At 32.6% G+C, this 286,155-nt stretch overlaps 31 protein-coding genes, 3 long non-coding RNA genes and 1 pseudogene across 57 annotated transcripts; 19 read left to right on the top strand and 16 right to left on the bottom strand.

The window, feature by feature from the left end:
* Window positions 1-9,052: 9,052 nt before the first annotated feature.
* On the top strand, window positions 9,053-14,196 carry LOC112785112 (protein LIGHT-DEPENDENT SHORT HYPOCOTYLS 10). Its single transcript, XM_025828547.3, has 2 exons — window positions 9,053-9,840; window positions 13,759-14,196. Exon 1 carries the CDS (start codon window positions 9,228-9,230, stop codon window positions 9,825-9,827), a length of 600 nt encoding a protein of 199 aa, XP_025684332.1. The 5' UTR covers window positions 9,053-9,227; the 3' UTR covers window positions 9,828-9,840; window positions 13,759-14,196.
* Window positions 14,197-15,929: 1,733 nt separating this feature from the next.
* Window positions 15,930-20,358, bottom strand: LOC112785111 (uncharacterized). The gene is made up of 2 exons (XM_025828546.3): window positions 18,607-20,358; window positions 15,930-16,190 (listed from the first exon to the last, which is right to left on the bottom strand). The coding sequence occupies exons 1-2, from the start codon at window positions 19,502-19,504 to the stop codon at window positions 16,177-16,179; spliced, it is 912 nt and encodes a 303-aa protein (XP_025684331.1). The 5' UTR covers window positions 19,505-20,358; the 3' UTR covers window positions 15,930-16,176.
* A 4,036-nt stretch (window positions 20,359-24,394) lies between these two features.
* On the bottom strand, window positions 24,395-26,067 carry LOC112784805 (uncharacterized). The gene has a single exon (XM_025828133.3). It carries the CDS (start codon window positions 25,250-25,252, stop codon window positions 24,692-24,694), a length of 561 nt encoding a protein of 186 aa, XP_025683918.1. The 5' UTR covers window positions 25,253-26,067; the 3' UTR covers window positions 24,395-24,691.
* A 16,347-nt stretch (window positions 26,068-42,414) lies between these two features.
* On the top strand, window positions 42,415-44,018 carry LOC112783015 (peroxisome biogenesis protein 7). The gene has a single exon (XM_025825743.3). It carries the CDS (start codon window positions 42,892-42,894, stop codon window positions 43,846-43,848), a length of 957 nt encoding a protein of 318 aa, XP_025681528.1. The 5' UTR covers window positions 42,415-42,891; the 3' UTR covers window positions 43,849-44,018.
* Window positions 44,019-44,127: 109 nt separating this feature from the next.
* On the bottom strand, window positions 44,128-49,745 carry LOC140182775 (uncharacterized). Its single transcript, XM_072230149.1, has 5 exons — window positions 49,713-49,745; window positions 48,813-49,584; window positions 48,089-48,659; window positions 47,578-47,989; window positions 44,128-44,328 (listed from the first exon to the last, which is right to left on the bottom strand). Exons 1-5 carry the CDS (start codon window positions 49,743-49,745, stop codon window positions 44,128-44,130), a joined length of 1,989 nt encoding a protein of 662 aa, XP_072086250.1.
* Window positions 49,746-49,761: 16 nt separating this feature from the next.
* On the bottom strand, window positions 49,762-51,024 carry LOC140182774 (uncharacterized). The gene has a single exon (XM_072230148.1). The coding sequence runs from the start codon at window positions 51,022-51,024 to the stop codon at window positions 49,762-49,764; it is 1,263 nt and encodes a 420-aa protein (XP_072086249.1).
* Window positions 51,025-54,137: 3,113 nt separating this feature from the next.
* Window positions 54,138-55,041, top strand: LOC112783497 (abscisic acid receptor PYL11). The gene has a single exon (XM_025826469.2). The coding sequence runs from the start codon at window positions 54,230-54,232 to the stop codon at window positions 54,797-54,799; it is 570 nt and encodes a 189-aa protein (XP_025682254.1). The 5' UTR covers window positions 54,138-54,229; the 3' UTR covers window positions 54,800-55,041.
* A 7,140-nt stretch (window positions 55,042-62,181) lies between these two features.
* On the top strand, window positions 62,182-64,414 carry LOC112783487 (low-temperature-induced cysteine proteinase). Its single transcript, XM_025826453.3, has 4 exons — window positions 62,182-62,884; window positions 63,044-63,276; window positions 63,360-63,497; window positions 63,603-64,414. Exons 1-4 carry the CDS (start codon window positions 62,410-62,412, stop codon window positions 64,230-64,232), a joined length of 1,476 nt encoding a protein of 491 aa, XP_025682238.1. The 5' UTR covers window positions 62,182-62,409; the 3' UTR covers window positions 64,233-64,414.
* Window positions 64,415-67,934: 3,520 nt separating this feature from the next.
* LOC112783479 (uncharacterized) lies at window positions 67,935-71,473 on the top strand. Of its 2 annotated transcripts, none has more exons than XM_025826444.3 (4): window positions 67,935-68,370; window positions 68,726-69,948; window positions 70,040-70,963; window positions 71,058-71,473. In XM_025826444.3, the coding sequence occupies exons 2-4, from the start codon at window positions 68,863-68,865 to the stop codon at window positions 71,088-71,090; spliced, it is 2,043 nt and encodes a 680-aa protein (XP_025682229.1). In that variant the 5' UTR covers window positions 67,935-68,370; window positions 68,726-68,862; the 3' UTR covers window positions 71,091-71,473. The 2 variants fall into 2 exon arrangements, with proteins under 2 accessions (XP_025682229.1, XP_025682230.1); XM_025826445.3 differs by having other exon boundaries at window positions 68,062-68,497.
* Window positions 71,474-72,840: 1,367 nt separating this feature from the next.
* Window positions 72,841-74,803, top strand: LOC112783492 (FBD-associated F-box protein At3g52670). Its single transcript, XM_025826463.3, has one exon. The coding sequence runs from the start codon at window positions 73,707-73,709 to the stop codon at window positions 74,697-74,699; it is 993 nt and encodes a 330-aa protein (XP_025682248.1). The 5' UTR covers window positions 72,841-73,706; the 3' UTR covers window positions 74,700-74,803.
* Window positions 74,804-93,578: 18,775 nt separating this feature from the next.
* Window positions 93,579-99,314, bottom strand: LOC112783490 (uncharacterized). The gene is made up of 8 exons (XM_025826459.3): window positions 98,910-99,314; window positions 98,657-98,787; window positions 97,023-97,455; window positions 96,533-96,609; window positions 96,377-96,413; window positions 95,022-95,250; window positions 94,190-94,517; window positions 93,579-94,088 (listed from the first exon to the last, which is right to left on the bottom strand). The coding sequence occupies exons 3-8, from the start codon at window positions 97,378-97,380 to the stop codon at window positions 93,954-93,956; spliced, it is 1,164 nt and encodes a 387-aa protein (XP_025682244.1). The 5' UTR covers window positions 97,381-97,455; window positions 98,657-98,787; window positions 98,910-99,314; the 3' UTR covers window positions 93,579-93,953.
* Window positions 99,315-103,863: 4,549 nt separating this feature from the next.
* LOC112783495 (plant cysteine oxidase 4) lies at window positions 103,864-106,314 on the bottom strand. Of its 2 annotated transcripts, none has more exons than XM_025826466.2 (5): window positions 105,724-106,314; window positions 105,474-105,628; window positions 105,244-105,394; window positions 104,382-104,588; window positions 103,864-104,295 (listed from the first exon to the last, which is right to left on the bottom strand). In XM_025826466.2, exons 1-5 carry the CDS (start codon window positions 105,821-105,823, stop codon window positions 104,183-104,185), a joined length of 726 nt encoding a protein of 241 aa, XP_025682251.1. In that variant the 5' UTR covers window positions 105,824-106,314; the 3' UTR covers window positions 103,864-104,182. The 2 variants fall into 2 exon arrangements, with proteins under 2 accessions (XP_025682251.1, XP_025682252.1); XM_025826467.2 differs by having other exon boundaries at window positions 105,325-105,394; window positions 105,724-106,241.
* A 7,930-nt stretch (window positions 106,315-114,244) lies between these two features.
* On the top strand, window positions 114,245-119,382 carry LOC112783477 (protein MALE DISCOVERER 2-like). Of its 2 annotated transcripts, XM_025826441.3 has the most exons (14): window positions 114,245-114,795; window positions 115,020-115,412; window positions 115,532-115,664; window positions 115,837-115,908; window positions 116,059-116,181; window positions 116,282-116,473; window positions 116,655-116,756; window positions 116,855-116,916; window positions 117,008-117,466; window positions 117,571-117,764; window positions 117,902-118,034; window positions 118,144-118,301; window positions 118,404-118,589; window positions 118,711-119,382. In XM_025826441.3, exons 2-14 carry the CDS (start codon window positions 115,313-115,315, stop codon window positions 118,969-118,971), a joined length of 2,175 nt encoding a protein of 724 aa, XP_025682226.1. In that variant the 5' UTR covers window positions 114,245-114,795; window positions 115,020-115,312; the 3' UTR covers window positions 118,972-119,382. The 2 variants fall into 2 exon arrangements, with proteins under 2 accessions (XP_025682226.1, XP_025682227.1); XM_025826442.3 differs by lacking the exon at window positions 114,245-114,795 and having other exon boundaries at window positions 114,908-115,412.
* Window positions 119,383-144,596: 25,214 nt separating this feature from the next.
* Window positions 144,597-146,805, bottom strand: LOC112783483 (CBL-interacting serine/threonine-protein kinase 12). The gene has a single exon (XM_025826449.3). The coding sequence runs from the start codon at window positions 146,410-146,412 to the stop codon at window positions 144,760-144,762; it is 1,653 nt and encodes a 550-aa protein (XP_025682234.1). The 5' UTR covers window positions 146,413-146,805; the 3' UTR covers window positions 144,597-144,759.
* A 3,288-nt stretch (window positions 146,806-150,093) lies between these two features.
* On the top strand, window positions 150,094-151,058 carry LOC112783498 (early nodulin-like protein 6). Its single transcript, XM_025826470.2, has 2 exons — window positions 150,094-150,314; window positions 150,545-151,058. Exons 1-2 carry the CDS (start codon window positions 150,116-150,118, stop codon window positions 150,913-150,915), a joined length of 570 nt encoding a protein of 189 aa, XP_025682255.1. The 5' UTR covers window positions 150,094-150,115; the 3' UTR covers window positions 150,916-151,058.
* Window positions 151,059-152,071: 1,013 nt separating this feature from the next.
* On the bottom strand, window positions 152,072-153,081 carry LOC112783591 (malate dehydrogenase, chloroplastic-like; annotated as a pseudogene).
* Window positions 153,082-159,263: 6,182 nt separating this feature from the next.
* On the top strand, window positions 159,264-160,958 carry LOC112783587 (uncharacterized). Its single transcript, XM_025826591.1, has one exon. The coding sequence runs from the start codon at window positions 159,264-159,266 to the stop codon at window positions 160,956-160,958; it is 1,695 nt and encodes a 564-aa protein (XP_025682376.1).
* A 3,636-nt stretch (window positions 160,959-164,594) lies between these two features.
* LOC112783496 (early nodulin-like protein 6) lies at window positions 164,595-165,552 on the top strand. The gene is made up of 2 exons (XM_025826468.3): window positions 164,595-164,793; window positions 165,003-165,552. Exons 1-2 carry the CDS (start codon window positions 164,595-164,597, stop codon window positions 165,383-165,385), a joined length of 582 nt encoding a protein of 193 aa, XP_025682253.1. The 3' UTR covers window positions 165,386-165,552.
* A 5,577-nt stretch (window positions 165,553-171,129) lies between these two features.
* On the top strand, window positions 171,130-174,272 carry LOC112783478 (calmodulin-binding receptor kinase CaMRLK). Its single transcript, XM_025826443.3, has 2 exons — window positions 171,130-172,860; window positions 172,999-174,272. The coding sequence occupies exons 1-2, from the start codon at window positions 171,426-171,428 to the stop codon at window positions 173,622-173,624; spliced, it is 2,061 nt and encodes a 686-aa protein (XP_025682228.1). The 5' UTR covers window positions 171,130-171,425; the 3' UTR covers window positions 173,625-174,272.
* Window positions 174,273-180,135: 5,863 nt separating this feature from the next.
* LOC140183322 (uncharacterized) lies at window positions 180,136-181,622 on the bottom strand. Its single transcript, XR_011879285.1, has 3 exons — window positions 181,485-181,622; window positions 180,467-180,536; window positions 180,136-180,273 (listed from the first exon to the last, which is right to left on the bottom strand). It is a non-coding gene; the product is annotated as an uncharacterized lncRNA (long non-coding RNA).
* A 1,487-nt stretch (window positions 181,623-183,109) lies between these two features.
* LOC112783488 (uncharacterized) lies at window positions 183,110-186,932 on the top strand. Of its 6 annotated transcripts, none has more exons than XM_025826456.3 (8): window positions 183,110-183,853; window positions 183,942-184,002; window positions 184,284-184,519; window positions 184,899-185,100; window positions 185,972-186,106; window positions 186,220-186,314; window positions 186,406-186,524; window positions 186,729-186,932. In XM_025826456.3, exons 1-8 carry the CDS (start codon window positions 183,419-183,421, stop codon window positions 186,751-186,753), a joined length of 1,308 nt encoding a protein of 435 aa, XP_025682241.1. In that variant the 5' UTR covers window positions 183,110-183,418; the 3' UTR covers window positions 186,754-186,932. The 6 variants fall into 6 exon arrangements, 3 of the variants coding, with proteins under 3 accessions (XP_025682241.1, XP_025682240.1, XP_025682242.1); XM_025826455.3 differs by having other exon boundaries at window positions 186,725-186,932; XM_025826457.3 differs by having other exon boundaries at window positions 186,606-186,932.
* A 3,515-nt stretch (window positions 186,933-190,447) lies between these two features.
* Window positions 190,448-194,709, top strand: LOC112783484 (nucleobase-ascorbate transporter 2). Of its 2 annotated transcripts, none has more exons than XM_025826450.3 (13): window positions 190,448-190,943; window positions 191,049-191,146; window positions 191,639-191,815; window positions 192,018-192,118; window positions 192,219-192,294; window positions 192,411-192,470; window positions 192,573-192,757; window positions 192,852-192,948; window positions 193,163-193,308; window positions 193,389-193,480; window positions 193,579-193,656; window positions 193,766-193,926; window positions 194,233-194,709. In XM_025826450.3, the coding sequence occupies exons 1-13, from the start codon at window positions 190,853-190,855 to the stop codon at window positions 194,443-194,445; spliced, it is 1,575 nt and encodes a 524-aa protein (XP_025682235.1). In that variant the 5' UTR covers window positions 190,448-190,852; the 3' UTR covers window positions 194,446-194,709. The 2 variants fall into 2 exon arrangements, with proteins under 2 accessions (XP_025682235.1, XP_025682237.1); XM_025826452.3 differs by having other exon boundaries at window positions 190,808-190,943; window positions 191,020-191,146.
* Window positions 194,710-195,830: 1,121 nt separating this feature from the next.
* On the bottom strand, window positions 195,831-198,924 carry LOC112783482 (O-fucosyltransferase 8). Its single transcript, XM_025826448.3, has 10 exons — window positions 198,417-198,924; window positions 198,171-198,257; window positions 197,973-198,072; window positions 197,824-197,894; window positions 197,622-197,710; window positions 197,404-197,524; window positions 197,177-197,320; window positions 196,768-197,093; window positions 196,347-196,587; window positions 195,831-196,228 (listed from the first exon to the last, which is right to left on the bottom strand). The coding sequence occupies exons 1-10, from the start codon at window positions 198,717-198,719 to the stop codon at window positions 195,920-195,922; spliced, it is 1,791 nt and encodes a 596-aa protein (XP_025682233.1). The 5' UTR covers window positions 198,720-198,924; the 3' UTR covers window positions 195,831-195,919.
* A 2,908-nt stretch (window positions 198,925-201,832) lies between these two features.
* LOC112783491 (shaggy-related protein kinase eta) lies at window positions 201,833-206,202 on the top strand. Its single transcript, XM_025826461.3, has 12 exons — window positions 201,833-202,084; window positions 203,120-203,212; window positions 203,294-203,353; window positions 203,430-203,702; window positions 203,786-203,860; window positions 203,953-204,009; window positions 204,306-204,446; window positions 204,558-204,608; window positions 204,695-204,790; window positions 204,902-204,985; window positions 205,157-205,258; window positions 205,577-206,202. Exons 1-12 carry the CDS (start codon window positions 201,833-201,835, stop codon window positions 205,670-205,672), a joined length of 1,380 nt encoding a protein of 459 aa, XP_025682246.2. The 3' UTR covers window positions 205,673-206,202.
* Window positions 206,203-207,935: 1,733 nt separating this feature from the next.
* Window positions 207,936-212,003, top strand: LOC112783480 (probable LRR receptor-like serine/threonine-protein kinase At5g45780). 3 transcript variants are annotated; one of them, XM_072231597.1, is made up of 12 exons: window positions 207,975-208,024; window positions 208,185-208,467; window positions 208,573-208,705; window positions 208,884-208,955; window positions 209,206-209,349; window positions 209,487-209,558; window positions 209,645-209,704; window positions 209,860-209,930; window positions 210,005-210,148; window positions 210,236-210,574; window positions 210,850-211,241; window positions 211,407-212,003. In XM_072231597.1, the coding sequence occupies exons 2-12, from the start codon at window positions 208,353-208,355 to the stop codon at window positions 211,725-211,727; spliced, it is 1,863 nt and encodes a 620-aa protein (XP_072087698.1). In that variant the 5' UTR covers window positions 207,975-208,024; window positions 208,185-208,352; the 3' UTR covers window positions 211,728-212,003. The 3 variants fall into 3 exon arrangements, with proteins under 3 accessions (XP_025682232.1, XP_025682231.1, XP_072087698.1); XM_025826447.3 differs by having other exon boundaries at window positions 207,936-208,467; window positions 210,011-210,148; XM_025826446.3 differs by having other exon boundaries at window positions 207,936-208,467.
* A 6,231-nt stretch (window positions 212,004-218,234) lies between these two features.
* On the top strand, window positions 218,235-220,927 carry LOC112783493 (uncharacterized). Its single transcript, XM_025826464.3, has 2 exons — window positions 218,235-219,620; window positions 220,405-220,927. Exons 1-2 carry the CDS (start codon window positions 218,911-218,913, stop codon window positions 220,619-220,621), a joined length of 927 nt encoding a protein of 308 aa, XP_025682249.1. The 5' UTR covers window positions 218,235-218,910; the 3' UTR covers window positions 220,622-220,927.
* On the bottom strand, window positions 220,868-225,180 carry LOC112783476 (uncharacterized). Of its 3 annotated transcripts, none has more exons than XM_029296296.2 (5): window positions 224,198-225,137; window positions 223,895-224,113; window positions 222,674-223,771; window positions 221,783-222,538; window positions 220,868-221,348 (listed from the first exon to the last, which is right to left on the bottom strand). In XM_029296296.2, exons 1-5 carry the CDS (start codon window positions 224,838-224,840, stop codon window positions 221,002-221,004), a joined length of 3,063 nt encoding a protein of 1,020 aa, XP_029152129.1. In that variant the 5' UTR covers window positions 224,841-225,137; the 3' UTR covers window positions 220,868-221,001. The 3 variants fall into 3 exon arrangements, with proteins under 3 accessions (XP_029152129.1, XP_025682225.1, XP_025682223.1); XM_025826440.3 differs by having other exon boundaries at window positions 221,783-223,771; window positions 224,198-224,773; window positions 224,876-225,085; XM_025826438.3 differs by having other exon boundaries at window positions 221,783-223,771; window positions 224,198-225,180.
* A 712-nt stretch (window positions 225,181-225,892) lies between these two features.
* Window positions 225,893-231,141, bottom strand: LOC112783475 (uncharacterized). The gene is made up of 5 exons (XM_025826436.2): window positions 230,180-231,141; window positions 228,904-229,269; window positions 228,578-228,796; window positions 226,470-228,461; window positions 225,893-226,352 (listed from the first exon to the last, which is right to left on the bottom strand). Exons 1-5 carry the CDS (start codon window positions 230,811-230,813, stop codon window positions 226,000-226,002), a joined length of 3,564 nt encoding a protein of 1,187 aa, XP_025682221.1. The 5' UTR covers window positions 230,814-231,141; the 3' UTR covers window positions 225,893-225,999.
* Window positions 231,142-231,478: 337 nt separating this feature from the next.
* On the top strand, window positions 231,479-235,071 carry LOC140182586 (uncharacterized). The gene is made up of 2 exons (XR_011878481.1): window positions 231,479-232,797; window positions 234,740-235,071. It is a non-coding gene; the product is annotated as an uncharacterized lncRNA (long non-coding RNA).
* Window positions 235,072-238,758: 3,687 nt separating this feature from the next.
* On the top strand, window positions 238,759-240,136 carry LOC112783333 (large ribosomal subunit protein uL5). 2 transcript variants are annotated; one of them, XM_025826253.3, is made up of 4 exons: window positions 238,759-238,877; window positions 239,004-239,154; window positions 239,244-239,439; window positions 239,777-240,136. In XM_025826253.3, exons 1-4 carry the CDS (start codon window positions 238,875-238,877, stop codon window positions 239,973-239,975), a joined length of 549 nt encoding a protein of 182 aa, XP_025682038.1. In that variant the 5' UTR covers window positions 238,759-238,874; the 3' UTR covers window positions 239,976-240,136. The 2 variants fall into 2 exon arrangements, with proteins under 2 accessions (XP_025682038.1, XP_025682037.1); XM_025826252.3 differs by lacking the exon at window positions 238,759-238,877 and having other exon boundaries at window positions 238,998-239,154.
* A 156-nt stretch (window positions 240,137-240,292) lies between these two features.
* On the bottom strand, window positions 240,293-242,202 carry LOC112783332 (uncharacterized). Of its 8 annotated transcripts, none has more exons than XM_025826249.3 (3): window positions 241,497-242,202; window positions 240,833-241,147; window positions 240,293-240,758 (listed from the first exon to the last, which is right to left on the bottom strand). In XM_025826249.3, exons 2-3 carry the CDS (start codon window positions 241,092-241,094, stop codon window positions 240,403-240,405), a joined length of 618 nt encoding a protein of 205 aa, XP_025682034.1. In that variant the 5' UTR covers window positions 241,095-241,147; window positions 241,497-242,202; the 3' UTR covers window positions 240,293-240,402. The 8 variants fall into 8 exon arrangements, with proteins under 8 accessions (XP_025682034.1, XP_072085468.1, XP_072085469.1 ...); XM_072229367.1 differs by having other exon boundaries at window positions 240,293-240,755; XM_072229368.1 differs by having other exon boundaries at window positions 240,293-240,755; window positions 240,833-241,129.
* A 1,604-nt stretch (window positions 242,203-243,806) lies between these two features.
* LOC112783331 (small ribosomal subunit protein uS2) lies at window positions 243,807-247,334 on the top strand. 2 transcript variants are annotated; one of them, XM_072229365.1, is made up of 6 exons: window positions 243,807-244,334; window positions 244,867-245,202; window positions 245,748-246,010; window positions 246,144-246,341; window positions 246,578-246,803; window positions 247,012-247,334. In XM_072229365.1, exons 2-6 carry the CDS (start codon window positions 245,046-245,048, stop codon window positions 247,092-247,094), a joined length of 927 nt encoding a protein of 308 aa, XP_072085466.1. In that variant the 5' UTR covers window positions 243,807-244,334; window positions 244,867-245,045; the 3' UTR covers window positions 247,095-247,334. The 2 variants fall into 2 exon arrangements, with proteins under 2 accessions (XP_072085466.1, XP_025682031.1); XM_025826246.3 differs by having other exon boundaries at window positions 243,813-244,334; window positions 244,879-245,202.
* LOC140182521 (uncharacterized) lies at window positions 247,313-248,751 on the bottom strand. Its single transcript, XR_011878261.1, has 2 exons — window positions 248,119-248,751; window positions 247,313-247,783 (listed from the first exon to the last, which is right to left on the bottom strand). It is a non-coding gene; the product is annotated as an uncharacterized lncRNA (long non-coding RNA).
* A 141-nt stretch (window positions 248,752-248,892) lies between these two features.
* Window positions 248,893-251,661, bottom strand: LOC112783330 (receptor-like protein 51). 2 transcript variants are annotated; one of them, XM_025826245.3, is made up of 2 exons: window positions 250,218-251,660; window positions 248,893-249,329 (listed from the first exon to the last, which is right to left on the bottom strand). In XM_025826245.3, exons 1-2 carry the CDS (start codon window positions 251,434-251,436, stop codon window positions 249,322-249,324), a joined length of 1,227 nt encoding a protein of 408 aa, XP_025682030.1. In that variant the 5' UTR covers window positions 251,437-251,660; the 3' UTR covers window positions 248,893-249,321. The 2 variants fall into 2 exon arrangements, with proteins under 2 accessions (XP_025682030.1, XP_025682029.1); XM_025826244.3 differs by having other exon boundaries at window positions 248,893-251,661.
* A 3,144-nt stretch (window positions 251,662-254,805) lies between these two features.
* On the bottom strand, window positions 254,806-255,594 carry LOC112784400 (early nodulin-like protein 6). Its single transcript, XM_025827580.3, has 2 exons — window positions 255,396-255,594; window positions 254,806-255,188 (listed from the first exon to the last, which is right to left on the bottom strand). The coding sequence occupies exons 1-2, from the start codon at window positions 255,592-255,594 to the stop codon at window positions 254,806-254,808; spliced, it is 582 nt and encodes a 193-aa protein (XP_025683365.1).
* Window positions 255,595-286,155: the final 30,561 nt, after the last annotated feature.

Raw genomic sequence — 286,155 nt, 5'->3', positions numbered from 1 at the left:
ACTCTCAGTTATCAACTTCATGTAAAGTCGACTGCACCTGAGTCATTGACCAAACTTGTGTTCAATTAATTTTTTTGCTGGACAATAAATTACTATATGCACAAATAAAAATTTAAATTTCTAATATTTATTTAAACTGATAAGGAGTATCGGACTAACTCAGGTTAGTTTGATAGACTAATATGATGAGCTCAATTTATTAAATTTTAGCATTTAATAAATGGAATTTAAAATAACTCACATAACTGCCAAGTATCTTTTGAAGCCAAGAATTAGGGGTGTGCATGGCCCGGCCCGGCCCGAAGACCCGACCCGGTTCCGAACATTTTAGGGGCTAATTTGATGTGATTTCATCGGGTCTAGGGCCGGGTATGGGTCTCAAAAGTAGACCCGGTCATTATTTCGGGTCGGGTCTGGACCATAGCTCGGGTCACCCGAAATCGGCCCGGTGGTCCGGTCATCATACACAATTAATATTTTGTGTTATTAGTGATGGATGATGGTTATTATTATGTGAAATTTAAGTATTGTAAACCTTAATATTTGTGTTATTAGTCATTATATATAAGACTATAAATTAATGTTTTATGTTTAAAATGCATAAGACTTTAGACTAATGCATAATTTTGTGTTATTTGTATTGATTTAAATATTTGGTGTTATTAGGCAATATTAGTATTGATTATGGTTATACTTTAATTTTAGAGAAGAGTTACTTCTTATTATATTTTTCTAAGTGAATTTTACCATGTCAAATAATGGTTGGAGTCTTAGAAATTTGGATATTTTTACATGTTAACTTACAAGAAGGTATCAAGGTAATATAATGTTAACGGCCCGGTTTTCACCCGGTTTTTACCCGGTATAATCGTGGCCCGAAAGTGTATAGGTTTCATCGGGTCTAGAGTCGGGTTCGGGTCTAACAAATAGGCCCGGTATATATTTCGGGTCGGACCTGGGTCACATCAAACCCGGTTTCACCCGACCCATGCACACCCCTACCAAGAATAATGAACTGCTGAATTCCTTTGATTCCCACTGTTAGAGAGATCCAAGTCCAAGTGTGGCATGAAGAATATATATTAATGAGAGGGGGTCCCGCAGAGCAATGAAGTAGTTGTAGCATAAAAGCTTAATTTTGCCAGAGAAATAGCAGCAGTGGCATGAAATTAAAAGAGAAAATAGTGATATGGCTTAAAAGAACGTGCAAAGATGTTGTACCATTAGTGACTAGACATGCCTTAAATTTGTTGCTTGGCTGCCGAGAATTATTTGATTTATTTTGCTTTTGCTTTTTTCAAACATTTATATATACATATGGGAATGGCTTATGGGTCCGACAAACAGCATTTTCTAAACTCATTAGAATCAACCCACCCACCTTACTCTGCTTTATATTTTAGGCCTTTGAAGTCTCTTTCGGGAAGTGGATTCTTTCCCTTATATGAAATTTTCTTATTAAGTGGCTTTTTCTTTTCCAGTTCTGATAAAACAGAAAATGTAATCATAGTAAGGTGCAACGAAAAACCTTGTATATATATAGTGAACAACATAGATTTCTCAGAAAGGAAAAATACTACATAGTCAATAAGTCAAAGTAAAAAAGTATAGTTTGTCATCCCAAATAAACCCTACTACTATGTCCTTCTGTATTTTCCATTCTTTACATCCAACTTAATTCAACATTATTTATGCATGGTCTAAAGTTTTCATGAAATATTCTTTTAGGTTTGTTTGATTTTTGTATAGGTATTTTTTTTTTATTTGCTTTATACTATTATTTTTGGACACCAAAAATTAAACTCTAAACTTTTTAGATATATAACTTTGATATTATATCATGAAATTACTCATCCTAAAAAATTAACCTGATAGAAGAAGATAATATTAATGATTATGGACTTGTTTGGGTGAGCTTTTAAAAAAAGATCTTTTTTTGAGTTATCTTTTTTTAAAAAATCTTATAGAGAAGTAAAAGTAATTTTATGTTTGGATATCTCATGTAAAAAGGTCTTTTTATCTATCAATTATGTTTGGGTATAACAGTATAAAAGTACTTTTTTGTTCATTTATTACATAAAAAACATCTTTTTTTTAAGGAAAAAAAATCTTTTAAAAAAAGATGTAAATTACAGCTTCTCAAAAAAGATCTTTCTTTTATTTTACTAGTGTTTTTACTTTTACTACTAGAAATTTGCCAAACACATTAAAAAATAAAAAAAGATCTTTTTTCATTAACAAAATAATGGCGCCCAAACATGCACTATATCTCTGTAACAAATGTGTTTAGAATCTATTTTCTTCAAAATGTGTTTAGAATTAAGTACTAAATATAAAAAGATAATAATGAATTAATGATTGTAATAAAATTTGAACTTCCCTAATAAGAGGTTAAGAACTCATTAATCTTAATTTGCAGAAAAATCATGAATTAATGAAGAGGGTAAAATCATCAGCAACAGGTGCAAAGCTAAGCAATGCAAAAGGGTGTGTTAAAACTTCAAGAACCATAATGTTGTTAGGGACATTTCATGGAATCATGGACCAGTAGTCTTTCTTTTCAGTGTCACGTATACCCTCCCTTTATTCTCTGATTTCAAAATCCACATACATGTAGAGCGGTTTTCTTTTCTCCATTTCCTTAATCTGCAAATGTTTCTTTTTGTCATAAATAGAAACTTTCTGGCTTCTGCATTTGATTTCATTCTCTCACTTTTGAAATACCCTTATTGTATCTTAAGGTTCTCACTTCCGTAGAGTGATCATATATAATAACCTTCCTAATGATTAATGAATCTCTTATGCGTGTCACTCAATTAATCTTTAGTATGTTGTAGCCACTTGGCAATTTTATATATGGAGATATATGATTGAGGCAGATGATTATTATTACTAACTAGTACACATTTTGTATATATTATCAAACTTACTATAATTATTATCTAGTTTTATACATTATGAAATAGGATATGATGATAACAATTGATTGCAAGCCACTTAGTTTTGATAGGAGATTAAGGTATCTTCATTATTAAATTAAGGTTAAAAAGAAAATATATGGTCGATCAGAAACTATAAGAGAATAATCGGAAATGTTTAGTAACCAAAGAAAATCAGCCAAAAACAGCTATAATTTGTCTTATTTAGCATTTATTAATTATTGTGATAATTAATTAATGTTAAATAAGACAAGTTCTGACTGTTTTTTTTTATCTACCTAGCATTACCCGAGAATAATATATATAGTAAACAATGTGAACAACAAAATAAAATAATAAGATAAGTTAATTCAAAATTTTAATTAATTAATATTAATTTTAAAATTTTAAAAATAAAGATTCATATAATTTTATTGTCGCTCATACAGTTATTTCATTATCCCACGTTTATCGCTTATTATATACCTTTTATTTCTGGTTCACCACCATAACTAGGCGTCGTTGCCAGAGATAGCCGTCCAGATGCCGGCGTTCTTACTCACCCCGTTTAGACACACCAGAACGCCGCTGTCTCTCCTCCCTGTAACCCGTGCAAACGCAGCGCAGCCACACCCGTACTGCCTCCGTCTCTCCCATTCACGTGTATAGGAGCGCGCACGCCGCGGTTGTTGTCTTGCTGTTTTCACATCATTCTTTTTTGGCAGCGTTGTTACGGTGTCACGCCGGGAGTTTTGCGGTGCCGCTGCCAGCTGTTGCCGCGCGAATGATGCCATCACACGGCTATCTTATCGTTGTCCTCCCTCCGCTGTCGTAGTTGATCTCCTCCTCCTCTTCTTCTCCTTTTTTGGATGTAAATATTTATTTTATTAGGTATGTAAATGATTATTTTCATTCTAAAGTAGATATTTATTTGTTTTACTAAATTTAAATAGAAATAATAAAATTTTTTGAATATTCATTTTACTAAGTATGTGGATAGTTATTTTTATTCAAAACCAACGATCTGATGAAAAAGAAATTCGATGACTTTAAGACTGACTAGTGAGAAAAGGACCGACGGTGCAATGAGAATTTGAGAAGAGAATATGCAACTGTAAAAAAAGTAGAAGGTGAATGGTTCAAAGGTAAAAGATGAAAGTAAAATTTTTTAGAGAATAATTTATAATAAACCGAATTTTTTTTTTTACTTTCTACAAAGTAAAAATGCTTTTGTTCACAATTTCTATTGTTTACCTAACAAAATTGTTCATATCAATCTTCTCGTAATAACTAACTTGTTACGTACATGGGAAATTAAAGGTATATTAAAACAAAGAAACCACAAAGACACAATTAAAGTATTAAATCATATTCTCTTATGCTTTTCAATAAATTAAAGTAGTTGAACCTTCATCGCTAAGCGAATTGTCATATATACTATTTAATCTGTATATACTAATATCAATTTTGATATATCTATATCTTTTATAATAAATATGGTATACATATTTTATAATAAATATTATTTTAATATTTATATTTTATTTCTTAATAATTAAACACACGTTCTTTTTACTTTGTTAGTTAAAAAAAATTAAATACATAATTAATTAGTATTCACTGTATAATATACGAATAATAATATTTTTTTACGAATATATATTGACCCTTATGTGCCACAAGGTTATTACCACCACAAAAATAAATAAATAAATAAATAAATAAAACTGAAAATTGAAGTTTTCCTTCAAATAGTGAATTTTGATATATAATCTAAGCTTTGATACCTAAAATGAATTTGAATATTTTAAAGCAATTATTACAACTGTTTATTATTTTTTTCTCTTTAACATGGATAAATTAAAAAAAATTAAGAACTAACAATTTTAATTATATTGGTTGACACTTTTAATCTGCAGTTCAACATTTTTAGACCAGCAGTCAAATACTATTTTTTTAGTCAATAATTTTAAATATTAATAATTATTTACTGATTAAAAATAATAAATTATATTGATCGTATAATATTGTTCATTAAAAAAATTATTAATTTATTCGTAAGTTATGACTATATTTTGAATAAAATTAAATTTGAAAAGAGTTAAAATTTTTTATTCAAAATAAATTATGAAATTTACTAACATTCAAAAATTTTTAGCAATTATATATAGTATAAAGAACAAAAAAATCTTTGACTTTTTTTTTCTGTAAATATTTCAGTCTTTTAAAATAGAAAAATACATTTAAATTTCCCATCTTTAGAATACATAACATATCTATTCTTCCCTAGAGTTCAGGATGAAAAACGTAATAGAATATAATGACATAGAGAAAGAATTGCTGAACTATCTGTTACGTTGCTGATGTGGAGATTTAGAAAAAAGGTTATGAAACAAATTAAATACACCTCTAAAAACTTAAACGATGTTGTATTAATCCATAACCCTTCATCTCTTTATAATCCTCATAATATTCATTATTCTCTCCAACAATTACAAAAAATACAGAGTGTATTTTGGTGTGTGAAGATCTTTGAGAATATAGTGTTTGTTTATTTTAATTGTTATATGTTATTCTATAGATAAAAGAAAAAAAATTACTATCGAATAAGTTTATTAAGGGTTTAATTTTGTTAATTGCATGTGAAATAGGAATTATGACAATACTTAATTGTTAATACATAATAAATAACCTAAATGACATATTTTAATACAATATATTCAAGTATAACTTTATCTTCATTCCTTAAACACATACACAACAATAAATACAACTAAACTAACTACAATCTCCTTCTCTCTCTTCATAGAATTCCGCTAGAAAATTAATAGATTATCTGTATAATATGTACAATAAACTGTTTATTTGGTCTAATATAAATTAAAAATGAACATTTAAGATAAAATACTATTAATTTATCAAACACAATACACTCATATTATTCAAAATAACCATCTGAATATCAGGGATAATAAACATCTGATATTCTACTGAATCGAACACAATACAGTCCATTGTACACATTGTATAAATATTTCATTGACTCCCTATACTTCTTCCTCTTCGTATTCATGATTTTTCATCTCTAAAGACAACAACTTCTTTTCCAAACCAAAGAATCTTTTTTCCAATTCATGTCTTCTAAAAAAAATGTTCTTCAACATTTGTACCTTTATCCTCATAGTTAGCACCCAAAGTCTTTGTCTCTATTCCTCCAATTTTTTCAACATGCTCATCAAGCAAAAGAAAAAACTTGCAATAACAGTTTAATCTGTATCAAATACATTAAATCAAAGAATAATAAACTACACAAATTCATCTAAATATAATTCAATCTAAATTTACTCTGAAGTATGGACACTCAAAAAAGAGTCTACTGAAGTTGATGGTTATTCTCGAATTGTAGAAAATCGCATAAATTTTACAAAAATACTTCGAAAAAAATTTAAATGTAATTTGTAATCCTAAAAAATTTAAATATATATGGATAAAAAAGTTAGAGAATTATTTATTTTATAATTTACCATATATATATATATATATATATATATATAAAATAAAGAGAAAATATTGGAACCAATATTAATTATATACAATGTGTACAATGAATTAAAAAAATAAAAATAAAATTAAAAATTAGATCATTAATTAATTATTTAATTTCAAATTTTAAAATTTGAAAATTAAGATTAGTATTTAAATCCATTCATTCTAATCTTACCGTAATCTCCAATACATATCCAAAACTCACCGTCATCTTCTTTGGTTCTCACCTCGCGTCACTGAATTTTTCGGCGGCCATACCGAGGTCGCCGCATCCTCCCACCGACACCGTTCTCACCTCTGCCGGTCAATCCGATGCGCCTCGCCTTCCGACGCTCAGCCTAACGTTGCTGCCGCTATTTTCATTAGGTATGCGGATGATTATTTTTATCCTTTAGAAAATAATTAAATATGTAGATGATATCCACTATGTAAATTATTTTTATATTGTCTTGCCTAACGTTTGGTGCCGCTTTTATGTAGATGATTATTTTGATTGGATTGAGTTTAGTTATATATAATTAAAATATGTTAGATGTTCAATTCATTATGTATGTGGATGATTATTTTTATCCTTAAATGAATGATTATTTTTATTAAGGGTGAGTGGCGTGTGGCAAGTCAAGTAGCGACAGTGAAATGGGAATATTATTGATGAAGGTGGGGTGACCACCAGTTGAAAAAAAAGAGAGTATTGGAGGATTTTAGATGGTTATTTTTTTAAAATAACTAACTGAATTTTTTAAAAGTTTAAAATTTAAAATTGGAGAATTTGAAATTTAAAATTTAATGTGAAATAATTGAATAAAAGTTTTTAAATTTATTATTTTGTGGGTAATTTTTATTTTTAACTCGTATTGGACTAAATAAATAACTTATTATATACATTGTACAAATATTCCATTGACTCCATATCCCGACTCGTATATAAAAGCCAGCAGCCCACACCATCAACATCGAATTAAATATCAAAACGTACTGGAGTGTGGGTCAATACGTATATATCTGTGATGGTTCAACAATTGAATTATTAGTTGTATTTCCATTTGGTAACAAATTTAATTGATAAGCAATGTTAGTAGTTATAAAAGCTTACACTATATAACTAACCTTTTTATTGGCCCTTGGGTAATGAAATTCAAAGAACGGAAGAAGATAGAAACCATGTATATATAACACTTGAACCTCTGTAATTAAATATTAGATTAACCATAGCTCACTATGTATACATAATGAAGTTGATTAGTTGACTAAATTGCCCTGATATATATGTGAGATAACCATAAATAATCAAGTCAGAGTTGGACTACCAGCACCAAGTCACTACCGACTCCAACGTGACCTATTTGTAATTGGCTTCCTTGAATTAGGACAAAATCAAGAAAATGAAACAGCAAAGGGCCCTATTCATACCAAGTCATAATGTCTACCGTGAAAATGATGAACGGTGATCAATAATTTCGTTCATATCATGTCCTCTTTTGTACTTTAGGAGGAAAATAAACGTTAGTTTCTAAGAAATTTTAATCAAACATTTTGGATCGTAATATATTTTAATTATTACATAAATTTTGAATTTTTTATTTTGTTAAGTAAATTAATTTTATAAAATATTTTGATAAATTAATCTTTATTATTATTTAATAATAATATAATAGTATATATAAATTCAAAAATATTATACATGCACCAATAGTTAAATATTAATTATATTTTATAGAGATAACCTATGATGTACGGACACTGACACGGACACCAGACACGACACGACACGGGACATGCCGACACGTAAATTTTAAAATCTTATAAGACACAGGGATACGCATACATATAAAATATAAATTATTTTTTAGATAAATCGTAATGATATTTTGATATTTTATTGATATTAAAATATAAATAAATTTTTATAATTATTTTTAATATCTTATTTTAATTATATTAAGTATTTAAAATATTTTTTGTTTTAATAAATAATAATATATATTATATCTAAATTTATTTCAAGAATATATGTTAAGAATAAGACTAGATACGCTGACACGTGATGGTATTTAGGTGTGTCCAAGCGTGTCCGGAGAATAATTTTTTACTTTTTATTAAGACATGGTTGGACACAGCTGACACACATGTCAGACGAGTATCGATGAGTGTCGTGTTCAAAATATATCTGACACGTAAACACGATAACTCAGCGAAATGTCCGTATTTCATAAGAGATAACTAACTTAATAGATGTGTTGTTTTATAGTGTATAGTGTACACTTAAGAATTATTGATATAAGTTAGTGCAAATTAAGTAGGTAAAGAGTGGAAATACAGAATAGGAAAAGTATAGGTAAGTAACAATATTTTTGAATAATATGTGAACAATATGAATTAATAAGGTTAAAAAAATAAATTAATCTTAAATTTAATTAGTAGTATTAAATTAGGATGTAATATAATATATTTTTATTTAACTGGTAGTTATTTATGTTGTTCAAAATAGTCATTGTTACCTAGCACTCTCTATACGAATACGATGGAGAGAGAGAGAGAGGGGGAAGAGAAAAGAGAAACAAAAGCATCTTCAAGATAGGGCCCATAACATGTCCCCTCAAAAGACACCCAAGATGTGATTTTCATCTTTCTTTCCTCTACAATGCACTAACAAACGCATTCTCTCTTCTTCTTCTTCTTCTTCTTTCAATTTTCACCCACTTCTCTCTTTGTTTTTTAACTCACACAATCTCCCATCACCATCATCGTCGTGCCATAATAACCATGTCCACCGCCCAACTGCAAAACGACTTCTCTTCAGCTCAACCCTCATCATCTTCTAGACCCGCAGCCGATCAACATCACCACCCCCAGCCGCCTCAACACGCGTCTTCTGCAACCGTGGCGGCTCCTTTGAGCCGCTACGAGTCACAAAAGAAGCGAGACTGGAACACGTTCGGGCAGTATCTGAAGAATCAGACACCGCCGGTGTCCCTGTCTCAGTGCAATTTCAACCACGTGCTCGAATTCCTCCGTTACCTTGACCAATTTGGCAAGACTAAGGTTCACATGAACGGTTGCATCTTTTTTGGGCAGCCTGACCCTCCGGCCCCGTGCACCTGCCCTCTCAGGCAGGCGTGGGGTAGCCTAGACGCCCTCATAGGGCGTCTGAGAGCTGCCTACGAGGAGCACGGAGGCTCCCCGGAGTCAAACCCCTTCGGAAGCGGAGCTATTAGGGTGTACCTTCGTGAGGTGAAGGAGTGCCAGGCAAAGGCAAGAGGGATCCCTTACACCAAGAAGAAGAAGAAGAGGAGCAGCCAGATTAAGGGGATTAGCAATCACGACACTACTGCCTCAAAGTCTTTGAAGCAATTGGCTTCTTGAGATCATTCATATGGTAAAAAAAACATATTCACATCATCAATTTACTTTTCTTTTACTCTTACCCAATAATTATTTGATTGCTTTTGTTTTATGCTTTAATAAGGTTTATTAATTAATTAACTTTTTCATAATTGAGAATTGAGAATGAGTATACAAAACCCTAGGTAGAACATAAAACCCTAAATTTCAACAGCGGATCTGAAAAATTGTTGGGGGTAAAGAGTAAATTAATTTGCTATAGTATTGTATGCAGTTGGAGAGTGTAAGAATAATAAATAATTCTCTGTCATAGGTCATAGCTAATTCCTCTATATCTTGATGTTTCTTCAATTTCTCTCTCCTATCATTCAAAACACTGTTATTGCAATGTCTTAATTAAATACTTCTCAGGTGTCCACTTTATGCTGATTTTGGGCCTTTTGGGATTATGCCACATTTCTCGTGCTCCCTATGGCCATCTTAGCAATTCATCTATCTATCATACGTTGCATGTGATTCCATACATAAAATTGACGTAGAGCAACAACGTACTACTCCAATTCTATCATATGAACAATAATAATCCAAGTTTTATAATTAATAATGTATATAACAATAATAATGTTCCTTTAATTCCAAACAATTTTTGCGTGGATGGTGTGGTCCATATACAAATTAACTTTGTATAAGATTCCTAAAACTTCATCATATCATTCAATTCTTTTTGTCTCTAGCTCTCTTCAGCAATTCAGGTCCAAATGCTACTTTAGTTGTTCAATGTTTGCCACACATATTCTTAGTACTTAATCAATGTACAAATAAATCTTAGTGCCTACTTGTAAGCCATGTGTGTGAAGATCATAAATTAAAATTAGTCTAGGCATTGGTGAAAGCATAAGTTGTCTTCAAAGTGTTGTTATGTGCTGTTTGGATCAAAATCCAAATAATAAAGAAACATCCACAAGTATCTATACAATATTACTTCTGTCTATAATATATAATATCTATTATTGTTATTTTAAAACTTTAGACTTTAAAGTTAACAGATATTATAGCATGCATAGAAGGAATATAATATACAGAAGGAGGAAGCCGTTAATATAAAGATAGAGAAAATGCAATATCTAATGTAGATAGATCAATAGGTCAATTATTAGCCTCTGCAAGCTAGCTATATATATGGGTTGATATTTTAGCTTGTCAACGAGGCTCAAATTTTAGTGTGTACTCAGGTGTCCATAAATGTATCAAGTTCAGGGGCTTGAAAGTAAAACTAAATAGACAAACTTTTATTATTACATGTTTTAATAAATCGAATATAACATATAAACTGACAAAAATGACTTGCATGTAACGTTTTTTGTTTTGGAATTTTTAGATCGGTTTTGTTAGGTAGATAATGACTTTTGTGAATGGGTAATGCTAGGTAGAAAAAAAAAACAGGCAAAACTTGCCTTATTTAGTATTAATTAATTATCACAACAATTAATGAATGCTAAATAAGGCAAGTTATGGCTGTTTTTGGCTGATTTTCTTTTGTTACCAAATATTTCCGTTGTGAATAATGTAAACAATGAACTTTAAAAATAATCCAATAAAGTAAAAAAACACTCCACTCCTAAATTACCTCCTAAACTCTAACATTAAAATAACTATCTGCATACCTAATAAATTAAACATCCGACATATTCATTATTCACATTATTTAGTATTCTCATTATCTCTCTGTACTTTTCCTTTTCCCATAATATTAGTGTGTGTTTAATTTCTTTACGTGTTTTATCCATGTTTTAATTAGTTTAATTGTTTTATTTTAAATATTATTAAATTTAAGATAAACTATAATCTCAGACATATCTACTTATTAATAATGTCTTCAAATAAGTTCCAAACACGTTATTCTCATACGTAGGGGAGAATTGTAAACCAATGAAAATTATCCATAAATAATTATATCAGATAAAAAAAATATATAAATAATTATATTTTTAATTAATTATTTTAGATGTACATAAAAAATTAATTATTAATAGATATTTGTATATAAATACTTATATTATTTAAATTATTTTTAAAATATATTTTATATCTATAATTAATCTTTTGTAAACACTTTAACATGATTGAGATTTTTAATAGATATTAACCCCTCTAAAGATATAATTGAAAGATATATTTAAATGCAAAGCTTTTAAAAATCATTAGAAGACATAAAGTATAAATAGTCTTGAAGATATACAGCATAGTATTTATTGTATAGTATATTATTTAAGACTTAAGCTCCAATAATTCTTTTGCAAAATTATTCATGATCAACAATTTCTAATACTGTTGAATTGAAGTTTCGAAAATTTGCATATCAATAAATACTCCCCAACTAATTTCTCAAACTTAAAATGATAGTGTCCATCAGTTGCTTCTTTTTTCATGGAACAATTCTAAGTGCTCCTAGAATATATATTATGTTTATTATAACTAAAAAAATTATCATTCAAAAAAAGAGTTTAATTAATTATTATAGCCTTATTTTTTAAAAAGTATATTCTCTTATAAATTGTGTGATTATATAACATCACTTAATCTGAGAATAGAAGGGAGATAGAAGAGAGCAACAAAATTTCATATTCATCTAGTGGAATTTCTCTTTGAGCAAGTATGAAGATTGTATTATAGTTTCCTCAGTATATACATGCTTATACTTCATGTGAATTGTGAAATGAACCTATCATCATCTCTTTCAAATTGAATATCACTATACAAAGGACATATTTTGATTAGGAAAAGTATGAGAAGCCAATAGAATATTTGTACAATGTGTACAATGGAAGTTTAGGGAGTATTAGAGATATAATCATTAGTATTACTTTTTTCTATTAGCTGAAGTTTTTGGGATGAGTGGTATCATGTCATGGTATTAGAGCGCTAGATTCGAAAGGTCAAGAGTTCGATCCTTAGTGAACCCCAAAATTAATTTAAGCTTTTGGGAAGATATTTATTATCCCTAGTACTCGGATGGTTATTCATAGTATGGAGAATGTTCATTTTGTAACTCAATAGTCCATTGTACACATTGTACAAATAATCCATTGTCTCCCTAGCGAGACTCTTTTGATTATTAATAGACACTAATTGCTGGTGTTAGGGTTAGTTTCATACCAGAATTTTGATTGAAATATTCGTTGAACTAAAATATGAGTAATATAAAAATAATTAAAATTATTACATTTATAAAGTAATAATAAGAATAAATTATGTGATTTCAATAAAATCAAATGATAAAAATCATGTGACAAAAGTGTAAATTTAAACTAAACCTACAACAAAAGATAAAACAGAAAAAACTAAATCAAAATTTAATAGAGCAAATTAAATATCTGTGATCTAACTATTTATATCTTTTTCTTTTCATTTAACAACTTAAATTTTGGAAAGAGATGATTCATAAAGTTAGTAATGTTGAGCAGAAGTGTATATATATATATATATCCTCTTTTTCTACATGGTAATTTGATATATATTCTTTATTTTTTAATAATTAAAGAATATTTGACCACTGTATAGGATGATGTAGAAATGTAGCCGTCAATTTTTGATTGTTAAAAACAAGAGACTAAACTGAAAAAATGATGATATATTATTGAGTATGTATTTAAGTTGTCTATTCAAATTGTTTATTCAAGTTATTTGTAATGATACAATATAAAAGAGTATTTATAGGTATTAAGAGAATTCAAATAATAAAGATATAATCTCCTATAATAAATATAATAAATATTCAGATATATTAATTGATCATAATTATATTCTAAGACTGATGATGTTTGCTATGCATGATCTATATCCAAAGGCTAAAACTATATATTGTAAGATGCTATAATATATATAACTGCAGGCAATTGTAATATTGAGTGACTTCTGGAAATGTTTGTTGTTGATTGTTCTTTGCATGCAGAGGGTTCCTCGAAGGACTTACTTGGAATTAATGAGCATATTTTCCACACGGAGAAAACCATTGATATTTCAGTTTGTAGTTCAGAAACATGAGAATAATCCTTTAGTCCGAGTAGGTCTTAAATTTATAATGTAAGAAAATATATGTACAACCTTAGCTTATAAGTTCTTATCACACATTAGTGTCGTCCCAAAATTAGAAATGGTAAGAATATTATTGTCAAGTTCGTTGTAGAATATTTCTGTCTAAGCTATTTAATGGTGCAGTGAGGCAGTTCAACTTCAACCATATATATAGGTGCTTTATGTGTTAATGCTCCTTCTCGATCTTATCATCACTTGGTCTGGTTCTGGTTGGTTACTTTATTATTGTATACATTATTACAATGCACTAAACATATATATACAGCAGTTTCTTGCTACTCTTTTATCCTTTCAACAGTGAAATTCCAAGTCGTTCTATTAATTAGATTGATATCCACGAGTGATGTGGTTCATGTTAATTACTTTATAACATAATAAAGAAGTAAAGCTGCTATTGTAGATTCCACATTTTTTAATTAGTTCTACATCATTATTGAATCGCACTCTATATTTAAGAGTGTATTATTTGTTATTATTATATCTATTATTTATTATATATTATTAATTTTATAACTAAAATATATCATATATTATTTTTTAAGTACAATTAAAACTAAATATTTTTTTTTAAATTAAAGAATTATCTCTTCTTTTCTCTTATTTTTTTTATCTCTCATTCTTTCACTTACTTTATTTCTCTTATATATTATTATTAATAGCTAATTATAAATTTAAAATCAAAATGTGCAACACAATTTTTTTAATTATAATTAAAATATTAAAATTAAAATATAATTATACTATATTACTAATTTAATAACTAAAATGTATTATATGACACACTCTCATTAAAATTGAGATAAAATATTTTCCTTCAAAACTAATAAACTTCCTTCTTCCATCCTCTTATCTATCTATCGACCATTCTCTATATTCTTTTCACTCTATATATAACTTATAATTTATATTTTATATTACTAATTTAACAAACCAAAATATGTCACGAGATATTTTTTATTACAATTAGAATAAAATATTTTTCTCCAAAATTAACAAATTTCTTCTCTCCTTCTTCTTCTTTATCTTTCTATCTCATTCTCTATCCCTCCTTACTTTTTTATTTTACAAAACTAAAATTATTAATAAAATATTATAATTTAAATAAATTCATAAAATTATAAAAATAAATTAAATTTATAATTAAATATAATTAAAAATAATCTCATAAGATTATTCACATAAAAATATATTATTATTATATGTATACTTTTTTAGTTTTTTATTTAATTGGGTAAAGTATACTTTTTTTCTTTAAAGTTTGACAAAAATTTTAAAAATACCCTTAAGTTTTATTTTATTTCAATTTTGTCCCAAAAGTTTTTGATTTGCATCAAATATACCCTTAACGGCTAAATTTTAAAAAAAATTAAGACCAATCTAACAATAATGCATGAAAACTATGCTTAATTTGCTTATGTTGAGGGTTGTTCTTATGAAATTGTTGTTGAATTGGTTTTAAATTTTTTGAAAAATTAGCCGTCCAGGATATATTTGATGCAAATCGAAAACTTTTAGGACAACATTGAAATAAAATAAAACTTATGGGTATTTTTAAAACTTTTGTCAAACTTCAGGGACAAAAAATATACTTTATCCTATTTAATTTTAAATTTTTACCACTTATATTTTTTATTTTTTTAATTTATATTTTCACTTGTCTCTCTTCAAATATTTATTACATATTATTTAGAAAAAATATTAATGTTGTGATTAATAATTAGAATCAAGATTCAATTATTTAAAAAAAATTAATTTTGAGTTAAATTTTTTTTATAGTAATATCTAATTATACTTATATATATATAGAGAGAAAATATTATTTTTAAATAACAAACATAAAAATTAAATATTTTTATTTATACAACAGATTTAATATCTAACCAAATATAAAAGTATAGATATTGAATTCTTTCAAACTTTAGATAATAAATGTTAAAATTAATTATTATTAAAAAATTAAACTCTTTCATATGAGAAAAGCACCAAAAAAAGAAAAGAATGAAATGAAGGAAAAGAAAAGAGTGGAGAGATAGAAGTGTTATACATTAGATCAAATTCTATATCAGAGCCCAAATGAGGCCTAGTACAGTTGCTGAATTAACTTATAAGGGCTAATAATAAAATAAAGGCTAACTAAAAGAATCCAAAATTACTCCAGGACAAATTTCTATTGGAGATTCTCATGACAGTATCAGCTAAAGATATGTACTTTGCCATGGTCATAACTCTGTATGACCTTCCAAGCTGCAACATTATCAACCCAACGCTCACCTGGCTAGCTATACATATCTGCAGTAACAAAGCAAGCTTGTCAAAACAACTCACAACAAACATGAGACATTAAGTTAGGTTCAATAGAAAGCAATCATCAACCAAGTAAATACCATAGATCCTTTCAATACAACCCCATGTTCAAACATCCTACCTTTTCTGCAGGACTATCTGCTTGAACCAAAACAACACACAACGATTCTCCTTGTATTATTTCACTAATTATCAGAGCAATAACGCTGCCTATTATGACAAACAAACATAGAATGCTTCAAGTCAAAGCCTCAAAGGACAAGACATATTATTTCCCTCAAGAAACTACCAACTTACAAAGTTAAAAACTAGATTTTTTTTTGTTCTACATGTAACAATGATTTATCTTCAGCAGTTGGATGATATTTAAGCAATCATTTAGAATCAAATATCATGCCATCTTTAAAGATATTTATCTCAAGCTAGTGTATGAATTGTACAACAGTCAGAAATTTCACCGGGATTTCAGTTCATTTTACAGGAGATCTTCACAAATGCTACCTAACCAAGAATAGAATTGTGCAACAGTCGTAAATTGTAACTAGTTATCCCAGATACACTTTATGAAATTTCTCACTTGATGAATTTAGTTATTGACCTCATGAGTCATGACCAACACAAATGTGTAGCTAAGAATACCACACATCAAAACAAATTAGGTGCACAACCAAACTAGAATGTCTAACTAGAATTTTCTCAAACATGACTTCTAAAAAAGTAACAGCATTGGCCTGGAACGGAAACAAACAACGGAAACAAACAAATAAAAAGAATAGCACATTACAAAGAGGAAAAAAGACTAGCAAAGGTCATTCAACTGATAAATTTAATATCCTACATATCGTTTTCCTCAATGTTTTGCAGTTTCTGAATACTATCATTCCAAACTTCAAAAGAACTGTTTCACTGCCCTTTCAGTTCCCAAATTGCATATTGATAAAATAGTTTCCTTGGAATAAAATAAAATGTGTAAACTATTCATACATTTTTGCTGTCGATCAAACAATTTTTTAGAATAGATTGTGATTTGAAGTATAAGGGTATAATCAAACCTCAATTATGTAAAATAACTGGGAAAAAAGAATATATAACCAAACCAATCTAACTGAATTCAACTTCCAAATGCATGTCCTCAAGAGATGGGGAAGAAAAGGAAAAATCTGAGATAAAAGACACCCAAAACTTTCCACTAGAGCATTCAAACAGACATGACATTACAAGACAACAAAAACTCAATAAAACAATGGGGGAGAAATGAATCACTCATATTGTGTTATTGTGGCATAAGGATGCAGAATCCAAACATCAAAATTAGACAAATTGTTTTGTTCTGTGTCACTGCCAATCTGTCATAAGACAGGATAAAGAAAACACACAAACAATAAAGTTGATGAACTTACGAGTTACAAGCAACTGCAAAACAGATCATCCCACATAAATGAGATTCATGTTATCAGATGCCTCAAATACATTCAGGAATGCCAGAAAGTTTGAGGAGACAAAAGAGATGATTTAAATATAGTAGATTTCACCTAATGATGAATGTAGTATAGGAAAACTGGACTAGTTGACAGGATCAAACAGGGTCAGGACAAGCAACTGTAAGACGGACGACAACTAAAAATGGTCAAAGTCACCACATTACAACAGATATCCACGCACTTAGCAGTAGTTTTCTTTGGATGAAACCATTCTAAAAGTCCAACTGCCCAAGTAACTAGTCATCACGATATAAGCAAAGGCAAAAAGTTTAAGCTTTCTAACAACTTATATAAAATTAACAACAAATCAAAGAAATGATGCCTCAGAAACAAAAATACTAGACGTAAAAGCTGCATGAGACAATTACTCACTAATCACACTTTCACTTATATGGCTATAAGTAAATTAAACCAAAAGCCTTCACTTTGTGGTTGCCAATGCTTAAAAAGCATAAGCACAATACATAGCCATCTGCAGAACCCTCAAAAACTTTAAAGAGTGATCCCCTATTTTTTTTTATGGAAACACATTTAAATCGAAAAATCTATCATCATAAACTATGAACAACTCTCCATCACAAAGTACTAAAGTGCACCACTTGCTACTATATTAATTGCAGAAGCAAATGAAACAACTAATTCACACCATTCATTGCTTTCCTAAAGTCCAAAACCAACACACAAAAATAATTTCCTCCCCACCAAACAAACAATTCATTGAGGAATCCCCTTGCAAGCCACTAAGTATCCTATCTAATGCACAATCAAAACTTACCATTGATTCACTGAATAAAAAAATACACTAAAAAGTCATTTGCATTTAATCAAATCAAGCTTCAAAAAGGGAAAGTAGGGGGAAAAACCATCAATCACAATCCCAAGGGGGGGAAACAAGAAAGGCTTCCAAATTTTCATCTTACCATTAGACCCGGATCTCTTCCCGCGCTTAATCCTCTCCAACTGAACCTGCGTGTCCATAAACATCTGCATCCTCTGCACCTCGAGATCCTTGGCGAACTGCATCCTCTGCTTCTCCAAATCCACCATCTGCTTCAGCTTCTGTGCTTCCACTCTCTCATACACTTCCCCAAACCTCTCTATTGCCTTGGCCAACCTCCTCATCCCCTCTCTATCCCTCTCCCCTTCCTCCACCTCGCTCCCCCTCCCATCCTCCTCTTCTTCCTCCTCATCTTCCTCTTCCTCTTCCTCTTCGTCCTCATACTCCTCATCGGCCTCAGCGGCAGCCGCAGCGGCTGCCATCGCCGAATAATTCCTCCTGAAGTACCCATCGTCCATCGCTGCCGCCGCCGACCGCTTCTGCGGCAGCGCCACGGCGGCTGGTGGCACAGCAGTAACGGGAGAAACAGCCGGCACAGAGGCCTTCCGATACGGCAACAACGGGAGAGCCACTGGAGGAGACGGGGACGGCGAAGAGGAATTCTTCTTTGCGTTGAAGTTAGGGCCAATCAACGCGTCCAATTTCTCGAAGAAGGGCCAGGAGGACGAAACGGTACCGTTGGAGGCCGTAACCCTAGCCTTCTCGACCTTGTATTTCTTCTTAATGGTGTCGATTCGGTTCTTACACTGGACATCGGTTCGGTGAGTCTTCTTGGTGTGGCCATGGAGGGCGTTGACGGTGTCAGCAACGTCCTGCCAATCCTTCTGACGAAGATTGCCGCGGTTGAGCTCAAGGTAGCGGCGGCCCCAGGCGTCGACGAGAGTGGCAGATGCCTCCTCGGTCCAGCAGTCCTCGCGGACGGGCATGGGACGGGGGTTGGGTGGCGGAGTAGGGACAGCGGAATCATTGAAATCCGGCATCGGAAAACGGTGGATTTAGGGTTGCGTGAAATAATTTAGGGTTAGGGGAGGATAGAGATAGAAAGAGGGAAAGAGGAAAGAAAATAGGTTAGAGAGAGAGAAAGAGAGAGAGAGAGAGAGCGGCGGAACGAAAAAGAAAGGCGAATGGGGTGGGAGGGATAATACGGTACGGTCGCCGGGGAAGGGCGCGTGTTGTTGGGGGAACCGTGACTCGCTGGCGTCATCGGATCGGATCGGCTCGGCTTGACCCATACAACTACACACTACCTTACAACCTTTTTTTCTTTTCACTTTCCCTTTTTTTTTTAAATAAAAAATAGTGACGAGCATATAAAATTTCCATCAAGAGAGTGTAACATCTGTAGCTAGATGTTAATTTTTGTAATTTATTTTTTAATATAATTATTTTTCGTTATTAATGAAACAGAACTTGTAAGAATGAGTTTTTGACTTTTTTGTAGAAAAGTAAATTGAGTAAAGTAGTATGGGATGATAAATGCGAGGTTGGAATTTAATATTTGGGAGATATTTTAATGTAATTATGGGAAGGTGGGTTGGTTTTGTTATTGAAAATGGAGAATGGAGATGACGAGGGGAGCGCGTAGTTGTAATTGCCGACTTGAGTTGCGGTGAGGTGACGGCTCAGCCACAGATTTGTGAAAAATTCCGTTTCGTACTTTTCTTTGGTTTTATTCATTTTGTATTTTTTGCTAAATATTGATTTTGATTCGATAATGTTGAGGAAAAAAGGCAAAATTTCAAAAAGTTAAAGGAGGGGTGAGATTAGAGGGATTGGGATTTGGATTTGGATTTTGGATTAAAATTAGGAGCGAGTGAGGTGTGTGGGGAAGAGAGAGGGGGATGGTGTGTGTCAATGTCATTTTATACCTTGCGTTGCGTTTACACTTTTTTGTTTCCGTTTTCGTTTTTATTGTTTCCATAAATAATGGCGCTCTGGCCCCGTGACCATTCCCTATTTTGCGGTGACCAACCCACACAACATTATGGAATTCGGAACTAAACCCACGCTTTCAAAAATCAACTAAAACAGAGTCAATTCTCTAATAGAAATCAGTCTAAATGTTTGACAAATGATAATTTAATTTTTCTCGATTCTTTTTGTATTTTTTAACTTTATTACACAGGTGATCAAATGAAGTCATTTCTTAAAATCTAAAACTATTATTTATTTATTTTATTTTTTTGAAAATGACAATCTACTGAATTTGGTATCTTAGAGTCTTAGCTATTTAATTTTTTGAACTATAAAATTAATAATTAAAAATCGTTAAATAATAAACAATATGGTGACACGAGTTCGTATATAAAATGCTATAATAAAATAGTATAGCTTTCTTCGGCCGTGTTTCATTGTACATAAAAAGATCTTGAAGATGGACAACCAAATGAAAGGTGGAGAAAGAGACCTTTTAACTTCCATCTTAACAATTATGCAACAAAAAGTGTGAGGCGCCGCTTGCATTGCATATTTGATTATGATATTATTCCAATCTCTTGGTATTTCTCCATTTCCATTATTCCATATGCATCACAATTAAAATAACGGAGAGGTAAAATAAGGTTATTTAACCCTTTTTCCATGATCATATTATTCAAGGTAGATTACATGATCGCTCCGGATATGTGTTTGGATGACATTGCGCATAATACTACTTAGTTTATCATATCTAGCGCCTTAGAAAGGAGGCTAATGTTTCTAAATACGAATAGTGTAATATTTCATGAGATTAAATAATAAATAATTAAATATACATGAGAGATTTGTCTATACATGGACATGGAAACCGTTTGTAAGATTGAAGTATCAACCTAAATCCAAAAAGTTCATTCTTTCTTATCAAAATTTCATGATTCAGTGACCCAATTGAGAAAAGAACTAAATTTTTGGCAAGATCTCAAGATGAGAATAACAGTCATATACATACCGTCGTCTTCGTACAAAGTTGATAGTTAAAAATTGTTAGATAATAATTTAGTTAAGGTAAAAACTCAAGTGAAGTCGACTTCACGTGAAGTTGATACCTGAAAGTCGTTAGACGAAAATTTAGTCAAATCAGTCAAATCATTTAACGACTCTCTGGTATCAACTTCACGTGAAGTTGACTATACTTGAGTTTCCACCTCTATCTAATTAAAAACATAGATAAAATCAGATATGAGAAAGATAAAGAAGGAAGAAGCAAGCACTTTATGAAAAGTCTCTAACACAGTAACATCCATATTCATGAAAGTCCCACATTTGCTCCACTCTGGGGCATTTCACACTCGCACTCCCAACTACCATAACCTATTGTTTATGTGAAGAGAGCTTTATCTTCAAGGCCAATATGAAAATGTGTCTCCACCAATGGTGCAACTCTGTTGTTGGAATCTTTTTTTTTTTCCTTATTATTCCATAACCTGCATGCTTATCAGATATAGGAGAAGAGAGAAAATAGGGAAAGCTTGGAACTACTGTTCTCCTTGAAGATGTGCATCGTTGTTTGTGCTTAATTTGGAACCAGACTCGATATTGATTTGTCCTGAATATGTCTGAACCTGAAACACATTCTGTCCCCAACAAGTGATGAAATTTGTCCATCACTTTTATTAGTTTCACATGAGAGTTTAGTGTTTAGACAGAATCACATACAGCAACTATCAGAGCCAATTTTGCAGTGTGCTCTTGGTCAAAAGTCAAAACTATATATTACCAGACATAGTGACATATATAGCAGCTTCAAAATTACTTACTTATTGTTATTAATTATTATAATCAATCAATTAATCTCTTGCAAGATATACATGTAGAGATAGAGCTAGCTGTTTACATAAGCAGACAAAGAATATGGCGAGTACAAAACATATTGCATATATAAATGCCAGAGACAGAGAGATCAGAGGACCCATCATTCAGGTAACTGAGTTGGCTTCAATCAGTAGTAGTACTTCTGCTATGCTATGCATTCAGAGATATTAATGCCCAGTGACAAATGTGGGGCATCTCTCTTTGAAATTAATTGAGTCACTACATATCTGTGATATTGATTTCTTTGTTCTCAAGTCACTGCCTCCTGCAGCATACTACTTACCAGTCTAGTGTATTCTAGTCTTCTTAGGAATTCTAACTATGTATTAATCTTCTTCAAATTAAGGGAAATGTATGCATTAGATGAACTAATTAGAGGGAGGTAGTAAAGTACAGAGAAGATTCTGATTTCAATGATTCAGAGTAGCAGATTAATGAGTTCACCTGATCCACACAGAGATAACACTGACACATTTCAATTATTATTCACTCACTGATATTGTTGATACATGAAGTAGCCTGTCAAACTTTATAGTTGGACCCGTATAAATATATATGGTGGGGTCTTTTGTTACAAAGTTAAAGAAAAAAACAGCATATATGCTCAAAGGATCATAGTAAATATAATAAGACACTGATGAAATCAGAATCAGAACATTGAGGATTATTATTTGAAGGTCTTCTTCATCAATTCCCTCAACTTAAAGCTGAATGAATAATCATAAACATCCTATGGGATATATGCCAAGGCCACTAGGCCTTGGCTTAATTCATAATAAGCAGAAGAAAAATAAAATGCTTAAAAGACACATCGCACTACAAAGTCATTAGTGCAAAGAATGCAAATGCAGCGCATCATTGCAAATTAGAATGTGATTGTGGGCTTTGTGGCTTGTGGGGTGTGTGAAAAGCACTCTTTTTGTGGGGACTTTGAATTCGTTTCTAACCTCAAAGTGATCACTTTGGTCTTTTCTTGATCTAACCCCGATTTGTTTGCTTCTTTCTTTTTCTTTTTTTTTTTCCCTATTCTTTTACCCTTTTATTTGTGGGCAAGTGCCAAAGTACACCATGGTTTTACACTTCATGAATCTGTCCTCCTCCATTTGGGGGGGACCCAAAAGATTTTTTTATTTAAAACATAAACAAAGACTTCTAAATTAAAGTTATATCTACTCAAATTCTAATACAAAAGCAGCTATATATAATTATTCTTTTCACATAATAGAGCTTAGTTGGTATTAGTCTTACATCGATCTCTTGTAATAAATTGTTTTTGTATTTTAGAAGAATACCAAATATAGGCGCAACACAAGAGTAGTAAGAAAAAATAATGAATTGGTGTTATATAATATATATGTAAAGTGATGGAAGCATGATGTCATGGTGTGGCTTTAGCAGGAATGAATGACACCGACGAACAACTGTGAACCTTTTTCGTCTGCAAATGGGAATAAATGTAAATAGATTACTCGAATGCTAGCAATACCATAACATCCATCATGTCTCAATCACCTTCTATTATGATCCAACCGAGAATTACAATAACAGAGCCACCACACAACAATAGAAGTGGGATCTTCTTTTTTATTCTTTTAATTTATCATACGACCCTCTTGTTGCCTTATCTAGCTAGCTACTTTTCCAATCCATGTGCACTTCCTAGTAGCATGTTTCATCAACAAATTTTAAAAATTAAAGCATAACGAAATGAAAACCTCACAAAATCTTTGTTTATAAAAAATTACCAAAAAAGATTAACACCCTTATTGGATCAATTATGTTATAACCCCACTATCTCAACAGTAGTGAACACATCCTCCAAAGATGATAATGAACCCTAAAAATTAGGCAATCAATAAGAATTGACCTTCTACAATATGAAGATATCTCTTCTATCCATAATATTTGGTCGCAACAATTAATAAATGCTAAATAAAACAAGTTCCGACTTTTTTTTTGTCTCCCTAGCATTACCTTCTTCTATTTCTACTCTATATACCTTCATCAAGCTTAACTCCACAATCAAAACCACGCTAATACTTTCACAGCACTCAACATTACTTATAGGATTCATCAACATATGTAATTAAATGACAAAATCTTTATTTATATATATACGTACCTTTATATTTAATCCTATGTACATATAAGCATATATATAAGCACATGTATAAAAAAAGAAAAGAAAAGAAAAGAAGCGAAGAACTTAAATATTTCCTTTTCAGATTGTAGAGGAAGAAAGAAAAAGAAGAGATTGGAAGGTTGGAAATTAATATATGCCTTGAACGAACCCTAAAAATATATGGATATCATGGAAGACACACTTGAATAGAGGAGAGACAAGAGGAAAAAGAAAAAACGTGGCGAAGAAACCGTCGTTAGAGTTGAGTTGTTGATGGTGGTGATGATGACGATGAGGACTCCGAAATGCTCTCCAAGTGAGGCCTCCACACAGCGACGCGGCCTCTTCTTCTGTCCCGCTGCGTCGAAATCTTCTCCGACATTATTTCCGTCAAGTACCGGTCACAAGACACAACCACGCTGCTGCTATTATTATTGTTGCTGGTGGTGGTGGTGGCGGCGGCGGCTTTGCTTTCTTCCTTCCTAGCTTTCTTCTTGGTGGAGGAGGTGCGGCGGCGGTTATGGTTTTTGTCGGCGGGAGGAGGGGAGGGGAGTGGCATGAGGAAGTAAATCTTACCACGCTGGAGGAGGGCGTCGGGAGGGACGACGACGATGTTTGGAAGAGGTGCGGCGGCGGAAGGTGAAGATGGCTTCTTGAGCACGTGCTTAGGGTGTGCCTTCATGATTTCGCTGGCTTTGATGGTTGCTCCGCTGATCTCCTCCACCCTGCCATTGGAGTGAACTATTCTTATTACGTCCAAGGCTCCGCATGGTAGAATGCAAGATATGCAGCACCTTATGCTCTTCCTCATCATCATCTTCAATTCAAACCAGAGCACCTTAGCTTGCTTTTCTATTTCTCTCTCTTTCTCTCTCTCTCTATCTCTGTGTTTTAGTTTATGGACCAATATTTATTTATTTAATGAAAAGCTTGCTTATCCCACTTTAATATTTTGCTATTATTTTTTATAAAATCTTTTTTGTCCACTTTTGAATGCAATGCTAGCTAGCTATATATTTAGCTTTGGGATGAAATTCATGGTATGGTATGAATAATTGCACAACACTCTGTAGTTTGTTTGGCTTTTGATCTTTTTATTATTTAGGGACCCCTCATCATCACTCTCACTACTTTAATTTCTCTAATTTCCTATATTAGTAGTAATTACTATTAGGTTAATTATTATTATTAATTAGCAAGAGAAGTATATATATAATAAGTGCCAATGCAAATTCATGGTTAGTTATTATATATATAGAGAATATAACGTGACTCTTACTTAATGTAAAAGTAGTGCTTTATATATGAATATATTCTCTACAAATGATAAAAAAAAAGATAAATGATGAATTAAAATGATAAGGAAGGTTGGAAATTAGGGAGAGACACATGGTATAGTGAAAGATGGGGACTAGTTAGGAAGCAAAAGCTTTGAAGCTTTAGAGAGGGTCATGAGTCATGACTGGACGTGGGTGTATCAATCAAAAGTTGACACTTGTCGGCCAATAATGAATATTTACAACACTGAGTTTAGGTGATGTAGGGTCATTGCATTGAGAGAGAGGAATATATGTATATGTATGTATGTGTTTGGAGAGAAGGAGATCGAGGAGGCTGAGGGGTGAAATTGATGATGATGAGATATAATCATATAATCTTCTTTATATATAATTTTGAAGAGATATATAAAAGGGTGGTTCGCGATCTTTCAATTCCCCCAACCAAGCTAAGCAAGATCATGTGGGTTGTGGTTTTCATTGGAAAGTGAAGTTTGATGGACTTCACACACTCTTTCTCTCTCTCTCTCTTTCTAATGCTTCTTATTAGGTTAGTGCATTGCTTTGACTAAGGCCAAGGACTTTGTCTACTAGCTATCTAATAATAAGTCACAAAAATCAACTCTACCTCACATGCATGCTCTTCCAAATTCTTTTTTTCCTTTTTAATTTACGTGGAATTTATCCTCTTAGCTTATGTATTTCATACACTATCCATTCTACATGCAATAATTTTACCCCACAAATACTTATATAGTTCGTCTCTCTCCATTACTCTCCAAAATTCTCCATATGACAAAAGTTTGTATACCGTTTGACAATTCATTGTCATCATTAAAGTTTCCTAAATTATTGAAGAATCATTATGTAAGTAATTTTTTTGGAAATTCTAGTCAAATCATGCACTAATTAATCTCATGCATCCTACAGTTTTATGTCGGTCATCAGTGGGGAAGGAATTTCAAAAACGGAAATCTTTTAGTAACTAAAAAGAATTAATAAAAAATAATCAAAATTCGTTTTATTTAATATTTAATTATTATAATAATTAAAAATATTAATTAAAATAAATTTTGACTGATTTTTTATTGTCTCCTTAATATTATCATTTAAAAGCAGAAAAGTTTACATGCACTATCATTAGACCTCAATGCTATATATTAATCCAGAACCTTACTAAATTAAAAACAGAAAGGAGTCTTAAAAAAAATTAGAGGAATATATTCTATTTTATTTACTGTGCACTATATAATTGTTTCACCGTAATAACGTTTTTCGGTTCACCATGCAGACCAACTGTGTTGTGGATGAAAAATTTGTTTCAAATGTGGGAATGATTTTCAAGACACTAGAAGAAGCTGGAAAGTTCTACAAATATTATTCCAAGCTTGCCAGTTTTTTACGAAAATAAGGAACACGACTCGGGACAGAGACAAGATTAAGAATCAACTAATCGTATGCACTAGAGAGGGGAGGTGGAAATCCAAGATATTTCCAACTTTGAAGACAAACCCTTCAGCTGGGTTAAATTGTCCGGCCAGGATTTACGTACACATAATAAAGGATGTTGGTCTTTGGACAATTTCCAAAGTTGTTTCGAATCACTCACATCCTTGCTGTCCAGACCGGGCAGAGATGCTCAAACAACACAGGGAGCTTAACATGTTTGTGCATCGCACCATCGAAACCAATGAGGAAGCCGAAATCAGACCGAGCAAAACTTACCAATTATTTGTGGCAGCAGCTCGCAGCCACCGTGAACTAAGTTTTATAGAAAAAGACGTGAAAAATTATATCACAAGGAAAATACGGAATATTTCGGAACAAGATGATGCCAAAGAATTTGGGAAGTACCTACTAAGAATGAAAGAGAAGAACCAAAATTTCTTCTTTGAGCTCAACCTCGAAGGCGATCATTGCATTAAACATGCATTATGAGCCGACGCAAGAAGCAGGGCCGCATGTGAGTATTTTGGAGACGTGATTTCATTCGACACCACCTACAACACAAACAGGTATTCGGTTCAGTCGCATATAGTTTTATGTTCGATGAATGTACCAATTTCGGTTCACCACGGTCTGGGTGCGTCTATTTATGCAGGTACAATCTGGTTTTAGGTTCTTTTGTGGGTATGAATCACCACGATCAGTCAACACTTCTTGGATGCGCGCTAATGAAAAATGAGGACATCCAATCATTCAAATGGCTATTCGAGTGTTGGCTCCGTTGTATGGGAGAGAAGGCACCAAAAGACATTCTTACCGACTAATACGCATCGATTCAAAGGGCAATTGAGCTGTGCATGCCAACAACAATTCACCGGTGGTGCATCTAGCACATCATGAAGAATATCCCTAACAAACTAAACAGCTACAAGCGACATGATGATATTAATCAAGAGATGAGCCATGTTGTTTGGAACTCGTACAAAAAAGACGCATTTGATAGAAACTGGAATGATTTCATCACAAAGTACGGCATCGAAGGCAACTAGTGGCTGTTAGGTAACCGAGGTTTCAATTCGAATTATTTCCACGCCCATACCTTTGTTTTTTTCAAAATATGCACTATTTTCAATTCACCACACCATATTGGTTCGATTTATTATGCAGCGCTGTACGAGGATCGGCATATATGGATTCCAGTTTACTTGGATCACCACTTCTGGGCCGGGATGAGAAGCACACAAAGGAGCAATATCATGCATTCATTTTTCAACAAGTTCATTACACGCAACAGCTCCTTGAGACAATTCGTCAAGCAATATGACAATTGCCTAGCAAGCAGAGAGGAAACAGAGAGAGTATTCGACGCTGCAGATTTTCACATTGTGATACTGTGTGCAACAAAATCAGCAATAGAGGCCCAGTTTCTGCATGTGTATACCCATGAGAAGTTTATGGAAGTTCAAGCTCAATTTAGAGGTAAAGTGAACTGTATCACAAGATCAATGCATTCCACCCTAGGTTTCACAATATACGAAGTCGTAGAGCAGGTTTTCAACCTCCACATTTAACAAGTTTTTTGTCACCTACGACGCAGTATCACGGGAGGTAAAGTGCTAGTGTTTGCTGTTCGAGTCAAGGGGGCATATTATGCCGCCATTCCCTAAGCGTCCTAAGCTTTGAGCGAATAGATAACGCTGCACTGAAATACATAATGGAACGCTGGAGCAAGAATATAAAGAGGAGGCACAGACACATCAAGAGCAGCCAATATGAACCTCTATTAGAGCCGAGAAGTAAGAGATTTGACGAATTGGTGTTTCGGTCGTACAATATATGCGAATTTGCATCCGAGTTCGAGGCATTAACTGGAATTCTGCACCGAGCGTTTGACAAGGTCATGGTGGAGATGCAAGAATATCAAGAGAGAAGCAAAGAAAAAAGTTTATTATCCCACAAAGAAGCGACATTGAGCGAGGTGAACGACCTTTAAAGCCCACCACGCGTCAAAACAAGAGGTCGGCCCAAGAACAGACTTGGATCAAACCTGGAAAAAAAATCTCAAATGCCATGAAGGAAAAGAAAAAGACATCTCCAAGCAAGGTATAAATTTCAGTTCACTACGTTTTAGTTTTTTATTAATATAAATGTCAGAGTTCATGTATTTCTGAAACTAAAAACTGATAGAAACATTTTATTATAATTAGTTTTCTGCTATATTGATATATGTAGTTTTTCAATTCGTCTAGTGCATTAATTTCTAAGTTGAATAATTAGAATTTATTCTGAGAAACGGGAATCAGGTGTAGTGCTAGTTACATTTTCCGTGTGATTAATTAAACAAAAATTATTAAAAAAAATCTAAAAGAGTAACATAAATATTTTTAACTTACATTGGTGTAGTTTTAAAACTCTTTCTTGGATGGATTTTCAGGGTTCAGGATTTTGGGTTTAGGGTTTTAGGGTTTATGGGTTCAGGGTTCAGTATTCATGGTTCAAGGTTTAGGGTTTAGGGTTTAGGGTTTAAGGTTTAGGGTTCAGGGTTCAGGGGTTTATGGGTTCAAAGTTCAGGGTTCAGGGTTCATGGGTTCAGTGTTTAGGGTTTATGGTTCAGGGTTCAGAGTTTAGGGTTTAGGGGTTAGGACTTAGGGTTTAGGGTTCATGATTTTGGGTTTAGGGTTTATGGGTTTAGGATTCAGTGTTCATGGTTCAGGGTTTAGGGTTCCGGGTTTAGGGTTTAAGGTTTAGGGCTTAGGGTTTAGGGGTTTAGGGTGTATGGGTTCAGGGTTCAGTGTTTAGGGTTTATAGTTCAGGGTTTAGGGTTTAGGGTTTAGTGTTTAGTGTTTAGGGTTTAAGGTTTAGGGTTAGGACTTAGGGTTTAGGGGGTTCATGGTTTAGCTCTCTGAATTTCTGTACAGTGTGTTTGCAACTTTCGGTTCGACCAGTGTATTCATTTTGGTTCACTGTGTTTTTTTGGTGTTCGTAATGTATTGGTAAATACACTGATTGTAATTACTGAGAACCTGGAATAAAACAGCAGCTAAACAGTTCCAACAGATATATAAATTAACATCTCAGATGAGTAATCCATCTTGAATCAAATATAAATATTAACATTTGATATATACATTGATATTAAGAATAGATATATACATTAACATTTACATTAATATTGACATATATATATTTGAAAGAAGCATTGTTTGCTTTTTTAACAAGTTAAACAAAATATTGTTAATTACAACCAGTCAATCATAGTATATGCTATTTACTATCTAAATCCCCAGATGTGAATTTACAATAAGGGCTGGAGAGGACAACAGATGGCTTTGGGAGTCTTATTGCTTCAGATTTCCAAATCACTTGGTCTCTGATTTTGTTCATTTCATGCAACATAAGATTCGGATCATATTGGTACCTGAAGTCATCAATCTCTTGCTATATTTCAATTGAAAGGAATTAGTTACATAAGAAATACCCAACTAAAATAAGAACAATATCATTCAAAGTGCTAGTTATACTGTAAAAATGCAATCACAATAACCCTAAACCCTGAACACATTAAATATCAAGTAAATCAAAATCACAAAGGCCAACGAACTGAACAATGTTCGTGTGGTGAATAAATGGTGATTAACTTTGAATCAACAATAATAGTATTTATCCATGCAAAAGAAGTACTGAACATAATAACAACCAATTTCAAAGCCCTAGTTAAACTATCCACTCAACTGAATGAAATAAGAAAAGAAAGAAATTTATTAATTTAGAAAGTACTTACTTGTGTCCAAGCTTTATATTTATATCTCTTCCCACTTTTGATCTTTCGTGGATCAATTATTTCGAGCCATTTCATCACATATATTCCACAATCATAGCTAAGCAAGAATTCAGTATAATACGATTAATAGTATACAAAATAAAACACATTAAAAATAGCACTATAGATGAGAAAGATTCTTACTCTGTACATTGACCATTTAGTGTGATATACTCTGCTTCCTCTCCCGGTCTGTCCACCATTAAGGGTTCTGCCCCAGCGTATACCTCATCTGAAAAATTATTAAACCTTGAAAGGGACACAAAAAGTAAATAAAGAGAAGCAACAACAGTGAACCGAACTCCTCTCATCTACTGAATAATTTGAATAATTTACAACAAAATAACTTACAACAAATTTGTTCAATTTCACTCTTGATTCAGGTATATCTTTTCTCGGCTTATTTACAGGGTCAAGGACATAGAATTTCTTTTTGTTGACATCAGCAATCCACAACCACCAATGCGCTCCATTGCAAATTGACACAAATAGCTTAAGTTTGGGAAAATGATAGAATATTTCAGTCGAAACAACAACAAACAAGATAATTATCGAAGAATTTTTAGAAATTACAACTTACAAATGGATGCGATGCAAGTTTTCTCTTGTCAAGAAACTGGCGGTAGTGGGCATACTGCTCAACATCAAACTTGTAAGCCTTGTTTGTGCTTTTATCAGTGTAGTCCATGCCATGTCTTTCCAACATAAAATTCTACAAAACGAACATTAGTTAAACGCAATTCATATCTGAATAAAATGTGAAAAATATTCAATCATGCAAAAGAACTCAACGCAACACATAACAATCAGGTGAATCAATATTAACATTCCCACTGAACCAAACAGCAATCAGCAGGGAATAAGAAATTTAGCTTACCACAATATCCAGCGGCACAATATATATTTGTTCCTCATACCGGCGAACTTTTATTTGGTTGAGAATCATGCTATGTATATTGACAACCTACACAAATAAAATTTAGAGATAAGTACGATTTTGGTCCCTAACGTAGAGGCCACAAATTTATTTCGTTCCCGACCTTTTTTTCGCTACAAAATGGTCCCCAAGGTTTCAGTTTGTTTTAAAATCGTCCTTCGGATGAAAATATCATTTCCCCTTCACCCCCAAAATTAACCAACCTCAGCAGAGAAGCCTAAGCACCACCACCACCATTATATCATGGTCATCATCATCATCATCATCAGAACAACAAAATCAACCAGGAACCCAAGTTAAACCAGAACCCACCACCACCACCACCACCACCATCATCATCATCATCATCATCATCATCATTAGAACCATCAACAAAATTGAAAATCAGAAGAACCATCAACCAAAAACAGAACATCAAGCAGAAGCGGAAGAACAGCAGAAGTAATTTTCAGCAATTCAATAACAGAAGCTCAACAACAATTTAGCAACAATTCTCAGCAATTCAATACCCTAAAATCAACTAACAGAAAATTAAAATCCAGCTAAACTAATCCAGAATCAAATCAAGCATCTAACACTAACCAAAAACAGAAATTGAAAGCAAAATGATAACTGGATTATGAAAATAGAAAACAGAAAAGAGGGGACAGGGAAGGCAGTGGTGGAGCGCCGGTGGTCTGGGCATGACAGAAAGGGGCTGGAGGGAGGGTAACGGGCGGCGGTGAGCTCTGATTCCTTCTGTGACAGGGATTGAGGGAGGGGAAGCAGGGAGGCTCGCTGGCGGTGGTGAAGCAGGGGAGGCTCCATGTTGCTGCGCGATGGTGAAGCAGGGGAGGCTCGTCGACGGTGAGCTCTGGTTCGAGGAGTCTGAGACAGGGAAGGAGAGAAGGAGGGGAGAGGGTCGCAGTTGCTCTGGGGAGGAGGAGGAGCAGAAGAAGAAGAAGAAGAAGAAGAAGAAGAAGAAGAAGAAGAAGAAGAAGAAGAAGAAGAAGAAGAAGCGGCGGGCAGTATGGCGGAAGAAGAGGCGGCGGGCAGGCAGTGGCGGTGCAGCGGTATGGCGTCCCCCTTCTCTCCCCCCTCCTCCCTCCCCCCTTCTCGCGCCCCACCCCCCCTTTCTTTCTCTCCCCACCCCTGCTTCTCTGTACCATTTCTTTCCTCTTTTTTTTTTATTTTATATTTATTTTATTTTATAATTTTTTTAATGAGGGATAATTTGGTAATAAAAAATAAAATTGGTAAAAAGGACGATTTTAAAACAAACTAAAATCTTGGAGACCATTTTATAGCGAAAAAAGACCGGGGATGAAATAAATTTTCGACCTCTACGTTAAGGACCAAAATCGTACTTATCCCTAAAATTTATGAGATATACTGTATAAGAGTGTTTAGAAAAATCATTAACATTAACGCAATTGGCAAAGAATTTACCGTGGCATGCACTTGTTATTTGGGCATTAGAGACATAAAATATTCTCTTAACCCCTCGTAAAGTGCCTCATGTTTCAAGACAAATATTGTATCATATTCGTTGCTACTATCTTTTGTTATTTTCACATGTGTCATCTAATGATAATACTTTTCGATCAACTCCTTCGAGATTTTTATCTTTTTTTCCGGAGTTTTGAAAACTTCAGCAGCTGGTAAGGTTGGCTCGGAAGATGTTGCTTCAGCAAACTTTAATGCTGCCATCACTCCAGCATCTACCACCGCCTCTGCAAGGATTTCAAGTTGTGAAACAGGCGGCTCAGAGGGATGAGTTGGTTGAGATGTTGGTGGACTTATCCCAAGGCTAAAGGAATGCATATCATCTTCCCGTTGCCTAGGTTGCTGTTGTTTTTTAGCAGGGCTGCTGCATTAAACAAAAAATAGTTCAAAAACAACCCATTAAAATTAATAAAAATAATTTTTATGTGCAACTTACTCATTATCAGAAATTTCATAGATATAGTCATCGTTGAGTAACTCTTTAATAACAGAACTCGTAACCGACAACATAGGTTCTGGCTCTGTTTTCCTCAGTGAAGATATCTCGACAGCCTGCTTTTTGGGTTTTGGAGGGCAGCTGTAAGAAACAGAAGAGATAAAACTTACAATTAAAGCATGTAGTGAAGGAAAATTATCGGAATTTGTATAAGTAGTAAAACATACACATTAACATGTACTTCTTCTTCTTATTGCTGCATTGTTACTTCTTTGTTGGGCTGCTGTTGCGGTTCCTGAGGGCTGCTGCATTAAAGAGTATTCTATTAAAAAAATAAAAAGTATTTTATGAGCCCACTGAACCGAAATTAAACAATGTGGTGAGCAATGGTAAAACTTACAATTCAGGCTGTGCTTGTTGTTGTTGTTGTTGTTGTTATTGTTGTTGTTGTTGTTGCTTGGGAGGGCTGCTGCATTAAACAGAAAAGATTTTAGTAATGATACAGATTTTTTTAATAAAAAAAATTTTAATTACCAGCTAGATCAAAGATTATAAAAATGATATTAATTAAAACTTAGACATTAATTGAAGGTTCTGGCTCTGTATTTCTTGGTGAAGATTCCTCAGCAGCCTGCTCTTGTTGTTCAGTTTGTTGTGCCGGTGGTTCTTTGCTCGGCTGCTGTTGTGGTTCCCATTTCCCAAGGGCTGCTGCATTAAAGAGGAAGCAGTTCAATAATGATCCCAAATTATTATCTTATTCTATTAAAAATAATAAAAAGTATTTTATGAGCCCACCGAACCAAACAAGATTCATGTGGTGAATAAATATTTATAAACTTACTCTTCATAAGAGGTTTGTTGTGTTTGACTTTCTGGAGAGACATAGATAAAGTCATCATTGATCAACTCTTCCTGAAGAGAACTTAGAAGAGACAACGCAAGAGGATTTCTAAGGAATGTAAACAAAAAAGAAATTAATGTTGAATAAGTAGAATTTGTTCTAAGAAACGGGATCTGCACATTCAAAAACTCACATTTCTAAAGGTTTAGAACAAGTTTCTTGTCGAACCTCAATGATTTGTAGCTGAGAATCGGGTGTAGCGCTAGTGACATTTAAACACGTTTACCGTGTGATTAGTTATACAAAATTTAATTACCTAAATATAAAAGAGTAATATAAATATTTTTAACTTATACTGGTGGACGTTTTAAAGTCCTTCTTGGATGGATTTTCTTTTTTCTAAAATATTTTACTGTGGTTTCCGGGGTATTTTTCCTAAAAAAAGATAACAAATTAAAATTAGAAACCAAGATTAAAAGTAGAGGTCTAGAAATACATGAAATTCATTTTTGGAAACTACCGAACCGAAAGTAAAGAGTGCAACGAACTAATTTACCTGGTATTGTCTTGGGCATTTACAGACCGTGTGGAGCTTCCCTGAGTCTGCAAGAGTGGTTCACTTCCGAGATTTACAGTCAGCAGTCTAACCAAGATAAATAAATATTAGTAATTGAATCCAGAGGAATTAGAAAATGTTCTATCAATAGTTAGCAAAGAAAGAAAAATAATTCGATAAAAGAAGCCGAATCTTACCTCTCAGACAAATCATTTTATGGCTCCGTCGAGTCAAACTGATCCGAAGCAACCTTCGCTGTTTGAGCTCCATCCTTTCTTTTCTTTGACCTCTTTTCTCTTATTGTCTCCAATACTTGTCTTCTTCTTTCTGCAGCGCTGTCTTTTATTTGTTCAGATCTGAAAGTTCATAAAATAAGTTTGAAGGAACCTAAAACGAAAGCATCAATAAAGTAAAAGAAAATATGATTCGAGAAACTTACTACTTGTCAGATTGTGTTTACTTTTTTGCCGCCCTTTGCGGTTGTTTTCTTTTTATTATGGGTATTTTCTCAATTTCTTTTTCTCTGCAACACAGACAAAGACATTGAATTTATACCGGAGAAAAATATAAGCAAGAAAAAGACACTAACAATGAAGTGAAAGAAACTTACGGACACCACCGAACCAAAAACTATTAAAATGCTGAACCAAAAATTAGAAGACCACCGAACCGAAAGCAATTCATTAATACTTACTGGCTTTCAGATTTGCTTGTGCTCTCTGAATCTGTCGGCACAGGCTTCCTTTTTTTGGTTTGTTTTCTAACCACCTTCGGTGGTTGTTTTCTTTTCTTTGTTCCGATTTTTTCGATTTCTTCTTTTCTGCAATACATAAGAACAAGCGTATAAGAACAAATTTAAGCAAATACAAGTTAAATGAAATCAATATGAACATTAAACTTACTGATTTTCGGATTCACTTTTGCTTTTTGAATCCGTGGGAATGCTTTCAGTTTCACTTGTTGATTCTGAATCCGTCTCAACAAGATTTTGTCTTGTTTTCTTTACTGGTGGTGTTTTGTCGGATTCAGATTGAGATTCAGATTCAGAAAATCTTTCTTCTTCCGAAGAAGAATCCAGATTGACAATTTTCGTTTTTATTTTCTTTCCTTTTTCTTTTTTATCCAACATCCTTGTTTTTGTTTTTTCATTTTTCTTCCTTTTTGTACAGAAGTCTCTAAAATAAAAACAAGGACTCAATTATTTAATGAGTAATACAATAACAATCATTTAATCATCAAGAATAATCTTTCTGAATGCAGAAGAATTCAAATGAACAAATTAACAATCAAGTGAACCAAAGGGAGCAAGCCCACCGAACTGAACAAAATTCATATGGTGAATAATACGTGACAAATATTTAATCATCAAGAAAAATATTTCTAAGTGCACAAATATTTAAATGAATACACTAACAATTGCAAGTAGGACAAATATATTAACTATAACCTAAAACAGAAGTTTATTTAGTTAGTAGAGTATTTTAAAAGCATTTGAAACCAAAGTTTAGGAAAAAATTTAGTAGAGTATTTACCAATGGTTATGTTGCTTTGCTAGAAATCCTTTCAAGCATCATTTGCTTTGTCCAATGGGCCACCCACGGTACCGGGGGAGCATCAGGTCCGAACAGGCGAGGGAACTTGGTTTCATGGAAGTATATCAACATCAACACAAAAACACAGCCATCAACAGACTGTTTCCTCCCCTTTCTTTTGTTTTCAACTCCTTTCATCAAGAAGTTGAGCACATGTTTTGCCCAATCCCATTCCCGAATGTTGTTCACATGAAAGATCGGTGGCTTATGAATCGGAGAGGCCACACTTACCATTGTCTGCAGCAAGAAGAACTTTTGTACGAAGACAATAAAAGTCCTCTTGTCGGTTATCCTTCCCTTCAACGCTCATATCCAGCACATTCCTTGTCTTCCGGTTTCAGTTTGTTGTAATCTACCTTATCAGCATAACGATTCCCTACAATATTTTAATAGCAAAAATCAGTAAAAAAGGCTCAGTTTAATTTTTTACATACCAATGAATTGAAAATAAGTAGGAAGGAGAAATTGTATTACCGCCGTTGGTTATGCCCAGGGCAGCTGCTACTTTCTGAGGAGTTATGTATATTTTTTCCTGAAGAGTTTTCAAACATCCTTTCTCTTCATCAAAGCGATCAATCAATTCTCTCAAGAGGACATGAGAGACATTCATTTCTGAGACATGTGCCAGGGCACCAAATCCCATTTCTTCCACTATATCTTTCTTTTCTTGAGTCATATCCCTGAACACTGTTGCTATTGCCTTTGTTTGGCATCTGCAATCATGAGTTTTCTACAAGTTTTGAAACAGAATGTGAGGATATATTTATAATACAAAATATATATTATTCAAATGAAAACAGATAAATATATTTAATGTGCTTACGTTATAGTGCGACTTCTCCTTCATTGTCACCATTGTTTTGTTCTGTTTTGCTGTAATGAAAAAATTTGGTCAATACTTCACTCAATACACCGATAAGCACAAGCATATATATCTTAATCAAGTCAATTAAAATGTCACAGGCCACTGAACCGAAACTCATTCATGCACAAAATCAAACACCATAAATAATGAAAATATTAGGAAATAATTTTTGCATGCTATCACAACAAAATAACAACAAATTTCATTCAAAGTCCTAGTTAAATTATCCACTTAAATGAATGAAAATAACAACAAATTTCATTCAAAATCCTAGTTATACTGTAAAAATTCAATCATAGTAATCCTAAACCCTGAACAAAGAAAAAGAATGCCACCGAACTGAACAATGTTTATGTGAAGAATAAATCGTTTTCAACTTTTAATCATCAAGAGGAGTATTTCTTCATGCAAAAGAAGTACTGAATAGAGTAACAAACAATTTCAAAGCCCTAGTTACACTATGTACTGAACTGAATGAAAATAACAAAAAATTTCATTCCAAACCCTAGTTATACTGTAAAAATGCATTCACAATAGTTCGATCTACTAAACGAAGCAAATCAATCCAGTAAACCTAAAATGCAACTAGGAGAAACGCGACATTGCAAGATTTCAAATGAACAGTAGTTTTCTCATACCTTTGGTAGTCTGTATTGCTGTTTTCGTTCGTTTGTGGTTGTTCCTTACCAAATCTTCTCGCGATTCTTCTGCAGTAGTAGTTTTTACAAAAAACGTAAATGAAGTTTGAGTAATTTTGAGAGAGATTCAAAGAGAAGTAGCGTTTTCGTGCGTTTTGAAGAAGACGGAACGTTTTTTCATAATGAAGCAGGAATGTAATGGTTTCGTGTGTATAGAGTGTGTGAAAATCACGTTTATTTAATAAGATTAGAAGCGCGTGAATTATTTTAAACTTGAGCCAACTTAATTACATGGTTACATAGATGTGTAGTGCGTCCGATAAAATAAATTTAAACTATTTTTTATTTCTCTAATATTAGCAATAAGATAGGAAGTTAACACTATTGAATTTGGATGGTTTATTAGCTGCTTAAATTTTAGTTGTCGCTTCCATAAATGTGGGCCCCACTTTTAACTAGTACGGATGTATAGATGGTGTTATTATAGGGGGATTTGATGTTGAATGTGACCCTATATATCTTATAAAATTTTATGCATAACTTACTAGTTCCCTTGTCTACCGTTAATTCCAACAAATTAATTATGAAGTATAGCATCTACAATAAATATTGAACCACTTAGCTTGAATTGCTAATAGTTTTACTTTTCGTTAAATTAAGGGGGGAAAATCATATAACAAATTGATTCCACGCGGTTTAAAAAATTAAATTGATTATTAAAAAATAAAAAAAAAATATTTAAAAGACGATAAAAATTAGTTCAAAATTATTTTATTTTATATTCATTAATTATTTCTAAAATAATACTTATTATTAAATATAATAAATATATAATTTTAAATACTATATACATAAAATTATAGATGTTAAATTAAATAAAATAATTTTAATTTATTATCCTCCTAATATATTCTACAAAATTATATAGCTACTTAAAAGATTTATCACTAATCATAAACGAACAAACGAGCTGATTTGACCAACCAAAGTTGATTTTTATCTGATAAAAGATTACATATATGCATAACACATATAAACTATATGTGGGGTACTAATTAACAACGAGAATAAAATAAATTAAGATAATAAATACAAGTGAAGAAAAGTGAAGATCAGATCAGATATAAAGGAGGAGTGAGTAGTATGAAAAATAAACTGAGAGATATGATGATGAAGCCAATAAAAAATTAAGAAAAATAAAATAAATAAAACAAAATATAGTGCGTGAAAGATAATATTGCAGTATGTATCACAACAATAAGTGATGATGGCTTCAATATATAATAGTATTATTATTAATAATTAATACTGATTAATTATTATATAACTACTTGAAAATAACATGACATGAAAAATTGAAAACTACTAGTTCTCTATCTCCTTGATGCTATTAGGGTGTAGCTAGGAGGACTACTAATTAATAATAATGATAGTGGATGAAAAATTGAAAAGAAGGAAAAATGTTGGAGCCTTAGCATGCAAGGTTGGCCAATGCACAATTATTGACTGGGAAATCATATAATGTAGTAGTTTCATGTCAACAATAATTCTTTCAAATATGACTCATAGTCATTCAATTTTCCAAAAGGACAATTTACTTTGTAGTTGATTTTAGTGTTTTTTTGGAGAACAAAGAAAATGAAGCCTTGACTACTTAGCTAGCTTGATGAGCATTATATTATTAATGAGTTTTGTTGGAATGGCTCCAAATTCCAGCCATATGAATCCAATCAAACTATCAAAGTCCTTCATAAATCAAGGGATTGTGCTTAGTTGGGGAACCCCACAAGCACTACATGACAAAACAACTTTTTAATTTTATGTTGAGCTGCTCTTATTGTTTTCATATATAGGTTAAAGAACATAAAAAATCAGTCAAGCTTCTATTCTATACGTAGAGAAAGAACAAAATTCCAAAGAGAAAATAGCAAGCAAAAAAAGGACAGGATACAACAACCTATATACATACAGGAATAGCTACTACATCATCATTATTAATTAAAATTCTTTGCTTGGTTCAGGTGAACTCTTCAATTTAATTAATTATCTTCAATAATATGCATGTATATAGAAGATAAGAATAAGATAGATGCCATACCCTATTATTTATTACTAATTAAATTAAATGATAATTATATTAGGTTATGACGTTGTCTCTTCCCTCTCAAGTAGATAAACATAAAGGAAATTAAAATATATAACAAAAATAACAAATATTATTCTACTAGATAAAATAAAATAAAAGATAAAAAAATTATTCATACACTAAAGACTGTTAAAATTCGAATGAAAATATATAGTTGTTATTAATTAATTGTATATTTAAATTATTTTTTAATTGTCAAATAAAACAATAAAAATACGTATTTGATTGTTAAAAAATACTAATATTAAAATAATTTTATGATAAAAGGTGTACACATAATGAATTATAAAATTAGTTATATAAAATTATAAATTAAACAATGTTATTGTGTTTTATTATATATCACTTATATCACTACGGCACATGCAGAGAATAACGGCGGCTTAATTGCCGATTTACGACGGTTTTAAACCACTAAAGAGTTTTTTGAAAAATTTTCTGCTTCTATATCACTACTTAGTCTTTCATATGATTCAATTTTCTCATAAAATGTTCTACTAGCGAAAAAAATATTTGAAATTATTTTTTTGTTAAATAAAATAATTTTAAATTATTTTTCTCTCTAAAAGATGGTGGACAATTTTTGAGAAAAAGATAAATAGGTCCCTGATTTTTTGTCCCGCAGACATTTTCGTCCTTAACCATTGAAAAATATTTTTAAATCTCTGACCTTCACAAAATTTGGACGGATTAGTCCCTCCATCCAAATACCTCCGTCAGGGACTGATCCGTCCAAATTTTGTGAAGGTCAGGAACTTAAAAGTATTTATCAATGGTTAGGAACGAAAATATCTGCGGGACAAAAGGTCAGAGACCTATTTGTCCTTTTCTCAAAATTTGTAAAATTTGTGGTCAACATCATGTGGATTTTAATCATGCATAATTGTAGTGCTGGTTCTTAAATTAGTTGGATACACATAGCTATTGCCATAAATTTCATGTGATCCTGAAAGAAAGAGATCTTACTTATTCAAGCTAGTAGTGGCTGTAGTGCTATTAATTTTATTTATTATAAATTCCTCTCCGAGCCACTTATTTGGTCAAGAGAACTAGAGAAGTGTGAGATGGGGCCAAAATCCATATTAGTTGTTAAGTCTGGTTATATGTGTATTCGATTTTGTTAGTAATTTAATTTTCTTTAATTAATAATTATTAATCCAATAAAAGAGAAATAAATAAGAATTGAGAGTTTGAATTGTTATTATAGAGGGAAAAAATTAAATGAAAAGAAAAATATTGGATAATTGTTTATTTAAAAAAATAGTTATCCGTCTATTCTCATGTTTAATATCTAAGTTTCTGGCCAGGGGAAAAAGAAAATCTCGACTCTATTATTTGCAGACAAATTGAGGAATTTCAACTAGAATTGAAGCATGGCGCAAGCTGCATACACTTGAATAAATAAATAAAAATAGATTCAAAGCTCAAATTTTGAAGTACTATCATATATTATATGACTTAATTTAGCTTGCGATTTTAATTAGCCCCTCAGGTACGATACATAAATGAAATGAATGATTAAAAACAAGCTGAACTAACCCACATAATTTGTGGAAGAAAATAGACAGGACTAATGGGGTTAGTGTATTTTAATAATAGGAAATTATGATATGTCACAGCTCCATGGTTTAAGCCCTAAAAGGACGAATTAATTGAGGGGAGCATGCATGTGATCCGTGGTCCATGGTTGATGCATCATTATACACTCTATTTGAACCCAATTATTTCGCAGAAAGTTTTAAATGTGTTACATAAACTATATATTTGAACAGTTTATACATGGGGAAGAAAATGTATATCATACAAATTTTGTAGACTTACCATCGAGTAATTAAAAATAAATAAAACAGTGAAGCAGCTGAAGTTAAGTGGAGGAAGTGAAGAGTGTTAGTCCTATCATCATATGTAGAACAACTAATTTAAAATGTAACTTCAAATAATAGTAATGCTAGGTAAATAAGGTTTTTTTTTTTTTTTTTTTGGTGATTTGCTAGGTATATAAGTTATTATTTAACTAAACTCTTAAATAAATGTCTAAAAAATTCAGAAACTTTGGTTACAAAAATAATTTTCGCCCAAAATAATTTTTCTTTCTGTTTTTTTGTGAGATTCATTATTATGTTTTAAACAAATAACGCATCGCTCGTAGAAGCCCAAACAATTTTTGTTTGGTATTAATGGACAGTATGCGGCAAGAGGCCAAGGCCCAAGAGAATGGGCCTGCTTTTGAATTTTTGGAAAAATAGTAGGCAGTGGGCAGTAGTTGCATAGCTTCATTTGATTGATGGGAGCAAAAAAGAAAATATTATTAAAAAAAAGGATAATGGTAAAGGGAGGCGAAGAGGAAGAAGACGTAGTTGAACGCAGAAATCATCAGCTTCGAATCAATTGAATCTGAAAAGTGAATCAAATCAGCGATGCCGGTATTCAAGACTCCATTCAACGGTTACTCCGTCAAGTTCAGCCCCTTCTACGAGGACCGCCTCGCCGTAGCAACCGCGCAGAACTTCGGTATCCTCGGCAACGGCCGCCTCCACGTCCTCTCCCTCTCCCCAAACCCTTCCCAGCCCTTCACCGAGATCGCCGCCTACGACACCGCCGACGGAGTCTACGATGTTGCCTGGTCCGAGTCCCACGACTCCCTCCTCGTTGCCGCCGTCGCCGACGGCTCCGTCAAGCTCTACGACACCGCACTACCGCCTACTTCCAACCCTATCCGGTCCCTTCGCGAGCACACACGCGAGGTCCACTCCGCCGACTACAACCCCCTCCGCCGCGACTCCTTCCTCACCTCGTCCTGGGACGACACCGTCAAGCTCTGGACCCTCGACCGCCCCTCCTCGCTCCGCACCTTCAAGGAACACTCCTATTGCGTCTACTCCGCCGTATGGAACCCCCGCCACGCCGACGTCTTCGCGTCCGCCTCCGGCGACTGCACCCTCCGCGTCTGGGATGTTCGTGAACCTTCGTCCACCATGGTGTTCCCTCCTCACGAATTGGAGGTGCTAACTTGCGATTGGAACAAGTACGACGACTGCATAATTGCGACTGCTTCGGTGGATAAGAGCATCAAGGTTTGGGATGTGAGGAGTTTTAGGGTTCCGATTGCGGTTATGAATGGGCACGGGTATGCGGTGAGGAAGGTGAGGTTTTCACCGCACGTGCGGAATTTGATGGTGTCTTGCTCTTATGATATGACGGTTTGTGTTTGGGATTTCATGGTGGAGGATGCGCTTGTGAGTCGGTACGATCATCACACGGAGTTCGCGGTTGGTGTTGATATGAGTGTTCTTGTTGAAGGCTTGATGGCCAGCACTGGTTGGGATGAGCTTGTTTATGTTTGGCAGCATGGCACTGATCCTAGAGCACCTTGACAAGCTTCCTTTTTCTGCTTTTTCTTCATGTTTTGGGGATTAAGGTTTTTGTTGTATGTTTGTTTATATTCATGCATGATCAGATCAGGGGTTCAGCAACTTAATGAGTGTATACATCAATCGCATTGGTAATGAATGAAATGGCTAGTCACAAATAATTTATATGTATCCATGTTAAATTGTTAATTGAAACTGAAGATAGTTGCTTTGTTCTTTCTACAGATATTTATATTGTGTGTTTTCTGTGGGATGGAATTTAGTGTTTGGTTGTTGTAGATCTTAACTGAAAGTGCAGTCCATGTGTGACAGTGGAGCCACAATTCCAGCAGCAGGATAATGAAGCTTGGTTGTGCTAACTCTGGATGCCCTTACAGTTACAGATATTTGTGTATCAAAGTTCTGCGGAACTTTCACTTTTATGGCTGTGTTGGAGGAGAATGATCTAGCATCTAAGGTGAAATTTTGAAAGCATTCTTGCACCTGTTTTTGTTATCTAGCAAAATTAAATTGATGGTTGTGGTATTGACTTGTACTCAAGGGGAATTACTTGACATAAAATACAGAAATTTCTATAGAAAACATGTTAAGTTGATCAATTTATTGGAGGCGGCATAGCCACACCACATAATGAGGCTCACTATTTATTGGCCCTGTAGGACAAGGCTTACTCTATAAGGAAGCGTTTGTTTTGAGATACTGAGACTGAGAAACTGAGACTCAGTATCGTGTTTGTTAGTTCAGAGATCTCTGTCTCTAAAATTTTAGTACCTCCAAAAAATAAGGACACAGGGGACTGAAATTTTTAGAGATGGAGACTGAAACTTTAATAATATTTTATACTTAAAATACTTTCATTTCAATTAATTAATTCTAATTTTACCCTTTGTGCAAATTAAATTAGAGTTTCATTCTTGTTTCAATTCCTGTCTCCCATTTTGCACCAAACATAATACTAAGATTTATTTCAATTCCCGTCTCTTAGTCTCAGTCTAAGTTTTTCCGTCTCTGTCTCTCCATCAAACGCTACCTAAGAACATAGATGAAGATACAGATATTCATGACCGAGTGTTGTTATCTCTTCATTGCACTAAAAAAAAATGCTTGATTCCATCAACATAGAAAAGATGAAACAACAAAATGGCTTGGGAAACAGAAAACAACCTTACAAAATGCTACTGCAGACATATATAACTGGCAAAAAACAAGTATTGCAACCAACAAAAAAGGGTATATATATATTTTTTCAAACACAAATATATATCATTAATCAGCACGCAATGATAAAATGTGTTTTCTTTGAACCAACAAAAAGGAAATCATAAAACAAGTGTTGCAGTCAAATTTGTAATAATATTTGCAAGTCAACTGTTAAAATTCGGAACGGGAGATATAGATTTAATAAGCTTTTGTCTTTAATTTATACAAGATGTTTATCAAATAAATATCAAAATTATGATTGTTATGGTGTCTAAAAATAATTGTCTAATTTATTAAAAATAATTAAAAATTAATATTTAATTTTAAAGTATAAAAGTAAATAATTTAGACAAAAATTAGACTCGGTTATAGAATCCATCTAAAAAAAATAGGAAAAGTATAGGTAAACAATAAAAATATTAAACAATGTAAACAATAGATATATCGGATCTTCATTTTACTAGTGTACAGATAGTTATTTTAATATTAAAATTTAGAAGATTAATTTGGAGGTGTAGTGTATTTTTATTTGATTGATGGTTATTCATATTGTTCAACAAAGTCATTGTCCCCTAGCATTCTCCAAAAAAATATAAGGGGAGCTTTCTAAAAAGCAAGCAAGCATCTTAGTTTTTGTTAACAATCTTGTTTCCATGATTGTTTATGCAGTTAAGATGATAAGATTCTACTGGTGATAAGGGAATGAAAATCTGGATGTATTATTTGGTATCCCTGTATATTTATGACACATGTGTCTCTTGATCCGGATTTTGATGGTAGTTCATAGTTTCAGTCTGGAAAATGCAAAACTGCTGCACAACCAACCTTGGAAACCCGCAACTCCTTATGCTGTTATGCATATTTATATGAGAAAGTCTAAAGGATAGCTATTTTTTAAAATTTGGGTAGCACTTAATCAGTAAAAAAAAAAATAATCACATATCATTAAATATAATCTCACACTATTAAAAATATTAACATGATTCTAAATTTCTAATAATGTAACGGTTGTGAAATTACTGGAGTTTAACAGAGTTTTTGAAGCAAGACTTGAATGTTAAAAGCATTTATTTATGTTAATGGCAATTGGAAGGTATAGACAAGATTGATGATGTCGTTGCATTCCCAAACCGACAGGGATGATTACGAGTGTGATAAGTATGAGTAGAGAGAGTATAGTGTCCCATGTCTCTCTCTCACGTAAAAAATACTAGAACTCAGCCACTTGACTAATTTGAAAGCAGCCAAATCCACCATTCCGCAAAACATGTCAAGCCTCCAATCTTAAACTTCTCAAAATCAGAGGCTCTCACACCTTGACATTATCTTGAAAGGAAAATATTAAAATATTAAAACAACATAGATATATCGGATGTTCATTTTATTAGTGTAGGATGATTATTTTAATATTAAAATTTAGAGAATTAATTTAGAGGTGTAGTGGTCAAGAAGCAATAGCTCAAATGGCATAGTCTTCCCATACTCAATTAAGAGGTTCCGAATTCGAGTCTTCATATATTCAGTGAAAAAAAAATTTAGAAGTGTAGTGTATTTTTATTTGATTGGTGGTTGTTTATATTGTTCAACAAAAGTCCCTCTAGCATTCCCCATTTTGAAATCAATCAGTATTTTCTTTATGTTATTAGTTAAAAAATAATTTAAATACACAATTAATTAGTGAAATAATTTTTTCGATGGACTGCGAGGTCCTCCAACAAAAAAATGCCTTTTTTGATTTTTGACTGGTTAGTCATTTGTCAATGTCTCTTTTCAAAATATATTTACGTGACACGTTAATCACTAATATATTCTCTATTTAATTTTTATAAGCAAAAATAATTTAAAAATTACTAATATTTTTTAATTTTACACAATAAATTTAACTAATGTATTTAAAAAAGATAATAAAAAAATAAAACTAAAAACTAAATAGTCTTAACAATTATCATTAAAAGACAACGAAATTTCTAACAAAAAAGATTTATTACTCATAGTTGATTTTTAATGGATAAATTAACAATTTTTTTTTAGTGTCTAAACAAGGAAAGAAACAAAGCAAAAACTATCTTAAATCCGAGCGGATGATTCGTTGGAGATCAACACCAGGCTCAGACCAAATAACATGATTAGAGTTACTCTTGGCACCATATTTAGCCATTCAATCCGCAGCTCTATTTGCTTCTCGGGACACCCATTCAACGTGAACAAGCCAAGGACGAGATAAAAGCTCCTGAATCTTGAGAACCAAATCTGTTACTTCAGATGAATACCCACTTGTAAGCTCATGCATGATGGGCAGAATGTCAAGGCAATCCGTTTCACATATAATATCCCTCAAACCGCAATCCCAAGCTAAAACCAGCCCCCTCCAAGCAGCAAATAATTCACATCTGATTATAGACCAAGGGGAATGCTTCCAGAGCAGCCCGAGATCCAATCTCCCTTAGAATCTCTAATAATACACCCAAATCCCGCTAAATTTGAATCCATATACAAGCTTGCATCACAATTAACTTTAAAACCATTGCCTACCGGTGGTTCCCAACACAGGCAATTTCGGAGAGACCTAAAGGCATTGCTTCGATTCCTGTAAAGCTGTAAGTTCTTGGCGGTAATTCTGGCCAAGGCAACAACCTTATGGTCTGTCCAAGGGTTGTCAATGTTGAATATGTCATTGCACCTATGTCTCCATACCCACCAAAGCCCTGCACCAAAGGACGCCTCATTGTTAGCCAAGGCCTTCCGAAACCACTCTTCAAGAGCAGTACCAGCCGTCGAGTCTAGGATACTAGGATCCAACATATACCAGATTGCCTTTGATCGTTCACAGTCTCTAAGGCAATGCTCCATAGTCTCCTGTGCCTTGTTACATCGCTTACACATATCTGAAGAAGCTAAATGCCGCTTGAATCGAAAGGTCTCAGTTGGTAGAGCATCATGTAAGCTAAGCTACATAGTAAATTTGAACTTCTCTGGAATGTTTGTGTTCCACAACCAGTTCCAATTACTGTTGGCATTCCAATTTAATGTTTTCTTTAATAACCATTTGTAACCCTCCCTTGCACTATACTTTTTTGTTGCTGCAGGCCACCACTCCCACTGTGGCTCCAACTCAGTCAAACTAGGATATCTCAGACCACAAATAAATTGCTTAATCTCATACAGAATAGGCGTGGTAAGACTATCAACCTCCCAAGACACCCCTTTCCACAAGTCAGCCACCATGAAATCTGATTCAGAAATATGTACATAAGGGACAAGGTTGCAAAGCTTACCAAAAGGAGTCCACTCATCATGCCAAACTGATTTGTGGACATCTCCAATATTCCAATAAAGCCCTTCCTTGAGATGCTCATAGGCACTAACAATGTTCTTCCAGGTAGCCGATGAAGAATTTCTACTGTTTCCGTTCATACCAGATTGATTCCTGAGATATTTATGCTTCAGAACCTGCACCCATAACTTCTCACTATTATTTAGACAATCCCATACCAACTTTTCCATAAGCGCCATATTAGCACAGGAAGTATCCCTAATACCCAATCCTCCTGCCTTTTTAGGAGTTATGGCGACCTCCCACCTGACCAGAGGCAGCCCTTTTCCAGTCTCTTGGCCTTTCCACAAGAATTGTCTCATCAAGGAATCAATTTTATTACATGCATACTTCGGGAGAAGAGAAATTTGCATTTCATAAACTGGGATAGAGGCCATAACCGATTTAACAAGACAAAGCCTCCCTGCCTTATTCAGTAGGCGTCCTTTCCAACTGGAGAGCTTCCTCGAAATTTTTTCAATAATCTCCTGAGCCGTCTTCCTGGAAGCTCTGGCATGACCGATGTTAATTCCCAGGTATTTACCCAAATCATTGCAGAACCGGATGTTAGAGACCCCTGAGAGAACCTCTTTTCTCCTCTCTGACACCCTCTTGGAACACTGGGCCTTTGACTTATGAAGATTTACCTTTAAACCTGACGCTCTAGAAAACAAGTCCAAACAATGCATGACCTCTATTACTTGAGCTTTTGATGCCTTACAGAAAAGCAAAAGATCATCTGCAAACATCAAATGAGAGAGTCGTGGTCCATTCCTAGAAACCGCAACTGGGTTCCACAAACCTTGGGAAACTCTATGAGAGATAAAGCAGGCAAGCATTTCCATACAGAGTACAAAAAGATAAGGAGACATAGGATCTCCTTGCCTCAACCCTCTCTTCGGATTGAAATTTTGGAGCCTGTTCCCATTCCACAAAACTGCCAACGAAGAGGAAGTCACACAATTCAATATAAGATTAATGGTAGCCTTTGGAAACCCAAACCGGACCAAAGTAGCTTCCAGAAAATGCCAGTCTACCCTGTCATAAGCTTTTTCCAAATCAATCTTGAATGCCATGGTCCCTTTTCGAGACTTGGTGTTCCTCATGAAGTGCATAATCTCTTGAGCAATGATAATATTCTCTGTGGTTCCTCTTCCTGGAATGAACCCTCCTTGCAAAGGACCAATGATCTCCGACAGGAAAGGTCTGAACCTGTTAACTAGAACCTTTGTGACAGTTTTATAAATTACATTACATAAGCTAATAGGCCGAAACTCTCGTAAGGAAGAGGGAACTTCCACTTTAGGAATTAGAACAATGAGAGTATCAAAAATAGCCGCATTCAGTGGCTCACCCTCAAAGGCTCGCTTGACCAGTCCACACACATCGTTGCTAAGAGAGTCCTAGAACTCTTTGTAGAAAATTGCTTGAAATCCATCTGGCCTTGGGGCTTTAAATGAACTCATGGTCATCACAGCTCTTTTAACCTCTTCAGACGTCACCGGTTCCACAAACTTTTGACAAGCCTCACTACTAAGAGACGGGCAAGGAAAAGGCCCCATGGCGTCCAGGTCAATATCCTCCCTTGTAGAAAAGAGCTTTTGAAAGAAAGAATTTGCCGCCATTTCTAGAGTCGTAGTCTCCGTGGCCCAAGACCCATCCTCCAAAAATAACCCATGAATTTTGTTCCTCTTTCTCCTGATAACTGTCTGCAGATGAAAAAATTTTGTATTTCTGTCTCCACATCTCACCCATTGTTCTCTAGATTTTTGATACCACAACAACTCTTCTTGAAGAAGGACATCATTCAGTTCCTGATGCAAAACTTGCTCTTTGATCCTAAGCTGTTGATCCTCCCGACTTTCCAGAGTAATCTGAATGTCATTCAAAAGCCTCTCCAACTCCCTTTTCTTAACAAAAATATTGCCAAAAACTTTTTTATTGAAGCTAGTTGCATCTTTTTGAACCTCCAACAAACATTTGACTACATCCGGAGCTCCTCTATTCCAAGCTGTATCAACAACATTCCTAAAAAGAGGATGAGTCATCCACGCAGCCTGGAATCTGAACGGACGATGGCCCTTGGTAGCCCTCTTTTCCATCTTACACCTAGTGAATAATGGGCAATGATCAGAGTGAAGGCGCGCCAGCCCCTCAGTATAAGCCTCCGGAAACATTAGTCGCCAGTCCTGGTTGATGACTGCTCTATCAAGCTTCTTGGCCACCTGCACCCCACCTTTCACCTTCCTATACCAAGTGAATCTTCTCCCAATAGCCCCCATATCAAACAGCCCACAATCCTCCAATGTTTCCGCAAATTGTTCTGCTCTGGCAAGTCTAAATTGCCCCCCTCTAACTTCACTCTGCAATAGAACATCATTAAAGTCCCCTAACACAATCCAAGGTTCGTGGATCATATTAGCAATCCTTGTCAAGTCACCCCACAGTTCTTTACGCCGATGTATATGCGGATTAGCATACACCGCACTGCAGTAACTAGATGTATTGCCCATAGTGATTTCAAAACTGATACATTGATCAACTACATCCAATACTCTCACAGAAATATTTGAATTAGAACATAGAACCCAGATACCCCCACTATGACCATTAGCCTCAACAATACCAACACCCTGGTAACCTAGATTATTCCAAAAAGATTTCATCCTCTCGAAAGCAATATGGGTTTCAAACAGAATGAAAAAAGTAGGATGAAATTTATTCGCTAACTCCTTACTATGAACCCGGGCCAATTTATTAGAGGCACCTCTAATATTCCAAAATAGAAAGCTTAAATCTAAATAATCCATAAAACAATTTGTATTGTAAAAGGACCAACCTCAGCTGAAGTCCCTAACGAGATGATGAAGATCCACCATCATATCCCCCTGGGCCTTGCTTGTCCTTGTCCGGTTGTTGCCCGGTTTGTATGTGTCCCTCCACTGACAACCCTTCCAATTTGCCAATTTGCTGCTTGCTGGTGTCGCCAAGGCAGTCTGGAGTCGACGGCGAATTCTGCAAAGAAGAAGGGCGCAACCTCTTGTGTCCATTTTTGATAATGGCAGTGAAAGTCGGCACCGCAACGGAGACAGCTTTGCCCTTCACCCCTTGCTGTTTGGAAGATGACATGCGTGCCTTAGATCCGCTAACCGACCCGGTCTTCACCCCTGATTTGGCTCCTCTCATACGTAGCCCAAAGTCACGGTTCTGGTCCAATTTCTGATTTGAGCGCACCGGCATTTTATCTTTAGATGTTTGTTGGGCTTTGTTTGATTGACTCAATTTTTCTCTCCTTTTACCGCTGACTTTGGTCCAGCCAGCCTCATTTTCTAAATGTTGGGACCCCACTTCCTTCCCATGCAACGTATCATCTAATTCCTCCCCAATTTCTGCAACTATCACTGACTCTTTGGGATTGCATCCAAATTCAAAAATTTTCTCTTTTGAGGCTTCCTGTGGCTGCACCACCTGGGCCGCCGTTTCGGTCACTGATGTTTCCTTTCGATCCACCCTTTCCGAATCTATTGGGGTCATTCTGCAGTCAGTTGCTGGATGCCCGAAACAATTGCACTTGTCACAAATAAGGTGTAAGCATTCATACTCCACCTTATATTCAAACTCATCGACAATCACACTCCGGACCACCGGCAAACCAAGATTAATTTGCACGCAAGCCCGAGCAAATTTTCCCCTTTCCGCCAACTTAGTAGCCAGATCCACCTTGACTGGTCTTCCCACAGCAGAAGTGATTCTCATCATGGCTTTATCCTGATAGTACCATATGCTCAAACCAGAGATTCGAATCCAAACCATAGTCTCCCCGAAAGTGTCCTCACAAGGTTTAAAATCCGGTGTCCATGGCTTGACCGCAATATAGTGACCGAAGATCATCCATGGCCCCCCTAGTAAAACCTTCTCTCGATCGTCCATGCGATCAAATTTAACTAGGAAGTACCCAAAACCCACATCCAAGATTTCATATCCACCGGTGATCCTCCATACCCCTTTCAATTTGTGAAACATGGCCGTGTAACTAAAGTTTTTTCCAAGAACCTTAATCACAATTGCTTCCTTGTATGGTTCAGAAAGGATGTTCCTAACCTCTTTGGAGAAGCAAACTCTTGGGGGCATAGGATCTCCTTGTTTTCTAGTGACCACTGCCATAGAATCCCCATCTAGAGCTTCAGCCCGATTTATCCCTGTGGCTACCGTAGAACCAATAACCTTGTCACGGAACAAAATCTTAGAAGTCACCCTGAAACTAAGGTCGCCCTTACTTGATCCCTCCTTTACACCTGATGCAAACCCTCCCACATTCTCCCCCTTATCTCTTTCGATGGCATGGCCATCTTCTTCACCGTGTTTCACCCTCAAACACTCTCTCCCGCTCTCTCCTTCTCTCATTCTCTCTGAGTACGGAGTACGTGGATAAATTAACAATTTAATATGTCGTGTAGGTTTATTTTGTCAATACAAAAAAAAATATTAACAAAAAAACTAACCAGTCTCATAAAAATAAAAATTAAAAATTAAAAAATATATTTTTTTTGTTAAAAATTTTATTATTTTTTAAAATAATTGTCAAAAATCATTTAATTTTTTTTCTACAATCAATTAATAACAATCGTATTTTTATACGAAGGTCAAGAATATATAATGTAAGAATAGTAATTTCTGCAATATAGTACTACTTGTTCTTCTAGAATTCTGTACATAAAATATAATATAATTTAATAATAAAAAATAATGTTTATAACATTTTTTAAGTATAACTTTTTATAACAAATATGAGATAGTCTAATACGAAAAAATAAATAAATAAATAAAGAGTTCATAAACTGACAGATCATAAATTTAATAATTTTGAATTAGATATGATATTTTTTAGTCTTTTCATTTTTTTTAAAATATCTTCGATTGTCAAGATCTTTCTATAAAATATTCGATATATATATATATATATATATATATATATATATATAATATTTTATCTTTTGTCGTACAATATTATTCTACAATATTATACCTAAAATATAATGAAAAAGTTTAATCAAATTTAGTACATAATAGGAGCAAATTAAACCCATACATAAAACTAGTGAACTAAATAGACACTGTGTTATAATCTATGAAGCACGAATACTTCGCTGAGTTGTCGTATTTACGTGTTGGACACATTTTGAATAGGACACTCACCGATACTCATTCGACACGCGTGTCTGTTGTATCCAACTATGTCTTAATAAAAAATAAAAAAATAAAAAAAAATTTCGGACACGCTTGGACACACTTAAATACCATCACGTGTCAGTGTGTCCAATCTTATTCTTAACATATATTCTTAAAATAAATTTAGATATAGTATATATTATTATTTATTAAAATAAAAAATATTTTAAATACTTGATATAATTAAAATAAAATATTAAAAATAATTAAAAAAATTAATTTATATTTTACGATTTATCTAAAAAATAATTTATATTTTATATATATGTGTGTTTCGTGTGTTATAAGATTTTAGAATTCGCACGTCGACGTATCCCGTGTCATGTCGTGTCGTGTCCGGTATAACTAAGGAAGCTAAAGTAGTAGATATGTATGTAATAAATATTAAAGACAATAAATCCGTGCATATCTATAAGTAGGAAACTAGAATCACTTGTAACTTGTGTGGCAAGTTAATCAAAACATAGCGACTATACTATTTTGCTCACAAACTCAAAACTTTGTCATGTACTTAGCTGACATCACACTCTCCAACTCAGGTATAAATAGATGCTGAAAACAATGCCTTTTGAGGCGGCACACAAAAATATCACTACCAAACACCGCCTTATGTAGATAATTAGGTGTTTACACTTTACACACATGCTTAGCAACCACAATCAAAATCAAGATCCTTCTTCACCATTAATGGAAGCCATGATGGAGAACCACCACAACACCAGCAGCAACCTCAAATCAAACCAGTGTACCTCAAGCATGGTCCAAACCATAAACGCACCCTTGGATCTAGTATGGTCCATGATAAAGCGCTTTGAGCATCCACAGGGATACAAACAGTTCATCACGGGTTGCACCATGCTCAGCGGCGACGGCGGCATTGGCAGCGTCCGTGAGGTCCTAATTATGTCTGGCTTGCCTGCTGAGGTTAGCGTGGAACGCTTAGACACACTTGATGATGTTCACCATGTCCTCAAGTTCAGCATCATCGGTGGTGATCATAGGCTTCTCAACTATAGCTCCACCATTACTCTGCATGAAGAGGAAGAAAGGTTTGGAGGCAAAACCATCGCTATAGAGTCATATGTGGTGGATATTCCGGCGGGAAGTAGCGGCGAAGATACCTGTTCTTTCACAGATACCATCATTGGTTGCAATCTTAGGTCCTTGGCTAAGATCACAGAAGGAATCAATATCAATCGGAACCATACGTAATAAGCCTTGTTCATACTTAATCGCATGCTTAGTAATGTATAATTAAGGACGATTTCATTTTTAGAAATTTAGTAGCTTTTTCAGCAGTCTATGTAAGCTGTTGATATAGTAAGTTTCTCTTTTCTTATTTGGTCACTTTGTTACTTTAATAATGTGATATATTAATCCCTATATGTGTTATATATATACATATTTCGTTGTATATGTATGGGTTTGATCAAATAAATTTTAGCATCAAATAAGTATCTTGACTTTAAAGTTTTCATATCTTTCTTTTACTACACAAAATAAGTCTTTAAATTTCAATAATGCTAGAAAGTAAAAAAAAAGTTAGACAAAATTTTATTTAATATTTATTAATCGTTGTTAAAATTAATTTGTAAAATTTTTAGAATACCCTTCTTCCTCTTTTTTTTAAACCAAACTCTAACCCTCCTCTAACACACTTACTCACCTTTCACTATCGCACACACTTTCACTCCTCTCACACCCTCTTCCTCATAGCACACACACCCATACTCTCACAAAAAAAGAAAGAAAGAAAAGAGAGAAAGAAAAGGGAGAAGGGAAAGAAAGAAAAGGGGAGATTGCGAGAAGAGAAGGGAGGAGGAAGGAGGGAGCTGCTCACGCCGAGCCACCATGCGAGGAGAGAGAGAGCCGCACCTCATCACCACCGGCCTGGAGCACGCCGTTCGTGTCCCGTCGCGTCGCCGCCAGCCGCGTCCAGCTCGCAGTTGCGTCGCCATCAGAGGCCAGAACCGAGAGAGATGCGTCCGAGAGAGGGGACGAGTGTGAGAGAGGAGACGCCGAAGAAGGAGCCGTTCACCATCGTCGCGTCTGCTGTTGCCATCAACGGAGCTTGTCGTCAGGAGAGCATCATCGACGACACTGGTAATGAACCGTCTCAGTTCCTGTTTTGGTCTTGCTCAGTCCCACACCCCCTTCATTCTTGTCTCTAAATCAGCACAATTTTTTCCTGTTCTGACTCCATTTATGAAATTGTAACGCGTCCACCTTTACTTTGCTGTATTTTCTTCTTTTCTTACATGCTCTGGTTTTAATTGTGATAATATGTCTCTGTTTTAGTATTATCGCTCTACTTTTATTGTATTTCTGCTGGAAATTATCTTGAGTACTGGTATTGGTGCTGTCATGAAACGGTTGGAGTTGTTGATGTACATCTGCGATGTAGCCATGGAAGTTGCTGCCACCGTCTCAATCCAAATTATGCGCTCATTCGTTTCATTTTACTTAAATCCTCCTCACCTTGGATTCTGGCACTCCGGGTTCGATATCTTCGGTCCTTCGGGACCAAGTTGTGAGTAGACTTTACATTTATAATTATTTGGCTTTACATTTATACTTATTTTGATATATGCTGCTTGAATTCATGACTATACTTACAAGTTATCAATCAAGGATTTGAATTTGATTTTAATAATGGATTTATTAGAACTAAATATTTATTTTTGTAAAATTCAGATTTTTAACCTGCACATGAGACTGTATACATGTTTGATGAAGTTTTGTGTTATTTCAGAATATGCGATTTTATTTGAATATGTGTTTTTGTAACATTAAAGTATTATAGATACTTACTTATATGCTCTGAATTTGTAAAGTATATTCAACATTTCATATGATTGAACAAGATTTTTGATTAGAAAGTATTACTGATTTGATTTGATACTATATATATTTGAAAGATCAAAGATTGGTTGCATTTGAAATTATATGTTTTGAATTGGTTTGGGAGGCTCGTATTAGAAAACCGTAGTTAACGGCGGTTATGACGTTAACCTAGATGCATCTGGCTCAGATCTTAGCTAGCAGAAACGTTGCTAGCCTAACGTGTAGGCCACACGTTGGATCTGTTATTCCGTACGGACACACTAGAGAAAAGGGCTACCCATAGAGGTGGAGCCGCCCATATGTGGACTTTTGATTTGCTTTCTATATGAGAACTCCCTTATTGATTCACTTATTATTATCAACTACTATTTTCTAATTAAAATTACTTTGATAATAATATTTATATGGTCTCATGTGAATTATAGATGTATTGTCTAGTCACTGAGTTGCAAAACTCACTCCGTTTTTCAAAAAATATTTTTTAGGAATAACTATTTGGTTATGTGAGCCTTCTGTTCAATGATCTGCAATGGGTACCCATTCTTTGTTGAGTTCTTAGACGTCATCTGATCCATATGTTACAGGCAGGATCTATTCATATTTATTTATTTTATCTCTTATTAAAAATGTGTAATTATTCATTCTAGATACTTTAAATTTATTTAAAATATTTGTAACTTTCCTATTCAACTTATATTTGAGTCGGTTAGGCTTGCTTGGGGTTATTTTCCTGAGCGCCAGTTATGGCTCATTTTGGGTCGTGACATAATGAATGTTAAATAAAATAAATTTTAGCTATTTTTTATTAATTTTTTTGTTATCCGATTTGTTACTTATAGTCCGACCTAATTATATCTATAAATTGAATTCCAAGTGAAATAATAAACGTGACTTATCCTCGATTAGAGAAGATCTCAGTATCAATAACCCACTCGAAAATAAATAAACTAAGGCAATTACTGAAAGATCAGACAAATATCTCAACCTTTTTAAAGAGGTGACATTCTATAAATATCAAACTCTAAACATGTAAAAGATACGTTATTCACTCTGAATAACATTATACTCATTTTTTACTCTTGCTAATTTAAGTGTTAGAGTGTCTTTGTAGGTGTCTATCTTCACCGTTTCTCTTGAAGTCAATGTATACATCTTCCATTTCAGGCAAAAAAAAAAAACCCAATCCTTGAACATGACGAGCTATACATATTTTGAGACTTATACTACGCAGGAGCATTTGCTTTCCACTGTGGGGCTCGAGTTTACTTAATCCCACTATCATTTTTCTTGTCCGATTATTTATCCTCTTTTGCAAGTTATAATCAATGGCGGAAAGCAAAACAATTCACTTTCTCCTCTCCTCACTATAGCTGAACTATTAGTTATCAATGAGTTACTGAAAGCAGAAATTTGGAGGATAACTGATCTTTTGAATCAAAATGGACGAGGTGATGAGGAGGACTAGAAAAACTCCGGTAACAACGACGACTACACTTCAAAAATAACAATTGCGGTAGTAGTCACTCCAAGGCCATCAACGAAGAGAACAAGTCCTTTCAATTTTTTTGATAACATCATCTATCAGTACACAATTTTAGTTGCCTTTTTTACTTTCATATTTCTATTAGAAATTTCGAATTAGCATAATTATTCAAGCATTTAATCAAGAGATTGTTTTTTAGTTTATGGATATCTGTTTTCTCATGGGTGGTAGGAATTCTGTGTTATTTGGAAAATGAGTAGAACTATGGATAAGAAATGTAAAGTAATAAACGCTAATCTGTTTTGGCAAATATAAATAACAATAGATAGTATGAAAAAGAGATTAATTGATATGTGTTGTGCTTTGAAATTACAAGATTGAATAAGTATGCCTGATAGTAATCAATGAGGATCATTGTTGATATGTCAGATAGGTAGTGTTAATTGCTGCTGAGTTATTTGACTAATTTATAGGAGTAGATTATTTTATAGTGATTATCGGTCAGCCGACATAATAAGTCGATTTAGAATTTGGTTGTAGACATAGCGTATACGATGTCGATAAGCATGGGATTTGCTCCGATTTATAGGTCGATTTATTTTGAAATGATTTTGACTTATAATAAGTGTTGGATTGTTTGAAATGATTCTGATTTATAGATGTCGAGTTGTTTGAAATGATAGATAGCTTAGTATCTTATGTGTTTGAAAGTCGAAATATAGCTCGATTTTGATTAGTTAATTAAGTCACTTGTTGTGGTTTGAATATTGTTACTAATCGATTACTGGACTAGTATGTCCTTGGATATTTGTTTGGATTGTGGAGAAGATTTGTTTGTGGATAGTATATGAAATTGCCTATCAGATAATAAAGGAGTAGAAATTGCGATTTGCTTAAAAGCCGAATTATAATTCGGTAAGGAACACTGAATTTGAATAATGGATCAGGATATTCCTTAAATAAGCTTAAGCAGTTTGACTTAATATCGATTGATTTGTATATTACTTTTGGGATTTGACTGTTCAAATCGCAAATTTATTCTAGTATAGGAAAAATCAGTTGCAAATAACTCGATAACGAGAGCATTTTATAAGGACGTATATCTCGGTCGGAGATTCAGTGAGCTGAATCACATGTATGTGATTTTGAAGATTCATAGCTGGATGATTTATTTTGATTGATTGTGTATGAGATGACTTATAGTTCAATTAGGAATAATGATAAATGAAATTAATAGAGAAAATTAAAAGTAAGAATAAAGATATGTTATTAAAGAAAAAAGAGCACATCACCATATTTCGACTTATAAGTTAAGTTGTAATACACCTTTAGGCCAGTCTTATATATTGATTTTGGAGTCGAGTTTTACTAGAAAGTTCAGACTTTCCGAGTTATAATCTGTATGGCAGTACTGTTATTAGAATTATTTTGATAAGTTTGTTTGTAGTACTGTCTGACTTTGTTCTTATCGACATATATTGTTACAATTGTATTATCCTGTATAAAAAATTCGGCACAAAAATATATAATAAAAACATGGCATTAGATATCCTTAAAAAAGATATATTTAAAAATGATATTATATAAACTGATAATTTGTGACGAAATATTATGTGTCCAGAATTAGCATATAAAATATGTGTTTAAGCCAATTTAAATATATGGAGTAGTGTATACTTTCTAAAAAGTTATAATATATTAAAATTCAAATATATATTTATAGATATAAGCAAGTTAAATTATGCATACGCATTGTTTTATTGTGGTACAGGACTTGTGAATTTGATCCGTTAAAGTTATTCGCATTTCAATTGTGTTCCAAATTAATATTGGATTTTTCTTTTGGTATCTTAAACACATTTTAAATTCGCCTGTTAAAGCTAAAACTAAACCCATTATTCCAAAAGCAAAACAATCCATCTCCTCACCAATATATTATCGCCTTTAAATTACAATCTTACAGTAAAAATGCACGCTAGTATATGAGGTGGAGTATATTTTGGACGAATAGTTAGAACTTGATGAAAGTTCTCTTTTGAACAGCTTCGTAAGCTCAAGTCTTAATGACTGATTAGAAATTACCCAGACCAACATTTATTGTATGAGTGATGTTAGATAGCCAAAGAATAATTATAGACTAAATATCGTTTTTATCCTCAACGTTTTGGGTAAATCCTATTTGTGTTCCTAACGTTTAAATCGTCCTATTTGTAACCCTAACGTTTGTAAAAGTAATTTAATGTTATCCTGCACATCATGAGCGCTTTTAGTTTGAGTTTTAAAAATTTCTTCTTGAAGTTAGAATACAAATATCTGGATAAAATCGATGATATACTCCAAAAAATAGCTCATCAAATATTGAAACTAATTCCTACAACATTTACATAATTCACTTTTCTAGGGACATAATTGAATCTAAACACAAACAGTGGGCATAATATTAAAATCGAACACATCCAAGTGAGACCTAATTGAGAATAAATACATCCAAGTGAGAATAATTGAAAAATATAATTTGATTTGTTAGTATAATTGATAGTAGGATAACATTGAATCACTTTTATAAATGTTAAGGATACAAATAGAACGATTTAAACGTTAGAGACACAAATAAAACTTACTCCAAACGTTGAGGACAAAAATGATACTTTACTCATAATTATAATATAAAAATGTCTCGTAAAAATTCTCACTTATCCGCTCTACTGATGCTGACTAGCAAGTTTGGAATTGATATCATGTATTTGGAACAAGAAGATCAACATGTCATGTGTTGTGAACTTTTATTTTATATGTGATGCTTTCTATGAAAAGTAGCACTCTCAAGTTGCCAATTAATTAAGCTACTTGAACAATTTTCGACAACGATTTTGGACATTTACTGGCCGATTTTAGAAGTACGTTACAAGTTGTAACATGATTCTGTTTTTGGATTGTCAAACTGAAACTTTGCATGTGATTTACAATGATTGCATGTGTATCACTTACGTAGCCTCATTCTACAAAAGAAAATCCTCAGCCATCAATTGAAAACTAATTGATTAAATGAATAAAAAATATATAAATGAGATACAAATATATTTGATTATTTCTTCCACTAATTTGCTGCATCACTCACTTCATTAGGGTGAGCACGGTAGCAGGTACCCGATTATCCGTCCTAACTCGAACCAAATCAATTAAATTGGTTCTGGAACTAACAGGTAATCGGGTCCAACCCGAACCAAACTGATGGCCTTTATTAGTAATTGATTCGGGTATTGGTTGTTGGGGTGTAAAATCCGAACCAATCTGCGAACCCAATCATATATTAATTAAATAAAAAAAATTAAGAATATATATAGATTTTTTATTAGACAATGATTATTCACTATTAATATGTTTGGATTTAATTGAGTTTAGTTTTTAATGTATTTGGTGTTTAACATGTTTGGATTATTTCTATTAATGTTACATGTTTATTGTACTTGTTGAATTTTTAAGATAAAAATTTGGTTTTCTTTTTATGAATTTCAAAGTCAACGGGTACCCAATTATTCGAACCGAACCAATCCGTTCTTAATCGGTTTGGTTTGGTTCGGGTACATGTACAAAAAATGACAAATCCGAATCAAACCGAACCAATTACATTTTGATCGGTTCAATTCTAATTTTACCATAAACCCAAACCAAACCAACCCGTGCTCACCCCTACACTTCATGGCAAACGTACCCAAATTTTTTTTTCCACAGGAACTTCTTTCTCAATTCTTACAAAATGATAAGCTTATAATTGATTGATTGTAATTTAAAAGTTTGAAAGTTATGAAGTTTTAGCCTTAGATGCATTTAGTGGTTGCAGAAACAGAGAAATACAGAGCATATATGGAGAAGACCCAAACTTAGTATATGTCCAAGTCCACTCTAACACCATTTAATTCAATTCATTAAATTTTGTTTAAATATGATCTTATACAAATTTTGGACAGACATTCAGGACCAAAGTGTGCACACCAAAATTTTTCAGATTTCATCAAGAAGAACTGTCTAGCTGGCTTATGATCAATGATCAATCAATATTTATCATTTTACCTTTGACTGTGATATATGTAAACTGATAATTCTAGCTAACTTCAACAACCAGTCCAAGGTTGCAATACAAGGTTAAGGAAACGTTCCTGTTTGTTTGACTTTGACTGTTAGATTTCTTAATCCTTTTGCTGAGATACTCTTTTACTGGCAAGTCAATGATTCTAAATATCAGGACTAGTAGAAACTATCAAAGAAAAGTTTGGTGCCAAATTTAACAACATGAAGTTCATATATGTCATTTCTATGTCTTTGAGGTCCCATCTCATTCAATATTCTTATAATTCCCAAAGGTTGAAGGTTAAAAAAAAAAAAAAAGAAAATAGAACTGCAGATTCTTGTTTTGCTGACTGTTAGGCCTGTATTCAATCACTTTATAAGCAAAAGATGGTTGAACAACAAGCATCACTGATAACCAGTGAAGAATATGAGTTCAAACAAGAAAAATCAACTTCTTTTCCTCATAGTGGCTTCATGGGGAATTCTATGTTATTGTTTACCAAGTGAGTATTCCATAGTATCCCTTGAGCTTGACAAGTTTCCATCAGAGGAAAGAGTGGTTGAACTTTTCCAACAATGGAAGCAGGAACACAAAAAGTCCTACACACATCAAGAAGAAGCAACATTAAGGTTGGAGAATTTCAAGAGGAATCTGAGATATATAGTAGAGAAGAATGCAATGCAAAATCAAAACTCTCCTGAAGGGCACCGTCTTGGACTGAATAGGTTTGCTGATATGAGCAACGAAGAGTTCAAGAATAAATATATTTCAAAGGTGAAGCAGCCATTGAACAAAAGACTCACCAGCAGTGTCAAGGACTATTCATGTGAGAATACACCTTACTCCTTAGATTGGAGGAAGAAGGGAGTTGTAACTAGTGTGAAGGATCAAGGCAATTGCGGTAATTTTCTAATCTCTCAGTTCTTAAATATCTGTCGCTTTAAGAATTTGGTGCATTAATAACTTAAGTATTTGAGTATTTAGCTCTCTAATATGTCAAGTTTTTCTTCATCTTCAATTTTTCTTATCACTAAGTTTTCTGATTCAATGTGTTTTGTAGGTAGTTGCTGGGCATTCTCCTCCACTGGGGCCATAGAAGGGATAAATGCAATAGTAACTGGGGACCTTATAAGCCTTTCAGAACAAGAACTTGTGGATTGTGACAAAACTAATGATGGATGTGAGGGAGGGTACATGGACTATGCTTTTGAATGGGTAATGAACAATGGTGGCATAGATACTGAAACTGATTACCCATACACTGGTGTAGATAGTAGCTGCAATATTACCAAGGTTACATATTCCTCACTATTCTAATATTGAGTAGCCTCATTATATTAATTTGAGCCTAATTATTTAAGGTTTTCATAAATTAGGAGGAAAACAAAGTTGTTAGCATTGATGGATACAATGATGTGGCAAAATCAGATAGTGCTCTTCTGTGTGCTACTGTGAAGCAACCTATCAGTGCTGGTATACATGGCTCTTCATTGGATTTTCAATTATACATTGGTGTAAGTGTTGTTTTCCTGAAGAGTATAGCAGTAAAATTAGATCATGTTATAAAATAATGTTAGCAGCATACCCTTTTGTAAGTAGATTCTTCTTTTCTTGAACAGGGCATCTATGATGGAGATTGCTCAAGTAACCCAGATGATATTGACCATGCAATATTAATAGTGGGATATGGATCAGAGGGTGATGAAGATTACTGGATAGTGAAGAATTCATGGGGAACAGGTTGGGGAATGGATGGATATATTTACATAAAAAGGAACACTGATTTGAAATATGGAGTTTGTGCAATCAATTACATGGCCTCTTATCCAACCAAAGAGTCCACTACTGCACCATCACCACAGAGCCCTCCTTTTCCACCATCACAACCACCACCACCACCACCAACGCCTCCGCCTCCTAGTGAATGTGGTGACTTGTCATATTGTCCGGGGGACGAGACATGTTGTTGCCTCTTTGAGTTGTTTGATTCCTGCCTTGTCTATGGTTGCTGTGAATATGAGAATGCTGTGTGCTGCACTGGAACACAGTACTGCTGCCCAAGTGATTACCCCATTTGTGATGTTGAATATGGACTCTGCCTCCAGAATGCTGGAGATTTGATGGGAGTAGCTGCAAAGAAGAGAAAGATGGGAAAACACAAGTTTCCATGGACCAAGTTTGAACAAAAAACAAGAGACACACATCACAGTCTTCAGTTAAGAAAGAACTCATTTGCTGCAATGCGTTGAATCTGAGGATTCTTGTAGTCTCAAGATGCAGCATGGATTTTCTCTACCGTTATCTATTATGTACTTGCTTTACACTTCTAGTGTATTTTCTCTTCCTTTTCCTGCTTAGAAAGAAGTTTCTCTTTTTTGTAAAGTAATTGGAGGACTGATGATAACTTTAAAAGCTCTTTTATTAAAACAAACTTTTTAAGACCACAATTAACATGTGTTAGGGAGGAACATGACATGCACCAATTCTAACATGCTTAAGAAATTAATTAAGACGGTGGCACATCCAAAATTCTACACATTATTTTGAATAAATTACCATTTATACCATGAAAGATATACACGTTGATAAATGTACTCATATAAAAGTAAAACGACAATTATAACCATGGAAGATGGTTTTCGTGTGCCAAAAGTATCGGGATGTTGGTTATGCAATTGGTCTGTTAGGATACTTTTGGCACACATAAGTCATCTTCTGTAGTTATAATTGTCGTTTTATTCTTATATGGATACATTTATCAGTGTCTATATCTTTCATGGGTAAACCAAGTTGGGTTGGTCTAGTGGTTAGCTCACTAGTCCGCTTAAGCAAGTGTCGGGGGTTCGAATCTTGCCTTGTGCATGCAGCAACCCATTGGCCAGCGGCAAACCCTTAAATGGAGCTCAGTACCGCAACGGATTAGTCTTTGACCTGCCGGGTTGGGGGATACCGTGGAAAACCAAAAAAATATTTTTCATAGGTACAAATGGTAATTTATTCCATTATTTTTTTATGTAAACAATAAAAGTTACGAATCTAGAAGAAGCTTTATTGGACTTGTCAACTCTTAAAATAGAATGGGCCAAAATTAGGTAACTAAGTCCAATTATCTGAGCTAAATTATCCATTGGGTAGTACCCAGGTTCTTTTTTTTTTTTTGGTCAGAGGTATCCATGTTCTTGATGCTCCAATGCTTAAGCAGGCTTGGGTAGATGCATAGATATAAACGGATTAATCTTTAATTGTTGGATTATGAGTTCATGTATCATTGGCCGTGTCCAAAAAATACAAATTGAAATCCTAGACAAAACACTAACTTGAGGTGGTGGATTTAAACAAGTGTCAAAAATTTAAATATCAAGAATTTGAATTACACTTTATACAAGCAGCGGCACAAAATCCATTTGCATCAACATTAGTTTTTTATAGTTATCCAAAACCAAAACATTAGTAATGCTAATTATCTTCTATTGTATATAATTTTACGATAAATGCATTATATACACTTTTAGCATATATGTAATTGTCACATCTTTTTCATAGGTTTACTTTGATTATTCAAGTTGTGCTGGTCGTTGATTTCTCTGGTCCTGAAAAATGGAATTCATTAGGTAAATGATCCCAATTTTATATATCACTCATACCTAATCCCAATTTCTTTCTTTGTTTCATACCGTGACAACAACCTTCGTGAATTCTCAATTCTCTCGATGTTACAATGCCCCCAAATCCATGTCATCGATTGCGACACACACACACCCCATGACTAAACCTTAACCATCATGTAGAAAATGCAAAATATGTAGTTTCCCCCTCCATTTATCCCTTTTTTTATTCCTTTTGTAATAAATATTGAACAAGTACTATAAACAATATACCTAGTTTACTCTAGGTTTAGTAGAGAATGTCACATTTTCTTTATTTATTTATTACTAAAAGGACTTTCATATAAAATATTGAAATAGATATTATTCTCTTCCTATTCGTTACCACTACTTATCAAAATGAAAATATTCGGTAGGGTCAGAGCTAATTAAGATTCAATAATTTAGCACTCCATGCATTTAATAATGGTGGAAAATCAACATGCTTTAGAGTTTTGAAAAAAATGAGCTAGATTTCCTCAATCTATGCGCTATAACTCTATAACGACGTATGATATACTACTATCAATTATAGAATTTTAATTATAAAATAAAGTAGAAGAAGTAGGGCATACAATTACAAGAGTTAAGGCGTAATTAGGTGTGCCAAGATTCCACAATCGCTGCGTTCTACAATTTCAAATTTTGTTTGTCATGCGGCAATGCACATGAAATATGTTACAGTCCCCCTATTATTATTAGGAAAAGTGGTAGTGACTAGTGAGGCACCAAAGAAGAGTGATGAAGAATGGAATGGCAGACAAAAAGAATCAAAGAGATCTAATCATGTTCCCACACCAATCAACGGGGATAATTACCCGCAATCTAAGGGGCTTAATTAATGAAATAATGTGTAGATTTTAATTATATCGACAAATACTTTATATACCAGTGGATAATAGGGAGCTTTGTCTTGCCTTGAACAAATACTATGAATGAGGATTTTGTTTTCGCCTACATATTTTAAAATTTAAACATTGGCCTCTATTATATTCAAGAGTAAATCACGTTACAAAGTATGAAAATTAATTTAATTCATACTGTACTAACCTTTTTTGATGATAGAAACTAGAAAGGATTAAATTCAGCGTGGACTTAGAAAGAGAGAGAGAGAGAGGGGGGGGGGGTTAGGTCCACCTCCACTCCCTGCTTTATTTGCAAGACTTTTACAATGCATTTACATGTACGTAACAAGGGATAAACAAAAACATAAATATTAAAATTAAATAAAAAATATAAATGAAAATAAAAAATAAAAAAATAAATTGAATAAATTAAAACTAAATATAAAAAATCACTTTATTTTTTATTTAATTTTTAATGTAATAAAAAAATATCCATTTAACCTCGTATATCCATACTATAGTATAAAAATTGTATAAAAAAAATACTTAATTTTTTACCAAATTTTCTGACAAAAGAGAAATTTATTCAACTTTACTTATCTATACTATGGTATTATCATGAAACAAAAAAAAAATTCACACTTCTAATAACTCAATGATAATTACAATAATTTGAAAAGTATTTATTTATAATTTTATATTAAATAAAAACTCTAAACCTATTAATATAAGTTAATTTATTAATTAAATAAATAAAATTAAAATATATTAAATTAAATATTTTAATATTTAAAAGAGTACCAGGGATAATAAACATCTCATGTTATAAAAAGCTAATTTTGGACACCAAGGTTCAAACTCTTAACCTTCCGAATCTAGAACTCTAATACCATATCCTGAAACCACTCATCTCAAAAGTGTAACGTGACAGGACAATGTAACACTAATAATCATATTTCTAATACTTTCTAAACCTTCATTACGCTTAGGTCATTGACTCCCTATACTTTCTATATTTAAAAATATAAACAAATAACTATTAAATAATATTTAAACTTTTTCATGCGATGAACATTTAAAACACCAGTTACTTCCACTCTCCCCGTCCCTCTCCCTTTGCTTTCCCACTAACCATTCTTCATCCATTCATCCGTGACTATTCATTGCTTCTCAAATTGGCATTAACATATCATATACTACTGGAAGGTTATCAGGTGTAATGGGAATACCGGTATTCCAGTTGTTTTAACTATTCATCTGAATTATAAAAAATATATATAATATAATACATATTGATTAAGATTAACGGATAAAATAACTGGAACACTAGTATTTTCTCCAGTATACCTGATAACTTTCCTATACTACTACTAGTATCCAATAATGCAAATATGTAATAATTGCATACATAAATAATACAGTATACCATCTAAAATACATTAAATAATACATGCTTCAATCCATGGAGATCAAACTCACAAGTTATATACACTGCAAATTGAGTGAGTATGGGGTGGTGTCTCAATCAGCTATGACTTGTAGTGGCTTTTCTTTGATTTTACTCAATTAGTCACTGCCCCCCTCACTGCACGGCATCATTTACCAACCAACCACTACATACTACAAACACTCTCTGTCACTTGCCACCCCTTTCATTATTATCTCCTCCAACTCCACTAACTAACTCCTTCATGAGTTCATGTCCTTTGTTTGTTTGGATATTCCTCTGCCTTTTACTTTTTCTCTCTTCTTTTCATTGCCACCTTTAATTTAGTCCTTTCATGACTCTCTTCACAAAAGGTTACTCCACCTGTGACTACTGAAACCACTTTCCTCTTTTGTTTCTTTTGCTCTGCAACCATAACTCTATTGCAATTTCTATGCACCCTTATTTACAGGTTTGATATTTTGATCTTCTTCTCTTCATTACCATTCGTTTCTCTTATAAGCTTTTGTACCACTACTATTCAATTCATTCATTATGTTTTGACTCCTTGGCTTAAAGAGAGTTTTACAACTTGAAAGGTTTTTATCCTTTCCAACTCTCTAACTCCAATAGAGTACTATTATAATGCTGTGTAAATTCTCTTTTTCTCTGCTTAATGGCCTAAATTATGCTCACTAGTGCTTTCATTTCTCTGTTGCTTCTCTGAACTTAGTTCAAGATATGCTGAATTGAATCAGAGATTCTATTCTTTCTTGTTATTGTTTGAATTATGAATGATCGGTTCTTCTATCCTTTTTCATTTTCAGGTTTCAAGAGTGGAAACTAGGATTCTCTTAGCAGAGTTTTAGGCCTCAGAGCTGCAAATAAGTTAAGGTATGAGACTGTTTTGAACTTTGAATTTATTACTGAGAGGGGCTGCATAGAAGTTTGAACAATTGAGAAGATGGCTGAAAGGAAATTGAATATCAATGCCCCTCTCATGTCTGTGAGACGCACTGCTGCAACATCATCTTTGTATGAAGTAAGGAAGAGGATATTAGAGAAGCGTCACACCCTTCCACCAAACTACAACAATTCAGACATGGATCAGCTAACAGAACCTGTTGCTGTGCCTTTCAATTGGGAGCATATCCCCGGAAGGCGCAAGGGTAACAGTGCTAATGGCAATGGCAATAGTGCTGGATCTGAGCATCAACCTTCTAAGGAAGCATCAAACACTCCAAGTCCAAGGCTTCCCCCTGGAAAATCCACAAATGCTTCTTTCAAACAGCCATCAGAAAAGGATTCTAAACTTGCAAATAAGATCAGGGCTACAAATAAATCAAACTCCTTCAATGTCAGTGTGGTTAGAAATAAAATGGATGGTGGTAGAGAAAAGAAAGCTGAGAGCATTGTTGAGATTAGAAGGTCTAATGTGGAGGAGAAAAAGGTGAACAAGGATAATGATGATGATGATGATGCTTTTTCTGATGCACTTGAAACACTGTCACAAACACAATCATTCTCCATGAACTGCAGTGAGAGTGGTGTGAGTGGTTTGGATACTTTGGATGCAAAGAAGTTGGGAACCGTCTCTACTGATCAGCAAACTAGAGACTTCATGATGAGCCGGTTCTTGCCGGCCGCGAAGGCTATGACTCTGCAGCCTCCTCAGTACTCTTCAAAGAAGCAGCAATCGGGTGTGCTGGTAGAACAACCACTAAGAGATGTTACCAAATTGATTCGCGATGAAAAGAAGCCATTGCCTAGTAAACAGATCACTGATATCATACCATATTCTGCTCAGTGTCAAGAGGAGGAAGAAGAAAGTGAAAATGAAGGTGATGATTATGACAACTCTGCTAATATCTCAGCAAAAGGCTGCGGATTGTTACCGCGCTTACATGTTAGAAATTCCTTGTGCTTGTTGAATCCTATGCCTGATGTGAAGATCAAGAGCCAGGTTTCATTGCCTTCATCAAATGAGGTTGTGAAGCCTAGTAAAATTTCTCAAATTAGATCTTTTAGCCCAATTCCAGCTGTAAAGAAAGTAAGAACAATGACACTAATGTCTAACATATTTTCTTTAAATCACCACTCTTAAACTTGTTTACTCACAATCTGAATTTTCCTCCCTGCAGGCATGGGATGCAATTCACAATCACAAGAACAAATCAAGCTCAGGAGGTGCATCACCTGACCTGCAAGAAAGCAGGAAGAAATGGACTAGTGATTCAAACAGGTTTACTTATTACTCCGGCGAGTTGCTGCCGGGTAGGCTCTCTCCCTTTCGCCGTTCAAGAGCAGCTGCAGCTGGTGTATCTCCCTGTAGGAGTAAACCTCAGTCTCCATTTCGTGGAGCAAGGCTGCCAAGCGATCCGAGAGAAGCCGAGAATAACCAGCCTGGCAAGATGAAATTCCATAGCACAGAGCTTGGAAAGTTTAGGGAGATACCATCCATGGTAGCACCCAAAAGAAGTTCATATTCAGGGAACCTGACAACTGAAAAAACATTGTACATAGATACTGCAAGTACAGTCAAATTGTCATCTTCAAATTTGAGCTCTGTAGATAAAAATCTAAGGATAGATACTCTGATTGCCGAGTTGGACAAAAGAAGAGGGAAAGAAACTTCTCATCAAGACACAAATCATGTACAAGCTATAGAAGAGAAGGACTCATTGGATAGTTCTAGTGATGCCAATTCTTCTACTTTGTCTAGTATGTTACTTCATAAGGCCAAAGAAGATAAAGATGAAGCATTGAGAACAGATCAACAAGTGTCCTCGCAACTTGTGCTACGAAATTCTACTGATGATTCAATGATGAACAACCAGCAAATTGTGTTAGCTGAATCTCCTCTTCCTCCACCATTGCCAAAGTCACCTTCTGAATCCTGGCTCTGGAAGGCCCTGCCTTTAGTTTCTGCAAAGAATTCGTTCCTGCATTCGAATCAGTCCAATCCTAAAAGGCAAGATTCAAATACAGCATCCAGCAATATTATAAAGTGGGAAACAATAGTGAAAACTTCAAATTTGCATCATGATCATGTACGATATTCTCAGGTAATCTAATTTGTTCTTTTGCCTTTATCTTTGTTAGTCTACTTCAACTCCTGTAGTGATAAAGATGAAAATTAAAATTTATCTTTCTGTGCAGGAACTAATCACACATAATAAATCTCAGCATTGAAAACCTTAGAGATGGAACTCATGTGACTTTTTCTATCATGTTATGCTCCAAGCTCTTTTGATATTGTATTGTATAGAGAGACAAATAGTCATTGTTGGAGATCAATGATCAATAAAAAGAAAGCTTCTTTTGGACTTTTGGAACTTTCAATTGGATTCAAGATTTGTTGATCTGCCTTAGACAAGTGTGTATTGGCTAGTATAGTTATGCCTTTCATGATGCTATTCAAGTTTTTTGTGGAGTGTTTCCTCTTAATTATACAAAGATTCTTTTAAGCATTATAGTTTTCTCACTGTTTTTTTGGGACTTCCAAAGATTATGTTCAATTATGTATGTAAATCAGATCAAATTCTGAATTACAATGAGTTGCAGATTATCATGGATTTGGGGTGTTCTTATTATTATGTTAAGCTGTTAGTTAACTGAGTACCTACAAAAGGAACAGGACAAAATAATTTCCTTATGGAAAAGTATAGGTAACAAATAAGATTTTTGAACAATGTGTAAACAATGTGAATTAATAGGGCTAAAAGAGTAAATTTAATTAGTAGCATTAAATTAGAATGTAGATTATGCTTTTTGTTCTTGTATCTCTAAGCTAAACCTTTCAAAACAATATGAAAAAAGAATCAAAATCACTACACCTTTTTCCTTATTACTTGTGTACTTTTTTATAGAGGTATTGTTTGCCGTTATCATATTATAAAGAAGTATAACTTGGTTTAATTCAAAATTAATGTACGTTTGGTAACCAATTAAATTGGTTCTGAAACAAATTAAATTATCCGTCCGAACCCGAACTGAACCAATTAAATTGATTCTGAAACTAACGGGTAATCGGGTCTAACCCGAACCAAACCGATAGTTTTTGTTAGTGATTGGTTCGGGCATCAATTTTGGGGGTGTGAAACCCGAACTAACCCGCAAACCCGATCATATATTAATTAAATAAAAAAATATATATAACTTTTCCATTAGACAATGATTATTCATTACTAATATGTTTGGATTTTAATGAGTTTAGTTTTTAATGTATTTGGTGTTTAACATGTTTGGATTATTTCTATTGATGTTACATGTTTATTGTACTTGTTGAATTTTTAAGATAAAAATCCAGTTTTTTTTATGAATTTCAAAGTCATTGGTACCCAATTATCCGAACCGAACTAATCCGTTCTTAATCGGTTTGGTTTGGTTCAGGTATATGTACAAAAAAATGCAAATTCAAACCAAACCAAACCAATTATATTTTGATCGGTTCGGTTCTAATTTTATCATAAACTCGAACCAAACCGATCCGTACTCATTCCTACCGTTTTGTCTTATTTAAGATTTATTAATTGTTGCTAAAATTAATAAAGACTAAATAAAATAAATTCTGATTGTTTTTGGCTATTTTTTTGTTATCAAATATTTCTGTTAGAGAAAATACACCAAAGCGTTGGGCCAGCATTAAATAGGGTGGCGAGAAGAATTGAAGTGATGATATGAAACAATGTAAGTTGGAATTGTTTAACAATACCGGGGATGGTAACAGTGACTTGACGGTGCTGGATGTTGAGATATAAAACAGGACAGTTGTGGGGACAATAACGACATCTTATAATGTAGCTAGTCACATTAATTGATAAGGTCATGGATTGCGACCCTCATAACTCAAGTGGTCATCTACTTCTGTAGACTCTGTTGCTCAGTTCAGTGGTCACAATTCTTTAATATTTCCCCTCCCTTTTAGGTGTCACATATTCATTCTTATAATAATATATTACCAGGTTTTTAAATTTTCATTTTAATTCTTAAATTGTTAAAGTTGAATAATCGATCACACCAAACGTTTGACTATAAGATAGTACTTTTTCCCCTTCATTTTTTGGATAGGATGATAGAGAATCTTAGCATGGGAGTGGGACTCATGTAAAAGATATGCACAAGGCATTATTAGAAAACTCACAGCCGTACCATACACATTCTTCTGCCAGACATAGATTAGATTCTTGCCATACTCTGTCACAAACCTATAGAAGAGAAGGACTCATTGGATAGTTCTAGTGATGCTAATTCTTCTACTTTGTCTAGTATGTTACTTCATAAGGCCAAAGAAGATAAAGATGAAGCACTGAAAACAGATCAAGAAGTGTCCTCGCAACTTGCGCTACCAAATTCTACTGATGATTCAATGATGAACAACCAGCAAATTGTGTTAGCTGAATCTCCTCTTCCTCCACCATTGCCAAAGGCAAGATTCAAATACAGCATCCAGCAATATTATAAAGTGGGAAACAATAGTGAAAACTTTAAATTTGCATCATGATCATGTACGATATTTTCGGATAATATAATTTGTTCTTATTAAACTACTCTTTTACCTTAAGAAGTTTTAAGACTCACAAATTCAATTATAATTTTAGTCTTTATTATTATCTTATCTTATCTTTATCTCATCTTTATTTGTTTTTATCTTTCATAAAACAATGCTCTATATATATTTAGTTTTACCTTTATAATTTACAATTTCAACCAATCACCAATCATCAAAATTTCATCTTTTACCTGCTTGAGAAGCAATAGGGTTCGCTAAAGCACAATCTATATATTGGGTTCTCACTGAACCCAACAATGGCACTAGCCATGTCGGGAGTTGATAGAATTAGTGCATTACCGAATGATATCCTTGTTCACATCCTTTCTTTTCTGGAATCTAGAATGGTTGCAGCAACAAGCATTCTCTCGAGCAGGTGGAGGGATCTGTGGCACTCAGTTCCCACAGTGGACCTCGATGACGAACTCTTCCAGGATAAGGAAGAACTGTTTGTTCGCATCGCCTACGCAGTTATGCTATCGCGAGATGTAACGCAACCCATTCTCAATTTCCGCCTCAAATCTGAGTATCCTTCATGTCGTCAATGTGATGTAGAATTGTGGCTCAACACCGCCATTCAGCGTGAAGTTAAGATGATTGAGCTTCATTCTCAGATAATAAGTTTGCCGATTGGAATTCTCACATGTGCAAGCCTTGTTGTTCTCAAGCTGACATCCTTAAAAGTTGACCGTGTTTTAACAGTACACTTACCGGCTCTTAAAACTTTGTATTTGATTTGGGTTGTATTTGTAAAAGATGAATATCTTGATATGATTCTCTCAGGATGCCCAAATATTGAGGACTTGCAAATCAATAATTCTTCTTTTTCTGGGCTAGAATTCAGTCCTCGTGCCATCACTTTCCGTAATCTAATTCATATGAAGCTCTCCGTGTATGAATGTAAATGGGGGTTGCTAGTTGGACTGCTCAACTCCTGTCCCTTGCTTCAAATTCTTGTCATCAGAAAGGAGAAGAAATCGGCAAGTGTATTGGATCGACTAAATCAGCGTGACACACAAACCGTTCCTGGATGCCTTTCATCGCACCTAAGAGCCTGCACTATAAAGAATTTTCATGGTGCTGATGTTGATATTCAATTTGCAATATATATTCTGCAGAATGCAAGTGTGTTAAAGAAGATGACCATATGTTGCTCGAGTTCCTCAAGAAAAGAAGATAGGCTTGAAATTTTAAAAAAGATATCCAAGGTTGCTAGGGTCTCGACAACTTGTGAACTCTTGTTTGAATGACATTAGGAACAGGATTCAACGGTCCAGAATGTTTTGACTATTAAATGGTTTTATAACAAAATATATTTTTAAATTTTTTAATAACATAAGTAGTTTTTATTTTATTTTAGTTATAAATTAATTTTTTATATGTTATTTAATTATAAAATTTTTTTATTTTATAAATTATTATTTTATTATTTATCTATTAAGATTATTAATAATAAAAATAATAAAGATGAGATAAATATAAGATAAAGATAAAATAATAATAAAGACTAAAATTATAATTGAATTTTTGTATATTGAATTTATGGGTTGTGAAATTTTTTTATTATTGTCATGGGTTAAGGTGGAAGAGTGGTTTAATAATTCTTTTTACTTTTATGTTTGTTAGTCAACTTCAACTCCGATAGTGATAAAAATTAAAATTAAAATTTATCACTAATCACACATAATAAATCTCAGCATTGAAAACCTTAGAGATGGAACTCATGACTTTTTCTATCATGTTATGCTCCAAGCTCTTTTGATATTGTATTGTATAGAGAGACAAATAGTCATTGTTGGAGATAGGGGTGTGCATGGGTCGGGTGAAATCGGGTTTGATGCGACCCAGATCTGACCCGAAATATATACCGGACCTATTTGTTAGACTCGAACCCGACCCTAGACCCAATGAAACCTATACATTTTCGGGCCACGATTATACCGGGTAAAAACCAGGTGAAAATCGGGCCGTTAACATTATATTACCTTGATACCTTCTTGTAAGTTAGCATGTAAAAATATCCAAATTTTCAAGACTCCAATCATTATTTGACATGGTAAAATTCACTTAGAAAAATATAATAAGAACAAACTCTTCTCTAAAATTAAAGCATAACCATAATCAATACTAATATTACCTAATAACACCAAATATTTAATTCAATACAAATAACACAAGATTATGTATTAGTCTAAAGTCTTATGCATTTTAAACATAAAATATTAACTTATAGTCTTATATATAATGACTAATAACACAAAATATTAAGGTTTATAACACTTAAATTTCACATAATAATAGCCATCATCCATCACTAATAACACAAAATATTAATTATGTATGATGACCGGGCCACCGGGCCGATTTCGGGTGACTCGAACTATGGCCCGGACCCGATCCGAAATAATGACCGGGTCTATTTTTGAGACCCATACCCGGTCCTAGACCTAATGAAATCACACCAAATTAGCTCCTAAAGTGCTCGGGACCGGACCGGATCTTCGAGCCGGGCCGGGCCATGCACACCCTAGTTGGAGATCAATGATCAATAAAAAGAAAGCTTCTTTTGGACTTTTGGAACTTTCAATTGGATTCAAGATTTGTTGATCTGCCTTAGACAAGTGTGTATTGGCTAGTATAGTTATGCCTTTCATGATGCTATTCAAGTTTTTTGTGGAGTGTTTCCTCTTAATTATACAAAGATTCTTTTAAGCATTATAGTTTTCTTACTGTTTTTTTGGGACTTCCAAAGATTATGTTCAATTATGTATGTAAATCAGATCGAATTCTGAATTACAATGAGTTGCAGATTATCATGGATTTGGGGTGTTCTTCTTATTATTATGTTAAGCTGTTAGTTAACTGAGTACCTACAAAAGGAACAGGACAAAATAATTTCCTGGTTGATTATGCTTTTTGTTCTTAGATCTAAACCTTTCAGAACAATATGAAAAAAGAATTAAAATCACTACACCTTTTTCCTTATTACTTGTGTACTTTTTTATTGAGGTATTGTTTGCCGTTATCATATTATAAAGAAGTATAACTTGGTTTAATTCAAAATTAATGAACCGATTTTATTCTGTTTTATCTTATTTAATATTCATTAATTATTGTTAAAAATTAATGAAAATTAAATAAAACAAATTCTTATTATTTTTTGTTATCAAATATTTCTGTTAGAAAAAAATCAAAAATACACCAAAGCGTTGGGCCAACATTAAATGGCTGTTTTTTTTTTTAAATTATGGAAAGTGTTAACATGTAACACCATGAAATGGAGGGGAAAAAAAATTACACTGCTATGGCTCAGGTATAAAACGCAAGTTGTGTTTTGTATTTGTTTATTTTTTTTTAATTTTAAAATATATTAAACGTAGGTTATGTTTTGGCATTTCCATTTTTTTTATTTTGTTTTAGGCTAAACGCAGGTTGCGTTTTGTTAGTGTCAGAAACTTTTTCTTGGAAGCCCCAAAACGCAGATTGCGTTTTGTACACAAAATAATATTTAAATCCACAACTTTGCCTATAAATACGAAGTCCAGTTTCATTCATCTTCATCTTCACTTCTCTTCTTACTCTTTCTTGCATAAAGTCCTTAGTGGTGTGCTTTTTTGGCAGATAACTATGTCAAAAAAATAGAGTTAGTTGAGACTGAAGGACCTCTCATTAGTAGTGCAGACCTCTCATTTCGTCTACTCGCAAAACGTGTTGAAACCCAATAAATTTCAGTACTGCTGCTGCTACCTCATTAAACGTATTGGGCGAATCGAGTTTTTTGAGTAACAAATTCCTGTAGCCTGTAAAAAGAAAAATGATAATTATTATTATCATCTTAACAAATAATTATTAAAAAATAATATTACGTTATTAAAAAAAACCAAAATTTATTTACTAAACAGCATTATTTATTTATTATCAAATAATAATAATAATAATAATAATAATAATAATAATAATGGCTAACAATAATAATAATAATCTCACTGATAATAATAATAATAAAAAAAGGTAACTGTTAACAGTATTATTACTGTTACGATGGGTAACTGGAGATTAATGGGCTGGACTCGTTGGGTTGGCCCAGTCGTCTGAAGAAGGAAGCCTCCGAGCGGGTCCGCATCTTTGGGGCCTCCGTCCGACTTGTGAGTGTGAGAGAATGGGGGGTGGTACCTGCAAAGACACTCCGATGCCTAAGTTAGCAAGGGTGTAAGCAGGTCTAAAGAGTATTGGGACTTAGTGATACCTGAGGAGTGACAGTGTATTTATAGTGGTGAGCCAATAACCACCGTTGAAGTAGTTCCACGTTTAAAGGGGGATAACTGTCCATTTATCTTAGGGGAGTTGGGATATGACTTTTGGAAGTGGGTTGAGAGATTTTAGGGGCAGTTACTTATTTAAATGAGTATTATCTACCAGCTAATCCTTGTCTCCGATTTCTCATAAGCAAGTCGTGGTCAGAACCGACCTCTTAAGGGAAGTCGGTGCAAAGTGTGGGTCAATCCTTTGGATTGGGTCTCTCGTTTGGATCTGGGCCTTTAGCATTGGGCCAGGGTATGAACAGTGCCCCTACTCGAGTACAATCTTTTTCAAGAGTTGGGCTTGGGTATTTTGACTCGGGCTTTTAACCGACCTGCTGAGAAACCGACGTGATTTTTTGGAACCGACGTGTTTCAAGGTTTTCCAACAGTCGTGTCTAATCAAACGTCGCGTCGGTTAGGAATTTGCGTATTCATACGCGGGGATCAGTTACATTGGTAACGGTGCACCTCTTTAATGACGGCCTCCGTTTTTACCATTATGCCCCTAACGTATTTATAAATACTTTCCCTCTCTTTCTTTATTTCGTTTTTGAAAACCTTCGCATTTGCCTTCCTCATTCAAAAGAAAAACTTTGTTCGCGAGGTTTCCTCTGAGCCTTCTCCTCTCTCTGAGCCGCCACTGCCCCATCCCCTTTTCAAGCAAAGGTTAGTTCTTTTCTCTGCACTCTTTTTTACAAAAATGCTTTCGTTTGCATGTTTTTATTTTGAGAGGAGAGTTGACTATAGGCTTAGCAACTCTGTTTTGTTTGAGGATTTGGTCTCAAGCCCCTTAAAGACCCTGTTTTTTATCCTTTTTCCTTTTTCCTTTTGTAGGTTTTGCTATTTTTTGTATAGGGAGAGAATGTCTTCTCTAGAGTCCCTTGCTCAGTGGGTGGATGTCACGGTTCTTGGGAAAGAACCTTTGGTAGATACCAACTACATCACTGATATTCACACGCATCATAGGATCTGTGCTCTTGATGAGGATGAGCCAAAATATGAATTGATTGTCCCGGGTCCGGAAAACCGGGTTTGCTTTGGGAGGGCTTCTGATGAGAACCCCATTTCTTTTTTATGTATGAGAGTCTTTTCACTCGACTCGGAGTGTTTTTGCCCTTTTCTGCTTTTGAGGTTTCTGTTTTGCGTCACTTCCGTGTCGTTTCTACTCAACTTCACCCCAACTCTTGGGGTTTTTTGAAAGTTTACCAACTTATCAGTCAGGCCTTAGATTTTCCGACTTCTCTGAGGATTTTCTTTTATCTTTTTCATATGACTAAGCCCTTTAGTGGGCAAAACAATAAACAACAGTGGGTGTCTTTCCGAGCTATTCAAGGTCGGAGAGTTTTCAACCTTTTTGACGAGTCCTTTCATGACTTCAAAATTTTCTTTTTTAAAGTTCTAGCTGTAGAGGGTCACCACCCCTTTTTTCTGGATGAAAATTCTGTTCCCCGCTTTCCTTTATACTGGCTGGAGGCTTCTCCTATGGAGAAGTATGGTTTAGATGACCTAGATGAGGTCAAGGAGGCTGTCGTGGGGTTCCTTCGAGAAGTTTGGGGGAGGGGCCCTTATTTGGATACAAAAAAGTTCCTCCAGGGGTCTCCGACCTTTGTACAGACTCAATTAGGTATATATGGTTTCTTTTTTGTTTTACTCCGACCTGTTTTCTAATTCTGAAGTCCCGACTTCTTTGTGTATTGACTTTTTGTCTTCTTTTCAGAAATGGTGAAGAAAGCTTCTGCCTCCTCTTATCAACAAGTCCAGGATGCGAAGAAAAGATCTCGGGCGCGGGTGGACGCTGCAAGGGACACTAGCGATCTTCCCCTTCCTCATCCTCCTCATAATTTGGGGACTTCCTCCCGTCCCATTATGGTATCCTCTTCCTCTACTTCTTCTCTTCCTTCTCCTCCCCCTCCGTCCCAACCTTCCCCTGAACTTGAGAAGAAGAAACGGAAGACTTCTGGCTCTTCTTCCGGGGCTGTTTTTGATGGTCCTCAATTTGTCCAAACCCATCTTTTTCCTCATTCAACTATTAGTATGGATGATGCTATGGTTCGGAACCATCTAAATCTTATAGTTTAGGGAAGCGTTCGGGCGGCTGGGGTTTGTACCAAGCTCTTGGATATTTTTGAACATACTCCCCTCAGTTCTTTGGGTTCCACCCCAAGAGTTAAGGAACTTGAGGAGAGGATTTCTTTATATCAGGAGGAGGAGAAGAGGTTGAAGGAGGAGGTTGCCAAATTAAAGGAGGAGAAGGATAAGATTCAGGAGAGGGAGAAGAAGCTTATGGGCCAGTGTGCCATGGCGGAGGGCCTTAAGGAGAAGGCGGAGCAGAATTATATCAAGCTTTTTACGAAGAATTTGGACCTGAAGAAGGAGCTCTCTGGGTGTCGGGACGCCTATCAGGATTTGGAGGATTCAATTGCTGAGGGGGCAGAGGAGGCCTGGAGGATTTTTAGGGAGCAAGTCGGAGTTATTGCTCCCGACTTGGACCTCTCTCCTTTGGATCCCGACAAGATCGTGGTGAATGGTGCAATTGTCTCCCTTCCCCGACTTGAGACGGTCTTCGAGTTGAAGACTCGGGGGCAAAGGATAATTGAGTCTCCTCCTTAGGGTGATACTCCGAGCTCTTCGGGGGTTCCTTCTGATGTTCCTGACCAACCTGCTCCGACTTCTTCTGATGCCGCTCCGACTCCTACTGCTCCGACTCCTGGTGGTGACCTTCCTTCTTCCAATTAAACTATGCTGGCTATATGGGGGCCCGGCCTGTGGGTCCCTCTTTTTTAAACAATTTTTATGTTTTTATTTATGGTGGTAACTTGCTGACGATTTTGTGGCCTTTTTTGGCCATAAACAAAATTAAAAATACCCTTTTTTGGATAAGGGTTTTAGGTTATCTTTTATGTTGGCCTGCATGCTTTCTTCTTAGGTTTTTGGAAACCTCTTCTGATCTTTTTTTGTTTTTTCGAAAACTTTTTTTCATTTTTTGAAAAAGGCTTTTACTAGGGCTGACCGTCCTTTGTTTAACTTGAAGTTTTTTGTTCCAAAGTTTTGGGACAGCTTCTGCCTATTGGTTTTCGATGTATTTTCTTATCTCTTTTTGGTTTGTTCCTTATACTCAATTTTTGGATTTCATTGAGTTTCCGTGACTTAGGTTATTTTTGCGATGCATTTCATCTGTCATTGGTTTCCCGACTTCTATGTCGGCCAATTTTTGAGTTTTTATGATCTGCTTATATAACCTCTTTACACCGACTTGTACCTCGTCGTTTTATCCTGACGACCATCTAGGTCGGTTCATGGGATTTTCACGCTTTGTCGAGCTTAAGTCGGTGCGTTTTGTAGAAAGAAATAAGAAAAGTGAAAAGGAATTTATAAGAGATATTGTAAAAGATCTTTATTTATTTGTAAAGGTACTTTAATGCTACTAAGGGTTTTTGATAATTTTGTAGCCCCTTAGTCTCTACTTTGATGCCTCATTAAACCCCCCCCTCCAGGAAAACCCTTTCTTTTGGGAAAAAACTATGAAGTTAGGAAAAGAGTACATCAGGGAGTAGAGTTCGCTTTTGACTGTAGTACCTTTTCATATTACAAGCATGCCACGACCTTGGTAACTCGGTGTCGTTTAAGTCGATCACCTTATAATAAACTTTTTCTAAGACCTCACTAATTTTGTATGGTCCCTTCCAATTAGCGGCGAGCTTCCCTTTCCCAGATTTGTTGACTCCAATGTCGTTTCTGATTAAGACCAAGTCGTCTGGGGTAAAACTCCTTCGAATAACTTTTTTGTTGTATCTGGTAGTCATCCTCTGCTTCAATGCCGCTTCTCTTATCTGGGCTTACTCTTGGATTTCAGAGAGCAGTTCAAGTTCCTCTTTGTACCCCTGTATGTTCCCGACCTCATCATGAAAGATCACACTTGGACTTTGCTCGTCGATTTCTACTGGTATCATGGCTTCCACGTCATAGACAAGTCGGAAGGGTGTCTCCCCTGTGGCAGATTGTGGTATCGTCTGATAAGACCACAACACTTGGGGGAGCTCCTCAGCCCAAGCTCCTTTTGCATCTTGCAACCTTTTTTTCAATCCTGCCAGTATGACTTTGTTGGCTGCCTCGGCTTGTCCTTTTGCTTGTGGATGTTCCACCGAGGTGAACTGGTGTTTAATCTTCATACGGGCTACCAGGCTTCTGAAGGTTGAGTCGGTGAACTGAGTTCCATTATCCGTGGTGATGGAATGAGGTATCCCGTACCTTGTGATAATGTTCTTGTATAGGAACTTTCGACTTCTCTGGGCAGTGATGGTGGCTAATGGTTCTGCTTCTATCCACTTCGTGAAGTAGTATATTCCCACTATTAAGTACTTTACTTGTCCTGGAGTTTGAGAAAAAGGTCCTAACAGATCCATTCCCCATTTTGCAAAAGGCCATGGAGAAGTTATACTGATGAGCTCCTTGGGGGGAGCCACGTGGAAATTTGCATGCATTTGGCATGGCTGACACTTCTTCACAAATTCTGTGGCATCCTTTTGCAAGGTCGGCCAGTAGAATCCAACTCGGATTACCTTTCTAGCTAGCGACCTAGCTCCGAGATGATTTCTGCAGATTCCATTATGAACCTCCTCTAACACTTCAGTTGTCCTTGAGTTCGGGACGCACTTTAGCAATGGCATTGATATTCCTCTTTTATAGAGGATATTTTTCACCAGAGTGTAGTATTGTGCTTCCCTCCGGATTTTCTTGGCCTCTTTTTCCTCTTTGGGGAGGATGTCGAATTTTAGGTATTCGACTAAGGGATTCATCCATCCGAGGTTTAGCCCGGTTACTTCAAGGACATCTTGTTTGGCCTCTATTTTAACTACAGAGGGTTCTTGGAGAGTTTCCTGGATCAAGCTTCTATTATTCCCCCCTGGTTTGGTACTTGCTAACTTGGAGAGGGCGTCTACTCTGCTATTAAGATCCTGAGTTATATGTCTGATCTCAGTTTCTGCAAAGCGCCTAAGGTATTCCAAGATTTTTTCCAAGTATCTCTTCATATTTGGGTCTTTGGCTTGATACTCTCCGTTTATTTGGGAGGTCACCACTTGAGAGTCGCTGAATATCGTCACTTTTGTTGCACCGACTTCTTCTGCCAACTTCAATCCTGCGATCAAGGCTTCATACTCTGCCTGATTATTGGAAGCTGGGCATTCAAATTTGAGGGAAACCTCTATTTGTGTTCCCCCTTCATTGACCAGTATTATGCCTACACCGCTTCCTGTCTTGTTTGAGGATCCATCTACGTATAGTTCCCATGTTGGTTTTCCCTCTTGATCTCCTGCATATTCTGCTATGAAGTCGGTGAGGCATTGGGCTTTAATTGTCGTCCGGATTTCGTACTTCAAGTCGAACTCAGAGATCTCTATTGCCCACTGAACCATTCTCCCCGCGACATCCGTCTTTTGGAGGATTTGCTTCAAAGGTTGGTTCGTCCGGACTTTTATTGTGTGAGCTTGGAAGTAAGGCCGTAGCCTTCGTGAGGCTATTACTAAGGAGTAGGCGAACTTCTCCAGTTTGTGGTACCTTAGTTCAGGGTCTTGTAGAGCTTTGCTGGTGAAGTACACAGGATGCTGCCAGACCTCGTCTTCCCTTATTAGAGCTGACGCTACAGCTTTGTCTGCTACAGACAAATATAGTACGAGCTCTTTCCCAACTAGAGGTCGGATCATGATTGAAGGTTGGCTCAAAAACCTTTTGAACTCCTGGAATGCTTCTTCGCACTCTGGAGTCCATTCGAACTGACATCCTTTTCTTAATAAAGAGAACAACGGAAGGGATCTTAATGCTGACCTTGCCAAGAACCTGGAGAGGGCTGCAAGTCGGCAATTCAATTGTTGAACCTCTCTTAAGCAAGTTGGGCTTTTCATTTCTAGGATGGCTTTGCACTTGTTGGGATTTGCTTCAATTCCTCTTTGCGTCAACATAAACCCCAGAAATTTTCCAGCCTCCACTATGAAGGTACATTTTGCGGGATTTAGCCTCATCCCATGTAAACTTATGGTGTTGAAGACTTGCGAGAGGTCTGTCAAGAGGTCGGTTTCTTCCTTAGTTTTCACCAGCATGTCGTCCACGTAGACTTCCATCAAGTTCCCGAGGTGGGGAACGAACACCTTATTCATCAGCCTTTGGTATGTGGCCCCAGCATTCTTTAATCCAAACGGCATGACCGCATAACAGTAGTTCACTCTAGGCGTGATGAATGATGTTTTTTCTTGGTCCGGCTTGTACATCAGGATTTAGTTGTATCCCGAGTAAGCGTCCATAAACGACAAGTATTGATACCCCGAACTGGAGTCTACTAGAGTATCAATGCTTGGAAGTGGATATAGGTCTTTGGGACACGCCTTATTCAGGTCGGTATAGTCAACGCACATCCTCCACTTGCCGTTTTGCTTTTTGACTAGTACTACGTTTGCTAGCCATGTCGGATACTTGACCTCCCTGATGAAGCCGACTTCTAGGAGCGCTTGTACCTGTTCTTCCACCTCTTGAACCCATTCCGTACCGAGCTTGCGTCTTTGCTGTTGCACAGGTCGCGACCCGGGGTATACTGAGTGTCTGTGGGATATGAGCTCGGGGTCTATCCCTGGCATGTCGGAGGCTTTCCAGGCGAAGAGGTCGGAATTATCTTGTAGGAGCTTTGTCAACCTCTGCTTTAGGTTTTCCCCTAGGCTGGCTCCTATGTTGGTATTTTTTCCTTCCTCCTTGCCAACCCGTATTTCTTCAGTTTTTGTCCCTGGTTGCGGCCGTAGCTCTTCTTTAGCTCTTGCTCCGCCGAGCTCTATGGTGTGAACTTCCTTGCCCTTTCCTCTCAAGTTCAGGCTTTCATTGTAGCCTTTTCTTGCCAATTTCTAGTCTCTCCGTACCGTCGTTATCCCCGCATATGTTGGGAATTTCATGCAAAGGTGAGGGGTAGATACCACCGCTCCGAGCCGATTTAGGGTAGTTCTGCCAATCAAGGCATTATATGCTGACCCGACGTCGATGACTATAAAGTCTATGCTCAGAGTTTTGGATTTTTCCCCCTTTCCAAAAGTCGTGTGGAGGGGTAGGAACCCTAGCGGTTTTATTGGCGTGTCGCCTAACCCGTACAGGGTATCAGGGTAGGCCCTTAACTCCTTTTCATCCAACCCTAGTTTGTCGAACGCGGTTTTGAAAAGGATGTCGGTCGAACTCCCCTGGTCTACTAGAGTTCTGTGGAGGTGGGCGTTTGCCAGGACCATGGTTATCACTACTGGATCATCGTGTCCAGGGACTATCCCTTGCCCGTCCTCTTTGGTGAATGAGATAGTTGGGAGGTCGGGGGCTTCGCCCCCGACCTGGTAAACTCGCTTTAGGTGTCTCTTACGAGTTGACTTGGTGAGTCCCTCTCCCGCAAATCCTCCCGAGATCATATGTATGTGTCTTTCTGAGGTTTGTGGTGGTGGGTCTCTTCTGTCCCCGTCATCTCGTTTTCTTTTCCCATGATTGTCCGACCTTTCCATGAGATATCTGTCTTGTCACCCTTCCCTGGCCAACTTTTCTATCACATTTTTAAGGTCGTAGCAATCATTTGTTGAGTGACCATACATCTTATGGTACTCACAGTAATCGTTGCGGCTCCCTCCCTTTTTGTTTTTGATGGGCCTGGGGGGCGGCAGTCTTTCAGTATTGCAGATTTCTCTGTATACGTTCACTATGGAAACTTTGAGATGAGTATAAGAGTGATATCTCCTTGGCCTGTCGGAACCGACCTCCTCTTTTTTCTTGGGCTCCCTTTCTTTCTCTTTTGCTGAGTGAGGGTGCCCAGGTCGCCAACTCGGCTCTCGTAATCTGACATTCTCCTCTATGTTTATGTACTTTTCCACTCTCTCTTGTACATCGCTCAAGGAGGTGGGGTGCCTTTTTGATATGGACTGGGAAAAGGGACCTTCTCTAAGTCCATTTACTAGCCCCATGATGACTGCCTCTGTGGGCAGGTCTTAAATCTCCAAGAATGCTTTGTTGAACCTTTCCATGTAGTCCCGTAAAGGTTCTCCGACCTCCTGCTTTACTCCCAGGAGGCTTGGTGCGTGCTTTACTTTATCCTTCTGAATGGAGAACCGCATTAAGAACTTTCGCGAGAGGTCCTCGAAACTAGTGACCGACCTTGGAGGGAGGCTGTCGAACCACTTCATTGCTGCTTTTGACAAGGTGGTCGGGAAAGCTTTGCAACGAGTAGCATCAGAAGCATCAGCCAGATACATCCGACTTTTGAAGTTGCTTAAATGATGCTTCGGGTCTGTGGTTCCGTCGTAGAGGTTCATATCAGGGCTTTTGAAGTTTCTTAGAACTTTTGCCCTCATTATGTCCTCACTGAATGGATCCTCTCCTCCTAAGGGTGACTCTTCTCGGTCGCCGCGGGAGTTCCGACTTCTAAGGGAGGATTCTAGTTTCAAAAGTTTTTTCTCTAACTCTTTTCGTCGCTCTATCTCGTCCCTTAGATTCCTTTCCGCCTCTCGTTGTCGTTCTAGTTCCTGTTCCAGCTGCTCCAAACGACTTTGGTGGCCGTGGACCAATCCCATCAGCTCGGCTGTATGGGGTGGTCCTTCTTTTCCTGATTCGTGCCCCTCCAAAGAATTTACTTTTGGATTTTTTAACCCAGAAGTGCCTTCTCTGTGCTGGTCGTTCGCTCCTTGGTGGAGGGTCATGTCTGCGTCATTGTTTCCGGTGTCCAGATTTTCTTGTTCTGAATCGAACGCCGTATGACCATCTTCTGGTGAATTGTCCGCCATCACTGGTTGATCTCTCGGGTCCCCGGCAACGGCGCCAATGTTACGATGGGTAACCGGAGATTAATGGGCTGGACTCGTTGGGTTGGCCCAATCGTCTGAAGAAGGAAGCCTCCGAGCGGGTCCGCGTCTTTGGGGCCTCCGTCTGACTTGTGAGTGTGAGAGAATGGGGGGTGGTACCTGCAAAGACACTCCGATGCCTAAGTTAGCAAGGGTGTAAGCAGGTTTAGAGAGTATTGGGACTTAGTGATACCTGAGGGGTGTCAGTGTATTTATAGTGGTGAGCCAATAACCACCGTTGAAGTAGTTCTACGTTTAAAGGGGGATAACCGTCCCTTTATCTTAAGGGAGTTGGGATATGGCTTCTGGAAGTGGGTTGAGAGATTTTAGGGGCAGTTACTTATTTAAATGAGTATTATCTGCCAGCTAATCCTTGTCTCCGACTTCTCATAAGCAAGTCGTGGTCAGAACCGACCTCTTAAGGAAAATCGATGCAGAGTGTGGGTCAATCCTTTGGATTGGGCCTCTCATTTGGATCTGAGCCTTTAACATTGGATCAGGGTATGAACAATTACTATTATTATCTTAACAAAAATAATCATAAATTACTAAGAAATAATAAAAAATTATTAAACATTATTTATTCATCATTAGAAAATAATAACAATTTATTATTATTACATAGTATTTTTTATTTATTATTAAAAAATATTAATAATTTATTATTATTATCGTACACAGTAATTTATTCCTACACTTCTCCTCATGCTAACAATTTTTTTCGACAGACTAAAACATAATAATAACGGTTAATAATAATAATAATAATAATAATAATAATAATAATAATAATAATAATAATAAAATACCCAGTAAACAGTTCCCATAATAACAACTATAATAAGGTTACTAATGACAATAATAACAATAATCATAACAATAATAATAACAACCATAACAAAATTTAAAAAAAATACTCTATTAATAATCGATTACCTATTACAGTTATTATTATATTAAAAAATATTAAGAACGACACAGTTTTATTATTATTCTAAAAAATAATAATAAATTATTAAACAGTCCTATTTATTATTAAAAAAATAACTTTTAAGTTATTACCATTATCATAAACAACAATACACTAATGCTAATAATAATGATAATAATAACAATATAATTAACAATAAATTTATTAATTAAAATATAAATATAAAACGTGTGAATGAATAAATATATATTTATTCACCATAACATTAAAAAAAAAAAACGCTTACCATTTGAGGTTAATATATTCAATAATATATTCTTTAAGTAAAGTAAAATTACAAAATATTTTTACTTCTTTACTAAATAAAAACTCAAACCTTCACTAATTCTTCCTCCTACCACTTATCCCTTTTCACCCTCTACTCCAACCCTTTCGCCACTTACCCACTTATCCCCCACTTACAGTATAAGAAAATTTGAAGTAAGTATAAGTGTAGCCTGCGTTTTGTTTTTATACATCGGCTCCACCACTCTACCATACACGTGTAATGCATGCAGGTGAAAAGGGACACGTTTCGAAATTTCGTTCCCTTCCCTGCCAAACCCAAGCTGCGTTTTGCAGCTGTTTCACTATTTTTTCTTAGGCAAAACGTAACCTGTGTTTTGCAAGTTACTGATTTCATCAGGTCCACCATTTAAGAGAGTTAAGCCCCAAAATGGTCCCTGAGATTGGCGTCGTGCACTAAAATCATTCCTGAGATCCCAATTGCACCAATTACGTCCCTGAGATTAAGAAAAGTGCACCATATTAGTCCCTGACCCATTTTCCCTTAACGACGTGATGACATGGCTGGATGACGTGGATGGTAAGTGACACGTGTCACTCCATGATTTGACCACGTGTAATGATATGATGATGTGGTGACCAGTGACACGTGGCATGCTGACGTGGATAGTTGTGCCACGTGTCACAATGTTATTTGGCCACGTGTTCGTTTGTGCCACGTGTCGCGACAGTATTTGTCCACGTGTCATCCATTATGTCATCGTTGTAAATGCACCAAATTAGTCCCTCACTTTGCATTAAGTGACTCATTTTAGTCCCTGAAATTGAATGTCGTGCACCAAACTAGTCCATTCACCAATATTTTTTTATTTTTTTCTATAAATTCAAAATTCTTAATATTTTTGAATACATTAATTTCAATTCTATTTTTTCACATGTTATTCAAATAAAAGTACTTTTATAAAATATTTTTTCTCTTGCGAATATCCTAACCGTCGACTTGGAGTTGACGTGAAGGTATTTCAAGCACCTTCACTACTATCTCCGACCTCTTTCAGTACTTTTATAAAATATTTTTTTCTCTTGCAGATACCTCTAATCGGCGTCTTGGAGTTGACGTGAAGGCATTTCAAGTTTCCCTCGTTACCATCTCTGACCTCTTTTATTTATACTGCAAAGGTCGGAGATGATAGTGAGAGTGCTTGAAATACCTTCAATCTAGCTCATTTACACATAACGAAAACGTGTACTTCATAAGAATAAAAAATATATATATTTTAATTATTGATTTCTTGTTAAAAGCACATGTTTTTTTTATGAAAACAAAAAGTATCCAATCAATCATATAATTATTTTTTTATAATAACATACTTATATATTACAAAAATTACCAATGTTCAATTATTAAAAAAATTATATAATTAAAACTAAAATCTTACAATTTTTATGAAAGCACTTGTATTTAAATGATATATGAAAAAAATAGAATTGAAATTAGTGCATCTAAGATATTGAAAATTTCAAATTTAAAAAAAATGAGAAAAAATTAGTGAAGGGACTAATTTGGTGCACGACATTCAATTTCAAGGACTAAAATGAGTCACTTAATGCAAAGTGAGGGACTAATTTGGTGCATTTACAACGATGACATAATGGATGACACGTGGACGAATACTGTCGCGACACGTGGCACAAACGGACACGTGGCCAAATAACATTGTGACACGTGGCACAACTATCCACGTCAGCATGCCACGTGTCACTGGTCACCACATCATCATATCATTACACGTGGCCAAATCATGGAGTGACACGTGTCACTTACCATCCACGTCATCCAGCCATGTCATCACGTCGTTAAGGGAAAATGGGTTAAGGACTAATATGGTGCACTTTTCTCAATCTTAGGGACGTAATTGGTACAATTGAGATCTCAGGGACAATTTTAGTGCACGACGCCAATCTCAGGGACCATTTTGGGGCTTAACTCCCATTTAAGATAACACATCATCTATCCATTTATCTGCACTTCACCATTTTTTAATCCATTTGGAGATTAATTTCTGGCATTAAATAGGGTGGCGAGAAGAATTGAAGTGATGATATGAAACAATGTAAGTTGGAATTGTTTAACAATACCGGGGATGGTAACAGTGACTTGACGGTGCTGGATGTTGAGATATAAAACAGGACAGTTGTGGGGACAATAACGACATCTTATAATGTAGCTAGTCACATTAATTGATAAGGTCATGGATTGCGACCCTCATAACTCAAGTGGTCATCTACTTCTGTAGACTGTGTTGCTCAGTTCAGTGGTCACAATTCTTTAATATTTCCCCTCCCTTTTAGGTGTCACATATTCATTCTTATAATAATAAATTACCAGGTTTTTTTATTTTCATTTTAATTCTTAAATTGTTAAAGAAGTTGAATAATCGATCACACCAAACGTTTGACTATAAGATAGTACTTTTTCCCCTTCATTTTTTGGATAGGATGATAGAGAATCTTGGCATGGGAGTGGGACTCAATAAAAGATATGCACAAGGCATTATTAGAAAACTCACAGCCGTACCATACACATTCTTCTGCCAGACATAGATTAGATTCTTGCCATACTCTGTCACAAACCTCAATGTTGTTGAAATCTCTAACTAATTGAAAATAAGGTCCCTGATAAAATTACCCAATGTTGTTGGAGTTTTGCCTACTAGCTAATTATCTCATAGTTATTAGCAGCAGTGCACAGAATCTGTATTATATATATAATTATTTTTGAAGTAAGTTATAAGTATGAATGGATAAAGCACGAGTCACATTGGATGGAAACTACAGACATACATAAACGACATTTTAATGAATGAAAGGACACTGAGAATGAGAAGCTACATAAGTTTAATTTCAATCACATGTGTATTGTATACATTTGTCTCTAGTGGTTTAAATTTCTTACCGATGTCTTTTCTGGGCATGCATTCACAAAGAAACTTCAGAATTATTCAATTCAAATTAAATTCCATGTCACTATTTGTTTGTCCTTTGTCATTTTGGACGAACATGTATGTATGTATTTGCTTCAAGGTTAAACTGCTGTCCAAAAAAAAGTTAAAAAAAAAGTTCTAGCAAAAAAACATTTTAAAAATCTTTAAATTTCAATATTAATAACCAAATAAATGACTCCCACCATTTATTTTGACATTATTTTGATATCCATGTGTGTTATTAGCCAAATTAATGAGGCCACAGCATATATTGCTACCCTAGTTAGTTTTTTTTTTTTTTTGGTCGATGGATTGGACCACCCCCAATCCTAGGTTACACACTCACACACCCACTCACACACACTAACCTAGCCACTGCTAGGATTCGAACTTGTGTGGCTTTGGATTGAGGCAAATACTTTTGCCACTGAAATTAAGGTAATTATTAACTATATCAGGATGTATGAAAAAAAAAAAATTAAAGATGATGTCAACTATGTCTTTTTTTTTTTTGTCAATGATGTCAACTATGTCTTCAAATCAATAGTGTAGTAAAAAAAGTATAAAAGCTCTCGGCCCAAAGATTAAAATGGACCTTAAATGTAGGCCTAAAAGACAGCTTGCATTGCATTGCAACTTATTAGATAAAATTGAATAATAAACAGTGTAGAGGTAACATTTTATTAAAAGAGGAGTATTAGGGGCAGCAACTTTTGTAATTTGTAGCCATCAAATAGTCATCAATGATGATTTTAATGGTGTGAGATTAGTGTGAGATTTTATCCAATGGCTCACTTTTTTTTGCTGGTTACATGCTGGCCAGAATTTGAAAAAGTTGCTGGCCCTCTAGACTTTTCCTTATTAAAATTTGGCGATCAGGAAAAGATAAATTTAAGCATGTTTTGCAAAGAGTCAATGACAAATTAAAAGGCCGGAAGGCTAAATGCTTAACTCTTGCTAGTAGAATTACCCTGGCCAAGAGTGTTATTACATCTATGGGCAATTATAAAATACAACACTCCAGAATTCCAATAGAGATTTGTAATTTAATAAAAAAAAAAAAAACAAAGACAGTTCATTTGGGACGACATGCAAAATCATAAGAAAATTCACCATGTAAGCTAGAACACCTTCTGCCTCCCAAAAAGACAAGGAGGTCTTGGATTCCGAAAGCTAATTGCTATGAACGATGCTTTCCTGCTGAAGCTGATATGGAGGATCTATACAGAACCACAAGCTTTATGGGTGCAAATCCTAACTAGCAATAACAAGGGCAATGAATTTAATTTGGGAAGGTGTGATTACAAGCAAAAAAGCTCTCCTATTTGGAAGGAGCTCTCCAAGCTTTAGCCAAATATGAAGGATTGTTGTTCTTGGATTTTAGGTGATGGTAAAAGTGCTCGATTTTGGCATGACAACTGACACAACGATTTAAAGAGCATTCACGATGTGCTAACAAGATCAATCCCTGAGGAATTAAAGTACAAAGCAGTCAGTGCGTATGTAACTAAATCTGGTGAGTGGAACCTTCAAGCTATGCAACCATACTTATTAGTAGATACAATGTTAAATAATATTCAGAATATCCATCCCCCAACCAAACAATGAAGAGGATGTGCTTAGTTGGAAACACTCTGCTGATGGTATATTTATAGTGGCCTCGGCTTATAAGCACCTAACTCAAGAAAATAGGAAAACCACGGAGAATTGGAAGGAAATATGGAGGAGTCCAGAAAGAACTAAAGTCTTCTTATGGCAGGTTGCTCATGATAGAATATTCACGGCCAAGAGAAGAGTTAGGCTGATGGGAACTCCTCCATACTGTCACATATGTCCTAATCAAGAAGAATCCACCTTACATGCGCTGAGGGACTGCCCGTGTGTAGCTCTTGTTTGGAATAAGTTAGTACAGCCGAGTATTCTTGCTACCTTTTTTACGGCCAATTTTAAGAGCGGGCTAAACTTGAATCTCACAAATGCCATAGTTCATGGTAGTTCAACTGCTTGGACTGATATTTTCATGACGATTTGCTGGTGACTTTGGAAATAGAGAAACAAAGAAATACATGAAACCTGTCTTCAGTAGACCTACAATTGATAGATGCATTTTGATTATTATGGAGAGTACAAGGAGGATAGAGGAGGCCTTCAAGAAGAGCAAACTTGTAGAAGTGAAGCGAGATCCAGTCATCTCAACTATAGCGTGGGCTCTCCCCAACTAGGAATGGGTGAAACTGAATATTGATGGCTCAGTTCGAGAAATTAGCAGGCAAGTGAGCTGTGGTGGGCTAATCAGAACTAATGAGGGAGAATGGATCGGAGGCTTCAGGGCGAACCTGGACTATTGCCAAGCCACCCAAGCAGAGCTATGGGGAGTTCATTATGGCTTACAGATAGCATGGAGTCTACGGATGAGAAGAGTTATAGTAAAGCTGGATTCTCTAAATGCAATCATGTACATTAAGAGAAACTCCAGTGACAGTCATGGCCACAGCCACATAATCCGAAAGATAGCAGAGTTGATGAAGCAACCTTGGAAAATTATATTTAGACATGTTTATAGGGAAGCGAATCGGTGTGTAGACTAGTTAGCTAGAAGTATTCAGAGTCAATTAACAGGTTATAGTTTTATAGACTTGCCTCCTTCAGATCTTCAGAGCTTGCTTATTGATGACTTAATGAGTCTCTCTATCTCTCGTATTATTTTTGTGTAGTCTTTTTGTTTTTGGGCTAGTGCCCCATATTATTACAAAAAAAAAAAATTGGCCAACATTTAATTAACAAAAAAAAATTAAATAATTTCACATTATTAGATGTAATTTCATACCATTAAAAATACTAATAATAACTAATTGATGAGTACAAATCACAAAATCTGCTGTCCTCTAACACTCTTCCTTGAATAATGCTGCATGTGCCAAAAACTTTGATAGGATAAAGGATAAATAGCCAATGGGAACTCATGATTCTAAGTCATTTATCACACATGTCATTTAGTTTTATGGCGAGATCCTTTATATCTAGTTCTGTGTTTGAGTTATTGCTGACAAATAAGAAATTAATTAGCTAAGTTGTTGTATTAATGAAATGTAATTAATATTGACAAAACAAGCAGCTAGGCATGCAGCTAGCTAGAGTAGTGTAGTAGTAGTGTCTGGATCTATGAAAGTGAAAGCTTAGTGCTGATCTCTTGTGTTTCTCTGCAATCATCATCACTTCCATCTCCGCCATGACTCAAACCTAGTTGCAAATCGGGCAACCTTTCCTCCCTTTTCTCCCTCTTCACTTCATTCAACTGCATATGTAGCAAATAATAGTAGTACATGAACAAAAACATTATATTATATTATTCATCCAGTGTATGCCCTTATTAATTTCTAACCCTAACTACTTTACCTTTATCCGAAATGGAGGATCAAATTCTAGCCTTAAATTATTCTTGGAGGTTGATAAATACTCTCTGATACTTGGCTGAACAGATTCAGGAATGTTGCCAATAGTAGGACCCTTGAACTTCCATTGATGATGATTGTTCATAATTTCCAAGGGAGGCCACTTCTTCTCTTCAAGGAAATGACTTGGTCTAATTGGTGCAATTCTGCAAGACGTATCCATCACTTGAACTTGGTTTGAACTCGATCTTCCTTGATGATTACTTGATGAGGACACAATTTCGTTGCTTGTTACTCTCAATCCTTGATGATTCAAATACAATTGATGTTGCCTAAAATAGAAAGAGATTACACACGCTAGGTTCAAATTTATATTTAATTAACGGTGAAAACTCAGATGAAGTTGACTTCACGTGAAGTTAATACCTGAAAACAGTTAGATGATTTGACTGATTTGAGTAAATTTTTATTAAACGGTTTTGAAGTATTAACTTCACGTAAAGTCGACTTCACATGCAAGTATTTTTGTATGAACAGAGATGAGATGAGAATTAAATCTGAACGTTTTAAATCATAGTAAAGTATTTGAATCTAATTGAATTATTTTTTATTTTTTAAAAAAATATTATTAATTTTTTATAAAAAATTTGAAAAATTATGACCTCTATTGTCTCACCTAAACTCCACTTCTATGTATGAAATTGATAATCTAAAATTATTAAATGATAATCGAGTTAAATTTATTAAATTATCTAATAATTTTCGATTATTAATTTGAGACGAAGATAACTGTAACTTAATTGTTAGCTAGTATATATATAGAGCATAATATATACCCTGAATCGGTGGCGATTGCATGTGAACGTGATGAAAGGGAGAAGTGGGGGTGGTGGTGATGGTGCATCAGAGAACCTTGGAAATGATGATGATGGTTGAAATTGGTTGCAAGAATAATGCCACCGTTTCCCATCTTGAAATGCTGATGAGGATTGAGTAACTCATGATGATTTCTACTACGTCCCACTACTTCATGCAATTGCCTCGATCTGTATGTTTGACCTAATACTGCATCCAGTGTTTAATCAAATAATGTTTGTCAGCTCAAGTTATTGAATTTCCTCATACATATCACTTTCCATAATTATGAGATACACAGATTAAATTTGTTGCCACTACTCTTCATACCCTAATAATCCAACAATTACGTAACAAGAAAAGCACATATCCATCCTCATAAAGATTTATATATAGGTTATATGTTTTCCAATATTAGTCGTCATATATTTGTTAGATTTATGTATAATATTATCTTTTTGTATTACATTCCTATTTTTATTCTTAAAATAGATAAAGATTTGTTTGGTTTGTGTTTTTATTTTTAATATTTTTTATTTTTTAATTTTATAAAAAAATAAAAAATAATAAAAATAATAAAATGTTATTTTTTGTTTTTATTTTTTATTTTTATTTTTTTTCATAAAATTTAAAAAATAAAAAATATTAAAAATAAAAACGTAAATCAAATGTTGATTTCCAATTTATATAAACATTTAACAATGCCAAAGGTTAAATTCATCCAAACAATATACTTAGATTTTAAGTCGGTAATTCTTTTAATACTTGTATTTTTTTTTTCATATAAGTTATAAAATTTTAGTATTAGTAATGCAATTTAATATTTGAAACGCAATAGATGAATTGCTTTAAAAACAACTTACATTATTATAAGAGTTTAATTTTAATAAATTAACAGTATCAAATATTTCACATAATTATTTAATTATATTTATTTTTTAAAAATAATCATTTATACAATCATTATAAAATAAACATACATAAAAATTAATTTATACTTTCAATACATTAAAATTAATAACAATGAGTTTGTTTAAAAATATATATAACTGACGACATAATTCATTTTGTATTATTTAATTGGTAATGTTAGAAAAATAAAAAAAATCAAAACTTAGTTTATTTAATATTTATTAATTGTTATAATAATTATTAAATATTAAATAAAATAAATTTTAATTATTTTTAATTAATTGTTTTTATCAAATATTTTCGTATTTAATTATTTTCCCTCCAAAAATTCCCATTTTCAGTACTTGTTGCGCTAATGAGAAAGAAATTCAGTATTCATTATTAATGATTTGCAGTGCAACACAAAATTGAAGTTAGCCCTCACCTTGGCCGGTCTCGTCAAGTTTCTTGCTACGATACATCTGAAATGAAAAATTAGATAATCACGAAATTATAATAATACAAGTGGTGATGTCTTTGCATCATGTTAAAGAGCATTCTACTCTCAATAATATATAAGCATGCATGTCAATATATATACCTGCAAGTGACTCTTGACATGAGCAATGCTGAGCCCTCTCACATTCATCAACTGAAGCACCAACTTGGGTGTTGCTCCTGTATATATACACCAATACAGTTATTTTTACGTAAAAGTTAATAATTAAGAGTTATTAAGGTTGTGTTTGTTTTTGAGAATAAGATAGAATAAGACACTGACAACTAAAATTTTGTGTTATTGTATTTTATTTGGTGATAACTAAAATAAATTATGAAATTTTTTTTTTTTCATTCAAAAAATTTGAGATGTAAGTTATAATAAAAAATATAATTATAAAAAATTAACAAGAATAATGAAAGAAAAAATAAAAAATAAATTATGTTCTTTATTAGTGTTTCTGTGTCCTTCTTCTCAGGATGGACACAAAATACACTAATTCAATGTCTATGAACACATTGTCTCTATCTATGTCTCTTCTATCGAACACGATTTTGTGTCTCTATAAACAAACGCAGTCTAAGTTACTTACTCTCTTGACCGCCAAGTCTTTCAACAGCATGAACAAAAGAGAGATGAAGCTCAGGAGTCCATCGAAGCCTTGGCATCTTGGATCTAACATATTGCCTAACTCCACCTCTTCTCTCATTGTTTTTGTTGTTACTATTTCTTTCATCTTCTCTTGAGTTTGATCTTCCGTTCGCATTGATCTCCTCTTCACATGCTGCCTCATCCTCCTCCTTCTTATTCTTACCTCCTCCTTCTTCTTCTTCTTCACTGCTTGCTTCTTCATTCAAATCAAATGAAGAGCATTTCTGGGAACAACATCCCAATGAAGAAGTTTCCTCATCTTCTTCAATAATAATCTCACCCGCATATTCTTTAGACATGTTTAATTTGTTTGTGCAATCACCTCAAACCAAGTTATTAGCAGTATTATGGAATGTGTATAATTAATTCACCGTCTGAAACAAACAAACAATCAAACAGGAAAGAGTATATATATGTTAATGCAAAGAAAGAAAAGAAAAGAACAAGAACACGTGAGGACAAGCTGTAATTTTTCTGCAACAATTACTAAGGGCTGCACGGAAATTCTATGAGGTGAGGTATGTATGGTAAAGTAACAATGTCAGAAATTATAGCGCAGAACCAACAAGCCATTTATTTATTTCCATTACCTAATAAGGAATAAAGACAGACATTGCCATTTTATATACTTATGTAGCATCCATCCAACCGTATCAGTAGAATTAGTTCAGAAAGTCATAAGTTAAGTATAAATAGTGCAACCAACTTCTTCTATTTACATTCTAGAATTTGTGATCTGATCACCAATGCGTGTATGCTTCAGATCTCTACATAATTTCTAGAATTTATAGTGTTAACTGCATTACATACTCAATCATATACATCTATGGAGTTAACTCCAAATATTTGCACGAATTGATCAGCTGAAAAAGTATTATTTAAGCTTGCAATTAAAGAAGCATATATATATATATATATAAAGATTATTCCTAACATGGAGTACTTCTGATGAATAATTAAACAGAAAATTAAGTTTTAGCTTATTTAATTTGCTATGTATTACTAGGCATGTGGACGAGAGCATATTACTTAACAATTATCTTTATGTGCATAAAAAAAATTAATTATTAAATTAACCACAATCGCATAGAATATATATTGAAAATGAGTTAGTAATTAATTTTTTTAAATTTTTTATTTTTTATTTTGCCAATAATAGAGCTAAAGATAGATATTAGGAATTAGTAAAACATATATGTTGAAGCAAGAGTGAGATTTAACAGGCACTCTTTGGAAAGATATATGTATTTAACAAGTGCTTTATATGCTCATCATACATATATATTATTAGAAAACTATAAATATATATATCTAAGAAGAAATTAAATAATAATTAGATGGAAACATTATTGTAATAAGAAGCCAGCAAAAGAAAGAAAGGAAGGCTTGCATGACCCTAGAATAAACCATACCCTTCAAAGAGGAAGATGGTTGAAGAAATTCATGAAGATAAAGAATTGCTAAAGCAAAAGCATATGTTATATGTATATCTATAGATCTTTTGGGAGTTTATTTCTTCATTTTTATGTTTCACCCTAGCTATAATGGAAAATAATAATACTAACTAATACTAACCATTTAAGATGATGATGCTTCTTCTAATGATGTGCCTTTCTCTAAGTGTTTGATGATCCAAAACATATCTTCATCAATCAGTAATTCCTTAGCTTGATGATCCAAAGCTCCACCTCCTATAGCTGTTTAACCTAAAGAATATAATAATTCATGAATAGATTATTGAAGTTGATAGATATTCAAAATTTCTCTTTCAATCATGCTTTGAAAAAGAAAGAGATGGATATTGGATAGAGCTAGTGGATTCATATACCTGGTTTATATTTTGATGTCTCTTGTTGGTGTCTCACATCCCATATCTTCTATCATTCAGCAGCAGAATTTGAAGTCATCAAGTTTAACTTATATATTAAAAAATAAATATAAACCAATAAGGATATATGTTGCCATATTGGTAAAGACATATATAATATAAAATTAAATACAACTCAAGTTTTTTCTTAGAAAATGTTAGAAGAATAAGTTTGACTTTCTTTTAGGAAAAACATTAGTCATCTTTCCTTATAATAAGAAAGAATGAGAGTACCTTTAAAATGCTATATAATTTAATCTAAATAAACATACATATACTTTTTTTTTTTTTCAAAAAACATTATTGAAAAAAAGAACAATGACTATATAGGATTATTAATTAGAATAAAATTATCACTATTGGGACAGGCTGCTATACTACTTGCATTGTTCTCTTTAAATTGTAATAAACCTACATAATGGAAACAGATGCGGCTGGTCCCTATTGTACTGTGGAAATCATGTGACAACTACCACCATTTTTCTCCCCCTCCCCGCCACCGGGCTTCTCTCTCCCTTGACAGTTGTTAAAATCTCTCTCTCTCTCTCTTGTGATGATCTTAATTGTGTTGACCTATGCTAGAGACTTCTTTGGCTCTATAATTGTGTGAAATATATTTTATCAAATTCTCCATGATGGTTATAATAATAATAATAATAATAAGGGAATCACTATGATGTCTAAACTTTGATACCTAATTTACTAAAAATAGTTAAAAATTAATATTTAATTTAAATAATATAAAAATAAATAATTTTAAAATATTAATAATTTATTTTAAAAAAATTAGACAAATTCGACACTAAAATGGTCAGTATCAAAGAATTGACCTAATAATAATCTTAAGGGTTATGTTAGGTAACAAATAATTTTTTTGAATAACATGAATAATCATCCAAATTATCCACCTAAATTTTAATATTAGAATAATTATCCGCACACATAGTGAAATAAATATCCGATATATCCATTGTTCACATTGTTTAATATTTTCATTGTCTACCTATACTTTTCCTAATCTCATAATTAGTACATAGCTAGGTGCAAGCAAGTATGTGTGGGGTCCACTCCTTCATCAACATTTCAATTTCTTCTCACCTAAACTTAGACTTTAATTCCACCCTTATTTCAATACCACTGTTGTGTACAAATTCTTATATGTTAGCTACTCTCTTCAACTTCTTTTTTAATGGCAACACACATGTTTCCACAGGCCTCCTCTAGTTCCCATGCGTGTCGTCTAATTCTTGGCCTTTTTTAAAAGTAATTTCAATTCAACAAGAGCTTAATAATGCACTAATAATGTATAATGTAAGGGCGTGTGTATGTATTATAACAAATAAATAATTACATAAAATAATCAATTCTGGTGGGAGAAAATAAATGTGCATAAACAAGGACGTGTATATATAGTTTAGTTTTAGAGGTTCTTTCAACAGCAATTGGTGAAATTATATATTGTAGATGAACATTTGACAAATTGTAATTAACTTTTTCTAAGTGCATGAGTTATGACTGGAATCTTGACTAATAGACTTGTATAGTTGTATATACTACCTGCATGCACGGGGAAGGAATTATTATTATTAACAATGATAATGATGATTTAATTTATATATCAATTGTTGCATACATCCAATGATGAAGTAAGAAAAATCAAGTCCAACTCCTCCATGCATTATTAGTCAAAATATAATATAATAACCCTCTCTAAAGTAAATTAATTACTTTAACTTGAATCACTTTCTTCACTCTTTCGTCGTCGCTATACCTTTCAAGTATCACCGAATTATTGGTATTTCGTTTTCTCTTTCCAAATCATAGAAGGTACTCCAACTCTCTCTAATTGCGTTTACTCCTCCTCACTCATTCGTCATTACGCCTCCTAAGCATCACCGTTTCATTTGGTGTCTTATTTTCTCTTTTCAAATCATTCTTCTAGAAAAGATACTCCAATTCTCTCTAATTACTTTACTCCTCCCTATTGTACTCGTTCATCGTCGTCGTTACACCTCCCAAGCATCATCGTTTCAGTGGATGTCTTGTTTTCTCTTCCCAAATAATTCTTCCAAAAAAGGTACTCAAACTCTCTCTAATTGCGTTTATTCCTCCCACTCCTTTGTTATCGTTGTTGTTGTGCCTCCTAAGTATCACCGTCTTATTGGGTGTTCCATTTTCTTCTTCAGTCAGGCCGTTATCATCTTCCAAGATATTATTAACTCTCATGAGATTAAAGTAATTCAGGTTAAAATAAACAACCAATTAAAATATGACACATAAAAAAAATAACTTACATGTTACTTTAGAGAGAATAGGGTAGCATTCACCAAATATAATATACTGCTTTTGCATTATTATTAATTAACAGAAACTTAGAGCTGGCCAATTAGGATATTATATTATTTACTTTCATATTGAGTAGTCCTTTCACTTTTTAACCTAAAAGCTTTATATTATTGTTGTAAAGGGAATGCATGGGAAGGAGAGGATTCGTTAGCAAAATGTTTGACAATCGAAACAATCGAATTAACTTTCTTGAAAAGGCAATTCTAAAGGAGAAGAGGGAGTTGAAAACTTTCATCAACTTTATTGACTTCTAACTATGCATCTATCTATCACAATTCTTTTGATTTGTTGAATAGTACACTACAACCCATATACATGGTTTTTATATACACCATTGTTGTTCCACATGCAATGAACGCAATCATACCAAGTCAATAAGTTAAGTAGCATTGCCAGTGTTTATTTCATTATCCATATTTGGTATCATGTTAATTTGATTCTTAATTAGTCCAGATGATTTTAAATTATGACTACAGATTATTATACTAGTGCAACGAAAAATGGCTCAACAGTGCAATATTGTGATTGAATATATAAATATTAATAATTGAGTTTAAAACCGTGAATTATTAGGCTACCCATGCATCGAATTCAAAGTTCAATGCAGAAGAAAGTAGTTAGGGAGACATTAATACAAGTTTGGTAGTAATTGATAATGGGAATGGTGGCACACGTGTATAGCAGAAAGAAGAAATTAAATTAAAGCAAACAAGGAAAAATTGTCTCTCACAAAATATGTGCTGGATCATAATTAAAGGGACCCTATGATTTATATATATGAATATGATTTTTATTTTTCATACAAAACAAATAATAGAGTTTTTCTTTTTTTTTTTTTTTTTTTTTTTTTGTTTCTTAGCTTCTTTTGGAAGAATTCAGGATTATTTTTGTCCCATATTTCCCAAAAATGGCAAAGACTCTCTAGAGGGTCCATCCACTATTCCTCATAGAGTATGACATCAGCATGACAAACACACTTCAAAAATTTCCATAATTTCTGGTAACAGATATTCGAAGAACTATATTGTTATTATTATAATAAAGGGTTACGTTTTTGCAGCTATTAGAGAAAACTAAACTACGTGGAAGAGAAAAATAAAATAGTAAAGAGGGACTAAATTGGAGAATATTATAATTAAGAAACTAAAAATGACAAGGTTTGTTTTGTCCTTCATGGATGAGAGTTGACATTTCTCATTATATTAACACACACAAGAATCTTTCAAAGAATTTGGAGCCTTTTCTATTATTTCATGGATCAAGACGTCCAACCTAGCATTACTAACATACATCAACGATCTACATTAAAATGCCATCAGATTAAGGAGAATCGTGTCTCATAGCACCATCAAATATTATTAATATATATCAATGTGCCGAGTTATATTATTATTACTAAGAAAAACTAAATATTTTTTCTTCCCTTTAAGGGCATAGTTGAATTTATACTTTTTGGATGTACCTAGGATGTTGGTTAGGGATGGAGCTTTGGATTATTAAACCAATATAATGATCAAGGAACAACGACCATAAATAATTTATAAAAAACAATGAATTTATGAGTAGGACTGGCAATTTATACCCTACTCGTGAGTACCCAATTTAGACCAACTCGTTAGGGTACGATTGCCTACCCAATCGCTGCGCGTAAGATAGGGTACGGTACGGGTTCAGAGTATACCCTATTCTACTTTACCCGCACCTCTAGTATATTATATAATATATATGTAAAAGTTATGTATACAGTGAAGAAAGTGAATATTGAACCTACAATTTTTTTTTATAAAAACTTAAAATAATTACTAAGCTAACTAACGATCATATTATTTGTAATTTTATATTAGATTTCTTTAAGATTTTATTGTTTTTAATTTTAATTTGACCTTAGTTTTTTATTTTCTATTTTATTAATATATATGAAATTTGGAATAGTTATTTTTCTGTGAGTAGGGTCGGATAGAGTAGGGTTTAGAATTTTAGGGTGCGGATAGAGTTAGGGTTAAGAAATTCTCAACCCACATATAGGGTATGATAGAATTTTATAAAAGTTTTCAACCTACCGATAGAATTAGGGTAGAGACCAAACCCTATCTTATTCTATCCATTGCCAATCCTATTTATGAGCGAAATTATATCATTAAATTTGACTAAATGAATATAAAATTTTTATAAAATATATATATTGGAGCTGAGGGAGGGAAAGGTAAAAGTATAGACGAAGTCAAATTATTGCAGTTTTTATTAGTTTATTTTGATTAATCAAGAGGCATGGGCTTGTGGGCTTGAGCAGTTGGATAAGAAGACAATTCCCGGGTCCACAAAGCCCAAAACCGAACCTGAAAAAAAAAACTTAGGAGGTTGGGTAACGGCATAAAATAGAAAACGTTCAATACTTTAATTATCGTTTGACTTAACTAAATATATTTTTGGTGATGAATTACATCATGACATTACAAATTGAATGGAGTTGATGTAATATACCTAACGAAGAATTTGAATTTCTCATCAACTAGTAAACTACGTGCAGACACATGAACTTAATGTATATTACTCCATTCACACACTTGAGTAGAGAAAGATTGATTAGCATAATTAAGATTCACGATCAGTGGCATCATATATGTCATAGTATGTACAATTAGCAGTAATAGAAAGCAGATGTCACATTATTATTGACTTTGAAACACGAGTGACTTGTGTTATATAAAATATAAGGTGAAAACTCAGTTGTAGTCGACTTCACGTGAAGTTGATAGTTGAGAGCTGTTACATGAAAATTTAGTCAAATCAGTCAAATCATCTATCGACTCTCAGTTATCAACTTCACGTAAAGTCGACTGCACCTGAGATTCCACCAAAATACAAACTAGTTATAGTTATCTCGGCCGTCAATGTCTTCTTATAGTAGGGCCTATGTACTGCCCTCTCTTAACCACCAAGTTCTCCGGCGGTTGAGTCTCCTCTAACCATGTCACTTCAGATGCTTTATCTAACTCAACACCTTTTATTTAACAAATTAACACGTTAGGATATGGCTTTTTCTATTAGGCTTATTATTATTAGGACAAGAAGGAGGAAGAGAAGTACTTGGAAGATCTTTGATAGGAGGAGACCTTCGGAAATAGGAGCAGTGTCTTCCATTTTCTGTTGAGTATGGTGGGGAAAGAATGTCAAAGAGAGCACAAGGGGTTATGGCTTTGAAGCAATGAATGTTGCCACCACTTTTGGGATATAGTATTGTTGTGCCACATGGTGCTTTCATTTGACAATCTCTTGCTAGTGTTGCTGGTCTTGCTGCAATTGAATGAGTCTCCACATATTACATTGTCGATCAAAGTTCATAAGACATAGCATAGTTTAGAAAGTTATCAAGTAAATTAAATGTAGAGTAAAGTATCGTTTTTGTTCTTAACGTTTCAATCGTTCTATTTAAGTCTCTAACGTTTCAAAACTGACTCAATGTTATCCTGCCGTTAGGAATCCATTAACAGAATTGACGGCAGGACAAAATTGAGACGATTTTGAAACGTTAGAGACTTAAATAGGACGATTGAAACGTTAGGGACAACTTTAGAACTTATCCTAAACGTTGGGGACAAAAACGATACTTTACTCTTAAATGTAATGACTTAAGAAACGTCCATCTTTTGAGTACAGGGCTCATGGTTAACAGTGATCATCACCTTAAAGATAAACAAGAATCAATAATTTGTTTTCAGTTTTCAGAATAACAAGGCCTAAGAATTACTATTATAAGTTAAAAACACAATCACTGCAACTTGATTGAGGATATGGCATATAGATTGTATCATTGGTTTGCTCATATTATCTAAACATTTTTGTCTTATTTTCCAGAAACAGAGTTACATATGTACTTATACCAAACAAATTAAAGGTCCATAATTTCTGCAACACAATCATGGAATTAATTAAGCATTAATTTGATTACCTTGAGAAGGATGATCATAAGAGCCCTGTAACTCAAGCCAATCATATGATCTAGCATGTAAAGAGCCATAAAGAAGCTTACTTAAAACAGTCATCCCAGGATGATTATGCAGTGGAATGATGGAACCAGGAGCCATACAAAAGATTCCCATCTGCAACAAAGATTCCAACTTTGACATTCATGCTTTGTTGATGGAAGGGTTCCAAACACAACCAAAAATAGATGCTTACAGAGAATTTGTCACATTCATGCAAGTGGATGTACTTGATAGGGGGTGGATAATTATGGCTTCCATTGCGCCCCCTTTTACCATTCAAAGAACTTGTCCATCCACGCGCCAACTGTGCCTCCTGATCCAAACCCACATTTGAAGGCTTCAACTCATCTGCAAGTTCAAGAACAGTGAAGAAAATCTCATGCCCTAAGCTGTTTATAGAGCATTAATCATCAAGAGCTCATTATAGAGCATTAATGATTTACCTAAAAGGGCTCGAACTTTTTCAAGAGCTTCCTGTGATATGGGTCCATCAGCAGAAAAGGAAGCCTTGCAAGTGTCGTACAATTTCTGAACAAATGGCATAATAGTAGCTACCAAATGAAGCAACAATATGCTGAATTGATGCAACCTTGGATCAGAATTCACAAGTGCCACTTGAAGGGTCACTTTTGTTTATACCAAAAAAGCAAAAGGAACAGCTTCATTCCTACGCAACAATTTCATCAACTCATCTCACCCAGGAAATAAGAAAATGAAACATTGTTCAATGAAGATTTACATCCAAAGATTATGGGTGAGAGAGTGAATATTGGAAATCATGAATAAACCAAAGACATGTGATGGGTAAGAAGGACATTGAGAGAGAAGGAAGAGTAAGATTCCAAAAGTGAGAATCACGGGTTTGGTTTTGAAGGAGAATAGAGATGAAAACTAAAGCTTGCAAATTCAGAGACATGCATGGTGGCCACCTGAGGAAAAGACACTTTTCATAAAACACACAAACCCCAGCTGTAGCTTTCACAGTACCATCAACATACATACATAGATATAGATAATTAGATATGAATCAATTTGATTTGATAACTCACTCAATCGCTTAAATAAATATCAAAAGTTTTGAATTATATTTTATGTACGTAGTAATTTATTAACTAATAATAAATTTTTAATTAAATAAAGTTTTGATTTAAAGGTCGATTAACCTGACAGGTCAAGGACTAATCCGTCGCGGATCTGAGTTTTATTTAAGGGTATATTGTTGGCCAATGAATTGCTACATGTACAAGGTGGGATTCTAATTCCCAACACTTACTTAAGCGGATGAGTGAATTAACCACTCGACCAACCCAAGTTGGTTAAATAAAGATATAGATATAGATGCTGTTAAATACTTTTTTATTCTTTTTAAGTTATTATGAGCAAGGAATAGCAAAATTGTTTATCATCAATTCACCATACTTATCTTAACATCAATTTATATTTTATTTGTTTGTTAATATTGAGCATGCGCACCTTTTCTTTTAACTATTGATTAGGATATGGATCTCTGAGTTGAAAAATAAAATTGAAAAAAAAAAATTAATCCGTCATTTCTCCAATAATAATACCTCCAATGTAGAATTTATGTTGACTAATCATTTCCTTAAATGAGAATGAAAAGGAGGTTATTTTTCTGCTGTGGAAGACAGGAATTTGATGTGTCACTATAATTCTATAAACATATAAAAAACCGTTACTTATTCTTTCCATATTTAATTGGCAGTAGCACCTCTTATGTAAACCTGTAAGTTATAGGTTGAAGGGGAAAAAATCTCAAAAGTAAAGGTAGAAAAGAGACAGACGAAATGTATCTTACCATTTTTATTTCCTTAAATTCATTACAAATTCAAATTTTTGTTTGAAATTATTCAATATTTCATAAACTTGACAACATTATTATCAAATTGTTTTGATAAATTAAAGGGGTTTAAAGAATAGAATTTAAACATTATTTAAAGTTTATGAAATAATTATAACTCCAGCAAAATTATTCATATATGCTCGTGGTTAATGAAAATTGGAAAAGAGATCATCCATAGATTTAATAGAAAAACTCTCTGTTTTTGTTTCTTTTTTCATTTTTTGGAATTCCATTTCACAAATTGAAGGAACTCATTTGTTTTTCAAAAACATTATATATACGTTAAAAGTTTTAGTTATTAAATTAGATAATATATATATATTAAAAATATATAAAATAATACATATAAATAAATGACAATTGATTTAATAATTAATTTTTTAAATATATATAAGATAGCGTTTTTTCCCCTCATATTCCACAATGATATTTCTTTGATTCCACTTCAAAATTAAAAAATCTAAAATCGTACCAATAATATACATGATGAAGAGGCACGTGACTATGTGCATCGAATCTATGTTTTTTACTACTATCTTTCTAAAAGTTAATATAAAAAATCCACTCAAAATCATTAAAAATAGACATTTCATTCTTCACTCTTATGTCCACTGAAAGGGTTTGCGCTAAGAAGATTTTTTAGCAAGAAAAAATAGTTGGTGTTTAGGTGGAGATTGGAGAAGATTCAATGCGCCAGACCGTAGATTCTTGTACGTTGTACCGAGCAAAGTGACCTCAGTTCATGAACTCAACCCCGTTTGATCTTGTCGTCCGTACAATTAGCTAGCTAGGTTCATGAACTCAGCTTAAATAACTAATAAGCAAAAATGTATTGGGCCACTATAATGCAAAAGAAGGTTGATTAGCTTTCTCTAAGTTTGGATTTAATAACTAGACTCAATAATTAGACAATGACAGGGGGACAGGCAGTATCATTATCGTACCATCTTTTTCATCTACTGATTGATTTTAATTTCAAGAATAAAAAGAGGATGTGATTGAAAATTTATATAAATAAAATTAAAATATATAATTAATTAATGACATTACAAAATAAAATATGATAAAAATCTTTAATTAATCGTTTTCTTATTACTTATCACCTCTTCCTTATCAACATTTATTGCTCAGATCGATGATGTCCTTTTTATTCTATACAATTGACTAATGTTTAGTAGTTCAACATCTAAAACAATTGACAGTAATAAAAATAAATATTTTAAGAAAAAAATTTCAACAAAATAAGATTCCCGCTGCCATAATATTATAGTCCCTAATATCCTAAAATCACAAACCATAGTACTAAAGATGGATTCAGAAATATTATCATAGAGGTTAATAATATATATAATATTAAAAAATTATACAAAAAATTATATAATATAAAATATATTACAAAAATATATCGATAGAGAATATATTTTAAAATATAAAAAATATGTATGTATTTTTTATTAACGAAGTGGTCGATTTTTCGTATCATAAAATTCATCGATAATAGAATATGTGTCAAATTTTTCAGCAATTTTTTTAATATAATTAAAAGACAATTAGCAAGAAATTCATCTTTCATTTTGTTTCTGAATTATTCTTCACAATATTCATAGCTGAAAAAGATTTCTCACTTGTAGTAGTTAAAACATAAAAAATTAATACCAAATGAATAAAGAAAGACGCTTACAAGAAGAAAAAAATCCACTTTATGAGATTTGAAAAATTTTATTTAATTTAAAAATATTAGTAATAATATATTTTCAGATTTTTTTAATATTATTACTTACTTTTTAGATATTAGAAATCATTAATATTTAAGTTAGATTTGACTTTTATTTATATTTAATTAAATACTAAATAAATTTATTAAAAAATTAAATCATACTTAATAACTTATTACTATTAATCTTTTTTTTTTTAAAACTGGGCCTCGCCCTGACTCCCCCGTATGTCAGTCCCTGCATAGTACCAAAATAAATCAAACGTTTAGCTAATATTATCAATACTAACAAAATTACTTTCATGATTTTTTTGAGTGATTTTAACACTCCAAAAATTTGATCATTGTTGTAAAATAAATAAAAGATATATTAAATATAAAATAAAGATGTATAAATAGAAGACTCTAGCATTAATATAATTAGCTCAAATATATATATATATATATATATATATATATATATATATATATATATATATATTGTAATGTGTATATATATAAAGATAGAAAGAAGTATTAAAAGTAAAGAGATAGAGAATTGCATTTGTTTATTGTTACTGTGTATAAAGCCTAAGTTCATTCCTCTATTTATACAAATTCAAGGTTCACTTTTTCAAAGGTTGGAAAGCATGCACCGCACATTCTTTAATGCTTGTACTTTTCAATAGTACTTGAATACAGGAAAGAATAATGCTGAGTAGACATTGAATGGATATGGACATCCATATTGTAACACTCCCCCTTGGATGTCCATTTAGGATTATGCCTCATTAAAACCTTACTAAAGAAAAATCCAGTGGGAAAAAACCTTAGTAAAGGAAAAAGAGTACAATATTCTTTGTGATGAAAACTGCCTCATTAAAAACCTTGTCAAGAAAAACCCAATGGGAAAAAACCGGACCAAGGAAAAAAGAGTACAGTCTCCCCCTCATGCCGACATCATTTAATGTCTCGAAATCGGCGCATCCCATCTCATGTACCAATCTTTCAAAGGAGGATTTTGGGAGTGACTTTGTAAATAAATCTGCCAGATTGTCACTTGAGCGGATCTGTTGGACATCAATTGTCCCTTGATTTTGGAGATCATGAGTGAAGAAGAATTTGGGAGAAATATGCTTTGTTCTATCACCTTTGATGTATCCACCCTTAAGTTGAGCAATGCATGCTGTATTATCTACAAATAGGACAGTTGGAGCTATCTTATGATCAATCAGTCCACATGATGACAGAATATATTGAATAAGACTTCTGAGCCAAAAACACTCGCGACTAGCTTCATGAATCGCTAGTATTTCGGCATGATTAGAAGATGTTACAGCAATCGTCTATTTCGTGGACCTCCATGATATAGCTGTACCTCCATATGTGAACAGATATCCTATTTGAGATCTCCCTTTATGTGGATCAGACAAGTATCCAGCATCTACATAGCCAACTAATTGTGACTTGGATCCATATGGATAAAACAATCTCATATCAACCGTTCCATGAAGATATCGAAAGATTTGTTTGATTCCACTCCAATGTCTTCTGGTTGGAGAGGAACTATACCTTACTAGTAAATTCACAGCAAATGATATATCGGGTCGTGTATTATTAGCAAGATACATTAGCGCTCCAATGGCGCTAAGATATGGTACTTCTGGACCAAAGATATCTTCATTTTCTTCTTTAGGACGGAATTGATCCTTTTCCACATCCAAAGATCTTACGATCATTGGGGTACTTAATGGATGTGACTTATCCATATAAAATCTCTTCAAGATCTTTTCTGTGTATGTTGTTTGATGAATAAAGATCCCACTTTTTATATGCTCGATCTGCAGGCCGAGACAAAACTTAGTCTTTCCAAGATCTTTCATCTCAAACTCTTCTTTTAGAGATTTTATAATTGTTGGAATCTCTTCAGGAGTTCCAATAATATTTAAATCATCAACGTACACAGCAATTATAATGAACCCAGATGCAGATTTCTTTATAAAAACACATGGGCAGATATCATCATTCTTGAATCCGTTTTTGGCCAGATACTCAGTAAGACGATTATACCACATTCGTCCAGATTGCTTCAGACCATATAAAGATCTTTGCAATTTGACTGAGTATAACCCTTGCGAATATTCATTGGATGGTTTAGATATCTTTAGTCCTTCAGGGACTTTTATATAGATATCCCGATCTAATGAGCCGTATAAATAGGCTGTTACCACATCCATTAAATGCATATGCATTTTATGATATGCAGATAAACTGACCAAATAACGCAATGTTATCGCATCCACTACAGGGGAATATGTTTCTTCATAATCTATACCGAGCCTTTGTGAGAAACCTTGTGCCACAAGTCGGGCTTTATAGCGCACAACTTCATTTTTCTCATTTCGTTTTCTCACAAATACCCACCGGTATCCAACAGATTTTACATCTTCTGGTGTACGGACTACAGGTCCAAAGACTTCACGTTTTGCAAGTGAGTCTAATTCAGCCTTCATGGCTTCTTTCCATTTTGGCTAATTATTTCTTTGTCGACATTCTTCGACTGATCTTGGTTCAAGATCCTTACTTTCATGCATGATATTTAATACCACATTGTATGCAAATATTTCATTGACAATTGTCTTATTTCGGTTCCATTTCTTTCCTTTAAAGACATAATTTATCGAGATCTCGTCATTTTCACAATTTTCAGGTACCTGAACGTCTTCTGGCGTTAACACTGTATCAGAATTTTGGACAACTACAAGTGTCTCTACTATGTCTTTTTCAACAGGAATATTATTATTTACCTCTTTTCTCTTTCGGGGATTTTTGTCTTTGGAACCGACAAGCCTGCCATGCTTCTGGCATGTATTTGCTTCGGTGGCAATTTGTCCAACTGGGACATCAATTCGAATTGAAGCATTTTTCGCTGGTATATACGACTTGGTTATCCTCTTTGTATCGAAAAATGCATCAGGCAATTCATTTGCTATTCTTTGCAAATGTATAATCTTTTAAACTTCTAGTTCACATTGCCCTGATTGAGGATCTAAATGCATCAATGATGATGCATTTCAATTAAGTTCATTTTCAGGAAGCTTATTCTCTCCCCCTAATGTTGGAAATTTTGATTCATCAAAATAACAATTCGCAAACCGGGCTTTAAACACATCTCCAGTTTGTATCTTAAGATACCTCACTATAGAGGGAGAATCATATCCAACATATATCCCCAATTTTCTTAGGAGTCCCATTTTGGTGCGATTAGGTGGTGTAATGGGAACATATATCGCACACCCAAATATTCTTAAATGAGAGACATTTGGCTCCTTGCCAAAAGCTAATTGCATAGGAAAGAACTGATGGTAACTCGACCTCAAACGAATAAGTGCTGCAGCATGTAAAACAGCATGCCCCAAACCGAGGTTGGGAGATTTGTTCTCATAAGTAAGGGTCTAGCAATTAATTGGAGGCGTTTAATAAGTGATTCTGCTAACCCATTTTGTGTGTGAACATAAGCTACTGGATGTTCAACACTTATTCCATTAGCCATACAATAAGCAACAAAAGCTTGTGAAGTAAATTCACTAGCATTATCAAGGTGAATTGCTTTGATTGGATTTTCTGGAAATTGTGCTTTTAATCGAATAATTTGAGCCAGTAATCTCGCAAACGCCAGGTTGCGAGAAGACAATAAGCACACATGTGACCATCTCGAAGATGCGTCTATTAAGACCATAAAATATCTAAAAGATCCACATGGTGGATGAATAGATCCACATATATCACCTTGAATCCTTTCTAGGAATTCAGGGGACTCAAATCCAATCTTTACTGGTGATGGCCTTAATATAAACTTTCCCTGAGAACATGCAGCACAACAAAATTCACTAGTTTTAAGAATCTTCTGGTTTTTTAGTGAATGTCCATGGGAGTTTTCAATAATTCTCCTCATCATGGTTGTTCCCGGATGACCCAATCTATCATGCCAAGTTATGAATTCATTTGGGCTAGTAAACTTCTGGTTTACAATGGCATGTGATTCAATTGCACTAATCTTGGTATAATACAACCCAGATGAAAGTGAGGGTAATTTTTCTAATATAACTTTCTTATTTGAATCATGAGTTGTGATACATAAATACTCATGATTTCCCTCATTCATTGTCTTAACATGATATCCATTTCGGCGAATATCTTTGAAACTCAACAAGTTCCTCAGGGACTTGGTAGATAATAGTGCATTATTTATTATAAATTTTGTTCCTCCAGGAAACAAAATTATAGCTCTTCCGGAACCTTCAATCACATTGCCTGAGCCAATAATAGTATTAACACATTCTTCTTTTAGCACAAGATGGGTAAAATATATATCACTTTTGAGAATAGTGTGCGAACTTGCACTATCCGCAAGGCATACATCTTCATTACATATCCTTGCCATTCTCTTCAAAGACAAATAATAATAAAATAAGTAGTATGCACAGTTAAATTGAATAATTGGTCGAAATTATTTTTCCAAGAAATACTGCACATAAAAATAATGTCATATACTAAAATTTTTTTTATTAAAAACATGACATATTTAATGATTTCAAAATTCATAAATATTAATATTTCATTATTTATATACATCACATTTGAAATTTAAATACATAGAAAATAAAATTTAATAATAAGTTCTTTACATTATTTATTTACATGGATATATAACAATCCCACACTTTAAACTATTCCATCATTGATCAAATGACCAATATTTCTTTCAAGATCTTCAAAAAAATCAGATACATCATAATGAGTGGTGGAAAGATATATAAAGATAGAAAGAAGTATTAAAAGTAAAAAGAGAGAGAATTGCATTTGTTTATTGTTACTGTGTATAAAGCCTAAGTTCATTCCTCTATTTATATAAGTTCAAGGTTCACTTTTTCAAAGGTTGGAAAGCATGCACCGCATATTTTTTAATGCTTGTACTTTTCAATAGTACTTGAATACAGGAAAGAATAATACTGAGTAGACATTGAATGGATATGGACATCCATATCATAACAATGATGATACTTTTTGTGTGTATTATTTTTTTACTAATATATTTTTCATAAAAATTTGCTAATAATAATAAGGTGAAAACTCAAGGGCAATCGACTTCACGTGAAGTTGATAATTGAGAATCGTTAAATAATTTGATTGATTTGACTAAATTTTCATTTAACAGCTCTCAACTATCAAATTCACGTGAAGTCGACTGCACCTGAGTTTCCACCTAATAATAATAATAAAGTGACGTTAGGAACAAAACCAGTTTTTTGGTCCGCTTCTTCTCATCCATATGGACCATTGGACGGACCCCAAAAAAGGGAATTAAATGCTTAGAAAGTTTGAATATCTAGTAATGGCGTACACGTATATATTGGTTTAGCAAATAGTATTGAATGAATACATAGTTGATTCAAGAATTTTAGTAATGGATGTGTGAGAGAGTGTATATAGGGACTAGGGAGAGATCAGAGATGGGTGTGTGGGAATCACGACAAGACATGACATTGTTGGCACTCATTACTAAACTAAACTACTATCAATACAATCCAATCCAAACCGCGTCCTACTTTCTCGGAACTCACCTAAAACTCCTCCAACAGTTTTTTACACACACCACCTAACCAAATCAGGAAAATACTGGGAAAAGAGAGAGCCATCAGGGTGCCGCAGAGATACAAACTAAGAAATGAAACAGAACCCTGGGAATGTGTCCTATGATCCTCTGAGATCATCCTGAAAACGCACCAATACATTCATAAGGAATTCAATCAATATATTATAAAAATAGATTATTGTTTATCTATACATATATTTTTTGTTGGCCTGAACCCTCAAACCTGCATCAATCATCCTCTACATTGCTCAATTCCCAGCAAGAAAGAGAGTTCCTTTCTTGCACCCTTTTGTCCCTTGTGCATGGTAATTCACTCACTTTCTCTCAATGCTTTAACCTTTCCAACTCATTTTTATTGATGCCATAAAAGCTTACTTGCGGATGGGGTTATTCCTTTTTCTTCTTTTGCTTTTTATTGCCTTTCTTTTTTTTCATTCTGATTATGTTGGTTGGTTCTAGAAATTCTCTATCTTGTTGGAAATCTATTCCTTTTGTGGAGTTTTCTCATCGTGGTTGAGATTTGTTTCAGCTCTGCATGCTCCTGAGGATAATTGAGACGAAAGCATTGAGATTATGTCTTTGTTGAGCAAAAGCTTGTAACAAAGAGATAGGATTACACAGAATGAGGGACCCTGATTAGATCAGAGCTTCCATTATACAAAACCTTTGCCAAGTTAATTGAGTTTTTCTTCTTCTTTGTTCGAATAGATTCTCTTTGTACAGCGAAATCCTAGCAATTGTGTACATTGTATTGCATAGAATCCTGGCTATCAAGGATTATAGATACCGTCTCAGTCACTCTGGCATTGGTTTCCCATAGAAATGGGAATGAGATGGAACATATTTAGATTTTGGCTCAGAATTTATGTTTGCTTAATTGCTCTTTGGGGAATCCAAGAGTGTTGGTCTCTTAATGACGAAGGTGATTTTCAAATATTTCCTTTTAGTTAATAGTATTCTTTTTCCCATTCATGAAGAAAGGACGTAATGCAATCATTATATATATATTGAAACATGCTTCCATTTACATGGAAAGTGCAGGAATAGCTTTGTTGGAGTTCCGGGCAAGAATAACTTCTGATCCTTATTTTGCTTTGGCAAATTGGAATCCAAATGATTGTGATCCCTGCAAGTGGTTTGGTGTTCGTTGTGTTGATGGTAAAGTGCAAACATTGTAAGTTCCTTTCTTTGTAAGTATTCCAATGATGCAGATGCAGTATTGTTTATCTTTATTCTTAGCTAAGAACAAAAGCTTGTTGTAGCTTTTCCTGGTTTTTCAAGGTAGTTGCTATTGCCACAGAATTTGATCGGAAACTGAATATAAACATTGCTGTTACCTCTTGTAGGGACCTTAAAGGACTATCTTTGGAGGGGATATTGGCTCCTGAGCTTGGAAAGCTTAGTCACTTAAAATCTCTGTATGCCTCACAACATTTCTTCCTTTTGTTGTTTCTAAAAGTCTTTGTTTTCTCTTCTTCAATAATGGCAATCACCTTCAATTAAACCAAACTGATTAACCAGAGTTGGACTTTTCTGATATGGATATGCTTCCTCTGCTTTTGAAATAGCATTTTGCGCAAGAATAACTTTTCGGGCGCTATTCCGGAAGAACTTGGAGATCTAGCCAAGCTGGAGCTATTGGATTTAAGGGAAAATAACTTGAGTGGAATTATCCCAACAGAAATTGTCAGGTTGTTATTGCTAAAACACTTGTAAGTTAACTGTATGTTGCATGTGCATGCATTGTTGGAAATTTCAGTATCCTCTAATGGAGTTATATTTTTACTCTAGGTTGCTTTGTAACAATAACAATGAATGTGGTGGTTCTGAATATGACAATGATGGTGGGTGTTCTCAATACGACGATGAAGGTGGTGGTTCTCAATATGATGGAGAGTTCAGATTTAAATCACTACTTGTTACCAATTTTTCAGAACCTCTAACAACATTGGTTACATGCATCAATAGAAAGTTTGGACACTGGTAAGCATATCTTCATTCATTTTTTTTTTCCACTTTGATCAAGCCAGTTCAATAGTCCCATTGCATGCTTTTCTTCCATTGAATTTTTGTGCTTGTATTAATTTGTTGCCCCTTTTATGATTAAAAAGTCTGTAATCTTTTTTTGTAAATTCCTAGCCTTCTGAATTGATGTTATATGCAGTGTGTGGAAGAGCAACTTGAAGGAATGGAATGAACCAGATTCAACGGTTAACCAAATTAAAGTAACACTTGCAAACTACCTCAGTGCTGTTGTGCTGCAACTGTGTGTAGATAACTTGACATCATCTTAATCTTATTCTGCACCTATGTTTATACCTTAATCATGTTCAACTTACTAACATTTTCTACTCCTCTTTGAAGGTTTAAGCTAGGAAAGTATACCCTAGATGGAAATGAAGAGAATTGTTGCGACCTTCTAACCGGTGAGCCGAGAAACTTCCCTGAATTATGGTCTATTGAGCAACCGAAATATTTCCCTATCATTGACATTCAAAAAAATCTTGCACCATGCAGATTCTAATGAGATAGGCAATGTTGAAAACGTACCGGATCTAGACAATTCGGCACGTAGGAAGCTACTTGATCAGTCCAGTAACCTTGCAGCCGCGCCATATAGTGGCGAGGCTAATATAGGGATCAGCACTGACCCGGTTACACAAAGCAGTGGGGGGTTCCCAGCTGTGCCAGATGCAAAACAGAAGCAGAATCAAGCACCTCCAGCTCCACAGCTGCAGCCACCTTCTGATCCTAAAAGTGATGCTTCTTCTAGTGCAAATAAACCAACTCAGCAACCACATTCAGATAATGGTTCCTCTGGGAATTGGAGGAAGTATATTCTTATTATTGCACTTGTGATTGTGTTGGTCATTGTTATCATAATCATTATTTGCATTTGGCGTAAAAGAGCAGTGAAGGTAATAAAACCATGGAAGACAGGAATAAGTGGACAGTTGCAAAGGGCATTCATAACAGGTAATAGTTCCAATCAGTAAAAAACAAACTACAAGTTCTACATGGATCTTACTTAAGTGGAACTTCAATTGATGCAAACAGTACCATCTATTCTTTAAATGTAGGAGTCCCCAAGTTGAATAGAGATGAACTAGAGACAGCTTGTGAGGATTTCAGCAATATTGTTAGTACTAAGTATGATGAGTGCATCATATACAAAGGAACCTTGTCCAGTGGAGTTGAGATCGCTGTTGTTTCTACTGTGATTAAATCTGCCCAAGATTGGTCAAAGAACACAGAGTTGAACTACCGGAGAAAGGTTTTTCTCCATCTAAACCTCAATAGAATGAAAAGGATTGAATGAAAAGTCCCATTTTTCAATTTGATAGAGACTCTCAATCAGTTCTTAAATTCTTCTTTTGCTAACTTCTTTTTCCCTCCCCATATATGCTTCAGATTGATTCTCTGTCCCGAGTAAACCACAAGAACTTTGTTAACCTTATTGGCTACTGTGAGGAAGAAGAACCATTCACAAGGATGATGGTGTTGGAGTATGCTCCGAATGGATGCCTATTTGAGCATCTGCATGGTAAGAGCATTTTCTCAAGTCATTACCTTTAGCAAAGCAAAATCAGCTTCAACTGTGTTCTTCCAACTATAGGCTGAGTTATCTATGTTTTGCTTCTTGCTTTTCTCAGTTAGGGAAGTCGAACGTCTCAAATGGAGTGAAAGGATGAGGATTATCATGGGCACTGCCTATTGTCTTCAATACATGCATCATGACCTGAACCCACCAGTAACACATACTGACCTTAATGCACATTCGATCTTTTTGACAGATGACTTTGCCGCTAAGGTATACACTTTCTCATCAGTTTTCTATTTCCTTTGTTATATGTTAGCCTTAGACATCAATCAAGTAACACACCTCTCCATTATTATATTGTTCTTTCATCAGATTGCTCAGACCACATTCCGGAATATCGTATCACGCTCTGAGGCAAACAAAGAGAGGAGAAAGAAATCTGAGTTGCCACCCCATGATGATCCTGAAACCAATGTCTATTGCTTTGGGGTGCTGTTGCTAGAGATCGTTTCTGGGAGATTACCTCACTCTGTAGAACAAGGCAGCCTTCTGGATTGGGTGAGTATGAAACACATCTACTGTTTTTTTTTCCCTTCTTCTTGTTTAAACTTTTTAAATGCAATACCATTGTTATATGCAAATATATTTAATGAGTGAATGATCATAATGAACATCCTAGGCTGCTGGGTACTTGAACGACAAGGGAAACTTCAAATATCTGATTGATCCAACTCTGCAATCTGTCAAAGACAATGAACTTGATGTCATATGTGAGGTGGTCAAAGAATGTATCCAACCTGATCCAAGGTTAAGACCAACAATGAGAGAAATCGCAATCAAATTAAGGGAAGCTCTTAGAATATCACCTGAGCAAGCAGTTCCAAGATTGTCTCCACTTTGGTGGGCTGAATTGGAGATCTTGTCAGTGGAAGCCACTTAATTAAGTTTTATCTGACTCTCTTCTATTTGGTTTTTGTTCATAGTCAAGTGTCTCTGTAGCCTTTTATCAAGCAGCAAGAGTGCAAGTTAGGATATTTGCTAGTCAAGTTCTTTTTGCTTCATTTTCTTTGGTCTTGATCCTTAAGACCTTAGCCACTCATGTCTCAAAGGAAGTGTGTTTGTGTTGTTGATCAACTTTGGGATCTAAAAATTTTAATTTAGTATTGGGAATTTGGGATGTTGATCCCCACTCCCTATGCAACTTTTGAATAGGTGAGTATAGGTCTATAGATTATTGAATTGTTCATGTAATGAAATGAAACTAGTACTTTCTTGCTCGCTTGATCTGTCATGTATACAAACAATTTCTTACTATATTAGTGCTTGTGCTCTTGTGCTCCACAAATGCAAATGAAAATGTACATCCAAATACATTATAATTAAATCTGAATAGTTAATAATACAAACAAACACGTACTGATGTTCAAATTTATCATCTTACTTCAGGGGTTATCAAGTGGATCAAATTCATTAATGAATATAAAAATCAATAAATTGAATACCACCCAAGCATTATTCAATCTAATCGTTGTATCAATTACTTTCCTCTGTATTTTTAATCTTTCAAAAAAAAAAAAACTAAACAAACCAAATCAGCTAAACTTATTTTGAAGCTAAACAATGTGTGTGATTACAGCTGCATTCTGCTTTGCAAAACCAGCGGAAATTATTACCAATAGAAAATTATAGTAAGAAAAAAAAAAGGAGGAGAATGGAGATAGGAATGGCAAAAAGTTCCATGGAAACGAAGACATGCCTCCCGTCTCCCATCTCCGGAGATTCTTTATTGAGACTCCATATCCACTGGATATTCGAATATTCGAATATATCTATAAGTTCGAAACAAAACAGAAAAACAAAATCAAAATAATTGAAAAAATTCAAAAAAATATTTAATTATTATTACAAACATAATTTTTATAGAGAATCAAACTCCAAAATAGTCTTTAAACTAAGATTTTAATTGCATCAATTATATTCTTAAAATTTGGCAAAAATACACCAAGTTAATTTAACTTATTTTCGATTAACGGTGTGCTGATGTAGCTTGATAACGTAAAATGTTAGTGATATTTGACAGTTCAAAGTTTTACCACATGTAATGATATGATGATAGATCCACTAGTGACATGTGAAATACTGACGTGGAAATTGTGTTACGTGCTACAAGCTTGAACCAAATTGTAGAGAATAGACTGGAGGCACCATATTTCTGCCATTTTCTTATTCCAAGTTCTTAATAATATTCTGAGTCATTCCCAATGGTGGGGATATTCCTGTGTACAAGGACTCTGACACATTTAGAATAGTGCATATATTTTGAGGTTATGATGTCATAAACTCTTTTTCTTATATTTCTTGGAGGTTATGAGTTGTTAAGTTGATTTAGGAGACTAATTTACTATTCTCATAATTGTTTGATATTTTATTGTGGTATTATATGTTAATACAATGCTCTTTAGGTCTATATATAGTTTATATTATGACATTCTCTTTATAATGTAGTAAATTAGTAATTAACCTCATAAAATTAACCTATTAAGCATTATAATGAGTGATTTAGAGTTAATATTCTTTTTGTAATGTCTTATTTAAAATTTTAAATAACGCTTAATCATTGAAACTTTTGATACTCTTGAACCCAATTTTTTGTTAGACTTATAAAAATATTCTAAAATAATTACTTTCATACTTTCTATTCATAAAAGCATAGAATGTCTATAAATGAATAAACAAAATAAATTTTGAATATATAATTAAAAAAATTAACAAAAATACTTAAATATTAATTTTATTTCATAATAAAAAAGACAAATACTAGATAATCATAAGAATTTATTATTTTTTATTATTACTCTTAATCATCATCTTAATTTCCTTGAGTTTATTAATTCAATAACATATTTTAGTCGACATTTTTAAACATGAATAGTTAATTGAGAACAAAATAATAAATTCTAATACTCTTTTAATATTTCTTAAATAATCTTTTTACAAAATATTTTTTAATTTAATTTAATTTCAAAACAAATAGTTATGCACTCCAATTTTAAATTAAGTACTCTATATAATCTATACTTTTGGAAATTAAAAAATATTAGATGTACTCAAATTTTAAATTCTTTACATAATTAATATTTTAGAAAAATAAAAAATTAATATTAAAAAATTAATAACATTTGACATAACTTTTTTTAATTTTTACTTAAAATAATAATTTAATAAAAATTAGAAAATTTAAAATTTATTTTAGTTTATTTATATAATTTTTTAAATTATTTATAATTGATAATAAAATTTAAAAAAATAAAATATTTAATGTGCCCTTTGAGAAGAATGAAAGGTCATAGTTTAAAAGAAAAGTCTGATAAGTCACCAAAAAAAAAAAAGAAAAGTCTGATACTGACATCTGAAACATAAATAATTGATACAGACAATTGCTACGCGTAAGCCATGCACTCTCTATTTGATACTCTTACTGTCACGGTGTCTCTTCCTTTTCTTTACATCTGTTTTTTCCCTTCTTCTTTAAGAGCATACGTGTTCACGCTTCACAATTCCCTTTATTTCTTCACAATTACTCTGTTACTGCTGTATCATCATGAATAATCCCACGGTAGTTGATCGGTTCTCTGGGTTCTACGATAACTGGATTTTGAAGCTCGAAGAGATCCTCCACCAGCTTCTCCACGTTTCCAACAACCACCACCTTTTCACCGAACAGGACCTTCAATCTCTGATTTCTAAAGTTACCACACACTTCAAGGAGTACTACACCGTGAAATGGAGTCTGGCACGCGAGGACGTTGTTGTCTTTTTTTCGCAGCCTTGGTTGACCCCTCTCGAAATTGCATACCTCTGGATCACGGGTTGGAAGCCTTCCACCGTCTTCAAGGTGCTGGAGTCTCTCAAAAAAGATAACTTATTTGGGATGACAGAAGAGCAACAGAGGAAGATAGGAGAGTTAAGGATGAGGATGAAGATGGAGGAGGAAAAGGTTGAGAGAGAGATGGAGAGGCAGCAGGTTGCCATGGCGAATAGCAAAATCGTGGAGCTGGCCAAGCTCTCCGGAAGAGCCACGTGGAAGAAACATAATAATGGAAAAGATCATGATGAGATGGTGCAGTTGGCGATGAAGGATGTGTTTGGGGGATTGGAGAGAATAATGAAAACTTCTGATTGTGCGAGGTTGAAGACCCTGAAAGGAATTTTGGACGTTCTTCGGTCAATACAGTGTGTTCACTTCTTAGTTGCTAATATTACTATACAACTTCGCATCAGGCAATGGGGTAACAATTGTCACCCCATTTATCATTCTCTGGCAGAATCCATTCAGTCATCCAATTGCAAAATTTGAATTATAATTAAGTAGTAATAGCTAATAGTATATATTATGATTGGCTAATTAGGTGTTAGTTACTATTATCTAAGTTCTTTTTATATTTTATTCTGAGGTACTAATTAATTATATTTTATTTTTTTTCAAAGTTTTATAATGCTGCAATTTATTTTCAATACACAAGAAATGAAATGATAGAGTACATCACTTTGTTTCTTTCTCTTACGGTCAAAGTAACTTTAATATAGCTTTTTTTTTTTAACAATGACTTTGACATTTTTGTGGTGTTTTAAACAATTCGACTTTAACTAGATTGTAAAAGTATTAGATTTCATCCTCACATTCAAAGTTTCCATGGAAACGAAGACATGTCTCCCGTCTCCCACCTCTCTGAGATTCTTTATTGAAACCTCATATCCACTAGATATTGGAATCTTCGCATATATTTACAAGTTTGAAATAAAACAGAAAAAAAAATCAAAATAATTGAAAAAATTCAAAAAAAAATTTAATTATTATTACAAATATAATCTTTATAAGGAGTTAAACTTTAAAATAGTCTCTAAACTTAGATTCATATATCAAAATTATCTCTAAGATTTTAATTGTCTAAATACATTTTTGAAATTTGGCAAAAGTACACCAAGTTAATTTAACCTATTTTCCGTTACCCTTTCCGTTAATGGTGTGCTGATGTTGCTTGATGACATAAAATGTTAGCGATATTTGTCACTTCAAAATTTCATCACATGTAATGGTATGATGATAGATCGACCAGTGACACATGTGAACCAAATTGTAGAGAATAGACTGGAGACACAATTTTTGCTATTTTCCTATTCCAAGTTCTTGATAATATTCTGAGTTCGTCATTCCCAATGGTGAGGGTATTTCTGTGTGCAAGGACTCCGACACTCAAGTTAGTATGAGTCATAGAGGAGCTAAGTTAGAGATCATACCTTAGTGTACGTATTTAGAATAGCGCATATATTGAGGTTGTGATGTGATAAGCTCTTCTCCTTATGTTTTATGGAGGTTATGAGTTGTTAAGTTGATTTAGGAGAATAATTTACTATTCTCATAATTGTTTGATATTTTGTTGTGGAAGCACGATGCACTGGAGATTGCCATTGTCAAAAATGTTTGCCAGCGGGTACTACGAATGCTGGCCCAACTGCCGTTCAAGCGGAAGGTTTATTGGAGACGCCGACGATGGATACCGCGGGGATTGGGAGAGCTATAGCAGGTGCGGGATTTGAACAAATTGATGTGGAGAGCGATGTTGCTTCGGAGACGTCTGACACCAAACGGGCGGAAGAAGTGCAAGAAAACAGAAAGGCTTGGGATCTAGCAGTGGAATCTGGAGCGGTGCTATACAATGAGGAAGAGGATATCATGGCAATCCTTGAGGCCCAGAATGAGAAAATAGCTTTGAGGAAGAAGCAGGCTAAATAGAAAGAAAAAACGAGAAGAAGTCGTCCGAAAAATACGAAAAAGGTGTGTACAACTGGTTTAAAATAATTTTTGCATCTTGGAATATTCAGGGTTAGCGGGGATTGAAAAATTGAGTATGGTAAAAAATTTTAGAAAGAAGTTCAATGTGCATCTGCTAGACTTGATAGAGACAAAGAAAGAGGTGGTGACTAAATTTGATGTTGTGCAACTATGGGGTAATGATGGAGTGAGGTGGGAATGTGTGGAGGTGGAAGGTGCATCTGGAGGCCTGCTATTGATGTGGGATGCGACGTTGTTTAACTTAAGTAACTGTTATAAAGGAGCTAGGTGGTTATGTGTGGATGGAGTGCTGTTAAAAATTAATGTTAGGTGTGCGTTCTGCTTCGTGTATGGTGAGCATGATAGGGAGGTAAAACTTGTTGTGTGGAAAGAGTTGAGTTTCTTGTCTAGGTTATGTCAGGTACCTTTCTGCTTTATGGGGGATTTTAACGAGATTGTTCAAGAGGAAGAACGACTCGGGACTGCATCTCTGCCAAGGTATGCAGCAAAGTTTAAATCTTTGATTCATGATATGGAGTTAAGGGACCTAGCTTTAACTGATCGTCGATTCACATGGTTCAGAGGCCAGTCATATAGTCATATTGATAGAATCCTGGTTAGTTTGGAGTGGCTAGAAGAGTTTTCTGAAACAATGTTATGAGGAGGTCCAAAAGGTTTGTCAGACCATTGTCCAATGATTATGAACGTCACAACAGTGGGAGTGGGGCAAAGACCTTTTCGGAGTCTGGATTCGTGGTTTACTCATGAGGATTTTTTTAGGATGGTGAAGGAGGAGTGGAGGAGTATAGCTGTATAGGGATGTTCAATTCATGGATAAGTTGAAGGCTTTGACAGTTTCACTGGGAGGTGGCATAAGGAGAATTTTGGAGATATGGACATGAGGATTAATAAGTTTGAAGAGGAGATCAGGAAAGTAGATGATATGGTGAGTCAAGGAATATATGATGGAACAATGGAAGCTAGTAGAAAGGCGCTTGTGAGCTCTTGTAAGAAATGGTATATCAGGAAGGAAATCCATTGAAAACAGATGTCACGATCTAGACATGCAAAGGAGATGGATATAAACACTAGATACTTCCACAATATTGCCTCGGCTCGGAGGAGGAACAATCGGATCGATGCCTTAAGACTCTATGAAAGATTAGTGAGAAATCAATCCCAGATCAAGGTAGCTATAAGAGATTTCTATAAGGCCTTGTACTATCAGGAGACATCACCAAATATAGGATTTCGAGATGGGCTAGTAAGGCAAATAACTGGGAAGGAGGCAACCGAGCTAGAGCTGATGCCGAGTGCTAAAGACATCAAGTCTGCATTGTGGGATTGTGAGTCATCGAAAGCACCAAGAAGTGATGGATATAACATGAATTTCATCAAGAAGTGTTGGACAGAAGTTGGGAGGGAATTCACGGAGGCAGTGTTGGGGTTCTTCCAATCAGTTTTGTTACCTAGGGGCTCGAACGTCACTTGGGTGGCGTTGGCACCGAAATTCATTGGAGCTACAGAAATAAAAGACCTTCGTCCGATTAGTATGGTGGGTTGTGTCTATAAGGTCATATCTAAGGTGTTGGTTCGGAGGATGTGGCATGTAATGCCAAGGCTAGTAGGCGAGACTCAGAGTGGTTTTGTGCAGGGCAGAAAAATCCATGATGGGGCTTTGATAGCTTGTGAAACTGTGCAGTGGCTAAAGTCAAGAAAAATGAGCTCAGCAATAATTAAGCTGGATTTTCAAAAAGCGTATGATAAGGTCAAATGGAATTTTATGGATATAGTTTTGCAGAAGATGGGCTTTGGACATAGGTGGTGGGGGTGGATTAAGGAGTGTGTATGTTCGGCGTCTATGTCAGTTTTTATTAATGGAACCCCCACTAAGCCTTTCAAAATGGAAAGGGGTCTACGACAAGGAGATCCTTTGTCGCCCTTTCTATTTGTCCTAGTTGTTGATGTTCTTCATAGGATGATTGGGGAGGCGGTGAGGAATGGACGCATATCTCCGCTCTTGGTTGGATGAGATAACATTGAATTGTCGCACTTACAGTTTGCGGACGACACTATACTCTTTTGCCCTCTAGTGAAAGAGACCATACGGAATTACAAGCGTCTTCTGTGCTGCTTTGAGATGATGTCTGAGTTGAGCATTAATTTCGAGAAGTCCAACTTCATTCTGGTTAATTGTGATCAGCGTTGGGCGCGTAAGATGTGTCGCTTGCTGGGATGTAAAGAGGCCTCACTCCCTATTCGGTATCTTGGCATATCCTTGGGAGTGAATTCGAGACTAGTGAAGACATGGAAACCAGATATTGATAAGGTGGAAGAAAAGCTAAGTCTGTGGCAAGCAAAGACCCTCAATAAAGCGGGTAAGCTGGTTCTCATAAAATCTGTTCTTAACAGCCTGCCTATATACTATCTAAGTTTGTACAAGATGCCAAAGGCAGTAGCTGAGAAGTTGATTGCCTTGCAACGATGGTTCTTGTGTAGTAAAGAGGACGGGAGGACCGGTATGCCACTAGTGAGATGGGAGGTAGTGATGGCTCCTAAAAAGGTGGGTGGATTGGGAGTGGGAGATGCAGTGCTTCAGAATACAGCCCTTCTGTTTAAATGGTGGTGGCGGTTTTCGAAAGAGGATTGCCCCTAATGGAAGAAAGTAGTGTGTTCTTGTAATAGTATGAATCTTGCTGAGATGCTGCGTGGTCAACCGGTGCCTCCAAGAGGGGGTCCTTGGAGGGATATTTGTCAGCTTCGAATGAGGGAGCCACAAATCAGGGAGAAGATGATCAGAGGCCTGTCAATGGATGTAGGGAATGGCAGAACAACCCGCTTTTGGGAGGATGTCTGGCTACTTGGTGGGGTCTTGAAGGATATGTTTCCAAGACTGTTCTCAGTCTCAAATCTTAAAGGGTCTATTATAGGGGACTATGGGTTTTGGGATGGGTTAGAGTGGATATGGAGCTTCCAGTGGAAGAGACAGTTGTTTCAATGGGAACTAGAACTTTTGAACCAACTCCATGAGATCTTAATGTCAGTGAAGCTAACAACTGAGAGAGAGGATATGGTCGTTTGGAAATTTGATACAATTGGTATTTTCTCGACTAGCTCCTTTAAAGGGGTTTCGTGCTATTTAGAGGGGTTTCGTCCCACACAGAGTCGAACTATTTACTTGGTTTGTGTTGATTGAGAGGGTGAATACTAAAGAAAGACTGGTCAGGCTAGGTGTTATTGGTCAGCTTGATAATATCTGTGATTTATGTTGTAAGTCTGTTGAGTCTGTTTTTCATCTGTTTCTTGGTTGCGAGCTCACTTGGTAGGTGTGGTGTGCGTGGCTTTTCGCCCTCGGAAGGTCATGGACCATACCAGATACACGGAAGCAACACTTTGAGAGCTGGACGCATGCTGCATAGAGAAAGATTGAGAAAAAGAGGTGGTTGGTTGGATTCTTTGCTGTAGTTTGGGCAATTTGGCTAGAGAGGAATGATAGAGTCTTCAATAATCATGGCTCAGGAGTAGTGAAAATCATCAACAGGTCTTTTATGCTCTCTGACGAGTGGCTTGGTGGTGCTCCCTTTGGTTGTTGATGGCAATGCCGAAGATGACGAGGGGTTGATATCACTTTTGAGGGTTGTTAGTAATGTTTGTATTTTGAAATTTTCTTCTGTTTCCTGGATCTGGTTGCTCCACCATGTTGTGTTGAGCGCTTCTTAATTCAAAAAAAATTCATTTTCTTCGTAATGTAGTAATTAATCTCATGAAATTAACTTATTAGGCATTATAATGAGTAATTTAGAGTTAATATTCTTTTTGTAATGTCTTATTTAAAATTCTAAAAAATGCTTAATCATTGAAACTTCTGATACTTTAGAACCCGATTTTTTGTGTTGGACTTATAAAAATATTCTAACATAATTACTTTCATACTTTCTATTCATAAAAGTATAGAATGTCTATAAATTTAATGAAAAAACAAAATAAATTTTGAATATATAATTAAAAAATTAACAAAAATATTTAAATATTAATTTTATTTCATAATAAAAAAATATTAGATAATTATCAGAATTTATTATTTTTTATTATTACTCTTACTCATCATCTTAATTTCCTTGAGTTTATCAATTCAATAACATATTTTAGTCGACATTTTTTAACATGAATAGTTAATCGAGAACAAAGAATAATAAATTTTAATACTCTTCTGACATTTCTTAACTAATTTTTTTACAAAATATTTTTTTAATTTAATTTAATTTCAAAACAAATAGTTATGCACTCAAATTTTAAATTAAGTACTCTGTATAATCCATACTTTAGGAAATTAAAAAATATTGGATGTACTCAAATTTTAAATTTTTTACATAATCAATATTTTAGGAAAATAAAAAAATTAATATTAAAAAATTAATAACATTTGACATAATTTTTTTTAATTTTTACTAAAAATAATAATTTAATAAAAATTAAAAAATTTAAAATTTATTTTAGTTTATTTATATAATTTTTTTTAATTATTTGTAATTGGTAATAAAATAAAAGTACAATATATTCAAAATTAAAAATACAAACATAAATTTATTTTATTTTATTAAACACCAAATATTAACTTACTTGAAAAAGAAAAAAAATTAAATATATCAATGTAAATAAAATTTAAAAAATAGATGATAAAATATCTAATGTGTCTTCTGAGAAGAGTGAAAGGTTATAGTCTAAAAGAAAAGCCTGATATTGACATCTGGAACACAAATAATTAATACACTTGTTGAAAGGCCTATTAGACAATTGCTACACGTAAGCCATGCACTTTATTAGATACTCTCACTCTCATTGTCACGGTGTCTCTTCCTTCTCGTTACATCTGTTCAATCTCACGTTTTTTTCTTCTTCTTTAAAAGCATATGTGTTCATGTTTCACAATTAGTTTTATTTTTTCATAATTGCTCTAATTTAATAAAAATTAAAAAATTTAAAATTTATTTTAGTTTATTTATATAATTTTTTTAATTATTTGTAATTGGTAATAAAATAAAAGTACAATATATTCAAAATTAAAAATATAAACATAAATTCATTTTATTTTATTAAACACCAAATATTAACTTAGTTGACAAAAAAAATTAAATATATCAATGTAAATAAAATTTAGAAAACAGATGATAAAATATTTAATGTGTCTTTTTAGAAAAGTGAAAGGTCATTGTCTAAAAAAACAGCCTGATACTGACATCTAAAACACAAATAATTGATACTCTTTGTTGAAAGGCCTATTAGGCAATTGTTGTGACGTAAGTCATGCACTCTATTTAATACTCTCACTGTCACGGTGTCTCTTCCTTCTCGTTACATCTGTTCACGCTTCACAATTCATTTTATTTCTTTACAATTGCTCTGTTACTGTTACTGATGATATTCATAATCACTCTTTTAGTATCATTATGAATAACCCCACCAACTCAGAGGTGAATCCAAATGGGCTAAGGTGGCCATGATCCCCTATTTAAAAAAATGTATTATTATTATTATAGATTAAATATATTTTAATATATTAAATACTAAAAAAAATTACATGTTAGTAACTTAATATGTATAAATTATAATTTATATTATAATATATTAGTAGTAAATAAAAAATAAGTTTAAAAAACAATAAAAGCTTATAAATATATAAATAACTAAAAAGTTATTGAAATATATAGATTTGGATTAATGTAAAAAATCAATAACTATAAAAAAATTCTTATTTTAACTTTTTCTATGACAACAATAACAATTGAATAGATTTTTTAAACAATAAAAATTATTAAAATAAGATAAAAATAAATTTTTAGCAGATTATTTGATTGTATATGTTGAAAAAGAAAATGCTTTAAAATTTATTTCAGATAGTAAATTGATCATTTTAGTTATATGAAATATCGCAGAACAAATTTAAAAATACCAAAATTTAAAGTATATAGTTGAATGTTGATTTTTATATAATATTATTATTAATTTTGACTTATATACTATAAATTATATTTTGTTAATTTTTTGTTATATTATATTTTAATTTATTTTATATTTAATTTGCCTCCTTATAAAATTTCTGGATCCATCACTGCCATCGTAGTTGAACGGTTCTATGAGTTTTACGGTAACTGACACACTTGAAGGAGTACTACACTGTCAAATGGAGTCTGACGCGTGGAGAGCTCTCGACAACCAGGGAGACTTCGGGGAGGAATCAAGTGAGAGAACATAAGATGAGAAGACACCACACATCCAACTCAAAACCTTAAGGTAGTAAGTTAATGGGTCTCACTCTTCCTTACTTTCTTTGATGTGGGACTAACTTCAATACTCCTCACACTTGCAACAAGACAGCAGGTTGCCATGGCGAATAGCAAGATCGTGGAGCTGGCCAAACTCTCGGGAAAAGCCACGTGGAAGAAAAATAATAATGGAGAAATCATGATGAGATGGTGCAGTTGGCGATGAAGGATGTATTTAGAGGATTTGAGAGAATAATGAAAGCTTCTGATTGTGCGGGTCGAAGACCTGAAAAGGGTTTTGGACGTTCTTCAATCAATACAGTGTATTTACTTCTTAGCTGCTAATATTACTATACAACTTTGCCTTAAACAATGGGGTAACAACTGTCACTCCATTTATCATTCTCATGTCGATTCAGTTATCCAATCACAAAATTTGAATTATAATTAAGTAGTAGTAGCTAATAGTATATATTAGGGTTGGCTAATTAGTTCGTTACTTACTACTACCTAAGTTCTTTTTATATTTTATTTTATTCTGAGGTACTAATTATTAATTATATTTTAATTTTTTCAAGGTTTTATAGTTCTGCAATTTATTTTGAATACACAAAAAATGAAATGAGCGAGTACATCACTTTGTTTCTTTCTCTTACAATCAAAGTAGCTTTAATATAGTTTATTTTTGTTTTGTTTAAGACGATAACTTTGACAATTTTTTGTGATGTTATGAGGAATTCGACTTTAACTAGAATCTAAAAGTATTAGATTCCGCCTTCACATCCAAGTTAGAAAGATTATGAAATAGTACTCAAAAAAATTATTAGATTAGATTTTTCACTTTCAGTTGGAAAGCTTATAAAACTTGAGATATCTAAAAAAAGCCACCTGATTATGCTCCTCCAATTCCAAATTCGCCAGATCATCTAATTGTTTATTACATAGTAACAGTTGTTTGAAAGATGGAGACAGTAAGAACCGAATCTACCAATAGTTAGATTGTTTTAGCCATATATAATAAGAGATATTCTCTACATCCAAGCAATTTTAACATCCAAATTCATCCAAGTGATTCTAGGTCATGCGCTTTTCTCGTTTTCTTCTTTCCTCACGTTTCTTTTCTTCTCTTCTTCTCTTCTCCCCCATGTTTCTTCTTCTCTTCTCCCCCATTCTTCTTCTCAAGCTCGTTTATGCACGAAACGTCTTTTTCTTCTTCTTTGCCTTCCTCCTCCTCCTCATTCTCCTTCTTCTTTTTCGCATTCCTTCTTCTTCACGTGTTTTCTCTTTATCGTCATTCTTTTGTTGTTGTTGCTGCTGTATTTTTTTGTCTTTTCCTCCTTCTCTCTGGTGAAGAAGCAGTAGAAGGTGAGGAGGAAGAGTTTTGAATTGTGCAGAATAAAAATGAACCGAAATGACCAACACCACTGAACCGAACACCAATCATGTGCTGAATAAAACGTCATAAACATTCAATCAGCAAGAAAAATATTTCTGTATGCACAAGGACTCAACTGAACACACTAACAATTAAGTGAGTCAAAATGAGCAACTCCACTAAACCAAGCAACATTCATGTGCTGAATAAAATGTCATAAATATTAAATCATCAAGAATAGCACTTTTTCATGCAAAAGAAGTCAACTGAACACATAACAATCAGGTGAACCAAAATGACCAACACCACTTAATCGAACACCAATCATGTGCTGAATAAAACGTCATAAACATTCAATCAGCAAGAAAAATATTTTTGCATGCACAAAAATTCAACTAAACACACTAACAATCAAGTGAATCAAAATGAGCAACTCCACTGAACCAACACTAGTGATGTTCTAAATAAAACGTGATAAATTTTTAATCATAAAAAAAACATTTCTACATGCACAAGGACTCAACTAAACACACTAACAATCAAGTGAATCAAAATGAACAACTCCACTGAATCAAGCAACATTCATGTGTTGAATAAAATGTCATAAACATTCAATCATCAATAATAGCATTTTTTCATGCAAAAAAAGCCAACTGAACACATAACAATCAGGTGAACCGAAATGACCAACCACTGAAGCAAACACCAATCATGTGCTGAATAAAACGTCATAAACATTCAATTAGCAAAAAAAAAAATTCTGCATGCACAAGAACTCAACTGAACACACTAACAATCAAGTGAATCAAAATGAGCAACTCCACTGAACTAGCACTATTAATGCTCTGAATAAAACGTGATAAATATTCAATCATCAAGAAAAATATGTCTACATGCACAAGGACTCAACTGAACACACTAACAATTAAGTGAATCAAAATGAGCAACTCTACTGAACCAAGCAACATTCACGTGCTGAATAAAACGTCATAAATATTAAATCTTCAAGAATAGCATTTTCTCATACAAAAGAAGTCAACTGAACACATAACAATCAGGTGAACCGAAATGACCAACACTACTAAATCGAACACCAATCATGTGCTGAATAAAACGTGATAAACATTCAATTAGCAAAAAAAAAAAATTCTATATGCACAAGGACTCAAATGAACACACTAACAATCAAGTGAATCAAAATGAGTAACTCCACTTAACCAAGCAAAATGTTGGTGTTGTTTGTGATGATTATAACGAAAGAAGAAGAAGAAGAACCTACATGCGCGAATTTGAAGAAGAAGGAGGAGGAGGAGGAGGAAGAGAAGAAGGAGGAAACGGAAAAGGAGAAGACGAAGACAAGGACGAAGAGTTGCATTATGAAACGCGTGTGTGATCACGCTCCTTTAATGAGAGTGGTTTTTGTTGATGTTGGACCTACTTGGATGAAAAAATACTTGGATGTGTAGCAAGACTCTAATAATAATTGCAATGCATATAAAATTTGTACATCACTGATACTGATATGATATTGTATCAAGGAATGGAGAGAATTAAATAAAAAAATATAATAAAAATTTTTAAAATTACAACTAAGAGATAAATTAGAATTTTTAATTATATCGTGTTTATTAACACTATTATATTATATTTTTATTTATAACATAATTCTCTAATGGAGCTAGACCCAATAGTAATCATTATATTATCTTTCCCTTTAAAACAACTTTATCCTTAAAATTACAAAAAAAATCCTAATTAAAATTACAAATGAGAATTACAATTAATTAAAAAAAAAAAGTAATCTTAAAATAATATTTTTTTTGCTACAACTCAAAATAAAAATTATACTACCAGAATGTCATTGTTTAAAAAAATATATCCTTATTTCATACAAAATAGGGGCATAACGCCCAAAATAAAGGAGGATTCTATGATGCCGATGGTAGTTATAAGCATCACATGCTTATATGTGGTGTCATGGTCCGATGGTGACGCGTGGAACTGAGGATAGACATGAGTATGAGATTTGTGAAGTGACTCCGTTGCTTTTATTTTGTTGTTTTGTGAAGATTAAATAAGTAGGAGATAATCACTAAATTAAAGATGGTTAAGTAATGGGCCAATTGATGGGGTAGGTGTGTGATATTGGTCAAAGATAAATGAAAAATAGAGAGGATTCCCAAAAAATAAAGATCCAAAAAATTTCAAGTGACTACATGAGGGACATGAACTGAAAATCCTGACTTGTATGTATGTTTCTCTTGTTATTAAAAAAATTAATATTTTCTTTTAAATCAACATTACAAATTAAATATTATTGTAATATCAACACTATTTACATTAATAAATTTTGATATTTTTATTTTATTAAAAATTTAAGATTTTATTTTGTTGTATTATATTATTTGATTGTAATAAAAATAATACCAAAGATAATTAATCTTAAAATTTTTAAAAGATAAATTTTATCAAAAATAAAATTAATCTTTTAAAATGTTACAAAATAATTTATAAATTAGAATCGTTTTTGTATAATTTAAATAAAAAAATCAGTTTTTGAAAAAAAAAATCAGTTTTTAGATTAAAAATTATTTTTTAAATAAAAATAAATTTTTATGGGCAAAAACTATTTTTTTTACGTAAAAAGTCATTATTTTTTTTAAAATTTACTTTTTATTTAAAATCAAATTACTTTATTAATCTAAATAATTTTTTTATGAAAATCATATTTACTTTTTTAATTAACCGTAATCCTACATTTTAATTAATAAACTTAAAAATAAAATAATTATATTTCTAATTTTTATTTTAATATAAATACTATTATATAATTTTTTTAATTAAAATTTTTGGCCCCTCCAAAAATTTCTTTTGAGCTCCGTCACTAATAACATACACTTTAGTCTATCAATTAAAATACTCATTTATAATTATTTTTACTTTTAAATTAGTCATAATTATATTAATATTTTAAAAACAGAAATAATAATACATAATATATACTTATTATTATAATAATAATTTTTATTTATTTTTAATATTTTAACTTGTTACAAAAATTCAAAATTTTTTATATATTTTATTATTAATAAAAATATTAAAAATAGTTAAAATTTCTTATGTCAATAGTAATATATATTTTATATTGTTAATATTATTATAGTAGTCAAATTAATAACATGAAATATATTTTTTGTTATATATTCTATTTATTTTTTCTTTTATCATTAATAATGAAATATATAAAAAATTTAAATTTATTTTATTTTTTATAACAAGTTAATATATTAAAAATACATTCTATTTTCACGAGTTGCATTACCCAAGTTTTTTGGACTTCCATGCAAATTCTAACAAATTTTACTAAAAATACTGTCAAACTCATCAAGCCCATAAAGAAATAGCCTACTAAATCCACCCACTTTATCATACTTAACTAACCAAACTATCATCCCTAATCAAATTCTTAAACTGAACGGGAGTCATTATACTAGCGTATGGACTATCCACGCGTCTTGTGCTAGTGTTGGCATGCAGTGACAGCATATTATGTTGACAATTTCAATAAGTACGACAGAATTTTTCAATAAAAAAATAACAAAACAGAAATTAATCGGGATAAGATAGCCCTTCTAGAGTCATCAACTAAGATGCTTCTATTGGTTGATTAATGAAATGATATCCTGGTTCAATAAATAAGCTTTCATTCGCCATGCAGTCCGCTCTTCTATTTTCTTTTATGTAAGTCTATAACTATGCACCAGATTAATTTGTCATTTTTTGTGGCAGAGTTCCACTATTTTTCATTATTGTTTCTGGGTGTTTATTAAAATTTGTGCTCTTTTTTTCGCGTCCACCACCGCTTTGGAATTCACTTTCAGAATGACTTTCCTTAACTCCAATTTCCATGTTGTTTTGAGTCCATAATAAACTCCCTATAACTCTATATAATAAGCAGTGCAATAACCAATATTTGCAACAAAACTTGTAATCCATCTACTTTGGTAATTACAAATTAAACCTTTACATCCTGCCATTCCAGAATTTTCCTTTGCAGCCCTATCTGTGTTGATTTTCATCCATTCTTCAGGTGGGCATTTCCAGCATACATTCGCTTCAATTTTGTTTTGTCTCTGAACTTCCTTCTTAAAAGCTTTCTATATTATTTTCACTTATTTTAGGATAAAAGACAAAGGTTGCATTAGTCTTTAGAATGGTGGTTTGAATATTTATTTATTCCTCCACTTCCATATATAACCACCAATAAGTTACTAAAAATTGTATTCCCAGTTTTTTTATTTGGTGGTTCCAAGATCCATGGCAAGATTCCATTCGATCCGAACATTAAAGGAAACTCTAAAGAAATCATGTATGTTTTTATGATGGATTAGTTTTACCCAAATTTTAGATGTCATTGGACAGTTACGCAGCACATGTATTGTGTTTTGCTCTATACCAACACATCTATGACAACTTGAGTTCATCCCAAATATCCGTGCTCTTCTGTGTGATATGACTTTTTCACAGACAGCTAGCCATATAAAACATTTGATTCTTTCAGATTCTTTCCACTTTCAAATAATTCTCCAAATTTGATCGATTTTCTTTCCATAATTTTCAAGTATTCAATATGTACTTTGAGATGGAAAAGTTATATCTTTTATATATATAAAATAATTTTCTATAACACTTGATCCACTTGTGAATTTGAGTTGGACTTGGTACTATAAGTAAAAGTCCACCTCAAAATTAGGGTCATTTTTTTCTTTCCACCACAATCCAAAAACAGACAGCCAAATCTCATTTCTCCTTTCTCCCTCTCAACTATGTTTAATTCTGCTTCCAGAAGAATAGTCGTCGGTGAGCCAAACACCACCGTCTGGCTCTAGTGGCTCCTTCTCCATCTTTTTTCGGTTTAGTTTTCTGTTACTTTCTCTTTGTCTTCTGTCGAAGCCGCCACTGTAAGCCATTGCTATTCTGTCCTCCCCTGCGATTCTAAGGGAATATAGCTGCTATGAGTGGTTGTGGATTAGTCACTATCAGAGAGACTCAACGAAATCCACAAGCTTGAAGATCTTTGCCGCCGATGGTGGTTGCGATGGCATGAGCACTCACCATTGTTATTGGAGCACCATGCACTTCTTTCTTTCACTCTGCGAAAGTGCCGACCTCAGCGCTGTTGCTGGCTCTGTCGTCACGAAATAGCCTTAGATCTCGGCCTTTCTCATGCGTCATTCCACCAACCACCATTGGAGACTGGAGAACAAGAAAAAGGTGGGTGGTGGCTAAAGTTTCTCTCTCGTGATCCCAAACAAGCACTGCTGTCAGGAGCTTCGATGGTGTTGCCACTATAGGAGAAACGTGAGGAGAGGACCGTGATGATGTACCTCACCAAATTGCTTTCCTACAACCACCACGTACGATCTCAGTGCGATTCTTCCTGCTATAATTCTCCCTTCCACGTTGCAAGAACTCTGATCTCAGTATTGCTGCTTCTACTAGGATCTTCACCGCCCTGCACATTGTCGTCACATTTAATGACAGTCCCTTTGTTAGACGACAACAGATTTACAGTGAGTGAAGTTGCATTTTGCTTAATGAAATTCTTTAAATATTCTCAATATGTAGTCCTATTACTTCTTCTTTTTTTGGATCTATGATTTTTTAATTTTAGCAAGAATATTTCAGTTGTTGAAATTGTGTTGTTGTTTCATTATAATTATGAATTGACAATGATGATTGTTGAATTGTTGCTTACTTTGGAATTTGTGTTGATTTTTTTTGTTGCTGTTGTTGTTGAACTTTGAAATTAAAATCTGATGATTCTTTTCTTATGATGTATTGCAGTTGTTGTGGTTGATACTTCTCCAATTTCGCTCTAATTTTTTTCAAAGTTACATCTAAATCTGAAACTTCATGTTAATCAATTATTGACAGAACAGGGATAAAATCAAGTTAATAACAAAAAAAAAAAAGGTGTACTCAAAGATATCCCAAGCTAAGCTGCCGATGGATTGCGAAACCTCCATAACCAATACCATTGTAGAACTTTGCTAGATAATCTATCCGTGGCATACCTCCTGCAATTTTTAGGTCTCTAATACCTTTAAAAAATTCCAGAATTTTCAAACAGAAAGAACCCACTAATAACCATTACCACCATCAATAATAAGAATAGTCTCATACACCGAAATGTGATTTAAATTCTCTAAATCACCATTAATTTTAGATTCAAAATGAAAAATTCTTAATGAATTATTAATGAAAATATCATTTGATACGGTATTGTATCAAGGAATAGAGAAAATTAGATAGAAATTCAGAGAGAATAAAATAAAAATTTCTAAAATTAAGGTCAAGAGAAAAATTAAAAGAGTAAAGGACAAATAGGTCTCTGTCCTTATTTCCCGCGAACATTTTCGTCCTTGACCATTGAAAAATACTTTCAAGTCCCTGACGTCCTTAAAAGTTGGACGGATCAGTCCCTCCGTCCAAATGCCTCCGCCAGACTTAACAAAGAAGTCTGACGTGACTCCCGTAATGCTTGTCATACGTATGCGTCGCCTGGCACACTTCCTTCTCACGCGTACGCGTCGCCGTAAATTCAGCAAATCCTCATTTCTTTATGAATTTTTCACTTTGCAAGTTTTTTTTCTCCATTTCTTTCAAGTCATTCTTACCTTCAAAACTTTAAATCACTCAAACAAACATATCAAGGCATTGAATGAGAGAAAAGTAAATTAACTTTAGCCCTAACCCCATTACAACCCTTTAAAAGACCTCTTGATATGTGTATCCATGCATTGAATATATGTTGATTAGTAGAAGAAGAGCAAGTCTTAGAAAGCAACATTAGTAGAGAATTGAGAGAATCGACCCTCAAACACTATAGAGATTAGAGTGCAAACACTTCCGGTGAGGGTAGTTTTCTTTTTGCAAGTATATTTATACTTCATTTTGAAATTTGAATTAGTGGAATTCATAAATTATCATACTATCTTAGCCCTACTTGTTCATATATATTCTTGGAGATTGATTCATTTTTAACCAAGTAGGTAGACGCATTTTGTATATTAGTTGATGAACTACAAGAGTTTAGCATGAGGACATGCTAATGTTTAAGTGTGGAAAAGTTGATGAATCACAATTTTATGGTTTATATTGTATTGAATTTGGTGGATTTTATCAACTTTTTCACATTTATTCACTAAAATAACATGATTTTGTGAATTTCTCCTAAGTGTGCTTAATAATTGAAAACATGCTTTCTAGGCTATTAAATTGCTAAATTTAATTTACTTTTCTCCCATTCGATGCCTTGATATGTTTGTTTGAGTGATTTAAAGTTTTGAAGGAAATAATGGCTTGAAAGAAATGGAAAAAAAAAAACATGCAAAGTAAAGAATTCATGAAGAAATGAAGATTTGCTGAATTCATGGCGAAGCGTATGCATGACACACGCCTACGCGTGAGAGGAAAGTCTGCCAGGCGACGCGTACGCGTGACAAGCATTACGAGAGTCACGTCAGACTTTTCCGTTGAGTCTGATGGAGGCATTTGGACGGATGGACTGATCCATCCAACTTTTAAGAACATAGGAACTTAAAAGTATTTTTTAACGGTGAGGAACAAAAATGTTTGCAAAAAAAAAGGTCAAGAACCTTCAATTACATCATGCCTATCCACACTATTATATCATATTATTATTTATAACATAATTTTCTAATGGGACTAGGCCTAATACTAATCTTAATAATCACATTGACAAATTTGTTCATTTACATAAACTTGCCTGATAACCAATTTGAGTTGATTAAGTGGTCAATTTATTTATCCACTTAAATAAGTGTTGAAAGTTTGAATTTCGTCTGCTACATAATATATATAATTATTCTAATAATAATTAATAAATATTAATAAAAAATAAATTATAAAAAAATAATATTTTTAAAATTTGTTTTAAAATTTTTTTTTTATATTTTATAAAATAAATTCTTAAATCTAAACTCTGTGTCAAGTCACAAGTGCACGAGATGCTGAGATGTTGAAACTAAAGTTTATTTTAATGATTTATGACTACCCCACTTTTCAAAACATTCACGTGTCACTTATTAAGTAATCAGTATCGTATTAGCCTTTCTTATTTGTGTCCTTTTGTTGTTAACCGCCCAATTAAGAAACACAACTAGACCAACCTTGTCCAGTCTAGTGGACATTTTGTGCAAGATTGGTTTGGCATAAAGTAATTGTGATTAGAGTTATAAAAGAAAAAATGCACAATGGAAAATGACCCTTAGCTTTTTGCTATGAATAAATAATTAAATATTCGGCTTCAAATCCTTGGCGGACATGTTTCACATAAGATAGCTTATCACCTATATAAAGTCCAAATTTGATTCGTCCTTTTATGATAACCACCAATTTTTCCACATTCAACGCTACATAATCCAACAGTTACCTAATAAATCAAGAAATTTCTATCCACCAAGAAATAATCTAAACTGAAAAGGTCCCCCTCAAAAAGTGATGCTATCATCAGTAAACAACTCAACATAAAATTCAATATATGTCGAACTGCAAAATATTTTAATTAAGCACTCCACTATACTCAAAAAACGCGAATTTCTTCACAAAATTAACACATTAGGCCTAACATTTTCCATATTTTTGGGTTACGAATGGTTCCTTTTTTGGGTTTCTAAGAATATCCGTGCCTAAAATAATTCAGTGGTTATTCTTGAAAAAGATAAATAGTTAACCACATAATAATTTTTTTTTATCTAATATACAATCTTATCTAATATTAGTTAATATTTTCGGTATTATCGTGTCCTCACGTATGTAAGCCAGTAACTAGTTGTTTTCGGTTGAATATATAAGGTTATTATTCACATAATAGTTGAAATATATATGATTGTTTAACATTAAATTATTTAACATAATTTTAGTACGATTATATTATATGTACATTAAAATCAACTACCAAAGTCAGTCATTAATATAAAATATATATTAAAATATAAATATATATACATTAAAAATAAATTAAATTATATATGTATTTATAATGACTGATTTTAATAGTTAATTTTGGTATACAAAAAACAACTTTGATTTTAATATAATAGAGAAAATTTCACTCTCCTCTCTTGCAAGATGCTAAAATGACACTTCTCTCTCCTCTATTTTATAAATGTACATTCTCCTCCCTTCTAACTTTTAAAAAATCTCTTCTTAAATCCATTTTAAACTTTTTTTGTTAACTAACGTTAACTTTTTTCATTTTCTAAAAAAAAATAAATTATTTTTTAAAAAAATACCCATTAGCAAAAATTTTATTTTTTATTATTAAATTTTACTTACCAAAATATCTTTTAATAAATTATTTTTTTATTAATTAAATTATATTTTCAAAAAATTTAATAATCATTTTTTTTCAAAAATACCCTTTAATAATTTTTTAATTATTAAATTATAATTTTACCAAAATTTTGTTAATAATTTTTTTATATTTTACTATTAATTTTTTGATATCTATATATATTATTTTAATATTAAATAAAAAATTTTAGTAAAATTATTTTTTAACATCAATATATATTAATTGTTATATATATTAATAGTAGTAATATTTTTTTATTTAATATTAAAATAATATATATTGATATAAAAAAATTAATAGTAAAATATAAAAATAATTGTTAACAAAAATTTTGATAAAATCATAATTTAATAATTAAAAAATTATTGAATGGTAAGTATTTTAGAAAAAATAATTTAATTATTAATTTTTTAAAAAATATTTTGATAAAAATACAATTTAATCAATAAAAAAAATTATTAAAGGGTATTTTGGTAAGTAAAATTTAATGATAAAAAATAAAATTTTTGTTAATGGGTATTTTTTTAAAAAAATAATTTATTTTTTCTTAAAAATGAATAAAGTTAATATTAGTTAACATAAAAAAAATTAAAATGAATTAAAGAAGATGTTTTTTAAAAGTTAGAAGGGAAGAGAATGTACATTTATAAAATAGAAGGGAGGAGAGTATCATTTTAACATCTCGTAAGGGAGGGAAGTGGAATTTTATCAATATAATATTGTTATTATTTTCACTTACATTTTCACGTGAGGAGCCAGCTATAATATATGTTATATCCTTAGGAATTTAGATCTTCCTTCTTGTTATTTTGTGGAGGATAGCTAGTAATATAACTAATAATAGAGGAAGGGAGACACTATGAAGAGGTTTGGGTCCTTAAGGTTTGGTTCCATTTGCTACTCTAATAGAATTATCAATAATTTGAAAGCAACGGTTCAGATTGTGGACCACACATGCCTAGCTAAGGAAAGCAACAAGAAACAAGATTGATGTTAGATTACTCGAACAAGTTGAGAGAACCAATTCTGGTTCAGCTTTAGCCACCACTACTCTCTTGCATGGCATTGGCCAAAGACAACGTGTTAAATGCACCATACATATGAGATCAAATAATTATCAATGGTGGCACACTATTTGCATAGATACAGTTAATTATGTCTATTATGTAGCATTTGTTTTGAGGTACTGGGAGATTGAGATTTAATATTATGTTTGTTGATTCAGAGACTGATATTAAATTTGTTTCTATCTTTAAAATTTTAATATTTCAGTACCTCCAAAAAGTGGAGACACAGAATATTAAAATTTTTAGAAATAAAGACTGAATTTTTAATAATATTTTATACCTAAAATACACTTATTTCAATTAATTAATCTCAATTTTATCTTTTGACAAATTAAATTAGAATTTCATTCTTATTTCAATTTCTGTCTCAAACTTTATATCAAACAGAATACTAAGATTTATTTTAATTTCTGTCTCTAAATTTCCGTCTCTCAGTCTTTCAGTCTTTTAATCTTTGTCTCTCTACTAAACACTACCTTAATAAACTCTCTAGGAACAATGCACATACATACAAATTTTATAAGGAAAAAAATAACGCTAAAATTTCAGGAATTCGGATCCTCAAAGTATAAAGAAAGAACGAATATTTATGGCTATATTCATAGTAGTCCGAACACATGAAAACTATATTTAGAAGCTGTCTCAATTATTCCATAGCTTATTAGTGGCCCATACTTATTATATGACGTGCTAATTTTGGAAATTTTTTTTTAAGGATTCTTAGTGGAGGGAAATTTTTATCCTTTTGGTATTAGATAATCTCTACTGAATTTCTTCCCTTTTTGAGGACTTCGATGTGTCTAAGTACGTCTTTTTTTGTTTTTTCTTAATCTTCTCCCTACCTATTATAATAAAATAAATTTTAAAAAAATACCAACACATACATAAATTTCGGGTTGAATGGTCATGTTCTAGCTAGCTCATTAAGGCCGCCTTCGATTAAAAAATCGAATAAGATAAGATAAGATAAGATAAGATAACGTTACGAGAATAAAATACAAACGATAAAAATATAAAAAATTATTATTTTTATATTTTATTTAATAATAAATTAAATAAAAATAAAATAAATAATAAAAATTTAATTTATTCTTTTTCAGATTCAAATAACTCAAGATCAATAAAAGTGTAATAAGATTGGGTCATCTTATAGAAGCTCAATAAATTTGCAGATCTAATCCAACAAAATCATAGATTCACCGACCCAATTTGTTCATAGCACAAATTTCGTAATTTGTGATTGACTCGATTTGTAGAGCAAGCAAAACTTTGTCTTTTCATTATCTCAAATATTATTTACGAGTCAACAAATTCTGCAACCTTGGATCACCTTCCAAAGAATTAGAGAAAAACTTCTTATTACTATAAGTCTATAAGTGAGAGATATAGAAGTGATAGATAAGTTACTACTTCCTTTATAAATACTTCGTCAATTTTAGATATTTTTTTATCTCAATTCTTTTAAAACATATTAAAATTCTTGTTAATTTAACTATTAGAATTTTTTTTGTAAATATCCCACTATCATTTATTCGAAGAGATCAAACAATTTCATCACCTTAGTTAACAAATAGAAGCCTTCATTATGGACTTCACGTCTAAGTCCATGCAATTATAGGTTTAGGTATTTTATGAACACTTTTATTTTTTCTTTCACGCAAAATTAAAAAACAAATAAAATAATAAAAAAATTAATAATAAAAATTAAAAATAAATTATATTTCCATCTAGTGTCTCTATGTTTTTTTTTATATAAAAAAAACATAATAATATAATATCTCTAAATACAATATTTTTATTTATATTTTATCTATCAAACACAATTTTAGTCTTTGTGTCCGAGTTAATATTCAATTTGATAGACTTATACATGAACCTCAATTTAATCCCTAAAATTTCAATTACTTCTATTTAGTCCCAAAACTTTATGAATACTACTTCCAATGTTGGTTTTGGGTTATTTATTTGAATGTCAAAATAAAAATAATATCATCATAGAGAGTTCGTGGTATTTAGATGTTCATATTGACATTTCGTTAATATCTGTGTGTCAAAATTTCTAAAAATTAATGAATCATATTCGCAAAATTTAGAGACTAAATAGAGATAATTAAAACTTCAAAAACTAAACTAAAACTAGCATAAAAATTCAGAGAACAAATTGAGTATTATTTTTTGAGTGTCTTCGTCAACAAACTAAAAGAAGCCTAAAAATCTGCAAATGTTCTTGCTTGTTCCTTTGGTTCAGTAGAGCTGGATAATATTGCCACATACAACTTTTATATTTTTTATTTATTATATTTTTACAAAATAGGTTAAAAATAAGGGTGATATTATTTGGGGCTTTTTTATCCATTTTTTAAAAGACTTACCTTTTGGTTTTACCTATTAAAGTTAAATTTGCGAATTTATAAATCATTTCACAAATACACCCCGTATAACCAAACAACTCAGTTACACTTGCACACAATATTCTGCAGATCTCCGGCAGAGACCAAAGAGATTATCAAAGACGTGTAGCAGAGCATAGCATGTATTTTTAATAACGCAGCACAACCTTATTGAATTGGAGCAAAATAAAATAAAATAAATAAGCAAGAAGCAAAAGTAAAACAGTGTTTGTGGCATGCAAGAAGAGAGGGCCATGTAGAAATATATACTCCATTTAACTATACTTTTGAATTAGAAGATATAAATTTGATGATAGCATCACTAAAAGATGCAAACCTACTCCTGGTAATAGAGGGTGCAAAAAGAATTTAATTTATGAATTACCATACATACACAAAGACTCTGTAACGAATTAAATTAAGCCTCTGAAGCTGGAGGTCGATACTCAACAGGATCATCCAAAGCAGAAGATATCTTATTGGCAGGTTCTGAAAGCACACGCAGCAATGGGGGATGGTGATGATGATAATGAGGAGTAGAATCGCTGCTAATTCCATTGGCAGGAGAAGCAGAGCTACTAAAACTGGATGAACAGGATTCCTCCTCTTTCATCAAGTTCATCAAGCCAGGCCTCAATTCAATGTTGCAGAACCTCTCATACTCTGCTCTGTCTCCTCCTTTCTTCTTCACCTCAACCACTACAAGCTTCGGTGTCAGCTCGAATATCTCAACAGCAATCGTCAATGGACCCGTCAAACCTTCCCTTGTTCCTTCCAAGCTCACCCTGCAATCCTTCTTCCTCACCGAGAATCTAACCAAGTGTGCAATCTCCTCCAATTTCGATATAATCTTCCCAACCGGCGCCGACGTCACAAACCTGGCCTCGTCCCCTTTCTCCTCGAACAATCCAGAGAGATCGAATCCCTTGGAAAACGAAATTATGTCGAACGCATTCAAACTCGCAGGCCGAGGCAAAGGAGGATTGCTAACGCTATGTCTTCTCTTAATCTCAACCTCAGAATCAGATTCAGCGTAATCCGAAACAGAAGCGTTGTCATCGTCTCCGCAGTTACTGATATTAGAAGGATGATTACTGCTATTAATGCTATTAACATTATGATCCTCCATGATCATGTTTTCAGTATCATCGAAACTACAGAGCCTATCGTCTTCGACATAGAACTTGATTTGCTTGAAGCCTTTCTTGAACCACTTGTTCTGCATGATTTCGGGAATGGCGATCCGCGTCTCGGGCTTAGTGTCGAGGAGCCTGGTGAGGAGATTGGCGAGATCAGGGGAGAACCACCTAGGGCACCGGAATTCACCTTTGTAGATCTTCTTATACATCTGCATCACGTTCTGATCGTGAAACGGCAAGTACCCTGCCATCAAAACGAACAAAACGACACCGCAAGACCACAGATCAACTTTTGCGCCGTCGTAGCCCTTTCGACCGAGAACCTCCGGTGCCACGTAGGCCGGAGTCCCACAGAACGTGTGGAACAAACCGTCCTGGCGAATTTGATCGGAGACGGCGCTGAGGCCGAAATCGGAGACCTTAAGGTTACCGTTCTCGTCGAGGAGGAGATTCTCGGGTTTGAGGTCGCGGTGGTAGACGCCTCTCTCGTGACAGAATCCGACGGCGGAGATTAATTGCTGGAAGTACTTTCTGGCGACTTCTTCTTTGAGTCTTCCTTTTGCAACCTTGTTGAAGAGCTCGCCGCCGCGGACGTATTCCATGACGAAGTAGATTTTGGTTTTGGTTGCCATTACCTCGAAGAGCTGAACGATGTTAGGGTGGCGGACGCGCCGGAGGATTGAGATCTCGCGCTTGATGTGCGCCACCAGCCCTCCTTTTAGGATCTTCTCTTTGTCTATCACCTTTATTGCCACCCATTCTCCGGTTTTCACGTTCTTTGCGCAGTACACCTTCGCGAATGTTCCGTGACCTAGCAGTTTTCCGATCTCAAACCGACCTAGCAGGAGGTTCGATGATGACGACGACGTTGAGTCTTTTTTGTTGGGTGTTGTGGTGGTGCTCATGGGCTGCTTCGAAACCACACCCGCCATGGATGGCTAATTAGGATTTTATTCTACTTTATTGGAGCTTTCAATGTTTGGTACCGTTTTTTCTATTGAAACGAAGGAAAGAAGACACGATTTTCTTTTGTTGTGTGTGTCTAAGCGTGTTCCTCCATTGGAGGGCGTATTAGGAGAAGGTGGAAGGAAGGAAGAGAGAAGCTAAGGGTGTGTGGTTTTGATTTGTTTTTTAGGTTTTTTTTTTTTTTTTTTTCCCTTTTGTGTTTCTGTTTGTTTTCTGTGTGAATACCCCTAAAATTGATTCAAAGGTAGAGAGTAGAGACAGAAGAGCGAGGGATTATAGAGAGGAATGCTTTTATAAGGAAGAGTATATTCTACCATTAACCTTCCTTTGCTATTTCTCTCATGCTTTTATTATCTTATTATCTTATTATCTTTTTCAATTTTAAAATTTTAATACTACTGTGCTGATAATTTAATCATTGACTCAATGCCACGTAAAGGTACACCTATTTTAGTATTTTAGTTGTTATTACCTTTTTTTAGTTAGGTGGTTGTTGTTACTTATCAGTTATTTTTTTATACAAAAAGAGAATTCTATTTTACTTTAACCGGTTAATTTTGTTGGACTGAAGAAAGCGAACTTTTTCTTTTTAATATTGTATTACTAGAAGTGAAATCCTTCATCATGAACCAAACTATGTGTTGAGCACAACTATGGCCATTTACAAAACGTCAGTGACGTTTTGTGTTTCTTCAATTAAAATAATATTTTTTTAACAAAACGTCAATGACGTTTTGTGTTTTAATAATTAAAATAATATTTTTTATTACAAAACGTCAGCGACGTTTTGTTCTTTCATGATTAAAAAATTTTTTTTATCGTAAAACGTCAACGACGTTTTGTGTTACTACCATAACCGTGTAGAACACCAAAATGATCAAATATTTTTGTATTTCACATTAAAATTATTCATATATAAAAATTTTAGCCGAAGAAAGCAGCAAAAACCAAAATGAAAAAGAAAACAAAACTGAGGGGTACGTGTGAGCTTCTCATGAGTTTGCGCATCCAATTGTCTCACGGTCTTACTCTTACCGTTCAAAAATCATAACAAAATTAAATTGAAATTTTATGTAACTTTAGAAAAAAAAATAAGTATGCAAAACATAAAATCATAATAAAATTTGTAAAATTAATTGATTCATTTAAAATTATAATATTAAAAAAATTAATAATTAAAAAAGTAAATGAAATATATAAAATATAAAATTATAATAAAATTTAAATTATAAAATTATAAAATTTAATATAAATTTTATAAAATTAATTGACTCATTTAAATCGTAATATCAAAAATTTTAAGAATTAAATTAAAAATCTAACTATTATAATCATAGACACTACTTAAAACTGTTATCATCTTGAATTATTTTTACGTGAGCAAATTTTTTATTTTATTGAAATTATTTTTCTATTTTATTAACTTTTAAGTTTAAAATAAAAATAATAATAGAATAATATCGAAGTAAAATATAATTAATTGAGTACGACAAAGTCTTTACTTGTTTCAAAATTTTAAAAATTTTACAAAAATATTATAACATTAAAAATTAGTTAATTTTTAAATCAGTTATTATATTTTATGTATAAATATATTATTATTTAATTTATTTTTAATATATATTTTATATAAATAATTAATTTAATAACTAATTTTTTATATATATTTAGCATAGATAAAATATTTATCCTATGATGTACCATTGTTTCGAATAATAACATGTGGTGTGCAAATATTATGGTGACACTCTTCATAGTGTAAGACAAACAAACAGGGAATAAAATCACATAAGGTATTCACGGTCAAATCTCTGGTTATTAAACTGTTAGGATTATTTTTTAAAACCGTTTTAAAAAAGGTATTGATGTTGATTAATCTGACTGACTAACCTGAACTGTTGACAGCGCAACATCTGCCTGTGAAATCCTATCCAACGGCTATTTCCTTCTATTTGGTGTACCGACACGTTTGACTCCGTGACACGTGGAAATTTCTTATATTGCATGTGATGAGAACTTAATTAATTTAATAAAGTCTATTTGAAATTTTCAAATACGAGTTGCGTGCAGGTTCAACAAGGCCTCCATATATTTTGGAATTTTGGGTTTCATAATCGTATTTCCTCTCCTTTGATACGAATTTGGAAAACTATTAATTTGATGTTATTGAATGTAACTATATCATATTAGATAATATTATATATTAGATATTAGATTTTTATATATTTTGGAATTTTGGGTTTCATAATCGTATTTCCTCTCCTTTGATACGAATTTGGAAAACTATTAATTTGATGTTATTGAATGTAACTATATCATATTAGATAATATTATATATTAGATATTAGATTTTATTCTCTTAAAAAAAGACTCGCTCTATATCATCATATTATAGAAGCAATAATAATATATCATTCAACATTTATCATCCACAAAATAGCAATAATAAGGATATTATAATTTTCAGCTACGCATTCAAACAGGCTTACCAGAATTTAAGAGAGAGATCACATATACCAGAATTTTATTCAGTGATACGTTCAATCAATAATGTAATTTTATGCAGGAAATCGTGCAAATTTTTTCATAGTTTAGCTCTATTGTAAGATTTAATGAAAAAAAAAATCATGTTTTAAGTTATTTAAACTGTAATATTAATAATTTGATAAACTAAAAGAGAGAAAAAGAGTAAAAGTTGAAAAAAGAAAAAAAATAAATTATTTTTATTTTAAAATTTATAAATAAATAAAAATTAAAAAACTATTTAATAGTTAATTTTATGTATTTTTATATATTTTATTATAATTAATTATTATTAATATTAAATTAATAAAAAAATAATCGAAGTATATTTAAAAAAGTATAAATAACTCTTAAGAAGGATACTCACAAATATTCTTTTTCTTTTGTTTTTTTTTTTTTTTTGAATTTCCAACTATATAGTATACACAATACAGATTACATAAATTTCAAAATAATCATGAAGTCTAATGAACAAGCTTATGGAATAATGAGTCATTTGACAAAACCAAAAGTAAATAAAACACTATTCTTGATACCCGAAGATGAAACTATTTTACAAGTTGTTAATGTTAACATCGCTGAAGATGTTGTATATATATATATATATATTATATATAGTCCCCCGTACGTTAAAAGTTTATTTATACTTCTCTAAAAATTATATATGTACTTGCTTTTTTGGACGAAAAATTCTATACGAACTTAATACTAATAGTTAATAAGAAGATATTTTTAATTATCAAGCTAGAGTTATTTTGTGTTATTATCTGTACTTTTATAATAATAATAATAATAATAATAATAATAATTATTATTATTATTATTATTATTATTATTACTATTATTATTATTATTATTAACTTTAAAAATATTTGACGACAATACACTAATAATAATTGTTAATTAAGGAAAAAACTACCTGAGAGAATTGTATTGCTAATTTTACTCGAGTTTTGAAAATCAGTTAAGCAAATGTAGGAAGTAATGAAATTCAAAGGAAGTGCTCCTAATTACTCTCCCAAATCTTCGCTAACAAACGTGCTTTTACTTTCTTCTTATAAGTCCAAACCTGAACAACTAATTTTCTTTTAAAAAACTCACACCACGCACTAAAGCTCCCTATAGAGAGATCCAAAATCAGCAAATATGGACAATCGATTCAGAAGTTGTTCATTATTATTTTCGGTTTCCTTGATTATTATATTGTGTGTGCCGTCAAGAGTGAATTGTACTGAGTTTGAAGTTGGGGGTCACAATGGCTGGGTTGTTCCTAAGTCAAGAAACAACGATCAAATGTATAATCAATGGGCATCCCAAAACAGATTCAAAGTTGATGACACTCTTCGTAAGTATCCTCATTATTTCAATAACTTATATGTTTTTTTTAATTATGATTTACAAAAATGTTATATGTACATTAAGATCAACTACTAAAATTAAGATTAGCTACTAAAATTAACGACTAATGTATTTGTATATAAATATATATGTGATTTAATTTATTTTTATTGTGTATTTTTTATTTAACATATATTTTATGTAGTTTAATTTTGGGATATGATTGTTTGTACACAGGTTTCAAGTATTCTAAAGATTCGGTGTTGGTGGTGAGTGAAGAGGAGTATGAAAGCTGCAGATCCACGAAGCCAATGTTCTTCTCTAACAATGGTGACACTGTCTTTAAATTTGAGCATCCTGGAGTGTACTACTTCATTAGCGGGGTTAGCGGCCACTGTGTCAGAGGACAGAAAATGATTGTCAAGGTTTTGGCCGAACATAATCCAAAGCCAGAGCCACTATATTCACACTCACCGGCACCGGCACCAGCATTTACATCTGCACCTTCTCCTTCTCATCATTCTCGTGCGGGAAGATCAATTCCTCTCCTCAGCATAACCAACTTGTCGCTCTTTCTTATCTTACTTGTTCTCGTGCTTTTTGTTTGATTTTTTTTTGTTGTATTTTTGTCTTATCTATCCGTATGATTAGCAGTAATTACAATGAGTTTTTAGGCGCTTAATTTTAATTTGTAGTAATTACAATTAGTTTCTACTTTCTAGGCGTTTAATTTTAATTTATTGTTGGGGTCTTAGGCTATTTAGTTTTTTTTTTTTTTTTTTCAGTTGCTTGAGAGAATGGTTGTTCATTATATATTTATTAAGGTCATTCAGATGAGATATTTAAAATAATTTTTTTAAAAAATAAAAGTTATTTTTTTAATAATTAAAATTTAATACATATAATTAATTAAATAGTATTATTTTGTCAAAATTAAATCATACAAATTGATTTAGATAAATATTTAAAAATGACTAAAATATTCTTATTATAAAAAATAACTAAAATATTCTTATTTATATATATTAATATTAGTTTTAAAAATTTTAAATCATAACCCTTTTTTCTATATATATATATATATTAATATAAAATTTTTATTTTATATTAATATTATTTTTTATATTTAAAATATTATAATTATTTTTTATAAAAAAATATTAATTTAAACCAGTTAAAAATTTGATTTATTGATTATCAAATCGATTTGTTTAATCTAATTATAATAAATTCATAATTAATTATAGTAGGAGTACATAAGAGTACATAAGATTAATCATTAAATAATTTTTTTTCAATATCACAGCTGAAATAAAAAGTTTATCATCAAGAGTAAAGTGAAACTATGAAAGGCAAACTCTAAGATGCAAATAGTAGAAGAAAAAGAAAAATCAACCTTTCTCTAATATATTAAATTTGTATTCCTTCCAAAGGTTTTAATACTGAACATAAGAAAAGAAAAGAAAAGAAAAGAAAAGAAAAAATTATAAATTAATGAGTAGAATTACAAGATTACTGTTGAGAAGGATGTTTATCTGCCAACTCCAATGTAACAGCAATAAATCAATGGTCTTATTATTATTGCCAAATGATTTTCTGCACATTTACTGTTTTGACTGAAATATCTGAGCATAGCCCTTATAAAAATTTTAATTGACTTAATATTAATCACTAGCCTTCAAGTTGATCAAAGTAAGCATAACTTTTTGAAATATGTCTCCCAGCCTCTATTCAAAAACACAATGAGAAATTAAAGCTTACCAATTTTACATGATAACAATGATATATTTTGATATTTCTGACAAAAAACTAGAGTACCAATTTTACATGATAACAATGATATATTTTGATATTTCTGACAAAAAAAACTAGAGTACAGTTCAGTAACAGGAATGGAAACTCATTCCCTATCTACCAATAGGACTGGAAGCAGAATTGATAGTATGAAAAATTTTGCATCCATAATACCTTGAAAAACAACCTTTTGATTTTCTATTCTAAGGGACAACAGATAAGTGCTTCCAAAGCCTTCTGCTCATATTCAGTCAACCCTTGGAGATCAGATGGAATCAAAGACTCAACTCCTTTCTGGCAGAGTTTGACCCTTGAAGCAAAAAATGGAAGCTCAGTCAGGTCTGATTGTACAAACGAGCACTCATACACGTCCCCATCTCCATCTAGAGCACGAAGAGACGACTCAAGGAATCTAGCAGCCGCATATGCCATAGACAGAGTAGCAGATCCGGCACCAGCCTTTGCTTCAACAACTTCTGAATCCTAACAGTTAACTCTTCAATCTCTTCGTCAGTGAAACTCGCGGAGGGCTTTGTCTTCGACAGCAGGGGAAGTATGGTAATCCCAGCATGGCCCCCAACAACAGGGACATCATCATCAATCAGCTTCAGGTTCTTCCTCTGAGCAACAAATGTGTTTGCCCTGACAACATCCAAGGTAGTAACACCAAAGAGCTTCTTAGGATCATACACACCCTTCTACTTCAGAACCTCGGCCGCAATAGGCACCGTGGAGTTCACCGGATTACTGATGATGTGAATAAAAGCACCGGGGCAATTATCGGCCACCGCCGAAACCAAATGAGGAAAATGAGATCTGAGAGCTTACCTGGGAATCGGAGTGAAGAAAGTGAAAGTTGAGACTGTAATTTTAAGAAGGAAGCTGGGGTTTGGAATTTCCGCCTATGGTTCTTTCTTCGTGCTTAACGATATCGGATTCTTGGCTAGTAGTATGGTATGCAATATATATATATACACCATGTTTCGTCACCAACCACAAAAAATGCTATTTTCAAAAGTATTATTCTATGATGCTAGTAGTCATTCAAAATTCACGTGTGGGTGTGGGCGTGTCTCGTGTCGTGTCATATCCTGTGTCCTTGTACGAATAATACTAAAGTCATTCAAAATTATTCTAAATATCGCTCTAGTAGTCTTTTCTTTTACAGTTTTCTCCAAGATATCTTCTCCCTCGAGAAAATCCATCTTGGCTGATTGTACGTGACCACGATCATAGAAATGGACAATTTTAAAGAAACACTAGAACAATCCATAGAAACAATAATAATATATTATTCAACATCTATCATATATGAAATAACAATAATAAAGATATTGTAATTTTCAGCTATGCATTCAAACTGTGATATTAGAAAAAAATGTTTGATGATTAATGTTGTGTATTCTTTATGTATTCTTATTATAATTAATTATTATTAATATTAAATTAATAAAAAAATAATTTAAATAACATTTAAAAAAATATAAATAATTCTTAAAAAAGTACTCACAAATTTTTTTTTAGTTTTTTTTTTTAAATTTCTAATCAGATAATATACACAATATAGATTATATAAATTTTAAAATAATCATAAAGCCTCATGAACCAAAATTATGGAACAATGAGTCATTTGACAAAACCAAAAGTGAATTCTTAGCCAACCGAACTATATAACAAAATTATAAAGGATACACACTCTTTTTTTATCTGTATGTTAACTATGAGGATACGCAAAGTGAAGAAATTAAAAATCTCCCTACAGAGGAATGTATATATTTAATTTTGCGTTTTTAATAATCAAAAACCTATGACTAATTAATATTAACTAGGGTTATAAATTTATCCATGCTCCTTATAAAATAGCCGAAAAATAATTTGCCTTTTACATTTTTTTTTTATTTTCTCTCAACAAAATATATCTGATTCTGAATAAACGATCACTAGTCATAATTATTTAGAGCATTTTATATGATTGATCTATTAATCTTGTCACAAGGAAGTTGTGGCAATGCAATTTAGAAAGTCAACTTTGTGGTCGGTGATGATTAAATCACACACAATCATATAAAGAGATCTTATTATATGTATATTACTCCTACATTGAGTTAAAGTTAACAGAAGCTTTTTGGTTTAATTCATTATCAACCAGCTATTGTAAAAAATACTTAAATTAATTCATTTTGTAATACATCACGTGAAGACTCAAGCCAAGAGTATTACATTGTAATTACTTGTGAGCTATAGAGTATAAACTCATAGGAAAACTTAATAGGGATACTAAAGCCTTATGAACTTGGTGAGTGCCTAAGACGGTGGATGAGTGCTGTATTGGGATAATTGGGTCATGGAGCTGGACATATACATTGAGTTCCTCATATTAATTATGTGGTGTTTCCTATTAGTTTAGCATAGATAGGTATGATGTGTTTGGGTTTTAATTAGCTTAGCTTAGCTTAGTTTATGATGTGGTATTCCCTATTAACTTATGATGTGTTTGGTTTCTTTTTGTTAGATTAGCTTATTTTATTATTTTAAGAATGATAAAATTAAGAAAAGAAACAGAAGAAATGGAAGGAAATAAAAAAAGAAAATTAACATGCCTGCTTAGTTATTACTTATTAGTAATGTCATCCAAGTTTCATCTCATATATGAAACATGTTCCAAGTATCTATTTATTTTTATTATATAAAAATTATATTTTTATCATTTGATGATGGAGCTGATGTGGTATGTTTTTAAAAATATTTTTTAATTTATTTTTTTTAACTCATTAATTAAGTTATTATGATGAACTAATTATATCAACTAATTGATTTGATTAGATATTTAAATATCATATAATTTATTATAATTTATATAAATTTTATTTGGTAGTATTTTTTAATTTATTTATTTTAATATTCTGTTAGTATTTTTAATTTATTTCTTTTAATTTATTGAACCAAATTTATTGTGTGTACTAATTAATTAATTTGATTAATTTATTAGTCATTAAAATAATAAATCTATGAATGAAATAGACAACGAGATATTTTTAACTAATAATTAAATCAAATCAAATCATATATATTGAACTAAATTCAAATCATATGAATTAAGGACTAAATTAAAATAAGATAATTTCTTACTTATTCAAGTTGAGTACAATAAATACAAATTAATTTTGTTAGATAATCATAGTTGTCTAGTCTACTATATATAGATAGTCACACAAAATTATAAGAATCTTGATTTTTATTGCCCTTACTATTTCAACTCTTCTTTTACTTCTTCTTATTTTTCTTTGTATAATTTCTTTTTATGTATAAATATACCCAAAATGAGAAAGTACAGATGAAGGTTTTATTGATTGTTTGTTTGGTGAATATATCTTAATTTAGGCATTCTACTATTGTGGATGGAAGTTGACCGGTAACAATTTAAAGTGGCCAATGTATTTTTTTATAGTATTAAATAAAAAAAATATTTATTAAAATGAATATACCTATTATAATAATTTTTTTTAATTGTTATATTTTTATGTTAGTTGACCTGTGACGAATTTATTTTTTAGAATGACAACAAATTATATTTTTTTCGAATGTTATCGCTTAAAAAAGAGAGTGATAGTACGAGTCAATAATGTGTGAATATTGTTCCTAAAAATGTTAAAAGAGATTATGAGTCTACATTTTTGTAAAGATTTATTGTTCAATAAAACAAACAACTTTCATATGATTTAATTTATATGAATAGCAAACTTTCTTTTTTAGTCAAAAATGCTATAAAAGCTTTCCAATGTGCAAATAATAGATTTTGCATAACCTTCTTGATGAGATGCATGATAATAGTCAAATTCTTGAATTTATGCATTTGTAAGAATAAAAGTAAACATGTATTAGTGGTTAAAAATTGGTGAAATTCTCCATCATTTGTTTTTTGGATATCATTAAATTTCCATTGTCACAAAAAAAAATATACAAGGAATATCTTATTGGACTAAAGAGAGCAGGTCAAATCAATTTCTTATATTTGGAAAATATGAGCAGTAGTCCATAGAATATATTATTTTTTGTTAAAAATTTGCATGAATCCATTTAGTTTATATGAAAATATCATTCACAGAGGTATTTTAAAATAAATAAAAAGCTGTTCCAAAAAATGTATCATTCATGGAAAAGTAGAGAAGAATCTTAAGATAAATTTTTTGAAGACATAAGATAATAAAATAGATTGATTTTAATATAATTAGAAGTTAAATTTAATAATTTAAATAAGTACCACTAATTATGTTAAAAAAATAATTTTGTAATAATAATATGATTTACATATTAATTTTTCGAATAAATTCATTTCAAAATGTAGAACTTAGATTCAATTATGCTAAAATTTTAAAGGTAATATAGAATTTGACAATAAAATTAACATTCATTAAGAAAATAAATTTATTTATGACTATTTTCTAATTATAAATAATAACAAGACTTATGAAAAAATATTAATATCATCATTCTTATTAATTAAATTATAATATTAGGTAGTTGATAGTTTCATAAACAAAAATTATTAAATAATTATGTAAAAATTAGCAACGAACAAACAATAAGAATTCAGAAAAAATCTATTATATAATACCAATTTTATAATTAAAATATGTCACATATTATATTCTCAAATATTCTATTTATTATCTATTCTATTATATAAAAATCAGGTTTTTAATTTGCACTTAATGATAGAGTTGACGTGACATGCTTATGAGAGTGTTTAGCGATTTGTTTCTTTTAACTCATTAAATACAATTTATTATGATAAATTAACTATATCAACTAATTAATTTGATTAGATATTTAAATATCACATAATTTATTATAATTTATATCAATTTGATTTGGAAGTATTTTTTAATTTATTTCTTTAATGTTCTGTTAGTATTTTCTAATTTAGGTTTAATTACTCTGTTGATCTCTATAGTTTTGCAAAATTTTTAATTAGCTCCCTATATTTTTTTTCTTTTAATTGGGTCCCTGCACTAATTTTTTTTTTCAATTAGGCCCCTCTTAGTAGTAATTGGCTTAATTTTATAAGGACTCTACTAAAAAAAATTGGTGCAGGGACCAAAATAAAAGAAAAAAAATGTAGGGACCTAATTAAAAAAAATTTTGGTGCAAGGATTCAGTTAAAAGAAAAAAATACAAGGACCTAATTAAAAATTTCGCGAAACTATAAGGGCCAACAGAATAATTAAACCTTTAATTTATTAAACCAAATTAGTTATACTAATTATCTGTATTAATTAATTAATTAGATTAATTAATTAATTCATTAAAATAATAAATCTATGAATACAGTAGGTTCAAGATGTTTTTTACTAATAATTACATCAAATCTAATCATATATATTGAGCAAAATTTAAATCATGTGAATTAAGGACTAGACTAAAATAACATGATTTTTTACTTATTCAAATTGAATGTAATAAATAAAATTAATTTTGTTAGATAATCATGGTCTTCTGGTCTTCTGTATATAGATAGTCATACAAAATTATAAAAATTATTATTTTTATCACTTTTGCTATTTCAACTATTTTTTTTATGTATAAATGTACTCAAAATGAGAAGGTATGAATGAGTGTTTCATTAATTATTTGTTTGACAAATATTATAGTCTGAAAATGTCTCAATTTAGGCATTTTACCGTTGTCGATGGAAGTTGAACCTGTAGTAATTAAGGGTGACCATGATATATTTTATAGTATTACATAGAAAAATATTTTTAGAATGAATATACCCGTTGTAATTAATTTTCTTTATCAATTTGTTATCTTTTAACTAACAAACAATAACCATGTATGTTGAATATATTATTTTTATCAAAAACTATACATAATTGATTGATAATTCTATATATAAAAATACTCATGTGGACTCAGTGGCGGAGCTTCACCCAGACAACGGGGGGCCATGGCCCCCCAAACTTTTTATAAAAAAATTAGTAATACTTCATCAAAAATAAAAAATAGTTCAATTGATTTAAATGCTTTCTTAATAGTTCAATTGGTTTAAATGCTTTCTTATAACTTAAAGTATCCAAGTTCAATTCCCATATCATACATTTATTGTATAATAATTTTTAGTGAGTGGGCCTTTGTTAACTTCGCCTTTGCTTTGCTTCTCTATTCAACAAGCAGGTATTTTTTATTTATTTAATTTAATATTATTTTATATTTTATTATTTATTTAATTTAATTTTTTATATGATAAAAATATTATAATATTTAATAAGTATTGATATTATTGCATTTTGATAAATTGATAAAAAAATTTTAATAAATATTATAAATTTTAATATTTATCCTTCTAACTTTTTTTTTTATATATTTTACAAAATATATATTCAAATTTTTATACAAAATAATGATGAAAAATCAAAGAATTGATACATTTTTTAAGAAGAAGGCTAATATTCAAGAAGGGGAACATATAACTTCTACAACATCAACACCTGTAGATAGTTCTTCTACTATAATGAATCACGAAGAAAGTGAGATACAACCTTCAAAAGTTCAAAGAGTTGCATCTGATGAGTTTGACCTTAATTCTTTGGAACGAGACCCTGAAAAACGGCTTCAAATTTGGCAATATCACCCAAACCAGAGAGATGAGGTTAGACGAGCTTATCTTAAATAGGGTCCATATCGAAAGCATCTTGACAATTATCCTCTATCTGGTACGAAGCATCCAAGACGATTTCAATATGCTTGGTTTGGTATTTTTCCTTCATGGTTAGAGTATTCACCTTCTGAAGATGCTACATATTGTTTATTTTGTTATTTGGTTAGCAAAAAACCCAGTGGACGTAATGGGTCAGATATTTTTATTAGTAAAGGGTTTAGAAATTGGAAAAAAGTTAATGATGGAAAGAATTGTGCTTTTCTTAAATATATTGTAGATCTTTGCTCACCACACATTAATGCAGTTGGAGCATGTCTAGATTTATTGAATCAGGCAAGTCACGTCCAAAATGTAATTGAGGATCATACTTCTGAGAAAATTCAAAAGAATCGATTCCGTCTAAAATCCTCCATTGATGCAACTCGTTGGCTTACATTTCAAGCTTGTGCTTTCAGAGGCCATGATGAGACTCCAGAATAAAAAAATCGAGGTAATTTTCTTGAAATGATAAAACTCATAGCATCTTACAATGATGAAGTTGCAAGAACTGTGTTAGAAAATGCTCCATATAATGCTAAATATACTTCACATCAAATTCAAAAAGAAATCTTGCATATACTCTCAAACAAGGTGAGAAAGCATATTTGTGAAGAAATTGGAGATTCTAAGTTTTGCATTGTAGTAGATGAAGCTCGTGATGAATCCAAAAGAGAACAAATGGCACTTGTTTTGAGATTTGTTGATATACATGGTTTTATTCAAGAGCGTTTTCTTGATCTTGTACATGTCAAAGATACTACATCATTAACTCTAAAACAAGAATTGTGCGGCCTTCTTTCTCGACATGGTCTTGATGTCTCTAATATTCGTGGTCAAGGATATGATGACGCCAGCAACATGAGAGGAGAATGGAATGGGTTACAAGCATTATTCTTAAAAGATTGTCCTTATGCTTACTATATCCACTGTTTTGCTGACCAATTACAACTTGTATTAGTTGCTGCATCAAGAGAAGTTATTCCTGTGCATCAGTTTTTTTCAAAATTGACTTTCATCGTCAACATCATTTGTTCTTCTAGTAAGCGACATGATGAGTTACATGCTACCAAGACAGATGAAATTGTCCATTTATTAGAGATTGATGAACTTGAAACTGGTAAAGGGGCAAATCAAATTGGTACTTTGAAACGAGCAGGTGATACTCGATGGAGTTCTCATTTCTCTTCTGTTTGCAGTTTGATAAATATGTATGGTGCAACATTGACTGTTTTACAAAAGATTATTGTTGATGGATCAACTTATTCTCAGCGTGGTGATGCAGATAGTGCTTACAATACCATGACCTCATTTGAGTTTGTATTGATCTTGCATTTGATGAAAGATATGATGGGAATAACTGATATTCTTTGTCAAGCTTTACAAAAGCAGTCTCAAGACATAGTTAATGCTGTGCAACTAGTTCATTCGACAAAAACATTTATCCAAAGCATGAGAGATGACAGATGGGAGGAATTATTAAAAAATGTGAAATCATTTTGTGAGCAACATGATATTCTAATTCCTGATTTAACTGCTTCTTATGTTGCAAGGCAAGGACGCTCGCGTCACCAAAAAGATCATATTACAGTTGAGCATTATTTTAGAGTGGAGATATTTTTAGTCACAATTGATAAGCAATTACAAGAGTTAAATAGCAGATTTAATGATCAAGCAATGAATCTACTAAGTCTGAGCTCTACTCTCATGCCTAAGGATGCTTACAAAAATTTTGACATTACTAAGATTTCTACTCTTGTTGATAGCTACTATCCCGAAGACTTTACTGAACAAGAGAAGATTAATTTGCCTTTTCAGCTTCAGCATTTTATTCTTGATGTTCGTCAGCATCCAGAAATGAAGAATTTGTCAACTATTCATGAACTATGTAGATGTTTAGCAGAAACAAAAAAGTCAAAAGTGTATTACTTGATTGATAGATTGATTCGTCTGATATTAACTCTTCCAGTTTCTACAGCTACTACAGAGCGATCATTTTCAGCAATGAAAATAATAAAGACAAGGTTAAGAAACAAGATGGAGGACGACTTTCTTGCGGATAGTTTGGTTATTTACATTGAGAAAGAAATTGCTGAAAAGTTTAGTTCTAACTCAATTATTGAAGATTTTAAGTCATTAAAAATTCGAAGAGTACCATTATAAACTATTTTATATTTTTTATCTGTAGAATTATTTATTTATTATCTTATTAGTAACAACCTTAAAGAATAATTATATTTATAAATTTTATTTTGATATAAATATTATTATTAAATTTTTATGTTAAATTTCCGGCCCCCCAAAATTTTGGTTCAAGCTCTGCCACTGCATGTGGTAATTAAATATCGTATTGTTATCTCGCTAAAGTTAATTCTCCTATGATTATGCGAATGTATAGCACTATCAGATGAAAATTTGATTGAATTACATTTATTTTCAACGAGGTAGGTGATTTTTTAGGCCTAATCACGGCAGAGTTGAGGAAGGTTTGAAAAATGCTAGCAATACAAATACTTTTAATTTTTAATACCCAATAATAAATATATAAATTAAAACTAATATTATTTCGTACAAAGTCATAAAATATATAGCATACTCAAAACATATCTAATTCATATTAATTGTCATTGTTTATCAGTTACGTTATGACAAATCTGGTTATGAAAAAAGATTAAAATTAACTTAAATATACACAATATTATTTCATGCTTTTCATTTTTATTTATTATCATAAAAAGTCATACATATTATACGAGTACCTCATCTTTTTACCAACGGTTCTTCCATTCAATGGTTTCTATAAAGAAAAAAAAGGTATAATAATATTGTGTTTGACAAGAATATATAGAATTTTGAAAGGTTGAAGCATAGGTTTAGTCCTTAACATATTTGTAGATGAAGTGCAGAGTAGTAGATAAAAAGATAGCTAATAAAAGAATAAATGGTTAAAACTTCCTCAATACTAACAGTCCTAGTGTGTGATAGGTATTCTATAATTTTTTTGGATTTGATTGTTTCTTCATTATTATATGTTATTCTATTTAATTTATGCTAAAAAGACTTATGATAATCATCTTATCGTAGTAGTGTAAAAGTTGTAGATATTGTATTTACTTTGTCTGCTCTTAAATCTCATGTTCTTGATGGATATTTGTGACTGAGTAATTATTAAAAGAAAATGGTTTAATATCTATTTTATATTCTATTTTATATTCTATTTAAATTATAATAGTGAGTAAATATTTTTTTTTCAAAATAAATAATACGATTTTTTCATAAAAATAATGTTTAAATAATTGTGAAATTAGATTATAATACAGATGATGATAAATATCTTAGTACTAAATTTGCTATAAACAAATTTTTAGGAATATTATGTTGTATTGTATAATTTAGTTATATTTTTTCTATCTTCAATCTATATTATTTAGATTAGCAGATTTCTAAAAATGGTTATTCAATTTTTTTTAAATTATTAAATCAAATTAGTTACAAATTAATTAATTAGGTTGATTAAATACCTAGATATCTTATAATTTAATATAATTTAATTTATATAGATACATGACTTTTATAATTTTATTATTTATTGTAATAAATTCTAGAGATAATTTTTATAAGTTATAATTTATTTTTTTTATCTGTCTATTCAACTTTTAAGACTATTTTTTTTAATTTTGTATTTATAATTAAATTATTTTCTAATTTCATATATGAATTTTTTATGAATTTTTTTATTGTGCAATTCACTTTAACAAAAATAAATTAATTTATGAAAATTTAAACTTGAACACTTGTTATGGTTAAACTCAAACTTTAATTTATTTTGTCATATTATTATATAAATATTAAATTCTTTGATTAAATACTTATTTGATTATGCCAATGAGTAATAGCTCAAATGGCATAGACTCTCCATACTCAATTAAGAGGTTGCGGATTCGAGTCTTCTATCTTTCCAAATTTTTGGCCAATGAGTAATAACTCAAATGGCATAGTTAGAGGTGGCAAATATTGTAGGATAGTATGCTGATTTACTATTTTTTAATGGTAAATATTGTCAAATAAAATGGTGTAAGAAATTAGAAGAAAATATATTTACAAGTTTAGAAAATATTAATTTATTTTTCAATAGAATAAATTATATATTGAATAACAAAAGTCGTTATTGGTTTCTCTTCACACTAACTAATACTCAACGATGGTGTTTCGGTATACCATGTTATCAAGAAATATTAATCGAACTAATAACTTTGTAATGACATAAGTTTATAAATTTGAAAATTTAAAAATTATTTCATAAAATGTGAAGTTTTAACAAGTAACAATGTTGATCATATTGTTTTGACTTTAAGAATGAATACAATACTAACAAATAAAATTGTCCTAAATAAATTTTAACAAAGAAAAAGACCATAAGTATTGCTATTAATGAAAAATTAATCTATTTTAAAGACAAATACAATTTTTTTTCAATAGAATAAATTATATATTGAATAACAAAAGTCGTTATTGGTTTCTCTTCACACTAACTAATACTCAACGATGGTGTTTCGGTATACCATGTTATCAAGAAATATTAATCGAACTAATAACTTTGTAATGACATAAGTTTATAAATTTGAAAATTTAAAAATTATTTCATAAAATGTGAAGTTTTAACAAGTAACAATGTTGATCATATTGTTTTGACTTTAAGAATGAATACAATACTAACAAATAAAATTGTCCTAAATAAATTTTAACAAAGAAAAAGACCATAAGTATTGCTATTAATGAAAAATTAATCTATTTTAAAGACAAATACAATTTTTTTTTCTATGGATTTCTTAACTCGGCAAGTTGAGGACTAATCCACCACATATTGATGTTCTATTTATTAAGGGTCTGTCGCTAACTAATGGATTCTTATACACACAAGTCGAAATTCGAACTCCAAATACTTACTTAAACAGACAAATGAGATGATCATTCAACTAATCTAAATTAATTAAAACAAATATTAATTATTTTAAATATTTTTAAGTTGTAAAATATTTATAATAATAATTACTATATATATTTTTTATTTAAATTCTAATAAAAAATTTTATATAATTATATATATTATCCCGTACAGCACACAAAAACATACACTAGTTAATAATAAACTTGCAATCTTGAGTGTTTTATGTTAATTGTATGATTCATTTATTTCAAATATTTTCAATCAACTGTATTAATTATATATTAAAATTAACTATTAAAATCATTAATATAAAATATATATTAAAAGTAAGTTAAATTATATAATTATTTATATACAAATATATCATACTTAATTTTAATAACTAATTTTAACATGTAAATAGTATATTTTATTTTCAATACATCCATGCAAACCATACTTGAACTTAAGGCTTTGTATAGATTTTAAGCTATTAATTTTATGCACGCTTTTTAATTATCAAGCTATAGTTATTTTGTGTTATTATTATTATTATTATTATTATTATTATTATTATTATTATTATTATTATTATTATTATTATATAACTTTAAAAATATTTGACGGCAATGCACTAATAATAATTGTAAATTAGGGAAAAGCTCTTGAGAGAGAATTGTATTGCTAATTTTTGAAAACCAGTTAAGCCAATGAAATTCAAATTAAGTGCTCCTAATTACTCTCCAAAATCTTCGCTAACAAACGTGCTTTTACTTTCTTCTTATAAGTTCAAACCTTAACCACCAATTCTCTTTTAAAAAACTCACACCACGCACTAGAGCTCCCTATAGAAATATCCAAAACCAGCAAATATGGCCAATCTATTCAGAAGTTGTTCATTATTACTTTCGGTTTCCTTGATTATTATATTGTGTGTGCCATCAAGAGTAAATTGTACTGAATTTGAAGTTGGGGGTCACGATGGCTGGATTGTTCCTAAGTCAAGAGACAACGATCAAATGTATAACCAATGGGCATCCCAGAACAGATTCAAAGTTGATGACACTCTTCGTAAGTACCTTCATTATTCCAACAACTTATATTTTTTTTAATTATGATTTACAAAAATATTATTTATACACTAAAATCAACCATTAAAATTAACAATTAATAAATTTGTATATAAATACATACATAATTTAATTTATTTTTAATATATATTTATATTTCAACGTATATTTCATGTAGTTTAATTTTGGAATATGATTGTTTGTTCACAGGTTTCAAGTACTCTAAAGATTCGGTGTTGGTGGTGAGTGAAGAGGAGTATGAAAGCTGCAGATCCACTAAGCCACTATTCTTCTCCAACAATGGTGATACTGTCTTCAAATTTGAGCATCCTGGAGTGTACTACTTCATTAGCGGAGTTAGGGGCCACTGTGACAAAGGCCAGAAAATGATTGTTAAGGTTTTGGCCGTACATAATCCAAAGCCAGAGCCACCACATTCACACTCACCAGCAGCAGCACCAGCATTTACACCTGCATCTACACCTGCACCTTCTCCTTCTCATCATTCTAATGCTGCAAGACCAATTCCTCTTCTCAGCATAACTAACTTGCCGCTCTTTCTTATCTTACTTCTTCCTATGCTTTTTGCTTGATTTTTTTCCTTGTATTATTGTCTTATCTCTCCTTATGATTAGTAGTAATTACAATTAGTTTCTAGGTGTTTAGTTTTAATTTGTTGTTGGGGTCTTAGGCTGTTTAGTTTGGTTGTTTGAATAATCAAGATTATTTATATTGTTCGACAAATAAATTGCAGATTGTTTTTTTCTGGTTTCTTAAGAAATTTGCTGTTCATGATATATTTATTATTAGGGTTTTTCTTTTATTAATGTCAGTCTATTGGTGGCTTAATATTAATTATTCCTATCAAGTTACAATCTAAGCAACTATCTAGAAGCAAAACATTGAAGTTGTATATTCCATGTTATATCTAAACTATAAAAAATAAGACTGTTTGAGTTGTATGGTAAAACTTTTTTTTGAGTCAATGTTTTCTGTAATTATTTTTTATCTTAAATTTTGAATTAAAAAATTTAAATTTAAATCCTAATTTTAAAATTTATTTTAAAAAGATGAGAGTTAAAAATTAAATTTATAACAAAAATTAATTAATATTAACTAGTTAAAAATTAATTTCTCATATTCATTTATTTTTTTGGTCTTATGTAAACGGTGAGAGCAATTAGAGCCCATTATTTGACAGGGCTCCATTCCCCTTCTTTAAAGAATAATGGGCTTTCTTCCAAAAAAAAAGAATAATGGGCTTACTTTAGGCCTTGGCTACAGACATTGATACACTAATATGTGTCTGTTTGAAAAAAAGAAAAATCCAACAAATACGGCAAAGCATAACAAAACCAATTCCAAACCACCACTATGAATCTATGATCACAGAAAATACCCCATAAGGCCGTAACAAATGCTAACGTAGAAAAGAAATAACTAATTAAAGGTCTCTTTTTGCTAAAGCTTAGCTTTAGTAAAAAATTTTAAATATTTTTATTTAATAATATAAAATAAATATATTAAAATTTTAATTTTTTATATTTTAATAAAAAAAAATTTAGTTTGTATTAATATCTCTTTTTTATTTTGATTAGAAGTGAGTTAGTATTAATAGGATTTATGTTTGACAATTTTTATATCAAAATATATCGTAGTAAATTAAATATTATTTAGATTAGTCACCAAAAAAAAAAATATTATTTAGATTATATTATTCAATTATTTTTAGATAAAAAATTACTAAAAATGTATAAATTTAAATAATTATTTTATTATTTTATTTTAGATATTTAAATAAATTCTAATACTCTTTTTAGTTTTTTTATTTAATATGGTCTTTCTAATAAAATTAATAGAATCATAATTAAAAAAATATTAACATGTATGAGAGCGTAAGAAAAAAAATGTTACAAAAATAAACATCAAAATTCCTGTACGAACAAGAAGGAACAAAAGTAGTAGATAAAAAATAATAAAATTTAGAATGATTTTTTATTGGATAAGTTTTCATTTTGCCAATCTTTTAGTTACTTGCAAATTGTTAACAATAATAATAATGAAAATCTTTATCCATACATATTTTTTCTAAAAATTTCACTTAAAAATCAACTTGAATTAGTATAATAATTAATTTATTAGTCCATTTTAGTCAAAATTCGAATTAATGTGAGAAAAAAACACTTTCACCCATATTAAAAAATGGCAACTTTCTTTTTAAGTCTTTTCAAGGAGGGAGGTCCCAAAAAAAAAAAAACCGTTATAACAAAGCATACACCCGATGATCTAACAATCTGAAATTCTATGAAACTTTCAATTTAGGAATTAAAAAAGAGCACCCAAGTTAATGGTCTAAGAATATAATGTATATAATGGGCTAAATTTTTGGCCCAATATGAATAAAATGAACATAAAAATCTCATGTCATGAAATCACTCATCCCAAAAGTTTAAGCTGATTTTGAGGTTTATCAAAGATCAAACTCTTGACCTTTCGGATTTAGAATTCTGATAACATGTCATGAAACCAGTCATCCCAAAAGCTTAAACTGATAGGAAAAGGTAACACTAATGATTATATCTCTAATACTGAATCGAACATTCCTAAACCGCCATTGTATACATTGTACAAAATTTTCATTGGTTCTCTATACTTATACTTCCTCGTTAAAAAATTAAAATAAAAATCTGGTTGCTGAAATGGCACCTTTATCATAAGTTGAATTTCAGTTGTGGGGACACAGACAACCACTAATACAGACATACAAACTTAAATCATACATACTGAATACTGATAAATCAGCTTTCAGGTAGGAGTGTCAACTATAGTTGTTAACTATTTTATTTTAATAATTAATCCTCCTTAATATAAGTGTATCTGTTAAATGTTGTGAGCTGTCATTCTCTTGGAATTCTGGTTTGGATGGTTGTGGATCAGTGGATACCATCATCCACCTTTTCTTGCTCTCCATTAACATTTCCAACTTCCAAGGATAGATTTGTTTATTCCTTAAGATATGGAGGCAAATGCAAGAAGCCAAGACCCACGTGCTAGGAGCAGGTGAGGTAACCACTTAGCATCTGGAGTTTGTGGAGCAAGCTGCTTGCCATCTTCCAAATCCATCTTCACAATATGCTTAATTAGTTTTTGAATGAACCACTTTACTGTATCCATGCATATCCTCTTTTGGTTTGTTTTAGTCTTGGTTTGACTAATGCATCATGCATCATTGCCATGTAATTTGTCTTAGTCTTTTTCTTCATTTGCAATGTAATTTCCGTTATGCCTTATCTTATTTTGTATTCTAATTAAAAATCCATTTGCATAATTCAATAAAAGGGCAATATTTTTCTTAGAGGTCTAAACTCTAAACATAGGTCAAATTGAAGTCATAGTCATTTTGCACGTGATTTGTTTGTCTCTAAGCAATTAGATGATGTAGAGAAATGCCCCAATTTGTGGTTATCTATTCCTCTAATTTTTACAATCCTATTTTGTATTGTTATTCAATCATAGGAATCCTCAATCTCTAATCTCTGTTTATTCCTTTCTTATAGCTCTAGCAAATAACAATCACCCGATTAGGCATGGTTTAAACTAGTAAAACCTGCTCAGTCAAAAGGCAAGAAATAAAACACTCTTGACTAGAATATGTAGCTGAGCTGCGATCAAACTATAATAATTGTTATGTGATAATTATCCTGATCTTCTTCACCTACTAAGAACCCACTACCTTATCAAACTATAAGGCTGCGTTTATTTACTTATTTATAAGAATAGTACATTAAAACATGAATAAAGAAATATAGACAGAGATATTATATTTTGAGATATTAATATCGTATATTTTGTGTTTTTTTAATAAAAAAGATATATAAATACTGACAACGACACAATTTTTTTTATTATTATATTTTTTATTTTAAATTTTGTGTGAAAAATAAAGATAAATTAAATTTTTATTATTTATTCTATCTTATATTTAGTCTAATAATAAATAAAATATAAAAATAATAATTGTTATATCTCTATCTATTTTTTATATCTTATTTTTTAATGTCTTATTTTATTCTTGTTCTCAAAATTAAACGCAGTCTTAATAATTGTTCCGAGACTTACCTAGAACCGAATGGAGTTTGGGCTTGTGTGTGAGGCCCAAACCTTTAAAGAAGGTGGTCTTCGACTTGTCCTACGTCAGGGAGCCGCCGTCCAAGTTGTATGTCTGGATGGATAGGGGGTGGTACTTGCAAGACACTTCGAAATAAGCAGGTTTTAAGTGTATTGAAACTTAGTTTTACCTGAGTGCTTTGGTGTATTTATAGGTGTATTTATAGTGGATAACCGTCCCTTTTATCTTAGGGTTGTTGGAATTTCTCTTCTAAAGATAGAGGAGAGATTTAAGAAGACAATTACTTATTTGAATAAGTGTCACTTGCTGGCTCATGTCAAGTCCGACTTCTTTGAAGAGATCGGATGGATCAGCACAGACCAACCCTTTGAATTAGGCCTTTTTTAACTTAATTGGAACTGACTCTCGCTTTGGGCCAAGATATGAACAATAATCATAATATTTTCTATCTAAATTACAACCTCGCATTTAAAAGGGGATTAGTAGCCAATGAGCCTTATCTCACATGGCATATTTCCCCTTTCTCACCTCAAAGGTCGCAGGTTCAAACTCTACCGGTTGCAATTAAGGAGAAAATATAGTAAGTGCGTGAGGAATGTGTGGGTGTGTGAGTGTACTTAGGATTGAGGGTTATCCAATCCATTGGAATACCTATGATTGAGGGTTGTCTAATCCACTATCCTAAAAAAAAAAAGGGGGGGGGGGGGGGATTAGTATAGACATGATAATATTACCTCATTCCATAAAAGATGAACATGACTTACCCCCAAAAATGTACTATCCTACAATTGGTGTTTGACTAGTAGCATATGTCCAATCTACATAAGAAAAACTGCAAATGTAGCTAGAATCATTAAATTAGGAGCAGAAGAGGTGAAATGTTGCTTCTTGCTTGTTGAATGTTGAGCATTTGCTCAAGTATGAGTGGTTAGTCAAAAGCAAAAACAGTGTTCAGGTCGAACTTAAACAAGTATATTGCCATTCTACTCTGCCTCTGCCATCAGAATAACTTCTTGTTTAAAACTAGAAAAGCACTGTAGCCCATTCCTTCAACTCTGCAACACTGCATACATTGCTGAATTTGAGTAATCCAATTTGCAACACATTGTAAGCGCATGGAGTAATTGTTGCAAACATCTAGGCATACAAAATTTGCTAAAACCGTATAAATCATGCTCCATAATTTTTACCCATTCGTTTCTTTCTGCTTTGTTCAACTGTAAAAATGTGAGAGATTATTGGATCAATGTATTTAGGAGGAATGTATGTCGAAATCCATGATCAAATTCAATATAAAGTTATTCTTTACATGCATAAACCAAATATATAAACCATGTAGCTTGTTTCTCTGCTTTGCATCTTGTTATGGCAGTTAAAAGGCTTAAATTAAACCACTGTCTGAAATTGTTGACAGAAGCATATACGGTGTTGTGAAGTGCGGTTTGGGTTTGGAAAATGGCAACTACTCCCATGAAGATGGCAAAAACATCTTCTCATGATGATCCTTGTTCAAAAAGTGTAACTTATTTATTTAGCAACATTTTAAATAAAAGTAACACTTTTACTTCAAATCAAATCAAGCCCTACAATCTATCATCCAATGGTCAAAATGATGTATCTTCACATGATGATAATCATTAAATCTTCATTGGAGTAGCCACCTTGGAAAATTTATTGCATGCCATTGGCAACAAGTTTAGCATTACATCATCTGCCCTTCTGATCTTTCCAACCCTCTGAGTCCAAATTTAAGAACTGGGTCCCCATCCCTTTGAACCCACAGTGATGTCACCTTCAAATCTATTTGAGTACACTATCATAAATCCTAATATTTTATTAATACAACTTAGATATTTTTCCTTCCACACAAAGTAATCAAAATTTTATGATATTACAATCTTAAATAAATAAATCAATTTAAAAACTTTCTATTAAACAAGTTATTTTTACAATATAAATCATCTTAAGATTTTATATATTTTTTCAATATAAAATCACTGTTTATTCAAACCAATACTAATGAGGTTAGAATAGTATAAAAAAAACACCCACAATTTTGAAAAATAAAAGGGGATAATGAAAACAAAAAAGGGGTCACAATCAGCGAGTGCAAGAGGAAATGTGGTGAAAGCGGTGATCATAAAAACTGTGTTGATTTTTGAAGCTCATGAGTCATGATGCTCAACAGTCAACGACCCATAGGTACAACTTCCATTAATTCTGTGTTAATGAGTTTCAACGCATGCTCACGTGCCGTTGGCGTTAACTCCTCCGTCATAAAAAATCAAAATTAAATGACGCCGTTAGTTTGCTTCTTCAATATTCATTCCTTCCCACTTCACTATACCTGTAACCGCCAACTGTCCCACCATATAACACCAACATCACTACCCTCTCTTTTCCTTTTCCCATTCCTCTCATCTCACTCACTCTCACTCACCACTCCCCTGCGCCGTATAATATAATACCACACGAGATTATTGAGCTTAATTAACGAACTCATCATGAAGCCCTTCTTTTACAGATTCTTGATTCTCCTTGCTCTGTTTTCTCTCGTGGAATCTTCTTCATCATGCAGCAGCAACAACAACAACAGAGACCACGAGCTTGTCTTAAAAGCCTTCCAATATGTCTCTGGATTCAAACCTTCATGGTTCCAAACAACACGCCAACCTTCTTCTTCTTCTTCCAACTGTTCGGTACAAGAGTCATCTCCCATTATTAAGAACATAGAGCTTCCTTCAAGAAACTTAAGCGGCAATATCTCATGGAGCTACCTAAAGAACATGTCAAACCTGCAAGTTCTCGATCTCTCCGGAAATTCCCTGCAAGGCCAAGTATCAAACATGTTGTGGGCAACTCCAAACTTATTAGTAGTAAACCTCTCCAGAAACAGGTTCGGAGGAACCATTGCTTTCAACCAACTCACAACCGTTTCATCATCGCTTCAAGTTCTGAACCTCTCACACAACAGGCTCACCAATCAGGTTCACCTCTCTGGTTTCACAAACCTCAAAACCCTCGACCTTTCCCACAACCACCTTGGAACCTTACCTTCGGGCTTCCAGAACCTCAAAAAACTCCAACACCTCGATCTCTCTAACTGCAACATCGAAGGACCAGTGAAACAAGTCTCTTCCCTTCACTCACTCACCTACCTCGACCTCTCTAACAACACGTTGAATGGAACCTTCCCTTCAGATTTCCCTCCATTGAACACCATCAAGTTCCTCAACATCTCACACAACAACTTCATCAAATCCACAGAACTAAGCCCAAACAAGTACAAGAAGTTCGGCCAATCGGCGTTCATAAACGCCGGCGACAACTTCCACTTGAACTTCAACGCATCCAACCTCCATTCAAAGAAGCAACACCACCAACCACCAATGCAACCAACTAATAACAAACACCACAAGCACAAGTCAAAACACAAAACCGTTTTGCTTGTGGCGGCATCGTGTGCCTCAGGGGTAGTTTTGGTATTGTCGTTGAGCGCGTGCATGTTACGGTGTTACTGTAGGAAGAAGGAAGAGGCGAAGAGGAACAAGTGGGCCATATCGAAACCTGTGGCGTTGACGAGCATCAAGATGGAGAAATCAGGACCGTTCGCCTTCGAGACGGAGTCAGGAACGTCATGGGTGGCTGACCTGAAAGAACCGTCGTCGGCCGCCGTGGTGATGTTCGAGAAGCCGTTGATGAGTTTGACTTTCAAGGACTTGATGAGTGCCACGTCACACTTCGGGAAAGACTCACAACTTGCTGAGGGTAGATGTGGGCCCGTGTACCGAGCTGTTCTACCGGGAGATATCCACGTGGCAATCAAGGTTTTGGAAAACGCAAGAGACGTTGATCACGATGACGCTGTCAACATCTTCGTTGACCTCTCCAGGCTGAAGCACCCTAACCTCTTGCCCCTCTCCGGTTACTGCATCGCAGGTACTCTCATTCAATGCTTTTCACGGGATGGAAAACTGGATATTCAATTCACGAATGTACTTTCCAATTTCCATACTAGGATTCAATTGAATTTAGCGCCAAAATATTAATGATTAATTGTTGTTTGTGAAATTGAAGGGAAGGAGAAGCTGGTGTTGTATGAGTTCATGTCAAACGGGGATTTAGGTAGGTGGTTACACGAGCTACCAACGGGTGACACCAACGTGGAAGATTGGAGTGGTGACACGTGGGAGATTCAAAACGGTATCGCGTCACCTGAAAAGATGGCTTGGCCAACACGACACCGTATCGCCGTTGGTATGGCGCGTGGTCTCGCATTCCTCCACCACGCCGGATCCAGGCCCGTCGTTCACGGCCACCTGGTAACATCTAATATTTTACTCTCTGATGACTTCGAACCACGAATCGCTGATTTCGGGTTGAGGAAATTCGGGCAGGAGCAGAACGCGCCGAATTGCAGCACCGAGACTGACGTGTACTGCTTCGGTGTGGTGCTGATGGAGCTTCTGACGGGACGGCACGGCACGGCGGAGACAGTGGTTTCGGTGAGGAAGCTTGTTAGGGAGGGCCACGGTGTTCGCGCGTTGGATGAGAGGCTCGGATTCGGTGACTCAGAGGCTGAGATGGTGGAGAGCCTCCGAGTCGCGTACCTTTGCACCGCCGAGTCGCCGGCGAAGAGACCCACCATGCAGCAGGTCTTGGGTCTTCTCAAGGACATTCATCCGAGTGGCGGACTCGACTGAGTCCGATGAGTTGACTCGTCCCTGAATCGTTCCTTTTTTCGTTTTTGGGTTTAAGGATTTTGAAGCCCACCACGCGCTTCGTGAGCGGTTTGTGGCTTAAACTCGACGATCCTAAAGACCAAAAAAAAAAAAAAAACTCGAGGATCCTCGTTACTATAGGAGGTGGCAAAATTGGCAATTGAGTTTTTGAATTTTGTAGTATTTATTATGATTATGATTATAAAAATGTATAGGAAAATTTTCGAAGTGTATGGGTACACTAATGTTTTAATAATTTTTAATCGTTGATTTTAATTATAAAAAATAGTTACAATTTTTTCAATATACCAATATACTTGAAAGTATTTTAAATGTATATAGTGCAAAAAAACAAAAAGGTTGAGGAAAACAGTTGGACAAAATTAAGTGGGGTAGGAGGGGAAGCTTGGAATGGTGACATAAGGTGTAATGAATAATAATGAAGTGGGGGAAGTGTGGTGTGTGTAGTATTCTTCTTTTTGGGTGAGCATGTATGGAGGCAGAGAATCCCACTTATTACTTGTCTCTTCTAATAGGGCCTTCCATCATTTATTCTTTACCTTCTTTTTCTGTTTTATTTTATTTTTTCATTTACTATATACTACTTTACTTTAATGTTTTTTTTTTCCTTTTCTTTTTTATTTTGTTTTATTCTCTTTCACTTTGTTCTTTTTTGCTTTGTTCTATTGTTAGTTTATTTTCTTCTCTCTTTAGTTAGGGAATATCCCCTTCCCTAAAAGAAACAAAGATGGGTAGATGAGATTAGATACAACTATATTTATATCTTTAATAATGTGCATGCGTAGCTACTATTTGCTGCTTGTGAGTAGTTTTTTTGCTTTATTATAGAAAATAAAGGAGAACCATGTGCGTTGTGTGTTATACCGTCATGGCTAGGACCAGGTTGTGGCTCTTTAAATAGTGTTAATTTGAGTGACCTTTGATTTTATGGTAGGTAATTAAGGCTATTCTATTTTTGATTTGTCGACATACTCTTGTACGTTAATTCCATCAACGTGGGTCAATGAGTGACATGGGATCTCGTATTGCTTTGATTATTTTAGCATGCTTAAGATGTCAAGTTTTGAATGATTTCGATTGACTTATTCTCATTGAGGGATCTTTCACACATTATTGCCAATATATGGAAAAAGATCACCAACACATAGACAATTTCAACGTAGTGTTCTGTTCTGCATGAATTCAAGTGATATTTGTAATAGTAGATTGTTGAGCTAACATATGCATACAATGAAAAAAACTCCGGTAACCTACTAACAAATGGAAAGTAATGATGATTATAAAAATAGATGGAAATTTGTTTTTTCAACGTTGGTTAAGTTCGTTAATAATTAATGCCTTTTGTGTTCCTCCTCAGAGTTAATGCCCCCAGCGAGTCTCTCATGCTTAGATTTCAATCCGAATCTGGTTTTGATGGGAACAATAACATACTGTGGACTATAACACTTTGATCTTTGATGTTTTATATCACTTATATCTTCTCCTAATAATTCTTTACAATAGTATATTGCAGTACATAATTTTCTCTTTTATATATCTTTACAATGTGACATAAATTAAAGGGAAGTATTTTGTTTTGAGAAAGTATAGGGAGCCAATTATCTAAGTGTACAATGTGTACAATGGAGGTTTAGGAAGTATTAGAGATATGATCATTAGTGTTACATTATCCTGTCAGGTTACGCTTTTGAGATGAGTGATTTCATGATATGGTATTAGAGTTTTAGATACGAAAGATCAAGAGTTCGATCCTTGATGAACCCCAAAATCAACTTAAGCTTTTGTGATGAGTAATTTTATGACATGAGATGTTTATTATCCTTAGTATTCGGATGGTACACATTGTACGCTTAGGTCATTGGCTCCCTAGCAATACTCTTTTGTTTTAATCCTTATTTCATTATCTTTAACTTTTGATGTAATTATCCTACTCTTGTTTCAAACTTTAAATCTTTATTAGACCTTTAACATTATTTTAATACAAATGTGTGTATATATGCATGGTGATGAAGAAACTAACGGATTTGTTTTATCTGCATGAGCAAGCTTATAAGGTGCACGTCAATATCAACTTTACTTGCAGCTGCTTCAATTCAAAGTTGGTTTGCCAGCTGCTATATTTCCGCGTTTTTCTTATCCACATGATGGACGAAAATTCTTGAGCCTGACATTACAATTACAATAGTCCCATCCCATTAATGCTAATAAATTAAATTAGGCTGACGCAGAGAAATGTAAAACCTTAGCTTCCACGTTCCTTGTCTATTTCATACTTCATAAATAAAAAGTTGGATAACATTTTTTCTACCGAGAGATATTGAGAAAATATTCAGTTTGGTTCCTGAAGTTACACTCGAATTTCAATTTAGTTTTTAAAATTTCAATTGTCTCAATTTAATTCCTGAACTTTTCAAATTTTAATCACGTTAGTCCCTACAATAATGTCCGTCACAGAGTTAATTGAAAAATTTGGATACTAAATTGAGACAATTAAAATTTCAAGAACTAAATTGAGGTTCGATTATAACTTCAGGGACTAAATTAAGTATTATCTCAGAGATATTCTTTCTCCATGATCATCTTATTATAACTAGTGAAATAGCTAAATACTATAGTCGCCATGACAATGTTATAAATAACAAGAAAAATTTCTACTATTGGTTCTAATTAAATTTCTTGCAACACACGTTATGTGGATGCTTTTTCAGTTTCTTTTACCTTTAGCTTTTACACAAGTGTTATTGCATACTGCTACAAATATGAGTCACGGTTATTATTGTCACTTTACTATTTTGCTGAAAGTTTAACTGGGACAGTGTTGCTTTCTAATGGAAATATGAACTGTAGTGCACTTCTAACAAAAACTTAATCTGCTCAATAACAAAAAAGTCCAACAACACTTAACAATATAAAACATTTCTTATATAACACCTACTCATTACAATTGTTTAAAATTATTTTACAGTTAAACAATAAACAGAATACCTAGAAGAAATCTTTGTTTGCTGAGTTCCTCAAACATAATTGGAAGGAATTTGTTCAAACTCAACAGGTTGTTGTGTATATAAAATCTAATTTAAATCTTCATTTAAAAAAATATTATTGAAATCAAATTGCCTCAAGACTTAGTTTTTAGATAAAGTTACTCAAGACTAATCGAATTGTAGTTAGCCTAATTAAAGGACTAAAAACTTGTTCAAAGTCAAAGTCTTTTCTCTTAATGAAAGCCTTAAGTAATATAGTTCCATCCGGATGTGATGGTAATCAGTAACAAAGAGAAGGGAATTGAATCTTAGCCTCTTTTTGTTGAATATTAATTTCTGATTTTTTAAGAAATTTCAGGAAATATTTTCTGTTTTTTGTCTCATGTCAAGTTGAAAGACACTTTTGTTTTGTCTCGTACCGAGTTGAGAGATATTTTTATTTTTGTCTCTTGATAACCAAAAACGGAGAAAGGAGCAGGAAAGAAGAAATAATACCAGATATATCCTGATTCAGCCACTAGGTACAATGTGGCCTACATCTAGTCTCCATCACAACAATGATGGAATTTCAGTATGTTATCACAATATTACAAACACTAATTTAACTCTAGGAACTACTCGTTCATATCTAGGACAAATCTAGATTTTACACCCAATCTGAATTTGACTAGGACTCAAAACCTAGTTTTCAATCACAAAGTGCTAACCCAACTTGCAAGGGAATCTCCACAAGATCATGAAACACAACATATAGATGTACAAAGAAACTCTGAGACATCTATGGCTATTTTTTTCTAATATTGATCACTGTCTTTTTTCTCTGGCTTTTTCTTACAAACCTCACCATATTTGACTTTTTTTCCATGAGACTCAGATAGACAATACTAGGAAAAAGAAAACAAAATGAATATTTTTGAAGGAGAAGAACTCAAAGAGTTTGGGTAGCTATGAGAACTCTATACTTTACACTTTCTCTCATTGATCTCAACCCTTGGCCGTTCACCCTTAATATAGAAGAGGAAACTTCTAAGGTTGAAACCGGTTCAACCAAACAACTTCTTTTTCAACCAAAAATAGCAGCGGTTCAGACAAAGAGAAGAGAGAGGGAAAACCAAAAACCAATATGCATGTACCTCTCTCAACCCTTTTTATCAAGCTCCTTCCATCTGAACCCTTGATCTTGTCTTTAGCTCCAAGAAAGGATTCTGACCCAGAGCCGCTTCTTTCCTTCCATTTTTACTTCTTCCTATGCGTAGTTCCAGATGCTATCTTCTTTCTTTGATGAACAAAAATAGAAATGAGCTTTTGCAACTGAAATCTTCTTCTCTGACAGATACGGATCCTTTCTTTTTTTGTTATGGAGGATCTTGAAACTCTTTTTCAAAATCTTGCCTTCGATGACAAAGATATTGCCATGTCTTACTTTAGATCTTCCTTCCTCATAACCTTTCTTCCATAAGCTTTTTTTGTAACTTCTTTTTCTTCATGACTTCTATCTTCTTCTCAGTTTAATTGATATGACCGAAAGATAAGAGAGAGGAGAGAGAAGAGACAAAGCTTTTAATGCAATACTAAACCCAATTTAATTTTTAGTTTCGGTTACTTATGCATGCAATCAATTGAATTGAGATTTGAATTCCATTAACCATTAGAGTAGGTAATCGAACCAATCCCTTAATCCATTCTTTTCTTTTTCAATTCGGATCAATAATGTTGGACCAAGATAAGAGTTTACTTGGGCTTGTGATTTGGGCCAATTTAGTTTTCTTTTATTTCAGCATCCAACCACTTATATTAAAATTAATTTTTGCACAAGACTTAATTAATTTTAAATAACAAGTTGGGTTTATATTGTCTTTTGACCCAATATAGAATCTGCACACTAACAAACACATTAAACAACCTATTAAAAGTAAATAACAATTTAATAATTTAATAATGTTTGATCATCAAATTAGATATTAGTTTTCTAAACTCAATAGAATGTTTTTTAATAGTAAAGACCCATTTACTGCCTATAATTTTGGCATTATGTGGTGGTAGTACCGCAACTTAGGTATTAACTTTCTTAAGAGCTTGATATTCATCTTTTGGGGCTATTACTCTTCACTTGCTGAGTTCCTCAATCTTACTCTCTTATTGTGTGGTGTTAATACTTTTGAGTTTTGAGCTTACCCTAATTGAAATTTCGATGAAAGCTGTTATTGAGTCCACAGATAGATTTAGTTTTCTGTCCTTGTCAACAAGAACTGAGTTAGTTCCGTATTCCACAAATCCTTTAAACCTTAAAGTAGAGACAAAAATGTGTGCTACTACTATTCTTAGTTTCTTACATGTATGTATGTAACTGATGGAGTTGGGTAATGCAAATCTTGTGGTTATTTAATGCATGCTAGCTCTATCCATATATAGAGCGATAGATTTCACGTATATTTGGGTACAAGTACATGTGTATTATATAATTTAATTTATTTTTGGATAAAATATAGGTTTAATTATTCTGTTGGTTCCTATAGTTTCGCGAAATTTTCAATTAGGTCCCTATACTTTTTTTCCTTTTAATTGGGTCCCTATACGTTAAATTTTTTTTTTCAATTTAGTCCCTATCAACGTTAAACGTCAAAAAAATGTTAGTGACTTGTGAAATTACTTGTATACCCTTAGGTAGCGTTTGTTTTGAGGTACTGAGACAGAGACTGAGAGACTGAGACTCAGTATTGTGTTTGTTAGTTCAGAGACTGGTACTAAAATTTCTGTCTCTCTCTAAAATTTCAGTATTTCAGTACCTCTAAAAAATAGGGACACAAGGGACTGAAATTTTTAGAGATGGAAACTGAAACTTTAATAACATTTTATACCTAAAATACTTTCATTTCAATTAATTAATTCCAATTTTATCCTTTGTGCAAATTAAATTAGAGTTTCATTCTTATTTCAATTCCTATCTTCCATTTTGCACCAAACATAATACTGAGATTTATTTCAATCCCTGTCTATTGGTCTCTGTCTCTCAGTCTCTGTCTTTTCGTTTCTGTCTCTCCACCAAACGCTACCTTAGGGACCTAATTGAAAAGAAAAAAAAGTATAGGGACCTAATTGAAAATTTAGTAAAACTATAAATATTCAAAGAAAGATATTCCTATAATCCATATTCACACTACAAGAAATTACTGAAATAGCGACCGATTTAGTGATTGATTTCTCTTGAAAATCGGTCGCTGAACCCTTTAGCCACTAATTTCTGAACTAAAAATCTAAATCGATTATTAACTCTGTCATTGTTCCTAATTTTATAATTATAGATTTTTACTCATTTCAGATTAACCACTATTAAAACTAAATTTTTATAAATAATTATATTTCCACAAAATATAAAAGGAATTGAGGATAGATTAATTTTTCAAATAAATACCACAACATTTACAATGTCTACATCGAAATATAGAATTTAACATATTGAAAATTCCTAAATACATTAAATTTATGATCCACAATGTCTTCACCATAGCAAGGTGCTTCATGCATGCTTTTGTACAAAGTTGAATCAAACTTTTAGGTTCTCATAAAGATAGAAGCTCGACTTAGATTCCATACTTATGTTCCTAAGTCTCCAACAAAGACAACACCTGCAACCAACATATCACTCTCAATTAAAACATAATAAAACAAATTTTTTATTATGTGAAAAAGGAGCTCCATCAGCTACCGGCTAATATTTCCACTTGGTCATGTGTTCTTTCTCCCTTAAATATCTCCTTAACTTGTCAGCCCTATGCTTGTGAGTGCCAAATTTTGTTTAAGTCATGAAAGAAATCTCACATTTTTTACATTCAAGGTCTTCAGGCACTTCTAGCAAGTCTTGAAGTCTAGTCTAAAACCAACTTTGTATCTAAACATTTCCTCCAAAATAAACAAATAAGTATTAAATACCAAACAAAAATTATAGCATAGAGCTAGAAATGACCAAAGGCCCAAGGAAATCAACTCACTGATGTTAGATAAACAATGCAAAAGAACATGCTGGCCATTTCTCCTATACTTCGATGGAATGCAAAAAACATAAATGAAAAGAGAGGCAGAGTGATGATGTGAAGATCTACTAGAAAATATGATAAATTTTAACATAAAAAAACACACTAAGATTTTTAATAAAAACACAAGAAGCCAACACAAATACAAGAAAACAAATGCAAATTCCTATAGAACTCGATAAACCAATGATCCTAACAAACAAAGAGGATTGATATGCATCCTGAATAAAAGCATTCCATAACCAATACCACATAAGAGATATAATGGAACCAATTGTAGCCCCAACAACCACCTGGTTCATTGTATGAAGTTGTTGTGATACCCTTAGATATGACTGGAAACACACAAGAGCAGAAACTCAAGCTACCAAAAATATTAGTTGCCATCATTACAGTAAAATTCGGATATTTCAATGCTAATTTATATGAATAGCTTATATCAGATAAATTCATATTTTAAAAAGTTCTTACCAAGTTTCTATGGATAAATATGTTTGTGCATTCTGAATATAAATGCAAATAATGCAATGTTTGAATACATATACTGAAGGTTTCCAAGCTTATATGCTTTCCTTCGTTGAGATCATTGCAATATGGAAACAATAACATGACATAAGTCTACTGAGGACAATGCTGTAAACATTTAGCCCAAGCAATTCTACAGCTGCAGCATGATAAGAGAAGCAATCGCATGTATATAATGAATCGGTATATACTAAAATAAGAACCATTTTATTATATGATGATGAAAATATAACTAAAAATAAAGGATCAATCCACATAAGCATGAGTTTAACAGTATATACCTCAATTTCAATGGTATTAAATCAGAATCCAGAATTCCCTTTAACTGCAACAAGAAGTCGATCCGGACAAGCCACTGCAGCCGAAATGCAATACCTAAGGCCAACCTCCCAAGTCCCTGCATCCAAACTAGTCCCGGGCTCTGTCTGAAATGGAAGCCACGGGAGTAGGCGCGAGGCAGCGAAACCAAGCGCAAGGGATGGAGGGGCAGCGCGGTGAGGGAGGGACGGAGGCACGGCGCGGCGAGGCGAGGGAAGCATGGAAGCACGGAGGCACGGAGGCGAGACACGGTGAGGGAGAGAGGGACAGAGGCGCGTCGAAATACAAGGGATGAGTAGAATACAAGGGACGAGGCATGACAGGGACGTCGAGAGGAGGAGGCGCGGCGAGAGGCACCGTGCGGCAGATCCGGAGAGAGCTCGATGAGAGGTTAGGGCTAAGGATATGGGAGTGTGGGGGGTCACTGGGCTATGGATGGGAGTGTGGGGGTCAAGTGAGAAGGGTTTTTTTGGAATTTTTAAAATATAAGAGTGTCCTGTTATCTTCAAAAAGAGAATATTCGTTTTTTTAAGAGAATATTCTGTTATTTTAGACGTTTTTGTCACGGTAGGGATTTAATTGAAAAAAAATTAATGTATAGGGACTCAATTAAAAGGAAAAAAAGTATAGGGACCTAATTAAAAATTTCGCGAAACTATAGGGACCAACAGAGTAATTAAACCTAAAATATATTTTTATTCTTGAAGTTTGACAAAAATTTTAAAAATACTCTTAAATTTTATTTTGTTTCTATTTTATTTCAGAAGTTTTCGATTTGTATCAAATATATCTCTATCGACTAATTTTTTATAAGAACAACCCTCAACACAAACAAATCAAGCATAATTTTTATGCATTATTATTAGATTGGTATTAAATTTTTTGAAAATTTAGCCGTCGAGAGTATATTTAATGCAAATAAAAAATTTCTGAAATAAAATTGAAACAAAATAAAACTTAGGGTATTTTTGAAACTTTTATCAAATTTTTGAGACAAAAAATATATTTTATCCTTTTTTGTATATTTTATATTTTAATACATATTCTAGTGGTTAATTTTAGTGTACACCTAAAATTTATGTCATTATTATTTATTTTTTTTGTGGGTCAGTAAATTGGACAACCCCCAATCCTAGGTACTCCAATGGATTGGACAACCCTCAATTCTAGGTACACAACACACCCACACATTCCTCACACATTTATCATATTTTTCCCTCAAATACAACCTCTAGAATTTGAACTCTAGACCTTAGTGGTGGGAAGAAGGTGAAATGCCACTTGAGCTAAGGCTCTTCGGCATATATGTCATTATTTAACCAGGGGATCATAATAACTGGATTACTTCTAACATTTTTTTGGTTGCTGTTGTCAGTTAATAGGCTTTCAGGCCCAAAGGGTTTGATAGTTGAGATTGTTCAAAAATGGGCTCATTGTTCAGGCCGAATGAAAATAGGTTCATTGTCAAACTTTAACCAAGAACAAGAAACACCTGCAGCCGAGGCCTAGACCAAGTGGTAATCATATTGCCATTGAGACTGGGATGAGGTTCGATAAAACCTCAGTGTGGGTGCGTGTGTGTGAGTAGTTTAATAACCAAAAAAAAAAAAAAAAAAGAAACACCTGTTTGATCGGGTCGGGTCTGTCCGGCCCATCCATGGTAAAAAAACACCTGTGTTTTCGAATTTCGATTCATCATTTGCATCTGTGATAGTCTTTCTTTGGTTCTTCCTGATTCAACCTTTTTCCATCTTCTCTGGTTCCCTCCTAATTCCAATTTTCTCGTCTCAAATTCCCTTCACTCGCAGCTCAACAACACTTCCCTGTCACTCAATTTCAACCTTTCACAGGAAACAAGCCCTTCATTTGTTCCTCGCCGGAACCCTAGCTTCTGCCAATGGCATCCAAGAAGAAGCAATCTGAAGGTATAGCCTTATTGTCCATGTACAACGACGACGGAGACGACGATATGGAGGACGCCGAAGAAGATGAAGAAGATAACCAAGAGATAGGTATGCGCCACGAGCAGAACGAGGACGCCGCCGCCGGAGGATTTGCTGCGGAGGTAAATTTGACCGCCACCGACGCGGATAGAATGGCAGGGGTTGATTCAAGTAACGAGGGAGTTGCGGACGAGGTGTACACGCCGGCGGAGAAGCGCAGGTTTGGAACTCCAACGCCGCAGCGCGTTAACACAAACATGGTAATTTCGCCGCCGCAAGATCAACGAGGGGTGGCCGTGCTGCCGTCGGATTCGACGAGGAGCGGGAGAGGAAAGCTTACTATAGTGGACTATGGTCATGACGAAGTTGCAATGTCTCCTGAGCCTGAGGTACACTCCTTTTGTAGAATCTTATGTTTTCTCTTCGATTTTCTTTGGAAGTGAGAATGATGGGTGTGTTTGTTGCCAATGATTGCAGGAAGGAGAGATAGGAGGTAGTGTTCGAGTCATGTATGGGGACCAGCTTAATGTGACCAATGGTAAGTGCAATATGATATTACAATGATGATTGAAATCCGATGAAACTTGTATGATACTTATGATAAATCGTGATTGAAATGCATCTTTATGCATTTAACTCATGCTTAGAATGCGGTGTAATTTGGGATGGGAAGAGTAGCAATCCTGTATTCGAATTTCAGTCTTGAGAAGATGATATTGCTTGATTTAATTTTTATTCAAATACAGTACAATTGCTAGTTTGCTACATGTTCATTTCTCCTGCCTCTAACTTACTACCCTCTGGAACATGTAATTGCAGGTGATTTGCTAGATAGAACACCATCTGGAGCAGTCCACGTTATGACACCTAGCAATCAATCAAACACTCCTCAATTATCTGAGCAGTTGAAATCTGATACAATGAATGATGATGCCATGATTGGACCTGATGATGCAGAACCTGTAGAAGCAGGTCAAGATGAGCAAAAATCTGAAGACCCATTGGATAAATTTCTCCCTCCTCCACCAAAAGCAAAATGCTCAGAGGAACTGCAAGTAAGTTTTGTTACAGCATTTGAATATTATCAACAGTTGAATACCATTTTAATAGATTGTAAAGTAGCATTCAATAAGTTAAGTAAACCACTTAGCTTGTCCTGTGCTCTGGTTTGATGTTGGATTTAATTGTAAGTTCCCTCAATTTTTTGAGCAAGAACATTCTTTGGTAATGATTTAACAATCCATGGTTTCTAATTGCCTCAATCAAATTCCTTCTGTTAATAATTAGAGGTTCTATTTGTAGATCTTTTACCTCAGTTTTATATTATACTATCTAGACATTAATATTTTCTAGTGGATGCCCCCTTCTCTTCTCAGTACTATCCCTTAAAAGTTGGCTGTAATTCTGTAATTATGGATTCTTTTTCGATTGCAGAGAAAAATAAACAAGTTCTTGGAGTATAAGAAGGCTGGAAAAAGTTTTAATGCCGAAGTTCGCAACAGAAAGAACTATCGAAATCCTGACTTCTTATTGCATGCAGTGAGGTATCAAGAAATTGACCAAATAGGGTCTTGCTTCAGTAAAGATGTATTTGACCCTCATGGATATGATTCAAGCGACTTCTATGATGAAATTGGTCAGTAACTGCTGCTTCTCTCCTTATTTCCTGACTGTTATTTGCCATGTTAGTCTACAGTTTACTCTTTTCCATGATTTTGTTAAATTTATCATGCATACTATTTTACTGTCTGGACCATAGTAGTTAAGCTTTGATAGTGGCATGGTGCAGCTGGGTGAACAAACCGCAAAGATGCTATGATGGTATAGCAGATCATAGAGCGGCACTGCACCCAAGATTGTAGATAACCTGTAAATAATCTCTGATACACATTAGTTCTTAAAACTCAACTACTTGTTATCAATACTATAAATCTGCACTACTAAAAACCTTGGCGCATCTGCTCATTTTGCTGCTATTGGTTACCTTGGTCTGTAGATGTCTGTCTACATTTGTTGGTTATGACGGCTTGCGTGTTAGGCCATAATAGGTTGTTTATTCCAAGCTGGCAGTGTGTTTAAAGTATTTAATGATGTTAAAATCCTTTTTTAACTGTCAGAATGTGTTTTGCTTGCACTACAAATACATTAGAGGTTATCTTTTGGGCTGCAATGCAGCACTACCTTTTATTGTAATTATTATACTCTTGATGAAGTATAATTTTATCAGATTAAGTATGTAATGTTAACTTCAAGAAATGAGGCCTTCTAGATTTCTCTATTGTTTTTTTGGTTGTCAATTTTTCTTGGTTTTGACTTGGCAAACTGAATATTTGCTAGGTTTAGGCTTTAGTTCTTGGCATGTCTATATTTTGGCTTCCATCTCTGAGCACCTGTTTTTAATATTTTTCGAATCTCATCTATTTTATTTCTCTTGATTTTGCAGCAAATACCGGTTTTTCTATTTTTTAACTTCTATTTGTTTTTCGGTGCCTTAAATGAACAAACAGAGGCTGATATGAGGCGTGAAAGTGAAAGGAAAGAACATGAGAAGAAGAAAGCACAGAAGATGGAATTTATCGCTGGGGGAACACAACCGGGAATTGTAGCAGCAGGTGCTCCCAGAATCAGCTTGCCTGTTGCAGGTCCAGAAACCTCCTAGATGTTTTGTGCAATAGTGAAGCTTTTTCTTAGGTGTCATTTTTCATATATTTATGATGTTATCTTATAGTGCTTTTATGATATTGTTTTTGCACAGGTGGTTCTGCTGTGGCTGCAAGTGGTTTGGTGCCACCTATAGCTGACTCTATTAATCGGGATGGTAGACAGAACAAAAAATCAAAATGGGATAAGGTATTCATCTAAACTTTCCTACTGCAACTTCAGGGACATTCTTAATTGGCTCATTGTGCTAACAAATTTTTAGTGAATGATTTTGTTCCAGGTGGATGGTGATCGAAAAAATCCTCTGCCCTCTGTGGGGCAGGATTCTGTATCCACTGTTGGGGCTCATGCAGCAATTCTATCTGCTGTTAATGCTGGCAGTGGGTACATGCTATTTGTGTAAGTACATAAACAACCTTGAATTTTATGCGTTGTATTTATGTATCTTGATTCCAGTTTGGCATTTGTTCAATCATATAGAGGAGAGAGGAGGGGGGACTAGAATAGATGACATATGAAAGCTAACGAGAGAGATCCACAAAACTAACAAGAGATGACAACATGTGATTGATACAGTGACGGGTGTTTTTGTTGGGCAGGCAGCAAAAACGGCGAGAGGCAGAGGTAAAAAGATCTACTGAAAAAAGGTCGGAGATAAGATCGTGAACCATCCATTTTACTAAGACTGTATAACTAAAAGTTGTGGGTTGAACATATTTCAGCATAACATTTTTGTCTGTTAATCAACTTTGGCAATGATCACTGGCACTGTATATTTTTTAGAATGAAAGGAATTTTTTTACTGAAGCTTGCTTTGATGCCTTGTTAAATTTTAATCTATGTAGCAGTGCAGTAATTAATTGGTTTAATGCTTCCTAATTATATTAGTTGACTACCTTTGTCATCAGTTTACTCCAATAGTTTTTTCATATTCGTTGTGAACTTTGTATGTACATGAATCTAGGTTTGGGCTCACATTTGGGGGTTATGGTGGGTCTCTGCTGAATGTATTTGTAACTTGAGTAAAATTTAGTTTGAAGTAAAAAGTGTATTCTGGACAAGTAAATTTATCGGCTATTGTATTGAAGAAGAAAAAATATGAGAAATGAAGAACTCGGTTGTTATGACTTATGATTGACTTGATATGTATGTTTTCTAGTTACTACTGTGTTGATGTTATCTCAACACCCAAGAATGATGCCTCTTGTTAACATGAATATTAGATGTTTGTTAAGAATAACAAAGTTCCAAATATTAATTTAGGAGCATGGATTTAGTTTTCCGTGTGAGGCATTACAAATTATTAGTAAAGTTATGCTTAACATTATTCCATACCATTAAAAGTGCGAACTCAGGTGTTTCTTTTATAGAATATGTGGGGGTTGTTAGTAATAATATTCAGCCTGCCTTAAACAATGTTATATTCACATGTTAGTTAAATTCATAATATTGTTCTGTTAATAAAAACCGCTGCCCGATATTAAGAAGCTAGAAAGTGTTGGTGGCATCGAGCTCAGAGGTAGTTGGAGTGAATCATTGGCTGCAGTAATTGGGCAAATAAATAAATAAATAGTAAATACATTTTACGGGAAACGAGGTTGGACTTGGGGTGTAGTCCAGTTGAAAATGTGCCACTTGCTTTCTGCTCTCCAGCTATTCATTCATTCATGAAACTCACCTTCCTACACTCGTGTTTTTACCATAATTAAATATGACCTGACCACCTTAAATATAATGTGAAGTTGTTTAGTGAATAATATATCTTTTTTTTTCAAAATAATGATTAACACTAATGATGTTGGTTAAAACATTAAATGATGCTTAGTGCAACCAAGCATTTTGTTGTCGTTATTGGGTGGAAGCATGAAATTGTCCATTGGTTCCTAACATTGCCTCATTTCGATGTACTATGTATGTGGGACCTTAGACCATCTCCAATAGGGAACTCATCCCAATTCCTGTTTATGGCCCACCTGTCATAAAAAGTAACTCCACATCAGCTTTTGCGTCATAAACAGTAAATAGGAACTCAAAACATCTCTCTCTTCTCCATTAGGAGGAACTAACTTTAGTCCCTGTTGTGGTCCCACTTAATTAATTAATTAAAATACTTGTAATTAATGTAATTAATTTTTTTTAATAATGTAATTTAAATATTTAAATTTAAAAATAATTCACTATTAAAAGATATTAATATTAAATAAATTCATATATAATAATAATACACAATAGATGAATTCGGGGTTACACTAATTTATAAAATTACTTAATATAAAGAAAAACATAATTAAACATAATTAAATAAAGTAAAATTACTAAATTTTTATTAATTAAATAAAAATTAATTATTTAATCTAATTAATTATTATAATTATTAATAAATTAATTATAATTTAACTATTATTTAAATAATTAATATAAATCATTAATTAAATAAAAATATAATTACTTAATATAATTAATTATTATTTAATTATTTAATATAATTATTTATTTTAATATAATTATTTAATATAATGAATTAAAATTTTATATAATTATTTATTTAAATAATAACTTGCCAAATGGCAAGTTATTATTTGTTGCTCTCAGTCCCCGTTCAGAGGGACTTTGTCCCATCGGTCCTTGTGCAAGGTCCCCATTCCATTTTGCTCCAACAGTCCCAGTTCCCTTTTTGTCAGAAACAGGGCCTCAATATATGCCCATTGGAGTTGCTCTTATACGGAAACAGTTCACGGAATCAATCACGGTTGCATTGCACCTTTTATTGTTTTGTTTTTGTTTGGGGAAAACTTTTTGGTGCCTATAATTTTTGTACTTAAATTACTTAAAATTAAAAATAGAAAAAAATGAGATTTATTCTTTTATTTTTGAATTTTATGTCTAAAATTTAGACACCATAAAAACACCTTTTGTGGAAAGCTGAAAGTCAAATTCAGCTTTTGCCATGTGATACGAAAATGTACCAAGAACAAACCATTTTAATGTTAGAGATACCATACAAATTAGTGAAGTGAAATCATACAAATTATATTATTTTGATGTAATATACACCAAATTTAATCTAATGCATCAGAGCATTTTACTAGGTAGGGGACCCCATATGCCATGTTCAATGCAAGATCCTTATATCAACATCCATTCAACATTCCAATCTTGTTCATTTGTGATATTATCTGGCAACTTCGGCTTCCATTCAATTCAACCATCAAACACTTTTGGTCAGCATCCACATATATAAACTCCTCAGAATCATCATTTTCTTGCTTCTTTTCACTAATTAGCCAGGCCCCTTCACAGAAAGTTGCATGAAAAAGGAAAGAAAAAGAAAAAAAGTGTTTCTCTTCATATAAAATAATAGAATCTTACATTTCTTTTAATTAATATTATTGTCACAAAGCTAGAACTAAGGTTGTTCCTTTTACAACTTAGTAATGATTTCTTGGTTGTTAATGGGATATACATATATATATACTAAGGAAATGAAGCCTCTAGAGATAGATAACATAGGATGCATCATCTTTCCCTCCATAAAGATGGCTTACTAGGTCTATTACCTTTTTTCATGATGAGGGATGGAAACACGCTTTTTAATTTGAATATGGAAACAAAAGAAGTGTTGGACTCGCGTATGGGGAGGAGGGGTGCTTCATCTCATTGTGGGATCAGAAGAAGCAGAACTCGGACCCTGCGAGTTGTGTCGCTCGAAACGTAAAAAAAAATTATCTAAGAAAAACGGAGGATCCAAATTCCACGTTTCAGATTTTAAATTCCATCAGCTGCAAATCGAACCATGGGATTTGTGAAGCAAAATTTCATGACCAAAAAACTCGCATAGTTCGAGTTATTGTCTTGTATTCCATAACTCCATATTTTGGCAGATCACACCTAAGCCTTCCATATCCATAAATTTGAGCCATGGAAACACATCATAGTTCTTGAGAAAAGAAATGTCACTTGCTAGTTGCTACCTCTCTTCATCAATCAAAATTTCCTCTATAAATATTTATTTAAAGGTACATGTCAATGCAGACAAATTAAAGTGCTTTGGATATTCTCTAACAAAACATTATTAGATAACACAAAGCATGACTCCAGAATTCTTTTTTCTATATTAAAATAAAACACTCTTTGTTTACCAAAAAAATAGCTCACTACTCTTCACTGTTGTCTTTATCACTAGATCAATGGTAAAGAAGAATAAATCAATTCGGTGTAAGATAGCAAGACGTACGTGCGTGCGTATAAAAGGCCATTAATTTAGTCTTTTTTATTAATTATTAACTACTAATATAAAAATCAAAAGTAAAGTGATGTATTGAAGTGTTGAAGACAGTGCAATTTCTCTTGTTATTCAGTTGCTGTGTTCTCAGTTCTCACTAACTACTCTCTGTGTGTCTCTTCAAGACTTCAACTGCGCATTCTCTCTCTTCTCTCTCTCTCTCTCTCTCTCTCTCTCTCTCTCTCTCTCTCTCTCTCTCTCTCTCTCTCTCTCTCTCTCTCTCTCTCTCTCTCTCTAGTCTCTTTTCTTTCTGCTATTCAACTTCATAGTTCATACTTCATACATTGACTCTACTAGACTACTGCATTCTCTTCCAGTCCCTCAGTTCTCTCACATTTTCATCTAGTTCTCTCTCTCTCTCTCTCTCAAGCTGCTGTTCTTTTTTATCCATCATTAGCAACAAGGTTTTTGAGGAAGAGAAGAGTTACAAGCTGTGTCAGAGATCATGGAAGCTTCTAAGCCAGAAGAGATAAACCACCCACCAATGGACCAGCTTCAAGGCTTGGAGTACTGTATAGACTCAAACCCATCTTGGGGTATGCAAAGCTTTCACCTTTCCTCAACTACATTTTCAGTTTCAGTTTCTGTGACCATTTTGGTTTTCCGTGACAGTCATATATTTGCTTCTAAACTGTTAACAGTGGAGTCAATAGCTCTTGGTTTCCAGCATTATATTCTGGCCTTAGGAACTGCTGTCATGATTCCTTCATTTCTTGTGCCTCTGATGGGAGGAAGTGATGTAAGCCATTCCATGCTTCCAACTCCTTTTTCTTTCTGCATCTTCAAAACTTCATTTTTTGTATTTCTTCTGAGAAGAACTTGTGTGCTTGGGCACATTTTTTCCATGCTTCAGTTGCACTTACAACTACTCATTCTCATTTTTAATGTTAAAAAAGTGTATATTAGTTAAAAGAACCGAATGAATAGTTATAAATACATTTTAAAATATGCTTTACAGGCTTTTCTTATTCTGAATTTCTGATGATATTATTTGATATTAGGAAATCCCTAGGAAGTAAAGTTTTTTCTTTCTTTTTTGTCCAGCTTTTGATTGTATTGAAATTATATATTTGGATTTTGTCATCATTTGCTAAATCAAAATTGACTGAATGAGCTGGTTGGGCCCCACAGAAGAGAAAATTTTGTATAGACTGAAAATGAAATTACCTTGGCTTATTTTTCTTCTGCATTGGCCTAAATGGGGGAATTGATGTTTCATACAACGGTTCAGGATGATAAAGTTAGGGTGGTTCAGACACTGCTTTTTGTTGAAGGGATTAATACATTGCTACAGACACTCTTTGGAACCCGGTTACCAACAGTGGTAGGAGGATCTTATGCATACATGGTCCCCATTATATCTATAATCCATGATTCATCACTTATGAAGATACAGGACCCTCATTTGGTTTGTACATTTCTCTACTCTTTGGTCATAATGTTTTTCCCTTAAGTTCATTTATAAGTTGATGGTCCTCTTTATTATGTTGAAATTATATCTTAGTTCCTTTAAAATGTGAGTTTAATCATTCAAATTTGAAATTTGCCTTGAATATATCATGTCTATGCTCCATGTCTGCATAAATTAATGCTCTTTCATTGATTTCCAGAGATTTCTTAACACAATGAGAGCAGTCCAAGGTGCAATGATAGTAGCATCAAGTATACAAATTATTTTGGGTTTTAGCCAATTATGGGCCATTTGTTCTAGGTAGATAAAAATTCTTCCATTTGAAATGCATAGATATTCTTGCATTTGAAGAATGAAGCTTTGATATCATTACTGTATTATCCTTCCCCTTTTCTTTCAGGTTTTTCAGTCCACTTGGAATGGCTCCAGTGATTGCATTAGTTGGTTTTGGATTATTTGACCGAGGTTTCCCTGTGGTATATATATATAACAATAACTCATATGTCAACAGTACTTGTTATCTGACTATACAAGAAATTTATGACTGTCTCTTTCTGTCTAACATTGTTTGTTGTTTTGAATCTTCTTTCAGGTTGGACATTGTGTTGAGATTGGAATTCCCATGTTAGTTCTGTTTGTAGTCTTCTCTCAGGTACTACTCAAATTCAACTTCATTATGTCAATGTAGAGTATTTTCTATACATTCGAATTTGGTAAAGTATAATAATTGTGTTACAATATTTTCATTATGCAGTACTTGAAAAGCTTCCATACAAGACAAATACCAATACTAGAGAGGTTTGCACTACTTATATCAACCACCATCATTTGGGCATATGCACATCTCTTAACAGCAAGTGGAGCATACAAACACCGCCCGGAACTAACCCAACATAATTGCAGAACAGACAGAGCCAATCTTATTTCTTCTGCTCCATGGTTAGTGCATAAAACATCTCTCCCACATTTGAATAGTTGCAATGAGAAGCTTGATGAGCAATTGCCATTAACTCTTGAACATTGTTTCTTGCAGGATAAAGATCCCATACCCTCTTGAGTGGGGTGCTCCTACATTCAATGTTGGTCATGCTTTTGCAATGACGGCTGCAGTTTTAGTCTCCTTAATTGAGGTACTGTATTTAAAGATGACAGTTCATACCGAAATTCAATTCTAACAATTTATATTAATACGTCAATTCGTGTTCCTCATTTGTAGTTAAAGTTTGTGATTTATGTTCTACTAAAGCTTTATGGTGTCTTGGAATTTCTAATATCATGTTCATATTCTGTATCAATACTTGAGCTTCATAGTTGACTAACTAAATTAGGAAAAACCTTTCACAGTCAACTGGGGCATACAAAGGTGCATCAAGACTGGCAAGTGCAACACCACCTCCTTCACATGTTCTAAGCCGTGGTATTGGCTGGCAGGGAATTGGAATACTGCTAAATGGACTTTTTGGAACAGCAACTGGTTCATCAGTTTCTGTGTAAGTGCAATTCTTCATGTTCCTAGTTTCCAGTTTCACTATTATAGGACACAAATTTGATTCTCCTAGGATCATGACAGAGAGAATGTGGGACTCCTTGGAAGCACTCGCGTTGGAAGTCGAAGGGTCATTCAAATTTCAGCTGGCTTTATGATATTCTTCTCAATGTTAGGTGAGTAGTAAACTGTGGGGCAACATTAGTCTTAACTAAATTTACTTTGACAGTTTATTTCATGATTTTTACTTACAAAGCACAATATACCTCTTCAGGAAAATTTGGAGCTTTCTTTGCATCAATACCCTTACCTATTTTTGCAGCTGCACACTGCATTCTATTTGGTCTTGTAGGTGAGTATAAGCTATAACCGTTTAATTCATTTCACCTTCGATTTCATTGGAGTCTATCTATGCTTCATTCGTCTATCTTTTGATGACAATTGCTCTTTGCATGTTTCAGCTTCTGTGGGACTATCATTTCTGCAGTTCACTAACATGAACTCATTGAGGAACCTCTTTATTACTGGTGTTGCCCTTTTCTTAGGACTTTCCATTCCTGAGTATTTCAGAGAATACACTGCCAAGGCCCTTCATGGACCTACTCATACAAAGGCTAGATGGGTGAGTCTGTTTTTCCATCCATATTATTATATTAGCCATTAGGATTCAATTATTTGAAAGTGTATAAATTATATTAAAAATTGTCCAGAGACTTGAAAATTTGAAAGTTGTCTTCTCAAAACATTAACTAAGTGCTATCATGGTGATATATTGACATGAACTAAATATTGTCATGAAGATTTCTGTTCTAGCTATGCATCTTCTGCTTCTATTTATGATGGCTTGTGCTTGACACAACCTAAAAGCATGTCATTCTTTATGAGAAATGTTACTAATTCCCATTCCTTTGTTTTTGTATTTTTTCAGTTTAATGATTTCCTTAATACTATATTCTTCTCTTCACCAAGTGTTGCATTGATTATTGCTGCGTTCTTGGACAACACACTTGATTACAAGGATAGTGGAAAGGATAGAGGAATGCCATGGTGGGCCAAGTTTAGATCATTCAAAGGAGATACCAGGAACGAAGAATTCTACACCCTCCCTTTCAACCTCAACCGGTTTTTCCCTCCATCTTAAGAAGAAAGTTCTATCTTAAAGGAAGATGTAAAAGGAAAAGCATCATTCCCAGATGGTTGTATATGTTTTGGTGTGACAATTGTGTATTACTGAAAATTTTTGTGAAGAAAATTATTGTCAGTTTATCTTAGACCTCTTTCTCACCTATTTTGGAAAGAGTTGTTAAAGCAAGTCAAGAAGATTGAAATGATAAACTACTAGTTCGAATTAAGTTTTAAATTAGCAAACATTAAAAGATTAACTTGGATAAAATTCTGAGAGAAATTCTGTATTAGCACTCTACACTCATTAAAGCTAAAAAGCTAAAAAAATAAAAAAATAAAATCCAATAAGCCATCCTATATCAGTCTTAAAAGTATTTCATTTTTAACATTTTTTTTAATTTATAATTTAAGCAAATCAGCTTCTTGCTTGACTGTGATCTATTGGAATTTACTGTCAAAAACTTTTAACAAAAAGAAACTGTAAAAGCTTTAAATTTTCAGTCTTTGACTGGTAAAAAGACTTCCTTGAACCAAGTAAAGTTCTTGTAAGAAGGTACTATTAATATGGGTTGGAAAAAAAAAAGGTATTCATTTTGTTATAGTTTCAAGTATAAATGAATGTGAATTAGCTTTGATGAAATACATCTAATTATCTACTATTTTGCAGTTATTCCTTTGTTTATAAAGAACCTTGGATTCTGTGTGTGCAGCTTGAGGTGTGTTTGACTTGTAACTTGAATCTTTGGAAGTTGGAGCTAAGAAAGAAAGAAAAGATAGCAGTGGTAATGTATGGTTTCAGTGCCAATCAAGAACTGCTAATATGTTCTGTCTCTGTTGAGAAGCAGCTTTAGCTTTACCCTATCTGTGTCTGTCTTCTTCTGTATATCATGTCCTTTTTTGTATTTATGTGATAAATCACAGTGGATAGGGATGCCATATTGATAATCATATAATAATGGATTCTCATTCATCTAAATTGCCTCATCTGGTTACTGGTGATTATAATTTCTCCAGTGATTATCAATATTTTTAGTCTCTTTTGCCAATTATTTAATGTGTTTGGACTATCGTTGGTAATCGAATGTTTATATAAAATTGATTTTGCAAAATTGATTTTGATCAAAAGTGAGTTGGTATTAACGTAGTTTATATTTAGTATTTTTTATTTAAAATAAATTATAATAAATTAAATATTATTTAGATTATATTATTTAAAATCACTTTTAGATATAAAATTACAGAAAAAAAAAAAAACATGAATTTAAATAACTATTTTATGTAATCTTATAATTTTAGTTTAGATATTTAAATAAATTTTAATATATTTTTTAATACTCTTAATACTCTTTAGTACTCTAATAGAATTAATAAATTTTAATATTTTTTAATCACTCATATGACTTTTAACACATGACAATGGTACTAAACTATTATTAATCTAGTTAAGATTGATTCAGGTGAAAGAATATGTGAAGGGGAACACAAATTTACTAGTGGAGTTTACACATACACTCTTGGCACCTAGGATGTCTATAAATGCTTTTGCCATAACCCTTTGTTCCAAGCTTCTGAGCTTCCTGGATCATCTTCTTTATTCTATCTTTGAAATTATTCCATCCTATGGTCTCATTCTCAGATAAAATTGACGATAACCTCTTCTTGTTCGGCCGCAATGTAGGAGCGTGACCGTTGCCATAGTAGGTTCTTAGTCCAGACACTAGTGATGAAAGTTGGCTACCAGAGTCGGTCATAGCAAAAACATCAGCACTTGCACATGCAATGAAATCCAATGCAGCCAACTGCATTACATAATCAAAATTATATTCTTAGGCATTATAATTCAAAATTTAATTGTCAACCACTTCCAAATAAACAATTCAGCTCATAGATTGTGTTTGTGCTAATATATGAATTTACCTGAGAAGAAAAATTTCTAAAAGGTGCTAGTTCAGTAGGTGTGAGCAGATTCTCTTTTGTGATCACATTGGGATAAAGTCTAGTGAATGGATCCATTCTTGATGTTCCTCCATAAATTTGTGAACTAGCCAAATAAATGTATGTACTACGTTTGAAACCAAGACCTGCTAGAACAAGACCTGCTTCTTCTGGGGTCAACGGACATCTTCCCAATTTTCTCAAATCCGCCGCAGAAATAAAGCTACAAACATCATAGTAATACATGTCATAAGAATGCTAAACAAGGATTTTTATCAAACAGAAATATTTTGTGTATTCATTTTGCCACGTATACGAGACCAAATAAATATGTACAAATAACTTAATTCCTTCAGAACCAACATAATATGCAAACAAAAGCATATGATAGGATCATGCATACGTCGAATTCTTCAAGCGCTGAAGGAGCAGAGGAAAATGGCTTTCTCTGTAAGCTTGAAGTTCTTTTCTCTCATTTTCGCCACCTCCAAATTCACAAAGTGAATAGGCTACCATATCTATTTCAAATCTCAAGTGCAAAGCAAGGTATTTGGTTGAGCCTCTAGCATATTCATGGCTCTCCTTCTCAATGAACTTCCCTAGCAACTGAGTGTCTAGCATACTTGGTGGAGTACTATATTTTCTGATCCTTTTGATTAATAGTGACCCAGCTTGCTGAATTTTTTGTGCAAATTTCAAAGCATGGAAATTGCATTTGCATCTTAACCTCTGCAGTTGTTTCAAACATATATAAAGTCATACATTTATAATACTTTTTAGCATCTTAACGATAAATAAGGTTGCTTTATGACCTGAATATCAAAAGGCAGTGGATCAAAACCAAGTCTGTTTCCATATCCTAGGAAGTGAACAAATCCATTTTTCAACAGAATAGGAAGGACAATTTTGATATAGTCAGCAGAAGTAGCCTCTTTTGGAAGATCTGCATCTGTAATCTGAAATGCAAAATATTTAGAATCATAAAAGTTGCAATTAGTCTTCTCTAAGTGCAATGAGATTATTAGATAAGATAATAGACCTGGCTACCAATAGCATTTAAATCTTGTGATTTCATATTAGGTGGAAGTTCCTTCACTATTCTAATATCATCCTTCAGAATATTCATGAAATAGTCCTCCTGGTATATGTCACCAAACTGGCTGCATTTATTTACCCCATTTTTTCAATTAAACAAATTTGGTTTGATGAAAATATAAAACAAACTTTTCAGCTATTATTCTGATAAACAAATTTTACCTTGGATCCTTCCATACATTGCTATAGAGAAACTTTGGCATGACCAGAGTTGCATTAAGGAGTGATGCCACAGCAACAACATTGCAAATCTGTAATCACTATAGTAGTCTCGTTACTTACATCATTGTTATAACATTTTAACCATAGGCTTATTTTATTATTATCTAAAATGACACAACATTATCTAGGTGCCAATACTTACAGCAACTCGTTGTTGATTAAGGCCACCATTTGCACTTACTGATATGTAGCCATTACTTTTCACAATGTTCCCTGCCACAGATTGTAAACTATGTTAAGTCTTATTTGATGTTAAGAGATTAAACTATATTAAATATTCATCCTAATTACCTGGATTATGTTTAACATTTTTATCTGCACATGGTTTCCATAAAGATGCCTGCTGATATGGTTCAGCCCATAAATTGGATGGCTCTTGCTTGAACTCTTTCTATTAATAAATTAAAGTCAGCATCATAATACACTAATGAATTATTAATTTTGACAATTATCTAACAAGAAATACCAATCAGAAATTTTTATACAAACCTCAGCAAGAGCACTGCCAGCCATGTTTAGAAGTCGATCATACATTTGAATTGGCGATTGCTTCATGTCGATGTTGGAATCTTTAACCTTATTCCATCAAATTAAATGCGTAGCAATTACAAACAAGTATCAATGCAAAATATCACATTATTTATTTTAGTTGCACTAGTTAACCTTAAATTACTCTGCTCTATTTGAAAATTCAAGAAGGGTGTTGAGAAGCATGCATGGATGATTTGCTTATACCTGAAGAAACGCACTTGAATTATTTGATGATGTAGTGGGTTGAGGATTTTCAAACTCAAAGAAAGAGATGAAAAAGGAATCAATGAGGAAGAGGCAACCCAATAATGCAAGAACAACAACAATGGTCTTGATGTGCTTTTGTAGCCACAAGTGCTTTTTCCCAACATAGATTCCCCTACAAGAATAATAATTATACTTTGAAGAATCACTTCTCAGCCCATAATGATGAAGCAACAAAGTTTTTTTCACCCTCTTCCATGAAGGAAGAATATCACAACTGCTTGTTATCCTGTGATCTTTCATTATAACACTATACCCTCAAACAATTCAGCTCAAAATAGCTAAGACATTGATATTAGCAAGTGTACTCTAATAAAACATGCATGCAACTAAAAGTTCGTTTCTGTGGTTTGTTATTCTTATAGTTTCTAAAACCAAACTATGAATAATCCAATAGAAAAGGAACAAATAAAGGTTAGTTCTTCCTTGTATGAATTCAAAGTGAAGCGAAGAAGTAGAAGTAGGTGATGTAGATATATAGTTAAGTAAGAAAAAAGTAGAAAGAGTGAAATCCAAGCGAGTGATGAAGACTCAACCATATATGCATTACCTTACGGCACAAGAATCCCAACAATAAGAACAGCTACTTCCTACCAAACTCAACCAGCGTTGGGGTGTAGGTACACCTTCCTGCAAGCCTTCCAATTCCATCTCTGCAGAAATCCAAACAATCACAGCACTCTTAGCGACAATATAATTTTTTCCTTCTCCGTTTTTCTATTCTGGACTTTTAATTTCGTTCGTTCCAACATGGCTTTGTTTGTTTACGTTAGTTGTGTGATTTGGTTGCCACAGAACCTCATGTTTCCTATAAAGCCGTTGTACTAGTATGGCTAATAACTTGGTGTATATATATACATATAAAACTACGTTAAGTGCATACAAACAAATCAATAATTATTGTTACGTCTAGATCATTTTTTATTAGCAATAATATAGGTTCATTTGTAATTAATTTTATAATAAAAATATATAAAGAGTACATAATACTTTATAATAAAAATATATAAAGAGTACATATACTATGTAACTACTTAACAACTATATATTTATATATGAATATATATTGTTTAATTTATCATAAATTTTGAAAAGTAAGCATATTTGATCATTAAGTAAATTTGTTCATTACAGATTTTATTAAAAATATCTTTCTCGTAATTTCACTACTAATTTGTAATATACATGTGATTAGTTTTTCTTTGTCGTTTATATTTTTGTAGTTAAATGATAAACACATGGAATAGAGAGTTGTTAGACTTGGATCTTAGATTTGCAAAATTGTTACCTTTTCTGTTGAGGTCAAACTTGCATCAACTTAAATTATTTGTATTAAAGTGAATATACACATTAAATTTTTTTTAAATAATATTTGTTTGTTTATTACGTCGTAATTGCTTAACCCTATTCTTTCCTTGTAGATTAGATTCCGTGTAAACCAATCAAACAGTCTGTAAAACTTGAAAATACTAAATAGACTAGGTGACCACTCGCTTTTAATTAAAGCACATTAATGGAATTCTCATTGTCATAGATTTATGGACAAAATAAAAGCATAGTTTAGACTTTGGATTTTGGATAAAATAGGCTAAATTTTAATTACATATTGTATAAATATAATTAGTCATTTTAATATATATTTTTATAATTAAAATTTAAAATATATTATTTTTTAAATTATATATTTTATAAATATATAATTAATCGTATTATAATATATATTTATTTATTATTTTTTATTTTAAAAAAATTCAAATTTTAAATTTTTTGTCATTTTAAAAGGTCATATTTTATATTAATTTTTTTAATATAAAGAATTTTGGTAATGATTCTTTAGATATTAATAAGTCAAAGGATAATTTTAATTAAATTTTTAGAAATTATTTATTGTTCTATTTTAAATTCATAAGTTTATAAGTCACAAAAAATTGATAAGTTTATAAAAATGTAGATTTTCTGGAATTTAAACTAAAACACAAAAATTGGATATCTATTCTTATTCGTTTTAATTTTTTTGATATTTTATTTAAATCCAAATGGAGAGTATTTTTTTATTGACAATATAATTTTAAAGTTAATAACTTAAAATAGTAAATGTCAATAATCTATACCAGTACTAAATCGAATTAAACTGATTCAATTTACTATATATGAGCTGTTCAATAATAAATCGAATTAGGTCAATTCGATTTACTACTGAAAAGACTGATTCGAACTAGGTCAATTGACTTATATAGATATATGCATAAAACTTAACGTAACAATTTTTGTTTTGAGGGATTCATATAATTTTGAGATGCCTTTAGTTTAGTTTTGGATTTTACATTTTTACCCCATTTATAGCATTAGCCATGTTAGATTGTTACATACCATATAATAAGGCATTACAAATTGCTTCAACAATTTTTTGCTCCTCCTAATGCTACTACTACTAAGAATATGCCATTGAACTATTCTCCTATGTGGCACATCATTTGATATCTCTATGTGAAAGTTAGCCCTATTGTGCAATATAATCTTAGTCAATAAATTAAAACCCCATAAATTCCTCGTGTTTTGTTTCTGGTCTGTCATTACCAGTCACAAGTTCTCATAAAAGAAGAATAGTGAGCATTAAAAGAGAAAACCAAAATCAATCCAAAAGCTAAAGGGATGTAAATTAAGGGTCCCAAGTAATTAAGCAAATGAAACCAAAACAATGGGCAAGAAGTTAGTCAAAATCTCCCTGTTAAGAGTCATTATTAATGATGTGTAAGCAGTAGCAACTACTGTAATAATTTAGTTTTGGGCAAACACCACCGCAATGTGATGTCACTACCTGCTCATTATGATTGCTACAAAGAAATGTGGTGTAAGCTTTGGTATCATTCAATAAAATCTTTTAGGAGAACCCACTCCCGAGACTAATTATTGTAGAGGAATAGTTCAAACTTCAAAGTTATACAGTAGTCATTTTTGTGGACTATACTATGTATATAATAGATGTATCTTAGTTCTTAGATTGGTCATTTTCTTGTGTTTTTTAAACAATTTGCTCATGCTAATAATTGTATACATTATTAAATTTACTAAAATATATATAAAACACTTATACATAAAAATTAAAAAGTAGAACATTATTCAACAAAAAGCTGATATGCATGTTATAAGAAATTGATCTGAATAAAGGGTCAAATTGACCTAATCATATAACGTATTTAAGAATATATTCTGTAGACGTTAAAAATGATAAAAGTGAAAAAATATGGTTACTTTTTTTTTTTAACCCTTTATTGTTTTTTATTCACATTTCAATCAAGCACACCTAATAATTGTGATTAACTGTGTCTAGGAGGTGTGAAGAAAAAAATGGGAAAATGACAAAGAAAAAAATAGAAAATAGGGAGAAAAAAAATAAAAAGAAAGAAAGGGGAAGACAGAAAGGAAAGGGAGGTGGAAAAAAAGGAGAGCTGGAATCACATGGACTTGTCTTTCTCTTGCTGGGTCCTCCATCCTCTTCTCTTTGTTCACACCTTTACCATTCTCTTCCTCTTCTTCTTCCTCTCAACCCACTCTTAGATTCCTCTTTTCTTTCTATTTCTCTCTCTTCCTCCATGGCTGAGGATAAGGTACTTCCCCATTAACCAAAAACTGCTTTTTTTAATTCTTTTATTTTTCCATTGCCGTTGTTGATGTGCTGATTGTTTGGTTTCTGAGAAAATCTGGGTGACCCTTGAATGGGAGAGTTACAAAATCTTCTCTTTTTGTTTAAGGGATGAGGCTAAGATGATCTAGGATGTGTGATTTTTGTTTCTCTGTTTCTCTTTTTGGGTTTCCTTAGCGTCAGAGGGAAAGTTAGGGTTTGTTCTTTTTGGGGAAATTTGATTTTTGTGCTAAAAAAATTTGGCCTTTGAGCTTAACAGAGAAGACCATTCAGCTTATTTTCGTCTTGATCTATGCTTTTCAGTGAAGTTTCATCTCTATTTTTTTTTTTTTTTACTTTCTCTTTTTTCTGGAGAGAAGTTTTCTGAGCTCGTTCTGTGATGCGTTAGGGATTTATTTGATGTTGAAACTCATGTCCGAGTCGGATCATGTTTCTTACATTGATGGTGGGGTTTCAACGTCTTTTTTTAATTTATTTTTCATATGTTATGATTCCAAATCTGGATTACTTTCTGTATATACCATCCCTTATGATTTCTATTTCTGATTAACTTGTGTCATTCCTTTTTTCACTCTTGTGCTAGTTGTTGCATTGCATCTTGCTTATTTTAGCAGCATAGTATGTTTTCTTCCTTGAGTTGCTTCTTACTTTCGATATTTGCAGTAGAAGTTTGTCCTGTGGGCTTGCTGCTACTATATTCCTTGTCATCCCCTTCTTTAGCAGCTTATTACCATAACAGAATATCTGCAATACCATACTGATGTTTCTACTTTCTACCGGGTTATTTACTAATGTTAATGAAACTTCCCTTTTAGGTTAAGGTTATTGAGTTGCGTTGTTGAAATGTGGTGGTTCATTTGTGGAATCACTTTGTGTGTTTGATATTCTGTCAAGTGGTTGTTTATATCTTCCTTGTGACACCTAATCATTTTGAAGCATTTAGTAATCGTTCAAGATTCTAACATTCCTTATACCATTGTTGATGTCGCAATTTGAACAGGAGATGTCTACCTCTGTTGTCAACGGGAATGATTCTCTCACTGGACACATCATATCTACAACTATTGGAGGCAAAAATGGCGAGCCCAAACAGGTATTGTCTTTGTGAATCCATTCCACTGGTAATATGGCATGTATCGGGATTTAATGATTTCTTATTTACTGATGCTTGTAGACTATTAGCTACATGGCCGAGCGTGTTGTAGGAACTGGATCATTTGGAATTGTTTTTCAGGTATGCTAATACCATGCTCATAACTGTTGCTGTTTCCACCTATTTTCTATCATGCTGATGGTTTTTTCCCTCTTAGGCGAAATGCTTGGAAACTGGAGAGGCAGTGGCCATTAAGAAGGTTTTACAAGACCGAAGATACAAGAATCGTGAGCTACAGCTAATGCGTGTGATGAATCATCCAAATGTGATCTCCCTGAAGCATTGTTTCTTTTCCACAACAAGTACAGATGAACTTTTTCTTAATTTGGTGATGGAATATGTTCCAGAATCCATGTATCGGGTCTTAAAGCATTATAGTAATGCTAATCAAAGAATGCCCATTATCTATGTAAAACTTTACATGTACCAGGTATGCTTAAGAATTTTGGTGATTTGTTAACACCTCTTGATTTCATTCTCTTTGCCTAATAAAAGTTTGTGGTGGGCCTGCAGATTTTCAGGGGCTTGGCTTATATACACACGGTTCCTCGAGTTTGCCACAGAGATTTGAAGCCTCAAAATATACTGGTTTGTCTATATCTCTTTGCTGAATATATAAAGATCATAATTATTTCTCATAATTCTTCCTGGCTTCTGATGCTGTTATCTGTATTATCCAGGTTGATCCTCTTACCCACCAAGTTAAGCTATGTGATTTTGGAAGTGCAAAAGTGCTAGTATGTTGGCCCCTTCATTTTACATAATACACTTAGTTTGTTCTTTGTTGTGCATGCATAATTTTTTGTAGTATTGATTCAGTATAGAATATATCTTGATATGATGGTATCCTGGCTTCTTAATAGTGAAGACCAGCATTGCATTCTGTTTTTACTTTCTAAGCATCCAAAATATTTTGTAGCAATATTATCACTCATCTTGCAGTATTCAGGATCATGCTTTTTCTGCCTAATAGACTTTTCTTTGTTGTGTGGAAGTTCCTTGTGTTAACCTTGGGTCTTTATATTCTGATCAGGTTAAAGGTGAAGCTAACATATCATACATATGCTCACGTTTCTATCGAGCTCCAGAGCTTATATTTGGTGCCACAGAGTATACTACCTCAATTGATATTTGGTCAGCTGGCTGTGTCCTTGCTGAACTGCTTTTGGGTCAGGTTTGTGTCAAGGCTTTGTTTTCATTATTATTCCTTCAAAAATGTACTGTGAGCGATATGATTTTTCTTTTATTATCTACCATCCATCTGACAGAATTTCAACTTTTGCAGCCACTATTCCCAGGTGAAAATGCAGTGTGCCAGCTTGTACATATTATACAGGTGCAACTGGTGTTGGTAATTTTAGATTATTTCTGATATCATGTCAATTTTGCCATCACAAGTTAACTCTAAAATTTTGATTGCAGGTGCTTGGCACACCCACTCGAGAGGAAGTACGTTGTATGAACCCGAATTACAATGACTTCAGGTTTCCACAGATCAAAGCACATCCATGGCACAAGGTCTTATACTTTCCACCTCTTTTCTGACACTTCAATTTTCTGATGTTGAGATAAGTTGAGTAGATTGAAAATATTCCTGGTCATTCTAACACTTCAAGAAATTGTTTTCAGATATTCCACAAAAAGATGCCTCCGGAAGCTATAGATCTTGCCTCCCGGCTTTTGCAGTATTCCCCTAGTCTCCGGTGCACTGCGGTGAGTGTGATTGGCTAGCTTTTTTGTTTTCTATCATCTATTCAGACTCATCTATTAAATTAGTATTTTTATGTGTATATCAGTTTGTATTTTGTTGGAATTGGATCATTAATGGTTGTTCTTTGGGAAAAATAACCTAGAAATCTGATGAGGATCTTTTCTGTTATGCAGCTAGAAGCATGTGCACATCCTTTCTTTGATGAACTCCGAGAACCTAATGCCCGCCTGCCAAATGGTCGCCCATTCCCACCTCTATTTGACTTCAAACAGGAAGTAAGTTCTCAATAATTTTCTTGGTAGATGTGTAATCTAGCAGTAACTAATTGGTTCAAAATAATTAAATTTTGCAACGTGTTTACAGAAGTCTAGAATCCATAGAAGGGTCCATATATCCAAGTGTGCTTTTTTTTTTGGGTGTTTTCTTTATTTCTTTAACAACTGTTTGGGTAGTCTGAATTTTCAACACATTGCTCTTTGTCAAAATTCAGCCAAACCAATCAACCATCCAAATTGTTGCTGTTATTGACTGTGATTATTATATAACTCCCTAAAACAAAATTGATGAACAAATTTGTGACTCTCCCTTTACAGCTGTCTGGGGCGTCTCCAGAGCTCATCAATAAGTTGATACCGGATCACTTGAAGCGGCAAATAGGGCTACAGTTTTCTCCCATGGAAGGATCTTGATGTAAGCTCCAAGGGCAATGTTGTATACTAGTTCAACGAGTTAACGAAAAAGTGGCGCCATTATTTTTTGTCTAGATTACCAATGTTCTGTGGCATGGGCAGTGTAATTCCATGCCAAACCCGGACTGAGACTTGGGGGTGCTGGATGGCTGCAAGTTGATCCATCAGTATATCATCATATATGTATACCCCTTGGAATCTACTGTTGCTTAATCTGGTGGGTCTTCAGTGTCCCCAGGCAAAAGCAAATAGCCTTATCCCTTTGCATGTTTTTATTGTAAACGTCTTAAATGTCTTAGTAATAGTTTTGGCCTCAAATGGGGTCAGAAATGCTTCTGAGGGGAAAACTAAACCCTTTTCTTCTGGAATGGAATGTTGGTCCTTTTTCTGATGGTTGGTGGTAAGGTGGATATGTTGGGTTTTTTTGGGTTTAGTTTTTCCCCAGAGTTCAAATGTTAATATGTCGCTGATGTGCAACGTTGCAGACTAGTTCCTTGTTTAAATGTAATGTGCTTTATGTTTCTCTTCAATGTTGTCTTTTAGTTATTCTGCCATTTTGTTTCCATAAGCTGAATTACAAGTTTTACATCTCTCGAATAGTTTTTATATATAGTTTTATAAGTGAGGCAATATTCACTGAATCAAATTTTGGGGTTAACTTCATTCAATCTCAATTCTGAGATACTTTTGGATATGGTATGCAGAAAGTTTAAATGGAACATAAAGTGTAATTTTAAGGGCAATTTACGAAAATAAAACATTTGGCTTCCAAAATCACGGAAATACAATTTTTGGGAAGATTAATCTCTACATACAAGTGTTTTGCATTTACAAGTTTTACAAGTCTGAACGAAACCCACCCATTAAATGCGCTTCTTGTTACGTGCCTTTCTAACAGAATTTTAAATCAATTCAAATCAATCAACGCACAAATATATAACTTTCATTTTTCAAAAGATTTCGTTTCTTTTTTCGAGTTTTTTGCCAAATTTGTTGGATCTCCTTCATGCGTTCTCTCTTTGCTTCGTTTTTTTCGATTTTCATGGTTTTTGAAATCAAGCTTTGAAATCGTTTTGAAGATAATGGAACTTCAGAAATACACCCAAACGATTACATAAATACACCCAAACGGTTACAGAAATATACCCAAACGATTACAGAAAGGATTACAGAAATACACCCAAAAGATTTAAGAAATACACCCAAAACAGGAGAAGACAGTATATTTCTTCTTGAAATCTTTTAATGGTTAAGGATGAGGCACATGGCAGAGACAATCTAGAAGAAAAACCTAGAAGAACAATCTAGAAGAAAAACCTAGAAGAACAGTAAAACAGTACCTTGAATAATGTTTCTTCCTTTTTTGGTGATTTTTGATGGAGATTTGTATCTTTTTTTTTTCTTGATTTCTTCTACTCTTCGCGAGGAGTTGGAACGTTTCTGCAGAATCGTAGTAGTTTGTTTTGAATGTCCCTTGAATCTTGATGGTTTGCGTTTTGATTGAGGAAGAAGACGAAAAGTGAATGTTGAAGGAGCGCATGTTTTTTTTTTTTTTGGACTTGGAGCAACTTGTATAACTTGTAAGCCAAAAAGACTTGTATGTGTAGCAGACCTCTTTTTGGGAAATGTTTCACGGATTTGAAATACACGTAAACTTCTGGAGGGGTTTTAAGGTTTACATAAATTTGTAGAAAGTTGTATTTTTGTATCCAAACTGAAAAAGTTGTATTTTCGTAATTTTAAAAGTCAAATATTTTATTTTTATAAATTGTCCTAATTTTAATGCACTGATAAAAATATTTTACACATGTTAAATTATATTTGTTTTTTGAATGATTATTTTTGTTAACATAGGGATGTATCTTGTAAAATTATCTTACACTAACAGTGAATTAAAAATAAATTCAAATATAAATTAGTGGATGGCTTTAGGAGTTTTTTTCCTAAATTTTTTATATAAAATTATAATTGTTATTAATTATACTATGGTTGATAAACAATTATGTAAAAGTTTGCGATAATAGTATTGGTTTGCTAGCAGTCAACGACGCCGTTTGAAGAGCTGTTTCTTGAGCTGTGAGACTCGCAAACTATTAAATTTCGCGCTTCGAGAGAGCATTACTCTGCCGCGCACTCACTTCACTACTTTCATCTACACCGTCCATTCGCCATCATCATCACAAACAGAGAAACTAAACGGTCCTAACTAACCCATACAACAGAATCACGTGACTAACTGCAGGGAATCATAGCCAGCAGAGTTAAGCACTGTTGTTAAACACCTAAACCAAAACGAGACCATGGGACAATCACTGTCATCTCACAAATCTCGAGCTGTTTTCCTGGTCTTACGTTCGTTCTTCATTTTAATCATTTCACTACTTCACTTAGATTTTATTTATTTATTTTTTATATAGTTTTGTTTTTTTTTCCTTAGTGTACTTTTTCATTTTCTTTTTGTCGTAATAATAAAATTGCTTCGTCCTTTTCAACTTCGTTTCCCTCGAGGCAGCAATGAACGACTTTCCAAAAGGGGTTTGCTTGCTTTTATGCTTGTGTGCGCTTTGGCATTGAAGCTTTGTTTGGTAGAAAAGTTTAAAGGAGTCAGAAGAGAAAGTTCCCAGTTAAAAAAGTTCCAAACTTTTTCAGCTCCCAGAATTTGATTCGGTTTTTCTGTTTCATGGAAGGTGTCAAGTTGGTTGCTTGGTTCTTCTCCTTGTTTATTTTGTGTTCGATGCCATTGGTTGTTGAGGGCACTGACAGCCTTCTCTCTCCAAAGGGTGTCAACTATGAAGGTTTTGTTTTGTTTTGGCATTTCCCATTTCTCACTATTGCTTACTATTCTAGCTTTGCTTTCTTCAAGTGTTGCTTACTTAGTTCACTACTTTGGTGTTATTTAGTTGCTGCTTTGATGTCCATGAAGAATAAAATGAACGATGAATTGCACGTCTTGAATGGCTGGGATATTAATTCGGTTGACCCTTGCACTTGGAACATGGTTGGTTGCTCTGCCGAGGGTTATGTCATTTCCCTGTAAGTGTTCCTAATTTCTCTTGCTCAACGTTGCTTCCTTTTGGTTTTATGGGAAAAAAAATGTGAAAGATCTTACTTGTTAGCATTTTCATGTGTTTTCTCTGTCTTTCTAATACCATCCACTCTATTCTAATGATACTGATCTTTGTTGCTGGTGGTAACTTTCTGCTTTTGGCAGGGAAATGGCTAGTGCTGGTTTATCTGGAACTCTTTCGTCAGGAATTGGAAATTTGAGCCATCTCCGAACATTGTGAGTGTCTCTCTTATTCTCCACATAAATGGCCTATACTTTTCAAACTTAATGGTGAATTGTGGTGTATTGTTGACTCAGCAGTATCTGAAAGATGCCTTGTTTATTATGCTTTTTGTTCATAAATAGTCATAATAGTCTTCCACTAATTTTTAATAGATGCCAAACAACGGTAGGAGAAAGGTAAGTAGTCATAAAATACAATGAACTCATCATATGACTAAGTGAGTTTTTTCATTGCTGAAATTAGGTTACTGCAGAACAATCAGTTATCTGGTCCTATCCCGGCTGAAATAGGCAAGTTGTCAGAGCTTCAAACTCTAGACCTTTCCGGTAACCAGTTTGTTGGAGAAATTCCTAGTTCTTTGGGCTTATTGTCTCAACTAAGTTACTTGTGAGTGTGTCTTAACAAATAGATAGATGATGATGTTATTTTAACCCTGTTCTTTTTGTTCCCCTTAAATTTTAATTTTATTCATTAGTGTTTCTCTAACTCCATGGTTCCTAATTCAATCATGCCAAGCTTTTCAGGCGGCTCAGCAAAAATAATCTATCTGGACAGATCCCTCCACTTGTTGCTAACTTGACAGGCCTTTCATTCTTGTATATCCTCTACTCTATGAAACTTTGTAATACCTTTACCTCCTCAATCAGTCAAGTACAGTTCCATAACCTTATCTTGTTTGTAGGGACTTGTCATTTAATAATCTCAGTGGTCCCACTCCAAAAATTTTGGCCAAAGGTTACAGGTGAGTTCTTTAATTGTATTAGATTTTTTGCCTAGATATGCAACAGCTAAATTCTGATTATCCTATTAAAAAGAATAAACACTTGTAGCACTTTTTTTTTTTAAATTTCCTTTAATCATGCATTAACTGACACTATACTTCTTTTATCATAATAGTATTTCAGGAAATAACTTCCTTTGTACATCTCCTTCGGAACATTGTATGGACATTTCAAAACCACTAAATGGTAATACATTTAACTTTTATTTATTAAAACCCAACTATCAGTGGACTATGTTACAGATAATGATTCAATTACAGATACAGGATCATCTCAGAAAGTCAAGAGTCATCACCAAAGGGTGATTTCTGTTGTTGTTGGCATCAGTTGCACATTTATAATTTCAGTGATGCTTGTGTGTTGGTTGCATTGGTACAGATCACGCATCCTCTATACATCTTATGGTACCTCCTTAAATGAACTTCATTACCTTTTTTATTGCTTCTAGATATGAACATATTCTGACAATATGTTATAATTGACATCTGAAGTGGAGCAAGATTGTGAATTTGATATTGGCCATTTGAAGAGGTTCACCTTCCGTGAACTACAAATTGCTACTGGAAATTTCAGTCAAAAGAACATCCTTGGACAAGGAGGCTTTGGCATTGTCTACAAAGGATGCCTTACAAACAAAATGCTGGTGGCAGTGAAGAGGCTGAAGGATCCCAATTACACCGGAGAAATGCAATTTCAAACTGAAGTTGAGATGATCGGCTTGGCTGTGCATCGTAACCTTTTGCGTCTCTATGGATTTTGTATGACTCCAGATGAAAGGTTACTTGTTTATCCCTACATGCCTAATGGCAGTGTTGCTGATCGCTTGAGAGGTTTGTTTCATATTAAGTCTTATCATTTGTTATTCCTCCTATCTTATAGTTAAAACAATGTGTCTCAAAATTAATGTCAATTACTGATTCCATTACATGGGGAAACAAGAAACAGTGATTCTCCTTGTATAGTTGGTAGTTAGAGGCCTAAATCTTATGTATTGGTGCTACCTCCTAAATCAGTGAAAATTCTTCATTAATTTGTTTGTTCTTTTATTAACTTGTGATATGTTTAGTGTTTGATGGATTTTATCTTTTCCCTTGTTCCGAAGCAGACACATGCCGAGAAAAGCCATCTCTGGACTGGAACAGGCGAATGCGAGTTGCTGTTGGCGCTGCACGCGGGCTTCTGTATTTACACGAGCAGTGCAACCCTAAAATAATCCACAGAGATGTTAAGGCTGCAAACATTTTGCTAGACGAAAGTTTTGAAGCTGTGGTGGGGGATTTTGGCCTTGCTAAGCTGTTGGATCAAAGGGATTCGCATGTCACCACCGCCGTGCGCGGTACAGTAGGCCACATTGCCCCGGAGTATCTCTCCACTGGACAGTCTTCTGAGAAAACAGATGTTTTTGGATTTGGCATATTACTTCTGGAGCTCATAACAGGACAAAAGGCACTAGATGCTGGGAATGGTCAAGTACAAAAGGGAATGATTCTTGATTGGGTAAGTAACAAGTAAATTTTTTCAAATGTTTTGTAGCTTCACAACCAAGTAATCTTAAAATCAATGCAACATGTCATTATTGCTCAATTCTAGTTTCATGTAATCCATTTTTTTTTCCATCATTGAGTAACTTTGAGTAATGTGTACTGGCCTGAATTCCTGAAGGTTAAGACATTATTTGAGGAGAAGCGGCTAGAAGTGTTAGTTGATAGGGATCTAAGGGGATGCTTTGATCCAGTTGAGCTAGAAATGGCAGTGGAGTTGTCTTTACAGTGCACTCAGTCACTTCCGAGTCTGCGGCCGAAGATGTCGGAAGTCTTGAAGATTCTAGAAGGCCTGGTTGGGCAGTCGGCGCAGCCGGAGGAGTCACAAGGAGGGTCTAACTTATATGAAGAAAGAGCATGCAGTTTCTCCCAAAACTATAGTGATGTTCATGAAGAACCTTCCTTTGTTATTGAAGCCATTGAGCTTTCTGGTCCTCGGTGACAATAAAGTGTACTTTATTCCATTTTGTAAATGAATTTTGCATTTTATGAATAATTGAATATAGAAACGTACATAGAAATATATTTATTTCCCATGCTCTCTATTCTTAACTAGAGCTGGGTCCATATGATCACAAGTTATTGCATTTAGTACGAATTTTCACGAGTTATTCGAGTGAATCTCTGATATGTTGAGGTATTGTACAATTATATGTCATATATCAAATTAAATAGTATGAGGAAACTCGGGCCATACGGTTTGCTACGTTATCAACAAGGATTCTGGATTCTATTAATTTCTGCCAATTTTTGTTTATGACTGTGTTAATAAAAGTGTCTTTGTAGATGTGTCTAATAAAAATGTTTTTTTTATAACGGTATCTAATGGAATTGTTTCTATAAATGTATCTTCTGAATGTATCTCCTTGTACATATGTTTAAAAACAATGAACTTTTCAACCTAATGTACCTACCACATTGGATTTTCAAAAATCAATCAGCTAGTCATTATATATTTATATATGTATAAGTGATTTAGTTACTAATTTTGTATGTATACATAACATGATTATTGTATTTTATTTTTGCATTTTTTATGATAAAAGCATCCGCTCATTTTTTTGGATATGTAAATTTTATGTGTTATGCATGACTATAAAAGTAGGTGGTGCTAGTTCTGAACTATGAAGTAAAGAAAATAGACTATCTGATTTTTTTATTAAAAAATTAAGAAAACAAATCTGACAGTTCGATTTGTGTGGGAGGAAAAATTGAAGGGTCCAATTTGTATTTTTAATTTTTTTTTATTTTGAAAACAAAAATCGGATGGTCCGATTTTAATATTAAATTTTTTTTAATTGTCTAAAACATAAATCCGACGGTCCGATTTGTGTGCTGCAAATTTTTTTAATTTTTTAAACACAAATTGAAAAGTCCGATTTACTCTTGATACCATAACTGCGTAAAACACCCGTACACTTCATAACTGCGTCTTACACTATTCTCCCTTCTATATCTAAATTAAAAAGTGTAAAAGCATTTTTACCTTCCGACGGAATACATAAATTATATTTCTATAATAAGATTTGACCCTACAATCTTATGTATAACAAGATCAAATCAATGTTAGACTAATCCGAGTAGCTTCTAATGATAAATTATTAGCAAAGCTAAATCATAGGTCATTAACGACATGTTATTTATTTAGCAAAGCTCATAGCATATCTAATTTTAGATGTGTGGTATATATTAGGTGACATCTACATTGAACAAAGATTTAGATTAACATCCAGTCATCCACACATTAGTGTTTTAATAAGACAAGGTTGCATGGCATAAACACAAGGCTAAATGCTTTCATTCCTTTACCATAAATTAGTGTCTGTATGGTACGAGAACAAAAACAATTCGGATCCATACAGAAAGAAAGAAATCAGTCAATCAATCAAACTCCAGTTGTATTTAGGAAAAGAAAATAAATGCATACCGGAAAAAAAGGGGGTTTGTGGGTGCAGGCATAATAGTAGTCAAATAGCACATGTAGTTGCCACACTTGCCAAAATTAAAATCCAAATCCAAATCCAGTTGGTTTAAGAAGTGGTTAGTATGTAGCTGGAAAACGTGTAAGACCCACAAACACTCATTTTCTTGTAGACGTCATTCTTCTACGTAGGCCCCATTTCCTCATAATAATTAATCATAATTTTGGTTCATGCATTCAATTTTCTAAGCATCTCATTCGTCAATCCACATTCACCGGATCTTTATATATATATTTTTTCGAAAATATTTAAATAATAAAAATAATTAATTAAAAATAGTCAAAATTTATCTTATTTAAATTAAATAAGATAAGTTCTGACTATTTTTTTATCTTATTAATATTATTAATATTTTTTAAGATAATACAACTGAATTCATTTAAGTATTTGTTTGGACGCCATTAAATTAATAAAAAAAATATTTTTTTATGAAAAATATTTTTGTTTTTTATTTTTTAGTGTGTTTGGCAAATTTCTAATAGTAAAAATTAAAGTACTAGAAAAATAAAAAAAATTATCTTTTTGAGAAGTTACAATTTACATCTTTTTGTTTTTTTAAAAAAATATTTTTCACATAATAAATGAACAAAAAAATATTTTTATCTTATTGTATCCAAACATAATTAATAGATAAAAAATCTTTTTACATAAGATATCTAAACATAAAATCACTTTTACTTTTATAAAAGATCTTTTACAAAAATATTATTCGAAAATGGCGCCTAAACCAATCCTAAACCCAACTCAAAGATTCTAGTTATATCTGAATTTTCTTTTTCATTCAAATTTTCTAGGACAATGCTAATGCATATTAAAGGGGTAATAAATAAAATAATTAGCTATAATTTTTATTTTTTGGTAAGAAGATTTATGTAATTCATTTATTTTTTTTAAAAAAATATGATTAATCTAATTAATAAATTATTTTAAAAATTTTAAAACCTTATATCAAACATAATAAAAAAAAGTATTTACAAATTGAAGATCCACCGCATTCATTTGCAGGTTGAGATCCTTCAATTAGACCCCCAAATTTTCATGCTTCATCCTCTTGAGCATTGATTAATGGTTGTAATTATGTGACGTTTGTGACAGTTGGATTCATCTGGACCGTCAATCAATTTCATTTTTATATGGTTTTACATAAAATCTAATGAATATATATTTTGTTGAAGAAAACGGGATTGATGAATTGAAACATAAAGTAACGGATATATATAATAGTCAATTACCGTAGATGTCACTAAGTTAAAGAAGTTAAGAGGGGAAAGCTCAAAATTATGCTCCTACCCTTTGTCTTTTCATTCCAGTAAGGCCTTGTACTAGAAAAGGAATACCACTAATTAAACAACTATGTTTAGGTATTTAATTGATTAATAATTCGCAGGCATGATTAAGCACTTGTGGCAACGTGGATAAGAGTTTTTTTGTTTCTTCTATATAGCTCTATAAATAAAGATACTTTATTGATGCGTTTAATATCCTACTTTATTTGCTCAACTATATGATTTCATCATTATTGTATTATTCAGAATCTTAACTTCTATTTATCAGGTAATGTTAGATAAAAAAAAAAAAAACAGATAGAATTTGTCTTATTTAATATTTATTAATTATTGTAACAATTAATGAATGCTAAATAAAGCAAGTTATAACTGTTTTTAACTGATTTTCTTTTGTTACCAAATATTTTCGTATCAGTAAATACTTAATTTGTGATCATATCATACGTAGTTATATATCACTCAGTTCATATTGCAACAGCTGGAAACTTTGACATGTATATATAATACAAAGGTGCAACTGGTTTAATAATTAATATTATTTTCTTTTAATCCTATAATAAATGAAAAATAGTAATACTTTTAGTGAAAAAATTAAAAGTTGATTAGTATTAATTTAAATATCCAACATTTCTCTAAATAAATAATATAGATGCATGTTTCTTGAAGAAATTAAATAGCCGAAACATTGACTTTCAAATTATTACGATAAAAATGCAAAGATTCTCCATGATTGAGTTCATTTATTTTAGTTTGAGAATATATTTAAAGATTTAATTTAATATTATAAACAGTGAATATTCTGTTTGTTATAATTAAGTATGCTGAATATATATTTTTTTTAAATTAGCATATGATTATTTTATTAACACCTTATAACTAAGATTAAGTTCTCATGTTTTATACTTGACAATAAACATTGGCATAAATAAACTTACCCAATGTAATATTCGTGAAGATAATAACATTTCGAAATAAAACATCTCATCTCTTATTAATTAAAATATTTGCCTAACATTAACCGATTATCATTCATAACGCATGCATCCACCTTTAAACGTATGAAAAATAAACAACTTGTAAAATCTTCAAACTAGTTAAAAAGATTAAAAAAAAAAGTCAAAATTTATCTTATTTAATATTTATTAATTATTATAATAAAATAAGTTTGGATGGTTTTTAACTAATATGTTTTTGTTACGTACCAACAAATATTTCCGTAAAATACCAAGGTTTGACATTTGAAATATTGAATAACACCAACGTATAAGGTTAAACTTCTGATTTAATATTTAATTATCTACTAATGTAACAAAAGTATGTAGCAGCTACATGCATTACCTTTCACACCTGTCCAGGGGTGGAGTTTGAAATAAAATTTTGGAGGATCACATAAAAAATAATTGTTAAGATATTTTTTATATGGATCCCATTTAAAATAAGATTGTCTAACCTCATTTTTCTGATTTAGGTGACATTGTCAAATTTGAAGCAATTTTTCAGTATCTCGTTCTAAAGAATTAAGGTCAAACTTATCATATGCAACTCTTTAAACATTTGAAGGTTATATCTCACTTTTTTCGTGATTCATTAAAGTAGAAGAACTATCTACAGGAGTTGATATTGTAAAAATTATATGTTCTCATTCTTGAATATTAGCCTTCCTCTTAAAAATACATCAATTCTTTGATTTTTCATGATTATTTTATATAAAAATTTGAATATATATCCTGTAAAATATGTAAAAAAGAAATTAGAAGGATAAATATTAAAATTTATAATATTTATTGAATTTTTTTATCAATTTATACAAATACAATAATATCAATACTTATTGAATATTCTAATATTTTTTATCATATAAAAAATTAAATTAAATAAAAAGTAAAATATAAAATAATATTAAATTACATAAATAAAAAATACCTAATTTTTTATATTTGAACTCAAAAATAGAGGGAGTGTTACTTATTGAATAGAAAGTTGCGAAATGCGAATACACTTAATTCAGTCCAAATCTAACAAAGTTTTAATGTTTAAAACTAAAAACTATTGTGTAATAAAAACAAAAGATGAAGATTGAACTTTAATATTTTAAATCATTGTAAAGTATTTGAGCCAAGTAAACTATTTTTTATTTTCTAAAAAAATATTACTAATTTTTTTAACAAAAGTTTGAGAGATCATAACCCCTCTTGTTTTAACTAAGCTCCGCCCCTGCAGCTGTCGTCTCTAGCTAGAACTCATTTTTTAAGAACTGTAATGAAAGTAATAAACACAATATTATTGAAGCACAATAAAAACTTGTGATGAAGGTTTAAATTGAACTCTAAGGAAGAATATAATAAATCAATTATCCCTTGAGTGTAACATATCTGCTTGTAATTTAATAAATAAATGAAAACATCTCTGTCAAGTGTCAACGATAGCTTAAGTTAAAATCAATACGACAAGTTCCTACCATACACAATAAATACGTACCAAATTTTAAGAACACAAAAATATAAAATAACTGATAAATTAACAAGATACACACAAACACACGAAAAAAAAAGCAAATATAAGAGATAAATGGAGAATAATATTTCTATTCTGGCTAACAGATCAGTGGACTCTAGTCATTAGTACGTAAAATCTTCAATGAAACAAAAAGAGTGCTTTCTTCTTTATTACATAAATATATGGAAGGTCATTTTTTTAGGTCCATGCAAAACCCTAGTACTTCACCTCAGCCATAGAACCTGATCCTCTAAGTTGGCTCTTCTGGTTAGTGGTTACGGCACTAACAAGAATTAGACACATCTTTACAAGTTGAGAGCTACTCTGATAAAGATGTTTAAAACATCTTTTTTAAAAAATATTTTTTAATAATTAAAATTTAACACATATAATCAATTAAATCATGTTATTTTTGTCAAAATTTGAATCAGTCTAAATTAATATTATTTTTATAAACAATGACTATAATACCCCTATTATAGAAAATGATTAAAATATTCTTATTATATATATTAATTTTGAAAATTCTAAATTCTAGTCCTTTTCTTCTCTGTCGTCATAAAGTTAGGATTTAGAGTTTTCATATATATATATATATATATATATATATATTTGAAAACTCTAAATCCTAACTTTATGAAAGTATTTTAGTCATTTTTTATAATAGGAATATTTTAGCCATTTTTTATAAAAAAATAATATTAATTTAGATCGATTCAAAATTTGATTCACCATTTTTCGGTCAAATTAATTTGTCTAACCTAATTTTGACAAAAATAACACGATTTAATCGATTATATGTATTAAATTTTAATAATTAAAAAATATCTTAAAAAAAAGACGTTTTTGATGTCTTTATTGGAGTGCTCCCTTTACAAATTACAACACCAAAAGAATGTAATCACTTTTATTAATATATAAATAATTATTTAAAAAGTAATTATAATTAAATAATTGTCTAAAATATTTTACAGTAATTTACAAGAGTTTAATTTTGATGTACTGATCATATAAAACGTTTTAGGTGCAATCACAACTGTTTTTATTCACCTGGTTAATATAAAAATAATTATTATTTTTTAATGTGACTTTATTTAATTGAATGCACCTGTAAAACAGTTTTATACTGCATTAAAAATAAATTCAATTTATAAATTAAATATATTTTTCGTTTCAAATTAAATAATGATAACTACTTTGTGAGCTTTGTATTTTGCAATAGTAGTGAGATGTCAATCTCTGTCTGTGTATAAATGAAAAGGGATTCATATGAAACCGACCAATAAAGACAAAACCCTTTTTATTTCTCATTTATCCCTTGCTTTCCCCACTCACTAACACATTCAATTATATGATTCAAACGCACTCAATCCTCTTTTGTTGCTGTTTTTCTTCTTCATTTCTTTTCTTCACCTAACTTAATCTCCTATTTTCCCCAATTAAATATATTTCTATATGCACCCTCAAGTTAAGGTTGGATTCAAACATTCCCAGATTAAAATTTTCCTTTTTTTCTATAATTTCTATGATTTTGGGGGGTACTTGCTTGTTTTTACTTGGAAATTGAGGTCATCCTTCTTTTTTTAATTAGGTGACATCCAAAGTTTCATTTTTCAATAGAATCTTGATGGTTTATGATAATATGCCAATGTTATGTCTCGAATCATGAAGTGGGTTGTTGAAAGATATTCATTTTCAAAGTTTTATTTGATCACATTGATCTTCCTCTGCAATTAAAAGCAGCATTTTTGTTTATCCGTTACAAGTTTAGTTTTTGGTGGTTGGAGTTTGCACTGTGGCATGTATATGTAGTAAGGATTTCTTTTCTGGTTAGAAAATAATTGAGTTGAACGAATTGGTAATGGATCAAGCCGCAAGTGAGGGGATTGGTGAGGTAATGGATCCTGTTCATGAAAGGGTTGATGATAATTTGAGTCATGAACCTGATGGGGCTGCAGTTGATGCAGTAGGTAGGGGTAGCTTGGGTGAGAGAGTCACTATAAGTGGAGAAGTTGGAACTTCAGAACAAAAGGGTAAGGATTTGGGATCAGATAAGGAGTTAAAGGTGGAACCTGAGGAAGTTGAGAGTGGGAAGAAGTGTGATCACCAAAAAAACAGTGATACAATGTCTGAGGTTGATCAAGGAACTAGTTATAATTCAAGCAATTTGGTTAATCAGCAAGTGGTTGAAACTGTGGTTGTAATAGAGCCTGTTCAGAGTGAGTGTGTTAATGGGGACAGTATGAAATTGGAGCTGAAGGTAAATGAATCAGGGTTGAGCAAAGTATCTGTGAGAGCACCCAAAGGGGTTTCCGAAATGACAGATAAGAATTCTTGTGTGATTGATATAAGGTGCACCAACCACAAACGGTTTAGTGAGAGTTCAGAAGGTGAAAGGATTTGTAGGATTTGCCACCTTGCTTCTGGGCGATCATCGGATGCAACAGCTGTTGGAACTGCCAATGGTGCTACTAGTACTGATTTGATTCAGCTTGGTTGTTCATGTAAGGATGAGCTTGGCATTGCGCATGTTCATTGTGCTGAGGCCTGGTTCAAGCTTAAAGGAAACAGGTACTTGTGTTGTTATCAATAGTTTTTTTCAATTTATATATCCATGTGTACATGTGTGAGTGTTGTGCATGTGCTGTTATAATTTGGAACCTTACCTTAACAATAGTATTGGTTTTATTGCTATCATTTATCTTCTAGGACCTGTCTTGTGAAATATTTGCAAGTATGCAGCAGCTTCAGTATTATATTATTGTTTAAGTAGCTTAATACTTTCAATATCATCATCATCGTTGTCATCATGATTATCATCTATCCTTGGAATCCAGAGTAAATGGCTGTGCTTGTATCTTGCATGTCAATTGTGACCAGACTATTTGATGTTTATTCAAAATTGTAAAGAGTCTTTTGATTCTGCACTTTCCCTGCTCTGAATTTTGATGATTTATTGGGCTTGGACTAGGAAAAGCTTATAGTATCATCACCCTAAAATGATTCTTATTTTTTAGAAGCATAACACTTTTCTTCAAACCCCTTTTTATTGTATATTCTTGGATGCCAAATTTGGTATTGGTAAAATATTAAGGTAGTTGAAAACTCACATACAGTTGACTTCATGTAAAGTTGTTAGTTGAGAACCGTTAGATAATAATTTAGTCAAACATGTCAAATCATCTAACGATTTTCAACTAGCAACTTTACATGAAGATAACTGCATGCGAGTCTTATAACTGATCATTCAAAAACTAGTAAATTCCGAATTTGCGAATTGCTCCATGTTAAATACATTTTCTGTTGCATTTTATTACAGAATAAATTGCTTATTAGCTACTCTTTCTAACAACAGACTATGTGAAATATGTGGCGAGACTGCGAAAAATGTGTCTGGTGTTGCTGATGCTGGATTCATGGAAGAGTGGAACGAAGGGAGATTCATGGACCACGATAACTCATCACGCAGGTTTGGTGGATGTTGGCGAGGACAGCCATTTTGTAACTTCTTGATGGCATGCCTTGTAATTGCTTTTGTTCTTCCATGGTTTTTTCGTGTAAATATGTTCTAGCTACCGATTCAATCACTGTTCTTCCCTTCCATTCTTCATTACACGCATACATATTGAGTGTTTTATTGGTTCCTGGCCTAAAAAAACGGTTGCTGAAGCTTATACATATAAAAGAAGTTGCCAACTTCACAGGTTACTGAAAGATTGTTTCCCTGTTGCAATCTTTGTGGGGTGTGTGTGTGTCTGTCTCTTTTGATCTGTTGTGAATATTGGAACCTCTGTTTCCATTTTCTTTCCTTGAAGAAATGAGAGGAAAATAATAATAATAGAAAAAATACACATGTATATTTTACATTTTGGTGATAACATCTTTCTAACTGAATATTTGAAAGAGGGGGATGTGACTGCAAAAAATTCAAAGTTGTCTTAAGGTTTGTTCCTTAGCTTTCTTGTGTGAACAAATTCTTGATCTTGGTTAATGACACAACTACATCTGTCATTGTAATTCGTTCTTCAGGTGGATTTACACAACAACTCAAAGCTAATTCTAATATAGATGATATATGGGGCAATATATTATCAATTTGTTCACCATATAATTGTACTAAATTGTAATCTACAACTTCTATGATTGAATTTGGCAGTGATTGGTTAATCCAACTTTTCAAGCTCAATTCTGCAGCAAACATATCATCCGTAGGCATCTTTCTTGTGAAGACTTCCATTAACATAATTCCATAGCTATACACATCTCCTTTGACAGAAATAATTCCCATAGATCCATACTCTACAAGTCAATACTAATTACTAGTTATTTTCAAATGTTCTCAATATAATAAACAAATATAATAAGTAATTAAGACTTTAAACTTATAGTTGATGCTTTGTCTAGGCATGCAAAGATATTAAAAAGACAATAGCCTAGTATTACCATTCCTATCTTGATATCACTCCAAATTTTATAAGATTTGTTTATAGATATGCTTTATATTGATGGAATTATGGAAATATATCCAAAACAGGAATGACATTATAAATTGGGAATCAACTATACTATGTGTATATTTATAGACAAATATATAATGACTGATTTGGTGGCTGATTTTTAGTGTGCAAAGAGTATTTTTGATTTGCGAGTCATAATATCCACAGCCATCATTTAAAGATATGTTTAACTATGACAAAATCCAAAGGAAAAATACAATTGTGATAAGGAATTACCTGGTGCAACATAGCCAAGAGTGGCCAAGTAGGTCTTTGTATGAACTTTAGATTGTCCCTTATCCAAGAGTTTAGCAATGCCAAAATCACTTACATGTGCCACCATGTCTTCATCTAACAAGACATTGCTAGGCTTCAAGTCACAATGAACAACTGGAGTTGAAAAACCATGATGGAGATATTCCAATGCAGATGCCACATCTAACATTATACTCAACCTTTCAAAGAAATCTAAACAGTACTCATGTGAGTACAACCATTTGTCAAGACTTCCATTTGGCATAAACTCCATCACCAAGGATTTGAAATCATCATTTGAACAACTGCTAATAATCTTAACAAGATTTCGATGGCGTAGATTACGCATTGCATTGCATTCCACTTCAAAACTGTGTGCTGTTTCTTCTGAATCCAAATCCAGCACTTTGATTGCAACTATCAACCCACCAGAGAGCTTCCCTTGATATACAGAACCAAATCCACCCTTTCCAATTAAATTACTCTCACTAAATCCATTAGTTGCTCGTACAAGTTCATAGTAGGAAAGCCTTCTTGTTTCCAAAGTTGATGAATTTCTCTCATGACGAGTTTTAACATTTTTTCTCTTACATTGCAGAACTACTATGAATGCAACAACCAAAATGATTGACACAACTATAGGTGGAATGCATTTGACCAAAAGCAACATTGTCCTTGATCTTTGCCTATCTTTCTTAGAACATGGAGGGACCAATAGGCGAGGATTACCACAAAGTGCTTCATTATGCATGAAAGATTGAGCAGTGAAATTTACAAATGGTCCATCATTAGGAATCTCTCCTTGCAATTTATTATAAGACAAGTTGATGTATTTAAGATAAACAAGTGACTCTAAGGATTTTGGAATCGCACCTGACAAAAGATTTCGAGATAAGTCCAGTGAGCTTAAGCTTACCATTTCGCCGAACGACACAGGAATAGACCCTTGAAATTTGTTGCTTGCCAGGGACAAATTTTGCAGAGTTCCCAAGGAACTTATGGTTGTAGGAATGTTGCCTGAAAACTCATTTTTTGATAGATCCAATAGAACCAGAGCTCTCAATCTTCCTATATCATATGGAAGTTCTCCAACAAGAGCATTAGATGATAAATTTACCTCTAAGACATCCTTGAGATTCCAAAAAGAAGATGGTATCTCTGAGATCAATTTGTTAGAATCCATGTAAACGATTCTAAGAGAGGCCATATTTCCCAAGCATGTTGGTATAACTCCAGATAGCTTATTACTTGATAGAGACAGCACACTTAAGCTCCCAATTTCACAAAGCTCATCTATGATGGATCCCTGCAATTCATTGTAGCTCAAATTCAAAGACTGAAGCTTCTGTAACCCTTTAATTGTAGTAGGAATTGGTCCACTTATATCATTCCCATACAAATTTAAATTCAACAAGCTACTTATGTTTCCTATTTCCAATGGAATGTTGCCATAAATTTTACAGAGATCTGCTTGAAAAAGTTCTAGAGACTTTGATAAGTTTCCAATCGACTTAGGAAGACTCGCCTTTAAAGGATTGCCAGTTACTACAATACGCTTCAACTGTGTAGAACTTGTCAAGGATGTAAGGAATTCAAGTTCATGAGAACTTGTCAAATTATTGCCACCTATATGAAGAACTTCAAGGATTGATAGATATCGAAATCCGGTAGGCATGAGTCCATTGAATTGATTCTCACTCAAGTCAATTTTAGTAAGCAAAGTAGCATTGAATAAACCATTTGGAATGCTTCCAACAAGCTTGTTCCCAGTTAAGTGTAGTTGCACCAAGTTTGGCAGAGTATACCCCATTTCTGATGGTAAAACACCTGAGAGAGAGTTGTATGAAAGATACAAGTATTTCAATGTTGAAATGTTGAAGATCTTTGATGGAATTGGTCCACTCAAATCGTTAAACCCCACTGCAAGATGCTCAAATTTACCAAGATTTTCAATCTCCATGGGTATTGGACCTTCATAAACAGAGATATTTTTGTGAAAGAAAAGATAGATATTGATTAATAGGTGACATAAATTTGTTATGTATAATGGCTGAAATATTGTTGTACAAAATTATGGAGGACATACTATTATACCTGTGAAAAAGTTATTGGATAAACTTAATAGTACCAGAGATGTGCAGTTACCAATTGATGCTGGAATAGTTCCCTCAAATTGATTAAAATCCAAAAGAAGGAATTCAAGTTGAGGAAGCTGATGGCACAACTCTTTAGGGAGAGTTCCATTTAAATTGTTGTAGCCAGCACTGAAATGCCTCAATGAAGAGATGTTCAACAGAGACACTGGAATCTCACCTATATAAGCAACACTATTCACTTATCACTGCAATGTTGAGATGTTTAACATGTGATAATGTGTGCTAAAATGTAAGATATTACCTGACAAGGCATTATAACCAAGGCTAATGACTTCAAGTGAAGAGAGATTAGATATGGCTGGTGGAATGAATCCTGAAAGAGAGTTGTTATCTAACCTCAAAACCTTCAAATGTTGAAGCTGTCCAATGACTGGTAGAATAGTATTGGATCCTTTGCTGAAACTTGATGAACAGTCCAAGTAAACCAACTTAGAAAAGTTGGATATTGAGTCCAAAATGAAACCACCAAAGTTGTTATAACTCAGGTTGAGCAACTTCAGTTGTTGCAACTGATACAATTCATGTGGCAACTCACCATGGAAGCTGTTTCCTTTGAGATCAAGCTCCTCAAGGAATGACAGGCTCCCCACTTGTGGAGGAATGGTACCTACAAGCCCCATGTTGCTGAGATTCAAAGACTTCACTCTTCCATTACCCAAATCACATGTAACACCAACCCAGTTGCACAGAGAAGAAGATGATGATGATGAGGTTGACCAATTACTAAGCATGAGATTATTGGGGTCTGAAGTAATGGAAGACTTGAATGCAAGAAGAGCATGTTCATCATCTGTGCTGATGTTCACTTCACTCAGAACTAAGCATGCCATGAAGTAAAATAGTGAGAGACAGAAGGTAGACAGATAAAAACATAGTTTTGCCATTACATCAATAGGTTGGATTGGATGAATCTAAGCACCTGAAAGAAGAGAATATAACTTGCACAAATGCTTTTTTTTTTTTTATATGACTTGATGATCACATTTTTCTTTAACAGATAATTTGTAGTTGCCAACTTATGTATGTAACTTGTATATAATTTTTCAAAAGAATTTATAACCTTTGAAAAGAAAGACAGAAAATAATTGCATAAAATTCACACTTCAGTGATAATTCACTCAAACTAGTCAAAACCATCCCTTGTACTGTGTGTCCATCATTATTGTTGCAGACAACTTGCCGACCAGAAAACTATGACACTTTTATTTTAGTAAGAGATGGTATGGTTAGCTACATATTTCTCAAAATGTTGTTATCAGTAATTCAATACATAATTATTTTTTTAAAAAATATTTATTTCTGTTTATTTATAGTCTATATATATACAAGTTAAAACTATCACTATTTCTGACCAAAATAAAATTGTCTGTTTTAGAAACATGTGGCAATTTCATTTTGTTTTCTTATGACAAGTGGCACTTTTTATTTTAGTGTTGTCATGCATGCCACTACTGACTACTTCATCACCTTTATTTTATTCAGACGTTGTTATTTAATTATATAATCCATACTTTATACCAAATTGATGAATATTTAAATGATTTCTTGGTAAGGGTAACAAGGATGATGCATGTATGGCATGTCACTGGTACTATTGATGAGCTGTTATGTCATTTTCAGTATCTTGTTTACTATTCTTTCTTAAGAAAAAAATCATTTGTAGATTCTTTCTAATGATACTTTTATTTTTATTAACTGTTAACTTTCTTTTAATTAACCTGTGTTTCAAATGCCAATCTGGGATTCGGTTGCAGCCATGTGATGGTTTGGAAATATTATTGGTCTTAGGATTATGTATGTCCTTAAAGTATAAGTGGTTTTTTCATGTGTGGAAAGTACTCTTGAGCTCTTTAATTAAGGCCTAACAATATCTATGCATGTGATTATGGCTATATTTTATGATACTTCTGTATATATATCTATATAAAGTAGGGGCTAGGAGAACAACAATTACATATATTATTATCTTATTTATGACTTTACATTCTTTTAATGTAGCTTTGAAATCCATACAGATGAGCCATGCATATTTCACTGGCTTGCTCATTCTTTCATTAAGGTGAACTCATTCTTGATCTTGGTTAATGCTGCAACCACATCTGTCATTTTAATTCGTTCTTCAGCTGAATCTGCACAACAACTCAAAGCTAATCTCAACACAGATGATATATGAGGCAATACAACATCAATATCTTCATCACCATATAGTTGTATTAAATTAGAGTCCACAACTTCCATCACTGAATCTGGCATTGAGTTGTTGATCCAACTTTTCAAGCTCAACTCTGCAGCAAACATATCATCTGTTGGCATTTTTCTTGTGAATACTTCCATTAGCATGATTCCATAGCTGTATACATCACCTTTGATTGAAATAATTCCTTTAGATCCATATTCTGCATTTCAGTAATAATAATAATAATGATTATCAAATGTTATCAATATAAGAAGCAAATAAAATAGCTTAGATTGTGTTATAGTTAACTAGAAAGTAAAAAGAACTAAGAAAGTACCTGGTGCAACATAGCCTAGTGTAGCCATGGTCTTAGTATGTGTTATGGATTGTCCTTCATCCAAGAGCTTGGCAATGCCAAAGTCACTAACATGTGCAACCATATCTTCATCCAGTAAGACATTACTAGGCTTCAGATCACAATGAACAACTGGTATTGAAGAACCATAATGAAGATATTCCAATGCAGATGCCACATCCATCATTATATTCAACCTTTGCAAGAAATCTAGACAATAGTTATGTGAATACAACCATTTGTCTAGGCTTCCATTTGGCATGAATTCCATCACCAAAGATTTGAACTCATCATTTGAGCAACTAGTGATAACCTTAACAAGATTTCGATGGCGTAAATTGCGCATTGCATTGCATTCTGCATCAAAGCTCTTGGATGTTGCTTCCAAGTCCACGTTAATCACTTTAATGGCAACTATCATTCCACTAGAGAGCATGCCTTGATACACAGAACCGAAACCTCCCTTTCCAATTAAGTTACTCTCATTAAATCCATTGGTTGCTTGGACAAGTTCATAGTAGGAAATCCTTTTTGCTGCTCCCAAGTCTGATGAATTCTTTTCAGCTGGATTCTCCTCATCTTTTATTCTATGTCGGCGAACAATTATGCATGCAAGAATCAAAATGATTAACACTATTACAAGGGGTATGCAAATGGCTAAAATCAGTTTTAGCCTTGAACTTTTGCCATCTTGTTTAGCACATGGAGGGACTTGTAAGCGAGGGTTACCACAGAGTGCTTCATTATGCATGAAAGATTGAGCAGTGAAATTTGCAAAAGGTCCACCACTGGGAATCTCTCCTTGCAAGTTATTGTAGGACAAGTTGATGTATTTAAGAAAAGTAAGGGACTCTAAGGATTTTGGAATGGAACCAGACAAAAGATTTTGAGACAAGTCCAAAGAGTTTAAGCTTACCAACTTACCAAGTGATTCAGGAATGGAACCTTGCAACTTGTTGCTTGCCAAGGAAAGATTTTGCAGAGCTAGTGAACTTATTGCAGGAATGTCACCTGAAATGTCATTTCTTGATAGATCCAATAGTACAAGAGCTCTCAATTTTTCTATCCCTGGTGAAAGTTGTCCAGTTAAAGCATTGGAGGACAGGTTCACCTCTAAGATGTCATTGAGATTCCAGAAAGAAGATGGAATCCCTGAGTTCAATTTATTAGAATCCATGTAAACCTTTCTAAGAGAATCCATATTTCCCAAGCATGCTGGTATTGCTCCAGAAAGCTTGTTGCTTGATAAAGCTAGCACACTTAAACTCTTGATTTCACAAAGCTCATCAATGATGGATCCCTGCAATCCATTGTAGCTCAGATTCAAAGACTGAAGGTTCTGTAACCTTTTGATTGTAGCAGGAATTGGTCCAGATATATTATTCCCATATAAATTCAAATTCCACAGGCTTGTTATGTTTCCTACTTCCATTGGAATGTTGCCATAGATTCCACAATTATCTGCTTGAAAGAGTACCAAAGACTGGGACAAGTTTCCAATTGATTTAGGAAGAGTTGCATTTAAAGGATTGTTAGATAGGATTATCCTTCTCAAATGTGTAGAACTTGTCAAGGAAGTAAGGAAGTCGAGTTCATGAGAATCATTATCGGTTGTCAAGTTATTGCCACCTATATGGAGAACTTCGAGTATGGATAGATCTCGAAACGCAGCTGGCATGACTCCACTGAATTGATTCTCACTCAAGTCCAGTTTAGTGAGCAAAGTAGCATTGAATAAACCACTTGGAATGGTTCCAACAAATTTGTTCCCAGTTAAGTGCAGTTGATCCAGGTTAGGAAGGTTATAGCCTTTGTCTGATGGAAGAGTGCCTGAGAGAGAATTGTATGAAAGATACAACAATCTCAAAGCTGTACTATTCAGAAGCTTTAGGGGAATAGTTCCACTCAATTTGTTAAATCCAAGCATAAGATACTGAAGATTGTTCAGATCAGCAAGCTCACCTGGTATGGTACCTAGAAGCATAGCAAAATGTCTCAACAATAATACCTTATGGATTCAAGTAGTAAATTGAACAGGACTAAATGCATGCAAGAGTAGGTAAATTGGTCAAGTATGAAGAAGTATATACCTGTAAACTGGTTATACATTAGTCTTAAAACTTTGAGTTGTGTGCATCTGCTAATTGATCTTGGAATGATCCCTTCAAATTGATTGGTATCTAGGTACAAACATTCCAGTTGAGGGAGCAGATGACACATATCACTTGGAAGCTGCCCCTTTAACTTGTTCTCCATAAGGCTCATTATCACCAAAGAAGAGATGTTTAAAAGGGAGAATGGAACCTCACCTATATATATATATACACAATAATAAGCATTAAACAATGCCTTTCCAGAACAGAATATTTTAGGCATTACTATCAAAGTAATTAACAATGTTGGTGTAAGTTCATACCTTCCAAGTTATTGTCATCAAGATATAAATACTGAAGCTTAGTCAAGTTTCCGAAATCGCTTGGCATGGGACCTTTATCGAAACCATTGACGGATAGATTAACATGGATCAACTCTTGGCAGTTATGCCAAACAGTTGGCATCTTACCAGAGAGATCATTTTCGTTGAGATAAAGGTAAGAAAGTTGGGGAAGGCCTTGACAAATGTTTGATGGAAGAGTGCCAGAGAGATCATTGAAGTGAAGAATGAAATCATACAACACTGACATGTTGAATAATGTTGCTGGTATTTTGCCACTAAGCTTATTGTGATCAAATCTCATTCTCCTTAGTTTAGTAAGATCACCCACCTCTCTTGGAATTTCTCCTTTAATTCATCAAAACATGCACATGAAAAAAACATTATTATGCAAGTTGGAATAATAATAAAGTATATAAACTCTATGCATGGTAATAGAAAACAACATTCCTAACATCATATATTTAATTTAATATCAAGAGAGAGAGCTCAGGTTGCATTGACTTTGGAAGAAAGCTTTTGTTGCTCTCATCAATAACCGGTGCCGGCAAAATTAGAAAAGCTTTTGTTGCATTCACATAAATTCTTTCATAAACTTATTAAATAATTTAATATATTTGACTCAATTATTGTTTAATGATTCTTATCTATTATCTTTAGATAAAAACAAAAAACAGCGTGAATAGAAAACCTTCACTCAAATTCCTTATTTAATTTCGTGTGAAAACTGATGAGTTAAGAGTTAGTATTTGATTGTTATCTTGCCTCAACCCTCATGTGGTCGTGTACGTATTACATCATGCAGGTAGCAAAAATGGACTTTGAAAAGTCAACCTTCAAATTTCTTTATCTTATCTGTTCAGTTATCTTATCATGTCCCTTTGTACATAGAAAGAATATATACAATGTATTAATTAAAATTAAATTATGAAAAATAATTTTAATATTACTATAATAAATTAAACGTTCACTTAAAAATCTAACTTACATTGTACTATTTTAATTGGTAAAAATTCAGGTGTAGTCAACTTTACGTGAAGTTGATAGCCGAGAGCCGTTAGAAAATTTAGTCAAATCAATCAAATCATTTAACGACTTTCAGCTATTAACTTTATGTGAAGTCGAATGCACATTAGTTTTCTCCGTTTTAATTACTACTAGAAAAAAAAAAAAAGAAAACTGAAAGTGATATACACAAGACTTTTCTCTTAAAAGAATATGTCTAAATGCATGTGACTATTAGGTACGGAAATAGTACCTGATATGAAGTTAGAACCAAGGTTGAATACTTCAAGCAAAGTGAGGTTGGAAACTGTTGGTGGTATAATTCCAGAAAGTGAGTTATTCTCAAAATTGAAGAGCTTCAATTGGCGAAGTTGGCCAATCACGGGTGGAATAGTTCCATTGATGAGATTTGATGAACAATCGAATTCGACCAAGTTGGACAAGTTGGACACAGATTGAGGAATGGAACCACCAAACGCGTTGGAACTCAAGTTGAGCAACCTTAGTTGATGCAACGAAAACATCTCCTGTGGCAACATACCATGAAAGTTGTTGCCTTTGAGGTCAAGCTCCTCAAGGAAAGAGAGGTTCCCCACGTGCGGGGGAATGGTACCTACGAGACCCATGTTACTAAGATTCAGAGACTTCACTCTTCCGTTGTCCAAATCGCAAATGACACCAACCCAGTTGCATAAAGAAGATGATGAAGAGGTTGACCAGTTACTAAGCATGTGATTTGGGTCTGAAGTAATGGAGGATTTGAATGCAAGAAGAGCAGATTCATCATCGGTGCTGGTGATGCTTTTTCCAAGAGTAGATAATAAAGCAAAGGTGTAATAAAAAGAGAGCAAGAAAACAGAGACATGAAACCATGGGTTGATGGCCATTTCAGTAGAGAAAAAATGTCTTGAGCTTCTTTAATTATTTTCGGATCCTTTCATATATATAGCAACCATAAGGTAAAAAATCAGGTGCAGTCGACTTTATGTGAAGTTGATAGCTAAAAGTTTGTTAGATGATTTGACTGATTTGACTAAATTTTCATCTACCAATTCTTAACTATCAAATTCATGTAAAGGTGACTCCACTTGAATTTTCAATAATATTTTATCATTATTGGTGTCGGTGTGTATCCTTTGCTATATCTTATACATACAAATAAAATGTTAAGTTGAATATTCAAATTATTGATATATTATATATGATATTGACTATACTTCAGAATTATGAGTGGAAAAAAATTTTACAAAAATAATGGCGTTCACATTCATGTCCACTAGGTGTACATACATGTTGAGTGTTGTCGTATGTACACGTGTTATTGACTATTGACTATTTTGCGACTCAATACACAGCGTTTCAACTTGAGGCTGAAATGGAAATATTTCAGTCTTATATTAATTCCATTCATTCATCTAAGCTGGTTTTAACTATGCCAATTTTAAAATTAGATGAACATATATACGTATGGTGAATAAAGTCTACGTGTGTTAATAAATAAATAGAGTTGATTGTTGTTGTCACCTTCATTTCAAAGAAAGATGGCACATTCTTTTTCCATTCATACTTTCCTTTTTCTCCTTTTGGCTATATGTATTCTTTCCAAGATGACATGCTCTTACCCTGGAAGGAATTCAAATTAGAGAGCCGCCACCTCAATCATCGTCACGGTGGAATTTCTCAATTCTCATCAGCCACAGCACATTGTTTTTCTCAAACCATTTTTGTACGTGTCACAACCTAAATTTTGTAAACCATGCATATAAAAAGTTATAAACTTATACAATTTTTTGTTCTTATTTCAAACTACTATAAATGCATGCACACATACTTAATACTAGCTACTATATGTCTATATGCTAATAAATTCCATTTGCGCAATCTTCTTAGTCATCGTCGCGTTTTTCTTCATGGCAGAATTTACTCTTTTCTTTTTTCTCTAATATCTTAGAAATTTTACAAATAATAATATAAAATTCTTCAACACTTTAGCATTTAAACTATTCTAAAAAACATTTTGTATTTGTCTCTTGGGTAGCTAAATAAAAAAAAAAAACTTCACATAAAAATTGTCTCCACCCAAATTTTAATTTGATTATGTCATTGGTGTGTAGCTTACAATTGTATCCAAATTTTATTACGGAATTGTTTGCTTTGTGAAAAATGAACTAACTATAAACGAAGCCTGGTCAATTTTTTTTTCTTCATCATAAATGATAATAGTCTAATAAAACTTTAATTTGATTAAAGTAGTGAAAAAGATAGGCTACAAATGTGAAAGAGAATTTGCACCCACAAAAGCAGGTATTTTAATGTACCAAAAAAAGTGTAGGGTTATTATAAAACTAGAGTCAGCTGAATTCTCAATGAACTTTATATGTAAAGTCAACGATTCAAATACTTCAATTTTTTGTAGAGTCCCGTTAGGAAGCGGTATCTATACAATGGTTATAATGAGCTGTTTATTAGGCTCAATATAAGTTAAAAATGAGAATTAACTCTTTTTTATCCTAATTTACTAATGTCTGTTCAGTTTTGTTTTAACCCCTAATTTTAAATTTTTTTCCAATAAACCCCACATTTTCGTCGTTAAACATCCCGTCCCCGCAGCTTTCGTGTGACCTGCAACGTGCGTCATGCTGATCAGCACTTTAGGAGCCAACCCACACCGCGTCCGTCCTCCCTTCCTGGCAGCAACCGCTGCGCACTGTCACGACTGAACATCCCCGCCGAGTTGCCGCCTGACACGGAGCCTCCAACGCGTGCAACTGCTCTCGCAGGAAGCAACCGCTGCTAAACGTGGCGGCTGAACACCTAGCCGCAGCTTCCCGGGATGTTCTGGAACCCCATCAGCGACAAAAGGGAAAAAAGGTTTTTTCCTTGTATGTGATAGCTTTCTTGTTGGGGAAGGGGAAAAAATGTTTTTTTCTTTTTACTTCTGAGTTGCTAAGTTCTGTATGGGTTTTTTTCCAAATCTGAAAAGAAGAGTTAACAGTTGCTATAGTACTATGTTGAGCCTTCCTAACTATTATGTTTTTTTGTCTGTTTTTGTTTTATTATTATTATTTTCCTTGCTTGTTGCACTTATGCTTAGATTTTGAAAAGTTTTAATTGATGTTCCATTTTTAAGAGGAGAATAATGAGAGTTGTACTCCTTTCTCTTGTTAGAGTATAGACGTTAGTAAAATTTAAAACATGTTTGCAGATGAATACAATTGAAATGAAACTTTAGTTGTTTACTGTGTCATATATATATATAGAGAGAGAGAATTTATTTCTTGTATTTTGAGTTTTGAACGCTAAGTTCTAATGAAGTAGCTTGAGAAAGAATATATAGAATGAGTACTGTTCTAGTTTTTATTTTGTCTTAGAGAGATAGCATTAGGCGCAAATAGTAAAAATATAAAACACTGGAGTATTTATTTTTCATATTTTTAATAGTGTTTATATCATAGCAGCATTCTTAGTAGCATTCTTAGTATCTGTTTTCATGAAGTGGCGCTTCATATTGAATTAAGTCTATAAATTGGAAATAGGTCTTCTTTTTGTGTTTGATCATAATTCAATATAACTTTGTTGCCTTGAGTTTAGATGTATGATTTATTTTGATTTTGCGGATATCTTATTGTACAAATAATGAGTTAAAATGCGAATTGGTTGGTTACTTTACCGTACATTTGGATGGTCGATTTTCATGATGATGATGGCTTTTCTTATCTTAGTACATTGTCAGCTTGTTTGAACGAGTTATTGTTTGATGGCGACTATTTTTCTGATCTTAGTACATATATGATGCTAATTATATTAACTGTTTATTTAGTTTGAAGAAGTTCAAGTTAGATGTTTAATATCACACATACATCTTATTTTAATTTTATTATGAACATATCACATAAAGAGATTAATTTTCTTTTATTTGGTGTTAAATTACTTTATTTAATCATAGAGAGGATATAACTCGATTCCTAAATAGAACAAATACAACATTAGTTACATATATTGGAAATTTAAGCATTTTTCTTAAATAATAAAATAAGGAGGGAAGAGACTTTTACCAAAAATAAGCGGCATAACATAGAAGTGGTATTCTGCATTTCTTTTAGCATGCATCCAACTATGTTTTAGCTTCTTTCTAATTACTAACAACATATCATGCATATAATAACAAAAGAAGACCTTATGTAGTAACATATATGCTATCTGTTTATGTTGTTGGTGGTGTCATTGGATTTTAATTAAGAATGTAATAATTGAATAAAAGTTCTTAATTTATTAGATGTTTATTATCAACTAAAATGGATGTTTATTTTACTATGTATGCAGATGGTTTGTTTATTCAAAAAGTGGATGTTTATTTTACTTATAGTATTGATCTTTTGCTTGATTTGTTGAATTCTGCATGTACATGTTCCACTAGTTTCTTTTGTTAAGTGGTTTTGGAGTAATGGAGAAAAATTGGATTAGACTTAGTTTATATTTTCTTGAATTGAAGTTGGGTTTGAATTAGGCTATTTAAACATGGTTCAATGATGAAATTTTGGTTAATTTATTAGATGTTTATTATTAACTAAAGCGGATATTTATTTTACTATGTATGCATATGTTCATTTTATTTTGTGTTGGAATTGAGTTTTACTTTGTTTTATTGGTTATAGTGAAATCAATTATTTAGTTAATTATTTAGTTATGCTTTTTTGAGGTTAATTTTTTTTCATAGATTGTTGATTATCTTCTAAAGCTTGGGGTTAATGAGTTCTTGTTACACACTAGTAATTGATATGCCTGAAAATTGAACCGTGTTCCTATTTTTCAGTGCACATCGACTATCGCACGGGTTACAAAATTGAAGAGTAAGAAAGAGAAAGAAGGATCATAGGTACAATTTCTAACAGCCAAAATGTTGGAGAAAGATTACAAGTAGGGAGTTCCTGACAAGCTTCCTTAACTTAGCCTTGAAGAGTTTAATACTGTCATCATGATGGTAGTATTTTTTGAAAATTCTTGTTATATTAATACACTTTTAAATATTGATGACTAACTATTGGCTTTCTATTATTTCTCTAAAATATAAGTTATATATCTCGTGTAAATGTTATGTAATAAAATTTTTTTTTTTTAATTTCAAATTAAGACTTTATTTGTTTTTCAAGTTAATATCAATGTTTACAGGAATCGTATTTTAATCTATAATTCCAAAACCATAAAAGAAAAGAAAAACGCGGAGCATGAGGAAGCAAAAGCCAGAAAATTAAGTAAAGGACAAACGGTATACCCAAAATAAATATTCACTCTAAAAAGGAAGGAACAATTCACATACATAGTAAATGAACATCCACATTAGTTGATAAGAAACAACTAAGTAATTGACCAAAAATACCACTTGTGCATCATATTTAAATGACATAACTAAAACCCAGCTTGAATTCAATCAAATTAAACTAAATCTAATTCAACTTGCGGGGTATGTGCAAAAAAAATGCAGAAAATCAAGTAAAAGACAAATAATTATTCAAAATAACCATCTACTTTAGAATGGAAAAAACCATATGCAATTATAGTAAAATGAACATTCGACTTAATTTAAATGGCTAAAGAAAAATACGATTTAGTATTGTTTTACAAATCTAAATGTCACATAACCCTGTTATAACTTAATCACTTATATCTAATTGCGACAACTCCAAACATACTTGAATTCAGTAAATGGTACACTAAATCCAATTCTACAATATGACTAAGTCTCGTCTCATCAGTTTCTAACTCAGTCACGTCCATCACTTCTACGACCTACAATCGAACACAAAAAAAAAAAAAAAAACAACCAAAGGAATTAAGTGACATATGGTACTATGACATAAATATCGGCAATATAAACCACCAAGAAAATGACTAACTTAAACAGGATTAAGCATGTTAGTAAAATTTCAGTTTATAATAGGCACCATGCTCACAATATTTTTTAACAAATTCTTCTAATAAGGCAAATTTATATTAAATTCAATCCAAATCAAATAAACATCCAAATTAGAATGAAAATAACTATCGACCTACCTAGTAAAATGAACATCCGGCTTATATTAAGACTACTTTACACTGAGAGTACATTAAAATTAAATTCTAGAACACATATCTATGCTTCTCTTTGTGAAAAAGAACCATTGGAACTAAAGGAGCCAGTTCGGGTAGTAACAATGTTATGGACAGTGAATTGCTCAAGCAAATTGCACATGCTCATGGTAAAATAGTTGCTCAGGTTAAAAAAAAATAGAAAAAATAATTAAAGTTGTGCATCAATTTTGAGTTATATATATATATATATGTAAATCTTAGATTAAATATCTAATGATGTAATGCATTTAAATTGGTTATAGGTAAGTCTTAGATAGTTGTATGATCAAGATGTGACTTTTGCAGTGAAGAGCTACAACAAATAGAGAATGAAACAAAATTTAGATATATTTGATTTTTCACTTACAAATGATGACTACTAAAAGATTAATCACATCAAATAGAAGCGCAAATTGAAGAACGGTCTTGTTGCTTTCGATCTTCCTGACCTATTTGATGGAGAAAATTAGATACCACACTCATTCATCATGTTTTAGGAAAAACAAATTGGTATGATCTAATGCTAGAAGTTAGGCTATTACAATACAGGAGAAAGAGACCTACATAACTTGATACGCACAGATATTATCACCTGCCGATCAAAACTAACGAAAATGAAATGAAAAGCTATGAAGATGTATATAAGTATAATGGCCCTGCCATCCCCTAAAAACATAAGTTTATTTATTGAAACTCTCTACTCTATTTGGTATTATTTTTGGTCCAAATTGAAGAACTAACATGTACAGCATATAAAACAGAAACACGATGATAAACTCTTTAATTTTTCACAGGTAATTACTATGAAGATTAATTATTTGATTGATTTTTATGCCTAAGTCAAAACTAAGTCCTAATATGAGGAGAGTTAGCTCAAGAAGTTTTTTAATATGATCAAACATTATATTATTTCCCTCAAAACTAAGCTTTATGCTATAATAATTCAGGTTTCGAAATTCAATATATACAAGCTAAGGAATTTAGTTGCAATTATTATTATTATTATTATTATTATTATTATTATTATTATTATTATTATTAGTAGGATTGAAAGTTAAGGGGCATCAAACCATATTAAATTTAATAGAAAATGAACATCCAAATTAGTGCTTCATAAAATTTCATAAAATTCTAAAAAAAAAAAAAGAAGGAGAAATGAGGACCTTTTGGAATGCGACAGCTAGGGGTGACAAACGGGTTTAAACTCGTCGGCCCGGCCCACGTAACCCGCAAAAAAAAAGCGGGTCAGGCTGAAAAATTAAGACCGCCAAATAGTAAAAGCCCGCTTAACTCGCACCGCTTAAACCGCGGGTTTTGGCGGGCTTTAGCGGGGCGGGGCGGGTTTTCCCGCCGGGCTTAGTATTTTTTTAGTAAGGGTTATTTTTCTAATTTTTTTTTACCAAAACCCAACTTCCCCCAACCCAACTTACAAGAGAATGAAGATGAAAATTGAGTGTTTTAGATTATGTTTGTTTTGTTTTAGAGACAATATTGTTAATTATGTTTTGGATTATGTTTATTTTGCTTTGGAAACAATATTTATAATTATGTTTTGGATGAAAACTTGGTTTATAATTATGTTTATTAAATATTTATAATTACAAAGACTTTAATGTTTGTGAATACAAAAATTATAATTTGTTTATACTTTTAGAAATTATAATAGTTAAAAGTAAAAAATAAAAGAGATTTTTTTTATATCTTTATATATATTATTTAATAGTTAAAAGTAAAAAAAAAAGTGGCCCGCCAGCCCGCCGTTAGGCAGGGCGGGCTGGGATTCTGGGATCGCCTCACTAGGCGGGGCGGGGCGGGGCGGACCAGCCCGCCAAATGGCGAGCTTCTGGCAAGGCGGGGTGGGGCGGGGCGGGCTTCCCCGCTTGCCACCCCTAGCGGCAGCGATCGACGACGATGCAATTGCGAGGGGAGGAGCGCTGCGGCAGCGATCTGCGAACTGCGAGGAGAGGGGGTGAACTGCGAATCGCGAGTGAAAGGGAGATGGAGTGGTAGCGGCTCCTCGAATCGCGACTGGGAGGGCGCGAGCGTTCATGAACAGCAATGGCTGTGGTTGATTCCGTCACAGAAGAAGGGCGAGTGGTCGCCGAACAATGGCGCGGTGGCGTAACGGCATGTTGCTGTCCTTCGCACGGGCTCCTGCATCAATAGCGGTGGCTGCGGCGATCTGCAATGAGAACGGGGTGACGGAAGTCTGGTCGGTGCCGCCGCAACGTGGTAACGACGTGAAGAAAAGGTACGTCAAGTTGTTAGGAGCAGGGTAGAGCGGCACGGCGTTGGAAGTTTGGGGGAGAGAGATTAAGGTTTGAGGGAGAGGGCTTGGATACTAATAAGTGAGAACAGATTTGTTTTATAGGATGGATTTTTTTATTTTTTAAAAATTTAAATTTTGAAATTAATTAACTTAAGTGTTATTCAATTTTAATTTCAATTTAACCCTATTGTACATATTGTACACATTGTACAATATATATATTGGCTCCTCCTAGTTTTCTTTTTTATCAATTATTGAACATCAAATATTTGTACTGTCAACAAAGGAGAAAGGGAAAGAAACTATATGCTTAAGGCCTACATTGGGCTTAGTATTTTTGGACGTACTATATCTACATTATTGGGCTCCATGACTTTGGTGGGCTGCTTATGGACCATCTACCGAAAAAGGAGAAATAAACAAAATGTTTTATTTTGGGCCTTGAGGGCCCGCATAATTATCAAAAAAAAAAAAAGCTGAGATAGTTAGTTCATAAACCCTAGAAAGCAGAGTGGCTGAACATTTTAGTTGCTGCCGCGCTGCTGCATTTCACTTCCTTCCACAAAGCGCCATGGTTATTCCTTTCTTCATATGCATATCTTTCTTCGGATTTAGATCTACGTTCAGATTTTGTTTATATATTGAATTGGTTTTGTTCTTATACAACTTGGAATGAGTGTGAACACTTTAATGGATGCAGGCATCGGAGAAGAAGCTTGCGAACCCTATGAGGGAAATCAAAGTGCAGAAGCTTGTCCTCAACATCTCCGTCGGCGAGAGCGGCGATCGTCTCACCAGAGCTTCCAAGGTCTTGGAACAGCTCAGCGGCCAAACCCCTGTCTTCTCCAAGGGTACTCTTTCATCTAAACCCTAAACCTAATCTCTTTTTTGTTGTTTATCTTCTATAATTCGTGGTTTGGTTTGGTTTGGTTCACAACAGCTAGGTACACTGTGCGTTCATTTGGAATAAGGCGTAATGAAAAGATTGCTTGCTATGTCACCGTTAGGGGAGACAAGGCCATGCAACTTCTTGAGAGTGGGTTGAAGGTCAAGGAGTATGAGCTGCTTAGGAGGAATTTCAGCGATACTGGCTGCTTTGGTTTTGGAATCCAGGAGCACATTGATCTCGGGATCAAGTAAGTTTCTCATTATGCCCTTAAATCATGTATATTATGTATATTGCTATATAGGAATGTTTAATTAGGGAGAGTTCTTGGAAATTCACATGTTATACATTGATTTATACTAATATATAAATATGGTGGTTGTGCGATGTTACATTCATTATACATTAGTGGTGCTCAAGGAAAAATGTAATCATGTATAAATGTTGAGGTTCAACTCAAAGAAATTTGATGTTGGTTTAAATGGATTTGCTTACATGAGTGGTTTTTCTTTGGGCATGGTGTTGGAAGATATAAAAATAATTTTTAGTTGTGTGTGTTATGCTAATGTTGTGTTATTTTGCTTCAGGTATGATCCTTCTACTGGGATCTACGGCATGGATTTCTTTGTCGTCTTAGAGCGTGCTGGATACCGTGTGGGTAGGCGGAGGAGACGAAAGTCCCGCGTTGGAATTCAACACAGGGTCACCAAAGAAGATGCAATGAAGTGGTTTCAAGTTAAGTACGAAGGAGTTATTCTTAACAAGTCCCAACAAATTGTATCCTAGACAGCACTATTTTAGTTTTTTTTTTTTGGACTGGTAGTCAGCAACATGCAACTATTTTATTTGGTTTTCTTCAAGTTTTGATGGGATTTTTCCCATTTTTACGAAGCAAGATATTTGTTTCATTTTGAGTTCAATACAATGCCGGTATTGTTTTTATTTAATTTCGGGTGTCATTTCCTGAAGGGACGTAACTTGATATTGTTAATGTTGGGTATTGCATGTGTTTGTTGTTTATGTCTATTAACGCCTGTTATAGCTACAAAAGCATTGTGTTTGAACCGTTCTATGATTTCTGGCGATTCAGCATACCATGTTGATTTGCATAAATTCTATGAAATCTGAGTTTCATATAATCCGTAGTTCCATACATTTGTACAATCTGATGGTAGTTAGAGTCATCACAAGGAAAACTAGGATTAGGTCTAGTCTAGGATCCAAGTACTTTGATAAGTTCGCTCTTCTTAAGCTTAGAGTAACCTTTTATTCCTCTTGACTTGGCCAGTTCTTTCAACTGGGCAAGTTTCATTTCTTCCAGGGTTTCTTGCTCTGGTTGAACCTTTGTTTCCAACGAAATGTTTGATGATCCATAGTTAGGTTGCCCAATAGTGTTGCTTCTTGGGGTTGATAGAGATGGAATAGGGGATTTCTTTGCAAAGTTTGAAGGTAGCCTGGTCAACTTAAACCCTAATACATGTGGGTTCCCCTCTGCTCCTTCCTCATTTCTTGGCGCGGATATTTTCTCCGACAAATCCCTCTGTTTTGACTTGTTTGAGATATTACCTGCTGTAAATAGAATCAAATGAGAATTAGAAATGAAAAATCATAAAATGTATCTGCTATTATAACCAAGGCAATACCTTTCACTTGTTTCTTTGGTTCACCAAGAATATCTCGATTATATTCAGCTGAGGGCTTATCCTTGTATTGTGATTTATCCTTTGATATTGAAATCCGTATCTTTTTGAGTAGATCCATTATCTCTTCATGGTGAGGTGACTCTGTTTTCTCAGCCTTGAATGATTTAGATCTCTTGTCTTCAGTTCTCCTACTTGTTTGAATTCCCTTGGTGTCTCCCTTAGATCTGATAATTTTTGAATTGGTAAATGGAGAGACAGCCATTTTGAACGCAATGGGTGAATGTTGAACTTGAACCTCTGCCACATTTTAACAAGCTGCATCATAGTATTATCCTCAGAACTTAGTCCGCACAATAACAGGGAACATTATCACAACATATCACTACCCGAAATTGCATCAAGGTATGTATTGAAGAACAAATAAGATGAAAATTTTGCTAATTATGTTCCCAAAAGCTATCCGAAATTATTCTTCCCGAAAATTAGTTGCGAAGTGAACTCTTCTACCAATTTATAAGTGCCATTTAAGAATGAAGTTAAGCTACCAAGAGATTGATGACTTGTTGGACTAATATTAAAAGCATAAGAAATAAGAAAAGGTAAATGAATGAAATAAATCCAAGAAAAACAGCAATCAAATAAGATTTTCAGAAATCTTTAATACCTCACTCCCAGAACAGAACAGGGAAAGGAAGTTGAAGTACCAGCTAAATAGCAGTGCTTGCTCAAAGAGAAACTCGTGGAGAAAGAGAAGCCAAGAACGCTATAGGATTGAAAAGCAACCACATCCATCTTCCCCAGAAAACGAAAAAAATAATTGGAAAAAACCAATTCTCAAACACAACTTATATTAAATCACAGTTCACAGACCCTCACTACATTTCTTAAATGAACATACATATATTATACTTTATACTCTTTTTATTTATTTATTTATTTGCTTATTCTTTCCCACGGGTAAAATAGCTGGTCCACAATTTTCTGTGATCTGTAACGCGTGCAAGCACGCGCAGACTCTGTGGCTAAAAATCGCAACACCTTTCTTCATATAGGCTTTGCAACTTGCAAGAGGGTATTATCTGTTCATAACAAGCGAATGCACTATTGCGAGTTTGAGACCAAATAAGAACATTCTACATGGCTAAACTATTTCAAAAGTAAAATAAAAATGGACCCAATAATCATAATCATGGAATAGATACATCTGGTCCAATTGTTATGGAACTTGGTTTGGAGCTAAGTAATGGCATGTGGGGTGCAGGGTAGGGATTCTTATTTCATAGGAAAGTGCAAAGTTCGAACAAAGCTGCGTGCAGATCACGTGCAGTGACCAATCCCCTCCACCGACCATTCCTCCTTCCTTGCAAATCAGGCACCTTAATTTGACAAAGCCGCATTTATAACCACTACAGCAGTCACTAGGAAAATCTTGGCCGTGTCTTTTCCATCACTATTTCATCAAATTATTCTTTATGCTCTCTCCCATGGATAAAGATCACACTATACACATTGTATTCTTTTGCTATCTCTCTTGATCACTATGTTAAGCAACTTGCAGTGTGAGCCAAGGTAAATGGAAAAGAACAATTTTTGCAGCTGTTGGATAGTTATTACATTACACTATTTGAAACCTTAAGATATTAAGCTTGACTAATAATAATAATTTATCAGAATTCCAATCTAATTTGGAACAAGAATCGATGTTTAAGTTCTGTAAATATGAAACATGAAATTGGACCAAAGCCAGATATTATGATTCTCCACTCAACAAATCATGTACACCAACCATCATCAACATGGGGGTGCTGTCCCTTTCTGCAAGTCTAGATAAAGAAGTTGTTTTTCCTCAAGTTGTGTGTGCCCACAAATAATAGCATCACTGTTTTGCCCAATTGCTGCAGAACCTGAAATCAATGTCACAACTGCCAGAGCTATCTTGCTCCAAAAATGAACAACAGCGATATGTCAAACAAAAGCCATAGAAGAGAGTTTCAAGACAACTGAAACTATATTCTATCATAGCCTCAAATTCAAATACAAGGTATATAAAAAGGTTAAATTACACTAGACTAATCTTAAAAGTACACAAACATAAGAGTGATTCCGGGAAACTCTGCTTGAGCTAATTGGGATGCAAATAAACACAATATGTAGCAAATAAAAAGGTACAAATCTACTGGATAACACTTCCATCATCTTTAGGATGTTTAAGTAACACTCTCTTCCTTTAAGTTATAAAACATACACTCCATTCCCTTTGTAAAAAAAAAAAAAAAAAATACTCTTTAGTCTATTTGACCAAATTATCTTTTAATAATTATTATAATTATATATAATTTAGTGATAATATAATTTTTCTGTGTAATTAATCTCATTATAGACATGATTTATGATAGATTTTAATGACATCAACTAATCCATATAGTTGATCCAACCTAAAGGGTTAAAGCTTTTTTTGTTGTTTGTTGTTGTAGTGATAAAATAATTATTTGGTTTATTCAATATTATTATTGTAATAAAATTTATTTTTTAATATTTTATCACATAATATAAAATATTTTAACATGTTACAAAATATTTAATCTGAATATTTTTTCATATTTGATGATTAATGATAAAATATTAAAATTACATAATTTTTTATTAAAAATATTTATTTTATATTGTTATTATTATTATAAACCAAACAATTATTATTAATTTATATATATAATTATAATAATTATTAAAAAATATTTTAGTTAAATAAACTAAAAAATATGTTTTGTTTTTGGTGTAAAAAAAAGTAAGCATATATTTTAGGAAAATTTTCAAATGTACCGTTGTATTACAGTGATTTTTAACCGTTGATCTTAATTATATATATTATATATATTTTTTATAATTAAGATCAACGGTTAAAAATCGATAAAACACCGGTATGACAGTACACTTGAAAATTTTTCATAAATAAAAGAAAAAATAGTTTTATTTAGACCATAGTTCTGAAAACCAAACCGAAGCCCTAATCCTTTAAGCAGAAATCACCCACAACTCCACAAGCCAGAAGAGGGATCTGGGATCAGCAGTTCAGCACCGCCATCGCCACCGCATCCCGCAGCGACAGCAGCGACGGCGTTGAGAGCCGCAACCACCACCGCGTTTGGAATTTGGATGAGGATGATGATGTAATCCGCACACAGACTCCAACCGAGAGAAAAGCAAAACCAGCAAATCTCTTCTGTCTTTCTCCAAACTAAATTGGAATGGAATCGACACTCAGGTCAAACACTGAACACTCTAAACTTATAATAAAAAGTAAAAAAGAAAAGGGGAGAAATTTCCCATGGCAGAAAGAGTAGAGGGATTCAACTTCGAGCAAAGGCATGGGAAAAAGAGGGTAAGGGTGGCTCGCGTGTGGAAGACGAAGGAAAACACTACGTTGTGGAGTGGCGAGTCAGCATCAGCCTCTTCTCTGATTGTGTCAACTCTTATCGTTGCCACTGAGACCATGAAGAACACTGTAACCTTCTTCTTCCTCTCTTCTTTTGTGTTATTAAATAATGAGTAGTGCTAGGGAGCTAATGGCTAAGTGTACAATGTGTACAATGGATTAAATCTTTGGTTTATGAATATGAAGACCATCCGGATACTAGGGATAACAATCCGGATACCATGATAATAAACATCTCATGTTATAAAAAGCTAATTTTGGGTTCACAAAAGTTTGAACCTTGATCTTCCGGATTTGGAATTCTTATACCATGTCCTGAAACCACTCATCCCAAAAACGTAACTTAACAGGACAATGTAACACTAATAATAATATCTCTAATACTTTCCAAACCTTCATTGTACACATTGTACGCTTAGGTCATTGGCTCCCTATACTTTTTCTTAAATAATAGTTAATTAGTTGAACCAATTTAATTTTTTAATAGTAAACTAATTTAAAATAATAAAATATAAAAAATTATTTATTTAAAAAAAAATTATATATTTTATACATAAATATATTATTTTATTATATTTAATTTAATTTAATTTAATTTCAGTTAAATTTTTAGGGCATTGGTGTCATTTCACAACAAAACTAGGGTTTAGAGAAACAGAAACGGATCCCCTTAAAATACCCTTCACTCCAAATAACTAGTTCGTTTGATACTGCGGCTGCTACGAGTTGGAGCTTCCATTGTCTCCAAATCTCTCAAGAGCGCAAATCTGCACCGCAACAATGGCCACTTCCGCCGCCGCCACAACTGCCGCAGCGCCACGCCAGCTGTCACAGAAGGAGCAGGACATCCAGATGATGCTTGCTGCTGAGGTCCACCTCGGAACCAAAAATTGCGACTTCCAGATGGAACGCTACGTCTTCAAACGCCGTAATGATGGTCAGTCTTCGTGATCTTTTTCGTTTCTCCTTTTGGATTTTGAGTCTGAATATTATTGAAGAGTGTGTCGATTATGGCGAGTTTGAAGGGTATTTTGCAAAATGTTATATCTTTTCAGTCTCAAATTGTTTATTCTGATATGGATTTTTTCATATTTACTCAAACTGTAGTGAGTAGTTCAGTTCTTGAAATCTAATGCAAACAACACAGATGTGCGTAGTTGTTTTTTGTAATATATTCCTTGCTCTTTTGTGAATTTTGTATTCGATTTTTTTACATTTATCTTTTCCTGTATCTAGGGTTCCTTTTTTGATATATACTTTTTATAAATTTGTTATAATCTAGTGGTTTGTCAATTTTTCTTTATTTGTTTCGTGTTTTCTATTCAAAGAGTCAATTTAATTTCTAATCAGGATTTTGATACGAGTAAGTGTATTTTGTATGACCACCTTTGTGTTCAAAACAGCTTATTATCATAAATTTTATGATAGAGCTTATGAAAGCATTTTTATGTTTGGTTGATTTTTCGTATTCCTTGTTCCCAGGTATTTACATAATTAACCTTGGCAAGACATGGGAGAAGCTCCAACTTGCTGCTAGGATTATTGTTGCTATCGAGAACCCGCAGGACATCATTGTTCAGTCTGCTAGGCCATATGGTCAGAGAGCTGTCCTTAAGTTTGCACAATACACTGGTGCGAATGCAATTGCTGGAAGGCACACTCCTGGAACATTCACTAATCAAATGCAAACATCCTATAACGAGCCTCGTCTACTCATTCTGACTGATCCAAGGACTGATCATCAGGTGCCACTTATGTTATTCACTTGTTTCACTATTAACTGTCAATATGTTTTTTGTGGGAGTTTGAAATTCTGTTATTAATTGATCTCATCTTGGGTTTGTTTTTCTATTTTTTTTTTCAAAAAAATATGTGCAGCCCATTAAGGAAGGTGCTCTTGGAAATATTCCAACCATTGCCTTCTGTGACACCGATTCTCCGATGCGCTATGTTGATGTTGGCATTCCTGCCAATAACAAGGGGAAGCACAGTATTGGTTGTCTGTTTTGGTTATTAGCAAGGATGGTTCTGCAGATGAGGGGTACTATTCGGCCGGGGCTTAAGTGGGACGTGATGGTAAACTAATTTTTGCTCTTAACGGATTGAACTATTATTATTTTGTAGCACTTTTAGATTTATTGTGTTTCCCAATGTCTGCATTGTAAGTGTCTGATCTCGTATGCACTTATTTAGAACAATCTTTCTTGCTATACATACAGGTGTAAAAAATTTCATATTTTAACAAAAGATAGTAGTCTTATTATGTGGTTTCCTTTGAACCTTAGCTAAATTTGTCAACTTTTCATGTGTAGGTGGATTTATTCTTCTATAGAGAACCTGAAGAGGCCAAGCAACAAGAGGAGGAGGAATTACCAGCTGCCCCAGAATATGCCATTCAAGATTTTGGTGCTGCTGGCATTGCCGGCTTCCCCGCAGCTGATGGGGAATGGGGGGCTGTTACAGCTGAACAATCCTGGACTGAACCAGTTCCTCAGCAACCCATTGCAGCTGCTCCTGCTAACTGGGCCCCAGACGCCGGTAAGAATAATTATTTCCACTCTGGATCTGTTAAATTTGATGCAACATAATTGTCGTATTTGCTTCTAATATGTTCTAATCAAATAATTCTGGGTTGTTGTGTTGAATCATTCTCCCTCGATATGCAAGAAAATCTGTGCGCCTTAACATAGTTCTGTCGAAAACTGTGATGGCAATTTATTTGACCCAAGTTCTTTTGTATCCGCAGCTGCAGGTGATTGGGAGCCAGTTCCAGCTCCACAGGCATCCGTTCCTGCACCTGGAGGTGTTGCTCCCACTGGCTGGGACTAGGCATCGTGTTTGGAATTTTGTTTCTATGTTTTCTTTGCTTCCTGAGCAATTTTCCTTCCGGGATTATTTCTTTAGGAAACATACATATTTAGTATTTTGTAGTCTTGGTATTGAGTTTTAAAATTTTGTTGACGTATCGATGGAAGCTTGTTTAGTTTCAACAATTCAAGAGGATTCGTAATGGAAGTTTGAGCAGTTAATTGACAACGACATGCTACTTTTTGCATGGCAAATTTGTTATTGGTGATTGTTCTTCAGTTTGATTAGTATTGAAAAATATAGGTAACCTCAGTATATATGCAAAAGTACAATAAAATAAACTTAGGTATTTTCTTAAAATATATGAAGATCTGCCATTATAACCAAGGCAATACCTTTCACTTGTTTCTTTGGTTCACCAAGAATATCTTTATCATATTCGGCTGAGGGCTTATCCTTGTATTGTGATTTACCCTTTGATATTGAAATCCGTATCCTTTTGAGTAGATCCATTATCTCTTCATGATGAGGTGACTCTGTTTTCTCAGCCTTGAATTATTTAGATCTCTTGTCTTAAGTTTTCCTACTTGTTTGAATTCCCTCGGTGTCTCCTTTAGATCTTATAATCTTTGAATTGGTAAATGGAGAGACAGCCATTTTGAACGCAAAGGGTGAAGGTTGAACTTGAACCTCTGCCACATTTTAACAAGCTGCATCATAGTATTATCCTCAGAACTTAGTCCGCACAATATCAGGGGACATTATCAACATATCACTCCCCTAAATTGCATCAAGTTATGTATTGAAGAACAAATAAGATGAAAATTTTGCTCATTATGTCGCAGAAAGCCATACGAAATTATTCTTCCCAAAAATTTGTTGTGAAGTGAACTCTTCAACTAATTTATAAGTGCCATTTAAGAATAAGAAATCAGAAAAGGTGAATGAATGAAATGAATCCAAGAAAACAGCAATCAAATAAGATTTTCAGAAATCTTTAATACCTCACTCTCTCAGAACAGAACAAGGTAGGAAGTTGAAGTACCAGGTAAATAGCAGTGCTTGTTCAAAGAGAAACTCGTGGAGAAAGAGAAGCCAAGAACGCTATAGGAATGAAAAGCAACCACATCCATCTTCCCCAGAAAAAGAAAAAAATAATTGGAAAAAACCAATTCTCAAACACAACTGATATTAAATCACAGTTCACAGACCCCCACTCCATTTCTTAAATGAACATACATATATTATACTTTATACTCTTTTTATTTATTTATTTACTTATTCTTTCCCACGGGTAAAATAGCTGGTCCACAATTCTCTATGGCTAAAAATCGCAACACCTTTCTTCATATAGGCTTTGCAACTTGCAAGAGGGTATTATCTGTTCATAACAAGCGAATGCACCATTGAGAGTTTGAGACCAAATAAGAACATTCTACATGGCTAAACTATTTCAAAAGTAAAATAAAAATGGACCCAACAATCATAATCATGGAATAGATAGATCTGGTCCAACCCCAATTGTTATGGTACTTGGTTTGGAGCTAAGTAGTGGCATGTGGGGTGCAGGCTAGGGATTCTTATTTCATAGGAAAGTGCAAAGTTCGAACAAAGCTGCGTGCAGATCACGTGCAGTGACCAATCCACTCCACCGACTATTCCTCCTTCCTTGCAAATCAGGCACCTTAATTTGACAAAGCCGCATTTATAACTACAGCAGTCACTAGGAATATCTTGGCCGTGTCTTTTCCATCACTATTTCATCAAATTATTCTTTATGCTCTCTCCCATGCATAAAGATCACACTATACACATTGTATTCTTTTGCTATCTATCTTGATCACTATGTTAAGCAACTTGCAGTGTTGGATAGTTATTACATTATACTATTTGAAACCTTAAGATATTAAGCTTGACTAATAATAATAATAATTTATCAGAATTCCAATCTAATTTGGAACAAGAATCGGTGTTCAAGTTCATTTAAATGAAAGTAGGAGAGACAGCTCATATCCAACCGTCCAAGACAGTATAGCACAGAACATGAAATTGGACCAAAGCCAGATATTATGGTTCTCCACTCAACAAATCATGTACACCAACCATCATCAACATGGGGCTGCTGTCCCTTTCTGCAAGTCTAGATAAAGAAGTTGTTTTTCCTCAAGTTGTGTGTGCCCACAAATAATAGCATCACTGTTTTGCCCAATTGCTGCAGAACCTGAAATCAATGTCACAACTGCCAGAGCTATCTTGCTTCAAAAATGAACAACAACGATATGTCAAACAAAAGCCATAGAAGAGAGTTTAAAGACAACTGAAACTATATTCTATCATAGCCTCAAATTCAAATACAAGGTATATAAAAAGGTTAAATTACACTAGACTAATCTTAAAAGTACACAAACATATGAGGGATTCCGGGAAACTCTGCTTGAGCTAATTGGGATGCAAATAAACACAATATGTAGCAAATAAAAAGGTACAAATCTACTGCAATAATAATACAAAGACCAAACAAATTAAACCATCAATTACGAAATTAAGCAGAAGCTGCTGGGATAGATAACAAGTGTGAAAAATAAATGCTTGATATTGTACAAGTAAAAGAGAAAGCTTTAAGAATTAAGATGCCACATGCACCACCTACAATCTTTTACAGCATAAACAGCTAAATATACAGTGTCCAACCAAGCCTAGCATTCCACGTAAAATCATTCAGCTGCACATGCATTTATTGAAAAAAGCAACAAATATAGAACTTCAATTTGATCATAATCCATTTCCTAATTGTTCCGTTTTTTTCTCCTCTTGGGCAACTTCTACAGTACAGCCATATCCCCACAAAATCATTTTTTTTTTCAAACTTTTCCCTTTTCATTTCCATAATTTTTGTTTTGGTCAATATACCTTTTTCCATTTCTGTTCCTGCTTCTTGAATCTACTCTGTAGTATGTAGTGTAACACTATAATAAATAAATTAAACAAGCCCTCACCCCAAATTATGAATTTTCCTAATCTATAATCTTAAGAAAAAAAAGGAAAAATGAAAAGAAAAGAAAACCCTTTAGCGGCAGCAGCATTTTGCGCACATTATCATGAAAACAATGAGAAAGACAATGGAAGAAAGTGCAATTGCCACACCAAGAACAAATTTGTTAGGGCCACTATGGTGCCCTTTCTTTTGATTGCTGCTACCATCACTGTCATTATAATCACTGCTATCATCAGCATAAGAAGAATCCTTTGATGGTGGAGACGCCGGCATCCCATACTTATCACAAGGTGAAATTCCAAGCTTCAAGTTTGAGGACAGAACCGAATGGTTATAGCAAAGGTTGCTATTCCCACCAACGTTGAACACATCCAAATTCTTAATGAAATTTTGATTGAAAGGCAGAACACCACGAAGGTTGTTGTTAGCAAGATTCAAGTGCCTTAAACTCTTCATCTGAGAAATGAACTTTGGAATAGTACCATTGAATTGGTTTGAGCTCAGATCCAAATGAATCAAACCCGAAACAGAAGATATTGAACCTGGAATTTGGCCAGAGAAAGAGTTTGAAGCCAGAGACAAGGTTGTCAGAGAAGTCAAGTCCCCAATGGTAGCAGGTACCTCACCACTGAGATTATTATTGGAAAGATTCAAACTTTCCAGTCCAGAAAGCATGGTAATCGAAGAGGGAATAGTCCCTTTGAGCTTGTTGCCAGAAAAATCTATATGGGTAAGGTCGGAATGAAGATGCCCAGGAAGAAAACCAGTGAGATTAGCGTTTGAAATGGTCAAAGTTTTGAGCTTGTCCATGTGGGCAAGGATAACGTAAGGTCCAGAAGCTTTGACTTGGACATTGGTTACGGCGAGATCAGTGAGATTCTGAAGCTGAGAGAGCCAAACGCCGGAGACCTTGCGGAGGCTGTTGATGCATGTGAAGGTGCGGAGGGAGGAGGTGAGTTCGGGTGGGAAGCGAATGGGGGTTACGGGGCAGTTGAGGAGGTTGAGAGTTTGGAGTGTTGAGAGTGATTGGAGTGCGGTGAAGGAGAGTGCAACGTAGGAGGAGCAGTTTGAGAGTGTGAGAGAGATGAGGTGGCGGAAGGGTTTTGAGTTGTCGCAGGTTGTGGCGTTGTGGAATGCGGATTTGGAACATGGGTCCTTTGAGGTTGGGATGTTGAGGGATTGGAGTGCTCTCAGCTGTTTTGGGTCGAGAGTTGATGAACTTGAAGGCGATGATGGGGAAGAGGTTGGTGAAGGTGTTGGGGGTTGAGGTTTTGATTGACAAGTAGCAATGGTGGGGAAGAGGAAGATGAAAATGAAGAGAAATGCAAGTGTTGGTGGCGGTGCTGATTCTGATGGTGATCTCATCATGGTGTTCTCAGTTGTCAGAGGCACACATGTGCTTCTTTGAGTTCTGTTGTGTAGTGATGAGTACAACGTTGGTTGTTGTTGGAACTGATGGCAATAAGTCAGATTCAGATTATATTAGATTAGCTTAGCTTAGATTCAAGACTCAAGAGAGAGAGAGATGAGATTGGAGTTGGGGATGCGTATGTATTGGTTCTTTGATTTCATTTTGGATTTATATATTTTTCACACAAACAAGAAACAACAAACTGCACATCCCATTGATTATTTTAAGGTGGAAATTCAGGTGCACTCGACTTCACTTGAAGCTGATACTTTAGAGTTATTAAATAATTTAATTAATTTGACTAAATTTTTATCTAACGACTCAAATATTAACTTCACGTGAAGTTGACTTCACCTAAATTTTTTCTTTATTTTAATTGGTTGATTTTCTGGTAATAAAATTGGGATGGTGTAGTAACGTAACAAATTACATGCACGCATGCCAAATATTCACCTTCACGGGACTACTTTATAAATATAAATAATTAGAGAAGACTTAAGAGGCATCCAACAATAATGCTAATGTATTTAGATTCTCCAACTCACAAAACTCAGTTAATTTGAGTTGCCAGAACCGTGTTTGGCAACATAATCCCCTTTTATTCTTCCCACTTTTACAACGTGACTTATTAGCTTCAATTTCGTGTGCCCATGAAGAAACGAATTTCATGTTCTTTAGGTCAACGATATATACAAATGAACAAGTAAAGGTGATGTAAAAGTTTGTTTAGCATTATTAGCTTTTTGTGTTTGTTTGTTTGATCAGATAAAATGATTTATTTTTTTTAGAGAAAAATATCAACCAATACGAAGGTAGAGTTTTATGAACAGAATTATTCTATTCTGTGAAAACTCAAAAGGATTACACATTATTGGTCCCGAAGGAGCTATTAGTTCCGGTGTTTTATTCATCAAGATTATACCATCTCTGAAAAATTACTTCTTAATTATTCATTCTGATCAAACCAGCATTCTTCAGTTAACAATGTAAAATTTGTCAGCATCTCAACCCATATCATCACTGATTGTACATCGTTATTAACAATGAATTTGGATCCTCTAAATTTTAAATTTGTACTTTAGAGAGTAAAGTGTAATCTTCTATCTTTGAATGGTTTCTCTTTCATATTTATTTTTAGTCCCACCTATAAAATAAATGGTGAGAAATCACACTTTACTCTCTAAAGTAAAATTCAAACTTCAGAGAATCCAAATCCATTAACAATGCATCTAAGACTAAATGAGTTAATATTTTCTTGAATTTGTAAGCGAAACTCAATTTAATTTTCGAAATTTTAATTTTTATTTAAATTATAAATTTTATAAATATAATTTCTATTAATCTTTTTAATAATTTTCAGCATATAAATATTAATATAGCGCTGATATAAAAAATTAATACTATATTAGAACCTATAAAATAATGTAATTTTTATTTTGGTATTCAAATAGTCTAAAAATGACTCATTTACATCTAATTATCTATATCAACATTTTATTAACATTTGTATATCTAAAATTGTTTTAACTTTTTAGGAACTAATATAAGTCATGTTTACAAAATTTAAAGATTAAATAAAAGTAATTAAAATTTTAGAAAATAAATTGGAATTCAAATGTAAGTTCAAAAACTAAATTTAGTATTATTTTAAAATTAAATTAAAATATTGTTTTTTAGTATTAATATTAGGTTCATTATATATAAAATAAAAATTAATAAATGTTAGGTAATCAGCTGCTGCATTAGACGTGGCACAACCAATTGAAAACATTTAAGAAATGTATTAAACGCTGGGGATCCATTTCTTCCAATAATTTAACTTCCTCTTTTAGTATTCCAGCTCCTATATGCCTTTTTCATATCTTTGGTCAAGGGTCGATATTACAAAAACAAGTTCACCAAATCATATTTATATATGAATTCATATATTATCTTTTAATTCATTTTTAATGTGTATTTTATATTCTAATATATATATATATATATATATATATATATATATATATATATAATATGATTGTATTATAATTAAGTTTATTTTTATTTAGATGTTTAAATTTAAATTTATTACTTTGTTATTCAATAATGTAATAACCGATGTAACTAATTTTTATTACAACTCAAAAATGAATTATACAAGAATTTATTATATATCTCCAACCGCTCAAATCCTTGGTGATGGATATCTCTTTAGACTATTTCATCCCGAGATTGATAAGTTCTTGATTTTGTTATTATGTCACAACAAAGATTTAAGTATTTAACTCATTATATATGGCAAAAGAAAAAAAAAAGGTGGGGAGGGGAGGGGGGATACAGGTAGCAATTAGTTATTGTTATGTCTAAGCATTTTTAATAATCCTTATAAATATAGTGCTAATGTATGAGATCTTAGTAATTAGTGTTTAGTTTTGCCATCTCTTTCCCACATTTGTGTATGGACCATGGAGTGCCAGATGCAAAAACTTTGTCATAAATCTAAAAGGGACTACTAGAGCATCCACTTTTATGGTGCTTTTAATTAGTTTCAGAAAAGGACTACAATTTGGAATTGGTTTGTTATGCTTTGCCGTATTTGTTGGATTTTTTTTTTAAATTTTCTTTTTTGCCATTTTACAAACAGACACATATTAGTGTATCAATGTCTGTACCCAAAGCCTAAAGTAGGCCCATTATTCCTTAAAGAAGGGGCATGGGCTCTAATTGCTCTCACCGTTTACACAAGACCAAAAAAATAAATGAATATGAGAATTTAATTTTTAACTCTCATTTTTTTAAAAATAAATTTTAAAATTAGGATTTAAATTTAAATTTTTAAATTCAAAATTTTAAATAAAAAATAATTTCAAAAAACATTGACTCAACAAAAAGTCGATCATACAACTCAAACAATATTATTTTTGATAGTTTAAATAAAACGAGAAATACTATTTGTACACTAAAATTAGTAACTAAAATTGGCCATCAATATATTTGTGTATAAATACATTTAATTTATTTTCAATATGTATTTGTATTTCAACGTTAATGTTAAATACACGCGCAACTTCAATGTTTTGCTTCTAGATAGTTGCTTAGATTGTAACTTGACGGAAATAATTAATATTAAGCCACCACATTAATAAAAGAAAAACCCTAATAATAAATATATCATGAACAGCAAATTTCTCAAGAAACCAGAAAAAAACAAACTGTCACGATATAAATAATCTAGATGATTCAAATAACCAAACTAAGCAGCCTAAGACCCCAACAACAAATTAAAACTAAACACTTAGAAACTAATTGTAATTACCATAAGGATAGATAAGACAATAATAAAAAAATCAAGCAAAAAGCATAGGAAGAAGTACGATAAGAAAGAGCGGCAAGTTAGTTATGCTGAGAAGAGGAATTGGTCTTCCAGCATTAGAATGATGAGAAGGAGAAGGTGCAGGTGTAGATGCAGGTGTAAATGCTGGTGCTACTGCTGGTGAGTGTGAATGTGGTGGCTCTGGCTTTGGATTATGTACGGCCAAAACCTTAACAATCATTTTCTGTCCTCTGTCACAGTGGCCGCTAACCCCGCTAATGAAGTAGTACACTCCAGGATGCTCAAATTTGAAGACAGTGTCACCATTGTTGGAGAAGAATAGTGGCTTAGTGGATCTGCAGCTTTCATACTCCTCTTCACTCACCACCAACACTGAATCTTTAGAGTACTTGAAACCTGTATACAAACAATCATATTCCAAAATTAAACTACATAAAATATAAGTTGAAATACAAATGCACGTTAAAAATAAATTAAATTACGTATGTATTTGTATATATTATTTGCTAATTTTAGTGGTTATTTTTTGTGTACAAATAACATTTTTGTGAATTATAATTAAAAAAAAAACATATAAGTGGTTGGAATAATGAGGATACTTACGAAGAGTGTCATCAACTTTAAATCTGTTCTGGGATGCCCATTGATTATACATTTGATCGTTGTCTCTTGACTTAGGAACAATCCAGCCATCGTGACCCCCAACTTCAAACTCAGTACAATTCACTCTTGATGGCACACACAATATAATAATCAAGGAAACCGAAAGTAATAATGAACAACTTCTAAATAGATTGGCCATATTTGCTGGTTTTGGATATTTCTATAGGGAGTTCTAGTGCGTGGTATGAGTTTTTTAAAAGATAATTGATAGTTTAGGTTTGACCTTATATAAAGAAAGTAAAAACACGTTTGTTAGCGAGAATTTGGGAGAGTAATTAGGAGCACTTAATTTAAATTTGATTGGCCTAACTGGTTTTCAAAAATTAGAAATACAATTCTCTCACTTTCCATTAATTTACAATTATTATTAGTGCATTGCCGTCAAATATTTTTAAAGTTATATATAATAATAATAATAATAATAATAATAATAATAATAATAATAATAATAATAATAATAATTACTATAAAAATATAAATAATAACACAAAATAACTATAGCTTGATAATTAAAAAGCGTGCATAAAATTAATAGCTTAAAATCTATACACAGCCTTAAGTTCATGTATGGTTTGCATGGATGTATTGAAAATCAAAAATACTATTTACATGCTAAAATTAGTTATTAAAATTAAGTACGATATATTTGTATATAAATAATTATATAATTTAATTTATTTTTAATATATATTTTATATCAATAATTTTAGTAGTTAATTTTAATATATAACTAATACAGTTGATTAAAAATGTTTAAAATAAATGGACCATACAATTAACATAAAACACTGAAGATTGCAAGTTGGCTCAGGATTCGGTGGTCCCAGAATGTTTGGACCACTTAGTGGTCCCATAACAAAACATGTTTTTTAAATTTTTTTAACAACTGCTACATAGTCCTTTAACTAATTTTAATTATAAATTGATCCCATATATTTTATATAATTATAAAAACGATTTTTTATTTTATAAATAATTAATTTATCATAAATCTATCATGTTCATTAACAATCAAGAACAAAAACAATTTTTTAGCCATTACAATCGATTAAAATATTAAATTTGATTGGTCTCGTTCGCGAGGAATCATAAAATTGTGTTTTCTGCGAAAACCAATCGATTGGAATAATGAATCAATCAGATTGAAAATTGCCAAAAGCATGGTTTTCGCATAACTCAATCGGTTGGTCATACGATCCAATCGATTGAACGATGAATAAAAATTGGATTTTTGTAATTCAATCGATTGTTTAGAATTTTCAATCGATTGAATGCTTCAAAACAACCTGGGTCTCACCAAATTCAATCGATTGCTTTTGTGACTCAATCGATTGAATTTACCCAAACAATATGAATTTGCCAATTTCAATCGATTGTAGTGTGTGTGAATTCAAATTCAATCGATTGAAATGATAATTCAATCGATTGGAACGCGATGTATTACGCCTATGTCAGTCTTGTTTTCGTTTTTAAAAATTATCTTCTTATTCATCTATCTCATCTTTAAAATTCTATCTTCCTTTTTTAAGGTTTTATTTGGATTTAGATACTCTAATCTTATCTTTTCCTTAATATTAACATTATAAATTGGTGAATAATTCATCACCAATTATTCAATCCCACCATTAAAATCGTGTATCATTCTCTTTATAAAAAATTTCATTGTTTTTCTTTCGAACATCCATCCATCTACTGAATATCCATTTTTTTCATTTTTTATCCGTTTATTTAATATTCACTTTTTGTTCATCGTTAATTGACAATCACCGTTGCAGCAATCAGCAAAGGTCCAATCAATTTTTTTCATTGTAGTGTTCAGAAAACAATCCATCGTTTTGATTACAAAATCGAAGTTAGTGGATAGAATCTCTAATTTATAGTGAATAAGTTGCACCTTACCATTTTTTTAACAAAAAAAATTATAGTGAATAAGTTGCAGCTTACCATTTTTTTAACAAAAAAAATTTACAAAAAAATTTATTCACTTACCAATTTTTTGTACTAATTTATAGTGAATAAATTGCAGCTTGAGAATCACGATATTCGCATGATAACCGCTGTGCATTTACTCCGGAATCGGATCAACCATAAGAAGGCACAAATTATAGCGTCGGCCGATGATTTTTGGAAATTGCACACTAACCATGAGATGTAAAGATTATAGTAGTAATCTAGATAAAACTTAATACTTTGATTATTATCAATTTATTTGTTATGTTTGGTGGATATACTTCTTTAGTTATTTTTCAATGACTTCTTAAATAGATATTTATCGTTTTGTGATTTCTACAATTTTTTTCTATTTCTATGCAATTTATAGATACTTTAGTTTAAAAAACTCATATTATTTTGATGTAGTAATGTTATTTTCATTTATTATTTCAACAACAATGGCATACAAATATTATGTCTTGTGAATTATATTTTATATTATTTAATTAATTTATAAATAAAAAAATTCCATGTCTTTTTATTTGTTTGCATTCTATTTTGGATTTTTGCATCTTATCAAGATTTGACCTCTCTATTTTAATTAATTTTATATATATTGCTAATAGATAAAAAAAATCTAGATAAGAGTAACATAAGAACAATCAATCATGATTATTATATATTGCATTTGGAAAGAGAGACTTTTTTAAAACAAGATAATGAAAAATCAAGAAGCAATATATTAGAACAGCAAACCAGAAATTCAAATTACATAAAGAACAACTTCTTCTTCTTCCATTTCCCCTTCTTTTTCTTTCCTTCCCCTTTCGGACGAACAGAGACACTCTTTCTCTTTTTTTTTATTTTATAATTTTTTATTATGGGTAATTTGATCCAAAATTTTAACATCTAAGTAAAAAAGACGATTTCGTATACAAAAAAAGATTAGAAACGAAAAAAATTTTAGCCTATACCTTAAGAACCAAAATCGTTCTTAACCCTTAATATTTCATAGGGACTTACTAAAATACCTTTTAATTTTAATACTATATGATATGAGATATAGAAATTCTTGGTTCGGCTAGAAAAACCAAGGTGAGACCACATAATGAAAAAATTCCGAGAGAAATGAAAAATTCATTACACATATTTTAATTCTCGCCAGTACTATTCTTGAAGGTCTTGCTCTTCCTTGCACTAAAACCCTTTGACTTTGAGTACTTCATATAAAAATCAAATGCAAGCTGCAAAGTAGAAAAGTGGTATTTGCCAATTTTCTCCGCAAAATTCTCACTAAATTTCAAAGTTGTAATGTCTTGCACAGAGTCAACCGCATAAGCGGCTTCAAGGATATCTTTTGACATATCAGATTCAGAAAAAAACGCTCCCTCAGTAAATTCATCTATGAAATCTTGTTCGAATTCATTCTGTTCATCCATCATATCTTGGTCACTTACTAGCTCTTCTTGTTGGTTAAAGTTATTGTCCTCCTGGTATTGCTCATTCATCTCAGTGTCCGTAAATATACCTGACATCTTAAAATGTCCAATAAAAAAAAATATCAGTACACTCCATCTTATAACATTACATAAAATAGATAGATTCGTATATTGCTAGCAGGGATGGATCCAGAGATTTTAATATTGAGGTGCCAATTTTTATATAATTTTTTTTAATCTATAAAAATAATTAACATATAGTTATTGGAGTTAGTTTTTTAATAGATTTATTAAGATACATATAATTATAATTTTTCCAACAATTTTATTTTTAATATGATAATTACATAAATAAAATATAACTTTAACAATTGTACATTACAAATTTATAAAATACCATATAATTTATAACGGAATTTGCTAAAAATGATCCCATATCTTATTAATTAAAATTCATTCTTTCAAAAGTTTTAAAAAAATTTGAAAATAAATTATAAATTATTAATTAATTGAAAGACACGGTACTATTGTAGAATACAAGATATACGATATCTTTATAAAATTTTTCTTTTACCAATGTGAATTTAGAAGAAGAATTAATATTTTTTACAAGAAAATAATATCTACAGTACATAATGTGATTACCAAAACATAACTACTTAAGTTATTATTAATATAAAAATATGAATGTTAAATATATTAATATAAAAAAACAAATGATTTTTAAAAAAAATAAATATAGAAATTATTATATAAAAATTAATTTGAAAGGTACAAAGACTTGAGGGTATGATATTAAATTAATTAGGTAAAAATATTAGTGAATTAACAATTAAGACATAAATCTATTACATAGTGAAAAATAATACATATAAAACTATTAAATTACCTAATATTTTTTTTTATTTTTTAAACATAAATCTTATATATAAGTATAATTTTTTAAAATTAAGATTTTTCTATGGGAGTTAAAATTACCACATAAAATTAAGATTTTTCTATGGAAAAGTCTTCATGAAAAGCTTCCGGTGTTGCAACAAGTTCACAGCCGGTTCGCATCCACTCTTGCCACTTGTCCAAGATGCCTGTTGAAGGCTGAATCAATTTCTCATGCTTTGTTCCAATGCCCCCTGTCTTCAATAATATGGAGCCTAAGCTTAATAACCCCTGACCTATGGATGAGAGAAGAATAAACTTTTTTCAATTGGTGGCAACGAGTCTTATCCTGGGAGCGGCTCAATTCGACGGTAGACAAAAGACCCTCCTCATAGCGGCACTGTGTTGGAGCACTTGGAAAGCGAGGAATCGATGTGTTTTTGAGAAGGTAATAAGCCCATCACCAGAGATAGTGAAAGAAGCTAGCAATTTAGTGCGTGAACTCGTGAACCATACCTGATAGATGCTACTTTTCTTTACTCTTACTTTACTCTTCTTTAAGCTCTTAGTCTTTCAGTCACAGCTAATGATAAATGGGAATACCCAATTCTTTTGTACTTCCTTATGGAAACACTTTTATTTTATATTAATAAAATAATATTTATCTTTGGAAAAAAAAAGTATAATTTCTTAAAATTTTGGGAGGTCCAGGCCACTACTCGCCCCCTCTAGGTCCGTCCCTGATTGCTAGCTAATTAGTAATAAAAAATAATAATATCTATTTACTTTTTAGTAATTCTCAATGTCTTGTTAGTTAATAAAAGATAAAAAAAATATTTTTTCATTACACAATCAATTTTACGAATAAAGTATCGAAACGAATAATTGGAAAATTAGAGATTCTATCCACTTACCTCGATTTTGTAATCAAAACGATAGATTATTTTCTGAACACTACAATGAAAAAATTGATTGGACCTTTGCTGATTGCTGCAACGGTGATTGTCAATTAACGATGAACAAAAAGTGGATATTAAATAGACGGATAAAAAATAAAAAAAATTGGATATTCAGTAGATGAATGGATGTTCGAAAGAAAAACAATGAAATTTTTTATAAAAAGAATGATACACGATTTTAATGGTGGGATTGAATAATTGGTGATGGATTATTCACCAATTTATAATGTTAATATTAAGGAAAAGATAAGATTAGAGCATCTAAATCAAAATAAAACTTTAAAAAAGGAAGATAGAATTTTAAAGATGAGATAGATGAATAAGAAGATAATTTTTAAAAACGAAAACAAGACTGAAATAGGCGTAATACATCGCGTTCCAATCGATTGAATTATCATTTCAATCGATTAAATTTGAATTCACACACACTACAATCGATTGAAATTGGCAAATTCATATTGTTTGGGTAAATTCAATCGATTGAGTCACAAAAGCAATCGATTGAATTTGGTGAGACCCAGGTTGTTTTGAAGCATTCAATCGATTGGAAATTCTAAACAATCGATTGAATTACAAAAATCCAATTTTTATTCATCGTTCAATCGATTGGATTGTATGACCAATCGATTGAGTTATGCGAAAACCATGCTTTTGGCAATTTTCAATCGATTGATTCATTATTCCAATCGATTGGTTTTCGCAGAAAACACAATTTTATGATTCCTTGCGAACGAGACGAATCAAATTTAATATTTTAATCGATTGTAATGGCCAAAAAATTGTTTTTGTTCTTGATTGTTAATGAACATGATAGATTTATGATAAATTAATTATTTATAAAATAAAAAATCGTTTTTATAATTATATAAAATATATGGGGTCAATTTATAATTAAAATTAGTTAAAGGACTATGTAGCAGTTGTTAAAAAAACTTAAAAAACATGTTTTGTTATGGGACCACTAAGTGGTCCAAACGTTCTGAGACCACCGAATCCTGAGCCTTGCAAGTTTATTATTAATTCTACCTTGAACATGTTTCATATATGAGATGAAACTTGGATGGCATTACTAATAATTAAGCAGGCGTGTTAATTTTCTTTTTTTATTTCTTCCCATTTCTTCTGTTTATTTTTTTAATTTTATCATTCTTAAAATAATAAAATAATTAAATAAGCTAAGCTAACAAAAAGAAACCAAACACATCATAAGTTAATAGGGAATACCACATCATAAACTACGCTAAGCTAAGTTAATTAAAAACCAAACACATCATACCTTTCTATGCTAAGCTAACAGGAAACACCACGTAATTAATATGAGGAACTCAATGTATATGACCAGCTCCATGACCTAATTATCCCAATACAATACTCATCCACCGTCCTAAAATATGGCCTAATAAGGAGGCACTCACTAAGCTCATAAGGCTTTAGTATCCCTATTAAATTTCCCTATGAGTTTATACTTTATAGCTCACAAGTAATTACAATGCAATACTCTTGACTTGAGTCTTCACGTGATGTATTACAAAATGAATTAATTTAAGTGTTTTTTACAATAGCTGGTTGATAATGAATTAAATCAAAAAGCTTCTGTTAACTTTAACTCAATGTAGGAGTAGTATACATATAATAAGGTCCTTTTATATGATTGCGTGCGATTTAATCATCACCTATCACAAAGTTGACTTTCTAAATTGCATTGAGACAACTTCCTTGTGACAAGATTAATAGATCAATCATATAAAATGCTCTAAATAATTATGACCGGTGATCATTCATTCAGAATTAGATATATATTTTTTTGAATGAAAATGAAAAAAAAATGTAAAAGGCAAATTATTTTTTGCCTATTTTATAAGGGGCATGGATAAGTTTATAACCCTAAATTTATATTAATTAGTCATAGGTTTCTGATTATTAAAAACGCAAAATTAAATATATATTCCTCTGTAGGAAGATTTTTAATTTTTTTTACTTCGCGTATCCTCATAGTTAACATACAAATAAAAAAAATAGCATGTATCTTTTGTAATTTTGTTATATAGTTCGGTTGGCCAAAAATTCACTTTTGGTTTTGTCGAATGACTCATTATTCCATAATTTTAGTTCATTAGGCTTTATGATTATTTTAAAATTTATATAATCTATATGATTAGAAATTAAAAAAAAAAACTAAAAAAAAATATTTGTGAGTACTTTTCTTAAGAATTATTTATATTTTTTTAAATATTATTTAAATTATTTTTTTCTTAATTTAATATTAATAATAATTAATTATAATAAAAATATATAAGGAGTACATAATATTAATATCTTTATTATTGTTATTTTATATATCATATTCTAAAAATAATAATAATAATATATTATTCAAAGTCAGGACAATTCACTCTTGAGGGCTCACACAATATAATAATCAAGGAAACCGAAAATAATAATGAACAATTTCTAAATCAGTTGGCCATATTTGCTGATTTTGGATCTCTCTATACTCTATAAGGAGCTTTAGTGCGTGATGTGAGTTTTTTAAAAGAGAATTGGTTGTTCAGGTTTGGACTTATAAAAAGAAAGTATAAGCACGTTTGTTAGCGAGGATTTGGGAGAGTAATTAGAAGCACTTCATTTGAAAAAATTATTTAAAAAATGGAAAAGAAAGGACATTTTTAAGATGTCAGGTATATTTACGGATATTTTTAAAATTTTTAATGGAGGATATAATTAGTTGTTGTTTTTGTATTTTTTTTTGTGACTGAAATAAATTAAACAAAGAAAAATAAAAGAAACAAAACAAGGAACTGCTTAAATAGAGGGACAGTCCCGTTTAAGACTACTCTTAAACTCCTCCCAAGGTGAAAGAAGCTCCACATGCGAAAGTTGTAACTTCATCGCCATCTTTGCTATAGTATCTGCCACCGTGTTTGCATCTCTCATAATCAAACGAAAGTCAACACGCCAATTCCAATGCATGATATCTCTTATTTTGAACACCAGTGGATCAATAAACCCAAAACCATCTTGAGTAATAAGATTAAATGCTTCCACACAATCCGTCTCACAAATAACATCTCGTTGACCCACATCCCAAGCTAAGAGATATCCTCTCCAAATAGCAAACAATTCTCCTTGAAGAATACTATTACTCTCAATCATTCCCAAACACCCCATTTGCCAGCTCCCATTACAATCTCTAATAACACAAGCAAAACCAACACTATCACCCAAACCAAAATAACTAGCATCACAATTAATCTTAAAAGTACCAATGGATGGGGGATTCCAAAAACCATTTAGAGTAAAGGGAAGGGACATACGTTGTAATTCAAAAATATTTCTAAGCTCCTTTTCTGAAGTTAATGCCAGACAAATGACTTTTTCCGGAGGCCAAGTTTCATGGAGATTAAAGATGTCGTTATTCCTTGCTCGCCATATCCACCAAAGTCCCGAAAAGAACTTGAACGGGTGCTCTCTGCTATGATACAAGAACCAGTTCTTCAAATCCAAAGGATGACAAGGAATATCCAACCTTTGCCAGACAAGCTGAGCTTTTGGACAATCCCGAATACAATGTATAACCGATTCCTGGCTAGAAAGACATCTTGGACACCTATCCGATGACGACATCCCTCTTCTAAAGCGAAAACTTGCAGTAGGAAGAGCCTCCTTAAGACACAACCAAGCCAAAAACTTATGCTTTTCCGGAACAAGCTGACGCCAAAGCCAAAGCCAATTCTCCCTCTCCTCCCAACCAAACAGCTGCTTACACAACCACAAGTAACCATTGCGTGAGTCATAGACTTTGGCAGCAGACCCACTCCAATACCAACCCACTTCTGGACCTGCTTGTTCATCTGGATTGTAAGAGAGAATATTATCTTTCAGATTTTGAGATAAAGGAGAATAAAGAGTATCCAAATGCCACCTACCAACCGACCAAATATCCTGTATCCGGAGATTCGAATAAGAAATGTGGACATAATCCATCTCATTAGATAACCGTCCTTCTCTCCTCCAGCTAGAAAACCAAAAATTCTAGTTCAAATCTCCAATACACCAAGCAAACCCATCCTTCAACACTTTCCAAGCCTTGCAAAGACACCTCCAAATGGGAGAGTCCTTGTTCTTAGGATAACTAAAACAGTCATATAGAGATGATCGGTATTTGGCATCCAATAATTGGACCCATAGCTTGTTTGGCTGCTGGAAAAAAGTCCAAACTAGCTTCCCAAGAAGAGCAATATTTACACAATAAGGATCTCTAATCCCCAAACCTCCATATTTTTTTGGAGTAACCAGTACCTTCCAACTAACAATATTCAATCCTCTTCCATCAACTTGTCCTTTCCAAAGAAAATTCCTCATCATAGACTCCAATTTACTAATGATTCCTTTGGGAAAAATAGAGACCTGCATCTGGTACGTGGGAATAGCAGCGGCAACAGAATTAACCAAGCAGAGTCTACCAGCCCGATTGAGTAAACTCCCTTTCCAGCTTGCTAGCCTACTCCGAATCTTATCCAGGACACCATTGAAAGCTGAACGAGTCACTCTAGAATGGCTAAGGGTAACTCCAAGATACTTGCCCAAATCCTGGACAAATCTGATAGAGGATACCCCAGTGAAAACCTCTCTCCTTGTTGCAGAGACATTCTTGGAGCAAAGCGCTTTAGACTTCTCCACATTAATCTTCATCCCAGATGCTTTGCAAAAAGTCTCTAAAACCAACATCACATTTTGCACTTGTCTCTTTGTAGCTTTACAGAATAGAAGCAAGTCATCCGCAAACATTAAATGGGATATTCTTGGTCCCCCTCTAGAAATAGCAACCGGCTCCCACAAGCCCAAATCAACCTGATGACTAATAAAGCATGCCAGTCGCTCCATACACAACACAAAAAGATAGGGTGACATAGGGTCTCCTTGTCTAAGACCTCGGCTAGGAGTAAAGCCATTCAGACGACTCCCATTCCAAAGAATAGATAAGGAATAAGCAGTGACACAATTCATAATCAAATTAAGTGTAGGAATAGGAAAACCAAAGCTCTTAAGGGTATGAGCTAAAAACCTCCAGTCAACTCTGTCATAAGCTTTCTCCAGATCAATCTTAAAGGCCAGTGTGCCTTTCTTTGATTTAGTCTTCTTCATAAAGTGGAGGACTTCTTGAGCAATAATGATGTTGTCAGGAGTTCCTCGTCCCGGAATAAATCCTCCTTGAAGCGGGCCAACAATCTCCGCAAGATGAGGACGAAGCCTATTAACAAGGACCTTCATGATGATCTTGTAAACTACATTGTAGAGACTAATCGGCCTAAAATCTTTCATAGATACCGGTGATTCAACCTTTGGAATGAGAACCAGTAAAGTCTCCAACATTCTCGGATCAAGAGTAACACCGGAGAATGCCTGCTTAACCATCTTCCAAACATCAAGACCAATGATCTCCCAATATTCTTTGAAGAAGAAAGCTTGAAACCCATCCGGACCTGGAGCTTTAAAAGAGTTCATGTGAAAAACAGCTGTTTTGACTTCCTCCATAGTAACTGGTGCTGTAAGATTATTGCAAGCTTCCTCATTCAGAGAAGGAAGAGGCACATCACCAAGGCAACCCAAATCAACATCATCCAAATGACAGAATAAGCTTTTATAGAAAGACTCTGCTTCTTGACTCAGAACCTCTGGATCAGTTTCCCACACTCCATCCTTGAGAAAAAGGCCATGAATCTTATTATGCTTCCTTCGCGCAAGAGTTTGAATATGAAAGAATCTTGTATTCCTATCCCCGAACCTTACCCACTGCTCTCTGGACTTTTGGAACCATAGGAGCTCTTCTTGCACTAGAGTATTATTATAATCATCAAGCAACTGTTGCTCTTTCTGACGCAAATAAATACTATCCACCACTTCCAAACGCTTTTGTAAATAATTAATCTGCTGCTCTAATTCACATTTCTTAACAAAAATGTTACCAAATACCTTCGAGTTAAACTCTAGTGAATTCTTCTGTACTTCTGAAAGCTTGCCATGAATTCCTCTATTACCAGACCACCATGACTGGTTCACAATATCTTTATACCCAGGATGAGTAGCCCAAGCAGCAACAAATCGGAAAGGTCGATTCCCTTTAGGCTGAGGACGACCTTTACAACGCACCAGAATAGGGCAATGATCAGACTGAAGCCTATTTAAAACTTCTGCATAAGCCTCTGGAAAGATAGATAACCAACTACTATTTATACAGACTCGATCAAGCTTTTTTGCCACGTTAACATAATTTTTCACCCTCCTGTACCAAGAAAACTGCCTCCCGATAGTCTTCAGATCAAACAAACCACTATCCCCTAATGAAGTAGCAAACATGTCTGCTCTTTGATGAGAAAATTGACAGCCCTTAGATTCATGAGAAAATTTGACTTCATTAAAATCACCAAGAACAATCCAAGGTCCTTGAAAAACCATGGATTGTGCAACAAGATAATCCCAAAGGAGAACCCTTTTATTAAATTAAGAACTGCCATAAATACCACTACACCTCCAAATTAAATTATCAAAGTGAACCTCAACAGTAACACCCTGATCAAAAGCATCAATGAACTTACAACAAACACCCTTCATAGAGGATAGAAACCAAATACCTCCCTTATGCCCCTGTGCCTCTACTATACCAACAGAGTGATATCCCAACCTTTCCCAAAATAATTTTAAATGCTGAAAAGGGGAGTGAGTTTCAACCACAATAAAGAAAACAGGTCTAAATTTCCTAACAAGTTCCTTACAATGCACCCGGGCTAACTTATTAGAAGCACCCCTAATATTCCAAACAATCATATTTAAACTATCCATAAATAATAGGGACAGAATAAATAAGAACATAAACTCTAAACAGAATCACCAACCTCAATAGGTGGTTTGTCCTGCGGTACTGGCACACTCTGATCCTCAATAATTCCCACCTTTGGACCCCCTGACACTGCACTTGCCATGCTTCCATCTACTAAGGTTTCCTCCGTTGTGCCACCATTTTTATCAACTGGCGAGTTCTGCAAGGAGGAAGGCCGAGGACGCTTCCGTAGAGAAATTCCACGACGTGCAGGAGTTCTGCGCGATGGAGATGGCGCAATTTCATGTTTTTCTTGCTTCCCCATCCTAATGCCAGTTGATTTGCCTCCATCACCATGCAAATTGGGCCTTGGAACCCTTCTCGAACCAAACTTGTGCTGCTTTCTATCTTGGTCCTTCAAACCTGATGACTGGCCCATTGTAAATTTTTTCTTACGCAGCACTTGTTGCCAGCCCTCTCCATCATCCATGCATGCCTCATTAACAAGACCATCAGGCACGTGAGGAGCCAATGATTCCGTAACCACATCCTTCCCTTTAACAACTCCTAATTTCTCACCCAAATCACGAGCTTCTGATTCAGCCTCTTTTTGAATCTCATGATTGTTGTGTGGCACTAGTGTTGGGGCTTCATTATTTTTTCCATCACCAAAGGAATTTATGTTTCCTTCTAAGGACTCCTTCTCCATGCACAACGATTTATCATGCCCATACCGTGCACAAGTAGCACAAATCAACTGTAAACTCTCGTACTCCACTTCATAAGTCACACCCTCCACTATAATATGTTTGATTACAGGCAACTCAAGATTAATTTGAACACAAGCTCGGGCATATTTTCTTCTTTCTGCGAGCTTAGTAGCCAAATCTACTTTCACCGGAATCCCAATTGCAGAAGCAATTCGCAGCATTGCTTGTTCCTGGTAGCACCAAATTGGAAGTCCCGAGACTCGAATCCATACCAGCGTTGATCCAAAGGATTTTTCGCATGGCCTAAAATCCACATCCCATGGCTTTACTGCAACATAGTGACCGTCTATCAACCACGGGCCACCAAGAATGACTTTCTCACGATCCCCAGCAATATCAAATTTAACCAAAAAATATCCAAATCCCACATCCAACAAATCAAACCCTCCTTTGATGCGCCATACTATCCGGAGCTTATGCATGAGAGCCGTGTAGCCATAATACTTATCCAGCACCTTGATCACGATGGTTTCCCTATAAGGTTTAGCTAGACAGCTCTTTGCCTCCTTGGTAAAACTGACACTTGGTGGACGAGAATCACCGTCGCGATACCACCCCCAGATAAAGACCCTACTAATGCAAAGGCCTTAGACTTTTCTGCACCAATGACTTTGTCTCTAAAAGAGACCTTGGATGGCTTTCCTAACCCCTCTCGAGAAGAACCCTCCTTAACACCGGATACACACCCACCCACGCTCTCCCCCTTATCTCTTCCGATGGCATGGCCATCTTCCTCACCGTGTTTCACCCTCAACCGCTCGCCCCCGCTTTCTTCTTCTCTTATTCTCTTTGAGTACGGAGTACGTACTCTTTCTCTACTAGGATTTTTTTTTTTTAACTTTTTCACTTGTTGTTTTTGTATTTGATTGTTAATTATAATTTTATTAATAATTTTTTCATTGCAGTTCTATTTTCGAGGATATTCAGAAAATGATGCCATGTATAGAGAATAATAAGGAAGAGGGACTGCTAACTATATAACTTGGACAAGGAAAGCTCAAGAATTAAAAATTTGTTTTGGCAATTCCTATCAATATGGTAAACTAGAAAGTTACAGAGGAATTTAAGTGCAATTGTTTATTCCTCCTAATACTATTTCTACAATCTTGAGAAAAATTTTACAATTGTGCCAATAAAATGAGATGCCCCTGCTTTAGATTTAGTAAAAGTTACATCTGCCCATTTCAACCGCTCCTTTATTGCAGCTCTTTCCTTGTATTCATCTTCCCTAGAAGATTGTGGAGGTCCTATGTAGATGATGATGTCTGTTGGTTCAGACTTGAACTGAGGGCTGACAAATACTGGGTCAGATCCTCCCTTGAAATTGTAAAACATTATACCATGATCTCTTTGATGTAATTTTGATTTTTGAAAATCTAATATTAAATAAAAAAAAATTTGTCAGCTTATTTTTTCAATAACCATATTATCAATTGTTATATATATTATACTAACCGTAATTCAATATGTATGTCCACGGAATGGGTGTTATGTACCATATTCCTCCAAACTGAGTACTTTTCTTAAGAATTATTTATATTTTTTTAAATGTTATTTAAATTATTTTTTTATTAATTTAATATTAATAATAATTAATTATAGTAGGAGTACATAAGGAGTACACAATATTAATATCTTTGTTATTGTTATTTTATATATCATATTCTAGAAACAATAATAATAATATATTATTCAAACTCAATACAATTCACTCTTGAGGGTCCACACAATATAATAATCAAAGAAATCGAAAATAATAATGAACAACTTTTAAATCAGTTGGCCATATTTGCTGATTTTGGATCTCTCTATAGAAAGCTTTAGTGCGTGGTGTAAGTTTTTTAAAAGAGAATTGGTTTCAGGTTTGGACTTATAAAAAAAAAGTATAAGCACGTTTATTAGCGAGGATTTGGGAGAGTAATTAAAAGCACTTCATTTGAATTTCATTACTCCCTGCATTTTGCTTAACTGATTTTCAAAACTCGAGTAAAATTAGCAATACAATTCTCTCGGGTAGCTTTTTTCTTAATTAACAATTATTATTAGTGTATTGTCGTCAAATAGTTTTAAAGTCATAATAATAATAATAATAATAATAATAATAATAATAATAATAATAATTCTAAAAGTACAGATAATAACTGAAAATAAGTCTAACTTTATAATTAAAAATATTTTTTTATCTTTATTTTTATTTTTATCTTTATCTTTATTTTTATAGTAATATAAATGGGGAGTTCATATGCTGACGTAGTGTTCATACGTTGAGTTTGAGAGTTTATTTATTTATGTGTCGTCATTAGAAATTTTTAGATTTATATTTATAAATTATAAATTATTATTTGCTTAAGTTGTTATTTTCAAGTTTTAAATCAGGTTGTTTTACTTAAGTTATTATTTTTTAAATTTTAGATTGTTTTGCTTGGGTAGTTATTTTTTAAATTTTAAGTTATTTGTTTAGATTGTTATTTTTCAAATTTTAAATTATTTGCTTAGGTTGTTACTTTTTAATTTTAAGTTATTTGCATATTACTCTTTTGAATTTTAAAATTTTATTTATAAGTTATAAATTATTATTTTCTTAAGTTGGTATTTTTTAAATTTAAATTGTTTTGCTTAAATAGTTATTTTTTAAATTTTAAGTTGTTTTGCTTAGGTAGTTACTTTTTAAATTTTAAGTTATTTACAGATTACTCTTTTAAATTATAAATTATTATTATTTGCTTAAGTTGTACTTTTTTATTTTAAGTTATTTGTTCATAAATTAAAATTTTTGAAAAAACTAATTTAAATTTATTGTAATTTAAATTTATTACTAAGATAATAAGTTCACGTAATTATTGTATGAGTCAACTCGAATTAATTCAAATTTATTCCTAAGCTAATAACGATAATAATTAATAATTATTCAATTAGTTTTCATGTAAAAATAATAATTTTGTTTACATTATATTATCTTTTAGTTAGTTGCTAGGATTTTTATTTTAAATTCAAATCAAAGTCAATTAGGTTTCAAAAAATCTTAGCTATAAGCTAACTATAAAAGTACGAGTTAGAGATGCATAGCACCACACCTCCCTTACTTAGTACAAGTAATTACTCCTTTTAAAATTTTGTTTGTACAAGTGATAAGGTTATAGACACTACCGAGTTATGAAAATTCTCCATTACCATACTCAATTGAGATGGTTTGACTCGATGAAGACGTAAGTTTTCTATCACTTTTTTAAATAATATTAAATTTATATTATTGATATTTTAAATGTGTTTATTTATTTGTTAATTATAGGGAGAAAAAAATACATGCTTCAGTTAAAAAGGTAAGAGTGTCTTGATTCATGAATTTGCTAAAAGAAGGAATGACATACCAAATCACATATTTTGGTGTTGGACGCAATGTAGATAACTTTAAGATTACACATCATGAGTATGTGGTAAATTTAAACCAACGTACCGATGTGCACGGACTTCTGGAATCATCAAGTATCTCACAATATGGATTTAGTATTGTGAGTTTTGACACTCTCAATGCCTTTGGATTCGATTTCATATATTTGGTTGGTAAGTTTATTGTTTTGCAAAAAATTAAATTCATTGATAAAATTATTTATTTTATCTCTTTTTTTCTTAGCATAGTTATTAGCAACAAACCCTTTTTATCTTAATCTATTTTAGATATTATTAAATATTTTGCTAGAATTGGAAGTGAGAAGACTCTTGAAAAGTATTAGATCACAATTCTATCAAGTATAATGTTATTGAATTGGAAGTCGATGATGGGTGATCAATTCTTTTTGGATTCTTCAGCTATATATTTAAACCTTTTATTTTCTATAAACATAATTTTTGGCGAATTAATTCAATTTCTTTGAAAAAATTGCGAATCGAGTTCCTAAAAAGATAATTCATTCATAAGTAAGTTCATTTTGAATTAATCCGGATAAGGTACAAATAAAATACGTGTAAGTTAAATGCGTACAAATTATTTTGTTTGGAACATTTTTTTAAAAAATATATTTTAATATTGTAATATTAACTTTTTAACTAAATTTTTAAATTTTAGTTTATAATAAATTGAAATATTTTATAATCATAAATTTCTCTATACTTAATCTTAATAAAATTATCTATGTTTTTATTTGCTCATAAATTATTTTTATTTTTTTATTTTATTTATTTATACATATTTTATATTTAAAAACTCACCAAATCAAGAAATTTATTTTTTATATTCAAATAAAATTAAATTTATTTTTTAAGTTATTTGCTTAGCTTGTTTTATTTAGGTAGTTATTTTTTAAATTTTAAGTTATTTGCTTAAGTTGTTTTACTTAGAGGTTGTTATTTTTTAAATTTAGAATTTTTTTTTCTCACATGTCGCTCACACATTGAATTTGAAACTTATTTTCTTAGGTATCGTTATTAGAAATTTTTAAAATTTTATTTATAAATTATAAGTTATTTGCTTAGGTGATTATTTTTTAAATTTTAAGTTATTTGCTTAAGTTTTTTTGCTTAGGTTGTTATTTTTTAAATTTTAAGTTATTTACTTAGGTTGTTAGTTTTTTAAATTTTAAATACACTTCCTTAAGTTGTTAGATATTTAGTTTCTAATATTGTTGAGCTAATTTAAAAAATTATTTGCTTTTGATGGTGGATCTGAAGTGTTGAAAAATGCTATTACACCAACCAAACGACTATTCTTGGAGTCCGAAGATTCGGGGGTAGAAGGAGATACTTCAACTTGCAAGATGATCAAGATTGAGAATAAAAATTGAGAATTTGAATGGCATATTTTAGAATCCCCTTTTTAAGTCTATCTAATACAATAATGCCAAATATATTTTTTTTGATGAAAATATTATTTGTTCTTAAGTTGTTTTTTTTTTTTTTGAATTTTTATGTTTGGAATTTAAATTTTTTTTAATATAAGTTAATGTTATTTGGTTATTACTTGTGATTTTTTTTATTTATACCGTTGATATTTTGTTAATTTCTAATTTAGTATTTGATATCATAAAGTTTTATATTTCTAATATGAAATATTGTTGATATAATTAAGTTAGTTATTAATTTTTAATGTGTAATTATTTAAAAAATCCTAATTCTAATTTCTAATTGCTAATTAAAACACTTTGTTTAAACTTTTTAATTTAAAATATAATTTTTTTTAATTCTTAAGTAAGCAAATGTCTTTAAAAATATTTTTTTATTTACATAATTTATAAACAAATTTGCTTACTACAAAATATTAGATTAAATTGAATAAAATTACTTATTTTCTTAAAATGTGAGGTTATTTATACTATTTAAAAAAACTAATATATATTTTTCTATATTTATTTTTTTTTCTATCGTTCCTAAAAAATTGAACTAATTTAGTAGTTCGAAAAAAATAGAAAATTTTTTGGTGATGTGACGTTAATACATTGAGCTTGAAAATTATTTGCTTAGGTGTCGTTATTAGAAATTTTTAAAACTTTATTTATAAATTATAAGTTATTTACTTAGGTGGTTATCTTTAGGTTGTTATTTTTTAAAATTTAAGTTATTTGCTTAGATTGTTAGTTTTTAAATACACTTTTTTAAGTTGTTAGTTTTAGATATTTACATAATTTATAAGATTATTAATTTTTAAATTATAATTAATTTTTTATTTTTATTGACAAATAATAGGATAAATTCAATTTATGATGAAACTAAAACAATTATTTCTAATTTCTATTTTCTGATTAGATTAAAAGAGTTTTATATTTTAAAATAATATTGAACTTCAATTTTTTTTCATGCTATTATTTTGAAAGGAGCGTAAAATAAAATATTAATTAATTAATTAATTAATTTAATGATAAAATCAGGAGTGATATATATAAGCAGTTAGGATTCAAGATACAGTTGTTAGGAATGAAATCCGTGTTTCCAAAGCAGATAAATGTGTCATTCTAGCTATCCGCGTCTTTCACAGGGAGCATGAGATACATGTTTAATAATTATTAAGATACTCTAGCAATCTGTAAAAAATATATGGATATCTAAATCTCTTAATCACAATGACATGTAACTCGAGTTGGCAAGAGATTGGTATAGTTAATAATCCAAAGAACTTAAAGGTTGAAGACCGACCAGATATATTATGTAGAGTGTTCAAAATTAAGTTTGACATGATAACCTCCAATCTTAAGCAAGGGATCCCATTCGAAGTGCTAGATGTAGGTATTGCTCATTATTTAACCTTATTTTTAAGAAAATTTTTTGTTAATTTATTTGTACAATTATATATTTATCAAAGTATATATATAAAATAGATAGTTTATTTATAATATATTATTTTTTTATTTTTTTATTATATTAATGTACATGGTACAATTTTAAAAAAGAGGTCCACCACATATTCATATTCTTTTGAGGAGTGGAGACCACAAGATAACAAAGACAACTTAAATTGACCGGTTAACATTGTTTGGATTGTCTGATCCTGTTCAATACCCAAAATTGTTTAGAGATATGTCTACATATATGATTCATGTACCATTTACTCAAAATCTCCCTACATGAAAGATGGGTACTACACCAAATATTATCCTAAAACATTCAATAACACCACAATTATTAACTATGGTGGATACCCACCATATAAAAGATAAGACACAAGAGTAGTTACTGAAAGGAAGGGATTCCATATGGATAATAAGAATGTAATTTCTTATAACGCATATCTATCAATGTCTTATCAAGAGCATGTTAGAGTTCTACAACAAGTCAAATACTATCAAATATTTGTTCAAGTACATGAATAAATGTTCAGATAAGGTGGCAGTTGAGGTTTCAAAGAAAGCTTTCAGTGGAGAGGATGCTCAGATTATTATGAGATCAAACAATTTTATGATTGTGGGTATTTGTCTGCACGTGAGGTTGTGTGGAGAATTTTGGCTTATGATATTCATCAGAGATAGCTTTTAGTGATGAGATTAACCTTCATTTGTTTGGAAAGCAAAATATCATCTTTAAAGACAATGACAATCTTGAAAAAATCATGGAATAAGGGAAAGGAAGAGGTACGATGTTCTTAGCATGGATGGAGGCCAACAAAGAATTTAAAGCAAGTCAAACTTTAACGTATACTGAGTTTCCAAATCAATTTATTTATGATAGAGAAAAAAGGGAATGACGACATTCACGCAAGAGAGGGTATTCTATTGTGAGGTTAAACTATGTTCTACCAGGTACAGGTGATATCTAATATATAAGAATTTTGTTAACTGTTCAGAAAGGTTGCACAACATATGAGTTTATTAGGACAGTTAATAGGATTACATGTCCTAACTTTCAAGATGCTTTTTATTCTTTGGGACTACTATATGACGATAGAAAATTCATTACAGCTATTTGGTCATCAATTGAAAAAACTATTTGTGATATTATTAATATCTAATAGTGTTAGCAAACCAAATTCTATTTACAATACAACTTGGACATTATTAGCTAACGGAACTATATAAGAGGATAAAAATATTGAAAAACTAAAGTATTTTATTATATGGTAAATTATTATCACATGTAGGACTTTACTTGCCAAAATCAATATTCACCTATGGACAACTTTTTAAGTTGTTTTGTCAAGAGTTAAGAGTTGCAATGGCTTGAACATTCTAATTCTAGGCTAAGATAGTAATCCAAAGTCATCAACAACAAATATCATATTCAAAGAAGTTTTTAATAATATTTAAATAAGAAAAATAGTATTTTCATTTTAATAACATGTTATGATTTACACTTTTGTACGAATATTTATCGTAAATTTAACTAATTTATCTAAAACTATACTTTCAAACTTGAAATGAAATGTGTAACATAGAGCATAACATCATATGTCAATTATTTATCTAATGATGTTAGTAAAATATTATATTGTCGATAAATTTTTGTTAGTTTTTTTATATAAAGTTTAGTGCATAATTGATATGCTACCAATACAGTTATATATATTCTTATCTTTTCAGGTTTTTTTTCTATGGTTCAAGAATATTATAGATTTCAAACTGTTGTATTTGCATTTTATTTTAAATAAATATAAAATAACATATTCAATACACTTATTATATAATGACAATGTATTGTACTAAAGTTAAAAAATTTATAATTATAAAATACTATTTTGGGATAAGTATTGTTTTGGTCCCTCACGTTGAGGGTCAGAATCGAATCCGTCCCTGATGTATCTTTTGATTTAAAATCATCCTTAACGTGCTTTTTGTATTAAAATCGTCCTTTTTTTTTTTTAAAAAAATAATTTTATTCCTAAAATACCCCTACTTTGATAAAAAAAATTTTCAGCACCTTTTCTTCAACCTTTCTCTTCTCCTTTCACTACCACAAGCATTATGATCTTCAATCATCTTCGAAATAATTGGACCAAACACACGTGAAAGACCTTCCTCTTCCTTCTTAAACTCATCCACCATTGCAAAATCACTCTCATCAATCCATTTCAATGTATAATCAATAGCTTTGTTAATCAACACAAAAATTTCTAATTCCACAAACACCTAACAGTTACACTTGCAGTACACTGAAAGCAAACCCATTTAACACACCAAAAACCCATTCAAATCAAAACCCACACAAAAACAAAGGTTTCATAGTGCAGAAGGTAACCAATTCCCCTGCAAGAACCACAGTGTATTTCACAAATTCAACAAATCCAAAAATCAATTCAACAAATCCAGAAATAAAAAATTCAACAAATCAACCTAAATTTAACAAATTCAACAACCAAATCAAAAAATAACAAATCAAAACCAAAAGCAGAGGTAGTCATAGAATCAGAAACAGAAACTCAAGCAGAAGCAGATGCAGAAGAAGAAGATGCTGATGCAGAAGCCGAAGCTGCAGAAGCAGATGTAGCAGAACAAGAAGCAGAAGAAGCAGATGCAATAGAAGAAGCAGAAAAAGCAGATGCAAAACCACCGGCGCTTGGCCACCCATCCCCAACGGCAGTGACGGAGCGTCCGAGGACCGGCGACGCACTCCACCCTCGGATCCCTCTCTCTCCTCGGCCACCCATCACCCGCGGACCGGCGACGGAGCATGCGCGGACCAGCTCAGCCTCGGATCCCTCTTTCTCTCCTTCGCGCGCCGCCCTCCTCGCGTCATGCTCCTCTTCCTAGCGACGCACTCCACGGCGGCAGAAGTATGCGTGAACGGTCCTCCCTGCCACCGGCGCTCCCTCTCTCTTTCCCCTCTTCTCTTCTCCCCCGTCGCAGCCTCTCTCCTTTCTTCTTTCTTCCGGCGACGGCGACGGCAGCTCCAAGCTTCGCCGGCGCCGTCCTCTCTCCCCCCTTCCCCTTCCCCCTTCGCATTTCCTTTCGGCCCCCCACCTAGGGCTGGAAGTGAGTCAAGCCAGCTCATGAGCCAGCTCGAGCTCGACTCATTAACAGCTCGATAAGCTAAGCTTGTGAGCTGATGAGTCAAGCTTGAGCCTAGAATTGAGCTCATAAATTAAATGAGCCGAGCTTGAGCTTGGATAAGCTCAGCTCATTAGCTCGTGAACTGGCTCGATTATATATATATATATATATATATATATATATATATATATATATATATATATATATTATAACAATCTTAATTATTTAATATTTATATTTATTTTTTACATATAATTTTAATATAGGACATAAATAAAAAATTTATAATTTATTGATAGATAAACAATATATAAAATTGATCTTTTTAAATATTTTTTAAAATATATAAGTTATAATTTATTGATATAGAATTATAGATTATGTATTTATGTTTCTCTTATTTGAGCCAGTCCGTGAGCTCGAGCCAGCTCGTGAGTTTTTGGTGAGCCGAGCTTGAGCTTAAGAAATAAGCTCGATTGTTAATGAGCCGAGCCGTGAGCCAAACTCAATTTTCGTGAGCCGAGCTTGAGCTTGGTCTAGTTCGGCTCAGCTCGGCTCACTTCCAGCCTTACTCTCCACCCCCAAAAACGCGTTCCCTCTCCCCCCCCCCAAAACGTGTTCTTTTTTTTTATTTTATAATTTTTTATTATTAAAGTAGGGGTATTTTAGGAATAAAATTAATTTTTTTTAAAAAGACGATTTTAATACAAAAAAATACGTTAAGGATGATTTTAAATCAAAATATACACCAGGGACGGGTTCGATTCCGACCCTCAACGTGAGGGACCAAAACAATACTTATCCCTACTATTTTTAATTTATCATGTCAAATTAAAATATAAGCCTGTGCATCGCACGAATTTAACACTAGTAGTAATACAAATGGGGAGCTCATTTGCTGACGTGACACTCATACGTTAAGTCTGGGAGTTTATTTGTTTAGGTGTCGTCACTATAAATTTTTAGATTTATATTTATAAATTATAAATTATTATTTGCTTAGGTTGTTATTTTCAAATTTTAAATTATTTGTTAGGGTTGTTATACTTAGGTTGTTATTTTTTAAATTTTAAATTATTTTATTTAGGTTGTTAATTTTTAAATTTTAAATTATTTTATTTAGGTTGTTATTTTTTAAATCTTAGATTGTTGTACTTAGGTCGTTATTTTTTAAATTTTAAATTGTTTTACTTATGTTGTTCTTTTTTAAATTTTAACACTATTTTTTTTTAAATTTATTGATTTTTTAGCACTATTTTTTAAATTTTTGTAGATTTTTTTCAAAAATTATATCTACATACATAAATTTAAATATATTTATGTTAACTTAGAATTTTAAAAATTATTAATATATTTATTTACTTTATCTGCAAGTTTAATTTAAATTTAAATTAAAGTCAATCAAATTTAAAAAATTTTAGCTATGAGTCAACTATAAAAGTATAAGTTATGAGAAATGTGTAGCACCACAATTTAAAGTACATGAAATCATTTCTTTACATATATCCAAAATCTAAAATTTCTCTACTTATTCCAATGACTGGTATTCACAAAATCGCAGAAATCAATCCTACAATCGACAATTTGTGTGTACATATACGAGTGATACGGTTATTAACACTACCAAGTTACGAAAATTCTTCATTGTCATACTCAATTGAGATGGTTTGGCTCGATGAAGACGTGAGTTTTCTACTAATATTTTTTTTATTTTATTTTAAATTTACATTATTTATATTTTAAATTTGTTTGTTTATTTCCATTCAATTGTTCTTTGATTTTTGTTTATCAATTTTAGGGAGAAAAAATACACGCCTTGATTAAGAGGGTTATTATGTCTCGATTCGTGAATTTATTAAAGGAAGAAATATCTTACCAAATGGACTCAATGAGAGTAACTTCAAGCACATCATGAGTATGTGGTTAATTTAAACCAACGTACCGATGTGCACATACTTCCAGAATCGTCAAGTATCTCATGATATGGATTTAATTTTGTGAGTTTTGACACTCTCAATGCTCCTAAGTACGATTATACCTACTTAGTTGGTAAGTTTATTGTTTTAGAAAAAGTATAATTCATTTATAAATTTATTTATTTTATTGATAATTTCGGCTGTGTTTTTTTTAACAAACTTATTAACAATAATTTTTTTATTTTAAATCATTTCTTATGTTGTTGGATATCTTGGTGGAATTGAGAGTGAGAGAACTATTGAAAAGAATGACAAATCTACCAAATACACTGTTATTGAATTAGAGATTGATGATGGGTAATCATATATTTATTTTTATAAATTTAAAAATTTTGATATTTGTATCTTTTTAAATTATTATTTTAACTTATTTTATTAATATTATTAATAGGTAACAAACGTTTTTATTCAAAGACAACGTTTTTGAAAAAAAAGCAACATTTTTTTATTAATAGTATTTAATTTTTTTGAAAAATCAGTTTGGATTGATTTTGAAAAAAAAAAGTATTTAATTTTTTTTAAAAAAAATTAATAGAAAGCATTCTTTCTGTAGTTAGTTATTTTATGAGTTTAAAATAATTAATAAACTAATTATTAATTTTTTAAAATTGTGTTTGACGTTTTAATTTTATTGTTAATTTTTAAATTTTAAAATATAAAATATATATATAATTTGATATTATTTTATTGATAGTTACTTTTTTAGTTGTAATTATTTTTTATTTATTTTTTTATAAAAAATATTTAACATTAAACATTTTATTTGCCATAGAAAAATAATGGAGTGTGCAGTTTTTGGCAACTATGCACATGAATTAAATACTTTTTTGGGATCCAGCAATAAAGATGAAGCTGTTGTCGTCTTACAATTTGTTAGACTGAAGCTATATAATGATAATATTTATCTATAATTATGTAAATTTTTATATGTGAGCTTTTACTCATTTTTTATGTGAGTTTTTACTCATTTTGTATTAAATTAAATTTTTTAAGAAAAATTGTTTTACAGAATTCCATGTATGGCACAAAGGTGTTCTTCAATCTTGAAGAAATAAATGTCATCCAATTTAAAAATAGGTGGGTATATATATATTTTTCTAATTCTTTAGTTTAATATTATGTGTGTTATCTAACGTAGTTTTTTTTCGCTTTATTTATCTAGCTTTGTAATATTTGAAGAATATAGGGTAATATCGGCGAAATTCCAAATGAGGCTGCATTCTTAAAAATTTATCAAGGCAAAATCATTGAGCAGTTAAAAAAAATTAGATACAGTAATTTTCTTTTCTGTAAAAAAGTTGAAGAAATACTCCAGACTGGTGGTACGGCCAATGTGAATGCAACAGGTCCACATATGTTTTTACAAAAAATTTTAAATATTCAAGTTGTGGCCGTCTCCTTTTATCCATAACATTATTTATTCGCTTAAGTTGTTTTACTTAGGTTATTATTTTTTAAATTTAGAGTTTTTTTTTCTGACGTGTCGCTTATACATTGAATTTGAAAAGTTTTTTTTAGATGTCATCATTAGAAATTTTTAAAATTTTATTTATAAATTATAAGTTATTTACTTAGGTAGTTATTTTTTAAATTTTAAGTTATTTGCTTAAGCTATTTTACTTATATTGTTATTTTTTAAATTTTAAGTTATTTGCATAAGTTATTATTTTTTAAATTTTTAAATGCACTTTCTTTCTTAAGTTGTTAGATATTTAGTTTTAATATTGTTAAGCTAATCTAAAAATTTATTTATAAATTATTTGCTTAAAAAGTTACTTTTAAATTTTAAATTATAGTTACATTTTACTTTAAGTATAATAATATTACTTTTTTATTTAAAAAAAAACTAATAATTTATATTTTTGAAAAACTAAGTTCACTTAATAACTAATAGCAATAAATAAGTTCACGTAATTATTTTAGTTACCTTACATTTCTTTTTACTCTCTTTTATTTTTCGAAAAAATTATAGTGTTAAATTAGTTAGTTATTAGAGTTTATAATTTAAATTTATTTATTTTATCTATAAATATAAGTCAAATTTAAATCAAACTCAATTACGTTTCAGAAAATTTTAGCTATAAGTCAACTATAAAAGTATGAGTTAGAAATACATAATACAATATCTCTATTGTTTAGTATAATTAATTACTTTCAGTTAATATCCTTAACTGAAAAAAATTAAAAAAAAAAATAATTTCAATTTGTTGTACATAGATTATTTTTATTTATTCATTTTATTTATTTAAGTTTTTTTTTAATTTAAAAACTCACTTAATTAACAGATTTGTTTGTTTTTTATATTCATATCAAACTTCAATTTATTTTTTAAATTTAAATTATACTTAAATTAAATATTGATAAGTTAATGAAATTTAAATATAAAATATCTTTTTCAATTATAACAAATTGTAATTCTAATATCTATTTTTTCCAAAAAAAATAATTAATTAATTAATGTTTTAAAGTTTTAAAATTTAAAATAAAATAAAATAAAATAAAATTTAATATCAATACATCGTTGTGAAATAATTAGGTAACTATCACATTTTAAAAGATTATTAATTATTAACATGGAGCTAATTTTTTAATTTTATTTGATATAATAAAATTTAAATTTTAAATTTTACCTATATTTTTGTAAAATTTAAAGAGATCTACCTATGTTTTTACAAAAATTTCAAATGTTCAAGTTGTAGTCATCTCCTTTAAAATTGCAGACGACGGTGGATCTGAAGTGTTGAAAAATGTTATTACACCAATCAAACGACTATTCTCGGAGTCCGAAGATTCGGAGGCAGAAGAAGATACTTCAACTTACAAGATGATCAAGATTGAGAATAAAAATTGAGAATTTGAATAGGCATATTTTAGAATCCCATTTTTAAGTCTATCTAATAGAATAATACTAAACATATATTTGTTTTGGTGAAAATATTATTTGTTCTTAAGTTGTTATTTTTTTTATTTTTTTTAATTTTTATGTTTTGAATTTAGAATTTTTTTTAATATAAGTTAATCTTATTTGCTTATTATTTGTGATTTTTTTTTTTCAATTCATACCGGTCATGTTTTGTTAATTTTTAATTTAGTATTTGATATCATATAATATGAAATATTGTTGATATAATTAAGTTAGTTATTAATTTTTAATGTGTAATTATTTAAAAAAACATAATTCTAATTTCTAATTGCTAATTTAAACACTTTGTTTAAATTTTTAAATTTAAAATATAATTTTTTTAATTTTTAAATAAGCAAATGTGTTTAAAAATATCTTTTTTATTTACATAATTTATAAGAAAATTTGTTAACTACAAAATATTAGATTAAATTAAATAAAATTACTTATTTTCTTAAAATGTGAGATTATTTATACTATTTAAAAAAATTAATATATATTTTTCTATACTTATTTTTTTTCTATCGTTCCTAAAAAATTGAACCAATTTAGTAGTTCGAAAAAAATGGAAAATTTTTTGTTGGTGTGACGTTAATACATTGAACTTGAAAAGTACTTACTTAGGTTTCGTTATTAGAAATTTTTAAAACTTTGTTTATAAATTATAAGTTATTTGCTTAGGTGGTTATTTTTTAAATTTTAAGTTATTTTGTTTAAGTTATTATTTTTTACAATTTAAGTTATTTGGTTAGGTTTAGTTTTTAAATTTTTAAATACGCTTTCTTAAGTTGTTAGTTTTAGATATTTACATAATTTATAAGATTATTAATTTTTAAATTGTAATTAATTTTTTATTTTTATTGACAAATAATATGATAGATACAATTTATGATGAAACTAAAACAATTATTTCTAATTTCTATTTTCTTATTAGATTAAAAGAGTTTTATATTTTAAAATAATATTAAATTTCAATTTTTTTCATGCCATTATTTTGAAAGGGGTGTAAAATAAAAATATTAATTAATTAATTAATTTAATGATAAGATCAGAAGTGATATATACAAGGGGTTAGGATTCAAGACAGAGTTATTAAGGATGAAATATGTGCTTCCAAAGCAAATAAATGTGTCAATCTAGCTATCCACGTATTTCACATGTTACATGAAATACATGTTTAATAATTATCAAGATACTCTAGCAATTTGTAAGAAATATATGGATATCTAGATCTCTTTATCACAATGACATGTAACTCAAGTTGGCAAGAGATTGGTAGAATTAATAATCCAAAGAACTTAAAGGTTGAAGACCGACCAGATATATTATGTAGAGTGTTTAAAATTAAGCTTGATATGATAACCTTTGATCTTAAGCAAGGGATTACATTCAAAGTGTTAGATGCAGGTATTGATCATCATTTAACCTTATTTTTAGAAAAAAAAATTTGTTAAATTATTTGCACAATTATATATATATATATATATATATATATATATATATATATATATATATATATATATATATAGTTTATTTATAACATATTATTTTTTTTATCTTTTTATTATAATGATGTACATGGTAGAATTTTAAAAGAGAAGTCCACCACATATTCATATTCTTTTGTGGTTGAGTGGAGACCACAAAATAACAAACACAATTTAAATTGACCGGTTAATATTGTTAGGATTGTCCGATCCTGTTTAACACCCAAAATTGTTTAGAGCTGTGTCTACATATATGATTCATGGACCAGTTGCTCAAAATCTCCCTGCATAAAAGATGGATACTATACAAAATATTATCCTAAAACATTCAATAATATCACAGATATTAATGATAGTGGATACTCATAATGTAAAAGATAAAACACAAGAGTAGTTACTGAAAGGAAGGAATTCCATATGGATAATAGGAATATAATTTTTTACAACGCATATCTGCTAATGTCTTATTAAGCACATGTTAACGTAGAGTACTACAACAAGTCAAATATTATTAAATATTTATTCAAGTACATGAATAAAGGTTTAGACAAGGTGGCAGTTGAGGTTTTAAAAAAAAAACTTTCAGTGGAGAAGATGCTCAGATTATTATGAGATCAAACAATTTTATGAGTGATGGTATTTATCTGCACGTGAGGCTGTATGAAGTGCCAGATGCAAAAACTTTATCATTGCTAATTGAGTCCAAAATTTTTTTTGGCTGAGTAATTGTGTTTTATTTCATTGGTTGTGTGATTATATTTGTGGCATAACCATATAATTCTAACTCAAACCGAAAATAGGTTGCAGTGTAATTTTGGAAAATTATGCAGTGGGTTAAGTTCTTGTGAGTTTCGAACGGTGCTTTTAGAGGTTTTTTATTGTGGTGGAATGTACTGATATTTGACTTGCGTAACTGTTATAAAGGGGATAGATGATTGTGTGTAGAAGGGGTGTTGACGAACAAGAATTTTAATTTTGCGTTCTACTGGTTGAATTTTATCTATGGTTTGTGTTAAGTCCCTATTTACTACATAGGTGACTTTAATGAGGTTGTGCAAGTGGAAGAAAAGAAATGAGCTAGTATGTTTACAGGATCAGCAGTAGTTTTTAAAACATGGATACAAGATATGGAGCTAGTGGTTCTAGAGTTGAATGATCGAAAATTTACGTGGTTCCGGAGTCAATCATGCAATCGCTTTGATCAGGTATTGGTTAGCGTAGGATGGGTTGAAGAGTTTTCTGAGACAATGCTAAAAGGCGGACAAAGAGGTTTATCTGATCATTGTCCTTTGATTGTGGAGAATAGTAGATTGTTAGGGAGTCTGAGGCTGTTCTAGAGTTTAAATTATTGGATCACTTATCTGAATTTCTCAAAATGATAAAAGAAAACTGGTGGAGGTTAGGGGGTTTCTCAGGTGTTGCGAATTTTTTCAATAAATCAATTAGGAGTTACAAGAGTGGACTGAGTTTGATCTTTTAGTTGTTGACGGTATTATTAGATATAACTATGGAGGGATGTCTCTTTGTTTGATTAGCATTTGTTTTTTGTTTATTTATTTTGTTTAGTTGCTCCACCTTGTTGTGTTGAGCTCTTTCTTTCAAAATAAAAAAAAAAGAATGAAATTAAACTTATTATAGGCAAATGAAATAACTCCTAAAATGGTTAAAATGATGGCTGATGAGGTATCCTTCAATCTAATAAATAGTTAAGGACTAATTTATCGCGAATCGAAATTTTATTTAAAAATTTATTATTGATCAATAAGTTAATTCTATTTACTGGCCAAAACAGAATTGGATCTCCTTGATATTTGTTTAAATAAATTAATAAACTAATTAATAGACCAACTTAAATTGGTTAGTGTTTTTATCTTTGGTATGAGAATGATATATATTTCAACTTTGATTATGCATTACAGAGATAGATTTGTTCAAAGAGAAGTGTGATTTTGGACCGAGATAAATTGAGTCGGTATTATATCAATGAAATTACTTAGCTTTTGGTTGAATTATGCCAAATCTCTTGATTCTAGAGAAGTTAATATTAATTAATTAATGTATGACAAGATTTCAGTTTCATTGCTATGTTTTAAGTAGTAGTTTTCGTTAAATAATTTTGAAGAATGCAAGCTGTT

The sequence above is a fragment of the Arachis hypogaea genome, chromosome 20, assembly GCF_003086295.3.
Source record: "Arachis hypogaea cultivar Tifrunner chromosome 20, arahy.Tifrunner.gnm2.J5K5, whole genome shotgun sequence".
Classification (NCBI taxonomy): Eukaryota; Viridiplantae; Streptophyta; class Magnoliopsida; order Fabales; family Fabaceae; genus Arachis; species Arachis hypogaea.
This window is presented reverse-complemented; position numbering and strand designations above follow the sequence as displayed.

Coding starts and splice junctions, on each gene's coding strand:
- LOC112785112 (XM_025828547.3), top strand. CDS start 9,228: ATGTCCACCGCCCAACTGCAAAACGACTTCTCTTCAGCTCAACCCTCA.
- LOC112785111 (XM_025828546.3), bottom strand. CDS start 19,504: ATGCCGGATTTCAATGATTCCGCTGTCCCTACTCCGCCACCCAACCCC.
- LOC112784805 (XM_025828133.3), bottom strand. CDS start 25,252: ATGATGATGAGGAAGAGCATAAGGTGCTGCATATCTTGCATTCTACCA.
- LOC112783015 (XM_025825743.3), top strand. CDS start 42,892: ATGCCGGTATTCAAGACTCCATTCAACGGTTACTCCGTCAAGTTCAGC.
- LOC140182775 (XM_072230149.1), bottom strand. CDS start 49,745: ATGTGTGTGGACTGGTCAAGCGAGCCTTTGAGG. Junction 49,585..49,712: donor GGTCAAGCGAGCCTTTGAGG/GTGAGCCACTGA, acceptor ACTGTCACAAAG/GTTCTAGTTAACAGGTTCAG. Junction 44,329..47,577: donor GCCTGTGTTGGGAACCACCG/GTAGGCAATGGT, acceptor TAACAAAAACAG/GTGCAAGAATGCTTTCAAAA.
- LOC140182774 (XM_072230148.1), bottom strand. CDS start 51,024: ATGAAATCTTTTTGGAATAATCTAGGTTACCAGGGTGTTGGTATTGTT.
- LOC112783497 (XM_025826469.2), top strand. CDS start 54,230: ATGCTTAGCAACCACAATCAAAATCAAGATCCTTCTTCACCATTAATG.
- LOC112783487 (XM_025826453.3), top strand. CDS start 62,410: ATGAGTTCAAACAAGAAAAATCAACTTCTTTTCCTCATAGTGGCTTCA. Junction 62,885..63,043: donor GAAGGATCAAGGCAATTGCG/GTAATTTTCTAA, acceptor TGTGTTTTGTAG/GTAGTTGCTGGGCATTCTCC. Junction 63,498..63,602: donor ATTTTCAATTATACATTGGT/GTAAGTGTTGTT, acceptor TTTCTTGAACAG/GGCATCTATGATGGAGATTG.
- LOC112783479 (XM_025826444.3), top strand. CDS start 68,863: ATGGCTGAAAGGAAATTGAATATCAATGCCCCTCTCATGTCTGTGAGA. Junction 69,949..70,039: donor CAATTCCAGCTGTAAAGAAA/GTAAGAACAATG, acceptor TCCTCCCTGCAG/GCATGGGATGCAATTCACAA. Junction 70,964..71,057: donor ATCATGTACGATATTCTCAG/GTAATCTAATTT, acceptor CTTTCTGTGCAG/GAACTAATCACACATAATAA.
- LOC112783492 (XM_025826463.3), top strand. CDS start 73,707: ATGGCACTAGCCATGTCGGGAGTTGATAGAATTAGTGCATTACCGAAT.
- LOC112783490 (XM_025826459.3), bottom strand. CDS start 97,380: ATGTCTAAAGAATATGCGGGTGAGATTATTATTGAAGAAGATGAGGAA. Junction 96,610..97,022: donor AAGACTTGGCGGTCAAGAGA/GTAAGTAACTTA, acceptor GTATATATACAG/GAGCAACACCCAAGTTGGTG. Junction 94,089..94,189: donor ATCCTCCATTTCGGATAAAG/GTAAAGTAGTTA, acceptor CTACATATGCAG/TTGAATGAAGTGAAGAGGGA.
- LOC112783495 (XM_025826466.2), bottom strand. CDS start 105,823: ATGCCATTTGTTCAGAAATTGTACGACACTTGCAAGGCTTCCTTTTCT. Junction 105,629..105,723: donor AAAAGTTCGAGCCCTTTTAG/GTAAATCATTAA, acceptor TTGAACTTGCAG/ATGAGTTGAAGCCTTCAAAT. Junction 105,395..105,473: donor ATGAATGTGACAAATTCTCT/GTAAGCATCTAT, acceptor TCTTTGTTGCAG/ATGGGAATCTTTTGTATGGC.
- LOC112783477 (XM_025826441.3), top strand. CDS start 115,313: ATGGGAATGAGATGGAACATATTTAGATTTTGGCTCAGAATTTATGTT. Junction 116,917..117,007: donor TTGTTGCGACCTTCTAACCG/GTGAGCCGAGAA, acceptor TGCACCATGCAG/ATTCTAATGAGATAGGCAAT. Junction 118,302..118,403: donor CAGATGACTTTGCCGCTAAG/GTATACACTTTC, acceptor TTCTTTCATCAG/ATTGCTCAGACCACATTCCG.
- LOC112783483 (XM_025826449.3), bottom strand. CDS start 146,412: ATGGCGGGTGTGGTTTCGAAGCAGCCCATGAGCACCACCACAACACCC.
- LOC112783498 (XM_025826470.2), top strand. CDS start 150,116: ATGGACAATCGATTCAGAAGTTGTTCATTATTATTTTCGGTTTCCTTG. Junction 150,315..150,544: donor CAAAGTTGATGACACTCTTC/GTAAGTATCCTC, acceptor GTTTGTACACAG/GTTTCAAGTATTCTAAAGAT.
- LOC112783587 (XM_025826591.1), top strand. CDS start 159,264: ATGATAAAACTCATAGCATCTTACAATGATGAAGTTGCAAGAACTGTG.
- LOC112783496 (XM_025826468.3), top strand. CDS start 164,595: ATGGCCAATCTATTCAGAAGTTGTTCATTATTACTTTCGGTTTCCTTG. Junction 164,794..165,002: donor CAAAGTTGATGACACTCTTC/GTAAGTACCTTC, acceptor GTTTGTTCACAG/GTTTCAAGTACTCTAAAGAT.
- LOC112783478 (XM_025826443.3), top strand. CDS start 171,426: ATGAAGCCCTTCTTTTACAGATTCTTGATTCTCCTTGCTCTGTTTTCT. Junction 172,861..172,998: donor CTCCGGTTACTGCATCGCAG/GTACTCTCATTC, acceptor GTGAAATTGAAG/GGAAGGAGAAGCTGGTGTTG.
- LOC112783488 (XM_025826455.3), top strand. CDS start 183,419: ATGGCATCCAAGAAGAAGCAATCTGAAGGTATAGCCTTATTGTCCATG. Junction 184,520..184,898: donor AATGCTCAGAGGAACTGCAA/GTAAGTTTTGTT, acceptor TTTCGATTGCAG/AGAAAAATAAACAAGTTCTT. Junction 186,315..186,405: donor AAAAATCAAAATGGGATAAG/GTATTCATCTAA, acceptor ATTTTGTTCCAG/GTGGATGGTGATCGAAAAAA.
- LOC112783484 (XM_025826450.3), top strand. CDS start 190,853: ATGGAAGCTTCTAAGCCAGAAGAGATAAACCACCCACCAATGGACCAG. Junction 192,758..192,851: donor CTTATTTCTTCTGCTCCATG/GTTAGTGCATAA, acceptor TGTTTCTTGCAG/GATAAAGATCCCATACCCTC. Junction 193,657..193,765: donor CATTCTATTTGGTCTTGTAG/GTGAGTATAAGC, acceptor TGCATGTTTCAG/CTTCTGTGGGACTATCATTT.
- LOC112783482 (XM_025826448.3), bottom strand. CDS start 198,719: ATGAAAGATCACAGGATAACAAGCAGTTGTGATATTCTTCCTTCATGG. Junction 197,895..197,972: donor AAATGTTAAACATAATCCAG/GTAATTAGGATG, acceptor AATCTGTGGCAG/GGAACATTGTGAAAAGTAAT. Junction 197,711..197,823: donor TTAATCAACAACGAGTTGCT/GTAAGTATTGGC, acceptor TAGTGATTACAG/ATTTGCAATGTTGTTGCTGT.
- LOC112783491 (XM_025826461.3), top strand. CDS start 201,833: ATGACAAAGAAAAAAATAGAAAATAGGGAGAAAAAAAATAAAAAGAAA. Junction 204,010..204,305: donor TTGGAAGTGCAAAAGTGCTA/GTATGTTGGCCC, acceptor TATTCTGATCAG/GTTAAAGGTGAAGCTAACAT. Junction 204,447..204,557: donor CTGAACTGCTTTTGGGTCAG/GTTTGTGTCAAG, acceptor CAACTTTTGCAG/CCACTATTCCCAGGTGAAAA.
- LOC112783480 (XM_025826446.3), top strand. CDS start 208,353: ATGGAAGGTGTCAAGTTGGTTGCTTGGTTCTTCTCCTTGTTTATTTTG. Junction 208,468..208,572: donor AAAGGGTGTCAACTATGAAG/GTTTTGTTTTGT, acceptor GGTGTTATTTAG/TTGCTGCTTTGATGTCCATG. Junction 211,242..211,406: donor AGGGAATGATTCTTGATTGG/GTAAGTAACAAG, acceptor GAATTCCTGAAG/GTTAAGACATTATTTGAGGA.
- LOC112783493 (XM_025826464.3), top strand. CDS start 218,911: ATGGATCAAGCCGCAAGTGAGGGGATTGGTGAGGTAATGGATCCTGTT. Junction 219,621..220,404: donor TTCAAGCTTAAAGGAAACAG/GTACTTGTGTTG, acceptor TTCTAACAACAG/ACTATGTGAAATATGTGGCG.
- LOC112783476 (XM_025826438.3), bottom strand. CDS start 224,840: ATGGCAAAACTATGTTTTTATCTGTCTACCTTCTGTCTCTCACTATTT. Junction 224,114..224,197: donor TGGTTATAATGCCTTGTCAG/GTAATATCTTAC, acceptor TTGCTTATATAG/GTGAGATTCCAGTGTCTCTG. Junction 223,772..223,894: donor ATCCAATAACTTTTTCACAG/GTATAATAGTAT, acceptor CTGTTTATGAAG/GTCCAATACCCATGGAGATT.
- LOC112783475 (XM_025826436.2), bottom strand. CDS start 230,813: ATGGCCATCAACCCATGGTTTCATGTCTCTGTTTTCTTGCTCTCTTTT. Junction 228,797..228,903: donor TGATGACAATAACTTGGAAG/GTATGAACTTAC, acceptor ATATATATATAG/GTGAGGTTCCATTCTCCCTT. Junction 226,353..226,469: donor ACTAGGCTATGTTGCACCAG/GTACTTTCTTAG, acceptor ACTGAAATGCAG/AATATGGATCTAAAGGAATT.
- LOC112783333 (XM_025826252.3), top strand. CDS start 238,998: ATGCAGGCATCGGAGAAGAAGCTTGCGAACCCTATGAGGGAAATCAAA. Junction 239,155..239,243: donor AACCCCTGTCTTCTCCAAGG/GTACTCTTTCAT, acceptor GGTTCACAACAG/CTAGGTACACTGTGCGTTCA. Junction 239,440..239,776: donor CACATTGATCTCGGGATCAA/GTAAGTTTCTCA, acceptor ATTTTGCTTCAG/GTATGATCCTTCTACTGGGA.
- LOC112783332 (XM_025826247.3), bottom strand. CDS start 241,624: ATGGATGTGGTTGCTTTTCAATCCTATAGCGTTCTTGGCTTCTCTTTC. Junction 241,130..241,536: donor CAAGCACTGCTATTTAGCTG/GTACTTCAACTT, acceptor AAAATGTGGCAG/AGGTTCAAGTTCAACATTCA. Junction 240,759..240,832: donor ACCAAAGAAACAAGTGAAAG/GTATTGCCTTGG, acceptor TTCTATTTACAG/CAGGTAATATCTCAAACAAG.
- LOC112783331 (XM_072229365.1), top strand. CDS start 245,046: ATGGCCACTTCCGCCGCCGCCACAACTGCCGCAGCGCCACGCCAGCTG. Junction 246,011..246,143: donor ATCCAAGGACTGATCATCAG/GTGCCACTTATG, acceptor AAATATGTGCAG/CCCATTAAGGAAGGTGCTCT. Junction 246,804..247,011: donor TAACTGGGCCCCAGACGCCG/GTAAGAATAATT, acceptor TTGTATCCGCAG/CTGCAGGTGATTGGGAGCCA.
- LOC112783330 (XM_025826244.3), bottom strand. CDS start 251,436: ATGATGAGATCACCATCAGAATCAGCACCGCCACCAACACTTGCATTT.
- LOC112784400 (XM_025827580.3), bottom strand. CDS start 255,594: ATGGCCAATCTATTTAGAAGTTGTTCATTATTACTTTCGGTTTCCTTG. Junction 255,189..255,395: donor TAAAGTTGATGACACTCTTC/GTAAGTATCCTC, acceptor GTTTGTATACAG/GTTTCAAGTACTCTAAAGAT.